This window comes from Miniopterus natalensis, chromosome 1 (assembly GCF_054644295.1).
Source record: "Miniopterus natalensis isolate mMinNat1 chromosome 1, mMinNat1.hap1, whole genome shotgun sequence".
In the NCBI taxonomy this organism is placed as follows: Eukaryota; Metazoa; Chordata; class Mammalia; order Chiroptera; family Miniopteridae; genus Miniopterus; species Miniopterus natalensis.
Genome location: NC_142081.1, coordinates 130,937,676 through 131,226,033, shown reverse-complemented (window position 1 = coordinate 131,226,033; position 288,358 = coordinate 130,937,676). Strand labels below are relative to the sequence as shown.

At 41.7% G+C, this 288,358-nt stretch overlaps 4 protein-coding genes, 1 long non-coding RNA gene and 3 pseudogenes across 12 annotated transcripts; 4 read left to right on the top strand and 4 right to left on the bottom strand.

Moving 5' to 3' along the window:
• Positions 1-6,570: 6,570 nt before the first annotated feature.
• Positions 6,571-7,155, top strand: LOC107542429 (calmodulin). Its single transcript, XM_016219740.2, has one exon. The coding sequence runs from the start codon at positions 6,571-6,573 to the stop codon at positions 7,018-7,020; it is 450 nt and encodes a 149-aa protein (XP_016075226.2). The 3' UTR covers positions 7,021-7,155.
• Positions 7,156-68,337: 61,182 nt separating this feature from the next.
• LOC148094402 (U6 spliceosomal RNA) lies at positions 68,338-68,435 on the top strand (annotated as a pseudogene).
• A 34,958-nt stretch (positions 68,436-103,393) lies between these two features.
• Positions 103,394-103,848, top strand: LOC148094401 (protein phosphatase 1 regulatory subunit 14B pseudogene; annotated as a pseudogene).
• A 6,787-nt stretch (positions 103,849-110,635) lies between these two features.
• ASB13 (ankyrin repeat and SOCS box containing 13) lies at positions 110,636-147,897 on the bottom strand. Its single transcript, XM_016219776.2, has 6 exons — positions 147,582-147,897; positions 130,435-130,622; positions 129,058-129,208; positions 125,655-125,789; positions 113,602-113,793; positions 110,636-112,356 (listed from the first exon to the last, which is right to left on the bottom strand). Exons 1-6 carry the CDS (start codon positions 147,622-147,624, stop codon positions 112,229-112,231), a joined length of 837 nt encoding a protein of 278 aa, XP_016075262.1. The 5' UTR covers positions 147,625-147,897; the 3' UTR covers positions 110,636-112,228.
• Positions 147,898-152,336: 4,439 nt separating this feature from the next.
• On the bottom strand, positions 152,337-153,854 carry LOC107542436 (DDB1- and CUL4-associated factor 13-like; annotated as a pseudogene).
• A 7,584-nt stretch (positions 153,855-161,438) lies between these two features.
• Positions 161,439-163,323, bottom strand: LOC107542431 (uncharacterized). The gene is made up of 2 exons (XR_001603712.2): positions 163,239-163,323; positions 161,439-162,278 (listed from the first exon to the last, which is right to left on the bottom strand). It is a non-coding gene; the product is annotated as an uncharacterized LOC107542431 (long non-coding RNA).
• A 305-nt stretch (positions 163,324-163,628) lies between these two features.
• On the top strand, positions 163,629-238,956 carry TASOR2 (transcription activation suppressor family member 2). 8 transcript variants are annotated; one of them, XM_016219748.2, is made up of 24 exons: positions 163,630-163,852; positions 164,029-164,144; positions 182,946-183,091; positions 183,360-183,455; positions 184,450-184,522; positions 194,039-194,130; positions 195,929-196,066; positions 196,195-196,319; positions 196,403-196,422; positions 196,523-196,622; positions 198,669-198,769; positions 199,551-199,654; positions 203,237-203,309; positions 203,408-203,470; positions 206,426-207,142; positions 210,425-210,667; positions 213,609-214,482; positions 216,217-216,643; positions 220,349-224,203; positions 231,978-232,103; positions 232,707-232,860; positions 234,027-234,132; positions 237,007-237,188; positions 237,761-238,956. In XM_016219748.2, the coding sequence occupies exons 2-24, from the start codon at positions 164,054-164,056 to the stop codon at positions 237,874-237,876; spliced, it is 8,022 nt and encodes a 2,673-aa protein (XP_016075234.2). In that variant the 5' UTR covers positions 163,630-163,852; positions 164,029-164,053; the 3' UTR covers positions 237,877-238,956. The 8 variants fall into 8 exon arrangements, with proteins under 8 accessions (XP_016075236.2, XP_016075234.2, XP_016075235.2 ...); XM_016219749.2 differs by having other exon boundaries at positions 163,630-164,144; positions 232,725-232,860; XM_016219752.2 differs by lacking the exon at positions 164,029-164,144 and having other exon boundaries at positions 163,804-163,852.
• Positions 238,957-240,846: 1,890 nt separating this feature from the next.
• On the bottom strand, positions 240,847-273,980 carry GDI2 (GDP dissociation inhibitor 2). Its single transcript, XM_016219757.2, has 11 exons — positions 273,735-273,980; positions 261,114-261,221; positions 258,961-259,060; positions 257,001-257,135; positions 250,845-251,043; positions 250,456-250,587; positions 245,311-245,410; positions 243,599-243,770; positions 242,122-242,266; positions 241,879-241,933; positions 240,847-241,793 (listed from the first exon to the last, which is right to left on the bottom strand). The coding sequence occupies exons 1-11, from the start codon at positions 273,777-273,779 to the stop codon at positions 241,647-241,649; spliced, it is 1,338 nt and encodes a 445-aa protein (XP_016075243.1). The 5' UTR covers positions 273,780-273,980; the 3' UTR covers positions 240,847-241,646.
• Positions 273,981-288,358: the final 14,378 nt, after the last annotated feature.

The window sequence follows — 288,358 nt, the reverse complement described above, 5'->3', positions numbered from 1 at the left end:
AAGGGAGGAGGGAGAGAGGGAGGGAGGGAGGGAGGGAGGGAGGGAGGGAGGGAGGGAGGGAGGGAGGGAGAGAGAGAGGAAGGAAGGAAGGAAGGAAGAAGGAAGGAAGGAAGGAAGGAAGGAAGGAAGGAAGGAAGGAAGGAAGGAAGGAAACACAGGAAGATACAAACAAATAGAAGAATATACCCTGTTCATGGATTGGAAGAATTAACATTATTAAAATGTCCATACTACCCAAAGCAATCTATAGATTCAATGCAATCCCTATTAAAATACCAGTGGCATATTTCACACATCTAGAACAAATACTCCAAGAATTTATATGGAACCAAAAAAGGCCCCAAATAGCCACAGCAATCTTGAGAAAGAAAAACAAAGTAGGGGGGATCACAATACTGGATATACTTTGTAGTTATACTGCAAAGCCACTGTAATCAAAACAGCCTGGTACTGGCACAAGAACAGGCATATAAATCAATGGAACAGAAGAGAGAACCCAGAAATTGACCCAAACCATTATACTCAATTAATATTTGACAAAGGAGGCAAGAACATCCAATGGAGTAAAGATACCCTCTTCTGTAAATGGTGTTGGGAAAATTGGATAAGTACATGAAAAAAAATGAAAGCAGACCACCAACTTACATTATACACAAGAATGAACTCAAAATGGATAAAAGACTTAAATGTAAGTTCTGAAACCATAAAAATTCTAGAAGAAAACATAGGCAGCAAAATCTCAGACATCTCTCATAGCAATATTTTTGCCAATACATCTCGTAGGGCAAGGGAAACAAAGGAAAAAATAAACAAATGGGACTACATCAAAATAAGAGGCTTCTGAACAGCAAAAGAAACCATCAACAAGATGAAAAGGGAACCCACTGTATGGGAGAACATATTTGCCAATGACACATATGATAAAGGGTTAATTTCCAAAATATATAAGTAACTCTTACAACTTAACAAAAGGAAGACAAACAATCCAATTAAAAGATGAACAAAGGACCAAAGTAGACACTTCTCCAAAGAGGACATACAGATGGCCAAGAGACATGAAAAAATGCTCAAAGTCACTAATCATGAGAGAAATGTGAATTAAAACAGCAATGAGGTATCACCTCACACCTGTCAGAATGGCTATCATCAACAAATCAACAAATAACAAGTGCTGGCGGGGATGTGGAGAAAGGGGAGCCCTAGTACACTGTTGATGGGAATGCAGACTGGTGTAGCCACTATGGAAAACAGTATGGAGTATGGAGTTTCCTCAAATAATTAAAAATGAAACTGCCTTTTGACCCATTCATCCCACTTCTAGGAATATACTTTAAGAATCCTGAAACACCAATCAGAAAAAATATATGCACCCCTATGTTCATAGCAGCATTATTTACAGTAGCTAAGATCTGGAAACAGCCCAAGTGCCCATCAGTAGATGAGTGGATAAAAAAGCTGTGGGACATTTACACAATGGAATACTATGCAGCTGTAAAAAAAGAAGAATCTCTTAGACTTTGAGACAGCATGGATGGAAGTAGAAAGTATTATGCTAAGCAAAATAAACCAATCAGAGAAAGTATCAGGTTATCTCACTTATATGTGGAATCTAATGAACAAAATAGATCCATAGACATAATAGCATGGAACAGACTGACAAATCTCAGAGGGAAGAGGGGAGGGGGGTGGGAATTAACCAAAGAATTTATATGCATATATTTATAACCCCTGGACACAGACAATAGTGAGGTGAAGGACTTGGGGGGTGGAGGCAGGAGTGGGTGGAAGGGGTTAATGGGGGGGGGGGGGGAAGGGGACACCTGTAACACTTTCAACAATAAAGATAAATTTTTAAAAAAGATCTCCAAAAAATACAAAAATAAAAAATTTTAAAACATGGGTACACAGTAAAAAAGAGAGAAAGAGAGAATCCATGGCCACTCTTGGCCACACCCATTCTAAAGGGCACAGGAGTGGACCTGGTTGAAAAGATTGGAAAATCCTAGGTTATAACTTTCTCTACAGCACCCAGCAGGAGAGGCACATTCACGAGGGTGCTGAATGAATTCTTTTAACAAAAGCTATTATAGCACCAATTCAGAGAAGGTAATACCTTGGGTCATCTGGTCTTCAAAGGAAATAGCTGCAGCAGGTATGTTCCCCCAATATGTGCTTATTGGGGTCTTTATTAATAATATATTCTGTAAGGCCAACACCATCCCTACCATCCCAGCATCCTCAGCGCCTCTCACCTCCAGCCCAGAGAATTCTACACCCAGTTCAAACTGCTGGTTCTCAACACTCCACAGCTGTGGTCCTCCAAATGTGTTCCATGGGTCCAGTTGAGGGGAGTGTGTCCCCAAAACCCTTTCAGTGGACCTGGGAGGTCACAACTATTCTCATAATAGTGCCAAGACATATTTGCCTTTTTCACTGTTGTTGGCATCCTTGCACTGAAGTCAAAAGCAATGGTGAGTAAAATTACTAACCCCTTGTCATGAATCCAATCTCCTGTACTATTTACTAATCATTATATTCTTTACTGCCCTATAGTCTCTTTTGTTTTAAGCCAGTTTCACCTAAGAATGTTTTTTTCAGAAGTAGTAAAGTTATTATTTTATTAAATTCAACCCTTGAATGCCCATCCTTAATATTCTACTAATTACTGACGTGTTCAATAGAAAAGCATTTGTTGGTCATTCAGACTGGGTAGTAGGCATTTTCTGGAAAATGGATGAAGTGAGCCTGTCACTTCAAGGAAAACAGTTGACTGTTTGTTGTCAATGATAAATCTGAACTTCCAAATGAAAGTTAGAATTCTCGTAATTTTACATTTGTCAGCATGACAAGTACTTTCCAATACTTAAAGACTTTTCTAATGGGAGTGGTGGTGACATTAATAACTGATTTTTTTCTTATATATATAATGATTCAACATTCAGAAGATCTGCAGAACTCAGTAAACTGATATTTTCCAAATGACCAATGCATGGCATTACAAAATCATGCATAGGTGAATGATCCATTCAAAGTGCAAGAGTGGCCCAGCTGGGCATGGCTCAGTGGTTGAGTGTCGACCTAGGATCCAGGCAATTGTGGTTTGATTCCTGGTCAGGGCACATGCCCGGGTTGCAGGCTCGATCCCCAGTTGGGGGCATGCAGGAGGCAGCCGATCAATGACTCTCTTATCATTGGTGTTTCTATCTTTCTCTCTCCCTCTCCTTTCCTCTCTCTGAAATCAATAAAGATATATTTAAAAAAAAACAAAGTGCAAGAGTGACCAGTGACAGTATGAGATATCCATTGACCTAGTTTCAGATTCCACACTACAACTAATTTTTAAGAAATTACCGCTTGTCAAATTTTGATATGGCATCAAAGAAAAATAGCCATACTTATCTAAAAGAGTCATTTAAATGTTCTCTCCTTGCCTGGCTAGATTGGCTCAGTTGGTTGAGTATCATCCTGTGCACTGAAAGGTTGCTGGTTCAATTCCTGGTCAGAGCACATACCTGGGTTACAGGTTTGATCCCCAGTGGGGGCACTTACAGAAGGCAACCGATTCAATGTTTCTCTTTCTAAGCATGTCCTCCTGTGAGGGGGGGAAAAAAAGAATTAAATGTTCTCTTCTTTTCCAACTGCTTATCTGCGTGAAGTTGGATTATCACATATTTCAAATCAAAACGTTTTCCCACAGATGGAGTGCAGAAGCAGACATACATCTATAAATCTACACATAAAAGAGATTTGCAAATTTTGTTTTAGATGCTACTCTTACCCTTCTTTTTTACTTTGGAAATATAATTATTTTTCATGAAACTATGCTATTTATGTTACCATGTAATGGCTTTTTTATTTCTATTTTTTAATTTATCTTTATTGTTGAAAATATTACAGATGTGCCCCCTTCTTTGCCCCATTGACCACCTCAACCTTGTCCCCTCCCCCCGCGGAAGCTATTTCTATTTTTTAAGTTACAAATAAACATATAAAATATATTTAAATATTTAAAATTCTTCTCAGTTTTAATTTCAAACCTGGTAAATACTGACAGATACATCCCACATAAACAAAAGCTCTTGGAGTCCTCAGTGATTTTTAAATGTTTAAATGGTCCTAAGACCACAAGTATATTCCGTAGGGAAGGGAATCAGTGCACTGAGAGACTACAGGGAGAGAATTGCAGAAGCCCATGAAATAACATTCCCTCTGTCACAGTTTCCTAACTAGCGAGTTGGGACATTTTAGCCCATCCCAGCACTATTCATTGTGAGTCATGAGTAATACTGTTTAAAAAATCCTTACTGAGTTCTCTTTCAATGTGCTTTTATGAAGAATATACTTAGGTGAAGGCTGGATGTTTGAGCCAGGACACCATGATCTAGAAATCTGCAGACGTCCGTTGGCCACTTATCCTTTTGTAGGTGAAGCAGGCAGTAAGCAACAACATGTTCCTGTCTGGCCTTGAAATCTTCGTCCATCAGTGGGGCTGTCTCGGGCATGAGTTTACTCATGATGCTAGACTCTCCCTTGGTGCTGCAGGACATTGTCAGGTACATGCCCACGTCCAGAGGTTTTCCTTCTACTTCCTGCTACTGCCCTTGTATTATTTCACAAATGCCCCTTTGCTGGTGAGGATTCAGGAAATGAACTTTGGGGGGGACACAATCAGACCATATAATACAGTTTATCAATTCTTTCTTTCAAGGATTTTGCTTTTGATGTCATAGCTAAACCCTACCCAAATCCAAACTGGAGACCTTGGGTTTGGGTATCATTGCCAAACCCAAAGTCATCCAGGTTTTCTCCTCTGTTAGCTTCCCTTTATAGTTTTGTATTTTACATTATTTTGAGCTACTTTTTGTGAAGGGTGTAAGGTCTGCGTCTAGACTCATTTTTACTGAATGTGGATGTCCAGTTGTTCTAGCACCATTTGTTGAAAAGACTGTCTTTGCTTCACTGTATTGCCTTCATTCCTTTGTCAAAGATGAGTTGACTATATTTATAAGGTTTATTTCTGGGCTCTCTATTCTGTTCCATGGATCTATTCATCTCTTCTTTGACCAATACCACATTGTGTTGACTACTGCAGCTTTAGAGTAAGTGTTGAAGCCCAGTGGCATCAGTCTTCCCACTTTGTTCTTCTCTCTCAATATCATGCTGGCTCTTCTGGGTCTCTCCCACTCAGATTTCCATGGCTTCCCACAGGCAAAGCATCTTCTTCTCACTCAGCTGGTGTTCATTTCCCCAGGAGCCTGGGGAGGAGCTTGTGTGTTCAGTGAAGGTCCCTTCTTAGGTCCCTTCTTAAGAATATCTCCTTTTAAAAATACCCCTTACTTCAGAGCTGTCTTCTCCCAAACCAGGACTAAGACTTTCCAACATGCCTCTGTTTAAAACATCAGAAAATAAAATGTGAGTTTTGTTTTATCAGTTCCTCACTGTGTCTTACAATACCTCACTTGTCTGTCTTTCTTCATCTCCTCTCCCCTTCACCCATTAGGCTGCAGCCACATTGGCCACCGTTATGTCCTTTGGCCTTGCCAAGCCCTCTCTTGTCCCTGGCCTTGAGCCTGCTTAGCTTTCCTGCCTGGAAATCCCCTTCTCCCCTTTTAGGTCACCCTCAAGTGCCACCTCTGCAGAGAAACCTTCCTTCACTGTTACAGCTATAGGAGAAACCTCCCTGTGTTCTCTCCATCACGACCCCTTTTATTTCCTTCATAGCATTTATCAAAAATAGCCAAGTACCTTGCTTATCAGTTTACTTGCTAACTAGCTGTCTCGTAGATGGAATATAAACTTCTGAGGACTGGGAGCTGCCTATCTTGTTTGCAGGTAGTTCTGTTCCCAGATTCTAGGGCAGTATATGTACATAGTAGGCCCTCAATAAATACCTACAAATGAGTGAGTAAATGAATGAGTTGGAGGAAGTCCTCCATTCATATTTTTCTGAAGTTAAAAGGACAGTCTGCTTTCTACCTGAAGAAAAAATTTTTTCCCTTTTCTGAATACCCTCTTGGGAACCCTAAGGCTTTCTTTTAGGCTTTGGAAACCAAAAACAAGGAAAGAAAGTTCCTTTCAGGCAAAGACAACTTCTGCTTTTTATCCTGCCAAAAACCTCAGCTGACAGGGAGAAAGGGCACATTTTATTGAGTGAAGGGTGTGAAGATTGGAGAGGAGGGAGGGCAAAAGGAAAATTCAAAAAGGAAAAACCCAAATTAATCTTTTTAGAGGTTGTCCAGCACGCCTCACTGAAGGTGTCCTCGGGTAGTTCCTGACAGCTGAGTGATGGTGGGGCGGAGAGCCACTGCCTTTCACACAGAGGTGCTGGCACCAGCTCAATTAGCCAACCAGTCTCATTCCCAGTCCTGGGCTCCTGTTCCAACAGGACCCGGCCTTCAGGCAACGCAAGGCGGGGGAGTCTGAATGGTGAGGGAGAGCCCTGCTCCTTCTTAAGCTCTGGTGAGTCAAGCCAGGGTGGGACGCCAGCCTGCCAGCTGCTGTCCTTCAGAATCCAGAGAGGAGCCGGGGAGCCCGCACCTGCACCCACACCTCCGGCACCCCACACCTCCCATGGCCGACCAGCTGACAGAGGAGCAGGTGGCCGAGTTTAGGGAGGCCTTCTCCCTGTTCGACAAGGACGGGGACGGCACCATCACCACCCAGGAGCTGGGCACCGTCATGCGGGCCCTGGGCCAGAACCCCACGCAGGCGGAGCTCGAGGGCATGGTGAGCGAGATTGACCGCGATGGCAACGGCACTGTGGACTTCCCCGAGTTCCTGGGCATGATGGCCCGGAGGATGAAGGACAGGGACAGCGAGGAGGAGATCCGGGAGGCCTTCCGCGTGTTCGACAAGGACGGCAACGGCCTGGTCAGCGCGGCCGAGCTGCGGCACGTGATGACCCGGCTGGGGGAGCAGCTGAGTGACCAGGAGGTGGACGAGATGATCCAGGCCGCAGATGTGGATGGGGACGGGCAGGTCAACTACGAGGAGTTCGTCCGCATGCTGGTCTCCAAGTGAGGGGCTGGCAGGTGCTGCAGCCCCACTGGGCTCGCCCTCCTCTGCTCTGCTCTGCTCTGCTCTGCTGGGGATCTAGCTGCCGCATGAGCCTCAGGCCTCGCATTGCTTCCTCTCGCCAGCGTCCTCCGGCACTGCTGCTTCTCCGGCAAGGTGAAGTCAGGCCCGCTTTGTGCATCTCGCTTTGTCTCCTATTTCCTGCCAGCCACCTCCCACCCTCTTCTCACCCAGAATGACACAGGGTGCTCGCAAGCCAAGCAAACCCTGAGTGCTTCTGTCCCTCAGGAGTGGAAGGAAAAGTGACATCTCTCTACAAAGACAATGAGCAGAAGGATGAGTGACGGTTACACTGACTGGGCCATCCCTGGGAAGGGTGCAATGTGACTTCACAGAGTCCTCCTACAGGGCACTTGGCACTGGGACCAGGCGGCTGTCACCCTCAGACTTCATCTGATGCTAGATACCGGCAGGTGAAAGGAATCTTGCCCTGGAGTGAGGGTGGCAACAGAGACTCTGACAACGGAGACCAACTTCCTGAGAAACAGCACTTCCCTCCCACAGGGCGCCTGCCTGTCCTCCCTGTCTTCTCCAAACAGCTATGACTCACTTTTTGGAGGTGGGAGTAAAACCAGGATCAGTTGTAACATGTCTGGACTCATCTTCTTGGAGGGAACTTTGAATGAAAGGGAGAGGGAGGCCGCAGGGGGAATAAAGAAGACTGCTTGTGCTCCTGTGATGTTTCTTTTTTTCTGAAATGATCTTTGTTAAGTCCAGGGTGTAAATGATGTCGGAATCTCCATATTTGTGTCTTTTAAAAATGCAGTGAAATCTTGTATCAGTGGGCACGGCAAAAATGGACAAGTCTGGATAAGGTAAATCTTGAATTTTTACTTCAAATTAAATGGGTTAGTTGGCAGCAGAAAATGGTTAAAAATCCATGCAGCCTCCTTGAGATCTGAGGCAATGGTTATAGTTGGGAAGATGCCCTGATCACTGTGGCATTTCTCCTATGTTCACTCTCTGGTGCTGTGCCGGCTGAGTGGTTAGAAGTAGGTGAGGGGTAGAAAGTGCTAACTGCATGCCCGGCATGTGGGGGGGAAAGAGCCAGTTATTTGCATTCTACCAGAGGTCTCAGCAAATAACCAGAGGTTGAAGGGGCCTTCTGAGAGATTATTTTAGTTTCAAAGGAGGCAATGTGTTGAGGGACAGACACTACACTGGGGCTCATCAGAAATGGCCACCAGGCCTGGGACGGTCACAAAGCAGCTGGCCGATCTTGGATAAGTCCTTCTGACACCTCCTCCCCACCATGCATGTTTTCTCTTATGTAAAATGAAGAACTTGGGGCCAGACAAACAGGGATTTCTGGCCTTGTGATTCTTGCTGCTGCCAATGCTTAAATCTCTTAGCCTCCCCATGATGAGAGCTGACATCACGCAGCCCCTCCTGGGGGTGGGCTTGGTTGTGAGCATTCTACCACCCTGTGTGTAGCTACTGTTAGTGGCTTCCCATCTGTGAGGAAGCTGAGGCATGGAGAGCTTAAGAAACCATCTGGATGTCCCACAGTTGGTAAGTGACAGAGCTGGGCTTGAATGCAAGGAGGTACCCTTGACCACTTACTGCCTCTCCATGCCCCTTGCCTCTCCTGTGACCAGATGATTGTCATGGTGCCTCTCTTGGGAATCAGAAACAGTCTTAAAACACTTGGCGTGCAGTAGGTGCTTAATAGGTATCACGGCAGCTGCTATTGCTATCACCTGAAGGAATCCCTTCCTGCTCTAACACGGTGAGGCTTGGCAACATGGTTCCACCCCTAGGAATAGTCCAAGGGAAAAGATGAGGCCAGAAGGGGGCAGGAGCTGAGGGGGCTTCAAGGGCAGGTGTCGGATGGAACCGGCCCCAATGTGGTGCAGCTGTGAAGCTGGTGGTGATGGAGGAGGGTGGTGCTCTGTGGCCTGCCCTTGTAGGCTGGACCTGTGAGCCAGTCCCCCCACCCCCGCAGCCCTCAGCAGTTGGGATCAGTTGCACACCAGTGTGTGAAGACAGGAACGAGCCTGTGAGTACGGGACAGAGCATCCAGATGTCACCAGAGGCAGCTCCCTTGGAGCAGGAGAGCCAAGCCAGTCACCACCTCAGAGGTTCAGACATGCACTGTGGCCCCACCTGTCAAAGGAAACATTGACGTCACCCCCAGGGACAAATATGATTCTGATCTCAGTGTCTTTCACAGGACGTTTCCTAAATGCTGCAGGGAGGGGAAAAACAGGCAAGGAAAGGGTGGAGTTAGGGTCTCCCTTCATGACCAGTGTCAGCCAGTCTGTAGTGGCTAGCCTGGACCTGGCTGGGCAGTTGGCATTTTGCCCCCTTCTTTCCTGGTGTCAGTTTAACTAAGCCCTGGCCAGTATTGGAGACCTCTATGCCTGCTCATCTTCAGCTGGAAGGGGATGAGGCGTCTTTTGGGGCTTCCACCTAGGCTCCTGGTGATTCAGCAAAGTAATTCTTCTGTAACTGCATTTTAACAGGCTGAAAGCCTTTCATGGAGAATCCTGGGGCCAGAGCAGTGACTAGGCTGACGTTGTGCAAAGGCCTCCCAACAAGCCCTGACCCTCTCTTAGGTGTTCCAGGCTCCAGAAGCTGGACAGGCTTGACGGAGGTGACCGTTTCTCCCCGGTCCCCAGAGATAGAAGGGGCCTTAGACCATCTGCCCTGTCATTGCCACCATTTGTTCTCGTGACTCTGAGTGTCAGGTAGGAATCATACCCCTTTGGGAGCCCTCAAATGCAGATGAGTAATACATGGAATTCTCCTCTGTACACATGGGAAATCCAAGGTGACTTGGTCAAGGTGGCCCCATAGAGTTGTCCTCAGACACCTAGCTAGACGTCTTGTTGGTAAAATGTGGTCACCATAATTACCAGGTGCAGTTCCCTGCCCTAGTTAGGTAAAGCAGGGGAGGCCTGGGGGCTGGAGCACCAGAAAGGAGGCACCAAATCCTCCTTAACCAGGGGAGGCCCGAGGATGGAAGGGAGGAGCCGGGCTGCAGGTCTGTGCCCCTCACCCTATGTTGCTGGAACAGACTTCAAGGAAGTTCTCACCCACATTTCTTTCACTCACTGAATAATGGGACTTAAACAGCTAACTCCTTTTGTCCCCCAAAAAGGTGTTATCTGACTGCAGCTCAGAACATTCCATCTGTCCCTTGGGAAGGGATTTATAAATATTACCTCGGCTCCCATGTGCTTACACCAAGCCTCTCATAAATCAGAGCTGAAGCTCCCAGACCTCCCAGACTATATAAAGCCACCCCTCTGCCTCCTGGCTTCCAATTTTAAATCAAACACAGCCCAGCCCTGCCGGCTCCTGTTGATCCTCACAGATTCCAGGGGCCGGTCAAAGGCTCCCAAACCAGCCAGCTAAAAATGACTCTGTTGTTCCCACTGGAGAAATTTAAAATTAAAACTCACATGTGGGGTAGAGACTGCCCCATGGTGAATGGAAGCAAAACACAAAAAGCAAAAAAAACAAAAAACCACCCATCTCTAAGAAAGGCCTTGGTGCAACCCACCTGCCACTCTCCCCACCATTCTGCTTTTTTGGTGGTTGTTTCTATAGCAACTAGGTTCTCAGGTAGGAGCCTGGACCCACCCAGAGAGGGATGGGACCTGGGCCTGGAGCAACTGGTTAGTGAAAGGCCTGCACTGCTCTCCTACCAGGTGCTGGTTGCTGGGTACCGGGGGGAATGGGGCACCTTCCTCCAAGTTCAGGAAAAGTAGGGGAATGGTCATGGGAGACGGGCTTGAGTAGACCTGGAGAGGATGGGAGTGTTTCCATACTCAGAGGAGAAAGTACCAATGCGGACAATCAAAGAAGGAATCTCACAGTCCCCTAACCACCCTCTCAGGTCTTCCATTTCTTCCTAGTGTGCCTCAGAATTACCAGGGAGAAAGGGGACAGGCACCGAGTCCAGAGGAGGGGCAGCATCTGGAGGCTAAATACTGCGTGGGCCCAGCTGTCTTGGTTGATCACCTGGGGCTGCCGTGCAGCCCTGGAGTGACTGGACAGCAATGGAGTGAAGCCCCTGGAAACTGATCCTGTGCAACCCTGCCAGCCATGGGAAAAGCTCATCTCCCTTGTCACCAGCTGAGCTGGTCTCACCTATAGCCCACTGTGTGCCCCGATGCCCCTGGCTTTGATGCTCCCAGGAAGTACAGCTCTCACTGAGGGCACGTTTACATGCAGGGACCGGACCGTGTGAAATGCTTGCCACGCACTGCATCAGCTCATTGAATTCTCAAAGCAAGGGGGTGTGGCAGCCACTGTTATTAGCTCATTTTAGAGAAGATTGAGACCTCAAGAGGTGTTTTTTTGTTTGTTTTTTAAATATATCTTTATTGATTTCAGAGAGAGGAAAGGAGAGGGAGAGAGAGGGATAGAAACATCAATGATGAGAGAGTCATTGATCGGCTGCAGCCCACAACCTGGGCATGTGCCCTGACCAGGAATCGAACCCCAATCGCCTAGATCCTAGGTCGACGCTCAACTGCTGAGCCACGCCCGGCCAGGTGAGACCTCAAGAGTTTAAATAATTCCCCAAGGTCATACATCTGGTTAAGTTAGAGTTTGAACCTAAATCCAAACCAGGTGTCCTTCCCACCACCAAAGAGAAGCCCTTCAGAGCAAACAGCTTGAGATTGAAAGTAGCTGGTCTCATAGACGCTGTAAAAGGCACCACAGCTAAGGACATGAGCAGAAAGGCCTGGAAGTGAAAACAGCTGTTGGGCAGATAGGACCTGGAGAAAGACAAGGCATCAAAGGGTGCTGGGGGGATCAGGAGAATTGCCATGCCAGCGTTGGTGTGGGTGGCTGCAGAGCCAGTGTTGTCAAACTGCCCCACAACCGTGGGCCCTGCACAGGGCACCTCATTTCACACTTCCCCCTTGCCCTGGCACTGGAAAGCATTGCAGGTGTGGGGACATGGCTGTCCAAGGAACTCGAGGCAGCCACCATCACCAGGAGAGAATTCTGCACTGGCCCCCATCTTTGCGACAGTAGATGCAATCAATTCACAGTCCTGGGAGGCATCTCTCTGGCCAAAGTTGGACACAGGCCTTTGTCATTGGTATTGATGAGCTGGGGAATGTCTGGGCCTCTCGGCTTCTGTCTGGCAAGAATTCCGCCTCCCACCCAGTCTCACATTGTGGGGTCTAGAGGGTGGGCAATCAGAAAAGATACATGTCCCCTATTGTGGGTTGAATTGTGCCCCTCCCACAGGGGATTGATTTGGGGAGTAGGAGGGAACCATGCTGGCAGTCAGAGGTGAGGATTAGAGTCTGAGTAAGGCAGAGAAGCAAGTGAGCGAATCTGGACATAGCCCAAGTGAGAGATGACAGCGTGAAGCTGGGCTGTGGCAATAGGGAGTGGACATTAACAGAAAGAGGGAAATAGATTAAAGAGACAGGGATAGAACCTGGTGGGCATTCAGGGAAAAGAGGCAAGAAGGACTTGGACAACTGGGTTTATAGTATCACCCTTGTCTGAAAGCAAGAATTGAGAAATAGTAGGATTTCTATTTTATTCTGATGTTTGGAGAATGTGGGAGGAGGGGAAAGATAATAAAATCTATTTTTTCAGTCTTGTTGATTTTCAGGTAATGAGACTTCCAAATAACCAGAAATATAAGTTTGGGGTGGAGGTGGGTTGAAGATCTGGGGAAATATCAGTGTATCTATGAATACAAAGCCATAGGAATTGACGAGTAAAGCAGGGAGAGTGTAGAGGGAGGAGAGAAATGAACCACAGATGGAATCCTTATGCACAGGCTGTCATACAGGGCCTTTTCTTAGAAGAGCCTCAGCTTGGTTTAATGCTCACTGCTGCCATCTTGATATTCTTAATAATTTTTGAAAGATTACAAATAAGGGGCCTTGCATTTTAATTTTGGACTGGGCTCCATAACTCATGTAGTTCATCCTACTCACCATAATATCCTGAGCTCCTAGGGCAGGTCCTCCCACATGGGGACCATTCAGCAGGTGAGCAGGGAAACAGGTGCCCACAAAGGAGACCGAATTGTTGTAATCAAGGAAGAGGAGAGCTGGGAGCTAGTGGGATGGTGGAAAGCAGAGAAGGAGAGGATTTCTGAGAGAAGCTGGTGGTGTACATATTCTTTGCCCCAGATCATGATGTGTGAGGACGGTAGAGTGTTTGGCCCTAAGGCACAGGGTCCTGCCAGTTGAGGCCTACCTAGATCCACTTAGTGGTCTGCTGTTCTCAGACTGTCTCTGATCCCGCTCATATCCCTCCATCTTCCCACATTGATGTGCAAAGCAGGATCTCTGCCAAGGGGCTGTTTGTTTCCACCCAGCCTGCTGACACTTTTTGACCTGTTCTTTCAGAAGCTTCTCTGTCCAGAAAGCACTGCTAGTATCGGCAGATCACACCCTGAATGGGGGAAATGACTACTCTAGTGATAACAGTAGCCTGTGGACTGGAGAGAACCCAGACACCGCTTTACTCCCCTGCCCCCCTCCCAGGCCCATCAGCCAGGCAGCCAGCTCATGCCTCATCCTCAGTCACCTGTCCCCAGCAGGCTTGAAGCCCTAGAACTTTTCCCATCCCAGCCAAGATGACAGATCTAGTAGGAAAAGAGGTACTAACAACTCAGACTGTGTGATCAGCTTGGCCTGAGATTGCAAATTCTCTCCGCACCCCTCTGACCCATTGCCATCACCACCAGCAGAGAAGGAAAAGAAAACTCTCCACAGTTACGGGATTTAGGTCTTTCAGTTCAGAAAGGGAGGCAAGGCAGAAGATCTTCTTTTCCAGTAAGGACTAAACCACAAGAAGGGTCTTAAACATCCACAGAGATTTTGATCGGAAACGAAGAAGAATTTCACAATAACACAGATTTTGAGATGTTTGCAGAGGGCACTGAACTGGAAAAAGTTTAATCTGCACGGGAACACTGCCTCTGTGGGGAAAAGTCTCTGTGTTCCATGATGCCCATCACAGAGCTTTGCACAGTGTTCCAAAGGAAATGCCTGGAACTATGCATGAACGGGCTTTTTTTTTATTATTATTATTTTTTTATTCCTCACCCGAGGATACTTTTTCCATTGCATTTCAGAGAGAGTGGAAGGGAGAAATAGAGAGAGAGAGAAACATTGATGTGAGAGAGACACATCAATTTATTGCCTCCTGCTTGCAATCTGAACAGGGTTAGGGATCGAGGCTGCAACAGAGGTACCTGCCCTTGGCCAGAATCAAAGCCAGGACCCTTTAGTCTGTAGGCCTATGCTCTAACCACTGAGCAACCGGCTAGGTCCAAAACAGCTTTTAGAATCTCCCTAGAGATACCAGCTGCATTTCCAAGAGCTTGGCTCTCCAAATCAAAACCTCGATCCAAAGTCGTCTACCTAATTTTAAAAGTGAATTTTCAGTTCTTGAATCCAGGGTCTTTGTGGCCTTATGTAAGTCCCAGATTCTGCACAGTCACAACTTCAAAGAATAATGCTATGTCCCCAAAGGAGACTCTCTGAGGATGGAGCAAGACTCTACTTGTAACTCAAAACCTATGGGGAAACTTTAGTTCTGTTGCCAGATAGAGGTTTTCACTCAAAGGGAACAAAAATAGGCAAAGAGGTTTTGCAACAAGCAAGCCCTCTGTTAAAAGAGCTTCGGGGACATCAGGAAATTCCCAAGAACAGCTAAAAACAGATTCTTTAACCCAGAACATAGGGACTTCAACAAGGCGAAGGAAATTGGATGTTTGAATCTGATCCCAGCAACATTCTCAGCTCTCACCTTCATCAACCTGATGGAAGGGAGGGTGGGAGGTAAGGAAAAAAGACCATTCCTGCAATCAGGACTACATCTTCACTGTGGTAGCTTCTTTTGCTATAGTGAACACAAGGCTCTATGGATGGCATCTGGAGACTGAGCACTTCATTCATTCATTCATTTATAAGTCTTGTAATTATTTGTTCACTGTCTGCTATGTGCCAGGCACTATGCTGTTTATTACAGCTGAGGACCGCCTGCCTTCAGGTAGCTAACGTTTAGTGAACAGCACCAACAGGTGTCTCAAATATCTCCAGGGCTGGTGGTGTGATCTGAATGAGAACAAGGGAGATGCATGGTGCACCATGACCTCGCCAGCACTGCACTGGGTGTATTTCCAACAGATGAGAACCTCAGTTACGATTAGGCCCTGATAGAAACTAAATCCTCTACTTACTATTTTGCATCTGATAATTGCAAGAATTTTCCCCAGCCCAGCTTCTGGCTCTGTACCCTTCCAACCTGGTTTCTCTTCCACTGCCCATCCTTGTTCTTCAGGGGCCCAGCACCATAGGGTGCGTTCACATGGCAGTAAGACCACAGGCTGTGTACCTGCATGTGACTATGCCAGTGGTGGCAGAAGTCTTCCTGAAGCCATTTCTCTACTAGGACTTCTGTGGGCAACTTGACTGTACACAGAGTGACTGCAAACTGCTTAGGCTAGAGAGGAAGGGACTGCAGCCTTGGCTGCTCTTAAACAGATGACCTCTGCAAATTGTACAAAACATATGACTATGTGAATACCTTGTAGGGCCCTCTTGGGGCTTTGGAAGGGGTCCCACAAGATAGGGCTCTGGAGCAGAAGCTAGAGTGTTCTTTTCATAATGGTAAATACACATCTGGGTGAAGTTTCAAGCCTTTTGAATACTCTTTAATTCCTGTTTTTCCCTGCGGTGCCCAAGGAGACGGCGTCTCAATTGCCGAGAATCTCAGCCCTGGAGGTTACCTCAGGTCTATGTTAGAGTTACAAACACACATTTAAATCAGACCAATAAAAGATGCTGTGATGCTAAACCCTCTCCCTCTCTGTGGCCCTCCCCCATTTCCCGAATGTGTGGACTCCTCTCTGCTGGACCTTCCCCTGCTGTCCTTCCTATGCTGTCCACTTTCTGTTTCTAATTCTCACTGCCTTTCATTCTCTTTGTGAATCTGCTCATTGTTTTCTTTCCAAGCTTCATTTTTTATGACCTGTATTGCTCTGTCTTTCCTCTCCTCTTTCACTTCCTTCTCTCTCACCTCTCTCTCTTGCTTTCACTGTCATCTCTGTTTCACCATCTCTGCCCCTGTCTCTTTGTCTCTCCTTACTCGTTTCTCTAACCTTTTTCTCTATCACTACTGCCCCTGTGTCTTCATTTCTTTCACTCTGACTCTCTCCCCTCATCTTTCCCTGGTCCTTCAGCTTTCCAAATTCAACCCAACCTCCTCTCCGTCCTAACATATTTTTCCTCCTTCTTTATTCATTGCTTGTGTAAGGATTTCATCCCAGGACATAGCCTTATTGCAGAGTTTTTCCTTCCTGTGGCATGGCAGCCTTTGAGCAGCCTTTCCCTTCAAGACCAGAAACAGTAGGAGCTTGTCCAAGGCCTCTTGCCTTTGTTTTTTCTGGCACTACCCTAGAGGGAAGGGTTTCTTGGTACATCCTGGATCTCGGACACAACAGGGAAGCCAAGAAGAGAAGCACATGTCCTTCGTTTGGGAAATTCCTCTTAGCTCTTTGTTTTTTTTTCTAATTCCATCTGTTTTTGTCTGACTTTCTGCAGAAATATGTACCTGTATGTTTATTAATCAGTTAACAAGTTCTACTTGGATGCCCTCTATGAGCTATAAAGAGCAAAACAATGGCCTTGTCCTCAAAAACCTTATTCTCCAGGGTCTATAGACACAAAATTATCACCTGTAAACAGAGGACATGTAAGTAATAAAATGTACAGCCCAGCCGGGAGTGGCTCAGCGGTTGAATGTCGACCTAGGATCCAGGAGATCGGGGTTCAATTCCCAGTCAGGGCATATGCTCGGGTTGCAGGCTGCAGCCGATCAATGACTCTCTCATCAGTGATGCTTCTATCTCTCTCTCTCCCTCTCCCTTTCTCTCTGAAATCAATAAAGACCTATTTTTTTAAAAAAAAAAAGTACAGTGCTGACTGTAAGTGTGCCCACTCAAAAGAGAGAGAGCTCAGCGTAAGCCTGAAATATCAGGGAAGACTTGCTGGAAGGGCAAGACTAGCGCTGCCCTTGAAGTCACAGAGGGGGAGGAGGGCATCTTCCAAGAGGAACAACAGCATGAGCAAAGTCAAGGCCTTGGGGGCTAGTCGAGGTCCAAGGAGAGTGAGGTAGATTCAGGGGTTGTTGTGGGGGGGATGTCCACACCACTGTCAAAGCCCCAGAGGCTCTCAGTCAAGTTGGGCTGCCACAGCAAAATACCACAGATTGGGTGGCCTAAACAACAAAAGTTTGTTTCTCACAGTTCTGGAGGCTGGAAAGCCAAGATTTGGCTTCTGGTAAGAGCTCGTTTCCTGGCTTGTAGACGGCAGCCTACTCACTGTGTCCTCACACAGCAGAGAAAGTTTCTTTGGGCTCATCACCATCATCACAATCATGATTTCAAAGACAAGAGCTGCATATACATAATACATGGAAGAACACGCCTATCCCCTAACATCAGGTGAGAGACAACTTGCAGGGAGGGGTCTCTCATTGCTTTAGTTTTTGTTTCATTCACATGGCACCGTCCAGGACCTCGTCAGGTGCCCTCTAAATATCAAACAAAGGCAACTGACTTGAACAGATTCAATGCCACAAATCACAGGATTTGGAGGTTTATGGAAGAAAGATCCTCTCCCCAGGGTAAAAATCAAGGTCTTTTTTGAGAATAGCTTAGCCCAAGAGCCAAGAATTTAAATTTATATCCATAACACCCAGTTCTCTAGTTGGTTCAACTTTTAAGAACATTTAAGTTCCTACAGTGTGTCAGGATGTGGCCTAGGAGCACTGCCTTGCACAACTCCAAGGGCACCTTCACATTGTGTCCTATGTAAATTGCTCTCTCTGGACATGTGCAAGGCAGTAGTCCTCCCATAGGAGAGAGAAAATATATAAATAAATGGTGTTATTGTTTAACAGGTGGAGGGTTTCCATTTGGGCTGATGAAAAGTCTGGAAAATGGATAGTGAGTGCTGATGGTTGCACAACATTGTAAATACTTTATGCCACTGAATTCTACTTAAAATGGTTAAAATGGTAAATTTTATGTTATGTATATTTTACCACAATAAAAATAAACAGAAACAAATGGGAAGTCTTGATACCCAAGGAGCTCACAATTGAGGGTGGTGAAGGGCACATAATAAAATAGGTACAGCGTGTAAATATGCATCAACCACTAAGATAATAGAGCAGGGGGTGACTAGTTGGCACAGGGAGAGCAGGCATATTTGTCAATACATGTTGAAAGAATGGGGAGCTCGGAGAGGTGGCATTATTGAGTCTTGAGAGTGGCTGAGGGGTCATTGACTGGACAGATCCCAGGACACTCTGAACATTTTTAGAAAAGCTTGAACCACACCTCTCCTGGTCGAGAAGTCACTGTCCTCAGAGGATAGTGTGGATTCAGAGAACACCATATATGTGGAAAGAAAGGGCCTTCCCTAAAACCAGTGGACTGGCTGTTGGCCAAGGAAGGCTGGGAGATCCTTAGGCAGGACCAGAGGTTACCAGTGACAGAGTAAGAGACACTGGAGCTATTCCCCTGGGAGCCATGGAAAGACAAAGAAAAGAACTTTAAATTAAATAATACTGGAGGGAACCCAGTCTCCACCAGACCTCTCTGCCCCTCCCTGACACACCCTGCAGATCCCATTCGGTTCATGCCTTTGGGAAATTCAGGTCATATAACCAACTGATATCCATCTTCTTTGGTAACCACCACCTGATTTGGGAAACAATTATAGGCCTAAAAGGGAGTAAGATGTATGGCAAATGTTCGAGAATTTTTCTTCCCCTTTGAGGTGAATCTTTGAACCCAATATCCATATTTTCCCAACCAGAATTGAAATTATAAATAATCTTATACTAGGAGAGCAACAAGACAGAACATTTGAAATTGGAATTTCCCTGAAAAATCCAAATTAGTTACATCCCAATTATATGCAAAGGCTTCCAGAAATACCTGGAGAATAGCAATTTTATGCCAAGTTCTAGCCGCAGGCACAATACACTTCAAACTCCTTTTAATTCCATTGTCTTTTTATTTGCTCTTCAGTGAAAGAATCATGGGAACTTAAAAACAAATAGTTGGAAGGAACCGGAGAGATTAAAAAGTCCAGCTTCCCCATGGTAATAAAAGCACCACTATAGCCCAGGGGGGGTGGCTCAGCAGTTGAGCATCAACCTATGATCCAGGAGATCGAGGTTCGATTCCTGGTCAGGGCACATGCCCGAGTTGGGGCTCGATCCCCAGTCGAGGGTGTGCAGGAGGCAGCCGATCAATGACTCTCATCATTGATCTCTCTCTCTCTCTCCCCCTTCCTCTCTCTGAAATCAATAAAGACATATTTTTTAAAAAACAAACACCACTAGCCCGGCCGGGTGTGGCTCAGCGGTTGAGCGTCTACCTAGGATCCAGGCAATTGGGGTTCGATCCCCGGTCAGGGCACATGCCCGGGTTGCGGGCTAGGCAGCCAATCAATGACTCTCTCATCATTGATGTTTCTATCTCTCTCTCTCCTTCTCCTTTCCTCTCTCTGAAATCAATAAAGATATATTTTTTAAAAAACACACACAAAAAACACCACTATAACGTGTGCAGAGTGCTTTAGCATTGCAAAGTGCTTTAACAAACTTTGATTCTGGCTTTTGTAATACAACAACTCTATCAGGTGGATATTATTACTTTTTAGATACTAACAGTGAGACTCAGTGAAGTTAACTGAGATGCTGGGTCACAAGATTAAGCAAATGACAGCCCGGTTTTTGAACTCATATTTTTTATTTTAATTAATTCATTTTTTCAATTACAGTTGACATACGATATTATATTAATTTCATGTATATTACACTGCTCTCTCTTAAAAATATTTTTTGATCATAAAAGCTAGATTTTTTTAACTTTAGATCATTCAAAAGACGACAAGGAAGAAAATAAAGAGCAGTCGACATTTGATGTATAGCCTTCCAGGACTTTTCTCATTAATATTTTTAAAAAAATAAAACATAGATCACATTTACATATATGCTATAATTTATATTTTTGTATAATACTATATCACGAGCATTTTCTCATAGTCCAAGATACACATGCCAAGATAGACCATGTTCTGGGCCACAAAACAAATCTCAACATAGTCCAAAAAAATTGAAATCTTAAAGGAATGTGCTGTTACCCAGCTACTTGGAATCAAATAACAAAAAAATAATAGGAAAATATCGAATCATTTGGCAACAAATGAGCACGCTTCTAAATAATCCATGGGTCAAAGAGAATATCTCAAAATAAATTTTAAAGGAACACATTCAACTGGATGAAAATGAAAACACAACATGCTGAAATTTTTGGAACACAGCTACAGGAGTGCTGAGAGGAAAATTTATAGAACTAAGTAAATATGTTAGAAAAGAGGAGAAACCTAAATCAATAATCTAAGCTCCCACCTCAAAAACCTAGAAAAAGAAGAGTGAGATAAATTTTTTAAAATCAGAAATAAGGGCGTTATAAAGATAAAAGCCAAAATCAATTACATTAAAAACAGAAAAGAGAGAAAAAATCAATGAAACCAAGGACTAATTTTCTTTTTGTAATTGATTTTTAGAGAGAGGAAGGGAGAAGGAGAGGGAGAGAGAAACCAATAGGCTGCCTCCTGCACACCTTCTACCAGGGATCAAGCCCACAACCAGGGGATGTGCCCTGACCAGGAATCAAACTGGCAACCTTTCTGTGCATGGGACAACGCCCAACCAACTGAGCCACAACGGCCAGGGAATAAAGAACTAACTTTTTTTTTTTTTTTTAAATATATCTTTATTGATTTCAGAGAGAGGAAAGGAGAAGGAGAGAGAGAGGGAAACATCAATGATGAGAGAGTCATTGATCGAGCCCGCAACCCGGGCATGTGCCCTGACCGGGAATCGAACCCCGATCTCCTGGATCCTAGGTTGACGCTCAACCGCTGAGCCACGCCCAGCCAGGCAAGAACTAACTTTTATAAGATCTTTTTCCTAGGGATCTGATTACTTCAAATATTTTGTTATTGTTATTTTAAAATGCTGAGAAGAATGTCCTGGTCCCCATTTTCTTAAGAGTTTTACTAAGATACAAATAGCATACCATACAATTCACCTATTTAAAGTGTACAATTCAATGGTTTTCAGTATATTTACAGCATTGCACAACCATCACAATGATTTAATTTTAGAATGTTTTTGTTCTCCCTAAAATAAACACTTTACCTCTTAGCAATCAACCTCATTCCTTCCCACTTGCCTACCCCAGCACTGAGCAACCACTAATATACTTTCTTTCTGTATAAATTTGCCTATGGAGACAAATTCTGGACATATCCTTTGAATGGAATCATACAATATGTGGTCTTCTGTGTCTGTGTTTTTTTTCACTCAGCATCATGTTTTCAAAGGTCATTCACGTTGTAGCATGTGTAGGTGCTTGATTCTTTTTTATTGCTGAATAATATTCTATTGTATGAATATATCACATTTATTTGTCCATTTACCATTTGAAGAACACTGAGTTGTTTCCACTTTTTGGCTATTACAGTGCTGCTATAAACATTCCCATGCAATACTTTTGTGTGCATGTATTTTTTTCACTTTCTTGGGTGTACACTGGGGAGTGAAATTGCTGAATCATAGCATAATTCTATGTCTAACTCTTTATTTTTTTTTATTTTTTTTAACTCTTTAAACTAGTGCACATTCCTGATGATTTAAGATACATTCCTAGTGAAAATAATTGGTCAAAGCATCTTTAAAGTTTTGGATGTATACTGCCAATTACACTCCTAAAAATTGTGCCACCTCTGCTCTTACTGGAAGTGCAGAATGCTTTAACAGGACAAGTCTGGGCTGCAGAGGCCCTTACAGGATCGGGTCCAGAGTCATGAACTCTGTTTGGATCTAGGGGGACTCATGAGGCAGCCCACTCCTTATATGGACAAGTAACAGAAGGAGTAGCCAGAAAACCTGGTTCTTCTCCTTGGCCTGCTACTTGCTGGACATGCAACCTTGAGCAAGTTATTTTCTTCTTTGACAAAGGAAGATAATATCTGTCCTGCCTACCCACTTAGCCACTGAAGGAGGGATGTGGTATGGGACTGTTTTTCTAACGTGGACACGCCCAGACAGGACCAAGTCTTGTCAAGGTCTTATTTTTTAAGAAGCACTGCTTAACTGGTTTGTCCACTGAGCATGAAGATTTTTGGTGGGACTTGGTGTTGGGGGTCAGTGTTGGTTCAGACAGATCTACTTTAACGGGACCTGAGGACAAACAGATCCTCCTTTTCCTGTTATGAATGTGGTTGCATGGCACAAGTTCAATGTGTCATTAAGCTAAATGACACATATCCCCATTGGCCCCAGTTGCTAGGTTAGGGAGGGGCAGAGTGGGTGGAGGTGCCAGGGAGCCCATACCTCGATGGGGAAGTTTTATTATTACTGATAGAAAGTTCTTCCCTCCATCGGAATGGAATGTGTCCTCCAGAAATCCTAACTGGTAGTCTTTACTCTGCCCTCAGTCCTGTGGCCATGGCCCCTGCCAGGTTTCTTTTCTGAGAATCTTTCCACAAACCCAGAGCCTTCCTTCATGGCCCAGGAGATAGTGGGAGCCGGAGAGCCCTAGGAGCCAGAGGAGAACCCATGCCTGCTCCCTCTGGTCAGCTGTGCCAGAGCCTGGACAGGACCAGTGTTCAAGGTCTTCCCCAGGTACTGCGGAGCATTTGTCCTATGGTTCAGGTTGGTGCTGTGAGAAAACAAAAAAAAAAAGGGGATGGGTTCTATGGAAAGTAACCTCACAGGGTGATCTGATCATAAATTCTTAACAGGGCAGGTCATGGTAGGTAGTCACACCCCAGGCATATAACTTTTTAGTAAAATATTTATATTTGCATTAAGCAAGTCCTGTCCATTGTTTTTGTGCATCTAGGTTAACACACCTTTGAAATAACTACTCCCAAGAAGGCACGTAATCTTAACTATCCTGTAATCCCAAACCCAAATTGCTTCCTCCTACGTTCACGTAAATTCCCTCCTTAATCTCAAATGCATAAAGGAAACTGCGAAGTGCTATTCTCAGAATCATTTATCTGTTGAGATCTTGCTTCCAGATGTAGCCTCTGTTTGGCTCAAATAAATTTTTATAAAAGTTCTCTACGGGTTTGGACATTTCTTAGGTTGACAGTGGGAAGGGCAACAGAGGTCTGAAATCAGAGAAGTGGCTTTCTTGGTGGTGCCCAGCATCTGGCCTGGGGCATGTGATGAGATTCCATCAGAATGAGATGTGTGTGCAACCCCAAGTTATGGAGGTCTCGGAACAGACCAGGTTAAACACAGGCTCTCTGTTCAGTGGAGCCACCTCTGTCTCTACCGGAAAGACCCAAATTCTAACTCAATTTCATTTTACCAGATCCAGAAGACTTATCTTATTTGGGAGATGAAACTATTTAATTAAATAATATTAGGGCTTAGGTAATAAGTATCTCCTATGTTTCAGGGCTTCACATATATCATCTTTAATCCTCACAGCAATCTTGAAGGTAGCATTAGACCCATTTTACAGATGAAGAAACTGAGATCCATGGACTTTCCTGAGGTCATCAAGCCAGAAAGCAGCAAAATCAAGTCTTCCTGACTCCAAAGTCCAATACACTCTTCTCTTAGGATGTCACCAGGATGTGGCTTGGAACCCACTTCAAGTCTATTCTGGCCAGTGGTGCAAAGTATCTGTCCAGTGTAGATCTTCCCTGGGCCAGGAAGGACCTCCCAAGGGCTGGCTGTGAACAAATGGGAGGGAGTGAGAGAGATCGTGCTGAGGATTTCTGTTCCCCTTCTTCCCCCACTGTGGACATCAGTTGACTGGCCTGAGCATTCACTCAGGCCCCAGGATTTGGCTCGCCTTGTGTGAGTTCTGGCTCCTTCTTCCCTCTTCCCCTGCAAAGTCCTCTGTGTAATGGGTTTTCCCTTCCACTTCAATTTCAAGACATGCTGAGCCAAGGAGGGCCCTTGGGCCTTTGCCAGGTGTTTGTTTTTGTTGATAGGAAACATGGCAATGAGTCACTCCAAAGCAGTGTATCCAAGAGCAGAGCAGGCAAAGGCGAGTCTGGAGTCAGCTGGGCTTCCCATCGGGACAGCTATAATGAGCCGTAGGCGGTACTCTCTCTGTGGGGGACAGAGAGGACAGTGCCCCAGGGACAGAGCCTCAGGTCAGACCAAGGCTGAACAGAAGTCAGTAGTGGAAAGCTGACAAAAAGTCAGAAAAGTCATCGCAAGTCACAAGTTCACGCCTGGAGCCCAGTGTGTCATCAGAGCTGAAGGGCGCTCCTCCTGAAACACAGTGCAGGCCCACTGTGTGGCCAGAGCCCTGGGCAGGAGACAGCTGGGCTGACCAACCTCAGGGCCTTATTTGCAAGGGTACAGGAGTTGAGGGACACCTACAAGTGTGGGCAACCCTGGGGGACATGGAGCAGTGTTAGTGTGACCACCGTCAATGTTGTTTCCATACACAGACTTATGGACTGAATATTTGTGTTCCCCCCCAAATCCATAATTGGAAACCTACCAGCAATGTGATGATATTAGGAAGGTAGAGCCTTTTGGAGGTGATGATATCATGAGGGTGGAGCCCTGATAATGGGATTAGTGTCCTTATTAAAGAGATCCCAGAGAGCCCTCTTACCCTTCCACCAAGTGAGGGCACAGTAAGAAGATGCTGTCTATGAACCAGAAAGCAGACCCTGCAACAAATCTCCTGGAGTCTTGATCTTAGACTTTCAGCCTTCAGAACTATGGAAATAAATGTCTCCTGTTTATAAGCCACCAAATCTGTAGTGTTCTCCTATAACAGCCCGAGCTGAGTAAGATACATACGTTCACCTGTGATTCAAAATATCCCCCATGTGTGGTGACCATGAGGCCTGGTCCTAGTAAGATCTATACTAAGTTAATGCTCACCTATCTGATGAACTCCGATCCTTGTTTAACACTCACCTAAGCATATGACTAAAGGCACAAAGAAGCACCAGACAAAATTAGCATCCTCAAGAAACTTCTACTCAAAATGGGAATCAAAATAGAGATGCACAAAACACAACAGTGCAGAACACTACACTCTCAATTGTACAAGTGTGTGGTTACAACTCAAATAGTGTTGGAGTTTAGATAGAAAACTTCTGTATCTGCAGTCCTAAATTATAGTAATCAGGGGAGGCTTCCTGGAGGTGATGAGGCCTGAGTGAGTCTTTGAATGATGGGCTCAGGAGAGGGGAGATGAAAGTCTAGGTGGAAATGTGGTAGGCAGACAGACATGAACAGAGCAAAGACAATGGGCCAGGTAGAGAAGGTCACCAGGGCAAAAAGCCCTGGATGCCTAGAAAAGGATAATTGTAGGGTGGGATCTTGCCCCCAGGGTGACCTTTCGTCCCCTAGCAGATCAGGTGGTCATTCGGTTTGGACCTCCTGACCTTTATTCCCTAGAGATAACATCTAGACCTCAGTTGTATTTCATCTCCAAGCTCGGAAAACCAGACAAGCCACCCGATGGGTAACCTCGAGACCAACTGCACTGGATAATGACCCCTTGCCCTGGCTCCAACCAATCAATCAGTGGAGACCTGGACCCTGAAGGGACACATCTGGAAAGCTGAAGAATATTCTATTAAGATCTTCTCCTGGGACCTCTCCTAAGATCTCCACCCTTAAAACCCTTAAGGGTGTAGATCCAGAGGACCCAGAGTGCTCAACCTCCCAGGAGCACACCCCCACCTTTCCCTTCCCCCTTCCCATCCCCCCAGGCATGTCACCTTTACCTTCCTCACTCTCAAGCTCCTAGGGCCTTTCCTTTACCTCTATGACTTGTTTCCTAAGCCCATTTCTTCTAGGAATTACCTTTTCTACCATTGTGATTTTATAAATAAATGTTCTCTTATAGCTTAAGTCTTGGCTCTGAATTCTTTCCTAGGCAGAACCCAAGTATTGAGGTTGCTGAACCAGGATCCAGTCTGACCCCCACTGGTCTAACACCCGGTGCTGTTCCCACTGCCTACAATAGGAGGAGCAGCAGTAGCAGTCGGAACTGAATACGTAGCTAGCTCTAGCCATAGTGGGTTATTCACTTCTTGGCCCCACAGTCACATTCGATTCAAATAGTAGATGGTAGGATGATACCAAGCCCTGAGGGGAATAAGAATGTGTTTCTTAAAAAAAAAAAAAAAGAAAAAAAAGAATGTGTGTTTCTGACAGACATCTGTGTTTCAAATCTTTTTTTTTTTTTTAATTTTCATTCAAGGATATTTTTTCCATTGCTTTTCAGAGAGAATATAAGTGGGGAGAGAGAGAGAGAGAGAAGCATCGATGTGAGAAAGACACATTGATTGGTCGCCTCCAACCAGGGCAGGGGATGGAGCCTGCAACCAAAGTACGTGCCCTTGGCCAAAATCAAACCTGGGACCCTTCAGTCCATGGGCCGACACTCTAACCACTGAGCCAAACTGGCTAGGGCTGTGTTTCAGATCTGAGACAAGTAGAATAGATACCATTTCTTGACTGTCTACCATGTGCCAGGCATTTTACAGAAATTAACATATCACAACAAACCTAGGGGATATTATCATTATTCCCACTTCACAGGTAGGAAACCTGAGGCTTACAGAGATTAGGGACCTTGCCCAAGGTCATACAGCAGAGTGGCAGAGAAAAATCTGCAACCTGGGCCAGATTATGTTTGACCTTTGCCAAAGGTAATTTAGGGACAAACATTTTGTCCACTATCCCAACTGTTACTGGTGAGATGAGGAGGAGGACTTGGTTCTTGTTTTCTTGAGGGAAAGATTTCAATCAAGAGACAAAGTGTAGAAAAGAAAGCAACCCTGGCCCCTGTGGCTCAGTTGGTTGGAGCATGATCCGGTACACCAAAAGGTTGAGGGTTCGAAAAGAAAGCAAGACTTTATTGGCTGCAGCAAAACTATACTTAGGACAGTGAAACAAGGAAGGGCATAGAGGAAGCAACAGGAGAGACTAGGCTGGGCGGCTTTGGCTCACTGAGCAGTCAGAGAAGCAGGCCTTGGAGACAGATTCAAGGGGTTAGCCTAAGACGAGCTGCCACTGCCCATTGCTCCCCTGGTTGCAAGTCTCAAGGGGTCCCTTAGAGGTTATGGGACACATGCCTGTGGTGGAAGAAAGGGAAGGAAATGGCCCAGGTGTGCTCCCTAGAGGGAGAGAGCATTAGGACCTTTATTTTCAGGGGTTTTAAAGGCTGGACGTTTAGAGGAAGTCTTAGGGGCAGATCAATAGAATATTTATCAGCTTTATGCTGAATGTAGCAAAATGAGATTTATTATCTTCATTTGTCCTTGGGTGTGGTTGGCAAAAGGCACTAATTGGATTTCTGTTATCTGTCTCTCGGAGTAGGGTGATTTAAGGTATTTACCCTCTGGCTGGGGAGGAGAACTGCAAATCATTTACTCTTAAGTGTCCTTGGTTTAGGGAAGATAGGATTGACTAGGTGGCTGCAAACTGCTGTGTAACTGTCTATCTCAGTTTCCCCATTCTGCTTGTCCTGGAATTTTCCCAGCTTTTTACTATGCTATAACACAACCACCACTCCCTCTAATGCTCACCCATCATGAGGTCCTTTCTGAGCTCTCATCAGCCACACATGCTCCTTCTTTCTTTTGGTTTAAAGATCCCTAAGGTCACAGTGCATTTTAGGATAGGAAGTATCTTTAAATGAGCTTTGACAGTGGTTGCCTGGGCATAGGAGCATTAGAAGCACAAGAAAACTTTTGTGGGCGGTGGCTATGTTCATTATATTATGTGGGGTGATGGTTTCATTTGTGTATTCATGTCAAAGTGTATCAAGTTGTCCACTTTAAATACGTGCAGTTTCTTGTATACTTTCTTGTCAGTTATACTTCAATAACGGTTTAAAAGCATTCTAACTCAGGCTATCTTACTCCAAAAGAAAAAGTTATGATGAGCAGGATATTTCCCTAGTAGCACAAAAGAATGGTGTGCCCAGCATGGAGGCAATGCATGGTGCCGCTCCTGAGGTCACCAAGTGAGAAAGCCTGCTCCTGTGTCAGCGCCAGCTTTCCCCACAGAAACACCTGGGCACCGTGCCACACAGGCATTGTGACATCAAGCTATGCCCAGTGACATTTCAGAAAACCAGCCCTTTTTGGCTCTGTCTGTCCTTAAGGGCAAGTGTGGGCCAGGTATGTTCTACTCTGCCATTTTTTAATAGATAAGGAAATGGAGCCAGAAGGAGAAAAACTCACAAACTTTCATGACATCACCTCTGAGTCAGGACAGAAACAACTGACCTTCTTCCTTTAGCTGCCTCAGGGTAAAACCTGGGCCTGATGGTTCCACCCCATTAGAGCCCTCCAGAAATGCCCTCCTGTCTGCCCTCCTAAGGACCAGTTCCCCTGCCCAGGTGCCCACAGCCACCAGCCCAGGCTTCCCAAAACACAGGATGGCCTCCTGCAGCAGGGCGTCCAGGAGACGGAGGCCCTTTGTTGCCTTGCTGGTTTCTTTCAACACAGCTGGGCTCAGTTACTGGATTACGTGCATTGGTGTTGTAGGCAGCTGGAACTGCACCAACGTGTTAGACTGATGGGGTCAAATCGGACCTTGGTTCAGCAACCTCAGTGTTACCGGAGGAGACCTCGGTTCTTGTCTTCTTAAGGGAAAGATTTCAATCAAGAGACAAAGTACAGAAAAGAAAGCAAGAATTTATTGGCTGCAACAAAAATATACTTAGGACAATGAAACAAGGAAGGGGATAGAGGAAGCAACAGGAAAGCCTAGGCTGGGCTGCTTTGGCTCACTGGGAAGTCAGAGAAAAGGGGGAAAAGGGGCCTTGGAGACCGGTTCAGGGGGTAAGCCTGGGATGAGCTGCTGTTGCACACTGCTCCCCTGGTTGCAAGTCTCGTGGTGTCCCCTCAGAGGGGAGAAGGAAGTGGCAATAGCATGTTCCCCTGAGGTGGGGAGGGGAGAGCACGCTCGTCATTTGTCCTGAGCGTATTTATCCCTTTCTTGCAGGCGGGAAATCTTAGGGGAGATCTCAAGGGAGAGTCTCAATGGAATATTCATCAGACTCTCCAGATGTGCTCTTTCTGGGTCATGGTCTCCACTGATTGGTAGTGCCAGGGCAGGGGGTCATCATTAGTCCATGTATCTAGTCCTGATGTATCTGAGTCAGCCAAGGAGCCACTTGTCTGGTTTCGATGCTATCTGGGCCTGGGGCTGAAATACAACTGGGGCCTAGATGTTATCCTTAGGGAGGAATGCTCAGGGGGTCTAAACCACATGACCAGTGATATGCTGGGGGAGGATAGGTTACCCTGGGGACAAAGTTCTTGTTATCCCAGTTTTGCCCCTTGCTAGGCATCTGGGGCTTCCTGCCCTGGTGAGTTTCTGTACCTGGGCCATCTAACACAAACCATTTACTCTCAAGTGTCCCCGGTTTAGGAAAGATAGGATTTACTAGGTGGCTGCAAGCTGCCATTTAACTATCCTAGTTTCCGTATTCCACTTGTCCTGGAATTTTCCTAGCTTTTACTATCCTATAACATAAATATTCCATTCCATGTGCTGGTCGGTGAATGGATACCATTGGATTAACTCCGGAAACAAGGCCGCCACATTCAGTCTCCCAGGTAGCATACTGCACAACTGCAGGGGCTGCCAATCACATAGAGACCAGCCTGGAGAGACATGATTTAACGGGAACAAACAAACTGTAATATAGATCTCTCTTTACTGTAGGCTATAAACGTGTTAAGAACAAGTAGAAGTGTCCACGCCAATGTCAGCAATGACAAGTAGTATAGGGCAAGAGGCTAAACCCAGGCTGAGGCCCAAGTGGCCTGGTTCTAGCCCCAGCTCAGCCAGGAACTAGCTGTTTGACCTTAGGCAAGAGCCTTAGTTGCCTCACTCTCAACTATATAAAACATGCAAAGTAATGCAGAAACTATATAACTTAATAAGTGTGTGTATCATTATTTTGAAAGTTAAAATCCAACTGGACTAAAACATCTGCAAAGTGCCTGCTGGCTGGGTCATTCTACAAGATACAAAAGATAGGATTAGGACTGGTAAAGGATCCAGTGATGGGGGAGGGAGACAGAAAGGCAGGTGGGGCTAGTCTTACCTAAATATACTCTAAGAACAGGGAAACCAAGCCCATGCCTTCTATCACTTCTGATTTCTTGACGCGTCCCAGCTGGAACAAAGAGCCTTTTTGTGAGTTTAATGGAGCCTGACTTAGCAAACTTTTCCATCTCCTTCTTCTGTAGGAGAGAAAAAACAAACCTTTCTCTGCTAGGCTTCTTTGAAGGCCTTGCAGCTTTGGTTTAGGCAAACAGGAACCTGGCTGGGACCGCCCTGCTAAATGAGCTTTTTGGCAAGACTTTCGGAGAGGCCTCCTGTGAGTAGAGACTGAGGAGGGCGCAGGGGGAGGGGGCATGATCCGTGAAGGGGAGAGCAGGCCCTGTGCCAAGCACGTCAGGCCCTAGTTATTGTGGCTGACACTTCTGAGCTCAGGTACCTAGCAAGCCCTGTGCTGAGCCCTTCATTGTATTCATTTATTGGAACCTACCTAAATTAGCTCATTTAATCTTCCCCAGCAGCCAAACTGGTGAGGGCCGCTGCCCCTTTCTGGACTAGGAAATGGGGACTCAAGAGGAAGTGTAACTTTGCAGGAGGCCACACCACCAGGTGAGTCGGTGTACCCCAACACCTGTGCTCCTTCCATGGGCCTGTTTGCTCCTCAGAGAGCCCCCAGCCTCCATCCATCCTTCCCAGTCCCCCAGAACCCAGATCCTCCAAGCAGGCAGTTTAATAGCATGCCTGAAACCGGCTCTCAATCACTTCAACCAGGGCACCATTTCCCCAGTGTTAAAGAAAAGAAGTTCAAATTCCAACACGGACACCTGTAAACCCTGCCACCTCTGCTCTGGCCTCCTGCTCCAGGGGCTGTGTCTGCTCCAGGGGGTGTCAGCCACTCCCTGCCTGCCCCACTCCACACTCGCACCTGCACATACACACACTCCCACTCACTCTCACACTCACACACACACCCATCCCAGCATATCACCGGGAGATAAAGCATCGGCACCTTCCAGGAACTCACTCTCTTTATCTCCAGGTGACCTCCAGCCCCATAAACAGTTCACCCATTCACTGAGTGACTAATGATGGGCGTGAACTCAGGGGGTAGGGATGAAGTCATTTATTTACTTAGATTTCCATCCCCCACACTCTCTACCCTTTGGTAACCACCAGCTATATCTATGGGTCTGTTTTTGTTTTGTTTTTCTAGATTCCACATATAAGTGAAATCATATGGTTTTGGTCTTTCTCTGTCTGACTTATTTTACTTAGTATAATACCCCCAAGGTCCATTCATGTTGTTGCAAATGGCAAGGTTTTCTTCTTTTTATGGCAGAGTAATATTCCATTGTATATATGTACTACATTTTCTTTATCCAGTCATCTATTGATGGACATCTAGGTTGCTGCCATAGCTTGGCTTTTGTAAGCAATGCAGCAATGAACATAAGGATGCATATATCTTTTCTAATTAGAGTTTTTCTTTTCTTCCGATAAATACCCAGAAGTGGGATTGCTGGATGGTATGACAGCTCTTTAATTTTTTGAGGAATCTCCATATTGTTTTCCATAGTGGATACACCCATTTGCAATCTTGAGGATAGTGCATGATGGCTCCCTTTTCTCCACATCCTCACCAACACTTGTTTGTTGATTTATTGATGATGGCCATTCTGACAGGTGTGAGGTGATAGCTCATTGTGGTTTTAATTTGCACTTCTCTGATGATTAGTGATGTTGAGCATCTTTTCATATGTCTATTAGCTATCTGTATGTCCTCTTTGGAGAAATGTCTAATCAGATTCTCTGCCCATTTTTAAATTGGATTGTTTGGGGTTTTTGGTGTTAAGTTGTATGAGTTCCTTATATATTTTGGATATTACGTCCGTATCAGATCATTTTTGCATATCTTCTCCCATTCAATAGGTTGCCTTTTTGTTTGTTAATGGTTTCCTTTGCTGTGCAAAAACTTTTTAGTTTGATGAAGTTCCATTTGTTTAATTTTAATTTTGTTGCTCTTGCTCAAGGCGATACATTTAAAAAAATACATTGCTAAGACTAATGTGAGTTTACTGCCTATGTTTTCTTCTAGGAGTTTATGGTTTCAAATCTTACAGTTAAGTCTTTAATTCATTTTGAGTTTATTCTTATATATAGTATAAGAAAGTGGCCCAATTTTATTTTATTTTTTGCATATATCTGTCCAGTTTTCTCAATACCACTTATTGAAGAGACAGTCTTTACCTCAATGTATATCCTGTCTCCTTTGTCATAGATTAATTGACCATATAAGCAAAGATTTATTTCTAGGTTCTCTTTTATTTCATTGATCTATGTATATGTTTATATGCCACCTCCTACAGCAGTACCATACTGTTTTGATTATTATAGCTTTGTAGTATAGTTTGATATCAGGGAGTGTGATATCTCCTACTTTGTTCTTTCTCAAAGTTTCTTTGGCTTTTTGGGGTCTTTGTGGTCCCATATAAATTTTAGGATTTGTTCTAATTCTGAGAAGAATGCCATTGGTATTTTAATAGGGATTGCACTGAATCTGTATATTGCTTTAGGTAGTAAGGGCATTTAAACAATATTAATCCTTCCAATCCATGAGCACAGTATATTCTTTCATTTTCTTCTATCTTCCTCAATTTCTTTCTTCAATTCCTTGCAGTTTTCAGAGTACAGTTTTTTTACCTTTTTTAGTTAAATTTATTCCTAGATATTTTGTGCTTTTTGATGCAGTTATAAATGGGATTCTTTTCTTAGTTTCTCCTTCTAATCATTTATTATTAATGTCTAGAAATACGACAGATTTTTATATATTGATTCTGTATCCAGAAACTTCACTGAATTCATTTATTAGTTCTGATAGTTTTCTGGTGGAGAATAAAGTCATTTTAATGCCATTTCCTATGGTAGGAGTGTCCAGAAATAGGGGGGAGGGAAGCACACATCTGAGGCAGAGGTATGTGAGGGTTCCTCACAGGAAATTCTCTTTGTCAGAGGTACTGCACTGATAGATTCAGAGGCTCCACCCTGCCCTAGGACTGCCAGTATCATAGCCCACCCTACACACACACACTCACACACACACACACGGGGCAGGGGGTACAGCCTACTTGGCTCCCCAAATGCTATAGCGCTAAGCAGACAAAAGACTGGAGATACTAAATATTATCATTATGACCAACATTTACTGCACACTCAGAATGTGTCAGCATTATGCTAAGTTCTTTCCATGCAAAAAAAGAAATTTTCAATTAATTCTCTCAACAACCAAATGAGGCAGGAACCATTATTTCCACTCTCCAGATAAGGACATTGGGGCTCAGAGCTTGGGTAACTCCTAAGCTCCCACAGCTAATACGTGGCAGAAGGGCCACTGGTTAACCAGCTCACAGGCACCACAAAAGCCTCTACTATGTGGGCCCCCTATTCTCAGGTGGCAATGCTCTTTGCCCAGTCCCTGGTGTTAAATAACTACTTTCAGTTTTTCTGCATGTCTAATGCCTCAGTGGATGATCTTACAGAGCAGGACTAGACCCAAGACCACCTCAGGGCCCTTTTCTTCTCTCCTCCCCTTTGCTCTGTTTGTCACAGCTTCTCATGGGCTCCACACAGTAGAGGGGGAGTGAAAGTGGTGGCCAGAGTGGAAGGCCGGAGACCCTATTACCTTTTGTTTCCTGGCTAACTTCTGATTTTCCTGGCAGCTTCTGGGGACATACAAGGAGGTGTGAGTCAGGAAGCCAGAGTGGAGAGAGGGGTGTGATGGTTTGAATCACGCGCTCCCTGCCTAAAAATGTCAGCATCCTAGTCCCTAGAACTGTGACTATGACCTCACATGGCAAAAGGGACTTTGCAGATGTGATTAAACTAAAAATCTTGAGATGGGGAGATGACCCAGAGTCACAGGGTCATGGGACATGGGCCACCCATCTTGTCCTGCCCTTGGAAGTAAGCTCCCTGGTGCTCAGCCTTCGGGGCGGGGGGGCGGTGTTATTTTAAATATACCTGATATTTATTTATTTATTTATTTATTTATTTAAATCCTCACTCAGGGATATTTTTCCCATTGCTTTTTAGAAAGAGTGGAACAGAGAGAGAAACATCGACGTGAGAGAGGCACACTGATTGGTTGCCTCCCACAGAGGCCAGGCCAGGGATCAATCCTGCAACTGAGGTACATACCCTTGGCTGGAATCGAACCCAGGACTCTTCAGTCCGAGGGCCAACACTCTAACCACTGAGCCAAACTGGCTAAGGCCAGCCTTCAGGTTTGAACTGGAACCACAAGAGGCAGGGAGAAGGGTCAGAGTCAGCAGCAGGATTTCACGGAGGAAGGAGCTCCTCAAGGAAGGGCCTCTAGAAAAACACAAGGAAGTAGATTCTCTCCTGAAGCCTCCAGAAGGAACCAGCCTCCCCAAACCTTGATTTTAGACCTTTGACCTCCAGAAGTATACAAGAATAGATTTGTGTGGTTTTAACCACAAAGATTGTGGTAATTTGCTATTGCCTCCATAGGAAACCAACACAGAGGGAAACCAGAACAGTGGAGGGTTCACATCACGAGAAGATCATGGAGACTGTCTTAGCTCAGGCGCCATAACAAAATACCACACCGTGGCTGAAACAACATTTACTTTCTCACAGTTCTGAAGGCACCGGCAGGGCTAGGTTGGTTTCCTCCGAGTCCTAACTCCTGGACTTGCAGACGGCCGTCCCTCTGTGCACTCCCTCCTGCTCCTGGTGTCTCCCTGTGTCCTCATCTCCTTTTCTTATAGGGACACCAGCCAGATTGGATTATGGGCCTCATTTTGCCTCAGTCACCTCTGTAAAGGCCCCATCTCCAAAGCAAGTCACATTCTGGGTCCTGGAGGTTAGGGCTTCAACATGTGACTTTGGGGGATACAATTCAGACCATAAGAGGGAACCTCCATGCTTGCATCATCCCTGCGAGGCCCTCACTCTCCCGGCAGCTTCCTGACCTCCTGAGGGCTCAGCTTGAGACCAAGCAGCCACTGCCAGTGGAACTGGTGGCAGCTTGCCCAGACAACTGGTCAGGGTAGGCCAGGGGGACTGAGGAGCCTGAGAGAGGTCTTAGGTGAAAGCAGAAGAATGGAGGCACCAAGGATTTTCAGGCGGGTTTGGAGTACTTTAGTCTCTCTTCCAGGAAGACCCCCACAGCCTCCTAGTTCTTCGGGTGCCCCTGGAGTGAATAAATAGCTCTGCCCACATTAGAGTGGTGGGCCGCTGGGCACCGTGCAGAGGACCCGGGGTATAGACCTGCTCGGGCTGGGTGCCTCTCTGCAGGGACAGTGGCCAGGAAGAGAAGAGCCATGAAGCTGGAAGAGGCATAACTATCAGCAGTCGACACAGCACGCCCAGGACTCCTAATTCCCGAGAGAGGAGCATTTGCCTGGTTTTTCCTCCCCAAACCACGCAAGCCCCTGACTGACCTACGCTTGGCCCCAGGTAAGATTCTCAGACTGCAGAAACGACTCAGCTGCCTTCAGAGTTCGCTCCCCCTTTCCTCCTCCTCACTGGCTGACCAGGCCTCCTTCCTCCACAGGGCTCCCTGCAACATCTCTCTCTCCTCCCCTCCAGACCTCCTCCAGGCCAGGGTGGAATCACTCCCACACACTGCAAAGCTCTTAAGCTCATGGTCAGGGTTCAGATAGGGCCAATTACCTGAATAGAGAAGATTTAATGCAAATACCACATAGGTGTGACACTGCTAACCTGGTAACTACAAAGGTAAAAGGAGAACTCTGTCGTATCACACACATACATGCACACATACTCTGCCAGACTGAGGGAGCAAAGGAGAGAGGCTGGGATGATTAAACCTTGGAAACTCTGAGAGGGGCCTGTGGGGCTGGGACCCTCTACCTCAGCTTTGACTGGTGCTGGTGTGTCTGAAGTGGGGTGCAATGAGGTTGTTTTTGTAAGTGTTCTGAAAGCCCCAAAATAGATTCCACTCCTCAGCCTGGCCCTCTACCTCTTAGATTCTGAGTGTTTCTATGGCCTCTTCATAAAAACACAAGTCCATTCACACTGGTTCCTTTATCCTGCGTCTTCACCTGCCCGGCAGACCCTGCCAATTTGGAAAACTTTGGAGCCCACTAAGATGATTCTAGAGCCCAACTCTCACAGTTTTTCTCTTGCTGCTTCAGCTTGTATGACGGTAAATTTGATGTGTCAACCTGATGGGGCTAAGGGCTATCCAGAGAACTGATAAAACATTATTCCTCCATGTGTGTGAGAGTATTTCTAGAAGAGACAGGCATTTGATTCAGTGGACTGAGTAAAGCAGGTCACCCTTCCTGATGTGGATGGGCATCTAAAACACCGGGGGCCCAAATAGAACAAAACGAAGGAGAAAGAGCATGTTCTCTTTGCTGGAGCTGCTGCATCCATCCTCTGCCCCCATCCTCTGCCCTCAGACGTCAGTGCTTGTGGTTCTCAGGCCTTCGGACTTGGACTGAAACTCACACCACCGGCTCTCCTGGGCCTCCAGCTTTCGGACGGCAGATCGTGAGACTTCTTGGCCTCCATAACCACAGGAGTTCATTGGTCTGACATCCTCCCACCTATGGCTAGGAGGTAGGTGCACACAGGATCATGGGAGGTTTTAAATGCAATTATCAGAGCCGGGTCCCACAGACAAAGGATTTTCACCTAGTTGCCAGCATTCAGTTAGGGATCCCAGGAGATAAGCTGGCACTGCTGTTCTTATCCACACCTCTGGGAAATGGATAGAGGCCACCTCACCTGAGACTCGGACACAGCAGTGACATCATGCAGTCTGGTTATGAGTCTCCCCACCGGCACCAGACCACTGCATGTAGGCCATAGCACCTCATGCTGTAGCTCTTTTCCCTAGGGTTTTAAAAAACTTCCCCACCATTTGTTTGCTCTCCAACAAATATGTTTGAGGAACTTTTTGTTCTCAGAAAATGAGATTATCAAACCTCACTTTATAGGAAAGTCCAGAAAAGACAATTCCCGATTGGAATAATGTGAGGAGGGTGTGATAAAGGGACTGGCTATGAAGGTTACACAGGTTGTAGGGAAACCATGGGATCATGTTGTGCCCCATATGGCAATTGTCAGAGACCTGAAGAGGTGGGGAATGATCAAGTGAAGACAAGAAAGAGGGTTGAGAGGAGCTGTGACCTCTGGGTGAGACATAGGAGCCTGAGACATAGGAGCCTGAGACATAGGAGCCTGAGACATAGGAGCCTGACTTGACCCAGCACGGAAGGAGGCAGATAAATTCCTGCACCTCCCTCTCCTCACTCTGAGCTCCAGCTGGTGCTCCCCACTGCACACCCCAACCAGAAGGCAGAGAGGAAGGGTGTCCATGGAAACAACCCATGAAGGTCAATCTCAGGGGAGGGAGCAGGATGGAGCTGGGGGGCAACTGGAAGGTACCCAGGACACCCTAGGTCCCCCTGGAGAAATTCTACCTTTCTGTAAATAATGCCTCCTGGAAAATGGCAATCTACCTCCACGGCCACCCTAAGGTCTCTTATCCAAAAGGCCTGATTGCCACAGGCCCAGCCTGAGTCCTGAGAGGAATTCTGGAGTGATAACGATGGTTTTAGGGTCTGAAAATGATTTTGGCCATGCTGTGGGGATCTGACACGCCCCACGGTGCCCACACTTCCCTCTAGATTCCATCAAGTGTGCTTGGCACTGCCTGTTATAAAGAAACACAGGGTCTGAACAGGGCCACATGGCACCCTTCCCACTTCAGCAATCAGGTTGGAGCAGGACATCAACTACTGAATCCACAACCAAACACAGTCCTGCAGGAAAACTCATCAGGCTCTGCTCCAGGCCAGCCAATTAAAAATGGATTCTGATCCCTCAGAGGCGCACACAGATCGTTTCTGCTAATTAAACAAATATTTTTCCAGAGCTGTCTTGGTTTCCGCTGTTGCTGTTGGCCCAAGTTGCTGGCATGCCACTGGAGCTATGCCCTGAAAAGCAGCACAGATTAGCAGAGCTTTTGGCAAGAGAAGGGACATGTCTTCAGAGCAGAGGAGCTCTGAGTCCAAACAGTCCAAACAGAAGGAAGAGGGAAGGAACATGGGTACTCTAGCTCTGAGTCACAGCCAGCTTACAAATGCCTGCTCATTCACACACACACACACACACACACACACACACACACACACACTCTCACTCTCTCACTCACATTCACACACACACTCTGTTGGAATGCACACTCTCTCCCTGAACTTCACTGCCCCCCCCCACCACCACCACCACACAAGTAAGCAATCTAGTGCAAAATAACAATCCCAAATTGGAGGCTTGAGTGTGGCTTTTTTTCCCACCCTGAAGGAAGTGCAGGGACAACTAAGGAGGTTACTTGGAGAAAAGAGTGCAAGGTCTGCATGTGGTTCTTAACCCCTGTGAGAGTGTGATTATCACAACTGCCCCAGACTCCCTTGCTCAAAAACCCTCGTCCCAGAGAAATGTCCACACACAGTTCCTGTACAAGGTCAGGAAGCTCGGGACTTTCGGAAGCTGGCTGAGAGTGGACCACGGTTGGCAGGTCCACAATCCCAGTGCTGGGGCAGTGAGTTCCTGAACACTAAGCAGAATCGTCGAGGACACAACTTGTCTTCTTTCAGCACCCCTTGACTGGAAGCATCCTGGATCCTCCCACTGCCAGCTTCCCTCACCCTCAACCTGAGCTGCCCTTTTAAACTTGGGACCACTGGCTTCTCTCAGAAAAGGCTCAGCATCTCATCAGCCCTTTCTGTTGCACAGGAGCATTATGGACACCTTCCAGGCCTGGCTGCCCTACAGGCCCTGAGCCCCCTCCAGGCCTGGCTGCTCTCAAGCCCTGAGCACAGCTCCAGGCCTGCACTAACTACATGATACCCATGAACATTTTTCTCTCTTGACCTCCAGACTCCTCATCTATAACATGAGATACGTGGGCTACACCAGCAGCTTCATGAGCTTTTTAGCCAAGAGGCTTTACTAGGCCAGCCTGTAAAGCAGAGCAAAGCAGAGGTGCTCTGATGGAAGGGGGGATGAGAGGAGAACCTACTGACCCCTAGGTCTTTGGGAAGCACAATAAGAAAATGCTAGACTAACAGATTTCCTGCTAAGTTCCCTACAGCCCAGGAATGTTATAATCCTGGGATTCTTTGGGGACCTGGATCTAGAACACCCCCCTCCCACCACTCATAACTCATAAATACAACCTTCTGTTGACTGGTTATAAGTTCTTTCTGTATCATTCCATTTTGGGTAATCTGATGAGCTAGCTAGGTTTCAGGGCTCGGAGGACATTGTTAGGGTGTTGTCAGAGGCCCTGCACTATAACAGGGATCACTTCATTTCATGTGAGAAATGTTAAAATATATTTTTTGCATTTTTTATTTTATAAGTAATATATGATTTTTACAGGCAACAGTTGTACTATAGAAATACATTACATAAGAGTTGAAAAATTCCCCCTTTGCTCCCCCCCTCCCAAATCCAAGGCCTTGTGATAAAGCAATGCTTGAGTGGCGAGCATTGTGCCAGCCTAGGGAGCTAGCTGTCTGGAGCCCCTAGGTTCTGGCCTGTGTAGGCCCTGCCATGAGAGCCTTGCCCAGAGGTGTGTGAATTTGAACCCTCACTCCCTGAAGAAGTGCAGCCCTGAGCCCTTGACGTCATTCCTCTCCAGCAGCTATTACCTTCCTGAGATAGTGGGTTAACTCCCAGCGCTGGGAACAAAACCACAAAAGAATCAGACATCCCCTGAAGAAGAAATGATGATCCAGCTCATTAAGACCAGACAGTCAGGAATGGATAATAATTAGAGCTTCCAAACCACCTGGGATCTGAGGGCTCTAAAGACCTTCTTAAAGAAGCTTTCAATTTAGTAGGTTGGCAAGAAACATTGGGTCCAGTGCCTTGTAGTTGTGCAGACTCTGCTTGAGCACTTCTGGTGACAGGGAGCTCTCTACCTTGCATTGGGAGAAGGCCCTCGTAATTAGGAAGTCCTCCCCCACAGGGAGTCCAGAGCTTCCTCCTCTGCTGTGCACATCCTTTGGGGCTTCCAGTGGAAACCCAGGGACACCCTGATCCCTGTGCTGTACCTTGACACTTCACCAAATAAACAATTCCCATCTCACATCAAAGAAACCTCACAGAGTTATGAGCAACTCAGCGTCTTTCAGGCCAGGCGTTTACTTCTCTAACAACCAGACCTACACTTGAGCTCAGCTCTGCCAAGTGTTTCATCTCCGTGAGTGTCCTGTTTGTGGACCAGGGGAAATATGGATACATCTGATCTTAGCGTGTGGACCCACCACCAAACAATGCATCAAAGTCCACTTCATTGGAAAGCAGAGACTCTCTTGTTACATTTCTGGAACAAATTCAACGTAGCATTCCAGGAGGAAATTCAGCTGACCTCTTGCTCCCTGAGTTCCTAAGTCAACTCACTGCCTGTACTGTCCATTGGTCACTTTATCCCATGCTTTCTTGACATCTTTTCTCTTGAGAAAGAGTCCAGGTAGACAGAGCTTTTCTCCCCTTTCCCTCCCAGCCCCACAATCTGATCACAAGCTTAGTGAGGGTCGCAGAGAGTTCCTCAATTGAACTGTCAGCTAAGGGGTTATACCCTAGGGCCCCTCCCATGCTTCCAAGAAGAAAACTGATTGCCGTAACTGCCAGGGGAGTGGGGTCTCCTGGCAGGACCAGGGGAAATGGCTGCCATGGTCTGAGGGCACTCCTGCCTCTTGGCATGTCAGATAGCATGAGTCTTCCCATGTGCCGAGTGGGTGCTCATCCTGAAGCACCTGGGAGTGCAGGGGTGTGCTGGAGCAGAGCCAGGGCAGGAGATGAGATGGCTAGAGAGGACTTCACCCACATCAGGGAATGCTGCGATGCTGGGACCCCGAGTATGTATTGGGGGGCTCCTAAAGAACAAATGCACCCCCTGAGGAAGGTCAGTGATGGGTGCCTGGGCAAGGAGACCACTCAGGAACCCATGGCAACACAGTCCCCTGCATCTCTCTTCATCGCCCTCCCAGAGGAGCCCGGGGGCCCAGGCAGAAAGCTCCAGTCCAGAAGCTGGGAGGGCAGCTGCAAAGGTTGGGCAAGCTGGACCCCACTTCTAAGCAGCTGGGAGCATCTCTTCACACATGCCCATGCATGGCTGGTGCCCCCAGCCTCCTCCTAGCATGAGAAAGGGAACTTGCACTCCGGCTCTCTTCTCTGGAAGCATGCTGCTGGCAAGCAACAAGGGGCAAGGCCACTGTCTCCATAGGACCTCGGAAGGGGACAGGCCCTGCCTTCATTCCCTCGGGCTTGCACGGGCACAGGAAGGGCCCCCACCATCCTGCAGGTCCTCTCCAGCACCACCTGTCTGCAAAGAGGTCCCTGACACCTTGGCCAGAAGTAGATGGTCTCTTTAGAGCTCTTATAACAACTGGGCTTTCCCAGGGGACTTAACCCAGTGTGTGTTATATTCCACTCATCTTTGAATCTCAGTTGCCCTGGACAGAATGTCCGGCACATAGAAAGCGCTCAAAAATATTTATTGAATTGAGTTTAAAACAAGGAGCCCCCTGGGGATAGCTCTGGTATTTCAGCACCATGGAATCAGCCAGCCGTGTGTTTCTATTGTCCTCTCTAAGTGATGAGGGCAGCCTGTCCCCAGTCCCCATCTTGGAGGCAGGAGAAACTTTGGAGGACATAGGTGTTGTTCCAACTCAAGATTGTTGCGTGTTGCGCGGTCCAGTGCATTTGGACCCAGATAAATCACAGATGATATAAGCCATAATTCTCTTCCAAGAGTTCCTTATGTGGCAGACCCATCCAGCAATAACTCAGCTTTATGTAGATGCATTTTCTTAAATGACTAAACTTTTTTATGGGCCCTCCCCTCCAGAGAGGACACCTCAGTGTGGTGCCTAATAAACAGGGAACAACGTGTTCGCACCTAGTTTAGAGTGTTGACCCTCGAGCAGTTATACACGACTTTTGCCATCTGTGAACTTCTGATCTTTGGTCAAGTGGCTTGGGGACATTTTTACTCTTCCAGGATCCACAATACCTCTGGGAACCTGGACCATATCAAAATTTAATCAAATTGTACCACATGGGAATTTCAAGTATGGATGATGCAATCTCTCTCATAATAAAAATCTATTATTTTCTGATCTGGCAGTCACACCACCCTCCCCAGACCCCGACATGCTGCCTTTTCCTTACCCCACACACACTGTCTGGAGAGAGAGCCAAGAGTCCTCCCAGGAAGGAAACTGTGAAGAAACAATGTCTAAATAAAGTCAGGTCTTCTTGGAGCACCTTGCCATTATTATTCAAACAGCTTTAACACACACTCTCTCCCTCTATATACAGTTCACCTTCCTGGGTGGCTTCAGAAAGTCGCAGGCAGTGAGGCCTAATCGGGAGGCACACACATCCACAAATAACTTGTTCTTTCGGCCAGCTTCTAGTTTAACTGCAATCTTGGAGGGAAAATGCAAAGAATATTTAAACTTTAAACAATGACACATAACCAAAACTAGCTGGCAGAGCTTAAAGGGCTAAGTTGAGTTTCATCTAAAATTAGATTCAGTGTTCTTTGCAGAACTCTGACTCAGTCGCTCAGGTTCTTGTCCGAAATATATCTGTGCCTTGGCCTCTTTCCCTTGGCGCTGGGCTTTGTCTCCAGACAGCGTCTGTGATAGGAAAAGGTCAGCCCCGATGCTGGGGGAGGGGGGTGGCTGCAAGGTTGGGAGTAAGAGATTGTTCTTGCCTAGAGATTCTTTGAAAATAGGTCAGAAATCAGCTTCTAAGGGGTTTGAGCCCCTTAAAAGAAACATACTCTATTTTACTTAGAATAGTCTTGTGGGTCAAGCAATTAATCAATGGCTGTTTAGTTGGAATAGCAGAAATCTAAAGCCTAACATTGGCCTGGCTGGGCGTGGCTCAGCGGTTGAGTGTTGACCTATGATCCAGGAGATGGTGGTTCGATTCCTGGTCAGGGCACATGCCCAGGCTGCGGGCTCACTCCCCAGTTGGGGCGTGCAGGAGGCAGCTGATCAATGATGACTCTCTCATCATTGGTGTTTCTATCTCTCTCTCCCTCCCCTCTCTGAAATCAATAAAATATATATTTAAAAAATAATAATAAGCCTAACATTGGTCCTCAAGGAGCTTATGATTCAGTTCCTGGAGTGAGGAGCGGAATTCACCAACCCAAGACTGAAGTCCAGCTCTGCCACTCACAATGACTGCATCATGCTGGGCAAGTTGTTGAACTCCTGAAGCTCTGGTTTCCTCATCTGTGAAATAGCAATTCTTGCCTCAGAGCTCTATTATAAAGATTCAATGAGGAGGTACGCAAGGGGCCTGGCACATGCAAGTTCTCTGCGAAGGTTGGGTATTACTATCATCTATAGAATAATGCCCCAAGGCCCCATGCAGCATAGCAAATAAGTGGCACAGTCATTAAGTTTGTGGAAGCTCAGGCTTGGAGAGACAGGCAGGAATCAAGGTGACATAGAGACTGGGGAGGAAGATGTCCACAGAGGAAATGTTTAGCAGTGACTATGGCTTAGAAGGTCAGGTGGAGAAGCTGGTTACTGAGCATTGTAACCATGACCCTCACTCTTCCTTAGTCATGGCCAGGCAGGGCTGCTTTCTTGTAAAGGATGGGGTACCGGGCTGTCTGTTCCACTCTGCTGGCCTGCCTTCCCACCCCAGATACCACACCCAGTGAGAGGGATCCTCAGGTGCCCCAGGATGAGGCTACAGAATGTCTTTTTTTTTAAAGGAGAGTAAATTCTTTTTCTTTTTTTTAATATGGGGATCTACGGGGGATCAAGCCTACAACCCAGGTGTGTGCCCTGACCAGAAATCAAACTATGACCTCCTGGTTCATAGGTCAATGTTCAACCACTGAGCCACACTGGCTGGGCTGGAATGTCTTCAGTGGCCTCACCTGATGTCAGTGAGATAGCTCCCAATGAAGATGACCACCATCTTCCTTCCCACTAGGAGAGGTAGATCCAAGATGGGGGGAAAGTGGGGAAATTCAGGGTCATGTCCTAGGGTTCAAACTCCTTCAGCACACCCTTTGCTACCATCTTTGACCAACCTTGGCCCAGACCTGGGACGAAAAATGAAAGCAGACCCTTCTCAGAGCTCCAGCTCTCCTAGAAATACTTTAGGAGGGCTTAGCCAAGGATCATGGTGTGAGATAGTCTGCACAGAGTCAGATAAAGTCTCCATTGAGTTAATGCTTTCTTTTATGCAAGCTGCAGATCCATGACAGTGTCTTGCAGAAGATGTGAAAACTAAGAATTCACTCCTCTGGATTCCCAGAGGTCTTGGTTCACATTTCATTTATCTGGCATTATCTGTTGACTCGTTTTCTCAACTGGAGGTTCAGATCTGGCTACATCTTTCTCTTTTGAATCCCTCAATGCCCACCCAAGGGCCCGGCACATGGCCACCACCACTTAGTGTTTGTTGCATTAGATCAAACCGAGTTTGTGTTTTCAGAACTTGCAGTGCTTCACTGTGGTTAGCACGGTTCTCAAAGGTATGAGTGACACAGTCACATCAGCCATGAAAGCAGAGGCCATGAGAGTTGGAAGGGGGGAGCTCATGCTCTACAGAGGTTTCATCTGAGAAAGCCCTTGAAAAAAGATTCGAAGTGAGGACTAGAGCTTCCGTGGGTGGAAAGGAGAATCCTAGAAAAGAACGGGAAAGGCAGGAAAAGGGCACCAGGGTGTGTGGGAAACTGTAGCTGGGTTCTGTTAGGAAATGACAGTCAAGGTGAGTCAGAGCAGGTGGGAGCTTGAGCAGGTGCTTAAGATGCTGAACTTTACTCAATGGACAGTGTTCCCTCTTACATCTTATCATCAACATTATGTCAACATTGATAATAGTAATAAAAATAACAACAACAATACCTAGCATTGTCTGAGTGCTTAACATGTGCAAGGTGCTGTTTTAAGCATTTTGCATAAATTAATCCTTCATTCCTCACAAATACTCCATGGGGAGAGTCTTCCATTTTACAGATGAGGAACAGAGGTGTAGAAAGGTTAGGGAAGCTACCCAAAGTCAATAGCTCAAAATGGCTGAGTGAGGGTTCAGATCTAGGTATGTGGCTCCAGAGCCCACATCCTGCTTCTCCTGAACTCCCCTCCCAAGTTTATGGTTGCCTCATGCTGCCCCTCCTTGCTCCCAGCTACGGCTACCACCTTGTACTCTGGTCCTAATCTCTCTCCTGGTTTTATCTCCACACTGGGTCCATTTTCACCACACCTCGCTCTCAAGGCTGGAAAGCAATCTGACTGACACACCCCTGTCTCAAAAAGACATAATGGCTCTTAGGGGTGTCATATATGTCCTCTTTAGTCCATCAGCTTCCACCAGCACCAGAGCCTGCTGCATCTTGGCTGTCTTGTCTTGTTCCTGAAGCTCTTCTTTATCTTCTGTTTGGATAGCCTTTCAAGCATCGTATCACAGCTGCTGCTACTGGTATCCCCCTTGAGGGTAATCAAAAGCACAGGCTGCAACCTCCCATGTTCCCAGAGCCCAAATCTCCAGGGCCACTTTGGTGCCAGTACACAAAGTCTGTGCCCATCTGCGGTGTCTTGTACATCCTTCATGAAATAGCTGCTTAAGCTTCTGCCTGAAACTCTCACATGGAGCTCAAAAGACAATTTATAGGACCAGGATCGACTACCTACTATCCTCCATCTCTGCCCAAAGAACCAACATGCAGAACTCCTCACTGCCCACCACCAAAACGAATTCCTCACTTCAACAGCCAGAAAGGAGTGGGTGAGACCTTGGATCCCACTCCCAACTTAGGCTCAACAGAGACCACCCTGCCACCAGAGAGCCCCTTATTTATGTGCAAGTCTTCAACATGAATTGTCAATGTCTATTTCTCCTCTTTTTTTCTTCTTTTCAAACTTTACTTGGCATAACAAGAGAAATTTAAATCACTTAATTTTCTCCCTAACTAGTAATCCTAATAAAAAGCTTTGGTCAGAGTTGCATAGTGAAAGTTTTAAAGATGGCATGATGTGTTACCTAGATTTGCTTTAAAATAGTATGGGCATATAAGGGGACTAGAGATGAAATAAGATTGGTCATGAGTTGATAATTGTTGATGATAGAATGCAGGAGTGGCATACAGAGGCTCGTTACTGCATTCTGTTCACTTTTATATGCATGTAAAACCTTCCAGCTATAGCATAGGAAATACAGTCAACAATATTGTAATAACTATGTATGGTGCCGATCAATTGGTTACTGGAAATATCAGGAGGAACACTTTGTAAAGCATATGATTGTCTAACCACTATGCTGTATACCTGAAACTAATACAAAATAATATTGAGTGTAAGCTGTAATCGAAAGAGATTTTTTAAATTTAAAAATAAATAAATAAAATCTTCCAACAAAAAACAGAAGACATAAAATTTAAGAAAATGTTGGTGGGCAAGAGGTTCAAACTTACAGCAATAACACCATATGTAGTTTCTCTTTTTTAATTGTATTTCTTCACATAATCTCTGACACCCGGTTAGCCAAGGATAAGTGGGCCTTGACTAGCTATGTGTTCCTGGTTCAATAAAACCAGATGCAGTTGGATTGAAGTCTGTGAGTTGATGACTCCCAGCCTGTCAGCCCAGAAGGCCTGCCTGGACTCCCCACCAGGTTAGCATAACAGCAACTTCATCAAAGCCCCTGCCCTAGGTCCAAACATGGGCTACAGTATCAATGATCCAGCTTCTTCTGAGTCAGTGAAATGCTGACATCAACAATGAGGTCTGTAATGCATCTAAGAGGAGTGATGCCCTAGAGATGGCCACCAAGTGCAGATGCCACAGTAACAGACTACCAGAGTGTGCTGAGAGATGTATGTTGAAAAAAATGGTGTCATAGGAGGAGTTCGCTCTTGGGCTTTTAAAGTGTTCACCTTCAGATGGAGGAGCCAAAGGGATGTCTGATGGTTCCGTTTTGAAGGAATTCCAGGCCCCCTGGGGAAGTCAAGGCATCTTAATTCTATAGTTTCCTGTGGTCCAGGCCTGGCCCTTTCAGAAATATGATAGGATGGCTCTCAAGAAAGCTGCTGCTGGCCTTAGTAAGCCTCAGGATTGGATCAAGTTTGGGTGACTCTGAGAATGAAGTGGCCCCAGCCAGTGGGGCAGCCGACTGTTTGGAGGTCTCAGTCCCTACCCCCTTATACACCCCTTCTGCCATCTTTGAGTGCCTCAGGAGTCCAGTGCACCACCTCACCTAGTTAGAGCCCTCCTTACTCCTGATCTGTTGGGTGCTATCCTGTGATTCCATGACAATGAGCCTAGAGGGCACCTTCCCTCTTGTTTCTGAGAGAGTTTCAGAGATGTGAGCCACTTCTGCGTCAACATAGTCTGAAGAGCTGGATCGAAGCTGCCCCTTCCCGCTTGCAGAGGCTGAAAGAATCATGGAGAAGAGACAGCAGTGGGTCTAGCCTGAGTCTGACCCACACCCAAGCTGGACCCAGGGGTGCTCCTAACAGGGGTGTGGGCGCAGCAGCTCCACCCACTTTCCTCTGTTGCCTTAATTCAGTCCACTGTCATCTTTCACCAGGATCACTGCGATGGATCTCCTCGCTCCAGTCCTGACACTGCCATTTGTTCTCACGTGGCAGCAAAATGATCTGTCTAAAATGCAGATCAGGTTAGATCACACTCTGGTTGCAAACTCTCAATGCTAGCCTGTGTCTCAAACTCCCTAACAGAGTCCTCCAGGCCCAGCAGCCTCAGCCTCACGCCTCCAGTGCTCCTCGCCCTCCTTGCCATCCTCCCTGGCTTCTCTCCTCTCTCCAGGGCACCTCTGCTCTGGCCTAAGTGAGACCCACACTTCACTTTGCCTGTGTCCACCAACACCAACTCTCCATTTGGGTCTCTGATCCCCCAGGCTGGACTAATGCTATGCTGGACTACTGTGGGCTGAATGTCTATGTTCCCAAAATTTTATGTGTTGAAGCCTAGCTCCCACTGTGATAGTGTTAGAAGGTGGGGCCTTTGGGAAGAGATGAGTTCTTGAGGGTGGAACCCTCAATGAGATTAAAGAGGCTTAAGGAGTCTGTGGAGATGAAACCATGGAATAGTGTGTCTCTGGCTGAGAAGATGTGACTCAGGGTGGAGTCAGCTGTTCAGACAGGCTTTGCAGGAGGCAGATGGAATGAGACACTTGGGAATTGAGAGGCAAAGGCTTCAACTCTTTTCCTGCCCTCATCTGAGGTTTGTGGACGTCCTGGGAAGAGGGGGATAAGCAGGAGTATTGGCTGACAACCCTGTGTCTTGGGAGCAGAGACACAGTTCTAGAGAGGGTATGAAGGTGAGGAGGGGTGAGCTTATAGGGATTCAGACCATTCTCCAGGGAATGAATAGAGCTTAACTTCTGCAGGCAAATCAGGAAAGGGTAAAGCAAGAGAACTTTGAGATCTTTATCCCTACCATGACACAGTGGTTAGTCATCCCTGAGAGTTTATCCTTAAGACTGATTGCCTTTCTGTGAGATTCATGGGTTACTGGCTCTGATGTCCAAGGGGAGCCCCAGGACTTCCTTGACTTGCCCAGGAGATCTTATTGCTAATGTCCCCACTTGTTAAAGCAGCACCAGATTCCAGCTGTTCAGTGGTGAATGATCCCTCAGGCAGCCAGCCTCTCCCTCCACCCCCATCCCACCAATGCTCCCTGGGGGGACACCACCAAATCCCTGGACTTCTCAGGGGCCTGTACCTCAGATGCCTTCTCCCCACACCTATTTCTTGTTTCTCAGTCCCTTGGAGGAGAAGCAGAACAGCAGGGAAAACAAGGCCAGGAGGATCTGTTCTTCTCTTGAGTGATTGTGGTCCCTTTATCTCCTACGATTTGGACGGTGAGAAGGCCCAGATGATCTTTAGCCTGAGAAGAGGCAAAACAGGTTGCCTCTGGCCTTGAGAGTCCAAGTGCAGGGAGAACTGATTTCCCATGGATGGGCTTTCTTGTCACATCTCCAGAAAAGCCACAAGATGGAAACACACATGTGTTCAAATCCAATCTAGACAAAACTGTAAAGGATCCTAATACAAAAGATGGGAATATGCCCACCAATTTCTCATCTAGCTTCAGGGCACCATTTCACTTTGACTCACTTCGATGGTCACCTAACTGGCTATGGTTTCTGGCCCATGGTCAGCTGTTTTAAAGGCCAAGTTTCCAGAACTGTGTGATAAACCTGTCTCCAGGCCATCAAATACTCCCACTGCCTTCCTTTTCCTCCTTCTCCCATATCTGCGCTTTCTCCTTTTAAGACTCATATTTCATCTTAAACCAAATTTCTCTTTTTTCTTTCATGTTGACTGGCAATCACCATGGCAACCCTCCCCACCCCATCAACTGCCTTTGGGAATGGGCCATCTCTCCAAGTCATCTCTACTTGTCATCTCTACAAGTCAATGTGGGTGATGAGCTCAACTTTCTGATCCTCCCCCTCCTCCTCCTCAGGATCATTGCTGAGGGCTCCCTCAATTTGTTTGTAGCTAGGAAAACTCTGTGGCTAGTGAGCTTCAGGTAGGGAGGAGAGTCTTCCCTGGGGGCAGGAAGTGAGTAACTTGACTTTGGCATTATCTCCTCCAAAGATAAAATGGGAGCTGCTCTAGGTCCCTGCACAGCACAAAACCTATAGTGCATGACCATTAACCACATATGTTAACAAAAACTATATTCTACCTATAACAAAAGCTACTTTGAAGATTTTCCTCACACTCATGATCACAAACTGCTTTGGTGGGAGATTTTGCTAAAAAATAAAGCTGGCCATAAATCCACAAAAGACAGGCATGAATGAAGGTCATCTCTCAAATCTTGCTATATCTTTTGGGAAACAAACATGCTGCATTTGACTTCCCAGGATATTATTAAAATATTTGTGACCCCCCAAAATAGTCAGAAAGTAGATTTAAATACATTTGTTAAAGTAACCATCTATAAATATGTGCCCAGTGATAAGGGAGAAATACCACCTTGTTCAGAACTTGTATTCCTTAAGTAATAGTTTTAAGGGACTTAGCTAATTAAGTAATAGTGACATTAATTTTTTCATCATGGTACAAGGGAATAGGGAATAATCCTTTTTCTCATATGTGTGCATATTTTGTTTTGAGATATGAATGCTATCACATGCTTTGTGAATATATGGCCATGTTAATGAGCCTAAATAGAAAACCACACCCCTGCTGTGGGTGTAGGAGATAAAATCTCTCTCGAAAGGTGAGGTCATTCCTAATGTCACTCGCCAGATATAATAAGATCTGTTGCTCAGATCTAAAATGATCAGTGGAATACTCTAAACCTTGATGCAATGGTGATTTCACAGGTGTATACATATGTAAGAATCCATCAACCTGTATAACTTTGTACACTTTACTATATTATGTCATGATCCTGTAGAAAAATACAATAAGTGACCATGGGAGTGCCAAAGGTGAACTTCAGAGAGGTGTCAAAATACTTCCTGAATTGTGGAGGGTGAGGGAGGGTGACGTCACCAAGGTGATGGCATAGGTTGTTCCTGACAGGATGTGATGGCGAACTGTCCCTCTGTTCTGTCTTCCCTGCATCTCTTTGTACAGTTTCTTAGCCTTTCAATCAGAGTCATCCACTTTGCCTTAAAGAGGGTTCATATTTTTACATAATAATACAGAGAGAACTGCCCGGGATTCTTTTTCTCACTTCCCAGTAAGCCTCTTGGTGCCCAGCTCAGAAGCAACAGTTTTGAAAGCCCAAACTTTTGATTGAATCCAAGAGGTGAGTCACCTTCAGAAGAGAAAAGGCTCTGATAATCAAGGGGGAAAGCATGGAAGGAAGTGGGCATAGGGTTTGCCCCATAACAATAAGCTGGAAACTCCCGAGGAAAACCTGGCTGCCCAGTTCTGGGAGGACTAGGCAATGGCTACTGGCTGAGGGAACAGAAAATGGCCTGGGAAACACTGGAGGAGCCTGAGATAAGGGATCAGATCTGGCGAATCACATCCGTTGCAGACAGGGTACAGTCGGAGGCCAGGAAGCCACACTGGAGCCTAGCTGATGCCACAGCTCATTGTCTGATCATACAGGGAACCCACTCATTCTGCTGAGGAGGACACTCACTGTCCTCAGTGCTGCTGGTAAAGACAGCCCACTGCCAGCTCACTGCACCAGCCTGTGGATTACCCTGCAGAATAGACACAACCCACTGCTTAACTTTTCCAAAGATTCATCAAAATTCCTGCCTATATTTCTTTTTTGAATAGCCCAGGACAGCTTTAAGCTCCAAACCAGAAGGTCAGGTCCTTGTTACCCAGAGGGGCAGGGTGATAGGGAAGGAAAAGACTCCCAAAGCCTAAGCTCTGGAGGGCTAAGATAGTGCAAAGCCTACCCCATGGCACCCCCTGGTGTGGCCTGTTAGAGGGGTCCCAAGGGATTCCACCCAACTGTGTTATAGACACTCATGAAATGATTTTTTGGTTAGAAATGTGGGATAATCAAATTAAGAGTGGAGAAAGGGTTTTCTTTCCTCTATGTCAAAAGACAAACAGGTTTCTTCCCTAAGTAACCAGGCCTGGGAGAAGGTTCTGAACCACGGGACAGAGCAGGACCCAGACCTTCCCACCTCACCCAGGGTGTCCAGTCCCAGCCCTAGCTCAGAAATACTCTCCCCACAAAGCTTCAGTCTCCCTGCCCAGGGCATGTGAGCTTTCTTCTAGATGACAATACCAGCCAGATACATTATGAAATGAGAGTTGTGGGGAGCCAGGGGCCACCCAGACAGCACCACCCATCATAGCCTGGAACACTCCTTTGAGCCCCTTCTCACTCCATGCAGCTCCACGACCAAACACAGAAGGTGAACACCCGCTTGCCACGCTTCCACACTGCTGACTCCCATCCTGGGAATAAAACTGTGGGTTATATGGCCCCAGAATGACAGCCTGGGAACATGGTATTATAATTACACTCAGGGACTTCACATGATTCATGTCAAGAGGCCCACAGGAGAGAATTCTCAGAAGAGCACAACTTTTTGAAGAAGGTTCAGGAAGCAGTTCCAAAAAGAAGCAGTTCCACAAGTCTTGCCCTAAAGAATGCCCTGGGTTGTCTAGAGCGATGCCCAGGCGGTGGTGTGGCCCACTGCTGGAGCTTCGCAGTGATATCTGCCAGCCAACCATGTGTCTGGAAGGGTGTCCAAGGAGAGCATCACGAGAAGTGAGTGGGTGGGCCTGCTGCCCCGGGTGGTGTCTCTGGCAGTGGTCGAAAAGCCACAGCAGCCATCCACTGTGGGAGACAACAATGCCTGACTTTTAATAATTTTAATAATTCTGAATCCACCCCATTCCAACCAAAGATGCCGCCAGCGGGTCTTGAAGGTGGCAGCCAATAAGGTCAAAGGGGGGAACCCAAACTACAAAAAGGTATCTGGTCCTATGGAAAGCGAGGCTATGCACAGTTTCTCTTTTTTAATACTAATTCTAAAATGCCCATGGCCTTTGATGCAGGCATTTCACTTCTAAGAAACTATTCTTAGGAACTTAATCAGAAATAAGGATAAAGTTATATATAATATTGTTCTCAGTGTGGTTTATACTAATCAAGTGTTACAAATCAAAATTTTCAGTCCTGGCGGGTGGCTCAGTTAGTTGGAGTTTCGTCCCTACACCAAGAATGTTTCGATTTGATTTCCGGTCAGGGCACAAACCTAGGTGGTGGGTTCAGTCCCCAGTTGGGGCACGTACGGGAGGCAACCCATCAATGTCTCTCTCCCTACATTGATGTTTCTCTCTCTCTCTCCCCCCGCCCCCGCGTCTAAAAAAATCAATAAAAACATATCCTCGGGAGGATTTTTTTAAAAGTGTTTTTCAATGATGGGGTAATGGTTAATCAAACTATGATACAATTTAATTATGAGCATACATCCAATAAAAGATATCAGAAACCATTTTAATAATTGCTAAATGTTTACTTCTTTTAAAAAGGAAGGTGCCAAACCATCTATATGGCAATTTATGTTGTCATGTACATTCAAAGTGAAAAGTCTAGTAGGAAATATACCAACATATACCTGGGTGCTAATCATTGCTGTTGTGCTTTTTTTCTTTTCCAAATTTTCCCCAGTGAGCATGTATTGTTGTCTTAGCTTGGATTTGTTCCAGAAAGCAGGGCCTAAGGCTGAGAGCAGGTGGTTTATTTTGGGAAGGGATCCTAGGGAACAGGGTAGTGACTGAGCTGTGAATCAGGGCGGGAAGAGATGAGATGGGATGATGCCTGATGGAGCCAGTCACTACTGAGGGAACCGGGACTCTAGTGCCCTGCAACCCTGCCCTCTTGGGACCCCAAGAGCCACTGTGTCTTTCATGCTTTACAGCCTGACCACCAACACAGATGGTGGTCAGATCCTCATAAATTCTATACTTATTTGACAACAAACTAGCAGTAATAATGGCTTACATTTGTTGGGCCTTTATTATAGAGCAGGTATTTTTCTAAGCATTTAGTATTCATTATCTCATTTAATCCATATAGCAATCCCATTGACGGGTGATGAAACTGAGGCACACGAGGGTGAACAACCCACCTCTCCACACAAGCACTGACCCCAGATTCAAGCCTGACTGTTTGACTCCAGATGCTGTAACAGTGACCTTGGTGCCCCTTCAAAATGGGCCCGTTAAGGTGACCTGAAGTGGAATCTTCAAAGAGAGATCTCCGCCAATCTGAACCTGCTCTTCAGCTGTGTTAAGGATTGATTTGCCCCTTTCTCTTCTCTTTTGAACATCACACCCTAACAAGAGCCCTGACTTCTAATTCAGCCACGTTTGGGGACTCACCAGCAGAGGTGTGATTTTGAGCCAAGTCTTGTGGGTTTCTCTACACATAGTGGTCACTCAGTCAACTTTGGGTTGCTGATGATTAGTTGGTTGGTTGAATGAATTAATGAATTCTGTGCTCTCGAAAGCCTACCTTTCCCCAAATCCCTTCTCCACCAGTCCCAGGGTCTGCCATTTCCAATGTTAGGATCACTAGTTCAAAAGCTCGTTGGAAACAAATATTTTCACTGGATCACAGAATTTTTTCCCCAGTGAAGTTGGGAACCTATGAACAAGCTAATAAATTTCCCAGAACTCTTTTCTCTAGCCCTTCTTCCCTCCCACCCCATGGCACCCGTACCAAGGATGGGCACACAGTGGATGTGTTTCGATGGAAAGGAGGGAAGAAGCGAGACAAGGCCTGGAGCAGAGCTTCCCACAGCAGTTCCAGAAAAACTGTTGTGAATCCAGCTGCTGCTCAAATGAGCTTCTTTGTTCATCTTTAAATAATGGAAATCTGCTGTGAAGGCTCATTCAGTCTTTTAATATGTTACCATGATCACAATTCTCCCCAAAAGGAGAATTTCATAGGCAAAATTTCTTGAAAACACTTCACCCTACAACAGCAGCCCAGTCACACATTCACTTGAGAGGCCCAGCACGGGAAGTGTATCCGCAAGCAGAGGGCTCAGCCTGGTGGCAACATGGACCACCTGGGATTCTCTTACAAACAGATTCCCTAAACCTTTGGGAACAGTCTTGAGGTTGGGAGCAGGAAACGATGTTTCTCAGATGCCCACCTGGTGATCTGAAGATGAGCCCGTTTGGGCATCTCACCTGAGGGCCTAGGACACTGTGTGAAGGCCTAGGTGGTAGAAGCCATGGCGGTGGGGTGGGGGAGAGCTGTGTGGGGAGGGGCAAGAGCTGTTTGGGAGCCCAGAATGAGGAACATACTCAGAGGAAGGGTGTCGTGTGCTGGGGCCAATCTTCGCCCAGCTGACAATCTCCCCTGCCATCTCAGGAGCAGAGTAGAGGCCAAGTACTTTTAAAAGGAGCGGCCTCTGCCACTAAAGTAAGGGGTGCAGGGAGAGTGAGGGCATGTTGTCTTCACAGCCAAGCACAGATATGGTGTCCCCTGGCTGCTGATACAGCCAGGCTGGCCTCGGAGGAGAGGGTGGGCCGAGAGCTCTGCTTATTCTTTATAGTCTCCATCACACACGATGGGTTGGGAGCTGGGCCTGCACAGGCACAGCCTGGCATGGGAGACAACCTCAGAGCCTCCAGGCTCTGGAGCAGGTTTCAGGCTGGGCCTCAGAACTCATCTGGGCTGATGGCACACAGGCCTGTGGGGCCGTGTTGGGATGAAGCCAAATGCCCAGGGCTTTGCATTCTGATTCTTTGTCCTTGACTTTTGTCATCTTCCCTCACTCCCTAGCCAACCATTCCTGTGTTACTTTTTTGGGTGCCCAGTGCCTAGTACCAATCCTGGCCCACAATAAGTATAAGACAAATACTCATTAAATTGAGTTGAATTCTCCTTTTCAGTTGGCCTCAAGCTCTTCCATCTCTTTCATTCTGTCTTCTAGAAGCTGGGCACTTGGCTAAACAGACATGCACGGTGTGAGTTGGACTTCTGGACTTGAAACGAGCATCTGCAAAACCCTATCCCCCTTAGTCTGGGGTTAGCCTGGGTCCCATGTGTTTGGGTAAACTTTTTTTTTTTTAATGTGTTTTTATTGATTTTAGAGAGAGGAAGGGAGAGGGAGAGGGAGAGATAGAAACTTCAATGATGCGAGAGTCATTGATTGGCTGCCTCCTGCATGCTCCCTGCTGGGGGTCAAGCCCGAAACCTGGGCATGTGCCCTGACCAGGAACTGAACCTCGATCTCCTGGATCATAGGTCAATGCTCAACCGCTGAGCCACGTCGGCCAGGTGTGTTCAGGTACACTTAACTGCCATGTTGCTGGGGGACAAGCTACCATGTCTTCCTCTCCTCCCCCTTCTGCGACCTCTGCTCTGTGTGAACAAATGAGAAAACCTTGGATTGTTCTTGCCTCCATGTGTCCTCGGAGAGGCAATGAGGCGTCTCTGTTCTACCAGCCATGCGACCTAGGACAAACTGTTCAACCTCTCTGAACTGCAGAGACGGACTCAGCTGGTGCAAAGGCAATGCGTGAAACCATTACTCTGTAGATTAAGTCCTTCTTACTAATATAGATGTTGTTTACACATTGTTGCATTTTTGTTCATGCATTTACACAAATGTGTGTTTTGTGCCTGCTTGTTAACATAAATCATGTGTTTGTTGAGGGGGAATGTGCACTCTCCAGGCTTGGACACTCAAACCAATTTCCTCCAATGCCCAGTGCGAGGTCCCTCCTGTACAAAGGCCAAGATCCTTGTCTGTGAGGACACTGTGTTCCCCAGTCACAGCCTTTGTTCTCAGGACCACAGGGGGTGTATGTCCCTGGCAGCTGTCACTCTCAGTTCGGGGCTGGAGGGAAGAATTCTTGGAGCTGGATTAATTCAACAAATATCAATTAAACACCTAACATGTAGCATGCACTGGATTTACAGCCTTCTTTAGGTGAGTGGGGACAAAGTCAGGGCACCAAAGTTATTGATACATTTTTATAGATTTGATACATTTTTATAGTTTTTTTATATTTATTGAGTGCTAACTATGCCTGGGATTTTCAAAGCAGAGGAAGAGAAACTTGAGCTGTGGCCATAATCGGGGCCCACGTTTTCACAAACTCTGTAGGATCTAAGAGTGAGAGAGAAAGACCTCCTCCTGTCCACACACCTGTGGAGGTGGGCACACCTAGTCACATCTGGTTCCACGCCTGGAGCCAGGGGTAGCTTTAGAAAATTCTGCAGCTGAGCCTTTCCCACCCTTAACAGTAGATTCTGGGCAGGGGCACAGGGGAATAACCACAGATCCTGAGGGCGGTTCTATCTGTGTTATTTCTCCTGCTCCAGGCTGAGGACTTGTCAGGGCAGGCTGCCTAGCTGAGCTCTTTCAGAAACACTGCTCTTGTACAACGGTAAGGGCCCTGACACTTGGGTTTCTGGTCCAGGTCAGGACACCCTTCCCCCCACCCCCCCAAAGGAGCTGCCCTTATCTTTCCTGTAATTGGGCTGGAGCAAGGGGAGAGGTTCCTCAGAGGACAGCCAGCTCAGCAGGATCTGCGCCAACTCCTTCTCCCGGGAGGAGGAGACAGGCAGGACGGCAGCGGCCTTTCTGAGGGCACTGATCCAGGTTTCCACAGAGCTGCAGGGCTGCTGAGCCTTCCACGTGGCAGGAGCCTCTGAGTGTGTGGTGGTGGCCGGGGGCAGTGAGCCTCTAGGGCTCCCAGGCTTGAGGGAGACATATCAGCCCTCTCACCTCTCTCTCATTGTCACCTTTGTGTCTTTGCAGCCTCTGAACAAACAGCCAGACTCTCTGGGTTAGCCGGGTCCTTAGACAGGCCAAGGGCCCACAAGCTCTTCACAGCCTTGACACTAGAAGGGGTCACTCTGGGCCTCCTTGTGGGTTCGTCCCTGTGGGCACAAGCACATTCTCCCCACTTCCATTCATCCCTTCTCCATGCAAACACTCACTGCTTCCCGGGGCCTCCCAGGTACGTGAGTATAGTTATTCATGGGGCTTTCAGGCCCATAAAGTCTGGACCTGATTAGCTGCGTCACGTCTGCTGCATTACAGCATCTACATTTCAAGGAGATTAAATACATCACCGAGGCCAAGTAAATGACAGATCACTGAGTCATTCGGCTGCCTTACAAACACTGTTTAAGCAAGGACAGAACCCGAGGCCAGGCCCCCGACAGAAATTAGACATGGAGAGAGAGAAACCATGCAATGAGCAAGTGACTATTTAACCAAAAAAATAAACTGAGACTGGTAATTAGGAATAGGCACTCCATCTCAGATGTTATTACCATGTGACTGGTACTTTATAGCAATCATGTGACAATTTAGCAAGCGGGAAGGAAAAGACTGTAGGCCAATGGAATATGTAGGTATTTAAGTCAGTATAATTGAGTCTTCCTGGTTGGAAAGATGTGGAAATTAACGTGTTCAACCCAGAGTTTGTGTGTGCTAAGTTTTCTGTGCATTATCTCAGAAAATGTTCACGGCAGCCCCGAGAGATGGTTTTGTTGCGCCCCCAAGAACCCCTCGTGATCAGCTATGATTTGAATGTCCAGGGGCCCATTATATTGCAGCCAACAGCAAATCTGGCCTCCAACATGCCTCAGAGGCCCCATCGCTGGTGTAAGATGCTGACTCTGCACCTGTCACATTTAGAACAATATCCCACCTCTGGACACACTGCAACTTACTGCAGTGAGTGCCCAACCTGCGCCATTCACCCCGGTGAGTCCTGCCCTCCCAGCTCTGAGGTCATCCTGGGGGAGGCTGAGGACACCATGCAGCTACTCCCTCTGTGGCACATGTTGTGCTGTGTCTGAGAAATATATCAGGAATTTCATTATCTGATGTGGGAAGCTCCGGGCTGCCCACGCCTGCTGCAGAGCCAGCTGAGGAGCCGCAGCTGGTAGGAAGGCTAGTTGTGCTCCGTGATCCAATGTTCCCCAGTGAGGCCAGATTTCTCTGGGTCAGTTTCAGTCTCAGCTTAAGGGACTGACAGGGACTTTGGAGAGGACTGAGGCACTAAAAGGTTGTGGGAGTATCAACCAGCCTGAAAAGAGTCAGAAACAAGGCTAGGACCAGCATTCTGACGTTGGTAATGACAACACCGCCCCACACATAGAGAGAACATCTCTTGCACACACCTATTTACTCGTTCAATCCCCCTAGCAACTCTGCGAGGCCAGCACTGCTGCTGTCTCTGTGCCACACGTGAGGAACCCAAGGCACAGAGAAAGAGGCTTGCCCAAGGGCAGGGCAGCTAGTTAGGCCTCTTTCCCATCAGGGCCCCGTGGCTCTTTCCTGCTTCTGCAAAGCCACAGCCTCCAAGACAGAAGGGCACCTGGTTAATAAGTGACATGTTCTCCAGGATCCCAGGTGCTCAGGCAGCGTGCCAGTTGCTGGCTCACCTGAACCTACCATTTCATGGACGATCATAAACGTCTTGTGACCATAAGGACACAGGTTAGGAGACTCTCAGACACACAGCCAACCCAGGCAGACGCTCAGACACTTCTTCCTCGTGTCCAAGCTTTGCCCCCACGCACCCTGCACAGCAGGACTGCTGGCACACCGTCCCCCCCTGCCCATGCATGCATGACTCTGTTCCCCTTCTCCATGCCTGCCTCCTCCCAAGCACCTCCCACTGGGACCCTCTGTGAGATGTCCCTTCCTCTTGAAAAGTCTTCTTTGACCTTCCACCTCCACGAGGCCACAGTGGGCAGTGGTTAAGAGCATGGCTTGCCTCAAATCTAGTTCGCTAGACATGTGACTTTGGGTTTGGGAGGCATGTAAGACCTCTGTGCCTCAGTTTCCTCATTTATAAAACTTGATGTCCATAGGATTAGACGAGAGAGTGTGTGAGAAGCAGTCAGTAAGCTCCGTGTCAGCATGATGCCCTCTCTTCCTGGGTCCCGTGGCCCCTGCCAACTCAGCAGTGGTCTCTGACCCATCATGGCAGACCCCTGAGGGTAAGGACCATGTCTTATCATCTCTCCACAAGTGGGTCACTAAAGAGATGCCTGGCTGTTGCAGCATCTCTTATGCTGCACCCTTTCACATTTGACACCCTCCGGCTGAAACCCGGACCAGGTGCCTGAGCACATGCACCTCACCCAAGGGAACCATGGGCCTCACGGCCTGCTTTGTTAGTGGCTGTGGCCAGGGTCAGAGGTGACAGCTGTCCCTGTTTGCAGCCCACCTCCAAGCAAGGCCCTGCTCTGCTGAATGGTCCCCTGCCTATCTGCTTGGATATGAGTTTGGCAAGGTGGGAACAGGGTGGTCTCTGCCTCAGGGGGCACAGGAGCAGTTCAGGGCAAAGCCCGGACCATGCCTCAGTGGGCTCTGCTGCCTGCTGTGCCCCCACTGCCCTCTCCCCTTTGCCCCAGGCCCTCAAGTCTGCTGGTGTCTGTCTGTCTCCTCTCTCCCTTTCAACCTCCCTCCCCCTCCCTTCCTCCTCTCTCTTCTCCACCCCCGCTTTTGTCCTCTGAAGAGGCCACAGCCTCCTCCAGACACTTTGCTCTTGGCCTCCCTCCAGGCATTTGTTTTCATTTCCCCTCAGTGAGGACCAGGAGGAGGGGGCAGGGGGCTATGGAGAGAGGGAGAGCTGAGACCAGTCCTCCTGGATTTTCTCTGAAACGTGAGTATTTCTGGTGGGATTACTCAGCCTTTTCAGAGAGCATTTTCTCTTTCCTCCTAGGCCACCTTCGGATCTGGGGCTCTGACTCCACATTGGCTTCAGCCGCACGGCCCTCCCTGTGTGTGCCCAGGCACACATGGAAACACACGCATTCACAGGGACACATGGAAACACACTGACAGGCTCACACTTTAACACCCATGAACACACATACATGCACACACATGGGCACACACACATGCAGACATGCACACTTTGTTCCTCAGCATTTCCATGGAGGTAAAGGGGTGCATATGAACCAAACAAGCCTACCTACAAAATACAAAGTATATAAAGTGAAATACCCAATTTAATGCAAATTGCAGAAAACCAGAAATTACAAGTGCCTAAACTATTGTTGTCTAAGGCATTAGGTGCCCTCCATTACTCTCTGTCATTCCTCCAGCGCCAAGGTCTCCTAACTTACAGTTCAGAGCCCTGGCACCTGACCAGGCCAGCACAGGAGCACCTGTCAGTAGACCACCACAGGGCTCTGTGCGAGGGCCTGGCTAGCGGAGCCAGCAGAGGGACCCCACTTGACACTTGGAACAATTGCTCCTGAACAGTGGACCTTGCCCAACCCCTGGCCTCCCCTCAACTCTGTGACCCAGAGGCAGGTCCAGAGCCTCAGCCCTTTTCTGTTGCTCTCTTCTGAATCTCGGGTTGCCTTGGCAACAGTTACTGCTAGCCCCTGGCCTCCCAAAGCTCAAACTGTAATGCGATCTCAGGCAGGTTTGTTCTGCTCCACTGGCTTTGAAGACAAAAGGGGGATGCTGGGCAGTAGCTCTGGTTTCAAAACCTGTCCCCAAGGACCCCCCAAGTAAGGAGAGGGAACAAGATCTGGGAGGAAAGGTGAAGAGGGGGGCCACAGGAGCAGCTCAGCTCAGACAGTAGCAGCTGGAGGAGCAGGGGCGAGGGACTTTCCTAGGAAATCCTTTGGATAATACGCTGGATGAAAGTCAACAATGAGACTGATCTATCGTTGATTAAATAATAATAACTGAAGAAGATGTCTTTGCCCATCCTGTTCCTTCACTGTTTTAATCAGTGACTCAATGAAAACATGCCTTTAGATTCACAGGTGACACAAAGCTGCAAAGCAAAGCTCGTATGCTTTAACGACTGAATTGTATTCATAAAGGAGACTTTATGAGGTTGAAATAATGAGAAGTTTGGCTGTACAGAAATTGTCTTGAGGGTGCTAATCACTCATGACATCTTAGAGAGCATATGCCAACAGAACACCTATGTACTTATTAATCACCTTCTCCCTACATGCCTAGTGGCTAGGAGTCCCTCAGGTAAAGTGTGCAGTTCTTAGAAGTTCAAGAAGCTGATGGGATTGGTATTCAGGCTCCAGTATTGTATTTGGAATGTAAGTATGTAATTGTGTAACTCAGAAACTGTTTAATGTGGTTAAGAGGAAGAATTCTGGAGCCAAACTAGCTGGGTTTGAACCCTAGCTCTAGTATTTATAAGCTGTGTGTCCTTGAGGAAGTTACTTAAACTTTCTGTGTATCAGTTGCCTCATCTCTACCATGGAGACAATAACACTACCTATCTCCTAGAGTTTGGCAAGGATTGAGCCAGTGACTCTACATAAAACACTTAAAAGAGTGCCTGGTACACAGTAAATGCTTCTAAGTGGTTGCTACTGGTATTAGTGACTCGGCTGTGCACTTTTAGAAGCTTGATGAGTTATTTTTGCTTGGAGGGCCCAAGACTCTAAATGCCTGGCCAGCCTCAATATGCTTGGAAAACTCAATCTCCAAACTTCTCATTGCCCTGAGAGCATCAGTCTGTGTCTGGCCACTCTGGAGATAGGGGTGAAGTTCACACCCAGGTAGCCCTGTCAGTAAGAGAGACCAATGACCTCTTTCTCTTGCTCTCAAGGACAACCTGAGGCTGCAAGCCCCCAGCCCCCATTGTTGCTTTTGGTGGGACCCACTCATGAGAGGCTGTCCCTCCTCTGACTGGTCCTCAAGGACTCACTCTTCTGAGGATCAGTCCATGGTTGTCAAGAAAGCCCATCTTCCACCCCAACTCCACGCCCAACTGTCCTGGGAAGGATGGGGAAAGTCACCATCTTTATCTCCCTTCTCTAGCTAAGGGTTTCCCTTCTTCCCCACTGGGTCTTGAGAGGACTGGAGAGACCAAAACCCAATGGGGATATAACATTATATAAATGTCTGCTTGTCCAGAGGGGAAAAATTGATAAGCTCGTTCAAGTCCTAGAAGATTTGTCTGTAATCAGCCGTACACACTATCTCAGCCAAGACCGTTTTTATTCATAATTTCTCCTCACCAACATGGCAGTGTTGATTGTAGTACCCTGAACCCTCGCTGTCAGAGAAATGACTACACTATGCTATGCATGATTGTAGGCCACTGCTCCTAGGAGAGAGGCTCTCACACGGGCAGGACCATGGTCTTTAAGTGTGTTTAGGAATCACATTTCTTCCTGTGTGCTCCTCCCACAAACCAGAACAGATTTGAAGTAACTGAAACTAGGCTTAAAAAACAAAACCCATGCTGGAGAACTACCAAACCCCATCTGAAAAACTGAATACATTCTCTTCCCATCTGCTGTGGCCACATTTTTATTTTACTTAAATTATTTATTTTACCAACACTGTAAATATAAAATGCCAAACACTGTTCTGAGAGCTTTGCAAATGGTGCCTCCTCCTTTAATCCTCCTAACAGCTCAACAAAATAGATGCTGTTATTATCTTCATCCCCATTTTCAGAAGGGGAAACTGAGGCACGTGAAGGTTAAGCAACATGTCCAAGGTATACAGCCAGTAAGTAGCCAAGTCAGGGTTCAAACTCAGGCAGTGAGCTCCAGAGTCTGTGGTCTCACCCAACATGCTGCCTACCTTTCATTCCATCAGGCTGGTCTGCATTTTCCATAAGTAGCCTGGCATCTTCTAGAAGGCATAGTGTCTTCATAAAAACATTCTATAGTGGGTACTGCAGGCAATCAACAAATGCTTGCAGTGCTATTAACAATAGTGGTGATGACCAAGCAGTGTCGTTTACCTCCATGCCACTAATTGGAAACTGAAGCCCTGGATGGCAGGAGTAACCAGCTCCTCTCCACCAGAGCTGCTGCCCCCAGAGCTTGAGCAGGTGATTTAAGAATGGTGACAGCGACTATGTTCCAGGGGTGCTGGGAAGCCTGGGCAGTAGCAAGATGCCTGCTCCACCAGGAGAGGCGACTTCCCGGTGGCCCTCAGCCTGACCTCTTCAAGACCTGTAACCACCACACCCTTCCAGCTTCCCCAGCGGAAAACAGCATCTTCTCTTCATTGTTCTTTGAGGAAGTTTGGCAGCGGCACAGAAAGTGTTTCTTCCAGGCCCCAGGCAGGCTTGCCTTGGGACTTCTCTGCCAGAGCCTGCAGCTCAGAAAGAGGCCCTCTCTCCTCTGTGGGTGACCCCTCCTCGCTGGAGACGCTGAGCTGGGAGAGAACCAGAGCGGGCTCCCAGTTACAATTCCAGCAGCTTGCCTGGCCTGAGCCCCCAGGGTTGGGGGAGGGCTGCGGGAGCACCTTTAGGGGACTCAGCCCCTCTGCTCATGAAGGGCACCTACTTGGGCGAGCAAAGGCTGCACCGAGCTCGACCTTGTTCCTGTGAGAAGAGTGACAGCTCTCACATCTGTGGCACATGGATCAGGGGGCACGCATCTCCCAGCCCTGGTTCTGGTTTACTGCCCGATCCACTGCTGCTGCGTGTGGACGTTAAGCTCACACGGGAATTTTTTCTGGGAGCCCCTGAGGTTTACAGAGCAAGGTCTGCTGGGAAGAACACAGAAGATGGAAGCCTACCCCTGCTGCGGGCTGCAGGCTCTCCTCCCCCATACTTGCTAGTGAGCCCGGTGGGCAAGGATAGATGTGTGATACCAGGGAAAATGAGGAGGGGGTAGTCACCATCTGCCACTCTCTGGTTCTCTGCAGTTGCCTAACAGGCTGCTTCTTTCTGGGGCTGGGCTGTTTCTGTGTGCCCTTCCAGAAGCTGGGACACAGCAAGTGCTGTGAACACCTCTGTGCCCCTTCGAGTGACAGGTTGTGTGTTCACAGAAACTGTGCAAAGTAGATTGGTGGGGTGTCCTTGTGCCCCTTTCACAGATGAGAAACCAAGGACCAGAGAGTGAGCTATCAACAAGCACCCACCCTGCCCAGCCAGCATGGCTCAGCGGTTGAGCATCTCCCTAGGATCCAGGAGATGGAGATTCGATTCCCTGTCAGGGCACATGCCTGGGTTTCGGGCTCGATCCCCAGTGGGGGCGTGCAGGAGGCAGTGAATCAATGACTCTCTCATCATTGATGTTTCTAACTCTCTCCCCCTCTCCCTTCCTCTTTCTGAAATCAATGAAGACATATTAAAAAAAAAAAAAAAATAGTGCACCCACCCTGACTCATCCCAGGTTCTCTTCTCTTGAACACGAGGCTGTGGAGCAAGGTGAGTGTGAGGGGGGTGGGGGGGGGGGGGGTGTGAGGAAGGAATTGCACAAAGTTGAGTGAGACAGCCTTTTTAAATTTTGGGCCCAAAGAACCCTGCTTGCCTCACCCTCCTCCTAGCCCTGTGGAACCCCGCTGTCATGTAATCAAAGGCAGCTGTCACAGAGAGGATCCTGTAGTCACAGGCCCAGTTGTTCCCCTTCTCCATTCCAAGGAAAGCCCACTTAAAACTTAGCAAATACTTCCTGTCTGTGGGAGGAAATCACCTTGTTATCCCCCAGCTTATCTCCTCTGCTAGACTCCAGGATACTCCCTGAAAGAGCCACCTTCCCTTAAGAAAACCAAGGGACACAGCAATAGTCAGCCCAGGAAGGTGGACCTGAGGGGGACCTCAGGGAAATGCCCTAGAAAGAGCTGCCTTTGAGTGACGGCCTCTCCATGGACACAGCTGGGACTGTGCAATGAAGAAATGGGGGAGCAGGAGCCAGGAGACTAGGTGTCCCCAGTGGGCTTAGCAAAGCTATTTTGAAGCTGGTTTATTGGGTAGCCAGGATGGCTCCCCCACGCTTGTGTGGTGACTTAAGAGGCACTAAGTACAGGGAAAGGATGGAGAGGACAGCTCAGGGGAAGCCAGATCCGCCAGGGGAGGGAGCAAATGGAAGAGGGAAGAGCAGAAAGTGCAGGAGCTGGAGGTGGGGGACTTTAGGAAGCATCTCAGCAGCCTGCTGGGCCACCTTAGCTAGCCAGCTCCTGCTGGTGGAGAGTGGCCAGAGCAGGTGAGCCACACCTCCAAAGGGGGCAGGTTTTGCCCTGCAGGCATGTCAGAGATATGCCAAATGAGGCTCCAGTGGCCATGGCACCATCCGTCTTGGAAGGCCATCCACCCCATGCTTAGGCCCTTCAGGCAGCTCCCGTCCTACTGGCTAGAAAGCTTGTGTCCAACACCCTGCCCTGCATGGTGTTCACAGAGGTTCCTTGGCACAGTGTTCCATAGGGAATAATCAAGGTGTAAAGGTTCTTGTATTGCACACCATCACCTGTAACAGTCTTGCTGCCCCTCAGAGTCTGGTGCAGCTGTAGATGAGTCAGCTCCTAAGGCTCCTGTCTGTCTCCTTTTGGGTGGGCATGGTCCAGACCCTGAAATGTGATATCTCCCCTTGGAGCAAGCACTCTTTCCTCCTTATTCCCAGCATCCTCGTATTATCTCCAAGCCTCAGGACTTGCCATGTTCAAGGAGGAAATGCCCCTGACCTGTGTTGGCTTGAGTGGCAGTTTTATGATAATAATTAAGAATCTACTGACTATTGAGAAACCATGACACATATGTCCCAAAGCTTTGATCGTGTGAGACACAGACCTTGACCCAAATGGAATTACCCTCTAGTTGGATAGAATATGTGAGTAAAAAAAAGAATAGCATCGCAGCACAGTGGTAAGAAGCAAGCAAGCATTGCTACAGTAAGAGTGGTTACAAGAGTTCCAGAAAGGGGAGAGTTCCCAATGTCATCCAGGCCTGAGGGAAGATTAGAGACTTGAATTGAACGCAGATCCATGTCTCAGCACAAGACAGAGGTTCAGAGGTCCGAGGGAAGAGAGTGGAGAGAAAAATGATGACTTCACAGTTTCCAGACTAGAAAATCTAATAAAGGGATGCTTGCTAATTGCCCATTCAGATGACTCCAGCAGCCTAATTAAATGGCATCTTTTTAAGTGGTTCCATGAGGAGTGAGGCTGATGCCAGGAATTTCAGACAGTGGTGAAGCAGAATTTGAGGGGTAAGTTGTCCCTTCTCACTACCGTCTTTCTATCTATGTGTAGGCAGGGCTGGGGACTGCCATCTGGACTAGAGAGACCACAGATGAAGAGAGAGGAAAAACCCTCGGGGATGGAAGAAGAAAGCCTTGTCCACCCAGTGGCAGACCCCAGCCCCAGCATCCCCCCTCCATGGGCCCCCATCCCCACCTGTAGGGGGTGCTAGCTGCTTCTGTGGAGCCCCCTGTGCACAGAAAGGGTCTGGTCAGGCTCTGATGCAAGAGGCCCAGGCCTTTCTACCAGGAGTCGCAGGTTTTACTTAAACTTTGATTTGATGCCAAGCTAGATTCATCCTATTATTTAGCATCACTCTTCTCGTGGCCTGGGCGCCCAGCCCCTACCTAACTGCCTCTCTTCTCCAAAAAGTATTCCCAGTCTCCCACTTCACTGTGACTCTGTATCTATTCATTATCACACCCCCTCTTTATTCCTGCATATTTTGCCTCATTCGTGTCCCCTGATGTTCAAAGCATTCTGTTTCTCTGTCATATTAAGCCAGCTTCAGCCAGAATGCCTCGAAGTCTTCCTCTTACAGATACTCAGAATTTAGGCAGAATGCTACCAGTGCGCTTTAAACACAATTGCATTTTGGATTTATTTCTCAATGCTGAATATATATGTAAAGTACCCAACTAAGCCATTAGAAAGAACTTAAGAGGAGGATGAGAATGACCAATCTCAAATGGCCTGCTTGAAGATTTGGGAAGGCAAGCTGACAAACTAAGTGCCCCAGGCTGCCACACGGGTGACAGGGGGCTCTGGCCTGCAGGTGGAATGTGCTCTCTGACCTGCAGCCCTCAGGGCTCCCGGATGAGCTCCCCAAGGACTGCCCCCACCTGTCTCTGCATTTCACCCAGCACTGCAGAGGCCCCAAAGCAGCTTCCCAGGCTGGAGAACTTTTGAGGGCCAGGTCTGGAACGAAGGCGTCCTGGGTCACAGTGGCTCGGAGAGCTGGCCTCCCAGCATGAAAGCTCTAAGCTGGAGGTCTGCTCTGACTGGGTGGAGGGGGCGGCAGGCGTAGCTAAAGGCTTCCTGGGAACAATGAGCAGGGTCTGCTTTCACCTGTTGTTCTCTGCCCTGACAGCTGTGGGAGATGAATGAGCCATGAGCTGGGCCAGCTGCACGGGGAGGCTGGCTGCAGCCCGTGTGGCCTGTGCACACACACCATTGCAGTCACATCCTTTGCAATGTGCCCCAGACTCACGGCCTCCAAACCACAATGCCACCATGGCTAAGAGGTTCTGTTGACAGAGCCTGAAGATGTGTTGTCACCGGATCTTGGGCTGTGTTCTTGCTTGTTGTGCCTCGGAAAGATCCCTCCCATTCTATTTGTAATATAAGTGGATCTCACAGAGGAGTCAGCATGGCTGTGGCTGTTTCCCATCAAGGTCCCTTCCAGGAGCCCCTCCAGGCCACACCTGCAACAACCGCTCCTGGGCCACCCAGGTGGCAGATGACTTGTGACAACCAGTTCCATGCCTTTCCCTGCATATTTTTGCATGCTCATAGCCCCACATTCAGAACTCTACCTCTTTCTCTGTCATATTTAGCAAATGTCACCCAGGATGCCTTGAAGTTCTTATAGAGTCTCAGAATTTAGGAAGGATACTATCACAATTGAATCGTGCATTGATAGCTCGATGTTTAATGTATATGAAGCACCAAGTGAGGCCATTAGAAATAATTTAAGTGCTAACATTGGAACAATCCAGAGAAGATTCGCCTGGCTTCTGTGCAAGGGTGACACATAAATTATGGTGGCTTTCCATATTTTTGGATGTGTTAACTAACCTTAACTAACTTTATTGTGGCAATCATTTTGCATATATACATATATAAATCACTACTTTATACACCTTAAACTTATACAATGTTGACTGTCATTTATATCTCAATAAAGCCAGAAAACAAACAAAAAAAGGAGCTTAAACAGAAGATAACATAATTACTGCTTTCAAGTGGCTTGCTTGCAGATCTGGGGGGTCTAGCTGACAAATGGGCCTGAAATATTGCAAGGACAGCACAAGCAAGAATACAGTTCAGCACCCACAGGATGCTACAGAACCGCTATGGAAGGAGCGAGAATTCATCCAGCGTGCATGTCAGGAAAAGTCTGACTGTTAAGATGGAGAAACATGCTTCCATGTGAGGTGCTGATATCAGTTCCAGGAATCAGGAATTCTTGCTTTTGGGAGAGGAGTGTGTAGAACCACCCAAATCCCAATGAAGAGAGAGGAAGAGTGAGCCCGATTCTGCTGCTGGAGGCAGCAGGAGGCCCCCCTTGTGAAAAACTCTCCCGGGATCCATCATTTTTATATTACCAATTAAATGGGATTAAATTTTTTTTCACTACTAAAATAACTCATCTGTGTTTGTGGCTGAAAATTTAGAAAATACAAATGAACAAGCAGAAGAAAGTATAAATCATGTATGTTCTCCCCCATGGTAACACTGTCCCTCCAGGCTTCTCTCCGTATGAGGAAAGTTTTGTAATTTGTTAAGTAGAGCATCAATCCGAGATATGTTTATCTTAGATTGTGCTATTTATTGTTGCTCATGTTCGTACGTGACTTGGTGATAATGATGGCTCTTTCTGTGTGAAAGAGGGCTGGAAAGAGCTACCCTTTGGGAACAGTGACCATTATTTGTCACACCATTCCTTGGATTTATCGTCCAACGACATTCACCTTTGTTTCCCTTAGTGCATCTGTGATAGAGTGTGAAGAGTGAGGCATATTTAAAATACTTCTAATAACTTCCCTGCCTCTCGTTTAAAATCTTTGATTCAAAAGTGCAAACCTACAAGGTCAGGAAGATGTAGCACAATAACCGTGTGCACCCTGACTTGGCCCTCAACCTCAAGAAAGCGTCTATCCTGGGGGAGGCAGTACACAGATTAAACAGACCGAATATGTTCATGGGCTCATCTAATGTAAGAGCTGGAGGGGATGGAGGGATAATCTGGTCTGTCCTCCCCACCCATCACCACTTTTATATTACCGATGAGGACACTGCTAGAAACAGACTTACTCAAAACCTTCTTGCAAAGCCCCAAATGTCTGTTTCTGAGCCCTGATGTCATTTCTTAGCAGTTTTTGTGCCTTCTGGGTTGGGTGCATACACATTAGACATGTTTTTAGTGAGTTCATAGTAAATGGCTGTGACTCATCTCCTTCCTCCAAAGGCAAAATCACCCAGAGCACGTTGGCGGGTACAGAACCTTCTCTGCCCCAAAGGGTTAAGTGGGGCCACTGATGTAAGTGCTGATCCCACCAGTGTTTGGACAGGAAAGGAACTCAGGGACTGTTTTTCTTCTCTGAAAGCCAATCCCAGTGGAGTCGCTGGGGTTTTTAAAACCAAACGTCTTTAAAGCTTGAAATGAAAAACCATGACCTCAGCCATCACACACGCAGCCCCTGCTGCGATACATCTAGCACCATGCGCTCCGGGCGTCCTGTAAATAACTCGCGTCTGTGGGGCACATGTGGGGCCTATGAGCTGCCACCAGACATGGTTTTAGTTGGAAGGCCAGAGACTCTAGCCCGCGGACGGTACAGTCATCTGTTAGCGATTTCCCACTCCCATTAAAACCAGACGCTGCATCCATGTGCTTCGTTGCAGACTGTCATAAGGGATTCATTTTTATTGCTTAGACTCTGGTCTCTGAACCACATCAATTACAGCCCTTTGTGTTACCGACGGGGGTGTGAAATGAAACGATGACAGTCTCATTGCGGTGGAACAGTTCACAGATTGTACGAAGATGGAATCCCGCGTTCACCATGAGAACAGAGATTCTAGGTTACAGGGACAAATCCACTCTCCAAAATACAAATGCCTAATGGCTATCAGCAACCCGTGGCGTCGGGAAGTTTGGTCTGCGTTAAACCTAACTTTACCAGTGTAAGGCAGTGGAGTCTTAAAACCCAAACTTAAGGAGTAATATCCAGAGTTATGCCATTATTATTATTACTATCATTCATAACAGCATGTGAGAATTTTAGTTATTAGCTAGCCTTGTGGAGACTTTAAAATACACAGGGGACCAGCCACAGAGAAATTGGAATTTGTCTTGCTCCTTCCATGAATTTGCTCTGTGAAGCTGGGCCTGTGACAGACATTGAGCTTCAGTTTCCTCTTCTGTCAGATTAAGGGTTTAGATGATGCAAACTTCCCTCCATCTCTGACTTCCTAGGACTCTAAGCACCCTTAGGAGGTGTGTAAATAAAACCATAACAGATAAAGTTGTACCCCACTTGAGAATCACTGTCCGGCAGAGTGAACGGTGCTGGGCTACCACCACCCAAAGCACGTCAGACAGGAGGGCCTGTGCCTTCCCAGAGTCCACGACCTAGGACAGCCATAACTGCAGTGACAAGAACCTGTGGGCCCAGGATTAAATTGGAGTTTGAACCTGTAAAGTTCTTCATTGTGAAGGCCTATAAACAGCGACTTTACCATGCACAGAGTCTCTAGCCTCTTGGCAACCATGTTCTGCCCCCAGTGTAGCCCCACCCCTACCCCCACCCCTAAGAGAAGAGCTGAGTCACACTGTGGGAGAAGAGACCCTACAAAAAATAGCCTTTCATCTTCAGGGAACTCCTAGACCTCAGAGAACGGGCCTGACTTGGCTAAAAGACACCCCAAGCTCCTCCACAGAGTTTCACCAGCCACAGCAGTTTCATCAAATCCTAGAAAAAAAGGAGGTTTGCAAACTGTTTTCTCTCTTGCTCTCTTTTGTTTTTGGCAAGTGATAAATGGATGCGCAGGCAAGGAAGGTCAGCCTGAGAAGTCATTTCCTCCTCTGAAGGCATTTGACTCCCCTCTGCTCCACCCCGCAGCGGTCTGCTCAGAACCAGGCAGCACGGGGGTTTTCCTGAGCTGTAATCTACCACGGTTCTTGACTGAGCCCCCACAAGTTGCATGGCTTGTGCAGGAGGCCCAGGTCTGGGGTTGTGGGACTGAGTCCTAATCCTGCTTCTCTGCTCTTAACTTAGCAGAGGAGACCTGGAATGGTCCTGTCCCGCTCACCTCGTTTCCACTCCCGGGGAACAAAAGGATGAAGCTGCCCAGATTCACAGGAGCATGGAGTCCAGTCACAGGGTCCAGTCAGGACAAGACCCTATTTGTCCTGAGTGCACAGGAGACCAGGGCCCTTGCCCATCATCAACCTGGCTTTATAAAGAAGTTCAACAGCAGCTCTCACCAGGCTGGATACTTACCCGGCCATGAATGTCACACCCTGAGAAAAAGCCTTAATTGTCCACCAACCATGTATCTTCCAAACTTACCCCCAAGGCTTGGTGGAGGGAACTGCAGCTGACAGCCTAGGAGAAGGAAAGAAGACATTCCATTCTACTCTCTTTTCCTCCCTGCTGTGGACACAGGTAGCATCTCTCCCTCTTTCTCCCCCCCCCCCCCCACATGCATATGCGCAGAGCCAGAGGTGACCATGCATCGGCAGCCCCATCAGGATGCGCAAAGGGAGCAATAAACAGAATGAGCCTTGGTGAAGACAGATCTGCCCATGGGCTCCAGCTTTGTTGTGAGAGGAAGTGGCAGCTCTACCTGCGTCCCACAGAGGACGCTCTCAGCCTGTACAGAGACAACTCCCTCTGCCCATTCACACCTGCCATTCCATGAATCATCACTGACGGCCTGTGTAAGACCGGCTGTCACGGCCTGCCTGTACCACAGGAATGGCCTCAGCTGGCAGACAACACCCATCAGACTGCCAGGGGTGCCTCCTGGAGGCAATGAGCTCACAGCTATGCCATTGAAAACCTCAGGGGACAGCAGGTGGTCCCCTGAAGGAGGATGGAGGTGCTGGAGAGGACCAGGCTGTCCCTGCAGATTTGCCCACCCCTGGAGGGGCCTGAGCACAAGCTGGATGCCCTCAGCAGGGTAGTGTTGGGGACCTGGGGATTTGCAAAAGCTTCTAAAGTCCCCTGATCCCCACATTCCAGGATGATCCCACCTCCTGGGCATCTCGGAGTGACCTAGGTCAAGCTTCTCCGTAAAGAAAACATGTGGTACGATCTGAGAGAGAAGAGTGGCCAAAAAGGCAAAGGGGACTGGGGAAAGCTTCTCAGTCCTTCACTTCATGAGAGGCTCCTAAAGCAGCTGGTAAAGAGGAGGACCAGGCGGCAGCATTATGGGACATGTGGAAATGTGAACCCTGGATTTTCCTCTTTCCCTATTCAAACTTTGTGCCTCAATATCCCTAAGTAAAAGTAGCAAGAATATTAATAGCAACATTTACTGGGTACTTAGTGTGCACCAGGCATATTTATTATTAGCTCATTTAATCCCAAGGGAGGCATGGGGCAGGGTGGGAAGCAGAAGTAACCTGCACATTTTTCTGGCTTTTGGGGGGAGAATTGGAGACAGTGTCTTGAAGAAACTTGCAAACAAAAGGATTTCCCCCTGACAAAAGAGTCATCTGGCCTGTGAAGAAGAAATCAGGGGGAGAGAGAAGGCCGTGGTTTGAGGGGCAGAAGAGTGGAGGACATGCACCCACGTTCTTGCTGAGGAAGAGAGAAGGTAGACACATGAGCATATGTCCCCACCTCAAGCCTGACATGGAAGCTCAAGGCCAGAGTAGCTGGCAGTGGGTGTTTCAACTGCTCCTGTGTGCCCTGAGCATCAAGGGCCAAGCACCCATCCCCGAAGATTTTGCACTATTCAAGACCCCCAGAATATGCCGCAATCTTTGGATGGGGGAGCCCAAGAGAGACTGAGGTTAAGTTTGCAGCAGCCTGGTAGAAGATGAGAGTGAAATCAGATATTACTGATTGTTATAGAAAAATAAACTCAGCCTTGTTTCTCTGGTAACCGAGTTTTTGGACTAAGGTTCATGTATGCTACATCTGTCTAAATTTCCAATTTAACACCCAGTAGTTCTTCAATGAATGTTCATTGAGTGATTGGATGAGCAAAAGTAACAAAGAGTGCAGATAGAGTTCCCAAAGTGTGGTACAGGGACCCCTGAGGATGTCCAAGATCCTTTCATAATAATCTAAAGATATTAAATTGTGTTTTTTTCAGGATAGAGTTTTCCTGAGGCTACACGATGTGTAATGTTGCAGCTGATTGAATGCAGAGGCAGATATAGCAATCCCACTGTCACCTATTAAGCCAGGCATTCAAACCATTTTCAAAATGTAGAATAACACCACTTTTTTCACTAATTTTTTTGTTTTGGAAAACAGTTATGTCATACAATATTTTATGGTAACATTCAATGAGTTTATTCATGTATTTTAATGAATTAATAAAGCTTGTTTTTAAATTTTTTCACCTTGAATTTAATCCATCCCAAGTTATTTTGGAACTGTGGTAACAAAGAGCAGGAGAGATAAGGTGGAGGTACAGGAAGGCAGATTTGCAACTGGCTGTTTGACCTTGAACAAGCCATTCAACCTCTACCAAATGAAGACGCTGGACCAAAGGACTCCAAGGTCTCCATCCTTGACAATCTCTAATTTCACAGGCAGAGGCAGAGATAGAAGCTCAGTGAAGTCAAAGGGGCCCTCTCTGAAATTCCGGCTCCCTTTAGCGCACCATGGGAATGCCACAGCATGGGTTTGCTGGCTAAAAATAATTGCCCTAAGACCTGGGGGTCAGAGGGCTTCTCCCAGAGCCAGGAGAGGGATGATGTCAGTGCCTGGAAGCCCTCAGCATTCCTGGGTGGCTCAGGTCTGTGGGTGACTGCTCAGGAATCCACCATCCTTTTGTGCCTCCAGAAATGTCACCTCTAATCTCTGCCTGAGCCGTGTGTGTGTGTGTGTGTGTGTGTGTGTGTGTACACTCCATCAAATACTGGGAGTAAACCAATTTAGGCTCTGACATCCTTTTAGGGAAGCTTCAGCCAAGAAACTAAGCTTGTAGCTTTATTTTTCATTTCAGCCTCCTCTTGACCCATGTTGTGGCCTCAGCAAACAGAAATGCTGAGGAGAGGGCAGCGGTGTCCTTCCCAGCAGCAATGACATCCTTCCTTTTCTACCCTATCCCTACTAGTGCTGGAGCCCACACTCCTTTGTGGGGTTATAGAAACCTGCTCTGAAACAGTTATAAATACCCAATAATAAATAAACATGAGTTATTTCTGCAATGTACCCAGGATTAGCCAACTGCCCAAATAGCCAAAGTTGTTCTTCAGATGCTGGGAAAAATAGAAATACTGGTATAATTTATTTTTCCATTGCCCAAAGCAGAATCATTGCCCGTACATGTCTAATTATAGTTTTCTGTTCCTTTTTTTTTTTTTTAATCTTATCATCTTGTAGCTTGAGGAAAGAGAGAAGAGGGGAGAGGGAGAGAAAGACTATGAGAGTAAATAAAAAATGAAAGCAGGAAAGAAGACTCTATTTTCCCCTCCAGTTCTTTGATAACATTCAGAAAAAAAACAACACATGATCTAGGCTTTCGTATTTCCTTGACTCTGCTGGCATGAATGGGAAAGACCCAAGACGGTGGGGGAGCCTGGAGGGATGTCATGAACTTCCAAATCCCAAAAAGATCAGAAAAAAAGAGAAAGCTGGAAAATAAGAGAAAGGCCACAATAAAGACCAGAGTGACTTGAAGCTGAGGGTCACTTCAAACTTCTCTCTTTGCCTCTGTGATCGATGAGTCACCTTGGGCCCTTCCTTTGAAATGCCTGCTCATTCAGCTCTGCCCCCACCAGCAACTTCCAGTTCGCTTCTGAGCAACTTAGTCACCAAGGTGTAGTCAGGACCATGTGCGGCAGACCCAGACGGTTGCTGCTCACTCCCCACCATCATCACACAATGCATTTATTTATCGAGCACTTGTAAGCACAGTCCAACAGCCACAGCCATCAGGAGCCTTCCAAGGGTCCTCAGAGTTAGGGGGGCTGGCCCAAGCCATTGCTTGGCATGCAGTCAGCTACTATCAGGCAACACTTTGGTCTGCAGCTCAAAATAAACTGCGAGGAGAAAGGAAAGTGGGGCAAGGAGGCTCTGGTGCAGTTGATGGTCCAAATGATGCAGCCCACAGACAGGGGACACAGTCATGTCAAGGCCTCATTTTTTTTCTTGATGACTGTTTACCGCTCAAATTTGTGATTTACCATTGGATAGGTTAGAGAAGGGAAAGTAGCCAGGTTGGTGCCTTCTTTCTAAAAGAGAGACAACTAAGGCCCAAGAAACATGGTGATTCCTCCCCAGTCAGTCAGTGACAGAACTAAGGGCCAAGTCCAGCTCTCCTGTAACTGGTCTCCTCCACTCCCTGTCTTAGGAGGCAGCAAGGCCTCCATGATCTGTTGCACTCTTCACTGTCTAAATGACAACTGATCTTGGTGTCCATGCTGTTTGCCATCCTGGTCAGCCTCCCCACAGCAGGATGTGGCCAGGTTTGCATTAGAGCCTGAGTTACAGCTCCTAAATTCTCTGCGCCCTTCTGTGCCTGTGACTGACCCTGGCCAGTGCAGAGTGAGGGTCTGACAGCAAAGAGGCCATCAATGATCTGAATGCCGACTTCTCCAAGTTCCCAATGAAATCCCTGGGAGTTATCAGAAATAAACCTAAAAGAGCATCTATTCCAGCCTCTGAGTCCTCAGGCTTTGTTCACAGTCTCACAGCATCCCACTAATTGAAATGTTTGTGAACTCACATATTCTTCGTGCCTGCTCACTAGTGCAGGAACCACAGGGTGACCAAAGTCTTTAACCCAATCATGTTAGCACCACAAAAGAGAAGAAACATATCAGCACATCCCTTGTCTACCTGATCTTATCATTTCAGATACCCCAGGCCCTGCTGGGCCAGGGCTGGAAGAACCGTGGGTGGACATGTCTTGTGGCATCAGCTCTACTGTTGGTGTGTCAAGTCTATACACTCATGTGTATATACTGTGTGTGTGTACCTATGTGTACGTGTTCCATTTCCTGGAAGGTGACAGCTGTGCCATGAAGAAGGCATGACTCACCTCTCTGCACCAGCCCTCACCAGCACAGAGGCCTGTCCAGAGCTGTCCAGAGCCTGGGCCTAGTAGTAAATAAGGACGGGGTGTGTATCTGGAGGCCAGCTCACTGTGGGCCAGAGCCCCTACGCCTGCCCTCAGCCATCTGTTTGACTCTTGGCCATGGGAAGAGAACCCTGTTGTCTCTGGGTAACTTCTCTCTCCTTGGCTTCGTAGGTAAATACCTAGGAAAGACTGCAGAAGGGGAATCAGTGGGGTGTCCAGACAGCATCAGAAGGATGAGAGAAACAGTTTCTTTACCTTCACCATCCAGATCACCTACTCCACCTTTCCTCCACCCTCAGCAGGTAACTTCTCGATCCTGCTCTTCTTCCTCCTCTCCCTCTGTCATTTTCTGCATTTCATTCATCATTCACTCAACATTTCAGAAACCTACACTGTGCTAGATTTTATGCTCGGCCCTGACGATACAAAGATGCATAAGGCAGCATCCCTGACCTTAAGGTCAACACCGAGACCAGCCAGGAGGGAAAGCTTCACTGCACGTTGAGGGTCGGGGGCAGGGGGAAAGGGAAGCTGAAACCCTGACCACTGCTTCTTGCAAGTGCGCAGTTCAAAAAGGAACATCTTCACTGCTTTGGGTCTTCTTTGGAAACCTGAAGACAGCGCTGGGTGTGAGGCATCAGCATTCTCAAACAGTTCCCTGTGTTAAAATTATATCTGTGACTCCTTTTCCTGACCACACACCACTGGTCACCCAGAAGCAACTCTGTTAAGCTTAGAATCTCAGAGATGACCTCTACGGGGTGGTCCTGCATAACCAGGCCTCCTAAGCTGTGACACTGGTCCAGAACTGGATGGAGAGATCTGACACCTTTACAGGAGGAGGAACGGATGAGGCCTGGAGAAGTTCTGAGCCATCTTAGTCCTCACACTGTTGTGCGTTCCTTACTAAAGCCCACAGGCAAACCACCTCATGGGATGGCATTTATAGTCAGGAAGCAGAGAGAAGGCCTGTGCTCACAATCCCCTTGAACCCAGCAGCTTCTCCATCAGACAAGACAGAATTTTCCTCCTAAGCAGATAAGGCCTGGACAATGGAAGGATTTTTGTTTGCTTATGTGATTTATTTTGTCAGGGGGATAGGGGCAGCTTGGAAGCAATCGAAGGTGACTGCTGACCTTTTTACCCAGTTAAGGTCCTAAGGGCCCAAACACACAAGTAGATGGTTGGTTGAGGGTCTGGTAGCTGAGGGACAGGCAGAGTCCTTAGCTCTGCTGGTCTGGAAATGTAATGTAGACAAACAGACAACCTGTGAAATCCCTGAAAGCCATGCTGGCGGTCTGCGTTTCCAGTTCCAGCAGAATTATTGTGGGAGACTGAGAGACGGCTCCCAGAGGGACAGTCCTTGATCATTCACAGTTCCTTCCACTTGGAAACATGCTTCTTCGGTACCCGAGACAACCTAATATCTATCCAATTCTCTTCTCCTCCCCCCTCTCGCTCCCTGAAAGCAGAAGGAAACAAAGAGGCACATTTACAAGGATGGGTTGAAAGCTCCAGTTCAGGAGCTTATGACCACAGGTTTTCTCTCTCCCTAGAACTCCTGGTGAGCAGGATCTGGGAGGCCTTAGACAACTGGAGAGCCTAGGTGGTGTCCCTGGGAATGCTGGAGAACGACCTAGGCCCAGTCTTTGCTGGGACCATGAGGTACATGCGGTCACAAGCCAAGAGAGCCTATGTGGGACTGGGAAGGTAAGCGGAAACCTCCAGTGGTCTTTAGGAAGCCTAGCTTATCACATGCAAATTCATCAGTCTCAAAGCTTATGATTATGGGGGGAGAAGGGGGGTCCTCATGGCCATTTAGCTAAAGCTTTGAAATCATTTTGTGGAGGTTTTTTGGGAAATGGAGCTCTGCCAGGAACCAGGAGTCTGGGTGTGTTTAGCTCTGCTCACTGCCGTTGGCAGTCATGGAACAGTCCTGAAATCCACCCCACCCCACCCACCCTCAAATCAGTATTTTGGTTAGGTTTGTTTTGCACTGTCTCATCACTAACCCTGTGGTTTTCAAATGCCTCCTCCCTGCCCCTGTTCCACTAGGTTCCTCTGTCCCCAGAGGGATCTGCTGCCCAGAGCCAAAATAAACGCTGGGAGTTGGAAAAGAGGAGGGCTGAGCTGAGTGGCTGCTGCAGGTCCTTCTCTGTAGGGTCGACCCCACCCCCACCTGCTTCTTAGCTGCGCACCACGCCGGCAAAGGCGCCTCCCTGGCTCCCAGCTGCTGAGGCTCCTCGAGTTTCTTTAGGTTGGCAGCAAAGGGAATGAGATGCTGCTGTACTGGAAAATGTCATGTTCATACACTTATCACAGACCACAGCTCCTTGATTATGGAGAAATTGATCGCTTCCCTTTCCCCTAGTGGTCCCAAATGTGGGATCTCTGCCCTGTCTCAGGGAAGGAAGGACAAACCATTAACAGGCACTCTGATTGGGACTCCAGGGTGGTCTTTGGCTGCCTTGGGTAAGGGTTCTCTTTTTGTTACATCCATAAAGGATGAAGCGTGGAGTTTCCCAGACCTCAGGTTTCAGAGCCTGGTTCAGATTCAGTCAGTACCCTCCCATAATGACCCAATGCAAGACAGAGAATCTTAGTAGTAAGTTAGCAAATATTTATTATAACAGATTCAAATAGGAGACTGATTAGCAATTGGTTTTCATTCTTCATTTTGGCTCTTTCTTTCTTTCTTAGCCCTAACATTCTTATTATTTTTCAAAATATTTAGATAAAGTGAGGTCTGTAAAGCTTTTGGTCACTTATTCCAGTGTCATTCAGTGACCACAGTAAGAAAGGTCTATCCAAATTCTTACTTAAATCATCTTGGCAACTTAAATAGGCCTGTTTTCTTTCAAAAACATGATTGTCTATGTTCAAAAGCTTTAGTTAGGTTCCATTACATGTCATTTTGTGTCACAGTGGAAAGACTTTGAAACCTAGCCCAAAGTTTTAGGAAGAAGTAGCACCAAGGGAGGAATGATAAGATGCTACCTCAGGAGGGGAAGCAAGAATCTAAGAGGTACTCACAGACTCAGCGTTGGAGTGAAGCCCATGAAATAATTTGTTGAATAATCGCTATATATAGGCCAGTCCTGTGCTGAGCAAGTTTATACACTATATTATTTAATCCTTTCAACAACCCTCTAAAATAAATATTGTTATATCCATATGCAAATCAATACATGCGGAGTCTGTGAACTTCCTAATTTCACACTGCCACTCACAGACACAGCCAGGTCCAGGCTGGGCTGTCTGGCTCTGAGGCCTGGACTCTTAACCCTTGGGGCCCTGGGGTCTGGATCTGATTCCCTTGTTCATACTTAGCAGCTGGTGATAAATTACTTTCTTCTATGGCTTCAATCTCCTTATTTTGCAATAGCAACTTGTCAACCACTCACTCAAGCATCACTGAAAAATGCCTGGCTTTCCTCTAAGCGCTGCTAAGTGGCTCTAAGGTTGTTATAGAGATTCAACGAGATGGTGTATGGCGATCACGTAGCCCAGTGCTGGCACACAATAAATTTGGGCTAGCTAGTAATGATGGCCCCAGGAAGCCTTGCTGGACCACCCATGGCCACCAAACTTCTCTTCTGAACTAACTCCATACACTCATTCAGCACCCACCACATGCATGGCTGTTACTGCCACAACACAGACACACCACTTGCTGAGAAGTTCTGACTCTGCCTCATCTTTGTATCCCTCCAGCATCTAGCAAAGTGCTAACAGCATGGAAGAGGCCCAGAAACGTTGCTTAGTCGATTCCCAAATGCCCTCTACTGACGGCACCAGGCACCCTTGCAATGCCCTCCATATGGCTGGTGTGATGGGATGGTTGATTTTATCTGTCAACCTGGCTGGGTGCAGGGACACCCAATTAGCTGATAAACATTATTTCTGGGTGTGTTTGTGAGGGTGTCTCTGGAAGATACTTGCTTTTGAATCACTAGACTGAGTAGAGAAGATGGCCTTTACCAAGGCAGGTGGACAGCATCCCGTCCATTAGATAGAATAAAAGCACAAATAGAACAGAAAGGTAGAGGTAAGGCAAATTTGCTCTCTCTGAGCTGGGATATCTATTTTCTCCTGCCCTGAGATATCGATGCTCCTGGTGCTCAGGTCTTCAGACTTGGACTACAACTTACACCACCAGCTCTCCTGGGCCTCCAGCTTGCAGAATGCAAGATCGTAGGACTTCTCAGCCTCTGTAATCGTGTGAGTCAATTTGTATAAAAACCTCCTCTGTATCTCTATATATATCCTACTGGTTCTGTTTCTCCTGAGTACACTGACTAATGCAGCTGGGTCCTATTCCCTTTCCTCTTCCCAAAGCAAATGAGATAATCACCCCCTTAATAGAGAATGAAACAGCTCTCTTTCCATAACTGCTTTTTTTCCCCAGTCATTTTTACCTTGTGGGAATTAAAGTGTTTTTAAGGACGCTTGAAGCTGGAGGAGACCTGCCTTAACAGCTGTGGGGGAGAATTTCTTGTCCCTCCACCGTCAGTGAGCAGCGTCAGGTCTAGGCTTCTTAGGAAAATCAAGGTTTGAGTCTTTGGACTTGGGGCTGGGCGGACACCCCTGGCCCGAGGTCCCCCTGCCCTTCAATGCCATGGGGAGGGGGGAGATGAGATCATGTCTGCAGAGGCCCAGCCCCTTGGAAGGAGATCCCTCTGTAGCTTCTTGGAAAGACCTCTCCCTCCAGCCATTTCTGCTCACACCATCTCAGCTTTCCTCATCTGGCCGCCGCCACAAACAGCAGCCTGCGCGTTCCTGCCAAATCTCCATGGGCTTGTCCTCTGCTCTTGTCGTGCTTTGGGTTTCTCCCCTTGGGACCAGGTGCACGTCTGACCACTGAGCCGGAATTTAAAATTGTGTGGTCTCCACCAGTTATTTACCCTTCAGATAACTGTAATAGAGGGGGATTGGTGGTTTGGGTGGACATATTTTATTTTTGTGTTTTCATTTTTATATCTTCCCTCACTCTGTCTGGATATAGGAATCTGGGGAGCCAGGGAAAAGGAAGGTTTTCTTGGTAGGAGTTGCCTGCTTTTTGGGAGGACAGTCATGTAGGTTTCGGGGACCCTTTGCAAACCCTTGACTGTGTGTGGTGAGCCTCCTTCTGTGGATATCCTTTTGGTATAGCGGGAAGGATGTGGATAGGAGGCATTGTTGCTCACTAAACAACTCTACTCAGGACACTGAGGAGCTGGGTTCTGAGGCTGTGCACCTTAAACTCACGCAGTGTTATACGGGCATGCCTTGCTTTATTGTACTTCACAGGTGTTGCGCTTTTACAAATAGAAGGCAAAACCCTCCACCAGCAAAAAGATTCCGACTCACTTCATTGAGATATTCACTTTATTACGGTCATCTGTAATGGAAACCACAATACAGTATGCCCAAGGTGTGACTGTATTAATTAGTTACATCTCACTAACGGAAAATAAAGAGAGTGGATTCTTGAATCCCACTCTGGTTGGAACCCCTGCTCTGCCACAACTAGCAGGTGTGTGACCTTTGCTCATTCCTGAATTTCTCTGGGTCTCCATTCCCTCGTTAGCAAACTAGGGATCACAGTAATATCAACCCTATACAGACAGTCTGAGGATTTAATGAGATGTGTGTAGAACACTTATAGCCCCATCTGGCATATTATAAGACCGTAAAATGAGCAGTTAGGATGATCTGTTTCTCCAGCATTTGGCTTTGAAACTGTCTTTGGAAAATTGAATAACAATGAGCCTTTTGAGAAGTTTGATGGTAGGAACTACAATTATTCCCATGTTCTGGATAAAGAAACTGGACCTCCAAAGGCTAAATTACACTTGGAATCACACAGCTGTGCAAGGGGCCAAGCTGTTAGGAGGCTGGCCCACTCCTCATCACCGAGCACAGCAGGGAGGAGGTATGTGCTGTCTGAGCCTTACAAGGTGTCTAGTGTTCAGGAAGGGGCACAAAAATATGGGCAGCCATGTCCTGGAGGGCTGAGTCCCTGGAGGATGCAGGTGGGCGGAATTACGGGAGACTCCATTGAGGCAGAACCCTAGCTGGCTCCGTCACACCACACAGGCCTGCACTTCTCCACAGCTGTGAGCAGCATCCAAATTTCCTCTTTGGAGGAAGAAGGACCTGACCCCAAAGTGGTCGAGCTGTCTGTGCAAGCACAGTAATCGATAATCAGTAGCAGCTGCAGCTATGGGTCCGGCTGGCCCAGGGTCAAGGCTCCCGCTCCTTTCGGTTTTGTGGCCTGGCCGAGCTGAAGCTCAGGCCTGCCGCCAAAGTCCAAGTCTCTCCAGCCCTATGTCTGGAACGGCCGCCTGTCAATCTAAGGAAGAGCCTGGGACAGAAATACTGCAATGGTGGACGGGCGACTGAGTGAGCGAATGAAGCCTCCCACATCTTCTGTGGTAAAGGCATGGCAGGGCAGCTATGGCCCGGCTCATGGGCTTTTCCAGCAAGTGCTGAGAAGAGGGGGCCTGCTGTGTGGGAGGATCCACCCCTTAAGCCTCACAAATCAGAGCAGCAGAAGCAGCAGCAGGCCAACCTGAGTGTCCAGCTCATTCCTCCTGAGTGACTGTTCCTGCTCGACCTGTGCACTGGGCCCCAGCAGCGAGGGCACATCAGGGCCCTGACAGCGTCTCTAAGTCTCAGCACAGGGCCCGCCAGCTGCTTCATGAAAAAGGTGTGGGAAGAACAGGGGCTCCCCTCCAGACGGAGGAGGAAGGGCTGGGGGTCTGGACCCCACTCTCAGCATGGAGGAAAGGACTAAACTGCTAGGCCTGGGGCAGAGACACATGTGCAGAGAGTTTACAGGAAACCCACCAGCCAGACACAGCTCTCCAGAGAGGCTGGGGTTGGCTGGATGGCTGAGGAAGGGGAGGGGGGACAAGAGATTTGACAAAAAAGCAGGTCTGACTTATTTCAGTTCCTCCCCCTGAGTCTCCTTTCAGCCTGCTCTGCAGGACTGTCTCCTCCTGGAGCCCCATTCCCACATCTGCCCCCCAGCAGAAATCTTTCTTCAACAAAAGGAGACCCACAGAAGTAGAGCCCTCAGGCTACACATAAGGGCCTCGTCACTCACTCTTTTAAATGGTTTGGAAATGAATTCAGTTCTGGGTTTTGAGGCCAAGATACATTTTTTAACTTCCCCCCTTTCCTCTTTTGTGAGCTTGTTATGACTGGTTTTGGAGCCTGGATTATGAAAAGGAGAGAATGCCTAAGCTGTGGGGGTGGCAGGATCCTGCCTGGCAAGGGGAGGGAAGCCTGAAGGGGGCCTGGGGACCCCTGCCTGGCAGTGGGCAGAAGGTGGGCAGGTGCCCCTGGCCCAGATGGGGCTGCATCCCAAAGGCAGAAGGAAGGGACAGCAGCGTTATTGCTGCCCAGAAAGTGGTTGGGGCTTTAGGGGGTTGACCAAGTGAGCAGGAAGGGGAAGGGAGAAATCCCAAAGAGGGAACCTTCTCTTGAGAGTGCTTCACGTTGTGTTTCAGATGTGCTCTGAGCACAGACATTATTTGTTCACTCTGAAATAAGTGTTTCACAGATGCTTGGGGTAATTGAGGATTTAGGTTCCAGACTCCCAGCCCCACCAGGTTGGAAGAAGCATGATGTGTGCCCTCGGCCGTCTCTCAGGGACACACCTGGTGGTGGCCCAGCTCCCTGGCCCTTAGGTAGGGCTGTAGCCTGAGTGCCAAGAGAGTGAGAGGTGCTGAGGTACACAGTGCCACCAGTATTCCCCAGTGACCACAGCCCGGGAAAGACTGAGAACATTTCCCCAAACTGAACATGCAACGGGAAAAGGCTGGCTCTAAAGACTGGCTATTTTTGCATATCTCTTTCCAGAATTCCAAGATACTAAGATATGATTTAAAACAAAAGAAATACCAACCCTGGCTGGGTAGCTCAGTTGGTTAGAACATCGTCGCAGTACTCCAAGTTTGCAGGTTTGATCCCCCATCAGGGCACATACAAGAATCAACCAATGAATGTAATGCATAAGTAAGTGGAGCAACAAATCAATGTTTTTCTCTCTCCCCCCCTTCCTCTCTCTCTAAAATCAATTTTTAAAATTATTTAAAAAACACACACCAAAGAAGGAACAGAAAATAATAACACCCACTAATGAACATTATTTGTGCTTTTGTTACTGGCAAGATGATTAGACCTCAGTTCTTGTCATCTTGAAGGAAAGATTTCAGTCAAGAAACAAAGTGTAGTAAAACAAGAATTTATTATCTGCAGCAACAGCACACTCAGGACAGTGAAACAAGGAAGGGCTTAGCAAGAAGCAACAGAGGAGTCTAGGCTGGGCTGCCTTAGCTCCCTGGAAAGTCAGAGAAAAAGGGGGCCTTGGAGACAGGTTCAGAGGGTTAGCCCAGGATGAGCTGCTGCTGCCCATTATTTCCCTGGTTGTAAGTTTGGAGGGGTTCCTTGAAGTTTAGGACATGCACATCAGTGAGGGAAGAAGAGGGGGAAAGGAATGGTGTGGACTGGATCCTTTGACCTGAGGGTTTTTGCTTCTCTCTTGCAGGTGGGAGAAGGTGGGCCTCTTAGGGGAGGTCTCAGAGGAGAGGTTTAGCAGAATATTCATCAGCTTTCCAGGTGTGCTCCTTCAGAGTCGTGGTCTCTGCTGATTGGTCAGCACTAGGACAGGGGGTCATTAGTCAATGCAGTTGGTCCTGAGGCAGCCACGGTGTCACTTGTCTGGTTTTGCTGCTTTTCTGGGCCTGGAGCTGAAATACAACTGAGGCGTAGATATTATCTTTCGGGAGGAAAAGTCAGGGGTTCTAAACAGATATGCTAGGAGAGGAAAGGTTACCCTGAGGATAAGTTTCTTGTTTTCCCAGTTTTGCCCCTTGCTAGGCACCCAGGGCTTTCTGTGACCTCCTGTAACTGGCCCATCATCTTTGCTCTGCTCACGTCTGTCTAACTTCCTGTTACACTCTGAGCAACATTTCTATGGCATTATTTCACCTGGGCAGCTGCATGTCTGGGCCCCACCCCAGACCTACAAAATCAATCTCAAGAACAGGGCCTGGAACTCTGTATTCCAGGCAGCACTCCAGCTGACTTTTTTGCACCTCAGTTTCTTTTCTTTTATTTTTTTAAATATATCTTTATTGATTTCAGAGAGAGGAAAAGAGAGGGAGAGAGAGAGATAGAAACATCAATGATGAGAGAGTCATTGATCGGCTGCCTCCTGCACACCTCCGACTGGGGATCAAGCCCACAACCCAGGCATGTGCCCTGACCGGGAATGGAACCCTGATCGCCTGGACCCTAGGTTGATGCTCAACCGCTGAGCCATATCCGGCTGGGCTGCACCTCAGTTTAGGGGAGTGCTGCTGCCAGCCCTGGGCCAGGTGCTGGAGACACTGAGATGTCTAAACACAAGAATTTGCAGCACCATGAAGGCACATCAAATAACCAGCAGTGTAACTCATTGCAGTGGGGTCTGGGCAAAGCTCTTGTTGGAAGGTTGTTGGATGAGAGGTGGAATTTGTGCCCTGGGCTCAGTTCTCCTGCCTTTTCTGCACCCCCAGAACCCAGGAGTTCCTCCAGGCCTCAGCAGCAGCAAGGTGGAATGTTCTAGTTTTCAGGTGCAGATCACCTGGAGGTCTGAGTCCTGTAACAAAGCCCCAGCCACCCTTTTTTTTCAGCCAGTGTCTAAAAGGGAGGTGGGAGGAAGCCAAGGTCACCTGGGCCCCAGGGACACTCCCAACAAGCTGGTGGACCATGGAAAGGCTTCCTTCTTACAGACAAGTAAGAACTAGAGAGGGAAAGTGACTTGCCTGTGGCCACCGAGCCACGACAATGGCAGAGCAGAAACACAAACCAGCTCTCCTGGCCCACAGCAGTGTGTGCCCTGCTGTATTTTCTGCAGAATTAAAATTTGAGAGCAGAAGCAGTCTGAGGGATCTTTATTGTACACCTCGAGCGTTTCAGATAAGGAGCACAAGGCCCAGGGAGGTGACTCTCATTCCCAGAGCCACACAGCTCAGTGGTGACACATGAGGTGGCAGCCCAGCCCTACCTCCCAGATCAGTGTTTTCCTGGAATTGCATTGTCCTCAGTGTCTTGGAAACTATGAGGGTTACTGAGGATGGCAGGAAAAAAGGGGCCTTCTAGACAAACTCCCTGTTCTGGCTCAGGCCTCAGACAGCTGTGCAAACCCCAGCCAGACTGTGCTGCTCAGAGATCCATGCGGGCAGAACCAGGCCTGAGGGTCAGGGCAGCAGGCCAGCGCATTAGTGCCGCCATGTGGCCAAATGCTAAAACACCAAGTGAGACCAGTGCTGCAGGGGTGACTTCTCGGAGCTGGACCCTAACAGGCACCTTTCACCCAGGTATCATTGGATGGTGAATCTGAAGAAGTTAGCGCATATGGAGACTCAGGCGATAAATGTGTGCCTACCATTGGCTGACCTTTATTTTGGGGTGAACCCTCAGCTCATTCATGAAAGCTGAGTGACATTAAAAAAACAAACTCAGCCCAGCTGGGCATGGCTCAGCGGTTGAGCGTAGGCCTAGGATCCAGGAGATCAGGGTTCAATTCCCAGTCAGGGCACATGCCTGGGTTGCGGGCTCGATCCTCAGTCGGGGGCATGCGGGAGGCAGCCAATCAATGACTCTCTCATCATTCACGTTTCTATCTCTCTCTCCCCCTCCTTTCCTCTCTCTGAAATCAATAAAGATATATTTTTTTAAAAAACACACTCAAGAATCTCCCCTTCAATTCTGTTTTCAGCAGGTACAGAATCCCAGAGTAGCCACTTCTCCCAGAGCAGCCTTGAAGCTGCTCATTCCAGCACCAAATTCCCCACTGGAACCCCCAGACTAACTTATCTGCAGGTAAGACAGGCTAGTAAGCCAGGACAAGTGAAATAGGGAAACTGAGACAGATAGTTAAACAGCAGTTTGCAGCCATCTAGAAAATCCTATCTTCCCTAAGCCAGGGATACTTAAGAGTAAATGGTTTGCACTTCTCTCCAACCAGAGGGTAAATACCTTAAACCACCCTGCTCGGGAAAACAGCAGAAATCCAATTAGTGCCATTTGCCAACCACACCCAAGGACAAAGTAAGAGAATTTTGATACATCAGCATAAAGTTGATGAATATTCTATTGATCCTTCCCTAAGATCTCCCATAAAACAGCCCAGCTTTTAAAATCCCTCAAAACAAAGGTCCTAGTGCTTACTCTGTCTCCCAGCTGCACGTCCACTCTTCCTCCCCCCCCCACTTCTTCCCCTACAGGTATTCATCTCCTAAACTCTAAGGGACCCCAAGAGGCTTGCAACCAGGGCAGCAGTGGGCAGTGGCAGTTCATCCCAGCCAAACCCTCTGAATCTATCCCCAAAGCCCCCTTTTTTCTGACTTTTTTTTTTTTTAAATATGTCTTTATTGATTTCAGAGAGAGGAAGAGGGAGAGAGAGAGAAAAAAACACCAATGATGAGAGAGTCGTCATTGATCAGCTACCTCCTGCATGCCCCAGACTGGGGATAGAGCCTGCAACCCAGGCATATGCCCTGACAGGGAGTCAAACAGATCCTAGGTCAATGCTCAACCGCTGAGCCACAGCCAGCCAGGCATCTCCGACTTCTTAGTGAGCCAAAGTGAACCAGCCTAGGCTCATTTCCCCTGCCCTTTCTTATTTCATGTCCCTAACTTTAATAAACATCCTCTAAAATTCACCTGGACTAGTGTTGTGAAACTTTTCCTGCATGGAGTCAAGAGCCCACACACTCCAGCTGCCTTACACAAATCCATTCAGGGCCAAGTTCCTTTTCCAGTAACACAGGAACAGTAGGGGCAGTGCCTTGGGCCCATGATACTTTTAAGGACCCATGAAAATGTTTTAACTTTAAGTTGTTTTAAAATGAGATATAATGATAATAAATCCAGCCTGCATTAAATTCATCTTTGTACCAACACAGTTATAAAATATATGTATTTTAAATTTTTAATGAAGGAAGAGACCATGACAGTGTTATAGCTTAGTAAGAAGCTAAGAAAATTCCAGGATGAGTGGAATAGGAAAACTAAGACAGATAGTTACACAGCAGTTTGCAGCCACCTAGTAAATCCTATCTTCCCTAAACCAGGGACACTTAAGAGTAAATGGTTTGCACTTCTCCCCAACCAGAGGGTAAATACCTTAAATCACCCTACTCCGGGAGACAGATAACAGAAATCCAATTAGTGCCATTTGCCAACCACACCCAAGGATAGACAAAGTAAGAGAATAAATCTCATTTTGGTACATCAGCAAAAAGCTGATTAATATTCTATTGAGCCTCAGCTAAGATCTCCCCTAAATGCCCAGCCTTTAAAACCTCTGAAAACAAAGCACGTTCTTCCTCTAGGGAGCATGCCCCTACTGTTCCCTTCCCCCACAGGCACATATCTCCTAAACTCCAAGGGACCTCAGGAGACTAGCAATTAGGGGAGTAATGGGCAGCAGCAGCTCATCCTGGGCTAACCTCCTGAACCTGTCTCCAAGGCCCTCTTCTCTGACTTCCCAGTGAGTCAGGGCAGCCCAGCCTAGGCTTTCCTGTTGTTTCCTCTATGCCCTTCATTATTTAACTGTCCTAAGTATATTTTTGCTGCAGTAATAAATTCTTGCTTTCTTTTCTACACTTTTTTCTCTTGATTGCTATCTTTCCCTCAAGAAGACAAGAACTGAGGTCTTGTCATCTCCCCGGTAACATCCTCATCTCACTGGTAACAAAAGCAGAAGTGTTCTAGTGCCCAGGACAGTTATAATGTGGGCCCAAAGGCCTCATCCTTCCAGAAAGCCCTTATTAAGGTAAAACTATATTTCCAGAGCCAAGGAACACGATTAGTCGTTTGTTTTTATGAAGTCAAGTGGTTCATCAGTTCTCTGAGGCAGGGTAGACAACCAAGGGACCATAGTCATGCTGTGCAACCAGGGAGGTGAAGTCATATGGAAAAGAGTGGCAGGATGAAAGATGTTTAGCCTTGAGAGAAGAAAATTCAGAGGGCTGGGCAGATGCACACTATGGGACTCTCACCACAGATGTTGTAGTAGTAAGAAGAAACTAGAAGTCAGCTGCACGAGGGTCCCTCTTCTCACACTACCTCTTCCTTAGAAAGTAATCTTGAGTAAATGGTTTAACTTCAGGATCTTCTCTCATCTGAAAAACAGGGAAGATAGGAATACTTCCCTGATACAGCTACTGTGACATACAACAGATGCTCAAGAAATAGAAGCTTAATAATAATAATGTTACAGACTGAATGTTTGTGTCCCCAAGGTTCCTATGTTGAATCCCTAACCCCCAGTGTGGTGCGTTTAGAGGTGGAGTCTTTGGATGGTAATTAGGAATAAAGGAGGCCATGAGGGTGGAGCCCTGTGGTGGGATTAGTCCGCTCTTGAGAAGAAGAGAGGCCAGAGCTCACTCTCATCACCTTGTGAGGACACATTGGAAAGGTGGCCATCTGCAAGTCAGGATGAAGGTCTTCATCAGAAACCAAATCAGCCAACACCTTGATCTTGGACTTCCAAGATGGGTGTCAGGGAGAGCCACCAAAGATACATAAAAACCAGGGATTCAAACCACCATCTGGGGCTACTCTTAAGTCAGGAGGAAAGGCTCAAAAAGTACATGATAATCTCCTTTACCACACCAGCCCTCCTCAATTCTAATGTTAACTTAGGGCATCTTCTCATCATGTCCTTGTCACCATAGATTCAAAGACAAACAAGCCACTGGGAAAAGGTAATGGGAAAAAGAACTGAGAGAGACTATTACACTTTAAATCCCAGGAGGACCTGGGTCTCCGTTGATCTGTGAGTTTAGGAACTTTCTATAGCACAGGACCTTCTTGACCATGGCCCCTTCCCTTCCTGACTCTCTTCTCTGGCATTGTCTCTCTTCAACCATCCACATTTTTTGATGCATTGCTATGCATGCCTATTGCAGATGCATTGTGTTCCCCATATTCACATGTTGAAGCCCCAACCTCCCATGTGACTGTGTTTGGAGATGGAGCCTGTTGGGGGGTGATGAAAGGTAAATGAGGACCAGGAGAGTGTCTGCAGGGTCTTGACTGTACTTTGGAAAAACAGAAAATAGATCGAAACCTGGAGCTCAAGAACTCCTGCCTTTTTATAAAACACTTTTGGATAAGAGAGCATTTAAATGATGATCAAAAGATGTCATGGAATTTGCCTTCACCAGACCCTTGAACAAGCAGGACAGATAGTTCCTGGTCCCCATCAAGCATCATCAGTCATGCCCGGAGGCACAGCACCTTCCATCTCTGCTCTCCTCAAGCTGCTAACAATCATCTCTGTGCCAGCCCTACACAGCATCCTCTCTCCTGCCTCTTTCCTTCTTTGTTCCCCACAGGGAAATCAGTGCAGCATAAAAGGAATTATTGAGTTTTTTGGGGTGTCATTTTTTTTGTATGAGGATCGGAAAAGTTGAGTAGACTTTTTCCAGAGTTAGGCTGTAAAGGTTGTATTTCTCCTCAAAGTATTTCATAATGGAGAGAAGTTAGAGATAACCAGAAACAAGTAAAATGTGCAGCCTTTATTGACTTGTTGGAGACTTTTTTTAAAAAAAGTGTTACTTACTATCTATTCTTCCTTTCTTTTAAATTCTTTTTTTTTGGTTAATTCTCACCCAAGGATATTTTTCCCATTGATTTTCAGAGAGAGCGAAAGGAAGGGAGGGAGGGAGAGAGAGAGAGAGAGAAACATCAATGAGAGAGACACATCGATTGATTGCCTTCCACAGGTGCCCCAACTAGGGCCTGGGAAGAACTTGCAACCCAGGTACGTGCCCTTGACTGGGAATCGAACCTGCTACCCTTCAGTGCTCAGGCCCATGCTCTAACTACTGAGCCACACTGGCCAGGGCTATTCCTCCTTTCTTACTTAATAAGAGAAAGCATATTATTTGGGATGGCAATGAGCCCAAACTAAAAAAACAAGCACTGTAGGTCTCAGTCTTCTTTGCATATGTGGGAGGCCAGTGAGATAGAAACAGAAGCTATTAGGTGGAACCTCCAGAAAAAAAGGCTTATTCCCCTGGCAGACACCCCTTTGTCCCTGTTCCTTTCTTTTTTTTCCTGCCCAGAACATGGGCATGATAAATGGAGCTGTAGAGCTTCTACACTAGGGGTTGGCAAATGGCCCATGCACAAAATCTGGCCCACTATTTTTGTAAATAAAGTTTTATTGGAACACAGGCAGACTCATTCATTTGTCTGTGGCTGAGTAGAGTAGTTGTGACAGAAATCGTATGTCCCCCCAAACTGAAAATATTTATTATCTGGCCCTTTACAGAAAAATTTGTCAACCTCTGCTCTAAACCACAGGTAGTAACTGCCTACCCCCAGAATTATTATGTTAAAATAAGCAATCTTACGTGTAAGACACGAAGTCAGATTTCTGTCTAATTCATATAATAATCCTTACACTCCAGTCACTTAGAGTTACACAACTATGGGAGCAGGCCCTGATCCAACAAGACTGGAGTTCTTATAAGAAGAGGGAGACACCAGAGACGAGCTCAGAGTGGTAAGACTATGTGAAGACACAGGGAGAGGGCAGCCAATTGCAAGCCAAGGAGAGAAGCCCCAGTGACATCTTGATCTCAGACTTCCAGCCTCCAGAGCTGTGAGTAAACAAACATCTGTTATTTAAGTCACCCAATCTGTGGTATCTTGTTATGGCAGCCTGAGCCAACTGAGGCAGCATATAAATACACCACAAGGTGCTTTGGGGTAAGAGTCCCAGAGAGGCAAACATAATATAGCAAATAGCTTAGCTCCAAGGCCAGGAGGACAAGGACATGCTAGCCCACCTGCTTCCATTTAGATGGTGAGCTGTGTCTGGCATGTTCCGTAAGTTTAGGCTGGCACATCCCATCCCCCGGTTTTCCTTGATTGATGTTCTATTTGAGAAGCTGGCAGAGACTTGGGAGATGCCTGTTCACTTGCTCTAATCTCTTCTCTCAGGTTTAAATTAAACCGCCCTCTTCTCTTATGAGGGAGAGCACACTGGTAAGGCACAGTTTGGGGCTTTCTTTGCTCACGGATGCTGCCATGCCTGAACCGTCCAAGATGAAGCGTGTTGGACTTTCAGTGTCTGTCTTCCTTTAATGCTTGATTTCCTGAGATTATGTTATTTTGGAAAATAGTGTTTCTTAGCCTCAACTGAGCTCAGATGGAGACTATTTCTGTAGCCTGTCTCCTTTCTCCATGTGTTGGCATTTGGCCATATCAGAGAAAGCTCGGGCTCTGCTCTGCCCATTGGCTTGGTCCTCTCACACACCCAGTGTCCTGTGGGGCCAGAACTAAGTGTTAGGTTAGGAATAGGGCATCTGTGTTTTACCCCAAATGGAAGATAACAACAAGAACACAAAATCTGGCTCAGAAACACAAATGTTTCTTGGCCCTCGTGGTGGGAAGATCCTTCTCCTTCCTTCCATGTGATGTGTGCATCAGGCACCAAGGAGGCTGGTCCAGACCGTAGACTGGGTGGATCTTCTCAGGCCACCATAACTGAGGGAAGTTCTAGAAGTAGGTTGTGCTTGCACACTTTGATACACATGCCATTCTGTCTGACGTGGGGACTGTGGCAGACTTGGGCTAGCTATTACCTGTATTTGTGTTCTTATCTCCCTGCCACACAGCTCCATATTCTCAGCATCCCTCCTTCTAGGTGGATCCTACCCTCTGCAGTAAGCTATAAGTGGCAGTGATGTGTGTCACCTTCAGGTTGAGGCAGGTGAGAGGGGTGTCTCCTCCACATAGTTTTTCCCCCTGTCTGTGGACCAGAAGATTCAGAGGAGAATTCCAAGGTCCCAGATGGTGGTGAACACTGGGTCCCTGATGGCCACAAGGACCAGAGCAAACCCCCCAACTCTACCCATCAACTCTTGTTCCATGTATCATGAAGGATAAACTCTTGTATGAAGTTCCTGGGATTTGGAGCTATTTGTTACTGCAGCTGGCCTCTCCTGACTAATACAAAGACTTAAGAATGAAGCATTGGACGGGGTCCAAACTGAAGTCTCAATCTTTCAGGAAGGAGAGTCTCATTCCTTCTACCCTGAGCAACCCCACTCATAAGGGGACTGCACTGGGCTCCAGGGTTTTTACAGGAGAGAGTAAAAAACTGGGCTGAGCTGAATGCATCCCCATCTTAGGATGGGCTCTGGATGTTCTACTTGTGGTGTTACTCAAGACCAAATAATCCACACATTAGGAGGTGTACCCCAGGCACACTATTGGGCTTTTCTTGTCAGGAGCTTAAGATCAACCAGACCTCTGTGAGTGAGCATGAGATTCCCCTGAAGATGGTGGCCATTCTCACTAGTTGTCCTGGGAAGACAGCAAGAGGCATATTCTGGGTGGGACACGAGGACTTGGAAAGTGGCCTTTGATGGGAACAAAGGAACAGTTCCTCTTCTCTCTTTAGTTGGGGCTCTATCCAGATGACAGGCTGAAAAGTGGAGATACCAAGAAAGTGGGGGGCGGGGTGAGGTGGGGAGGCGTCTACCACCAAGAGACAGACTGGGAGAGAGACAGATAGACGTCTGCTCTTCCATTATCACCAAACTTGCAGTAGGTTCTAGTTGATGTTTCTGCTTGGTCTCTCTTGGGCTGGGAGGCATTAAGGGGAGAGGAATGTCGTATTCTTAGGAGAAAAGAAGACTGGGGAGCAGGATCTCTACCTCCAAGTCCAGAAAGAGAGTGACCCTAGGGGTCGGTGGTGGTCCCCAGCAAACAATGACCTTCAAAGAGTCACAGGCAGCACAAAGTGACATGATGACAAGGCCAGACTGCAATGATCTGAGAATTTTCCCCCATGCCAGCACCCATATGCCAGGCTCTGGAGAAATGCAGAAATTGCAGGGCCACTTTTAGGGGAGAGCTAACTTCCCAAAGTAAAGCTTGCAGGAGCTCTCTTAGTGTCCTTAGTTGGGTTTCTTAGAAGTAGAGAGACTGTTTCCTACTTGGCAACAGAGAACAAAGGACACCCTCTACCTATTGGATACCAGCAAGGACTATGATCCTGAGCCCCAGTGGGAACGAGGAATTCCTTACTCTGAGAACCTCAGCTCCATTGATGCTGAGCAGAAAGTTAAACAGTTAGCCCACAGATAGGATCAAGGCCCCAGTTCTCACTTCCACAAGGTCTGAAGTCTGCAAGCCATCTTTCCGGTTTTGACTTGGCCACTATACTGCTTTTGTCTTCCAGCTCCAAGCAACAGGGTCAAATGCCTGATCCCTTCAAGATTTTAAATGCTGACCATAGGAGGGACTGTGTCTTGTAAAGAGGTTTGTACTGCTCCCCTCTGTCCCAGCTCAGGAGACTGCAGGGTGTCAGGCTAGTCACAGCAGCTCTAGGATTAAAAGGGAAAATTCTGATTCTCTCCCCAGCTATAAGTCTGCCTAGAGGAAACTTCAGGTACCAAAGAGTAGCTGCTGGGAGCCCCAAGTTCCCTCTCTACCTTCATGTCAAAATGACTTTCACAGACAGAATCAGCAGGGAATGAGGAACTTAGGGCTCCCCAGTCAGGAGACAGTTTGTATCTGCAGAATGGGAGAGCTGCAGCTGGAACCAGGGTCCTAGGCTGAGGAAGGGGTGGCCACTGGTCAAGCAGCTCTATCTCTTGACTCCCTCTTATTTTGTGGGTTTTGTTTTTTATGGCATCATCATTTTCCCAGACACCTGAATCCATGAGACCACCACCACCCAGATATAATCCACATAGTCACTTAATCCAGTCAATTTTACCTGAGTTGGCAGACACAGCCTTCTTCACTTTCTCCCTCTCTGCCATCTCTCATCACCTCCCCTCTACTCCTAAAAGAACCTCTAACCCACCTCATGCCTCCAGTCTCTGCTTGTCTTCCTGTTTGCAAAACACACGTGTTTCTGCTCCTTTCCTTTCCTGAGTAAAATCCTTCAGACAGTCCCCTCCATCTCCAAGACAGAATTCCCCTGCCTCCTTCCCCCAGCACTCAGGGCTTGCCTTCCTTGCCATCATATTTGCGGATTCAGCACCTCACATGTCCTGTGCCACAGTAGGTGGTCTTTTTCTTTCTTCTCTGGCACTCCCTTTGTGGGGGCCACTGTGGACCCCCAATACCTATTTCAATTCAATGATTAGTCTAAACAAATCTCCATAACTTCTTTGCCAGTGACTGCTTCAGGAATGGACATTAATACAAATCTTCTCAATGTCTGCTGAGTGGCGGGTGGGGGAATCATAAAAAGATGAGGAACGTGCCCTGGCCAGGTGCCTCAGTTTGTTGGAGTGTCCTGCCATACACTAAAAGGTTGTGGTTTCGATTTCATTTCCAGTTGGGGCACACACCTGGGTTGTGGATTCGATCCCCAGTCAGGGTGAGGTAAGTACAGGAGGCAACCGATTGATATTTCTCTCCCACATCAATGTTTCCCTCTCTCTCTTTCCCTTCTTCTCTTTCTAAAAAAATTAATGAAAACATATCCTCAAGTGAGGATTAAGAAACAAACAAACAAAAAGATGAGGAACGTCTACTGGGAAGATTTAGGGAGTTTCCCCACCCTACAAGGAACCACAGAAAAGAGATGATCTCACATCTTCCTCTGGACATTGTCCATCAGGGTGTGAAGCTGGCATCACAGCAGAGCTTTCTCCTCCCTGGAGTATGCAGTCAGCCTGGGACGCAAAGCAGACCTGGAGAAAGGGCCATGGGCTTGATGACATCCTGGTGCTATTGACTCAGGCCACCCTGGAGCCTGCCCCACAGCTAAGTCTCTGTTCTTTGAGAGAATACATTCCTCTTAGAGTCCAGGGGTTTCTTTGCAGTCCAGTACACCCTAAATCATGGGTGGGGAACCTTTTTCTGCCAAGGGCCATTTGGATATTTATAACATCATTCAAGGGCCATACAAAATTATCAACTTAAAAATTAGCCTGCTATATTTGTCAAACATTTAATTAACTCACCCCTAATGTGATGGCTGGAACTGCTTCTCTTTGGTGAGGCTTTGGCAGGGCCAGATCAAAGGATTTCGAGGGCTGTATACAGCCCACAGGCCAGACATTCCCCATCCCTGCTAAATGACAGCACCTAAGCATTCTTATTCCCCACCTTTGTCTGCCTGCTCTTTCCCTGTGCTTATAAAGCCCACACTCTTCTCTCTACCTTTTCTCTCCCTCTCTCCTATTTAAATCTTATCCAGGTTTCTAAGTTCAACTCAATATTACCTACTCCATGAAGCATCTCCAGATACACACACTAAAAAAACAAAAAAGAATTCTGAAGCACCTTTTTCCTATTAGCAGGCATTCACTCTGTTCTGGCTTTTATTGAGATTGGTGTTGATATTATTTACATATCTTTTATTCCCTCCTAAATGAGAAGGTCCTAGAGGGGAGCTTTGCATTCCCCTTTCCAGTACCCAGTTCAGAACCATGTATTGAAATTCCATCACAGATGAGTGATAGATGAGATAGATAGATGGATAGATAGATAATACTAACAACTATTATTTCTGACCTTGTAGGGGATGCTATTGAAGCCATGTTAAAAAAAAAAAAAATAGTCCTGTTTGCACTGGGCAGGGGTGGGTGCCTACTCTAGCAGTGTCTTTATGAGCACCATCAGAAACAATGCCGTCCTCAGTGTCCACCTGGGAGCATGCCACAAGCCCAGGTAAGCATCCTGATTTCCTAAGGGAACCAGATGCTGCAGTTTAGGTAAAAGGACCTCCTAAGGAAATAGGGTTCAGCCAAGGCCTCAGTCTGGCAAGTTCCCAAAAGGGAGAGCCACTGTCCCCATCCTGCCATGAATTTGGATGTAATCACTTCCCAAGTTACATTTTCACTTACTGCTCAGTGTTCCAGTGAGGAAAGATGGTAGCAACTGCTCTCTTTCCCCTCATGAAGCTGCCCAGGGAACACACTTGACAAAGGGCCTTAATTCACTTGGAAATACAGTGGGCCCCCTCTATCTGTGGGTTCCATTTATGCCAATTCAACCAACCTTGGATCAAAAATAGTCCAAAAAAACTATGTTGTTGCTCATGTGTACTATGTAGTTAGGCCTATAATGGTTGTGTCTGTAGTGAATATGTACAGACTTTTTCTCTTGTTATTATTTACTAAACAATACAATGTAACAACCATTTACATAGTAGAAATGATTTAAAGCATACAGGAGGGCCCTGTCTGGGTAGCTCAGTTGGTTAGAGCATTGTCCTCAGATGCCAAGGTTGGGGGCATATGCCGGTCAGGGCACATACAAGCATCAACTAATGAATGCATTAAAAAACAGAATGACAGCCCAGCCGGGCGTGGCTCAGCGGTTGAGCATCAACTTAGGATCCAGGAGATCGGGGTTCAATTCCCGGTCAGGGGACATGCCCGGGTTGCAGGCTAGGCAGCTGATCAATGACTCTCTCATCATTGATGTTTCTATCTCTCTCTCCCTCTCCTTTCCTCTTTCTGAAATCAATAAAGATATGTTTAAAAAAAAAATAGAACGACAAATCGATGTTTCTCTCTCTCTCTCTCTCCCTCTCCCTGCTTTCTTCTCTCAAATCAATTTAAAAAATTAAAATAAAATAATAAAGTATACGAGAGGATGTGTGTAGGTTATATGCAAACACTCTACCTCATTTTATATAAGGAACTTGAGCATCCTCAGAATTTGGTATCTGCAGGGGTTCTGAAACCAGTCCCCTGTAGATACCAAGGGATTACCATATAAAAAACACAAAAGAAAACACAATCAGTGGTGGCATGTCCATATTCACTCACTGATAAAATAGAGATTTTTGTGCTGTCTTTGGATCTCTTCTGTTCATCAATCATTTCCTTCAGTGGTCAGAACATCCCGTGGAAAATAATAATTCACACCTGGTCTGAGGTAATCAGCAGTCTGTTGGCACAAACTACATACAGTTATGGTGTTCAGTTCAGATGCTTGGCTGTAGCTGGGAGTCTAAACAAATGGTGGCAGAAAGAAAGACACAATTGTATTCTTGTAGCCAAGATCAGCAAAGCACATTTCCAGTCTTAGAGGCCTGTGAGAAGCTTGGAGCAGGTTCCACAATGGGAAATAGTCTCAGTTGTGTCCAGCATCTCTAGTCAGCATGTCTCCCTAAAATACTAGACTTGAAGGACATTTCATTAAACTGGGGCTAGAAATGAAAATGAGAGAGCCTGGTAAGGAGGAAATTGCAGCAGTCAAGAGCAGTGGTCTCCAAAGTGTGGCTCTTCCCTACACACCACTGGCAGCAACAGTAGGAACTTACTAGAAGTGCAGATTCTCAGGACCCATCCCAGACCTACTGAATCAGACATTGTGTTTTGTTCTAATCTTCACCCAAGGATGTGTTTTCATTGATTTTTTTTTTTTAATATATCTTTATTGATTTCAGAGAGAGGAAAGGAGAGGGGGAGAGAGAGAGAAACATCAGTGATGAGAGAGTCATTGATCGGCTGCAGCCCACAACCTGGGCATGTGCCTTGACCGGGAATTGAACCTCGATCGCCTGGATCCTAGGTCGACACTCAACCGCTAAGCCATGCCCGGCTGGGCTGATTTTTAAAGAGAGAGAAAAGGGGGGAGAGAGAGAGAGAGAAACACTGATGTGAGAAACATCAATTGGTTGCCTCCCATATGAGCCCCAACCCAGGTTTGAACACCCAGCCTAGGTATGTGTCCTGACTGGGAATTGAACTCACAATCTTTTGTTGTGCAGGATGACACTCCAACTGAGCCACCAGGCCAGGTCAAGCACTACGTTTTAACAAGGCCCCCAGGTGACTGACTCTGAAACATGTTAAAAGTTTGAGAAGCACTGGAGTAGAAGATTAAGAAAGTTCCATGACCACCTTCATCCCCTCCCTGATAAATCAGGGAGCAGGATTTGATATTTCGGGTCCATCTGACCCTGAGCCATGGAAATCCCAGCCTAGCTGCTCTCCCGCATTACTCCCTGACAAAATACACTGCTTAGTAAGTGGTAGACTATATTACATAGTTTAATAAATGCCAAATTTTAAACAACATTCTTGCTTGGCAAATGATAGGTCCTAGGTTCATGTTCAGTGGGCACCATGTTGAATGATGACAACCAGATTTGTAAAATGCTCCTTTCTTCTGTTAGTCAGAGTTCTCCAGGGAAATAGGAAAAATAGGGGGAGGTGGAAAGAAAGAGATAGAGAGAGAGAAAGATTATAAGTGGCTCACACGATTATGGAGGCTGAGAAGTCCCACAGACTACTGTTTGCAAGCTGGAGGTCAAAGAAGCTGGTGGTGCAATCCAGTCCAAACCTGAAAGTCTGAGAACCAGGGGATCCAATGGTTTAAGTCCCAGTCTGAGGACAGGAGAAGGTAGATGTACCAGCTCAGCAGTCAGGCAGAGAGAGCTAATACACCCTTCCTCCACCTCTTTATTCTATTCAGGCCTCCACAGGTTGAGTGAAGCTCACTTACTTTGGGGAGGGCGATCTGCTTTACTGAGTCTACCAGTTCAAATGCTAATCTCTTACAAAATCACCCTCACAGACACCCCCATGATAATGTTTTACTAGCTACCCGGGCATCCCTTGGCCCAGTTAAATTGACACAAAATTAACCATCACACTTCTCACAGAGCCCCTTTCTCCTGACCCACCCTGAGGCATCCTGCCCCTGACTATTGCTCCAGATAGTAACTAAACTATGCTGGACCATATTTCCAACACCTCTTTAATCCCTAAATCATTTCCTTCTCATCCAACCTTTGTTCAATAGTTCAAGAAACTTATTTTCCACTCTCATTCATTTTATCTCGCACTCTCTTTCCAATTCTTGGCCCCAAACTGGCCTTTCTGGTGACACACAGTAGTCCTGGGAGCACACCTGTGCTAAGGAGAAGGAACTGAACCACTTCTACTTTGAAGTCACATTAGAGGAACAACCCATGTTACAAACTTCTAAAAACCTTCCAAGTACCAAGATGCCTTTGGCATCTTGACAAAGGTTTCTACCTGTCTCTTCAACCTCCTCCTGCTTTTTCTCATATTCAACATAAATCAAAAGGCGATATTTGGAATAGTATTTTGCTTTGTTTAGTCTCATGTAGATTTGGTCATGTTCCTTCACCATCCAGCCTCTGGGCTCCATGTATGTCTTTGTGGGAGATGGCTGCTCACTCGAGTGGTCTTCCTGGCACCCTGAGCAGAGCCATCATGTATGCAGTTAGCTGGCTGCCGTCTTCCAGGTTTTATTCCTCTGTGACTTGGGCAGACCCTCACTAACCATCACAGGCAATCGATTAAATGTTTCTGGAATGCAAAGTAAAATGCTGTTGTAGGCTGGGCTGGCAACTTGTAATATTTGCCATGAAGAAACATGTTTAAATAAGAACAAAAGGCCCTGTCTTAGGTCACAGTCTCCTTGTTCTTAGAAATGTCATTCAGCTTCATCAAGTTTTGGCAATTGTGCTACCTTGTTTTAGGGCCACTAGGTCAGATGATCTGGGGAAGGCCTCATAGCGTTTCAGGTCCAGCTACCTGGGCCTGGGAGTTGCAGACGTGGGGATTTGGGTTGAAGCCATCAACTTCAGATAACATTGCTCTAATCAGTGCCATATTTATCCAAAACTGCACCCTACCACCAGCCTGTTCTGAGTGGAAAGCTCCCATCCCTACAGAGCTTTGGCTGGTATTCCTTTGGTGATGGCACAAAAGGCAGTAGGTAGACTTTGTAAGCCCGACAACATGGCCCAGTACCCCACCCCCCTTTTGCTCTCCAGCACTCTCTTCCCTTCCCTTCCCTTCCTCAGTGCTTCCATCCTCCATCCTTTGCTACCCTTCTTATCTCATTTCCAATTGGCTATTATATGGAACTAAATCATATTTTTGCTATATTTCTTGAATAAAATTGTATGCTCTTTGCTTTTTTATAGGAAGCAAGGGACCCCTCTGATTCCCCAAAAGAAAAGAAAAACTAATGCTTGACCCTTCAACGGTGGCTTGTGATACATTTTTTTTCATGGCTCCTTTCATTTCAAATTTGTAAAATCACCCACAAGTATTCCACAAGATTCCCACAGGCTGTAGGCAATATCCGCATGCTACTTGCTATGGAAACTAGAAGTATAAGAAGAGGTTACAATAAACTCTTTACACTTGTAAAATGGGCTTAAACATCATTCTCTTATTTCTGTGCTTGAGAGAAAAGGGATGAAACAAAAGAGAAGCTCCATCTATGAGTCTTGTATCTTCACACACTCCAGAGAAAGTGCTGTCAATAATCCAGGTCCTTATGTTAACAGCAAACTGGTACCAGATTGTTAGACCTCAGTCCTTGAGTTCTGGCTAAGAAAGAATTCAGAGCTAAGACTCAAATACAAGTGCAAGTTTATTTAGAAAGTCACAGAGGAAGAAGTAAGACATAGAACGGAGATAGCTAGGCTGGGTGGACTCAGGAAACAAGTTATAGAGGTGAAAGAAGGGCCCTTGGAACTTAGGAGGAATGCAAAGAAAATGCGCCTGAAGGAAAGAGAGGGGGAAAGGTGCAGGCATGCTCAGCTTGAGAGAGAGCACGTGCTGGGTCCTTCATCTTAAGGGGTTTTATCTGGTTTCTAAAGGTGGGGGTTTTAGGGGAGGTCTCAGGGGAGGGTCTCAATAGAATATTCATCAGCTTTCCAGGTGTGTCCTCTCAGGGACATGGTCTCCACTGACTGGCCAGTGCCAGGGCAGGGGGTAATTAGTCATCATCATGTTGGCCATCATGTTGCCCTGCCTGGCCTTGCTTTTTCTGGCCTGGAGCTGAAACAAAACTGAGGTCTAGATGTTATCTGTAGTTTGACCAAAACTCTGTCTTTCTGGTCAACAAACCCAAGGCTTTGTTTTTAAGAGTATTTGATTTAGGTCAGAACCTCATTGTCCTGAGGGCTTAAGGCTTAAGGAAGTGGTTATGCAAGGGCTGGTATGGGAGTCCTATGAGGCTATTCTCTGGCCCCCTTATTTCTCCTCTAAGGGAGTCTACCACATGGCTAGCGACATGCTGGGGAGGGTCTGAACCACATGACCAGTGATATGCCAGAGGAGGAAGGGTCACACTGGAGGGGGAGATTCCAACCTACAATACTTGCCCTCCTAATTTTGCCTATTGCTAGGCACCTGGGGCTTTTCTCCATGATGACCTCCTGTACCTGGCCTATCATTTCTACTCTGATCATGTCTGTCTAACTGCCTACTATATCACTTACAAAGCTTTGTAAACTACATAGCACCATAAATATAAAAATACGGTGTTTTTTTTTTTAATGCAATTGAATTTATTATCCCAAGATTTGAGAAAGAGAGTCAAGGTCATCTCTCTGTTCCACTCTCCCAAGAACAGAGTTAACTCTTCTTTCCTGTTTGTTGCTACATTTCTAGATACAGCACTTGTTCTTGTGTCTGCTTCCTGAGAAACCGTGAGGGCCTTCAAAGCCAAGACTTGTGTTTATGGGATTTTTTGTCTTGTTTCATTTTGTTTTATTTTCTTTTTGTATCCTTAGTGCCCAGCAGAAAACCTAAAATAGAATAGCTGCTTTAAAAAAGGAAGAAGAAGAAAGAAAGGCTAGATGGATGGATGGATGGGTGGGTGGGTGGATGGATGGGTGGAAAAAGGGGCCCAAGAAATGAGTGGTTAGGATAACTACTTTAAAAAAATAGGAACGCAGCCACCCGGCGGGCGTCCCGGAGGCGGCAGCGCAGGGAGAGCCCCGGAGGCCTCCATGGCAGACAGCGGCCCCGCGGGAAGCGCGGCGTTGGCGGCCCGGCCCCGGGCGGGAGGTGGTGGGCCAGGGCCCCCCGCCTACTCTCAGAGCCCCGCTGGTGCTGCAGGCGAGGGCCCGGGCAGCGTGGACGACGACGGCCCAGCGAGGCCCGGGGGAAGGTCACGGTCAAGTACGACAGCAAGGAGTTAGGGAAGCGCCTCAACCTGGAAGAATGGATCCTGGAGCAGCTCGCTCGCCTCTGCGACTGCCAGGAAGAGGAGATCCTGGGGCTGGAGATCGAAGTGGACGAACTCCTGGACATGGAGAGTGATGAAACCCGGCCTGCCAGGGTCAAGGGGCTGCTGGTTGACTGTTACTAACCCACTGCGGCCTTCATCTCTGGCCTGCTGGACAAGATCCGGGGCACGCAGAAGCTGAGCACACCCCAGAAGAAGTAAGGGTCCTCAGCCCAGGTGAACGGTGGCTCCCACAGGACAGTGGCTGCCCCCTGACCTCCTAGCAACAGCAATACCAAGGGGCCCTGCGGCCAGGCCTGGTGCCATGAGCAGGGCTCCCCCTGCCCCTCACTTAGGGGCTTTTCCCTGCCCCCTGCTTTCCATTTTGGGTTTGTTTGTTTTTTATTATTATATTAAACTGATGGGACTTTTAAAAATAAATAAATTAATTAATTAATTAAATAAATAAAATTTTAAAATAGGAAAAAGAAGAAAGAAAGGCCCAGCCGGGCGTGGCTCAGCGGTTGAGCATCAACCTAGGATCCAGGAGATCGGGGTTCAATTCCTGGTCAGGGCATATGCCCAGGTTGCGGGCTAGGCAGCCGATCTATGACTCTCTCATCATTGATGTTTCTGTCTCTCTCTCTCCCCCTCCTGTCCTCTCTCTGAAATCAATAAAGATATGTTTAAAAAAAAAAAAAAGAAAGAAAGGATGGATGGATGAATGGATAGATGGAAGGATGGACGGAGAAAGAGGCCCAAGGAATGAGTGGATGTCCTTGCTTCTTGTCTCATCTAAACTTCTGTCTCTAACAGTGGAATGAGCCTCAGGATTCAAATTAACACCAAGAAGCAATGTAAGTTTTCTTGTTGATCTCACAGAAAACAGAGCGCTAAACTAATTGTACATTCTGGCTCAGAGTTCAGTTGCAAATTCTCTCTCAGCTCTGAAGTCTGTGGTTCACAAGAACTGCACACCTGGAGACCAGCTGCTGGAAAGTAAATTTTTATATAAAGAAATGTGTATGTGCGAAAGAAAGAGAGCTGCCATGAATCTTTATGGTTTTAAGATATTCAGCTTTTAGGAGGTACCCTATTTAGACTGGACCAACTTAAGACATTTTCATTCAAATTGCCAAAGATCACAAGACTTTCATGCCAACATAACTGGGCTTAGCTGTCAATGCTATGTGGTACCAACACTGAGAAAAGAGAAAAAGCAGACTCCAGGGTCTGGAAGTACTTCCCAGGAAGAACAGTGAATGCTACAGTGCTGCGCAGATGGTGGGAAGGCCCTCACAGCCTGCTATGCCCTCGAGATCCCATCTCAACTTAATGTCTATAAGTCAGCACAGCTGCCCACAACATGAGTGAGCTGGTAGGCTTTGTTTTTGGATTCAGTTTTGGGGTCATTTTTGTAAATAAAGGAACTCAACTGCTCAAAAGTAACGAGTGTTGCCCTCTGGAAAGAAAGTATGAGTGGTAGTTCTAACAAAGCAGGCCAGGGGAGGAAATGGACATGCAAAGCATTCTTTCTACCCCCAAACAACTTCAAAGCTTTGTGCAAACTCATCTGAAAGTATGGATGGGCTATGACATGTGGCCTTTCTATGAAAGTGTCAGTGAGGGAAGGTGCAGGGGAAGAGACTCCACCTCCTCCCATGGAGACCAGAGGGGGCTCAGGAATGATAGGAGAGAAGGTGCTGACCCACTTCCTCCCTACACCTCCCTCACCCCACCTGCAGAGGGCAGACAGCACCCAGGAGCAAGGCTGCATCTTCCTGCGGTGAAATATTACCTCAGTTTAGAGGAACTGGTTTGGATCTCTCCAAGGGGTAAGATTTGGTCCAGAGCCACATTTAGAAGGTTCACAACATCTAGGGAGTGAGTCATGCCAAAGCAGGACAGGCTAACCAAAGAGGGAAAAGGGACTTTACCTGATACTTCCCTTCCCTGAGATGCAGGCAGGCCCTGTGAGCCACAGAGAACATCTAGAGCTTTTAAAGTTTAGTGTATCTAAGAACATAGCTGCAACCTGTTTCCTTGTTCAAAAATGAGGTTGGTCAAAAGAAAAAGAAAAAGAAAAAAAGCATCAGCACCTATTATGGAACACAAAATCTTTTAACCCAATATATGACTCTAGCCAATAGAAAGCTGAAAGATATTCTTAAACAGAATCCAGTTTACAACTGTCACACAGGTATCTTTCTTATTTAAAAAAGACATTTCTGCCCTTTGTCCTTCCTCTGTACATTAAATTTTTGTTAGAAAAAGAATCTTGAAACAATAGAGAATGATACCCATGTATATATTTACCACCCACCATGAACAAATAGCACCATTCTTCATATTTGCTTCATATCTTTTTCTAAGAAATAAAATATCACAGAGAAATTAAGTCCCCTTTATTCCTATTCCCAAGTTACAGGTCCCTTCCTCACCCAGAGGTAAGCACAGCAGGATGTTGGCATGTGGGTTCCATGATTTTACACATTTACTACACACACAGGTATCCTCACATACCTAGGCTGTTTTATCTTTCAATTTATACAAATAGATTTGTGTTGAATATAAATAGGTTGACAACTTTTTTTTCATGTGCTGTTACAATTTCTAGATCTATTAATGTTAAAATACATAACAGTCTTTCGTATTAACTTTCGTAGCACTTAGGCATTATACAAATATCTTCTACAACTTCTCCCCTACTAAGGAGGTCTTTTACTATTACAAAATTGCTGCACTAAATATCTGCACATTTTTCTTGTGATATGTCAGGGTTTCTTTAAGGTATGTTTGTAAAAGTGGGAGTGCCGGTCACATGTGCTATGCACTTTAAATGGTACTAGATATCATCTAATAGCTCTCCAAAATACACAAATCATTTTATACCCCACTAGCAGAGCTAGGAGTTCCCATTTGCCCATGTGGTCCATCAACTTTAAGAAACTGTCAGGCCTCTTCCGGTTGAGATGGCAGCATAGATAAATGAGTTACTCACCACCTTCCACAACCACATAAAAATTACAACTAAACTACAGAACAACCATCATTCCAAATTGCCTGAAATGTGGCTAAATGGAAGTCCTACAACTAAGGAATTAAAGAAGCCACATTGAGACTGGTAGGAGAGGCAGGGACATATAACAGGCTAGTACCACAAATACATGGCAGATAAAAATCAGGAGGGATATTTGGGCTGGAGAGGTACCCCCTAAGGAGCAAGGGTCCCAGCCCTACACCAGGCCTCCCCATGTCAGGGTTCCAGTGCCAGAAAGAGACATCCCCATAACTTCAGGCTATAAAAACCAATGGGAATTGAGGCTGAGGGAAATGGAGGCTGTTAGAGTCCCAGGCAGTTCCTCTTAAAGGGCCCATGCACAGACTTACTTGGATTCACTCCCTCTAAACTCCAGTACTGGGGCAGCAGCTTGAAAGGAACCAGAGACAGTCAGGGAGAAAATGAATTGTCGGCATCAGGGTGAGAGCTTTCTCCCAGACAAAAGTGCTGGCAGAGGCCACTATTGAACTCTCCCCAAAAGAGTTGGTAGGCATGAGCCATATCTGAGTCTCCATCAACCCGGCTAACACTGTTGACCCTGCTCTGGTAATTCCCTGAGGCCCCGCCCCACCCAACTTTCAGGCCCACCTAACCTGTTTCTAGTAGCATTTCCATATAAATAGTCTATCTTGGCTCATGCTTCATATTTTCCTAAAATCTCTCAAAACAAGCAGCATCTGGCCTCAGCATGCCCCATACCTCTTGCTAAGTGGCCCCAGGCCCGGCACTAGCAGCAGCTGGCCTTGGTTCACAGCTTGGCTTCACCTGGGTACCTGCAAGCCCAGCACAAGTAGAAGCCATTTGCAGATTGCTTTGTAGCTCATGCCAGGTAGCTTCAGGCAGAACTCAGGCATTGGCTGACCATGACTTGCACCTTCCAGGAGGTCCCAGAGCCAGCGCACCCAGTAGACAGCTTCAGGTCAGGTCAAAGCATCACCACCCAACCACCTTCTCAAGCAACAAACTCAAGGAGTGGACTCATTGGCACCAGAGCCCCACTGAAGTAAGTTCTGTTCTGTAGGGTGGGCCCCTGCAACAGCTGATCCTCCATGGTGGTTGGAGGTCGGTGATCAGTGGTTGCAACCAGTCCTTGTAGCTGATTGGCCAGGAGGTAAATCCCTCCCATTGACATGCTAACAGCAATCAAGGCTCGATTACAAGAGGAGGGTGCACAGAGCCCAGCTTGGCTGTGCCACTGGACCCTACAGGAAACCTAGTACATTAGGCCAGTCTACCAAGCCCAGGAGATATAGCAGCTTTACCCAATACATAGAAACAAACACAGGGAGGCTGCCAAAATGAGGAGACAAAGAAACATGTCACAAAGGAAAGAACAGAACAAAAATCAAGAAAAAGAACTAAACAAAATGGAGACAAGCAATCTACTAGATGCAGAGTTCAAAATACTGGTTATAAGGATGCCCAAATGACCTTAATGAGAACCTCAACAGCATCAAAGAGGACCAGTCAGAAATGAAGGATACACTACCTGAAATGAAGAATAATTTACAGGGAATCAACAGTAGAGTAGATGAAGCCAAAAATAAAATCAATGATTTGGATTAAAGGGAGCAAAATACAAAACAAAAAGAAAAAAGAATCCAAAATAATGAGTATTGCATAAGGAGCCTCTGGGACAATTTCAAGCATACCAACAAAAAGAAAAGAACAAAAAGAAAAAAGAATCCAAAATAATGAGTATTGCATAAGGAGCCTCTGGGACAATTTCAAGCATACCAACATTTGAGTCATGGGTGTGCTGGAAGGAGAAGAGAAAGAGCAAGAAATTGAAAACTTATTTGAAAAAATAATGACTGAAAACTTCCCTAACTTAGTGAAGGAAATATACATACAAGTCCAGGAAGTGCAGAGAGTCCCAAACAAGATGAATCCAAAGAGGCCCACACCAAGGCACATCATAATTAAAACGCAAAAGGTTAAAGACAAAGAGAGAATATTAAAAGCAGAAAGAGAAAATCAGTTAGTTACCTACAAGGGAGCTCCCATAAGACTTTCAGCTGATTTCGTAACAGAAACTTTTCAGGCCAGAAGAGGTTGGCAAGAAATATTCAAAGTGATTACAACCTTGATTACTCTACCCAGCAAAGCTATCATTTAGAATCAAAGGACAGATAAAGACCTTCCTAGCCCTGGCCAGTGTGGCTCAGTTGGTTGAGTATCGTTCCCATACACCAAAGGGTTGCTGGTCCAGTTCCTAGTGGGGACACGTGCCTGGGTTGTGGGCTCAATCTCCAGTAGGGTGCTTGCAGGAGGCAGCTGATCAATGTTTCTCTCTCTCTTCCTCTCCTTTCCTCTCTCTCTAAAATCAATAAAAACATGTTTAAAAAAAACAAAACAAAACAAAAACAACAACACTTTCCCACACAAGGAAAAGTAAAGGAGTTCATTACCACCAAACCAGTATTATATGAAATGTAAAAGGGTCTTCTTTAAGGAGAAGAAAAAGAAAAAAAAAAGTCAAAAATATGAACACTAAAATGGTGATAATACACATCTATCAACAATTGAATCTAAAAAACAAAATAAAAAAAACAAGCAGAACAGAAACAGGCTCATAAGTACAGAGAACATTTTGACGGTTGCCAGATGAGAGAGGGGTTGGGGGGATGGGTGAAAAGGTGAAGGGATTGGGAAGTACAAATTGGCTGTTACAGAATAGTCATGAGGATTTAAAGTACAGCATAGGGAATATATTCAATAATATTCTAATAACTATGTATGGTGTCATATGGGTGCAAGATTTATTGGGATGATCACTTAGTAAATTATATAATGTCTAATCACTGGGGTATACACCTAAAACTAATATAATATTCTATGTCAACTATAATTGGAAAAAAAAAAATTTAATGATTTAAAAATGGGAAAAAAGAAACTGTCAGAACTGTTAATATTTGTCAGGCTGATGGTATGTAATGGTATCGTTTTGTTGAATTAAATATTCACTAATTTGCATTTCCCTGATCATGACCAACCATCCTTTCCTGTCAGCAGACATTTGAGGTTTCTTCTTTTGTGAATTTCCTGTTCATAGTCTTTGCCTGTTTTCTTCCCCTCATTTGGTTGTTAATCTCTTTCTTAATGATTTATAAAAAGTTTTTATATATTTTGATTACCAATCATTTATGTTGCAAATGTCTTCTCTAAAGCCGCTGGCTGCACATTGAGTTTTAAAATGTAAGCTGAGAGGTCTTCTGAATATATCCCTCCTGAAATAGGTGGCACTATCCCAAAGTCAGAAGGGAATAGTTTACACAGCTATATGATCTACAAACACCAACAAAACCACAGTCCAATTATAGCCATATAACTTTTACATTTGGGGAGCACTTTATACTTTTCAGGGCACCTTTTAATCACCTAGTTTCAGACTCAAAAAACCCATGAGACTAGCAGGGCCTCATTTCTCATTTGTAAGATTCAGTGGTTGATCATCAACATCCTTTTAATGATCAAAGTCTGACCCTCTGTCCCTCTTCTGCAGCTGGGGAGACTCAGGCACAGAGGAGTGGAAAAACTTGTCCAGAGTTACACCCCTCCTTAAGGGTACAGGCAGGTTATTTGTCCATTACAGCTCAATAAAGCTGGGGAGAAGGTACAGACTGGAAGGAGGCCTAAAATCTTAGTCACTTAGTCCCTTGGGCAGTGTCTTTCCACATGACAGTGGCAGTGAGATCAGCAGTAGGAGACAAAGAGAGAGACAGGAAAATGGGAATCAGATAGGCATGGCTCTATCACTTGACCTTCCAAAGTGCAGGAAAGATGATAGTGGCCGATCTGGGTGCACACAGAATGAAGCCCATCCAGTATTTCTGTTCCCAACAAGAAAAGAGCCGAGTGAACACAAGGAGGGACTCTATTCAACCTTTTATTGAGCAGCGAGTGTGGAGCCAGGATTCTGTACTCTGTGTACTCACTTATGGAAATGTCACCAGCTCATTGCTAGAGGCAAGTTTCTGTTACAAAGATGAAAGGGCCAAACCCAATGCTTTTTTTTTTTCTTTCATTGTTATTAGTACATACAGAAACACTGATTTACCCAGAACTTGTATCTAAGACTGTAACCAAACAGGAGTGGCTTTTACTCTCAGCATAGAATGATGTAACCATGGCTGGAACAGAGAGATGGAAAATAAACTAAGCCACCAGCATGAAACTTTCAACCAGATCTAGGGCTTCACCCAAGTAACTTTGTGCAGATGTTTCTGGTCTCGTAGCACACTTGGCATTACCTTGGGCAATTCAGGTGCATTCTATTCCACACTCTCTGGCAGAATGTGGTGACGTCCACATTTCTGGGGTGTTCACAAGTGGTGCCTTCTATGTTTCCCTAGAAACTAAATATACCTGGACTAATTATGCAAAGTCATCTAGTTTAACTCCCTGGATTTCTGTTTGTTTTTTAAATTACGATACAGAAACTTAGGCAGATAAATGCAGTCTGAATATTCTTAATATTTCACTGCATGACTTACAATATAGAACTACTTGTTTCTATTACTATAGGAACAAATTGCAAAACTTTCTTTCCCAGCCTATGATAATGAGTCTGATTCCCATCTTGTTCAAAGCACCGGATCAGAGGTTGATAATATCCACTGGGTGCTGGCAACCTCTTCTACCAATTTCAGAGCTCAAGGAGTTAGCAAAATTTAGGGTAAGAAATAATTCATTTGGCAACCATAATCTCCAAAGCATTTCCTAACAATCCTTTACATTAGAAATTTGTGCTTAACACGCCTCCACATTACCTTTTGTTTTAAAGATTCATTAACAAAACCTATGCTACAGCCTATATATCTTCTGAAAGTTTTTTTATCCCTCACATAAACTTTTTAAGTTGAGACCTAAAACTGAAGAAAAACTTCCTATGAAACACTGTGCTGGTTAAGGGGAATGAAGACCCTGAGCCTTCCCCCATAAAACCCGTACAAAGTCCCTGAGTGATGCATACACCTGGAAGCAGGTGGGCCTTGGAAAGTGCCCACCCTGTGCTCCAGAAAAAAGCATCCAAGTGGCAGGATGTCCCCAATGCAGCCATCCCAGGCCATATGGTCAGGACCTCACCTCCCATGGGCCACCCTCTATGGCACAGGCTCCTCCCTTTGAACCCCCAGGGCTGCCTAGTGCTGAATGAATCAGAGATGGCACCACACTCCTTGACCTCCCAGGCATGTGGAAATCAACAGTGGTACCTGGAACCCAGCTATACCTGGCCTTCCCCTGTGCTCCTGGAAGAGTCTTTCCTGAGAGTCTTTCTTTCTGAGGCAGATCAGTGAAGAGAGGACAATTAGATGGCTGGGAATATAGGAGTTAGAGCAAAGTTCCCGGAGAGCCAGCACAGGGCCATGACCCCCAGGGACTTCCCAATGCCTTGGAAATACTCTCCAGGAGTCCACAGAGAAGAAGAAACAGGGTGGCCAACAGGGACTCAGGGAACGTTGTTCTATCTATAGCAACTGAGGGCTTCAGATAAACAACGCTGGGCTCAGTAAGGCCAGCAGCCAGGGTGCCTGCAGCTCAGTTGTAGGAAAGGTAATCGATGAGCCGGGAAGGGATGTTCAGCTTGGCGATTTTCTCTAGCCCTCTGACGCCAGTGGCCCTCCTCAAGCTCACCCTGCAGAGCTGTGACAGCGTTAGAGGTGTCTCTGAAAAAAGAAAACAGGAAGCACATGAAGTTAGCTTAACATAGTTGAACATAGATCAACATCTTTCAACTTAAAAAAATACCAAGAACTGAAAACACCTCCCTCTTCATGGAAATAGGACATGCCCTGCAAGCCTTCCCTGAAAGGCCACCAGGAAGAACAGACAGAGCCCAAGGAAGCAAGAGTAGGAATTGGATTCCAGTGATATCCGGAGGGATTTCATTTTGTGAGGTTCTTTTGTGGGTTTTTGCTGTGTGTGTGTTTGTGTGTGTGTGTGTGTGTGTGTGTGTGTGTGTGTGAGATTTCCCCCTCCCCCCCTTAATGTTATAACCTAGCACATGGAATTGTAAGCAAAGTACTAATCTACATCTAGTAGGACTGTTTGTCAAACTTCCAGACAAATGAGGGACAGGGCAAGGGTTAGTCCTGGCTGCCGGCTCCTGCTGTTCCAGTCCACAGGCTCTGATCTGGCTACTGAGTGCTGCAGGGCACAAGCTGACCTCAAGAGAACTGACGTACATGACAGCTCCAGCAGAGTACACAATGCACATCCTAGTGCTGCGGGTCAGGACCTCAGGACTAAAGACAAGCCTGGAGCTGGGGCTCAGGAATGTGAGCAAACTAAGGCCAAAGATGGAAGATACCTGGAGGTCCCTGGCAGCTGAGTCATAGGGACGTTTGCAAAACAGAGCCTGGCTTAGAGGACCTGCTTTTTAGAATGATTTAGATTTGACAAAAAGATAAGTTAACCAAAGAGAGTTTTCTCAATTTATGAAAATTGTTGAAATAAAATGGTATTTAAAAGGAAAAATAAAAAGAATTACTGGTGAAATTTATTTTCCCATACTTGGAAAAGAAACATCATCTCCCAGGAAATGGTTAGCTGACAGACATGGATGGAGTTTGCCTCTAAGTTAATAATGATTTGGGTTGGGTATGGCTGGCAAAAATAGTTTTTTTTCAACTGATAGGTGTTTGAAGCCTCTTGTGGCTCTAATTCTATGTAAACTCATTTAAAATTTTGTACCCAAAGAAGACATCTTGTCCTTAGCCAGACCATTTGTACTTTGTTTCCTGAACAGTGAGGATTGGGTCTATATTCTCAGCCTCATATGGATTAGTCTGAGATTATTTCTTTCTCATAAATGATCTAATATATTGTCAGAACAGAGCTTCTTGCATAAGTGTCACCCGTGCAATTCTACAATGCATTGCATCATTCAAACAAGGAGAGCCTGGCCTCACTTTCGTAGTGCTCAAAGCACTTGGCAGGGGCACTGCTACTCCATGTGTAGTCTGAGGGTTTCTTCCCCCTGTTGTCCCGGGCATAGATGTTGCCTCCAAACTCAATCAGCATCTCAATGAGGTCCACGTTCTTCACTTTGGCCGCATGATGAAGGGCTGTCTCGTGAAGCTTTGCTGCATTCACATTGGCCCCTGTGGGCAAAACAGAAACAGGTATCACCAAGAGAGAACTTGAAGCTGAGATAAACATCAGCTTTGACATTTTCATCCAGCATAGTATACAGAAGCAATCCCCATCCAGGAAACAAAATCGATACATACTCTGCTGCAGCATTTTCAAAATCTTTTTCAAAATCCAAAAGCAGTGATTACTTTTTTTCTTATGATATAAAAAGCTAAAGAAAGGTAGCAATAATAAATAAATAGAACCAAAAAGAAGAAAAATTAAACAAACTTCCCTGTGAGTTATGAGACAGTTCTAATGCCCTATGCAGTCTGTCCCCATGGGTCCTGAGACTGGAAGCTCAGGTTTAGCTACTCAAGCTCTCTTGCCTGTCCTTGCACACGCACACACACACATGCACATACACACACATGTGCGTGCACACACACATCACAGGCACAGGACAGAGGCTCTAACAATGTGTGTTGCATGAATGAATGAATGTTCCTTAAATATAAATATTATTTTACAAAAAGGAAGCTCAAAGGGAAAATAGGTGATGTTCCCCAAACACCCTGGAGTTCAAGATTGGGAATAAAACAGGGATGTCTGCTTTCACCACTCTTACTCAACATAGCACTGGAATTTCTAGCCATAGTAATCAGACAAGAAGAAGAAATAAAAGGTGTCCAAATTGGAAAGGAAGAAGTACAACTGTCATCATTTGCAGATGGCATGATATTGTACATAGAGAACCTTAAAGATTCTACCAAAAAGCTACTAGAACTGAAAAATGAATTCAGTAAAGTAATAGGATACAAAGTAAATAACCAGAAACCAGTTGTATTTTGTACACCAAAAATCATAAAGGGAAACTAAAAAAAAAAAAATCCCATTTGAGGTTTGGTTCCTGGTCAGGGCACATGCCCGAATTGGGGGCCCTATCCCCCATTGGGGGCGTGCAGGAGGCAGCCAATCAATGATGACTCTCTCATCATTGATGTTTCTATCTCTCTCTCTCCCTCTCCCTTCCTCTCTCTGATATCAATAAAGACATATTTAAAAAAAAAAAAATGTCCATGCTACCCAAAGCAATCTATAGATTCAACACAATTCCTATCAAGAAGATACCAATGGAGTATTTCACAGAACTAGAAAAACTGTTTCAAAAATTTGTATGGAACCACAAAAGACCCCAAATAACAACAGCAATCTTGAGAAAGAAAAACAAAGTTGGAGGAATGACCCTCCCAGATATCAAACTATACTACAAGGCCATACTAGTCAAAACAGCATGATACTGGCATAAAAACAGACATATAAATCAATGGAAAAGAATAGAGAGCCCAGATATAAACCTGTGACTTTATGGCCAATTAATATTTGACAGAGGAGGCAAGAATATACAATGGGGTAAAGGTAGACTATTCAGTAAATAGTTTGGGGAAAATTAAACAGATACGTGCAAAGAAGTGAAACTAGACCAGCAATTTACACTATACACAAGAATAAACTCAAAATGGATTAAAGACTTAAATGTTACACTCGAAACCATAAAAATCCTAGAAGAAAACATAAGCAGCAAAATCTCAGACATTTCTCGTAGCAATATTTTTTCTGATATATCTGCTCAAGCAAGGGAAACAAAAGAAAAAAATAAACAAATGGGAGTATATCAGACTAAAAAGTTTTTGCACAGCAACAGAAACCATCAACAAAGTGAAAGAGAGAACCCACTGAATGAAAGAACATGTTCACCAATGAGATATTTTATAAAGGGTTAATATCCAAAATTTATAAAGAACTTATACAACTCAACACCAAAAAACAAACAATCCAATTTAAAAATGGGCAAAGAGCCCTAGCCAGTTTGTCTCAGTGGTTAGAGCATTGGCCCAAGGACTAAAGGGTCCTGGGTTTGATGGGGCCAAGGGCACGTACCTCAGTTGTAGGCTCAGCCCTGGTATGGGTGCAAGCAGGAGGCAACTACTCGATGTGTCTCTCTCACATCGATGTTTCTCTCTCTCTCTCTCTCCCTTCCACTCTCTCTGAAAGAGCAATGGAAAAAATATCCTTGGGTGAGGATTTAAAAAAAAAATAGGCAAAGGATCTGAATAGACACTTCCTCAAAGAGTACATACAGATAGATGGCTGATAGACATATGAAAAGATGCTCAATGTCACTAATCATCAGAGAAATGCAAATTAAAACCACAATGAGATATTACCTCACACCTGTCAGAATGGCTGCCATCAACAAATCAACAAACAACACATGTTGATGAAGATGTGGAGAAAAGGGAACCCTCGTGCTCTGTTGATGAGAATGCAGGTTGGTGCACCCACTGTGGAAAGCAGTATGGAGTTACCTCAAAAAATTAAAAATGGAGCTGCCTTTTGACCCAGCGATTCCACTTCTGGGAATATATCCCAAGAAACTCAAAACAGTAAATTGAAAGAATATATGTACCCCTATGTTCATTGCAGCATTATTTACAATAGCCAAGATCTGGAAACTGCCCAAGTGCCCATCAGTAGATGAGCGGATAAAAACGTTGTGGTACATTTGTACAATGGAATACTACTCGGCCATAAAGAAGGAAATCTTGGAGATTATTATACTAAGTGAAATAAGCCAGTCAGAAAAAGACAAATATCATATGATCTCATTTATATGTGGAATCTAATTAACAAAATAAACTGATAAACTAAATAGAAACAGAGGCATGGATACATGGAACAGACTGACAGCAGTCAGAGAGGAAGGGGGAGGGTGGGACTTGATGAAAGAAGGTGAAGGGATTAACCAAAGAACCTATATGCATAACTCATAGACAAAGACAACAGGGTGGTGAAGGGTGGAGGTGGGCAAAGGAGGGGGAAATGGGAACATCTGTAAGAGTGTCAACAATAAAAGTAAAGTTAAAAAACAAAAAGAGGGAAATCTTACCTTTTGCAACAGCATGGATGGACCTAGAGAATATTATGTTAAGTGAAATCAATCAGTCAGAGAAAGGCAAGAACCATGTATTTCATTTATATGTGGAATCTAATGAACAAAATAAACTAACAAACAAAATAGAAAAAGATTCATAGATACAGAGAACAGACTAACAGCTGTCAGAGGGGAGGGTCATTGGGAGGCTGGGTGCAAAAGGAAGGGATTAAGAAAAAAACAAAACCTGAGACACAGAAAAACAGCATGGTGATCACCAGAGGGTGGCAGGAGGTGGAAGAGGGTAAATGGGGGATATACAGTGATGGAAGGAGACTTGGCTTCAGGTGCTGCACACAACACAATATACAGATGATGTATTATAAAATTATATACCTGAAACCCATATAATTATATTAACCAATGTCACCCCAATAAATTCAATTTTAAAAAAAGAAAAAGAAAGTACCAAGTTCTTCAGAGTCTCCTAAGTCAATAAGGAGATTATAGAGAAAGGGGACAAAGGAAACGTAGGGTTTTTTGTTTATATTTCTGTTTTTTCATTCATTGGGTTGAACCTTCTAAATTCTGAAACCCTACTTTTTTCCCAGTTATAGTAGACATGCAATATTATATTACTTTCAGGTGTACAGCATAGTGGTTAGACATTTATGTGATTTACAAAGTGATCCCCCCCCCCATAAGTTTAATACCCATCTGGCACCATACATAGTTGTTACAATATTATTGACTGTATTCCCTATGCTGTACTTTATATCCCCATGACTATTTTTATAATTGGCAATTTGTACTTCTTAATCCCTTCATCTTTTTACCCAATCCTCCAAACCCCCTTCCATCTGGCAATCACCAATTTGTTCTCTGTGTCCGTGAGTTTGTTTCTATTTTGTTTGTTTTTTAGATTCCACATGTAAGTGATATCGTATAGTATTTGTCTTTTTCTGTCTGACTTATTTCACTTGGCATAATGTCCTTGAGGTCCACCCATGTTGTTGCAAATGGCAAGATTTCCTTCTTTTTGACTGAATACTATTCCATTGTATATATACATCACATTTTCTTTACCCATTTATTTGTTGATGGACATTTAGGTTATTTCCAGATCTTGGCTATTATAAATAATGCTGCAATGACCATGGAGGTGGGGACATAAGTCTTTTTGAGCTAGTGTTCTTGTTTCTTGGGGTAAATATCAAAAAGTGGGATTGTTGTGTCATAAGGTAGTTCTAGTTTTAGTTTCTGAGGAGCCTCCGTACTGTTTTCCATAGTGTCTGCACCAATTTACAATTCCACCATTAGTGCATGAGGGTTCCCTTGGAGAAAAGCATTATAAAAAAGTCAAATAAATATCTCAGAATCAGTGAAGTCATCCCTCCAATAATAGATTCAAGTCATAATCATAATGTCATTAAAGTGGGGGTTTTTTAAATCAGATCACCAGCAGGTGACCATGTAAGAGTAAATTTAGAAGGCCAAAACAGGAAGATTTAAGAGGGTATAAGACTATTAAATTTTCTAGTATCACTGCTAAAAAATATTTGAAAAACCCTGCTTTTTGATTTCTGACTTAAAATAGTGTCAAGCCCCTAGTAAAACATAAAACTGTTCATGACAGTGCTCATTGTATGATCCTAAGAGCACAGCAAGCACTCCATTACGATAACACAGTGAAGAGAAGTTCTCTCCACCTCAGAAGTCAGGTCAGGAAAAACAATCCCACAATTAGAAAGAAGGCTAAATCCCCTCATTATTTAATTTGGCAGATATGTATTACAAAAATAATACTTAAAAGCAATACATTAAATAAAAGAAACATTTTCCCTGCAATCTGACCACTGTACCACATCAGGGGTATTGTTCCAATACTCATTGATTGAGTAAACAATTGTTTAGTGTTGCAATCATAATGCAAATATGAATTTGAATGCTAAACACAAACGTGTAATGAAAAATAAATTGTAAAATCTACCAAATCTAAAGTTCAAGTAGCTTTCTCTCAGGTCATTAATCCTCTCAATTAAAAAAAATTTCTTTTTTAGGTTTTCAAAATAATTTTTATTTTTTAAAAGTTAGCATGTACATATAATAGGAAACTGAAAAACACAAGAAGCAAAGAACAAAGTCACCCATACCCACAAGCAGTTTACAGATATTCTTGCTAATAAAAAATGAAAGAGATTGTCTCTATTTTAGTGACAGGAAGGGGCACAGGGAAAGTAAAGTTACTCTCATGGTCAAGGACAAAACTAAGGCTGGAAATAGCTCTAAAAATCACACCTTTCCTTCCATCCCATCCCATGTGGTTTCTCAGTATACAAGGCCTCTGCAGGGTGACCCTTTCCAAGAGGTGGCCATCCCAAGGTACAAAACAGGATCTCTTAAAAACATGTTCTTGGCATCATTTGACTGGGCATAAAGAAAGGACTGGTGACTAAGAGGGAAGCTGGCATACTCTGCAGCAGCTGGAAACAGCAGGCCAGAGGTACACAGGGCAACATGGGTGGATCTCGAAAACAGGGTTAAGTGAAAAAACAGGAAATATAACACAATACCACTTATGTCAATTAAAAATACATGCCTCATCCAAAAATGTGTATCTTACAAAAACACATACAGATAGAACACATAGAGAAACACATTAGAACAGTGGGATGGGGGGCTAGAGAAAGCAGCAGGGGAGAAACGGCAGGGGGAAGGGAGGAGGGGGAGTGGCTTTGTGAGGACTGATGAATCATCATGTGCCTTGAACTGAATGGGGAGAGAGAGAGGAACAGCTAATGCCATCTGGGCATTAAAAATTCTCAACTTCATGCTTCAGAGAAAATGGGTCAAAGTCTGCTTATTAGCAAAATCTTGATTTCAAAGCAAAATGAGATTGCAGCGGACTAAGTAAAACCTTAGCCAGCAAAGACAGGGGCTGTCACCAGCTGAGCACACCAAGAACCCGGCACAATTCCTGGGCAAAGCAGGCACATGTAGCCCAGTACGACGCTGGCTGAAACAGTAACTGAGAAACATGTGACCAGTACTGTGCTGGGAGGGTGGAAGCAAACACTGCTCAATTAAGTCCTCTCAGTGCCTTTAGGAGAGTTAAATATTTACTGCCAGTGATCAGATTAAAAATTACCCCACAGTAATAACTGGACTTTCCCCTTCCTCTGCAAAAATCATCTGCAGCTCAGCAACTTGGCCTCACTGTCCACAAATGATCAACAGCCTCCTCTCCACCCCTGGGGCATACAAGGCCCCTACAGCTCAGCTCCTCCAGCAGAGCTGGGCCCTCTCTGAAACTGAGTGCGAAAGTGCCCGCATGTTTGTTTTCCTAGAGACGTAGTTGGTGGCCTTCATTTGATTTTTCCAAGAGGTCTGTGACCAGGCCCTCAAAAAGTTAAGAATCACTATTTTAAAAAAAATCCATATGCCGTCCTCTCTACTTTTCTGTATGTTTGAGATTTCCCATAGTTATATAATACTTTTCTTAAATAAGGGAAAGGCTGCATGTGATCTAAGAAGGATGTACAGGAGAGCACCTGAGATAAGAATAGCAAAGACTGAGGCTGGAGCTGACAGCAGAGGGGCACACAACAGCATGTGATGACACAGACACCTGGGGAACCGTCCCAGGAGAATTCTGTTCTTCCCATTCAAGCTCCCAGGTGTATGGAAACTCCCTTTAAAATGTACCAGGTCCCGTTTCAGGGCGTAATAGATACATGGTCCCTTTCCCGCTCCTTTCCAACCCTGCCCCGCTGAACTGCCATCCAGCAGTGTGGGGTGCAGTCCTGGGGTGGGAGTGAGCAGGATTTCCTAACCTCCAGCTCCTGGTGTGGGCCCTGATTGGGTTCATCCCTGCTCCCACCTAGACTCAAGGCAATTGGAATTCGCAGAGTCAGGCCAAAGGGACTGGATAAGGATTGGACACTGAACCCAATTCAAGCTGATGGGACATAAGGGGAGGTGTTAGGGAGACATCTGGGAGAGTTTTCACTCTTCTGAGAAAGCTATCAGAAAGCTATCAGACTGAAGCATTTGGATTTCAGCCTGACTCTGCTTTATCCATCCGACCACCCTGGGGACGCCAGGCATATGGTCAAGTGAACACCGAGGAAAGCAGAATCGCAAAATTCAAAGAAAATTTATGACACTATTGAAACTGGCTCTAGCTCTGATCCTTTCAGTTACCTGAACCAAGAAATAAAGCCCCCCACCCAGGTGGAGTTGGTCTCCTATTAGTTATGAAGGAGAAATCACTTCTGTAAAGTCCTAATTAATGCAGAGAGGATGTTGGGGTTAAAACCACTAATTTGATCCTTTCTCCTATAGCCACAACAAAAAGGAATAAAAACATGAAATGAAAAGTGTACTAAACACATGTATAGCAGGCACTCTGCAGAGGGTTAGTGTAATCAAACCTTTATTTTAAAAGCTAAGGTTTGTTGCACTGTAAACTCTTTATTTAAAAAGCTCAACAGTAATGATAGGTAGATACCCTAGCCCGACAGAAATGGGATCCAACCACCCGATGAGTGACTTGGCTGGAAGACTTAGGACTGTTTCTAATCGAAATATTTTATCATTATATAAAAAATAAAAACTGCCACCATGACCAACTTTACACAAAATGAATCTTTTTCACTGAAAAGACTTAAAAGTGACACCTTCAAACGAATAAGACTCACTAATAAAAAACTACATTTATAACTTATGCGCACATGACCATCATCGGAAGAAAATTCATATCTTTCTATTTCTGAACAGTTCTGTTTTCTATCCTAAGCTGCACACAAAATGGATGAGCTAAAATTTTCTCTCAAGAAAATATTTAAGTTGTGTTCATAGTAAAAACTCCTTACCAATACCCACTTTGGCCTCATTGTAAAACTCCTGTGGTAGATAGGTCCTGAATCAAACCTTCAGCTGGTTGAGTTGTTCTTTATTTTGTTTGTTTGTTTGTTTTTCACCCTGGGAATCTCTCTACCCTGAACACTTTTTGGTTTTTTATTTAATTTTTTTTTCAATTACAGTTGGCATACAATATTATGTTAGTTTCAGGTGTATAACAGTGATTAGACATTTATATAACTTACGAAGTGATCACCCCTATAAGTCTAGTACCCATCTGACACCATACATAGTTATCACAATATTATTGACTATATTTCCTATGTTGTACTATTTTTATAACTGCCAATTTTATATCTTAACCTCTTTCACTTTTTTCACCCATCTCCCAACCCTTCCCTCCCACCAAGCAACCATCAATTTGTTGTCTGTATCTATAAGTTTCTTTCTGTTTTTTGTTCATTCATTTTGGGTTTTTTTAGATTCCACATGTAAGTGAAATTGTATGTTATTTGTCTTTCTCTGAGGTGTTTTGTGTGGGCCTCTTTGGGGTCATCTTGTTTGGAACTCTCTATGCTTCCTGGACTTGTATGTCCATTTCCTTTGACAGGTTAGGGAAGTTTTCAGTAATTATTTCTTCAAATAGGTTTTCAATCCCTTGTTCTCTTTCTTCTCCTTCTGGTATCCTTCTGATGCAAATGTTGATATGCTTGATGTTGTCCCAGATGTCCCTTAAACTATTCTCACTTTTTTAAAATTAATTTTTCTTTTTGCTGTTCTGATTGGGTGTTTTCCACTACCTTGTCTTCCATATCATTAATGTGATCTTCTGCTTCATCTAATCTGCTATTGATTCCCTCTAATGTAGTCTTCATTTAAGTTATTGTACTCTTCACTTCTGACTGGTTCTTTTTTATGGTTCCTCTTTCTTGAGCTTCTCATTGAGTTCATTTATTCTTCCCCTCAGTTCAGAGCATCCTTATAACCAGTATTTTGAACCCTGCATGTGGTAGATTACTTGCCTCCATTTTGTTTAGTTCTTTTTCTGAAGTTTTGTCCTATTCTTTCATTTGGGACATGTTTCTTTGTCTTCTCATTTTGGCTGCCTCTCTGAGTTTGTTTCTAGGTATTTGGTAGGTCTGCTAGGTCTCCCAGTCTTGGCAGAGTGACCTTATGTAGTAGGTGTTCTATGAGGCCCAGTGGCACAGTCTCTCTGCTCACTTGAGCCAGGTGTTCCAGCAGTATCTCTTGTGTGGGTTGTGTATGCTCTCCTGTTGCAGTTGGGCCTTGATTTCTGTTGGCACATCAGTGGATGGGTTTGACCCTGAGGCTGACTAGCTGTGAGGACTGGCTTGATAACAGCAGACAAGCTGTTGTATGGGGGCTGGCCCCATGAAATGGGAATTGCTTCAGTGGGGCTCTGGTGCCAGCAAAGTTCACCCTTTAAGTGTGTCAGTTGTGAAGCTGGTTGGGTGGTACTCTGGTGTGGTTTGAAGCTGGCCACCAGGTGTGTTGGTTCTGGAGTCTGTTGGGAGGGGCTCCAGAACAGGTAAATGTCAGCTGTCATTTGTGTCCAGCTTGGGGCCACATAGTCATAGCTGCAAAGTGATCTGTGGTTGGTTACCACTTGTGCTCGGCTTGGAGGCATTTGGGAGAAGGTATGCTGTGAACCGAGACCAGCTGCCACTAGTGCCAGACTTGGGATACTTTGATGAGCACCACAGTGTGAGTTGAGGCCACCTGCCTCTTGTTCCAGGTATGTGAGGACTTAGTTGAAGCTATGTTCCAGGCCAACACTGGTGACAGCTTATGCCAGGATTGGGGCCACCCTTATGGGAGTTACAATGCAAGTTGAGACCAGTTGCCCCTTGTGCTGGGCTTAGAGCCACTTAGCAAGAGGTTCAGAACATGCCAAATCCAGCTGCTGCTTGTTTGGGATTTTTGTATTTTGAGAGATTTTAGAAAAGTCCTCAGAACAAGGTACATCAGGCCACTTGTGTGGAAAAGCCCTGGAAGTGGCTCGGGCAGGGCATGGGAGTTGGGTGGGGCGGGGCCATAGGGATTCACCAGGGTGGGGTTAATGGTGGTAGCCAGGTTAACGGAGAACTCAGATTTGGTGCCTGCTGGCTGGGTAGGACAAGGCTCAACAAAGAAGTAATGTCGCCTACCAGCACTTCTGTCCCCAGAGAAAGCTACCTTGACCCCTTCCCCTACATCTTAGCCCTGAAGTTAGTCAATTCAGTTCCTCCCCATACCCTCCTGCTGTTGTTTGATCTGCTGCCCCCACACTAGGGGCCAGAGCAAATGAGCCTGTGAGTGAGTGAGTGAGTGAGTGAGTGAGTGAGTGAGTGAGTGAGTGTATTAGCAAGTGAGTCTGTTCTCAGGCCCCTCAAAAGTAATACCTTGGTCTCCCGAAGCCCTCCATCCTCACTCAAATGGGATCGCCACTGGTTTTCAAACCTAGATGTCATGAGGACTCCTCTTCCCTGTGTTGGTGGTCCAGGCTGGGGAGTCTTATGGGGCGCTGAGAACCCTCACTCCTTAGGGGGAACCTCTACAGCCAAGATATCCCACTTGATTCTTAATCACTACGCTATTGGTGTGGGACCTGCCCTTGCCACGTCTCCACCCCTCCTACTGTGGTAGGCAATTAGGCAGACATGAGCAGAGCAAGGACTATGGGCCAGGTACAGAAGGTCACCAGGGTAGAAAACCTGCCCCGCCCCCACACACACACCAAAGGACAATGTAGAGTGGAACCTTGCCCCTTTCCTCCCCTAGCATATTGCTGGTCATGCAGTTTGGACCCCCTGACCTTTCCTCCCTAGAGATAACATCTAGGCCTCAGTTGTATTTCAGCTCCAGGCCCAAAAAAGCAGCAAAACCAGTTATGTGACCCCACAGCTGACCTCAGGACCAGCTGCATTGGATAATGACCCCTGCCCTGGTGCCAATCAACCAATCAGTGGAGACCTAGACCCTAGAAGGACACACCTGGAAAGCTTCTGAATATTCTATTGAGATCTTCCCCTGGGACCTCCCCTAAAATCTTCACCCTTAAAATCCTTAAGACAGAAGACCCAGTTCAAGCTCTCCCTCCTGGGGGCACACCCTCCTTTCCCTTCCCTTCCTTTCCCTTTCCCTTCCCCCTCCCCCTTTTCCCAGGCGCATTACCATTACCTTCCTACTCCCAAGCTCCTAGGGCCTTTCCTTTACCTCTATAACTTGTTTCCTAAACCCATTTCTTCTATGAATTACTTTTTCTAGCTCTGTGATTTTATAAATAAATGTTCTCTTATAGTTTGAGTCTTGGCTCTGAATTTTTTCCTAACCAGAACTCAAGTACTGAGGTTGCTGAACCCAGGTCTGGCCTGACCCCACCAGTCTAACACCTGGTGCCCTTCCCACCACCCACAACACTAATAGTCTTGATGTGGCTTCTTCTGTATATCCTTAGTTATAAAACTTCTGTTCAGCTAGTCATCAGGTAGTTCTCAGTGATGGTGGTTCTACAATTTAGTTGTGATTTTGAGGTGGTCATGGGAGGAGGTGAGTACAGTTTACCTATTCCACCATCTTTACTAGAAATATCCTGAATATTTTTAGAACACCTCACCATGACCTGGATTCCAAATGCTGCCAACCCCATTTTCCATTGGATCCTCATCTCTTTCTGGTTTAGACAGCAACCTTATTAAACAGGTTTTGTGGGTGGCTCCCTGTAGCCACTAAAAGTAATTATTAGCATTTGTTGAGCACTACTATACACCAGGCACTATGGAAACATTATCACAAATCCTCCCAACAAACCTGCAAAATAGGTTTTACTTTTCCAGTTTTATAGATATAGAACTGAGGCCCAAGGTCTCACGGGCCTGTGGGAGAGCTAGCTTCAGACCTGAGCTGACTCCACCACCTAGCTCTCGGCTGGCACATGGTGCATGTAAACCCGCATGGAGCAGCTCAGGTAAACACCAACACACTTGCTTGGAGCAGTGCAGATATAAATACTGATGCACCTGCATTGAACAGAGCAGGTAGAAACACCAACACACTTGCATTGAGTGGTGCAGGTATATAAACACAACGCACCTGCATTGAGCAGCACTTTGACACAGTCCAGATGCTCCCGGGCACAAGCAACGTGCAGAGGAGTCCCAAAATGGCAATCGTGTGCTTCCAAATTGGCCCCAACATCAATTAGAAGCCTCACACATTCGGAACTTCCTTAAGAGAAATGGAAGAGAATGAAAACTGTCAATGAAGATGTACCAGCGATTTTCAACCTTTTCCATCTCAAGGCATACATAAACTAATTACTAAAATTCTGTGGCACACCAAAAAACATATTATATTTTTTGCTTATCCGACAAAAAATTGATTTACAAATAGTAATAATTAATAATAATAATTACCCCCGTTGTGCTCCAAAGTTACTTTTTTTAAATCCTTACCCAAGGATATGTTTATATTGATTTTTTTTTTCTTTTTCTTAGAGAGAAGAAGGGAGAGAGAGAGAGAGACAGAAACATTGATATGAGAGAGAAATATCAACCAGCCACCTCCCATATGCACCCCGACCAGGGATCGAACCCACAAACTTTTCGGTATATGGGACAACACTCCAACCAACTGAGCCACCTGGCGCCAGGAGGATGTGCCCCCAGGAAGGATGTGCCAGACAGGGCAAAGTGACTTTTTTAAAAATCAGTTACCTAGCCCTCGCTGGTGTGATTCAGTTGGTTGAGTGCTGTTCCAATGACCAAAAAGCCACCGGTTTGATTCCTGGTCAGGCCACATGCCTTGGTTTTGGGCTTGATCCTCAGTATGGGGCATGCAGGAGGCAGCTGATTGATATTTCTCTCTCTTCCTTTCCCTTCCTTTCTCTCTAAAATCAATAAAAATAGATATATTTTTAAAATAAGGTGCCTATACTTGTATATAAGGATTTCTGGCACCAAAAATTAACCAATCATATGCAACCTTATTATGTGACATGACCAATAAGATGCAACTCTGTTATATGACCTATATATATTTATGGTTCAAGACAGGACATTCACACTGGGAGGCTATTGTTATGTTGTCATTGTTTTATTTGGCAATCTAAGGGAAAAGAGGTCAGTGCCCCTGACTGACTAAACAGTCAGGTATTGCAAGTTTAAAAAAATTTTGCAGTGCACTGGTTGAAAATTACTGATATATACATTTGAAATAATAAGCATGACATGGCATGAAATAATAAGTACTGATGGCTGGAACAGGTAAGCCCCATGCTTGGTTGCAGGAGCAGAGAGAAGAACCAGGACTACAAGAGCAGTCCATAACCCTGTGTGGCCCTAGAGATCAAGTGGATGGTTGTCTTTTCTCCTGAGGGAACAACAGTTCTCCAAGCCTGCCTGGCAGCATCAGAAATAGAGCACACAGCCAGCCCTGTTGCTGGGAGAACAGAAAGTTGGGGAATACCACTTCAGAGCAGCCAGAGAAGACTCTCCTCACTGCTCCCCAGCTCCTCAGTGGGAGAGAAGGTGCTCCTCTTTGGGGGCTGCCTTGTAAGCTATGTTGGGTACATCCAGCCTAGGGGTGCTGGCATCTCCAGCCCAAGCCTCCTCGGTGAACTACTTTAATTTTCTTACCATGGGTTCCCAACTCACAGACACTTTTCCTTCCTCTTCGCTGGCTCCTCTCAGGGTATCTTTAATATGGGTTAGGGTGGAGGTTCATCGTGTACAAGACTCCATCCTCTCTCATCTCTTGATCACACTTTCTGTCAGTAGCTACCAAATTTCCACCTCTAGCCCTGAAAACCAGCCCCTCATCTACAGCTATCTGCTGGCCATTCTTGTTTGGATGTTTTAACTACTACCAGGCCCTCTCCATCCCCTCCCTAGGGCACATTCTCCTGGCCAATCTATCTCAGCCACATTCCTTGCTCAACCCTGAATAGGTTTGGCCTGTGCTTTCCTCTCCCTCATATCAGGCCCATTAATTCTTCTGTTTTCTAAATGAATCCATGCCACTTGGACTCTAAGAGTTTTGCATTTAGATCACTGTGATGGTCCCCATCTCATCTCTCCACTTCCAGGATATCCCCCACTGCCACCATTTCAGTCTATTGAAGGATAGAACATGCCACCCCAAAATATGCCACTTTGGCATAAGGTTTATTTTGAGCTGAAGACAATTGAGAAGAAACAGATAGAAGAAAAGCTCTCTGCCCTCCCCCATACGGCCTAAAAGAAGGATGTATATTTGTAAAGATTTCCCCTCACCTCTCTACCAGGAAGGACAGAAGTTAATCACTAGAGACAACTCTAGGTGGAGTTGCTAAAACTGGTCCCATCTACCATTAGTTCCTCCATATATTTGCCTCCCCACAACTTGCCATCCTAGAAGCTCAAAGTCCTTTTCTTTTGTCTTGCCATTTCTCTAAAAATTTATTTTTCCAAATAAGCCCAAGTTCTAAACACCCCTTTGAGTGACATCTTGCCAAGTTCTCCTGTGTGTATCTGCGATGCACTACTCAAATTAACAAACTTCTGTTTTCTCTTTTTAATCAATCCCTTGTACCTAATTGGTGGGGCCCAGCTAGTGAACCTAAGATAGGTAAAGGAAAAATTTTTCCTCACCTACACCGTACATGGATGGCCACTAAACTAACCTTTCAATAATGCTGTTTTCCAGTCATTCAATGTCTGCTCAGAAAACTTCAAGAGCTGCCTGTAGCAATCCCCAGTGCCTGTGAACGATGAAAGGTGACCTAACTGTGGGAATCAAAGTATGAGGCAGCAGAGAACAATGGCCCTGTGTGAAGGCACAGAGGAGGGCACACTGCACACCCCAATGAAGTGCAATAAAGACAAACACTGTACTGGACAATCAAAATATAGGTTACAAGTTTGCAACCTTGCTCAAAAGAGTAGAATCCAAAATCCTTAGTCTGTCATTTAAAAAATTTCCACCAGCTGATCTCGTCTTAAATTTCCATTCTTATCTGTTGTAGTTATCTGTTGGGAGCTTCTGATCCAGTGAGACTCGATGTCATGTTTCCTGTGCACGGCCTTCCTTTTAACCTCCCACCATCTGGAGAACATCCACTCTTGGAAGGCAGTTGAAATCCCACCTGCTCCCTGAGCCTGCAGGACCCGCTCCTCCTCCTCTGAGAAAAACTGTCCTCAGGAATGTGTCTGGGTCTCATCTCCCAACTAGGTCAGGTGCTCACAAGACAAAAATGACAGGAAAGACTGAGAGAAAGACTGTAGAGTAGACCAATCTCCAGTGCTAGTGTCTGAAAGGCACTGAGCATCTGCTGAGAAATAGAATCCTATCATGGAAATAACAGCCCCCTACTCCTGGGTAAGGACTGTATCTCCAGGAGGAAAGCTGAGCATTTCCATGGCCAAACAACCAAGAGCCAGATACAGACCACGAACTCTCCTGGCTCAGACTATGGCTTCCACTTCCTGTCCACATGGCTCCCTTCCACCTGACTCACCGCTCATGCAGGCCTCATGCAGCGGGGAGGCTGTGTACAGGGGTGGGTTGACCTTGGCCCCATAGGAGAGCAACAGCTTCACGCACTCAATGCTGCCCGAGGCACAGGCATCACAGAGGGGGGTACTGCCATCGATGTTCCGGGCATCCACCTAGTGGAGAGGAAGAAACAGGTGTTACAGGACCAAGGGGGAAATGTGCTTTCTCATCCCGATGCACATTCATCTGGGCAAAGACACTTCTTAGTTTTTCTAAGAAGTTCTTAGGTTTTCTAGTATGTACTAAGGCATAGTGCCAGGCAGGGGAGTTTATGGATCAAAGGAACTTGGGCTGGGATCACCTATTAGCCTCCTAAGCACAGGCGTCATTCTGTCTGGGGTTTTTTTCATTCTCAGGCAGGAACGACTCAGCCTCACTCTCACCACCACCCAACACTTAATATGCACAGAGCAGGCAAGAGAGCTCCAGGTTCCAGCTGAAGAAGTCAGGGCATAAAAAGGGGCTTTAACTCCAGCCTCAGCTAGGAGTGTCTGAAACTGCTTAACATGCTTCCTCTAGTTGGAAAAACATAGGGCAGGAAAAAAGGCAGCTCCCCATCTGGCAGATTCTGCTTAGAACTTGTCCAAATGCAGCTGCTATTTGGGTGCATGCTGAAGCTTGTTCTACTTCCTCTTGAACTGCCTTCATGGCCAAGCTTCAGGAAAGAGTAAGCAGTGCACAATCTTCACTTAGACCTCACTCTGAACCCCAGCACCATCCAGCCCGGCAGTGTCCAGCCCACTGTGAAACGTCCAGCAATTCTGCCAGCCAGAAAGCACTAAGGGCTGAAATCAGTGAGGCATGTGTACTTACACTGGGAAAAGCAGCAAATCAGATCAGAATCTTGTTTTTTATCCTTTTTACCTTTTCTTTAGAAAGCAGTTTGCCAGCATCCCTTAGTCATCCTGCTCTCTGAGCCCAAACAGCAGCTCTTGAGCCAAGGCCCAGACAGCCCTCCAGAGAGCCTGTGACACACATGGCCTGCTTGCCTAATGCAGAGCAGAGCATTCCCTCCACCACTTTGCTAAAACTGCCTTCTCTTGGGCCACCAGTAACCCCCTAACAGCCAAGTGCATGACCACATTTACTGGTGCTAGTGTGCGGCTGACACAGAGACCTCCTCTCCTCTCCCTGAGCTCCCATCACACCCCATTCTGGTTTCCTTTTTCCTTTTCTGCTCCGTTTTCTGCAGTGGTTTCTTTACTTCCCGTGGGTTTGCAAATCACACAATGCAAATCCCAAACCCCTTATTTTCCTCCCTCTCCATGTCCCTTGAGCTGGTCCCATCTATGCCCGCAGCCACAGCCAAGCTCCATGAGTGTCCTAAAGAACCGCTCACCTGGGCCCCAGCAGCCAGCAGCAGCTGCACGCACTGTGCCTGGCCCTGCAGACTGGCTGTGTGCAGGGGTGTGATGGAGTCCACCGTGACCTGGTTGACACAGGCACCACTCTCGATCAGCTGCTGCAGCTCCAGGGCTTCACCACGATGGGCAGCTTCATGTACAGGGGTACGCTCCACCCAGAAACCTGGAAAAGAAACAGACCTAGTACTGAGACCAGGTCAAATTAACACAAGTACAAGTCCAGGGACCCTTGACGAAACCCAGACACTGCACATGATCATGTAATTGGTCTTTGGCTGTATATAAGGGCTTTGCTCACCTCCTTGGCCTATCTCCCACACTACCCCACAAACCCCACTTTCCAGCCACACTCACAGCTCATCATTGAACCCTGCTTTGTCATACTGAACCTCCTTGCATGTAGTCTTCTTTGCTTGAAATGCTGACCTTTGCCCTCACCACAATCATCCATACTCCAATATTCCATTTAGATGCCTACATACTCCACATGGACCCAGGCAAAATATATCCTTCTCTGGGAAACACTTCTCCCACAATACTCACATATAAACACTCATTTACACTGTCCCCCTCCATGCCTGGAAGTGCCTTGAAAGTAGAGAACAGGTTTTAATGATTCAATTTTAGTGGATTCCTCAGGATTTTCTACACACAAAATCATATCATCTGCGAATAGAGATAGTTTTGCTTCTTCATTTCTAATATGAATGCTTTTATTTCTTTTTCTTGCCTAGTTGCCCTGGCTTGAAAGTCTAAGACAATGTTGAACAGAAGAGAGCAAACATCCATTCCTGGCTCCTGGTGTTTGAGTGAAAGCTTTGTCTTTCACAATTAAAGATGATGTTAGTGTGGGTTTTTGTAGACGACCTTTATCAGGTTGAGGATGTTTCCTTCTATTTCTAGTTGGTTGAGTGTTTTTATCATGAGAGGGTGTTGGATTTTGTGAAATGTTTTTTCTGCATCTATTGCAATAATTATGCCGGCTTTTTTCTTAATTCCATCAAAATGGTCTATTACTTTAGTTGATTTTCAGATATTAAACCAACCATGCATTCCCGGGGTAAATCCGGCTTGCTTATGGTGTATAATCTTTTTTATATGATGCTAAATTTGTTTTTCTAGTATTCTGTTGAGGATTTTGGGGTCTATGTTCATAAGTGTTGTTTTTCTTGTGATTAATGTATTTGTCTGGATTTGATATCAAGGTAATACTAGAATGAATTGGGAAGTATTCTCTCCTCTTTTAATTTTTAGAAGAATTGATGAAGAATTAGTATTAAATCTGTCAATGTTGGGTCAAATTCACCTGTGAAGACATCTGGGCCTGGGCTTTCCTATGTTAACTTTTTAATTACTACTTCAATCTCTTCATTTGTTACAGGTCTTATCAGATTTTCTATTTTTAAGTCAGTTTGGTAGTGTGTAAGTTGTGCCTGTTTTAGGAATCGGTCCACGTCATCATCCATGTTATCTAACTTGTTGGCATACAATTTGTTATGGATTAAATTGTTGTCCCTCCCCCCCCCCCCCCAAATTCATATGTTGTAGTTCTAACCCTTAGTATCTCAGCATGTGACTGTATTTGGAGATAGGGCCTTTACAGAAGTAACTAAGTTAAAGTGAAAAATCCTCAACAAAATATTAGCAAATCAGATCCAGCAATATATTAAAAAGATCATACACCATGACCAAGTGGGATTTATTCCAGGGATGCAAGGCTGGTACAGTATTCACAAATCAATAAATGTGATCCATCACAAAAAAAAAAAAAAACGGAAAGACTGCTAAAAACTTGACTGGCCTAAAGAAAAAAAAACAAAAAAAACCGGAAAGACAAAAATCACATGATCATATCAATAGATGCAGAAAAAGCATTCGATAAAGTCAAACACCAATTTTTGATAAAAACTCTGAGCAAAGTGAGAATAAATGAATCATAACTCAACATAATAAAGGCCATATATGACAAATCTACAGCCAACGTCATATTCAAGGGCAGAATGAGCAGAGTGAGGCCCTGGGGCTTGAAGCAGAAAGGGAAATGATACTCAGGAAGGCTGGGCACTGAGGAGGCACGCAGCTGAGCTGCAGGCAGCCTGGCATGGCTCCCACGTGCATCCATCCAGCAGCTACCTTTGTACAGTGGTGTACAAAGATGAATAAAATATGACAATAAGCAGTTCATGGTCATGGCAAAAGGGATGTGCAAATAATTCAAAACAACATGGTGACTGTGACACTGGAGTAACATTTCAAATTATAGGAACTTAGAAGCAAGATCACCCAAACGTCCAAGGCCAGTCAGGAAAGCATCATGGAGGAGATGGGCTGCAATGAGTCTATGACAAGCATCACTTGCTGGCTCTGTATTCCCAGCACCTGGCACAGAACATAGCTCAACAAAGATGCTTGTATCCACCCACTTGTTCAAAGAACTGAATGAATGAATGAATGAATGAATGAATGAATGAATGAATGAATGAATGAGGGGAATTACTAAAAGAAATTATAAAGTCTGGACATAAAATTTTTTTAAAGAAAATCTAATTTTCTTCCTTTATGACCAGTCTGTAGAGGAAATGCAACTTACTGGTAACCAGCAGCAGTGATGGAGGGCAGAGATCAGAAGCAGCAGGTGTGATAACAAAGCAGAGAAAAGAAACTTGTGCACATCAAAGGGTGCAATCAACAGACTGAAAGACAACCTAAGGAATGGGAGAAAATATTTTCAAATCATATTTCTGAAGGAGTTAATATCCAGAATATATAAAGAACTCCTACAACTCAACAACATAAACAAATAATCTAATTTAAAAATTGGCAAAGGACTTAAATAGATATTTGTCCAAAGAAGATATACAAATATCCAAGAAGCATGTGAAACAATGTTCAACATCACTAATCATCAGAGAAATGAAAATCAAAACCACAGTGAGATATCACCTCACACCTATTAGGATGTCTACTATCAACAGAAAAGGAAGAGAAGAGAAGAGAGAGAAGGGAAGGGAAGGGAAAGGAAGGGGAGGGGAGGGGAGGGCAGGGGAGGGGAGGGCAGGGGAGGGGAGGGCAGGGGAGGGGAGGGCAGGGGAGGGGAAAGAAAGAAAAAAAAGAAAAGAAAAGAAAAGAGAAAAGAAAAGAGAAAAGAAAAGAAAAGAGAAAAGAAGAAAAGAAAAGAAAAGAAAAGAAAAGAAAAGAAAAGAAAAGAAAAGAAAAGAAAAGAAAAGAAAAGAAAAGAAAAAAGAAAAGAAAAGAAAAGAAAAGAAAAGAAAAGAAGAAAAGGTGGTGAGGATGTGGAGAAATTGGAATCCTTGTGCATTGTTGGTAGGACTGTAAGATGGCATAGCCACTATGGAAAAGTGTATTCTGGTTCCTCAGAAAATGAAAGATTTTACCATATGACCCAGGAATCCCACTTCTAGGTATATATCCCAAAGAACCAAAAGCAGAATGTTGAAGAGATATCTGCACCCCTATGTTCACTGCAGAATTATTCACAATAGCAAAGAACTGGAAGCAACCCAAGTGTCCATGGATAAATGGATAAAGAAATGTGGTTTATCCATATAATGGGATATTACTAAGCCTTAAAAAGGAGGAAAATTCTGATACATGCTACTGAATGAAACTTGAGGACATTCTGCTAAGTGAAATTTAAAAAGTCACAAGAAAACAAATACTTATATGATTCCACTTATAAAAGTCATCAAATTTGTACAGACAGACAATAGAATGGTGGTTGCCAGGGGGAGGGGCGAATGGCAGTTTACCAGGTGCAGAGTTTCAGTGCTGCAGGAAGAAAAAGTTCCGGATATCTGTTGCTCTACGATGTACACGTAGTTAACCTACTGAACTGTATTTCTATGTGGTTTTCTTAAACCACAATTAAAACTTTAAAAATTATTTTTTTTTAAAGTAACAAAAAGATGGAGGGGTACCTGGGGGTGGGGAGGTTGTCACCTGCAACTGGTATCAACCACAGGCTGTCATCAGCAGGGGACAGTTATAGAGGGCAGAAGGGGAAGAGGGGGAGAATGTGACTTCAACAGCCTCTGGTGACTCCAGGAAGGGCTGAGAAGCAAGGGGAGGGAAGAACCACCTGCACATAAAGAACATGGGGGCTGCATGGTGCCCCCGGAGCCATGTGAATGAGCACTGGCCCTCTGCGGAAAGCTCAGCTTTCCCCCAGTAAAAAGGTGGGGAGTTACTAACCTTAAAACAAAAAGACACACCTGCTTGCTGTCAGCGAAGAGAGCACAGGAAAACACTACACATTAGTCAGCCCACTACCAGGCCTGACTTCAGGCTTTGTTTCCAGCCCTGTGTCTGAGCCCCAGTTGTGACATGACCCCCATTCCCCTGGTAGAGGGGCCACCTTGGAAACCTGAGAACCTCCCATTCTGTCAAGTTCCCTCTAGGATGAGCATTCCCCTAAATCCCAGCCCTGCCACTTACTTAATTGGTTTCCTAACTTCCCTCTTCTCAGCACCCCCCTGCCATCACACCCCTCTAGTCTTCTCATTCCTCCCCTGGGCCTCTCTCCTCACCCTCTCCCTAATGCAGCTAAATCATAAGTGAGTCATGTGGGGCCTACTCAGGACCCTTCAATTGCTCCTTTTTTCAGGATAAAATCCACGCTCCTTTACAAGCCAGGTACACAGGATGGAGTCCTGGCCTCTTTTCCTAGTCTTCCTTCCCTTTCTCCACCACCACCCTTGTCCTTCCCATCACTCCCCAACACACACACACACACACACACACACACACAATTATCTCCAATTATAATGAACTTTAAACAGCTCACAAAGGGTCAAATGGTCCAGGCCTCGTGCCTTTGTGTTTGCTGTCCCTGCCTGAAATGCACCCACAGCTCCCCCTACCCCATCCTCTGCCCAAGTGAGAAAGTCCTCCTCACCCAATAAGACCCAGTGGAATGTCTGTTCCTTCAGAAGCCTTTCAAGCGCACAGCCCACCCACCCACTCCCTTCTTTATACCATCTCTGTACCAATAGCTGTGCACACCCTCACACCTGCACCTCATTTGCACTCCTCTCCCATCCTTTCTCAAGCATCTTTAAGATAGGACAAGCCCACCCTCTGGCTCCAGTGTGGCGGGACATGCAGGTATGGGGTGAGTAAATACTCTCCAGAAGCAGGTATGACTGGCCAGACAACATCTTCCCCTGGCAGTTGGGTCTGCCCTCCCCCCACCCCCACCTGCGGAAGTATAACCACCTTCCCTGCCTTTCACAGGCCTGCCCAGCTCCTGGCAGTGAGTCAGGCACCAGGGTATCAATTAAGTAGGAGTCGGTTGTAACAACAGCCAAGGCTACAGTCCTGGAAGAGCATCTGGGCGCTTGTGCTCCAGACTGAAAGCTGCAACCAGCTCATTCCTGCCTCTTGCCCGGGCTTTGGTTTGAGGTCATGGTGAAATCTGTGTCATTCCTCATGTTGACCAGCTCCTGGCAAGCCCAAGCTCATGAAGGGCTAAGTGAAGAGCTTCCTCTTGAAAACTAGAGAGTTTTACCAACATCATCTACAAATCTACTACCAGATGACAGTTGGGGTTACCCAAGGAGGAATGACAGATGCGTGGGAACACTTTTGCCACGTTTCTGCCCCACAGTATGACCTAACTAATCCAGCCTGTGTACCAGATGTGCACCTTTCTGGCTCCCAGCTCCAACACCCTCTTTGCCTTAGCTGAGCCCCTAACACCTCACATTTGAGGGCCCAGGGCCCAAGCCCATCCTTTGGGAATTAAGAAGCCCCAGCTGAGGACTTCAAGTGGTTCTGCATCAACTGCCCCGAGGGAAAATGTATGTGGTGATAGAGAAACCTCAGGAATCACCCAACACCTGTCTCTGTCACTTACAACGAGCTCTGTGACCTTGTATGAGTTACTTACCTTCTCAAAGCCTGTTTTCTCACTTATAAAATGGAGATATTTTTGCCTACCCCACAGGGTGGCTGTGAAAACTGAATGGACACTATTTTGCACAGTGCCCAGCCAATTGTAAGTGCTCAGTAAACGGCAGACACTAGGACTGTGATGGGACCATCATTATGACTACTTCTGCTAGTCCTGTTAGGATCTTGGGTCCAGCTCTACAACCGGTCCTTGTTCTATAACAAGCCCCATCTTGGACTCCAACTCCAATAACTGGATCCTATGTGAGTCCCCTGTACTGAGTCCCTGCCTGTTTTACCTGCACAGTTCCTGAACCCTCTGACACTGCAGACTGCATTCCTACCAGCTCCCATAGCCAGCTGTTAAATAAATACACAGACATTCCTCCAGCCAGAAACCACAGGGGGCTCAAAGTCAGCCATGCTGTGAGTATTTACACCAGGAAAAGCAACAAGTCAGAATCTTGTTTATGTTCCTTTTCTTTTTTTCCTTTTTTTGCCCAGAAAGCCACTTTACCAGCATCCCACGTAGTCATCCAGAGACTAGAATCCTGCTCTTTGAGCCTGAACGACAGCTCTTCAGCCAAGGGCTCACCTGCCTCCTAGAGAGCCCGTGTATGATATGCAAGGCCTGATGGGCCCCCTGCCCACGTAGAGCAGAGCACTCATGGGCTCTACCAAACTCTCCAGAGACCACAACCCAAGCCACTCTGTCTGTACCAGTCTGGCCTGTGGCCCTGGCCCTGCTCCAGGCCTTCCCTCCCCAGCGAGGCTGGCCCCTACACGGGCAGCAGCCCTGCTCTGACAGGCTGTTTCCCAAGTGCCACAAAGAACACCTTCACTACAAAACTGACCCAACGCGCTGGCTTTGAGTTGGGGTCAACATCAACCATGCACCTTTATATGTTGCTTGGGGCAGGAATTTTGTTCCAAGTATAGCATTAAGGGCAGCCTGGGGTCCTTGCTGCAGAAAGGTCCTTCTCTGCAGCAGCTGAAGATTGAAAATAATCGGCATGCTCTGGCATAGCCCTTCTCCAAAATGCCCCAAGTAAACATTCTTGAAATAGTGGTAGAGTGAGAAAGAAGGGAGGGCAGGCCATTCCTGTGTGGGGAGCACAGTGTGGGGGACATAGGGGCCAAGAACAAACACTGAAGTCACAGTGGAGATGGTTTTCTGAGGCCTGCCCCCTGGACTAAACCTCAGGTCTCAGGGGAAAGTCAGAGGCTCCGAGCGACTCATTACACAAGGCTCTGAGCAACTCATCACACAAGGTCCCCGAAGGACAAGGATGTGTGTGTAAAAGCCACTGATGAATTTAAGAACTGAAAGGTCCAGAAAAGCACAGCAAAGTATACCCATTCCTCTGATAGTAAGAAAAGGGTCATAAACCCATAAGGACAAAGAGACCAGCACCTAAGGATGACAATAGCTACTCTGCAGGATGCTCTAAGAACTAAAGACACAGTATATGCGAAAAGCTTGGCACAAAGTGGATGCTTAATTAACGATGTTTATCACGACCACCAATTTTGAATAGTGCAGTCTAAATTAAAGTTTTAGTGAACTGGAAATTAGCAATCACCTTGATTCTCAAGGGAAAACAGAAATCTTTATTTTATTTATTTATTTTTTTAAATATATCTTTATTGACTTCAGAGAGAGGAAAGGAGAGGGAGAGACAGAGATAGAAACATCAATGATGAGAGTCATTGATCGGCTGCCTAGCCCGCAACCCTGGCATGTGCCCTGACCGGGAATCGAACCCTGATCGCCTGGATCCTAGGTCAACGCTCAACCGCTGAGCCACGCCTGGCTGGGCAGAAATCTTTATTTTTATATGTAGAAACCCTTACTTAGAAATTGGGGCTGAGTGTTGTGTTGCTTTTTAAGAGATTTTTCAACAATGTCTTTTTTCAATGTTTTAATTAGGAATACCCAAAATATTGTTTTTCAGTAAACATGCGCTCAAATGGCCTGCAGTGTGGTTTTAAGATAGGTTAAATTAGGTAAAAATTAAATAGAAAAGGTTACCTTCCTGTAGGGACAAAACAGTCAGAACTCGGTAAAAGAGGAAAAAAGAAAGTGAAAGAGAATAACTGAAAGCAAAAGAGAAAGAGAAAAGAAGTGAAAGCAGATTGCTAAGAAGAGAAAGGCAGCCAGGAAAAAGGAAAGTGGTATTAAGAGGAGGCAGCTTCTTAATGCCCAGTGCGGTCCCTCTGCAGGCAGATCTCTCTGAGCAGAATTAGATCTGCTCATCTCCAACTCTCCCCCCTGCCTGGTTCCTCGTCCCCTCACCACAGAGCACAGAGGGTAAGGGCTTTGCATCCTAACCACTGAGGGGCCACCTTCCCTCTTCCCCATCTTAGCCCAAGGACTTTGGGGAGTTTTTCATCTGAAATCATCTCAGTTTTCTTATCATTGGAAATCACATTTCACAGGGCCATTTAATGGAGAAAATAAGAGAATGATGTATAACAATTTGCCCAGAAAAATACTCAGCAAGAGTTTGTAATTCACACTACGTGTGATTTCTTTGAATACCTCCATTTGCCCCAAATAGGCTTCTTTGGCTTGTTTGTTTACAAGTCTTCTTTAAAGGCCAATTTTAGAACAAGCTTTAGGCTCTAAATATCTCTCCACCCGAGAGAAAATCCCCTGGGGGAGGGGGAGCAGGAGGGAATAGCCACAAATGATGATACTGAAGTCTACACAGAGTCCCCAGTTCATTGAGAGAGCCAGGTCCCTGCCCAAACTCCCTGCATGAAATGAAATCAACAAGCCTACCTCCCAGCATTCTCTGTGGTGCCTCTTGCAAACACAGATGCACAGCCAAGGTTCATATGAAATGAAGGAAGATCAGAATGAACGGAAAATAAAGAATTCTGAAGAAACCAGGTCAATGCAGGTAAAAACTTCTAAAAAACTATTTTTGAAACCTCAGAAGAGAGGAGAGAAAATACTGAAACAACAGCAGGAGGCTTTTTAAAGGAAAATTCAGAGAATAAGAGCTGTTGGCAATAAAAAAAATATGGCAGCAAAAATTAAAAACAAATCCAATAAGAACTGGAAAATGAAGTTCAGAAAATTAGATCGTAGAACAAAATGATGAGGAGGGGATGGAAAGTACCAAAAAAATGGTAAGAAAAATAAAGGACCCATTCAGGAAGTCTAAAATCCAATTAACAAGGGTGCCAAAAAGAGCAAATGGAACTCTCAAAAATATTACACTAAAAAGTCCCTAAATTGAGGGGATGAGTTTCTACATGAGAAGGGCCCAGTGAGTAGCCTGAGTGATGTATAATAAAGTGGGCCCACACCAAGCCACATTGCCGTAGAATTTCAGTACAGCAAGGATAAGGAAAACCCCTAAAATTTTCTAGGGAGGGGAAAAAAATCCTATTTAAAGAACCAGGTTGCTGGGGGAAGGAGGGAGGGGAGGTAGAGAAGGGTATTGGGGGGATAAATGGTGATGGACAGAGACTTGACTTGGGGTGGTGAACACACAATACAGTGTACAGATGATGTGTTGTAGGATTGTGCACCTGAAGCCTGTATAATTTTGTTAACCAGTGTCACCCTAATAAGTTCAATAAAAAGGAAAATAAAATAAAATAAAATAAAAAAATAAAATAAAATAAATAAAATAAAATAACCAAGAATCAGAACGGCATTTGATCTTTTAAAGCAGTTCTCGAAAACAGGAGCAATGCCTTCAAAATTCTGTAAGGATGTCCAGCCCAGAATTCCAAGCCCAGCCAGGCTGCAATGAAGTGTGGAAATGGAACCAAGGCTTTGGGAACAACAAGCAAGATCTCAAATAACTGGCCTTCTCGTCACTCTTTCTGGGGACATTCCTGGGAGATGCTTTCCATGAAATGAGGGCGTTACATCAAGGAAGAGGGAGATACGAATCTAGGATTCAATGTGGAAGAGAGTTGATGTAAATCCCCAGGGCTTGGTCAAGGGAGGCTCCAGGATGACAGGTGAGCAGCAGCCTCAGGAGCACCCTGCAAGGATGGAGCAGGAAGGGGCAAGCTGTAGAGGTTATGTCCCCAAATCATCCATGAGACAAGAAAGATAGTGAATGAATGGATTTCTGAGGTGCCTGAGCAGACTGAGAGCAGTATAGGGATAAATTAGTAATTGTGTGTATAGAAAACAGAAGAGTCACTGCCTTGAAGAAAAGCAAAAATTTACACAAAGAGAGAAATGTAATCCTAGTATAGCAAGGAGTGCTGCTGTGGATGATATTCATAGTCATAATAATATGAATGCCAGATACTGATTTAAACAAACAAAAAAGTAATTATATTAGAGGATCCTGGAGGGAAATGTATGGAAACGGAGGAGCACCAAGTGAATGAGGGCTTTATCTCCCACAACAGGATGTCTGCAGGGAGAGTAAAATTTGAAAGTCAGAAAATCACATTTTCAGCACCTTAGCTAGACAAATGGAGGTAAACCAAAGAAACAGCTGAAAGAGTGAAGTGGTTGCTTCTAGGAAGTGGAAATCAAGGAGGGTTGAGGGGCGTTGGAAGAAAACAAAAATGTTTCATGGTAAGTCTTATGGTTCCTTTCAATTTGTTTTTTTTAATCCTTACCCAAAGATATTTTTTCCATTGACTTTTTTAGAGAAAAGGGGAGGGAGGGAGGAAAGAGAGAGAGAGAGAGAGAGATTGATGTGAGAGAGACACATCGATTGGTTGCCTACTGCAAGTACCCCAACCTGGGCAGGGCCAGGGATTGAACGTGAAACCAAGGTATATGCCCTTGACTTGGGAATTGAACCTGTGACCATTTGGGTGTGAGGGCCAATGCTCTAGCCACTGAGCCACACTGGCCAAGGCCCATTTAATTTTTTAAACTACATACAGTATTAAATCTATAAAATATTATATTTTAAATACTAATAAGAAATCCTTTGTAATTTCTCATTTATCCCATTTTAGAAAACAGAGCAAAAGGCTTGCCTAAGATCACACAGCACAGGAATCCCTGCTCCTCAAACCACATCAGGCTCATGCGTGTGTGTTTGTATGTGTGTCCTATATCTAGGAACTGGTCCATCAGGACATAGGACATATTTTGTCCCAGTGCAAAACCAAAAACCATTTAGGACCATTCAGCACCTCTGTGATTCTTGGCTCTGGCTCCTAAAAAAACATGTTTAATTCTTGGCTCTGGCTCCTAATAAACATCCTAATAAACATGTTAAATATACTCCAGCCCAAACAGGGCATAATGATTTCTGGCTTTGCCTTTCCAACCCATCAAAGTCAAATTCTCAAAGCTTGACCACTCACAAACATCTGATGGATTTCACTGGATTTTTTTACATACATACAAAAAACGTAGGTAACTTCAGGTTTGTGTCCTTGAACAAATTTTTCCTGTTCTCTTTTCCAGTGGGTTAAGAGTGTTCCTTCATATCACTGCACCTGGGATATGCATTGACCCCTAACACCCCCCACCCCTGGTAGGCCACCATTTCTGGCATTGTAGAGGATTGTGTACATAAAATGTAACATAATCTTTAGAGCCCCCTTCCCCTATAATTCTGTCCTCTGGAACCATGCAATAAAATTCACCTCACACAGTGGGAAACTCCTAATAAAAAGGCCCTTTTGGTATTTGACTTGCTGTAAGTAACTTTGAATGAGGTCCCAAGCTACCCAACCCACACAGAATTCCATGTTATCTAACAGCAGGGTGCATGTGTCTGTGCTTATGTTAAAAACGTACTGCTTCAATCGCAACCATGATGGAGCAGGTGTGCTCACTCTAATCTACTTTCTGAACATCTGTTAGCCTCAGCAGGAGGAAGAGGCCATTTTAAGTAGTAGGCATATTAAAATACTGGGGAGCAAGGGCAGATCTCAGAGCATGAACTTAGAAGTGTTTTCTCAGCTTTTGCCTACTAGTAGCCTAATCTCCATTCACACTTACATTGGCCACAAAGGGCAATTCAGAGAATTTAAATTATCTTATCACGTCTATAAATTCTGCTCCTTACAATACTACTAGTGATTTGTGCATCTCCAAGAACCTACTTTTCAACCTTTGCTTCAGTACAGTGTTTCAGACCACAATTGGTGCTCTTTAAATCTTTAGGAAGGTAGAAACAGGAGAAACATTTCCCTCCTCCCTTCTTTCTATCTGATTCTATCAGATTACACTGATTAAAATCTTGGTTGACATTAGCATTTACCTTTGTTTCCACTTCACCAGTATAAGTTGGAAAGTAAAGCTTTTAAAACCAAAATATGTTTAATACTTTTCAAAGGCAAGTCCCAGGAAGGCAGCTGAGGTGGACAAGCCTAGAGCCTGCCAGCAGCCTGAGGAACTAAGCAATCCAAAGGCAAGGCGAAGGAGAAGGTCATGGAATTCCTCAGCCAGAATTTCACAAGACAACTTTCCAGCTTCTCAAGAATTGTGAATTTACTGAACACAGTCATTATAAAGAAAAAAGAAATCAGCCCTGGCCGGTTTGGCTTAGTGGTTAGAGCATCGGCCCATGTTCGATTCCCACGAAGGTTCCCAGGTTCGATTCCCATCAAGGACAGATACCATGGTTGCAGGCTCAATCTTCGGCCCGGCCCGGTAGAGGAGAATGTGGGAGGCAACCAATCAATGTGCCTCTCTCACGTCGATGTTGCTCTCTCTCCCCCTTCACTCTCTCTGAAAGCCATGGAAAAATATCCTCACATGAGGATTAGAAAAAAAAATTTCTTTTATCCTGTTAATTTAGATAGACACTGACCTTTTATATTCCAAATTCATTACTTTGCCCTTTTATGCCCCAAATCCATTATAATAATTAGTGCAGATGGGGCAACATGAGAGTCCACTCCCAGAACTTGGAAGATTGCCTTCTTCATAAATAAGACTTAGTGAGGAAAATAAGAATGAAGCCATTTGCAGAGACAACACACCCCAAAAAGTGGGCTGAAAATAACACCTGGCTAAAAAGATTCGGGGAGAAAACCCAAGAAGGTGACTGGGTGTCTTCTAGGGACAGCAATGTAACTTTTCCACAGCAAGCTTCTACAGAGCAGCAAACTAGTTGGTAAACTCATCTTCCTGCTTGGCACACAAGGTCTCCATCAAAGAGGCCTATAATTAGCAAAGAAGCTTAAATCTCTCACCATGCTGCGCCATTCAGCCCAATTTCATTTTACTTATTCAATTCTGTACCAGAAAGTTACCTCTTTTTGTGTTGATATGCTTGGGTTTGCTTCACATTCACTCTGCTCTCCTCCCTGCTTTCATAGACTGCTCCAGATTTTCTCAAAATTTTCAGGATGCAATAGGCCAAGACTTCCTCTGCTTCAGTGGTTCTCAACTTTGGTTGCACGTTAGAATCACCTGGGGCTGTACCCCAGAACAGTAAATCAGAATCTATGGGGATGGGACCCAGGCATCAGCATTTTTTAAAGATCCTCAGGTCATTCCAGTGTGCAGCCAAGATTACGAATCTGTTTAGTTATTTGTCTATTGTAGGAGAGCACTGCCTTTACCTTCCATTGTGCCCTGGAAGCAGCTTCCCAGAGCAGCTAGCTATCCTTTCTCCTTTCCTCCTGAAGGACCTTTGTAGTCTAGCCCAACACACCTGCTTTTATCTACTGTTCTTTAATCCCCAGCTATAGAAACTCCCAACTCCTCCCATTCTCCAAGGCAGTAAAGTTATACCAAAAAGTTAAAACTCATTTGTACTGCTATAGATGGCAGCTGCTACTGGCCACAGTGACTGAATCAGAATCCCAATTGGTGTTAAAATGATCCTAAATGGATTTCCTTCAGGCATTTTTGTTAGCAGTATAACACACCTAGAGATTTCTCCACAAGGGGCATTTCTAGAGAATTCCAGAATGCAGCTTTCTCTTAGGCGGAAACAGAAACACTGTTTGAGAAGACTTAGAAGAAGTTGATTTCTTAGCCATGGCACTGATTATCTAGATCTCTCAAGATGCTTTCAATACAATTGTGTTTTTTAAAAAAATCAAATTCTGCAGACGCAACAGAAAGATGAACTTGTGTATAGGTTCCCAAGCAGCGGAATGCTTCTGACTGTGGACCCCTTAGGCAAGTACATTTCTCACAGCAGGAAAGACAATGTGGAAATGTCAAGTATGTAGTAAAGCACTCCCACATCTCCTGAGAAACCCACAGCGGACGTATTTGCCCATTCAGCCACGAAACCAAGCCAGCTCTTCAAATAATCCCAAAAATCAATTAGAGATGGACCTATTTGATGGCAACGGTGTGAACCTTTTAATGGAATACAAGCAACAACCAAAAAATCCCCTAAATACCCCACCTAGGTTTAAACCTCAGCTTTGCTTCTTTCCAGCTGTGTGAACTCAGTTTTGTCTTAAATTATCAACAATGCTGTCTAGCAGCTCTCCCAGGGCTTGTATAGCCTAGAAGCTCAATGGCTCTTGTTGCAGTTCAGGAGCTGCCTCTCCTTTTTCTCTCTCCATCTCACCTTCTGAACATTGTAGACAGCAATGAACTGTGTGTAGAATTCTTGGCTAACTATTTCTGAAGAACTCAGCAGCTCACCTTGCTTAGAACCCAGACTCCCTAAGGCTCCCTTTCATCTTCTGCCAGCCTCTTACTTCCAAGTCAGAAGCTCTTGAGGACAGATGCTGAGTATGGGGATCACTTTTTCAACTTTGCAAAAAGACACTTATCTTGGGCCAATAACACTGTATTACATTTGCTAAGTTATAAACATGATTCACTTTAGAATGTGACTTGCCCTAAATTCTTTGTACTTCTTGACAAAGCCATATTATAAGACTCTATAATTTCTACCTCTGTGAAGTGTTATTTTAAAAACTGAATAACTGCCTAGGTAGGTGTGGTTCAGTTGGTTTGGCGTCGTCCCATGCACCAAAAGGTTGCAGGTTCAATTCCCAGTCCGGGTACATGCCACAGTTTCAGGCTCGATTCCTGGTGGGGGGCATGCAGGAGGCAGCCGATGGATGTTCAGCTTTCTCACATTGATATTTCTTTTTCTCCCTCTCCCTTCCTCCCTCTCTAAAAAGCAATTTTAAAAAATCTTAAAAAAAAAACAAAACTGGAAAACTTACATGCTTTGGTTGGAGTATACCACACACATACAGAATTTGAGATCAGAATGTTAAAAATGACCCTATGATGGGCCTATATTTCTGCTGGGATGGCAGTGTCTTTTTGGATTCAACACTTTCAGCTTACTCATTAGTGTTAAAAGTAGAAATGTCAGCAGGACATATCTTGGAGAAATATAGTAAAACAGTCAAAAATATCCACAAACCCCCAAAGCTGTGCATCCATTAGTTTAAAATGTGATTTTCTTCTAAAGACACATTCCTTAAACTCTGCAAAAAAATATGCTCAGAAGTTATGCTGTGCTATTGAATGCTCTACATAAATAAAAATATTAAAATATATGTTTTACATGTATTTGCAAAGATATATGCACCCCTATGGTCACTGCAGCATTATTCATGGTGGCCAAGACATGGAAACAACCAAAGTGTCCTGCACTAGAGGACTGGACAAAGAAGATGTGGTACATATCTATATAGTGGAATACTACTCAGCCATTAAAAAGACAAAATACTACTATTTGCTACAACATGGATGGACCTTGAGAATATTATGCTAAGTGAAATAGTCAGAAAAGGCTAAGAACCGCATGACTTCACTCACATGTGGTATCTGAAACTCGAGGACACAGACAGCAGTGTGGTGGTTGCCAGATGGAAGGGGGTGGGGGGGGGGGAAGGGGGTCTTAATATATGGCGATGGGAGAAGATAGGACTTTGGGTGAGGGGCACACAGAGCAATATACAGTTCTTGTAACATAGAAACCCACACCTGAAACCTATATGTTCATATTAACCAGTCACCCCAATAAATTTAATAAAGTGAATAAAAAGGAAAAAAATAAAATAAAATACATGTTTTAACAGGCTTCCATGATTAGCTGTTTGTTGCTTATTTAATTAACCCAATCAAGTACAGATCACATAGGCAGGGTCAGTTTTGTGTCTGCCTGGGGCAGAGTGCCAAGTAAAAACAGATGTTTATTAAATGCTTTTGAAGATGGCTCTTTTGCAAAATCAATTAAAATATCTTTGCCTTGCTAGGACTGCAGTTCCTCTTAAGCTAAATTAAGAGATCTCCTTCGAGACCTCTCACTTTTACTCCCACTACTGTTTCCACCAGTGCAGAAATACTTCAGATTGTTTTCTTTCCAGACTTTCAAAGTGCTTTCACTGCTCATTTTAGTTGCCATAGTCTTTTTTTTTTTTTTTTTTTTAATGATTTTACTTTTCTTTCCTTCACTCTAAGCCAATCGTGAAATTTCACAGTGATCCTGGGGTAGGGGCTGCGGCCCACCTGGCCCGAGGAGGTGCGGGCAGGGCAGGGCAGGTCTCGCTGGGTAGCTGGAGGAGCACCCACTGCCATAGACTTAATTCATAGGCAGGAAAGTTTGCTTCTGCAAAGAATGGCCCTTTGCCCTCAAATCCATTTCATTACCGGGTAGCCCAAATGGTAAAGAAGAATCGGCGAAGAACTGAGACTGCGTTTTTTACACAACGTGACATAATGTCACGAGGGCACACCCTCCTCCTGGAGCTGATTCCTTCTGTCACCCCTGGGTGTAGGTGCGGGATGCTAAGGACCCTGCCGCGCTGCCTCCTCACAGGGCTCCTGAAGGTGTTCCCGCTCCCACCCTGGGCTCATACCCGGCCGCCCTACGAACGGTTCCTCACGAGCACTTCCGAGGTTCGCCTCCGACTTGGCAATGACCACCCCCACCCCTCCCCCGCCCGGCACCTTCCTCCAGGTTGCCCGAGCTCGGGGGGTGCGTCCGCAGCTCCCAAGTCCCACTCCTGTCGCGTCACAAGGATGGCCAGCCCCGTGACGCACTGCGGTGGGGCCGGGGTGCGGCACAGAAACCGCGTCTGAAAGGCATGGGATCACCGCACCCCGCTCCTTTTAAGGACACGGCCCCCCCAACGGGGCCCACCAAAAGCCGCCCCTGAAGATACATTCAGAGGGCGCGTCGCCGATCGCAAAGCCGGTGCCGTCAGATGCACCCCTTCAGCCCGGGAGAGCCGGCGCCCGGGGTCCTCGCTCTCTCGCCAGCCCCCCGGCGGCGTAACCCCTGCGCGCGAGCCCGGCGCCCGCCCCAGCGCGGCGCCCCGCACGTACCCACGTCTCCCAGGAAGCAGGCGTCCGGCGCCTGGGACTCCATGCCGCCTGCGGCCACGCACTCCCAGCGCCGAATCCGGGTGACTCTCGGTGCTGGGGGCAAGGGCCTCCAGCGGAGGTGGCCGCGAGCGCCGGGAATTGTAGTTCCCCGGCCGTGCTGGCGCGCCTCCCGCGGCTCGGGGCCAGCGCCGCGTCGTGGTCACCCGCGTCCGCTCTGCTGTTGCCTAGCCCGGGCGATACCTGTGTCCGTGGGCGAGATCTGTGTCCACGTGAAAAACGTGCTCGTGTGTCCACGTGCAGAGCGTGTCCGTGTGTCCAAGTGCAAAACATGTCCAGCTGCTAAAACTCACGACCGTCCTCTGCGCTGATGGCACTCTGCCAAGCTCCAGAGTTCCTCCAAGCTTTAATTTTCAAGATGAACTTCATCCTGAAGCTGACAAACTCCGTTTCTTCACCTTTAAAAAAAAATTATCTTTATTGTTGAAAGTATTACCGATGTCCCCTTTAAATTCCAAATCGTTCACATTTGTTAAAATATAAAAAAACAAAAAAAAAACAAAAAACATGCCTGTCCAAGTCTGTGACAGAAATGAAAAACCTGTTTCCAAATGACTCCAAGTTGACAACTGAGTAAGGGAGCTTTTTCTTTAACCCACCCTGACCTGACCTGAGCCTAAATGTAGAAGTTAGTTTGGTCTGGAAAGTAAAAATATCAGGAATTATCCTGTCTGGAAACACTTCAGGACAAGCAGAGAGCAGAAGGTTTGATGGGTCACCAAGGCAGAGGCTTCCCGAGAACATGAGTGTCCAGTCCAGACCATAGGCACTGTATTGAGCAGGATTTGAGCCCTGTCAGAATCCAAAACTGAGAACCCCAGGCCTAGGAATGACATTTCAAGCCTATTAACAATGTGTGTTTGCACCTTTTTTCCATTTGTCTACCAAAATTAGGCTCTTAAATTTTCTTTGCAAGTTTCTTTACTAAATGTAGTACATTTTTAAATTAATACATTTGCCATGGGATGTTATGTTTTCCCCACGACAATGCCATGTGCTTGTATATTTGTATTTCCTTAGTATTTCTTCCTTAACAAAGTATCTAGATATGAATATAGAGCATATGTTTATATTTATATATGTATATACCATATATCTTTATAAACAATACATATATATTTATATACATAAGTCTGTATACGTATGCATGCAAGTATTTGCTAAAATATTACAAATATTCCTTATTAGCTTATTATGTTGTAATTTTTCTTCATTCTGTTACTTGATTTCAATAGTTAATTGCAGAGAAGCTTTTTTAAGCTTTTATGTATTCAGAAATATATTCTGAAAGTATTTCCTCTTTCTTCAATATTCAGAATGTGTTCCCCCACCAAGAGTCAGAATATGTATTACTGTGTTTTGTTGTTATCAAGTCTTTTATCCATCTGGAATTTGTTGCAATATATAGGATCTAAGTTAATATTTTTCTAAACTGAAACAGAATTGTTCCTAAAATAGTCATTAAATAGTAGTTATTTGTCTATTTTTCTGTAAATCTCCTTTTATTGCATATTAGGTTCAATTATCCTTTTTTATTGCTGTATAATTGACATAGAACATATTAGTTTCAGGAATACAACATAATGATTCAATGTTTGTATATATTGTAAAACGATCACCATTATAAGTCTACTTAACATTCATCACCTATACATAATTACCAATTTTTTCTCATGATGAGAACTTTTAAGATCTACTTTCGTAGCAACTTTTAAATATGCAATACAGTATTATTACATCCCCAGGACTTACTGTATAACTGGAAGTTTGTACCTTTTGACCACCTTCATCCACTTGGCGCCCCCTCCCCCTACCTGTGGCTATCACCAATTGGTTCTCTGTATCTATGAGTTCATTTTTTTGTTTTGTGTTTTCAGATTTCACATATAAGTGAGATCATAGGATATTTGTTTTTATCTTGCTTATTTCACTTAGTATAATGCCCTCAAGATCTATCCATGTTGTCACAAATGGCAAGATTTTCTTCTTTTTATGTCTAAATAATATTCCAGTGGGGTGTGTGTGTGTGACACTTTTTTATCCATTCATCTATCAATGGACACAAGTTGCTTCCATGCCTTGACTATTATAAACAATGCTGCAATGAACTTGGGGGTGAATATATCTTATCATGTTTAAGTGTTTTCATTTCCTTTGGATAATTACCCAGAAAAGAAATTGCTGGGTTGTATGGCAGTTCTTTTTTAAAATTTTTGAGGAAACTTCATACTGTTTTCCATAGCTGTTGCGGCAATTTACATTCTCACCAACAGTGCACCAAACAGTGCACCAGGGGTCCCTTTTCTTCAGTGTCTTGATTATCATTGCTGTGCAGCAAGTTTTTAAATTGATGCCCAGCTGGGCGTGGCTCACCAGTTGAGCGTCAACCTAGGATCCAGGTGACTGGGGTTCGATTCCCGGTGAGGGCACATGCCCGGGTTGCGGGCTCCATCCCCAGTTGGGAGTGTGCAGGAGGCAGCCGATCAATGACTCTCTCATCATTGATGTTTCTATCTCTCCCTCTCCTTTCCTCTCTCTGAAATCAATAAAAATATATTTTTTAAAAAATTAAATAAATAATAAATAAATAAATAAATAAATAAATAAATAAATAAAGAGAGAACTATGAGTCCCTCTACCTTGTTGTTCTTTTTCAGAATTGTTTATTGGCTCTTCTGGGTCCCTTGCAATTTCATATGAGTTTTAGAATTAGCTTTTCAATTTCTACAAAGTCGTCTGGGAATATGACAGAGATTGTGTGTCATCTACAGATCAATTTGTTGAGTATTGCCATTTTAACAATGCTAAATCTTCCGATCCAAGATGAGATGTTGCCCAGTTATTTATATATCTTTATTTCTTTCAACAATGTTTGTAGTTTGTTTTTTTTCTTTTTTTTAATCCTCACCAGAGGATATTTTTTTCATTTCTTTTCAGAGAGAGTGGAAGGGGGGGCGGAGAGAGAGAGAGAGAAAACCATCAATGTGAGAGAGACACATTGATTGGTTCCCTCCTGCACACACCCTGACCAGGGCCAGGGACAACCCTGCAACCAAGGTACATGCCCTTGGCTGTAACTGAACCTGGGACCCTTCAGTCCATGGGTCCGTTCTCTAGCCACTAAGCCAAACAGGCTAGGGCTGTTTTGTAGTTTTGAGAGTATAAGTTTTGTACTGGTTTTGTTATATTTACTCCTAAATATTCTATTCTTCCAGCTACCATAAGTGGAATTGTTTTCTTAGTTTTATCTTTGGATTGTTCATGCAAGTATATACAAATACAATTGATTTCTGTATATTTATCTTGTGTGCTGCAATCATGCTGAACTCATTTAGTATGTCTAGTATTTTTTATGGGATTCCTTGTAATTCTCTATATATCAGATCATGTCATCTGAAATTAGAGATAGTATTACTTCTTTCTTTTATTATTTTTTTTTGCTGAGAAAAAAGATGTTTTATTATTGTGACTTGATGAATTATAATTATTATCATTTATGAAAGTTACATAAATGCAGGCTCATCATCTTTAAAGTCTCAAAAAGCCAAATATAAAGCACAGAAAATAGATTCAATTGAAAAATGTACTGACATAATTCTTCTACATGTTATGTGAAATCCTAGGAAGAATCATCGCAATAATTACTCAAAGTAATATTAAAGGTAACACAAGAGAGGTTTGGTCTTAAATGTAAATTTATATGTGTAGTGTCTACAATAATAGATCAGAGAGAAAGTATATTTGCAATTTCTAACAGAAAAAAATAAGTTAGTTTGCAAATACTTCATGTTCTTCAATGAAATAAAGCAGATGAAGGATAAATTGTTGGATAGTCTTATCAACTAGACCACCTTTTAAAGGTAATTTTTCTTTTTTTTTTTTAAATATCTTTATTGATTTCAGAGAGAGGAAAGGAGAGGGAGAGAGAGAGATAGAAACATCAATGATGAGAGAGTCATTGATCGAGCCCGCAACCGGGCATGTGCCCTGACCGGGAATCGAACCCAATCACCTGGATCCTAGGTCGACGCTCAACGACTGAGCCAGGCCCAGCCGGGCCGGTAATTTTTCAGGATAGCTAAGATGTGCAACGATAAAACTGGACACTAGCATAACTGCTGGTTATGCTAGAGCCTGTACAACTGGCCCTTGAACAACTCAGGGATTAGGGGAGCTGACCCCCTGAGCAGTCAAAAATCCACATATAGCCCTGGCTAGTGTGGCTCTGTAGGTTGAGTGTCCTCCTGTGCACCAAAAGGTCGAGGGTTCGATTCCCCATCAGGGCACATACCCAGATTTCAGGTTCCATATCCAGTCAGGTGCATATGGGAGGCAACAAATCAATGTTTCTCTCTCCCTCTCTCCTTCCCTCTCTCTCTATTTCTCTCTCCCTCTCAAATCAATAAAAAGTATTTTTTTTTAAATCCACATATAACTTCAGTGGGTCCTCCGCATTTGAGGATTCCCAACCTCGGATAGAAAATACTGTTTTGGTCCAAGTTTGGCTGAATCCACAGATGCACAACACAGGTATATGAAGAGCCAACTGTGTATTTTTTGAAAAAAATGTGATATGTAAGTGGCTCTGGTCAGTTCAAACCCATATTGTTCAAGGATTAACTGTATTTTTATTTGTAAAGTTTGCAAATCTAAATGTAACAAATAATCACACATCAATATTGGTAGGAATGCCAAATATTATTTCACAACTGCTACTGTGTACTTCTTCTCTGATATGATCAGCACAGACACAGACTTGTTCTTTGAGATGATTCACTCCCTTTGTCAATGAACTTCTTTCACGATGGCCTGTATTTGAGTCTTGCTGTAGATAGATTTTGGTAGATGTTGGTGACGAGCAATACATTTTATATTAAGATGATGTTGAAATTTCTCCTTCAACTTCTGGTTATAATCTTTGGCTGCTTTTTCTCATGATGTAAGCACACTCAATTTTTCATAAGCATGAGCTCTCCATAGACAATTGTTCATTGCATCAGACCCACGCATAATATACTCGCTGTCAAAAGTCCATTTTACACAGATAACATGTTGCATTCTCTTTGTCTGATATACTTCCCTGCTTCTAGTTTTGTCCACAGGAAAGATTTGAATAGATTTATCAAAACTAGTGGACACAAACTCTTTCCCATTGGGGAGTAATCCACATCAAGCACCACAGATACTTGACCCATGTGCACCGTTACAGCAGTGCCCAGTGCACAGATATCAAAGGTATATAAGTTGTAATCTTTGTTTGCTGCAGTAAAAATGAAAACTTCCATAGGGTTCCAACAAATTGTATGTGTTCTCATATCTAAGATGATCTTTTTAAGAGGAATAGCTTGCCTCATATCATATAGTACTATATTCCTGTCAGAAGCACAACTTCTCAGGAGAAATGTCTCAATTGAGTTAAATTTAACACTACTTATACTGTCAAATCCTCAGGTCATTGAACATATAGGACTGGTTCTTTGTTCATCCCAAACGTCTACTCACTATCTACATGTGGCAAAAATAACTTCTTTCCAGTGATGATCAATTCCTGTACACCCTGTCTTTCCTAATATTATATGCAGTGGTTCTTCCTCTTCTCCAAAGCCCGGTCCATCTAATTTCCACTGCTTCACAGTTTTGTCATCACCAACAGTTAAAAAAGAACTCCCACAAAAATGAATACATACTCCTTGTACAAAATCTTCATGTGCTTACATTGTATGGATACAGTTTCTTTTGGTCAAGTTCCAAATTCTAACCTCTCCATTACATGCCCCAGAAAGGACAGTAGCCGGGCTCTTTGGATTCTTTGTCAAGCAATTGCTCCAACTTGGTGACCATCCAGAAAAGCAAGAACTGGTATTTATGCAAATACCCATAAATACTCATTCTAGTTCGGTAGTACTTATTTTTATTTTTTTAAAATATATCTTTATTGATTTCAGAGAGAGGAAAGGAGAGGGAGAGAGAGAGATAGAAACATCAATGATGAGATAGTCATTGATTGAGCTCACAACTCGGGTATGTGCCCTGACTGGGAATCGAACCCTGATCACCTGGATCCTAGGTCAACGCTCAACCCCTGAGCCACGCCCGGCCGGGCTAGTTCAGTAGTATTTAAAGCTCTTATGCATTTTTGTGGGACCTCAAAAGGATGTAAGGTAGGATCATAGTTTCTTGGAAGTCTCTGTAAGTCCAGCTTGGTTTCGTGGACATAGTTGTCTGGGTTCCGGCTCAGCATCTTCACCTTCATCTTGGCTGCCAGTTCTCAATGACTCCATGAGCCTTTCCCTTCTTCCATTCTAATCTAGAGTAGAGGCCTTTAATTTCTTTTTCTTTCTTAATTATCAGGCTAGGGGCTCCAGTACCATGCTAAACAGAAGTAATGAGAGCAGACCCCCTTATCCTGTTCCTCATCTTAAGGGAAAACCATCCAGTAATTCTAGTTATTGCCTTCCCCCCCCCCCCCAATCAATATTATCAAGACCTCTACACTTGGATGGGGGAACTTACAAAATTAAACACATCACTTTTGGATTAGTTCTTTAACGTTCCTTTGTTTTTTTACAATGACGAATGTGGCTAAGTTATGTAAACGATTAATTAGGCTGCCCAATGAAAGTTTTCACTTTGTCTGTGGTATAATTTGCATTAAAATGCTTTATGAAATAAAAAATTCCTACTAGAACTAATTTTTGCATTCACATTCATCAGAGATGTAAGTCTGTAGTTTTCCTTTCTTGCGATAGTTTTGTCTGTTTTTTTGTTTGTTTTTGTATCAGGATAACATTGGCCTTATAAAGTAAATTGGAAAATATTCACCCCTCTTTTATTTTTTGGAAAAGTTTGTGACTAATTTGTAATTGTTATTCTTTAAATGTTTATTAGGATTCAACAGTGAAGCCACTGTGTCTGGGCTTTTCTTTGTAGATATTTTTTAATTACTAATTTAAACTCTTTACTTGTTAGAGTTCCATTCAGGTTCTTTATTTCTTCTTGAGTCAGTTTTCAGTAGCTTTTCAGTATTTCTGGGTATTCACCCAGTTTACCTAATTTGTTGGCATACAGTTATGTATATTACTTACTTTTAGCCCTTTTTATTTCTGTAAGCTTAATGTTAATGTTCCCTCTTTCATTTCTGGTTCTAGTCATTTGAGTCTTTTTTCTTTCTTTGTCAGTCTCACTGAAGGTTTGACAATGTTCTCAATATTTTCAAAGAACAAAATTTGATTTCATTGGTTTTTCTCTATTGTTATTCTACTCTCTATTTCCTTAATTTCTGTGCTAATATTTATTATTTCTATCTTACTGCTTGTTTTGGGTTTAGTTTGCTCTTCTTTTATCAGTTTTTTAAGATGGGGGTTAGATTATTGATTTGAGTTTTCCTTATTTCTTAATATAGGCATTTACAGGGATAAATTCCCCTTTAAGCATTTCTTCAGCTACATCCCATAGGTTTTGGTATATAGTGTCTCAATTTTTACTCAATGCAAAGTATGTCTTTTAATCCCCTTTTTATTTATATTTGAACCCATTGGCTATTTAGGACTGTGGTAATTTATACATATTTGTAATTTTCTTATTTTTTTTCTAGTTATTGATTGCTAATTTCATTCCCTTGTGCTCAGAGGACGCTGAATTTATTGAGGTTTGTTTAATGACCTAGCATATAGTCTACTCTGTAGAATGTTTTATATGCGCTTGAGAAGAATGTATATTGAGTTGTTGAGTGGAGTGTTCTATAATAGTCTGTTATGTTTAGTTGGCATATAGTATTGTTCAAGTCTTCTATTTACTTGTGATGTCCTATTTATTTTATCCATTTTGTTAAGAATACACTTTCATTTTTATCTTCACCCAAGGATATGTTTATTGATGAGAGAGAGAGAGAGAGAGAGAGAGAGAGAGAGAGAGAGAGAGAGAGAGAGAGAGAGAGGGAGAGAAACATTGATGTGGGAAACATTGAGCTGTTGGTTCCATTCTGGAGATCAAACCCGAAACCTAGATATGTGCTCTGACCAGGAATTGAACCCACAGCCTTTGGTATATGGGATGACACTTCAACCACCTGAGCCACCTGGCCAGGGCTATTTTATCCATTATTAAAAGTGGAGTTTTGAGCCCTGGTTGGTGTTCTCAGTGGTTAGAGCATCCGCCCAAGCACTAAAGGGTTGAGTGTTTGATTCTCAGTAAAGGACACTTACCTGGGTTGCCATTCACTCCCCCATCCAGGTCGGGGCATGTGTGGGAGGCAGCCCAGCCAGTCAATGTGTCTCTCTCACATCAATGTTTCTCTCCTCCCCATCCTCCCTCCCTTCCTTTCTCTCTGAAAAGCATGAAAAGCAATGGAAAAAATATCCTCAGATGAGGATTAACAAAAAACCAAACAACAAAAAAGTGGAGTATTAAAGTGTCCATCAACTATTGTTTGTCTATTCCTGCCTTTATTTCTGCAGTTTGTGCTTCATGTGTTTTGGAGTTCTATTATTTCTATTTATAATTGTTATATCTTCCTATGAATTGACCTCTTTATCATTATTAAATTTACCTCTTTATCGCTAACATCATTTTTGTTTTAAAGTCTATTTTGTCTTATATTAGTATAGCTATTTTAACTTTCTTATGAATCCTAAATATATCTTTTTCCATCCATTTACTTTTAGTATATTTATGTCTTTGAATCTAAAGTGTATCTTCTGCGGACAGCTTATGGTTAGATCATTTTTAAAATTCATTTTTCTGATCTCTACCTTTTGACTGAATTGTTTAATCCATTTACATTTAATGTTATTATTGATCTATTATTGATATAATTGGATTTATGTCTATAATATATATGTATGTATATATATTTTTTCTCTCTCTATGTTTCATGTCTTATTTGGTCTTCTGTTCCTCCATTACTACTTCCATTTGCATTAAGTGAATATTTTCTATTGTAGTATTTTCATTTTTAAAAATTTTATTTGTTTTTTAGGTGGTGGTTCTCAGGTTTGCCATAAACAATTTACCAGAATCAGCTTTAGATTTATACTAGCTTAATTCCAATGATGTGTAGAAATGCTGCACCTTTATAGCTTTACTCTTTTTTTGTGTGTGTGGTATTATTGTTATTCATATTACATCTATTAAGTGTTACAAACGCAACAATATATTATTACAGTTATTACTTTACAATCTGTTGTTATATCCTTAACCAAGTACAGCTTGAACCTTTGTGCTCTTATTAGCAAATTTTATATATATTTCTATGTTTTAAGCCCAATATTACATTATATACATATTATTTCATACAATGACTTTATTTTAAGAGAGAGAAGAGAGAGGGGGGAGAGAGAAGGAGAGAGAGAAATCAATTTGTTCTTCCACTTATTTATGCATTCATTGGTTGTTTTTTATATGTGCCATGACTGGGGTTCAAACCCGCAAACTTGGTGTATCAGGATGATGCTCTAACCAACTGAGCAACCCACTCAGGACCTTCATACAGTGGCTTTTAAAATCAGTTTTGAGGAGGAAAAAAATATGCATTTCTACTGCTTTTTTGGTTTTTTAATCCTCACCTGAGGATATTTCTTCCACTGCTTTTTGGAGAAAGTGGAAGGGAAAGAGAGAGAGACAGAGACAGAGAAACATCAATGTGAGAAAGACACGTCAATTGACTGCTGCAACTGAGGTACATGCCCTTGGTTGAAATTGAACCCTGGACCCTTCAGTCTGCAGGCTGACACTCTAATCACTTAGCCAAACCAGCTAGGCCTCATTTCTAATTGTTTTTTTAAGTCATTATATAATGAACTCTACCAGCGTTCTTTGTTTTTTCCATCATGTGAATTCAGACTACCATCTGGGATCACTTGGTTACAACCTGAAGAACTTCTTTAGTATTTCTTGTAATGCAGATTTGCTAGCAACAAATTCAATTTTTATTGATCTGGGGCAGTCTTTTATTCATTTTTATTTTTTTAATAGATTTGCTGAATATAGGATCTTGGTTAACAGTTGTTTTTTTCCTTTGAGCACTTTGAATATGTCATCCCACTGCCTTGTTTCTACTGAGGAGTCAGCTCTTAATCTTATTGGGATTCTCTTGTAAGTGATGTCATTTTTCTGTTTCTACTCTCAAGATTTTGTTCTTGTCTTTGACTTTCAACATTTTTACTGTGATGTATCTGCTTATGAATCTCTGAATTTATCCCACTTGGAGTTTATTGAGCTTACTGAATGTGTATATTATTGTTTTTCAGTAAATTTGTGGAGTTTTCATCCATTATTTCTTTGAATATTTTTTCTTCTCCTTTCTTTCTCCCCTCTCCTGGTCTGCCATTACACATATGTTGCTGTGTTCAGTGTTGTCCCACTCTGTTCATTTTTTTCTCTCTGTTCTTCAGCTTGCATAATCTCTATTGATCTATCTTCAAGTTTGTTAGTTACATAGTCTTCAAGTTCATATCTATTGTTGAGGCACTCTAGCGTTCTTAATTTCAGTTATTGTGCTTTTCAACTCCATACTTTCCATTTGGGCCTTTTTTATAATTTATCTTTATTGATATTTTCCATTTGATGTGACATTGTCATCATACTTTCCTTTACTTCTTTAGACTTCCCTTGAGTTTGTGGAACATATTTATAATGGCTACTTTGAAGTCTTTCTTTGTTAAATCCAACATTAGTCACTCTCTCAGGAGTTTCTGTTGCTTTCTTTTTTTCAGTGTATGGGTCATATTTTCTTGTCTCTTTGCATCCTTCATAACTTTTGGTTGGAAGCTGGACATTTTAGATAGTAAATTGCTCCAACTCTGTTTTTTGGTCTCCCTGCCCCCATTTGGGACTTGTTAGTTATTTGTTTCTTTATTGATTTAGTGACCAGCTGGTTTATTTTAGCGATATTTCCCCATACACACAGTATTGAATTTCTGTTTTCTTCTCAGGGAGGCACAGCTTTGGGTATGCCCAGTCACCCTAGTATGACAGTAGTATTGGTAAACCTCTCTTACTCTGAAATATTTTTAATAACTCTATATCTACTAAAGAAATATTCCTGGCTGGGTTGCTCAGTTGGTTGGAGCATTGTGCCATACACCAAAAGGTTGCCAGTTCGATTTCGTCAGGGCATGTACCTTGGTTGTGGTTCAGGGCTCATACTGGAGGCAACCAATCGATATTTCTCACATCAATGTTTCTCTCTTTCTCTCTCTCCCCCCTTCCTCTCTCTCTAAAATAAAATTTAAACAAATATCCTTGAGTGAGGATTTAAAAAAATATTTGTGCTAAAAAAAAAAAAAAACCTATAAAGAAAATACCAGCCCTGATGACTTTACTGCTTAATTCTACTAAACATTTTTGGAAGAAATATTACCAATTTTAATCAAAGTATTTTGGAAATTAAAAGAGAAGGGAATACTGCCATGGCCAGTGTAGCTCAGTTGGTTGGAGCGTTCTCCCATGCACCAAAAGGTTGCAGGTTCGATTCCTGTTCAGGGCACATACCTAGGTTGCAGGTTTGATTCCTGGTCAGGCATGTATGGGAAGGCAACCAACAGATGTTTCTCTCCCCTCCCCTCTCTCTCATCCTTTCCTTTCTCTCTAAAATCAATAATCATGTCCTCGGGTGAGGAGTTTTTTAAAAAAGAGGAGGGAATACTTACCAATTCATTCTGTGAGGCTAGAGTTATCCTGATACCAAAACCTAAAATTAAGACTTTACAAGAAAAGTAAATCATAGACCAATATTCCTCATGAACATAAATGCCAAAATCCGTAACCAAATATCAGCAATTTGCATCCAGTAATACATAAAAAGGACAATGAATCCTAATTAAGTTGGTTTTATCCCAGGAACTCAAGATTAGATTAACATTTGAAAATCAATTAATGTAGTAAACTAAAAAATAAAACCTATGTAATTCTCTCAATAGATGCAGAAAATATTAAACACCCATTTATGATAAAAACTCCCAAAAACTAAAAAAAGGAAAATTCTCAACCTAAAAAGGGACACAGAACACCAAAGTTAACACCTTTTATATTAATCATTGCATTAGAAGCCTTAAACAATGTAAAAAGGAAAGAAATATGATTGGAAACAACAAAAAAGTATTTTTATTTGCAATCAACATGTTTGTCTTATAAAAAAAAGAAAATAAACACGCAAATAGCTATTAGATCTAATGAGTTTAGCAGTTGCAGGATATAAGGTTAAAATGGAAAAATCAATTGTATTTCTATAATACTAGCAACAAACCACTGTAAATTAAAACTTAAATACCATCAAGACATAAAAAGATAAATATAACAAAATGTGTGCAAGACCTATACACTAAAAACTATAAACATTGCTCAGAGACATTTTAAAAGATCTAAATAGAGATATCATATTTATGAATTTGGAGATAGAATATTAAGATGTTAATTCTCCTCAAATTGAACTATATATTTAAAACAATCTCAAACAAAATCCTAGCAGTTGTTTTTTTTTCAGGTAGAAATGGTAAGATTAGTCTAAAATTTATACGCAAATTCAAAAGAGAATAACCAAAACATATTTGAAAGAGAACAAAGTTGGAGGCAATGCAAATTCAAACCATAGCACAGCCCCAAGAAGGTAAAATTTAAAATGTTGGCAAAAATGTAGAGCAACTAGAATTTTCTTTATTTTTTTAAAATATATCTTTATTGATTTCAGAGAGAGGAAAGGAGAGGGAGAGAGAGAGAGACAGAAACATCAATGATGAGAGAGTCATTGATCGTGCCTGCAACCGGGCATGTGCCCTGACTGGGAATCGAACCCTGATCACCTGGATCCTAGGTTGATGCTCAACTGCTGAGCCACGCCCGGCCGGGCGAGCAACTAGAATTTTCATACATTGCTTGTGAAAATGTAACTTGGTAAAACCAATTTGCAAAAAATTTGGCATTTTCTATTAAGTTGAACATATGTCTTTTTTATTGCCACAATAACTCTGCATAATAAATTACCCCAAGCTCAGTGGCTTATGACAACAGCATTAATTCCCATACTCATTGATCTTCGGATGTCTAAAACTCTGCTAACATAAGGTGGGTTTGGGCTGCATGTTGCATTCCCATCTGCTCCAAATATGTTTGTTCTGAGGGCCCACGCTGGAGGGGAATGGCCACATGAGAAGTGGTCTAGTGTGCATCATCTGAGTTCAAGAGCCAAATCAAACCATATACAGACCCTTAAGACTCCTATCCATATCATGTCTGCTCATATTCTATCAGCCAAAAACTTCACATGGCCAAGAACAATATCAATGGGGTAGAGAAGTCAACTTGGGCAACAGTGGAAGGGAGAAGAGAATAAGTATTTGTTAAAATAAAAATCCAAATGATCATGTCCAGCATGTCAGCATGGTATATACCCAATAGAAATGACACATGTGTGCACCAAGAGATATAAGAATGTTCAAGCTGCATTGTTCATAATTTCCAATCACCAGAAATAACCCAAATGCCTATTAACAGTACAACGGATAAAGAAAATGTGCTACATCCACACCTACATATACAGATTTCCCCCAGTATCTGAGAGTGGGGTTTTATAAGGTGTTCCTTGTAAAACCTTTACGCAGAAATGGTGAAAAGTGAAGAGTATCCCCCACTTCCAAAACATCACATTATTTTGCCCTGCTATATTAGTACACTAATGCCTTTTTTTGGTAGTGAAAACAGGTACTAATATAAGTCTTTCATAAAAGTGAAGTGGCTCAATGCAAACTTTCTGAAAGTGAGAGATACCTGTATAATAATGAAAATGAAAAATAAGTACACACAAAATCACGAGTCTCAGAATTTACTTCAAAGAAACCAAGCATGAAATCATTCAATTTATAGAAATTTCAAACCACTAAATGATAAAGTTTAGGGATGTACAGTTATGCAGAAAACTGTAAACTGATGCTCGTTGGGGTCAATTGGAGGTCAACAGGAATCCCCAATGTGGGGTGGTGTGAAGAAGGAAACTTTATTCAGTGCAAAGCAACTAAACTGTGGTACAGTGTAGCTGTGAGGCAGCCCTGGGGCCAGACCTCTCGGCAGCTAGACAGTTCTGTTCTGCTCTTCTCTGGTCTCTCCACTCTGTTCAAAGATGTTCAGTGTTTCAGCTCAGCCAGGGAAGCAGTCTTTATTGGAAGGGGAAAGTGCGTTCCCAGAGCCAGAGAGAAGCTGACTTATATAGACGGAAGTTCCCACCCCTGGTCCCTGATGGATCTGTCCTTACACAAATGAGAACTCCAAATCTTTACAGCTTGATTGGTCCAGAAGGCACTGTCATGATTGATTGGAATAGAGCCACTCAACTGATGGGTGAAGAAGCTGATGGAGATACAGCTGCACAGCTCCTATTGGATGGGAAAAGCCTCAGTCTTACTGGCTGAAATAGGATTCCAGGAATTCCTTTATGAGGGTTGGCTCAGAGGCAGAAACACAGCGCAGGCAGGCAGTTCAGTACAGTGGCAGGTGGTTCGGTGCAAGCTTCTCCTTGAAGTGCAGTTTGCCCGAGAGGCCCCTATGTAAAAAAGGCTTTTTTTTTTTTTTTGCCTTTTTAGAAATTTAAGTCCCCTTAAGCTACCAGGAGCCCTTCTGGGTAGGTACCTTCTTTCTTGGGTTCCACAAAACCTATTAAGTGAGGAAGAGATTACCATGGAAGTTAGAGTAGTGGTTAGGTTTGGTAACAGGGAAAGGAGGTGGGTATTAATTAGGAGGTGGCACAAGAGGGAACTTCTGGGGTTCTGGCAATGTTCTATTTCTTGACCAGGTTGGTGGTTTCATAAATATTTGCTTTGTGATAAGTCAGAGAATTGTATATATTTCTGTGTATTTCAAAGCATCTGTTCTATTTTATTCTCTGCTTTTACGGCTAACCTCCTTCAGTTCTCAAACACAATTTCACTTCTAGAGCCTTTGCACTTGTTTTGTCCTCTGCTGGAAAAGCTCTTCCTCCACATCTTCCAAGGACTAGTTTGGTGTTTTCATCATTGAGGTATGACCTGGAATGTCCTTTTAATTGAGATCTTGGATCTCTCTGCCTGTTCTGTCCCTGGCCTCCGGCCTCCAACCCCATCCTCCCACGTTTCTAGCTTGGTTTCACAGCGGCACTGTGAAATGAAATTCTATTTTTGTGGTGGTGGTGATAGTGGTCATTTACTCTTGTTTGTCATCCATCCACCTCTATAATAAGTTTCATTATGTGCAGGGTCCTTGTCTAGTTTATACACGACTGTAATCCTAATGCCTAATTCAGCATCTGGCCACACTAAACAGGAAAAAATGGTATTTAATGAGTAAATATTGCTGTAGCCATCATGCGGCACAGGACCCGGTTCATGGTGTCACATGTAGTACTGAGTACCTCTCATTGGTAGAATTAATGCTGCCTGTGGTCCCTCTGGCTCTCTGCAATACATTATAAACTTACGGAGGTGTTTTCCTAAGGAACCACCACGGAAACAAACGTTACATGGATTTAACATTTATTCAGTAACAAGGACGACATTTCGTAAATGTCGCTTTTGAGCAAGATAAAACAAGCGTCACCGGACCCGCTTCAGCGGCAGGCGAAAGGGGAGGCACACGCACCACACCGCAGAGAAAGCGGCTCCCACAGCACGCGCAGGCCCGTCACCGCGGCGCCTCGGCGTCCTCGCCGCGCGTCTTCCGCATCCGACCACCCGCCAGCCCCGCGAGAAGACCCGCCGCGACGCTGCGAGCGCCAGATCCCGTTACCCAATCCCGGAGCGCTTTGCGGCTTCGCGCCTGCGCAGAGGCGAAAAGCGAGCGCCGCGTGGACGTCGGCCGCAGCCTGCGTCTGCGCATCTTTTTCTCCTCAGTGATTGGCTTTTACATTTAGAAAGTACGCCACAGTTCAGTTTTCACTTTCTCTCTCCCTCTCCCTCCCCGCTACTCCCCGCCCTTTCCTGAGGCCATAGGGGTTTTACTTCCGGTTGCTTGGGCGGTCACTGAGCGTCAACAGGTTCCTTCTGGCCGCGCGACACCTCGGGGTTGGTTCCTTTTTATGATTCCCTGAGGGAGGGGCGACGCTTGGTTGACTAGCGCGGCGGGGCCCGCGAGCTCCGAGCCTAGACACCTGGTTGCGTCCCTCCCCCCTGCGCTTTAGGCCCGCCCTGCAAGCCAGGGCCGCCCTCCCCAAGCTCGTGGCACGAGGGCGGATAGGAAGGACGGGCTGCGACGTGGTAAGTCCTGCGCACCTCTGACGAGCTCCTGCTAACCCGGGAGTCCGGGGGCCATTGGAAATCCGGGGAGAGGGGAGCCCGCAAAAAGGCGATTCGCGGGCTCCCTTGCCGGGAAGGAGGCAAAGAAAGCGGTTTATTAACAAGGTCCAAAAATATATCTGTTACATTTGGCCAAGAGAGAGATCGAGAGAATGGAAGAGCATGTGTGAGGAGCGGACAACAAATAAAAGCATGGGGAAGAAATTGAAGAATAATCCCGAATTCTCGGGGGCAGCGGCAGCACAAAGGACAGGTAAAATTTCCCTGGTGTGGACCCCTCCGTTTGTGGACCTCTGTAGACATCTGACTGAGGTGCAAGGAGTAAGCTGCTTGAGCGTTTGTGGCTTCGCTATTGTAATTTTAAAAATTTTAATTGCAGTTGCATGCTTTTCTTGACCGATTAATGACTAACGCATTCTTGCCTGTTTGTCCTGCTCTAGGGCAAGCGGGGTGGGAGGGGACGGTGGTTTTCAAAATTGTTTTTGCTTTGCTGCATTTTAAATTTCTCTACCTTTTACCACCTGTGGCCATTCTCAGTCTCATCTTAGTTTCTTTCTAGGATGTCAGCATTTTACAAGTTGGTGTAGAATTTCGGAAGTTATCTTTCCCCTTTTTGAGGCAGAAAGTCTAGAACGAGTTGCTTGTTAGAAGACATTCATCTTTATGGACATTGTAATAAATAGTTAAAAGCTTTGCTTATTTGGTTTGGACTGGCTGTTAAATAATTTTCTAAGGGTTCTCTATAAGCCCTGAACCACAAGTTCTTTATGTAGAGACTTCATGGCAGTGCGTGACCCTGTCTTTTTTAAAGTAGGTATAAAAGGAAGAGATCTATCCATAGGGAGGGTTACTTAGCAGACAACCGAAATAGCGCCTAAGGAATGTCATAATGGGTTAGTTAGTACGTGCAACCCAACTGTTTGTCTGAGGGTGGCACCAAGGCGAATTTTGTGGGAGAAATTGGCAGATTAACCTCAAAATTTGAGGAAGATACTTTGAAAATTCTCAAGTTTAATTGAATCACAATTTGTTTGAAATCCAAAATTTTAAACACACCTCCCTGACCCTTTATTCTCCCTGTAAGGTAAAATTACAGTGATAAGGCTTATGAGAATATATTCTGAACTTAAGTGTTGTAGAAGTTTATAATGTTATTGTAGTTACATTAGTGATCTAAGGGCCCACAACGTTCCCCGGAAAAAGCTATTAGAAGGGAAAAGGATGTATATATGGTCTTTAATATTATAGGATCTGAGATTGGTTATAAGCCTACTCAGGAGGTTTATAACAAAGGTATTCCTTAACATGTAAGAATGCTCTTGTGTTGAAAAACTGCTTTCTAGAACTAGATAGTACTATACAGTATGTTCAGTACATTAGTAAATAACCCAGACTAAAGAAAAAAAGTGACACAATTATTTGAGGAAAGACAGAGCAGTGTTTGAAGTTTTGTTTTTACAACATTTGCCCAAATGTTACCAATTCTCTTTAAAAAGAGATTCTATCATATCCTGGCTGGTTTGCTCAGTGGTTAGAGTCTCGTCCTGCGGACTGAAGGGTCTCCGGTTCGATTCCCGTTCAAGGGCATGTACCTCAGTTAGTTGCAAGCTAATCGGTGTGTCTCTCACATCGATGTTTCTCTCATCCCACCCTCCATTCTCTCTAAAAAAAATTAATGGAAAAAATATCCCTGTGTGAGGATTAAAAAAAAAAAAAAGAGCTGTGTCATGAGCATCTCCTGTAATCCAAACGTAGTTGCTTAATTAAAATCCACAGTACTTAAAAACTTGCCTGAGATGTAGTTGTTTGTTAAAGAAATGCAGTATATCTCTTTAGTATAATTAAGTAGATATGGCATCTATTTATCAAATGAGTCTTCCATCCCTTTATGAATGGATGTTTAAGTTATTTTCAAGTTTTTCCCTATAACTAACGATGCTGCAGTAATTATCTTTTTTGTTATTATAAACAGTGCTTTATAGTCTCATGGTAGTATTTCTGTACAAATGATTCCCCATGAGAATGCTGGGTAATAATACTGTTAACTTGCCTTCAAATGGTTGTACCCTTTTATATTCACTCTCTCATACGGTGTGTTTTTATCTCCCTGCTAGCCAGCACTGGATGGTAACTTTATTTTTTTAATATCTCACTAATTTTTTAATAATCGAAAATAATATCTCATTTTAATTTTTATTTTCCTTGGGTAACAAAGAAGTTAAACATTTTTCCTCGTTTGTTTGTTTATTTGGGGGGGTTCTGAACCGTTCTTTTTTTTGACCTATTTATCTGTTACCGCACTGTTTTAATTATTGTAGCTTTGTAATATATTTTGGTACTTTTGAAAAAAGCTTTGGGCTTTTCTTTTGCATTTTTCTTCCAGATGAAATTTAGAATCATCTTTTCAAGTTCTATAGAAAATCTTGGGATATTGTTTGTGATTGCTTTGAATTTATAGATTAATTTGAGAAGAAACATTCTTTTGAGTTTTTCCTTATAGGAAAATAGGTATGTCTCCTTGTTTCTTATATTAACAATTTTTGTTGTGAAATATGACATGTGTACTGTAAAAAAGAAAAGTATATGTGTACTCAGCTTAATAGAACACTGAAAGTACCTTAGAAGCCTTTAGCATGTGCCTCTCCCCAGAAGCAAAGTATTCTCTGCCCCATCACCATGGTAATTCTGAATTTTGTGTTAATTACTCCCTTGCCTTCCTTTACAGTTTTATCATATTGTTTCTTTTACCTGTTTTTGAACTTTATTTAAATAGAATCATACTGTATATTATGTGAATTACTTTTGTTAAACATTATGTTCCTGCAGTTAATCCCTGTTGAAACATGTGCCCATAGTTCTGCAATTCAGAAACTTTCTGGTCTCAGGGCTTTTTTATACTTTCAAAAACTATTGAGGGCCCCAAAGACCTTTTGTTACTGTGGATTATGTCACATTAGACATTAAACCTTAAATAACATTTTTAGTGAAAAATAGCTATTTTCCAAAACAAAATAAAAATAGTGACAAGAGTGGCTTTGTTTTTGCAAATATATTTAGAATCTCATGTCTGCTTCTCCAGTCTGTTGCAATATATTGTTTTGGCTAAAGTATATGAAGTTGGTTGCAAATACCTTTTCTCTCTTTGCGGTGGTTTTCTTTTCTTTTTTTTTGGGGGGGGGTGTTTTCTTTTTTATGAGCAGAAGTTCTGGTTTTAAAAATTTTCATTTCATGTCTGTATAATTGGAATTGTTACTTGTGTGTAATTTGGAATATAAATGTAATTTAACTTTATTCTCATGTGGATAACCGGTTGTGGTAGAATTTACCATTGAATTCACTTGGGTCTGAAGTTTTGCTGGTGGCAGATTTTTCACTAGTAATATCTTTAATGGTTACGGGATTACTCAGATATTTTTGTTTTTTATTTTGTCAGTTGTGGTAAGTTAGATTTTTCTAGGACTCTGTCCATATTGTCTAAATTTTTAGTATTTGTTGGCACAGAGTTGTTCAAAGCACCCTCTTACTATCAATATCTGAAGTCATTTGTAATTGTCCCCTTTTTTCATTTCTGATACTGAATAGTTTTGTTCTGGTTTTTCCTCCCTCCTTTCTGTGAATTCTTTTTGGCTGTAGCTTATCAAGCTTATAAGTTAGAATTATCTTCTCAGTGATTTTTTTTTTTTTTTTTTTTGGCTTTGTAGTTATCTCTATCAGATAATTTCTTTTTGTGTTAATAAATTAAAAAACAAAAAGTAGCTTTGACCGGTTTGGCTCAGTGGTTGGAGCATCGGCCTGCAGACTGAAGCATCTGGGGTTCCATTCTGGTCAGGGAGCATACCTTGGTTGCAGGCTTGATCCTGGCCCCATCAGGGCACATGGGGGAGGGGGGCAACCAGTGTGCCTGTCATTGATGTCTCTCTTTTTCTCTCTCTCCTCTTCCCTCCTTCCACTCTCTGAAAAATCAGTGTAGAAAATATCCTCGGGTGAGAATTAACAAAATATATATATATATATATACACACACACACACACACACACACACACTACAGTAATTATTTTTCTAGGGCTCCTTTCAATTCTGACACTGACTCTATAAACTGCCTTACTTGAAGGCCTGGTATGTATGAGGCATTGGGCACTGCACTAGATAATTTATCAAATTCTTTTCTTATTTGTTGCCATGAAGAAACATTTATCCTAGTATTTATTAGCAAGGAAGCACAGAAGTTATATTAACTTCTGTGAAAACTTGAAACTTAAAATATAGTAAAACCTTGATATAACCGATTATTAATTCAGGAGAGGGGATGTCCGTTAAAGTCAAAAGTCTGTTATATAATAAAATAGGTTTCCTGAATGCATGCATTAAAAAACTTACAAATTAGTTATGTAGGCACATTTGTGTACTTATAACTGTGTATGAAGTTTAATTTCACAGAAAAGTTTTCTATATGTATTACTATAATTTTAAATTTATACCGAATGGGTACATTCGCCACTTACTGCAAGTAAATAAATGCACACAGCTGGGGTGGGGCTTAGCCCCTGTATTGCACTCAGGAGACAACAGAACCAATTACCTCTCAAGATGTAATGTGATCACATGCTAATCATTCACCCAACATTGTTTAGGAGCGGTGACTCTCAGATTTAAATTATGTAGACCGTAGTTGTAGATATGTAATGTTATGTTGGCGAAAATACTACAGTGTTTTTTCCAACATATGGCCTATTTGCTAAAATTTGTTAAAAATAACAGTGAATTAATAACAAAAAAAAATAACCTGTTAATTTATAAGCAAATCTTGGTTAAAAGCATTTTAAAATTTATCAAATTCCTTTCTTATTTGTTACCATGAAGAAACATTTATCCTATTATTTATTAGCAAGGAAGCACAGAAGTTAATATAACTTATGTGAAAACTTGAAACTTAAAATGTAGTAAAACAGGGTGTTAACTTTGACATATGACATACAGACTAGAAATTTTGTCTGTTAAATCCAGTCTGTTAAATCGAGGTCTGCAAAATCTAGGGTTTACTGTATTGTGAGATAGCTATAGAGTTGAATTCACTTGTATTAGATATGTCTCTTAAAGAGCACCTTTGGGAATTTTTTAATGCAATTTAAAAACAATTTTAGCTGGCACATATAACCTATTTACATTTACTACAATTGCTTCTATTTTGTGTTTTCTGTTTGTCCAGGTTGTTATATATTTCTTTTCTCTCCTTTTTTGTGATTTTTAAATATTGACTTAATATCTTTTATCATTTCATTTTTCTCATATATTAGTTTGGAAAGTCTGCATCTTTGACTTTTCCGAAATCTAAAAATGACCAATATCTTTACCTTCTTCTTAGACAATATAAGAACCTTAGAAGTTTAACTTCGTTAAACCCCTTCATGACTTATGTGTTACTATCATATATTTAAATTTAAAAAATATATTCTTACCAAACAGAGGGAGACCTGTTTAGAATTATTACTGTGTTTTTAACTGCTTTCTCTATTCATTGCTTCTTTTATCTTTTAGACCATCCATCTAGGGCCATTTTCCTTCTAAAGTACATCCTTTGGAATGGCTTTTATTGAAGGTCTTTTGATGATGAACTCTCTCAATTTACCAGAAAATGTCTTTGTTTCACTGTCATTTATGGAAGATGTTTTTGCTGAGTACAGTGGTTTAGTTTGGCAGTTTTCTTTTAGTCCATTGAAGATCTCATTCCTGTCTTTTGTTTTTTATTATTGGTATTGAAAAGTCCGCTGTCAGTCTCTCTTTTTTTTACTCTGGCTGCTTTTTTCTCTGTCTTTAGTTTTCTGCTGTTTCACTGTACTACTACTTTATCTTCCTTGGGATTATTTGGCTTCTTAAATCTGTAAATTGGAGGTGATTTGAATTGTGTTTATTGGCTATTCATAATTCCTGAATTGTAAATTTCCATTTTTATATTCTTTATCTTAATTTATAAATAAATCTTTGCTGAGTAACATAGTATATATTTTTCTGCTGGTTTTTTGCTTTTCTTTTCACTTTGTTTTCCACAGCTTCCCCAACAGAATGCATTACCAAACTTATACATTTCTGATAATCTGATAAGTGAAAAGTAAAACTTGATGATTAAACTCTGAGACTTGCACTGGCTGTGTGGCTCAGTTGGTTGGAGCATCCTCTGGTTGTGGGTTTGATTCCGGTCAGGGCACATGCCAAGGTTGCGGTTTGATCCAGGTCTGGGCATGTAAGGGAGGCAATCAATTGACGTTTCTCTCTTTTTCTCCCTTCTTCTCTCAGAAAAAAAAAAAAAAACCTCAAAAAACTCTGGGACTTGTCTTTTGGGAGAAGCGGTAGGACTATAACTAATCTTTCATTTTTTTGCATCATAATTGGTTTACTCAAATGTTTCCTCCATTTAGACCAGTGTTGATAAATTATATTCTTAACAGTTTTCAAATTTACTGGTATAAATTGTGTGTGACAGTTTACAGTTTTAGAAGTCTTTTCCCGATGTTTGTGGTCATACCCTTTTTGTTCCCAATATTTAAATTTTTTTCTTGATTATATTTGCTAAAAGATTATCTAATATGTTTCAAAAGAACCAGCTTCTGCTTCTATTGATTAACTCAGTTGGGATTTTGTTTTTGTTTTTAAATTTGACTTTCCTTTTTAAAATTGCTACTTTTATTATAAGAAATGTGCCTGGGGCATACTTTCTGTTTTCCTTTAATATTTTAATAATACTTAATTGGAGAACTAAATCCCTAGCTAATATTCTTTGTGAAGACTCACTACCCTCTTCGGCATGGTAAAACAGACCCTATTTAGTACCTTTGGGTGTACCTGCTTCCTCATTAGGACAAAGAATATTTGAGACCTCAACTCCTGAGGCCTGGCTTGACCAGTCCAAGTACCTGCTTTCACTCTGTGATTATCTTCTATGTAAGCCACCTTTAGTGAAGAGTCCTGTTCTTTACCCAGGGTGTTTGAGATGGGATACATCTAGGTGTGGTCCAAATTTAAAACAAAAAACAAAAACCTTCTTCATGGCATGGATTAAGTATCACTACCTCTTTTGTCATATGTAATAAAAGAATTCAAAGTAGGTCTTAAAATGTAATTGTGAGAGAAATTTGTTCTTAGGATTTTCTTGTAAGAGCGACAAAACTACTTAATATCTTTGTAATAAATACATTAATGCAGCCATTTCATTGCAGACTGATAGTTTAATGCTAAAGCACAAATTAATAAACCAAGTTTAATGAGGAGCCAAAAATAAAGGTCAGTTACTTTATATGTAAAGATGTCTAAAAATGTCACCATATAAACTTTGAAGTGATTCTAATGAAAGGTACATAATTTTGCATACAGAAAGTATGGTCTCTAAAGAAACTGTTGACATTTTTATACAGCATAGCAAGAAAGAAAACTAAATTTGACAGATATAAGATTATAAGTATCTGTTTGGTATGCAAAAATACTTTAGTTAGATTTTGAGAATGTTAAAACAATCTTCAAGAATTGAATATTAAATCCAAAAGTAAGCCACAGTTAAATGAAAAAGTCATATTACTTATAACATGTATAACTTATTTTACACAATGAATATAATTCCATAAAAATATGTTTTTAAAAGCAATTTCTGTTCCATTGGATATACTAAATACCCAAAGTGAATTTGTTATTTAAATAGTACATAACTAATTTATATGATTCTTTAAGTATTTTAGTAATTTACTTTTTGAGTTCAGCTTTCCCTGTTTTCTGTGTGTACAGCCCAATACTGGTGGTGATTCTCCAGAATCTCCTGATTTCCTCCAGCAAATGCAGTTTCCGTCCAGGAAATGCATGTGTGGATGTCTGAGGTTACTTGGTTAAAACATGAGTCAAAAGTAAAGATGTCCCAAGGTCAATCCAAATACTTCATTCTCTTCCCCTCCCCCATTCAATTTTATTTTTGGTGAGTTTTGTTAGGGCTGCAATCCTTAGTGGGAGGGACTAGCACCCCCATCATAACCCCATGTGCTTGGGGCACTAGAATCTCTTGGGGATCTGTGGAATATCCAAAACCATATTCAGTAGGCCTTTTATTTTTGTAAATTATACAACAAAACTGACCGTAGCCGGTGAGTTTACTAGAAGATAATGGGAAAGCTTAATAAGGACAATTAGAATAATTTGGGATCACTGTAGTGAAAATACATGGATTTTGAATTAGGTTTAGGATTTACAGTCTGACCTTGTTGGTGGGTACCTCCAGGATGAGACCCTCCAGGAAATTGAAACTTGGAGTGATCATTGTAAAATAACGATAACACCGTCCACCTTTGGATATTAGAGGACCACACAAACAGGACTGAACGCACCGGGCTTGCTTGCCTGCTCTCCGACCAGACTGCAGGCTCCCACGACCCCCCTACCTAAGGTCTTGCACCGGCTCGCGGTAGGCTGCCCTCGTTGAGTTTTAAAAGGCGCCACCCCGTGCCGCCCCGTGGCGGCCTGGTCCAGTGGCGGCCTGGTCCCGTGGCAGGCCACCTCACTGGCCTTCACTTGCGGGAGGGGGTGGTCGGCAGGTCCGGCAGGGTGTCGGCACAGCCCCCTCCCCCACATACCATGAGGTAAGAAGGGCTGGCGGGCCCCCACCCCCAGCTCTGGTTCTCCTCTGCTGCCTGGGGCGCCTAAAAATCTGGGGAGCTGCCTGCCAGAGCTTCCTGCCGGAGCGATGGGTACAGAGGAGACTGGGAGAAAGGACAGGCTAGATACAGTACCTGCAGGGGGCTCTAGGGAGCGATTTTGGTCCACGGAAATGAGAGAGGTGATGACATCCGCCACATAGGGTTGTATGGTACTTAAAGGTTTACTGAGTGCCTTTCTTCCTAGCTCCTTATTGAATTCTGTGAGTATGGTAGTGGGGAAACCCTTGCAGACTGCTAGAGAGATGGCATCCCTTCTTACAGCATTTCTGTGTGTGTAGACTTACAGTATTTTAGGTCACCTTTTGAAATTTAATACTGATTCCAAATGGGCTTTGCACTTCAGATAACAGCAAGGGATATCTTGGGTTTTATTCCTTCTGTGCATGATTATCTTGACATTAGAAAACTTTACAACTTTTATATATGACAAACGTTTTAATTTTTATTAAAATTATACATTTCTTATTCTATAGTATTTTCTTTTTTATTTTTTTCATCACCATTTATCCCCCATACCCTCTTCCACCTCCACCCATCCCTCCTCATTCCCAAAATCACCACACTGTCATCCATGTCCATGAGCTCTTTCTCTTGTATTTTCTGTTTTTTAATAGGGACACTTTGTTTTATGGGTCTCTCTATTACTGTTTTGGCTTATGGGAAATTCTATTTCCATTTTGTTTTCTCTACTTTTTCTTCATTTAATAAACTAACTTGCTGCTTCTTAGGACTATGGGAGATCTTGCTTTCTAAAATGAAAATAGCTTTACTTCCCCTAGTTTGTTTATATTAATGTAACATTTCAGATAATAGTATATAAAGCTGTAAAAATGTTACAAAAATTACCTGTACCCATCCAGAGACAACCTGAGCAAAGTATTGAGTATCTACTGTGGTGCTAGGTGCTCTGCTGGACATTGGGGGACTTTGGTAAATAAGACAGAGTATTTACCTCTGTGGACCTTACATTCTAGTGGGGAATATAGACCCTCCAAAAGTAAGTTGATAAAATAATTGTAATTATAATGAGTGCTTTAAAGAAAACACCTACTTTAGGTGGAGTGTTCAGAGGTTTATCTGCAGGATAACTTCCGGATTACACTAAAGAGAGGGAGCTAAACCATGGGCAAAATGGGAGAAAGAGCACTCCCATCAGAAATAACAACCAGTGCAAAGGCCCAAAGAGAGGAAAGAGCTTGAATCTGAGAGATCGGTGTAGCTAGAACTTAGTAGTAGCTGGCGAAGGTAGATCAAGGTGAGTGTAGTAAATTAGCAGGGACCAGATTTTAATGATTGTGGCAGGAGTGTGCATTGCATCTGAGGGCAACAAGAAGGCACTAAATGGTTTCAAATAGAGAAATGAAGTGATTAGGAAAACAAATGTTCATTCATTACATAAATGCTCTTTGAAATTTTATTGTGTACTAGGCACTGTTCTGGGCACTGGAGATACAGCATGGAAAAGGACCAATTCCCTGTTTTCGTAAAACTAATAATGTAGTGGTTGAAGGATAATCAAACAAGAAAAATATCAGATATTACAAGTGTTATGCAGAAGACCATTGTTTAAATTGTGGTGTGTATATATATTTTTTTCATTTTTCTTTTCTTTTTTATTTTTTTTAAATATATCTTTATTGATTTCAAAGAGAGGAAAAGAGAAGGAGAGACAGACAGAAACATCAATGATGAGAGAGTCATTGATCGGCTGCAGCCCGCAACCCGGGCATGTGCCCTGACCGGGAATCGAACCCCGATCGCCCGGATCCTAGGTCGACGCTCAACTGCTCAGCCACGCCCGGCCGGGCTATATATATATTTTTTTAATGAGTGGCTTTATTTATTATTTTAATCCTCACCCAAGGATATTTTATCCATTGCTTTTCGAGGGGGGAAGGACAGACATCAGCGTGAGAGAGACACATCGATTGGTTGCCTCCCAAGGGGATCAATCCTGCAACCAAGGTGCATGCCCTTGGCCAGAATCGAACCCAGAACCATTCTGTCCATGGGCCAGTGCCCTAACCAGTGAGCCAAACCAGCTAGGGTTGTGGTGTATATCTTTAAAACTATGCACAAACACATGCATGCTTCTCTTTTGTAATCTGCTTTTCTGTCTCCTAATCAATTTATGGTAGGACTTTTTTTTTTTTTGTTATCAAATGAACAGCTTTTATTTGGGGACATCTTAATTTTGTTTTTAAGATTAAGTATGATAAAAATAATCATAAAGGAAAATACTGTACCGCAGCAAAAATTTACATAATATAAGGTGTTTGTTGGGAAAGAATTATGTAGTACCTTGGGATTGAACGTCTGACATGTGTGACATGTAGCTTTCCTATTTCATCCCATATCCCAGCAGCACATCTGTGATTTTGTCTTTACTTTGTTTTTAGCCCATTAGTGTGGCTAGTTTATGGTTTTCCTATTAATTGAACCAGTTCTTATATTCCTAGAATGAACCCTAATTTATTTCAGTCACTAATATCTTGATTGATTTTCTTTGCTGGTACATATATTTTAGGATTTTAGTGTCAATATTCCTAAGAGATGGGTCTATAGTTTCCTTTATGTTCTTTCTTCGTCAGATTTTAGTATTAACTTTTGGTTGCTTTGAAAAAGTGAATTGAGAAGCTTTATTTCTTTTACTGAGTTTTGGCACAAATTAAGTACATAAGTATTATACTTTCATTCACTTAACAAATACGTACTTACTAAACACCCATGTGCCAGCATTGGGCTGGATGCCGGGTAATTAGAGGTGAACAAAACAGTCATGGTTTCTGCCCCCATAAGGCTTGTTGATTTATTAGGGGAAATAGACATTAATGATGTCATTATGAATATATAATTATAAATCATGATAAGTACTCTGAAAGCGAAGAACAGGGTGCTTTGAGAGGCTATCATTGAACATTTACTTTAGGTTGTACTTTTTATGTATTTTAGTAAATGGTTATTGAGTACGTATACACTAAAAGCTAATTCTTTTTTAGTTAATTTAAGTATTGAAGATTTAATGTATATAATTAGGTCTGTAAATACACAAGTAAATAAAATGAGATCTAAATAAAAATAAAACATAATAGTAGCTGCCATAGTAGGTGATACATTCCACATTTTTTACTTTATTTTTTAATCCTCACCTGAGGATATTTTTTCCATTGCTTTTCAGAGAGAGTGGAGAGAGAAACATCAGTGTGAGAGACATTGATTGGTTGCCTCCCGCACACGCCATGATTTAGGACTGAGGATTAAGCCTGCAACTGAGGTATGTGCGCTTGACCGGAATCAAACTTGAGACCCTTCAGTTTGCAGGCTGACCCTCTAACCACTGAGCCAAACCAGCTAGGTATCCACATTTTTTAAAGAAATTAAGACTTAGATTAGACACTTCTAGATTAATGTGTCCAGTTGTACATACCCTCTGGAAATCCCACTAAGATTATAGTAAAAGAATAAAGATATAAATCCCCAAAGATCAAGAGAATGAGAGAGGAGAAGATAGGTGAAATCAGTATTTGGGAAACAGGAAAGAAGATGGTTATATAGTAAACGATATATTAGATTGAAGAAGGCTGAAGAGAGAGAAGCCAACAAAGCAAGCTGATTCCCACCACAGACTCTGGAAAAGGCTCAGGATTTGGATGTATGTAGTATTTCTCAAGGCAGCAACACATGGTAGAGTGGAAATAGAAGGGTCGAGTCATGATTTTTATCATCTTGATGCCCTGGATCCCCTTCTCCACTCCATATACCCACACAACTAACACTTTATTGCCCTGACAGAAGACTAAAGGTTTACATTCAGGAGACATTAACTAGGCAGGCTCTAGACAGCCGAGGCAGGGGTAAAGCACCTAAATGAAAATGAGGATTAAGTAAAAGTCAACCTACTGAACAGTGAAGCCAGACCTGTCTTTTTCTGTGTGGCTCCCAGAACTAAAAGTCAAGCTTATGCTCTCCCCTAAACAAGATATTAAAGGATTCTTTTCAGGGAAATTATCAACCTATGGCAAAATATTTAACACATGAGGACTTTTGGAGTTCACCTGATTAAGTAGCTGCATCACCATGAAGAGTGAGGGCTACTGGTCAAGAAGCATTGTTCGTGCTTAAAACATTTGGTCAGGTTGAAGTGCCTCACTTAAACAGAAATAGACATCCAAGGATCACCAGCCATTTGGTGAAGTCTTAACATAAAAGACAAGTAGGAAATAAAAGGAACTTGGTAGAAATAGATTCATTGCAGGTAACAGAAAAGTCCAAGGACTTCATTAAGGATCTAGATTCTTTTTGGTAAAATCTTCATTGTGTTCGTTGATCAATCTGATCTTGGGTGCAGGGAGTCAGGGAGAGTGCATCTTTTCCTCCGGTTCTTTTTTTAAGAAACCTTTCTTAGAATTCTCTTTGTAGAGTCTATTTATATCTCTTTGGCCAGAATTAAGTCAGATGTTTATTCTTAAAACAATCACTAACCAAAGAGAGTGAAATTACTATAATGAGCTAGATTAATTGTGATCCACATACAACACACCCTGCTCCCAAGCCTCTCCAGAAGCATCTGATCACCCAGTACCTAAAAAAACCTGTTTGTTTTGGGGGAGGGATGAAAAAGGAGCATTATTATTGGGAAGGCAGTCAACATTACAGGAAGGAGTCAGAACAAGTTAATGATAGGCCTACAATAGAATCCTGGTATGCTGATTCCCAAAGTAATTCTCCCCTCTTTGCATAAGTAACCTGTTTGCTTAATGAATGAATATCATCAATATTGCTACTTTTTCTAAAGACTTGAATATAATCACATAATTCTGACTCAAATACCTTTTTTGGGGAAAAAGTGTACAATTATACAACTATATACTTTTTTTGTTGTTGTTAAAGCATATGCAATTCCTCAAATAATAAATGACTTGCAGTTACTTCCATGTATCTTGTTTCTACCTCTATTTGTTACATTGTCTAGAAAACATACACACTATGCCCTTCTTTGGCTTATATTTTGAATACTATTCTGATTTCAGTATCAGTGCCTTTCTGAAACATTTCTTGACATATCAGTGAAATTGGTTGTTTGTACCATTATGTACTCACTATATTCATGTTCTAGATTCTCCTACACATTTATAGTACTTAGTTTCTTTACAGGCTTGTCTTCCTTTTCTAGTTTAATAGGTTTCATTGTAGAGACTTTTTCCTTTGATAAATCCAGGGTATAACATAGTACTGATATGTAATAATTGCCAGTAATGATTTTGTTTAATGAATGGATGAATCATACATGACTAATTTGGGTATGGGGAGAGGTTTTATATGTGTACTATTTGATTTTGCCATTTCCAACCAGTAGAATATGAATGTGGTTCTGTAATGTCTTCATTTTGAAGGATTTTTTTCCCAGTGAGGCAAAAGGGATTCCTATGAGCATAATTTATTTCTGTTAACAAAATTTTTGTTAAAACTTAAAAAATGTTGGAGGAAAAGCATTTCATTTTATGTGAGTTACTGCTTTATAGAGCAACTTTAGCCCTTAGTTCTGTAGAGTTATCAAAGAAGGTAAACATTACAGAATTGTACCTAATGTAAATTAGATGCTCAGTAAACATTTGTTTATATAATAGATATGCTGTAAATAGAACTATTCACTTTATAATTGAATTCTTTTTTTTTTTTTCATTTTAGCATTTATGGCATTAACAGAGAACAGGACTATATCAAGAACTCTGGGGGTATACTTGGTGAAAATGAATTAAGACCACTCTCCCAGCTACATTCTCTGTTAGAGAAGACCAGGACAGGGTTCATATCAGAAAAGAGTGGGTATTAAATTAAATGCAGTGTTATTACTAATGAATTCGAAGTAAACCAGAATAAACTTAAATTTTAATCATATAAAATTAAAGAACTTTTAAAAAAATTATAATTTTCAATAGCTACAACATTTTTTAATCATTACTTCATAACTGATAAGTAATTAAGTTTTCGAGTTGCATCAGAAAAGGTACTTAAGGAAAATTGTCACATTCCTCATTTATATTTTTTAAAATTATTCATTTTACATGATTCTGAATTAAAATATTTTAGATAGAAGTAATATATGCTTTTATAGGAAAAACCTAAATTTGTAGTAGTATGTATAAAGTAAAAAGTTGTAAGTTCCCCTTTTATTCACTTCACACTCTCAATAACCATTGGTTTAAACACCGTTAACAATTTGGTTTCCCATCTTTCTAGATTTTTATCTGTATACTTTCAAACACATAATTTGTAATGTTTTTGGTGTGTTTTTTACCATTAAACACTGATAACAATTTGGTTTCCCATCTTTCTAGATTTTTATCTGTATACTTTCAAGCACATAATTTGCAATGGTTTTTTGTTGTTGTTTTTTACCAAAGTGACATTATATATAATACATGTAATTTATTCTGTAGTATATCTTTATATGCCAGTATATGCAAATTTACTTTATTTAGTAGATGCAATGTGTTTCCCTGTTGATGATAATTTAGGTAATCTTCAGTGTTTTTGCTATTATGGATTCTGGTGCATGGAACACCCTTGTACATATATCCTATTCACTTATGCTGGTATTTCTAATAGATTCCCAGCAATGGAGTGGTTATTCAATATGCACATTTAAGTTTTTGTTAGGTCCTGCCAAATTGTACTCTAAAAAAAGTATTTATTGCCCTGGCTGGTTTGGCTCAGTGGGTAGAGCGTTGGCTCAGGGACTGAAGGCTCCCGGGTTCGATTCCAGCCAAGGGCATGTTACCTCGGTTGCAGGCTCAATCCCAGCTCTGGTCAGGGCTTGTGCGGAACGCAACCAGTCGATGTGTCTCTCTCACATTGATGTTTCTCCCCCCCCACCCCCGAAAAGTAATGGGGAAAATATCCTCAGGTGAGGATTAAATAAAATAAAAAGTTGTATTTATCTTAAACTGGCAATTCTTTAGTATATTAAAAGTCAAGGTAATATATTTTAGGATTAGGTGATTAAGGGGTGGGCTGTTCCTTCCACAACTATCAAATGGCCTGCTTAGACTAGATAAATTATATAGGCATAGATAGTGTTAGCAGGTGTTATTTGCAATCTGTCTATAGGGAACACTAATAAGGGCCATTAATGGCAGATGTTTTTGGGTTTGAGTGTTTCTCTTGTTGATGAGTGCTGTTGTTTAATGCACAAACAGGAGATGTGGTAATGAAAGTTCTGCGGAGATATAGAAGTGGCTGGTTTTTGTCAGAATTTTGTGACACCCGAGTTGACATTAGTTCATCTCATTGTTTTATTTCAGACCAGATGCTTATAGAATGAAAAAGATACCTGTGCCATAACATCAGAAATTGATTTATCATTTTCTGATCCCTTTTATTAGAAGGTAAAAAGAGAAAAGCATCCAAAACCAGACACTCGCTGTCTCTGATGGATTTTGAGAAAGAGGAGATTAACGCAGGGTACTTTGAACAGAATCCACCTTGTATCAAGCTTGACTTAACTTTTTAGATTGAATCCACAAATAGCAGAGAAATGGGTCCAAAGACAGGTGCTACAGGAAAGCATATTAACTCAATTTCCAGAGCCATTGTAATTGAAGTTAAATTTTCTCCATGTGCTCTCTATTGGCCACATAAGCCCTAAGGGACACTTTTTCTACTTTACAGGCAGGTATAGTTCTCAGGTTACCTTTTTAGAGATAGTCTTAGGTTTCTTTGTACAATAGTCCCCTCTTTGAACTAAATTATTCTTTTTTGTAAAAAAAGTGTTTTATTGATTTCAGAGAAAGGAAGGGAGAGGGAGAGAGAAATAAAAATATCAATGATGAGAGAATCATTGACTGGCTGCTTCCTGCACACCCCCTACTGGGGATCAAGCCGGAAACCCAGGCATGTGCCCTGACTGGGAATCCAACCGAGATCTCCTGGTTCATGGGTTGGTGCTCAACCACTGGGCCACACTGGCCAGGCTCCTAATATTCTTATAACCTTGAATTTATAAAAAAAGCATGTGTATTGCTCAGCAAAAATTAGGTCATTTATTGCTTGTATTCTTTTACATACTAGTTAGACTCTTAAATGAAAGTACATTGTGTAAAGAGAGACAATGTCAAATAATTTCTCAGTAAAATTTTCATCTATCTCCTTATTAATAGAGCAGGAATCTAGTGTTTTCTTGAGAGTATAATTGAAGTAATTTATTATGAAGTCATAAAAGATTCAAGATTACTGTGGTTTTTCAACACCTTTGACATGCTTTTCTTTCTAACTGTAAAGGAATTACTTTTGTAAATATATTGCTATTTGGAGGATGCTGACTTAAAGGGGAAGCATTTTTAACCATAAAGAAATAGTTTTAGAAGGAAAAATATATAAGCACAGAGTAATCTAGTTCCTACTTGTTTTTCCTTGTTTATTTTTTCTTTCCCTATTTTTGGTATTTTTTAATTTTCTGTTTTTGTCTTTATTTACCTTCTTTTCTTGTTTACTTTAAATCATCATCTTTATTAATAGCTTTATTGGGAACAGTATTCTATACACTGGTGTAAAGTGTTCTCTTACCACATGTATTTAGGAAACCCTGTGTTAGATAGATTTTTTTTTTTAGATTGCACTACTTTTCCAGTTTTCCATTTATTGTGTATTGACACTCAAAAATAGGGATATATGTAGTATTCAGTACTTCTGAAACTTAAAACCTGTGCCTACGTATTAACATCTTGTGGAATTTAGAAAAGTTGATAATCATAGTAGGTTCATTTCCAAAGCTGCAATAACTTTTGTTTCTGTCACTGTAAGCAACATACTTCTCAAATATTGAGCCTCAAAGTACACTTACATTTTTTTATATTATTATATTGCCTTTTAAAAAATATTAAATACAGGTTTCCAAAATTAAAATTTTTAAAGGAATCCTGATTTGTATTTGCGCTTTTGTAAGATGAATTTGCAAATGCATAGACCACCTAGTTTGTTTTAAGTAATATAGCTATAGAAAGCCATAATTTTAATTATTATAATGGGTGTTTTGCTATTTTAATCTGTGTAGAATATCTTTATTTTGTATAGCACAGGAATACTGATATTAAAGGAGAAAGTGACACTGAGAAAAAGTAAAGCAGAATTGATGTGGATCAGATGTACTACTTCAGAATGTTCTTAAGGGTTTCATACTCTTTTCTTTCCTTCCTTGCTATTTATAATCTTTCATATTGATACTAAGAAGTATTGAAGTGTTAGGACAGTTTAATCCAAATTAATTTCACTGAAATGTTTTCATTTTTGTGGTAGTCTAGTTTCTTTTTTTCTTACCTGTTCACAAGTTAATTTTAAATAATATGCTTTTTTATTTAACTTTTGAACTTTAATTTGCAGAGTTCTGGTAAAAGTAGGGAGCCACATTAATGTACCTATTTGTACTATATAACTAAAGCTTATAGTACTATATAAGTTATTCCATTCTTTTATTTATAAGTTATCAGTTTGTACACTTTTCCCTGACCTTGTTAAAGAAAGTAGAGAGGATACAAATAGAAGGGAGTAAACAAATCAAATGATTTAATGTTACGAGAAGTCATTAGGCTCAGTTCTTGCTAAAGTAAAGACTTGTAAAAAATCAAAAGGCACAAAGCCTCACATCAAGAGAATTACTGGATTGAGTCAGCAGTTCTCAGGAAACATACCTCTCATGGGAAGGGCATATCAAAATATGTGGGCTAGCACATGGTTATGGTTTGAAAAAAGCACTTTAAAAAACTAATAAAGGTTTATTTTTGTAAAATGAAAAAAGTGATTTTATAATATAAACCATAAGAAGTTCAATAGACATATCTAAGCTAGTGAGGTAATGTCAAAGATACAATGATTTCTAATGTGTTTGCTGAGTGTGCAGTAGTAGGCTCCTTAAAAAACCCCAACAGATTTACTTGGGGATTTGATGAGAAGATGGTAAGGGTAAATTTATCAGAATATGGCATAGGTTTAAAAAATAGTAAAGATGTGAAACATTGATCTGAGTAGTTGGCTGATTATTACCAACTTGACAGTACATTCGCATCTACTTTACTAGCTGCGATTATAGCACCCAGCTTAAACCACAGCCATAAGAGATCTGGCATGGGGTGCATTTTACTCTTGTATTGAAAATCACCCCAAATTGTAATTCATTTAGATTATTTTCTTCACATGAGAGGTCCTTTAAGTGAAGATAGTACAGATATGATAGCCAAAAGACATTGTAAAAGTCTTAGTTATACAGGAAGGAAATAGATGAAGTATTCAGTGATATTTAGTGTACCACTTTTAACTCCATCCTTTGGTTATCTTAAACAGTTGCATTATTTTTGTTTGTGTTTTACAGTTTTTGAGACAGTGTCCTTGAGTTCAGACTCTCTGTTCCAGAGGGCAGTTTCAATTCTTCATACTTCTTACTTGGATTCTGCATCTGAGCATGGTTTTCAGTACAGTCAAGTGACTTTGGTGAAAAATCACATTTTCTTAAATGAGGTGAGGTACTTGGTACACACTGTGTCTGTGTGTTAGTTTTATTTTAGCTTTAAAGAACATCGTTTGGGGTATATAAGCCTAGTTCTTTTCAGATTAGATAAAAGATCCTTGGAAACAGTCACTTGGAAGGTAATAATATATTCTAGAGAATAGAAAAATAATAAATTTTATTAGTCTTTCAAAAGGAGCAGTTCACATGCTGCATTTTTAAAAATTAGCAAGGCAAAATAACATGTTTATATCATTTGGTTGTTCTCTCTCTATACAGTACAAAACTTTTTACCAAGAAAAAAAAGCAAGTAATTATACTCAGGAAGAACTTCAAGAAACTTACGGGTTTCTTCTGTTTGAAACTGAAATTCAGGTAAGGGACTTAGGTTGTATAAAATTAATTTTGTGAATAATGTACAAAATTAATGATTTATCATTAAACTTAAATATTGGTAAGTATTGTAAGATTACCAGTTCATCAGGTTTTTTTGTTACTTAGTTTGGTAGCAATGTAAATGACAGTGAAAGCTGGTTATGAAAGAGATTTAATTTCCAAACTTTTTATCGTTTCATTTTAGGGTATATCTTAAATACATTTGTAAGCTCATGGTGAGATTTGGATTAATACAGGTTTCTTGGGTGTCAGTAATACCTTTTAATGGAATGAATGGATATTTCTTCATTCTGTATCACTCTTTACATAAATACTTTCTATTCTTTGTGGAGGTTTTTCAAGTTTAAATGATATAGTTTTGGGGATAAGATGAACACTTTCAGCATTCTGGCTACTCAGAATTATTTCATTCCCGTCTTTGAAGATTGAACATCCATATTGTTGCTTGTACCTGACTTGTGGGAGAAGAAAACTGTGTGCAGGGTATGTCCCAAAGATGTGTTTGGTACCTAAATACAATTGTAACATAATTCAAAGGTAACATTTTGGTTGGGTTAATGATTTTTAAAGAACAAGGGTAGATTTGCTTTAAAAATGTTTAGTATATAATATAAAGATATTATAATAATACCAGAATAGTTATTTACTTAATCACCTACTTCCAAATAAGATGCTATGGAGTAAGACAATTCCAAAGCTATATTTGAAAAAGAAGTCTTGAAAAGAGGACTTATCTATGATCTTGTTTAATTTGGTTTTGCTGGTGACATTTTTGTTAACAGAAATGGTAACTTTCATGAAAAACTTTGAACTATTAACCAAACACAGTTGCCTTACATAACCTTGCTTTGTGCCATAAATATGTACAGTGTAAAGATTTTTATGTTTATTTGAAAGCCTGTAGATTACAGTGTTATTTCATTACCTCACCCAAGACTAATATGATAAGGAAAGTACTATCTTTTGTTTAAAGGCAAAGTTGGTATGTCAGCGTGGACTCTGTATTGGCAGCAGTGCTATTTCCACTCTGGGTGACCCAGCAAAAGGTAAGAAAAAAGAATCTCTTTTACAAAATGAAGTAGGGTGTAATTTCATAAGATACTCATATTAAATGCTAGGTTCATTAACGATAAATAATAATCTTTAGAATCAGAACTTTATCATATAAATGAGTTTTGAGCCTAAGATGTAAGGTTTTCCAATAGAAGTTATGTGATCAGAACTTGAAGTTGATTGGACTAAGAAAAGATAACGAAGGTATCTTTTAGTGCCAAGAGGTTAATACAGTCATCCAGGATTAGTGAGGCTCTCTTCTATACTATCATAATGGCAATAGGAATAGAGAATAGATAGAACTGACCAAACTTGGCAACTATGGAATGTGAGGAGTAAGAGAAAGGAAATAAAGATGAGGATTTAAACTTACACTACAGTGATATTACTGATAGGAGACACAGAAAGAGGAGATTGGTAGGGAAGCTGATAAAACAGAAAGGTAATCTTACGGTGAAGAATGTGGATTAGCTTCAGTTTTCTCACTGGTAAAATAGATAAAACTATCTTCTAGATTTGTTTGAGGATACATGAGGCTCTGTAAAGTGCTGACCACAGCACAAACCTAGTAAACTCAGTAAATGGACACTACTACTTTCATGACTTAAATTTGAGAAATAATGAGATCTTCATAAGTGTTTCTGGAAGATATCCTAGTGGTGGTAAAAATAATTGGAAAAAGAATTAGGAATGGAGATTGGGGGTCAAGGTGATGGTGGTTGGTGTTAGTTGAAGCCAAACATACTGTTAGTTGCATGGGATAGTATAGAAGGAAGAGATGGCAAAGAACAGAACTTTTGGATCATTTATGGGACCAAGGGTGGGGGGGGGAATGTGTAGAAGGAGGAGTCAAGAGCAGTCCAATGGATTAAGAATGAGGAAGTAATTTTACAGAAAATGAGTATATTTAGCTCTGTCAGGTGCTATAGAATTTGGAGATCAAGACTAAAAGATTTGAGCTTCGTGGCTAGATTCCTGCTGAACTTTTTTTTTTTTTTTGAATACCCCTTTTGAAGTAAAATTCATATACCAGACAGCTCACCCATTTAAAATGTACAATTCCATGTTTTTTAGTGTATTCACAGGATTGTGCAGCCAGCAGCACAATTTTATACTATTTTTATTACCCTAAAAAGAAATCCTGTTCCCATTAACTACCTTTAGTCCAGGCAGTCACTAATCTATTTCTTGCCTAATGGATTTGCCTAGTGTCCTTGGGGTTCATCCATGTTGTACATGTACCAGTACTTCATTCCCTTTTTGGCTGAATAATATTCTATTGTATAGTTATACCTTTTTTTTTTTTTTTAAATCCATCAGTTGATGGATATTTAGTTGTTTCCACCTTTTGACTATTATAAAAAGTTCTGCTGTGTACATTCGTGACAAGTTTTGTACAGATATGTATTTTTATTTCTCTCAGGTATATACCTAGGAGTATAATTACTGGGTCATATGATAACTGTGTAAAACAAAATTTTTTTAAACTTACATTCAGCTCTTCTAAAAGACATGAAAGGGGATAAATTCATAACTCAATAACTCTTTAAATAAAACGTTTTTCTTCTTGCCTGTTCTTTTTCATGCACCCTGCTCCTTCTTTCCTTTATGAAAAATGCTAACATAGAAAAGAAGAGAACATGATATAATATACCCATCACGTAGGTTTAACAGGTGTTTTGCATCATTCCGTTCATTTGTTGGGGAGGGATTTTTTTTTTTGGTGGAAGAATTTGAAAGTATATTACAGGTGAACACCTCAGCTTACATCTCTAAAAAATAAGGCCATTTTTCTGCAATCTCATGTTTTTATTGATGATGTTTGAGAGGCTGGCTTCATGGGGTGGTGGAGTAGAAACTGTATTGTTCCTAACAAATACACATTCTTCTTAAACACATATACTGGGGTTGGTAATATAATTGGCACTACTGCCTGTGTATATTTTATAGTTTTGGGCTCAAGTAGAAATGGGTGGTCCTGTGTGTAATAGTAATACTTTATATTAGTGTAGTGTTTTATAATTTTAAAAGTCTATTGCTCTTTCTGAATCTTCTTGAGAATCCTGTGGTTTATGTTATCAGTGTGGCAAGCCCACCCTCCCTGCTTCGGTGACATACTCCTTAGTCACATGGTGGTTGTTAGTAAAGGGGAAACTTGGAGCTGGAACCTAAACTTCTGATCACCAGTTCATTTTCCTTCCCATTAGGTCAAAGTGTTCTCACCATTCTTTTACATTTCAAAAGATAGATCTCCATTCAGGAATATCTCTGAAATCTGTCCTTTCCTTCTCTTTCTCATTGTTGCTGCCTTGTGGGGACCCTCCTCTCTTGTCTCAACTCCTACATTTGCTTTCTAGTTGATCTTAGATCTAGTCTCTCCCCTCTTTAGACTAATATTTATTTGATCAGTCTCTATTGCCTTCAGAATAAAGTCTAAGCTAATAACAAGTCCTACAAAAATCTTTACTGTTTTGTACAGTTTCAAGGTTTCTTTTCAACCTCAACTTTCACCACTTTCTCTCCTGCTTTCAACACTGGCCTACTGTTCTAAACAATTTATGATTTTTTATGCTTTCATACTTTTGTTCACTCTGTTCTCTACTTAGAATTGTGTTCCTCTGTCTAAAGAACTCCTTTCCCAGGCAAATAGAATTAATTATTTCTAATTCTGTGTGTCCTCAAATGTAACCTATGTCTAATAAATATTAAGAACCTACTACATTTTTGGCTGTGATATGGCTACAATGGTGAACAAAACTAACATTACCCCTGTTTTACTGGAATTTGTAGTGTAGCAGAATAAGCTGCTTGAAGACAAGGACCTTGTTTTATTTCCCTTTGTGTCACAGCTGCCTAGCACAGACCTACCGTTATTAGTAAACCTTGGTACACTTTATTAAGTAAGAGTATAATAGTCCCCCCTTATCTGCAGTTTTACTTTTCTGTGGCTTCATTTACCTGCTGTCAACCAATGTCTGAAAATATTAAATGGGAAATTCTAGAAATAAGCAATTCATAAGTTTTATATTGTACCGTTCTGAGCAGTATGATGAAATCTTGTGCTATCCCACCCAGGACGTGAATCGTCACTTTGTCCAACATCTCCGTACTGTAGATGCTACCCACCCATTAGTCACTTTGTAGCCCCTAATCAGATCAACTATCGCAGTATCATAATGCTTGTGTTCAAATAACCCTTATTTGACTTCATAATGGCCCCAAAAACGTAACAGTAGTGATACCAGCAATTCGGATATGCCAAAAAGAAGCCCTAAAATGCTTCCTTTAAGTGAGAAGATGAAGTTCTTGATTTAATAAAGAAAGAAAAAAATTGTATACTGAGGTTACTAAGATCTATGATAACAAATATTCTATGAAATTGTGAAGAGGGAAAAAACAATTTGTGCTAGTTTTGCTGTCACACCTCACATTGCAAAAGTTACAGCCAGTGTGTAAGTGCTTACTTAAGATGAAAAAAGGATTAAATCTGTAGGTGGGAGACGTGAACAGAAAACATGTTCCAATTGGCAACGGTGTGTCGTGCCAGAAGCATTTAGTGTATATAAACAACTTCAGCAAGGAACCCCCCCGAAATGAGTGGCACTAACCCTTTACTGCAAGTAAGGGATGGTTACACTGATTGAGGGTGAGTGCAGTACAGACATACCTTGGAGATATTAAGGTTCAAATCCAGAGAGAATCTCAATAAAGCCAGTCACAATTATTTTGTTTCCCAGTACATATAAAAGATATGTTGTAGTCTATTAAATTTGCATTAGATCTAAAAAACAATGCGCATACCTTAATCAAAAAATACTTTATTGCTAAAAAATACTAACCATCATCTGAGCCTTCAGCAAGTTGTAATCTTTTTGCTGGAGGGTCTTATCTCGATGTTGATGGCTTCTGACTGAGCAGGGTGGTACTGAAGGTTGGGGTGGCTGTGGCAATTTCTCAAAATAAGACAAAAATAAAGTTTGCCACATAGATTGACTTTTCCTTTCACAAACAATTTCTCTGTAGCATGTAATGCTGTTTGATGGCATATTACCCACTGTAGAACTTCTTTCAAAATTTAAATCAGTCCTCTCAGTCCTTGCTACTGCTTTATCAACAGTCTTCACAGCATCGTCACCAGGAGTGGATTCCATCTCAAGAAATCATTCTCTTTGCTCATACATAAGAAGCAACTCCTTGTCTGTTAAAGTTTTATATGATATTGCAGCAATTCAATCTTATCTTCAGACTCTGTTTCTAATTCTAGTTCTCTTGCTTTTTCACCACATTTGCAGTTCCTTCCTCCATTGAAGTCTTTTTTTAAAAAATACATCTTTATTGATTTCAGATCGAGAAAGGGAGAGGGAGAGAGAGAGTTGAAACATCAATGATGAGAGAGTCATCATTGATTAGCTGCCTCCTGCACGCCCGCTACTGGGGATTGAACTCAAAGCCTGGGCATATGCCCTGAACAGGAATTGAACCATGATCTCCTGGATCCTAGGTCAATGCTTAGCCACTGAGCCACACCTGGCTGGGTTCTAATGAAGTCTTGAATTCCTCAAAGTCATTCATGAGGATTGCAATAAAATTCTTCCAGCCCTGCCGGGCATGGCTCAGCGGTTGAGCGTCGACCTGGGATCCAGGCGATTGGGGTTCGATTCCCGATCAGGGCACATGCCCGGTTGCGGGCTTGATCAGTGACTCTCTCACCATTGATGTTTCTCTCTCTCTCTCTCTCCCTCTCCTTTCCTCTCTGAAATCAATAAAGATATATTAAAAAAAAAAAAAAAATTTCTTCCAAACTCCAGATAATGTTCATATTTTGACTTACTGCCGCGCATCATGAATGTTCTTAATGACATCTAGAATGGTGAATCCCTTCCAGTGGTTTTTAATTTACTTTGCTTAGATCCATCAAAAGAAATCACTATTATGGCAACTTATAGCCTTACAAAATGCATTTCTTTTTTACCCCCTCTTTGCAAAAAGTTCTGTTGGACAACTCTGCTCCCTTACATCACTTACAAAGCTATGAAATATGTATTTTTAAAATTTTTAAATTTATTTTTATTGTTGAAAGTGTTACAAATGTCCCCTTTTTCCCTAATTGATTCCCCCCACCTTATACCCCTCCCCCCAAGGCTGTCACCCCACTGTTGTCTGTGTCCATGGGTTATGCATATAGATTCTTATGTTAATCTCACCCACCCACCCCTGCCTTCTGAGATTAATCAGTCTGTTCCATGCATCTATGTCTCTGGATCTATTTTGTTCATCGGTTTATTTTGTTCATTAGATTGCACATATAAGTAAGATCATGGGATACTTGTCTTTCTCTGGCTGGTTTATTTCACTTAGCATAATACCCTCCAGGTCCCACCATACTGTCTCAAACGATAAGGGATCCTTCATTTTTACTGCTGCGTAGTATTCCATGGTATAAATGTCCAGGCAGATGCTTGATATTATTTCAGTCTTCTTGAACTTACAGACTTCTGTGTCCTAACATGTGGTCTATCTTTGAGAATGTCCCATGTGCATTTGAGAATGCCTGTTCTGCAGCTTTGGAGTGGAATGTTCTGTAAATGTCAATTAAATCCATGTGATCTAGTGTGCCATTTAGAGTCACTGTTTCCTTGTTGAATTTTTGCCTGGAACATCTATCCAGTAAAGTCAGTGGGGTGTTAAAGTCCCCTACTATGACTATTGCTCTCCATATCTCCTTTAAAGTCCTCCAGAAATTTGTTTGTTTTTTCCTGCCTGTGTGAGTCTTGTTCTCTTAAGGTGAATCTTATATATTTGGGTCTTGTTTTCTTACTCATTCAGCTACCCTATGCCTTTTGATTGGAGCATTTAATCCATTTATATTTAAGGTTGTTATTGATAGGTACTTATTATCATTTCATTTCTTTATGCCTATGTTTCCTATTCTCTCTATTTCAACTTCTTATTATAGCAGTCCCTTTAACATTTCTTGCAGTGGTGGCGATAAACTCCTTTAGCCTTTTTTTTTGTCTGGAAAGCTCTTTATTTCACTATTTTGAATGATAGCCTTGCTGGCTAGAGTAGAGTAGTCTTGGTTTCAGATCCTTGTTTTGTATTACCTTGAATACTTCATGCCATTCTCTTCTGGCCTGTAGAGTTTCTGATGAGAAATCATCTGATAGCCTCATGGGAGCTTCTTTGTAGGTAACAGATTGCTTTTTCTCTTGCTGCCTTTAAGATTCTCAATGTATCTTAAATTTTTGTCACTTTAATTGTGATGTTCCTGGGTGTGGGCCTCTTTGGGTTCTTCTTGCTTGGGACTCTGTGCCTCCTGAACTTGTGTGACTTTTTCCTTGACCAGGTTAGGGAAGTTTTCTGCCATTATTTCTTAAAACAGGCTCTCTATTCCTTGCTTACTTTCTACATCTTCTTGTACTCCTATGATGTGAATATTGTTACATTTCATATTGCCCCACAGTCCCCTTAAACTGTCCTTCTGTTTTTTCCTTTTGGTTCTCTGATTGAGTGATTATTTTCTACCCTGTCTTCTCATTGTCTGATCTGATCCTCAGCTTCCCCTAATCTGCTGTCTATTCCTTCCAATGTTGTTTTAATTTCTATTATGTCATTCTTAATTTCCTTCATAGTTTCCATTTCTTTTTTCACGCTGTTTAGCTTCCTTACAATCAGTATTCTGAACTCTATATCTGCTAGATTGCTTATCTTCATTTCATTTAGCTCATCTTCTGGAGAATTCTTTTATTCTTTCATTTGGGGCTTATTTTTTTGTCTCCCAATTTTGGCTGCCTGTTTGGATTTGTTTCTATGTTTTAGGTTGATCTGCTAGGATTCCCAGTCTTGTGGATGGTCTCCAGTGCAAGCCAATGTCAGAAGCCGTTTGTGACTGACCTTTAGTACCCTGTTTAAAGTTTTGTGCACTCCACAGCTTGTGGTTTCCTTTGCTGGCGCTGAGTGTGTTTGGACAGGATTGAGATGCACACCACGGTCTGCTTTTCCAAACCCTGGGTCCAGAAGCAAATCACACACAGACTCAAAGCACCCACAGGCTGCCATTCAGTCTCTTAATGAGCCTCGGGCTGCAGAAACTCCACAGGGTGGGGCAAAAGGTTTTCCAGCAGGGTGGGGCAGCACTCACGCCTCCGCACTTCCTACCAGTCTCTACGCAGTCTCCACTTTTCATCCTTGGTTATGAGGGTGCTCTCCAGCTAGTCTTCAGATGTAGTTGATTATTCAAGGTGATTTTTCTCTATTTTAGTTGTAATTCCAGTTTGGTCCGGGGAGAGTGCCAGTGTAGCTTCCACTCAATCCACTGCCATCTTGGAATCTCCTGAAATGTATTTCTTAAATAGGAAGTCTTGGAATTTGAAATTATTCCTTGATCCATGGACTGCAGAATGGATGGTGTGTTAGGAAGCATGAAACCAACATCAATCTCATTGCATATCTCCATCAGAGCTTTTGGGTGACCAGATGCATTGTCATTGAGCAGTGATATTTTGAAAGGAATCTTTTCTTCTGAGCATTATATCTCAGTAGTGGTCTTAAAATATTCAGTTCAACATGTGCTGTTTTCCAGGCTTTGTTGTTCCATTTATAGAGCACAGGCAGAGTAGATTTAGTGTAATTATTAAGGGCCCTATGATTTTCAGAGTGATAAATGAGCATTGGCTTCAACTTAAAGTCAACAGCTGCATTAGCCCCCAACAAGACTGTCAACCTATCTGTTGAAGCTTTGAAACCAGACATTGACTTCTGCTCTCTTGCTATGAACATCCTATATGGCATCTTCTTCTAATAGAAGGCTCTTTTGTCTACATTGAAAATCTGTTGTTTAGTGTAGCCACCTTCGTTGTCTTTGTTAGGTCTTCTGGACAGCTTGCTGCAGCTTCTTCATCAGTGCTTCCTGTTTCACCTTGTTCCACTTTATGTTACAGAGACGGCTTCTTTCCTTAAACCTCACGAACCAACCTCTGCTGGCTTTAGACTTTTCTTCTGCAGCCTCCTCACCACTCTCAACCTTCATAGAACTGAAGAGAGTTAGGATCTGGCTCTTTATGCTTTGGCTTAAGGGAGTCTTGTGGCTGATTTGAGCTTCTACCCAAACCACTAAAACTTTCTCCGTATCAGCAATAAGGTTAATTTGCTTTCTTATCTTTCATGTTGACTGGAATATAATTTTTAATTTTCTTCAAGAACTTAACTGTTGCATCCACAACTTGGCTAATTGAAGTAAGAGGCCTAACTTTTGGCCTGTCTTTGCTTTTGACATGCCTCCTCACTAGATTTAATCATTTTAGCTTTTGATTTAAAGTGAGAAATGTGGGACCCTTCCTTTTACTTGATAACTTAGAGGTCACTGTAGGGTTATTAATTGGTCTAATTTCAATATAGCTATCTCAGGGAACCCAGAGGCCTGAGGGTAGGGGAGAGAAATGGGAACGGCTGGTTGGTGGAGCAATCAGAACATACATTTATTGATTAAGTTCACTGTGTTACATAGGCATGGTTTGTGGCACCCTAAAACAATTATAATAGTAACATCAAATATCACTGGTCACAGATAAACATAACAAATATAAAGTTTGAAATACAGTGTGGGCAAAAGTAGGTTTACAGTTGTTTGTATGAACATCCTAGTAATATAATAATAAATTAAACTCTGTGTACATTCACATACTCACAACTATTAATCTCCCTTTGCCCCACCCTGTTTGAATTAACCAAAGTGTGACACAGAGACCCAAAGAGAGCAAATGCTGTTGGGAAAGTGGCACCAAAAGATTTTGTTCAATGGAGAATTGCCACAAACCTTCAATTTTTAAAAACTACGATGTCTGTGAAGCACAATAAAGCACTGAGCAGTAAAGCAAGGTGTGCCTTTACAATTGAGATACTTTGAGAGAGGAGAGAACACATTTACATAACTTTTATTATGATATATTGTTATAATTGTTCTGTTGTATTTTCAGTTGTTGTTAATCTCTTATTGTGCCCAGTTTGTAAATGAAACTTTATCATAGGTGTGTATGTACAGGAAAAAAACAGTATATTTAGGGTACAGTACTGTCAATGGTTCCATGCATCCACTAGGGGGCTTGGAAGGTATCCCCTGTGAATAAGGTGGGGCTACTGTGCTTCCTGAGATTTTTTTGCAAAAAATAACTTGAGAATCAGAGTACCATAAGTCTTTTCATTGGATGATTGCATGGAGAAAAAACACTTAGAATTTTCCAAGAATGTGATACTTTATCACTTTTTGTTACTGGGACCCTAGTAGAAAATTGGTTGTCAGTCACACATGTTCTGTCTTATTTTAGCTCTAATGTTTCTGTACCTTCAGAATAATGCAAATAGTTTTTTTAAAGTAAGCAGTTTCAAAACAGTTTTTAATGTGACTTTTATTTATCTTGTGTCTTGTTCAGTTAAAGGTAGACTTACATCAGAATTGTATGTGTGTAAACCTTTTAAAAGTGTAAATTAACCTATATTCTATGCTTTTATAGGTGTATATGTTTCCAAATACGCAGACTATCTTCATGCAAGACCATGGTATCATGGGAAGTCTGGTTATATTGTAATTTTTAATCTAATTAAGGTAAAGCCTAAATGTGCTTCTGTATCATTTTTCTTTTTAAAAATAAAGGTTATCAGTCTGTGATAATGTTCTTTGCAGATCATTTGCTAAACATAGTCCTCACTAAAGACAGCTATTCAAAAATCAGAAAATGTAATTGCTATTTCTGCTTTCTTTTAAAGACAAAGATTTTTTGTTTATTTAGTACATGATCTATGAATACGTTTAAAAACAATCTTTGAAATAATACAATGCAAAAGGTCCTCAGTGAAGTCTTTCTCTCACTCCTGTCCCACAATGCCACTTTTCAGACATTAAATAACAGAAAACAAGTAGCTGCTTGTAAAACTGTGTGGTTACAGTTAAAAGAAATGAATGTAGAAAGCAACATTTGTTGTCTGATTTAAATGGTCACAGTAAGAAATCTTTATTTTCTTTATCCCTAAAACTTCCATACCTTGTTTACAGCTTCATGTGGCACCTTTAACTAATGATCTCAGGAATAAACACCCTTTAATAGTTCTATATAAGTGAATCTTGCAATTAGAATTTTCACTCAAGGAGTAGGAAAGTGCTGATTTTAGAGGTCAGTGGGCTTTTTGAGGACATATTCTGTGGTCTTTTTGCTGTTTTTTCTTTTGTTTTAGCTTCCTAAATTCTTTGGTTATAAATCTAATAGTACTGTTGTTGTTGTTTTAAGAGTATAAATGGTTTATATTTCAAAATTTGTCCCTAAGAACTGGAGGGAAAGTAGCATTGCACTGGCACACTCACTGCTTTTACATTCCCTCTCCTGCTCCATCACAAGTACTGTAGTTCTGTTGTAGAAAATGTGCCTGTCAGCTCAGATAAGAAACGTTTGGTTTTTTATTTATGTCAGATTGCCTTGCCATTGGTTTCTTTCCCCTGTATCCTACTCTGTCTGGTGGATGTTGCCGGTTAGTTTTTGCCTGCATGCTCTCAGTCCTTCTTATTGTTTATATTCTTTGGCTTCTTAGACCAAAGAATTGCTTTTGGTGGTCCTATAAGTGAAGAGACAGGATCTTAACAGCAAAAAACGAACAAACATCTTTTAAATAATTACATTCTTTTTGTAAAGGTAAATAAAAGTTGTAATCTCATACCTTGTTTTGGTATATATTTAGTATATTTTTATTTTTCCTATCTATGTCATTATGTTGTTCAAAACAGCTTTTAAAATCATGATATTTCAGGATATGAAATAAAAAAACTTGACTGCTTTTTTTTCTCTTCTTTTTTCTGGAAGACATGTAACTCTTGATGAAGACAAGTCTATAATGAGAAATACTATTGTTTATTGCTCCGTGCTGAATTACTGGTTCCTAGTGTAATAGATGTATCTTGATCTGTAATTTACAATTGATAATAACTTAATACTCAGTTTGGAAACTCATCTTTTGAAATTTTAGATTTTATTTGTCATCTTTTATGTTACAGTCATTGAGTAACCAGTCTATTTGTTAAGCTATATAATTTTTATTTTAAAGAAATGGTTCTCTTAGATTTGGGATGATTCATGTATTCCTTTGATATTGTGATGAAAAAAAACGGGACTTCTGTCTCAGAAAGATGCCCAGACATACCCAACTTTTAAATACAATTTTAAGGGGTTCATAGATAATTAAAACTATTGTTGGCCTTAAAGATTATTTTCTAAGAACCATAGTTCTAATTCTTAACACAGTTAACTATTAGTTGAAATACATTGAAATCTTTATTCAGCTACTTAAAAGTGAATCCTAGAGTAAAATTATTGCTATTTGAAGACATCTGATTAGTCTTAATATTTTCATTCTAGGGAAAAGTCAGATTTGTGTCTGAGAATTATACAGCTAACTATATTAGCCCATCTTCTGGCTATGATTGCCACGTGGCTGCAAATACTAACAAGGTTTCTCACAAGACGAGTCATTTTCGTGCCTTTGAATTGAGTCAGGTATAAATCATTTCTAAGATACATTTCTGCTTCTAATGTGTTAAGTTTCAGGACTGGGTGGGTTGAGATCAACTTGGTGCATATGGAATTCTGTAGTGCTACCCTGATCATAAATTTTTTTCTTTCAGTATTACCTGTATGAACTTTCAGGCAGCACTGTTATTGAGCGACCTAGACAGATTCATCCTTATGTAATTGTAGCTTTTCAGTACAGGGAACCTAAAAAGATGGCAGCACCAGCTCATAAAAGCATGTAAGTAATTATGTACATTTTTTGTTTTCCTGGATATATTTCCTTTGCTCTTATAAAATGGCTTTTTTTTTTTTCTTTTCTAGACTTGAACTCCATGAAAATGGTAAGGAATTACTTAATTGGTTCTTTTAGGTTTTTTAAAGTACATGTTTTCTTCCTAAAGAAAATAATTCTTTTTTTTTTCTTACCCTCATTTCTTAAAGTTCTCATCTCCCCATGGAAAGGGAAGTTAATTATTCAAGGTTGTCTGCTGTGTGACATAACTCTTTGGTCCTCTTATGGTACAGTGGTTCCAACACAACTGTAAGTACTGAATTTCTTTACTACTGCTTGCATAATTTTTTAAAATTCTCATTTTGAGTTCTTGTTTGTTGGCACTGGTGTGAAATATAGCAGTTGTATTTGGTGTTAGGTTAGAGTACTTTTGGTCAGATGTATAGAGCATCTAGGACCATGACACAGTAGACCTAAATTCATATCTAAATTCTAACCGTGGCCTTAAATAAATTTGTTTTATAATCTTTGAAAACTCACTTTTTAAATTTTAGTATCTTAATCCATTCATGGAGGGATGATTTAATACTAGAAGCTAAACTTTTCCCCAGAAAACAAATTTGATTTGCCTAGATAGCAGATACAGCAGATTATAGCCACTTAATTATATTATTGAATCTTTATTAAGATTTGCAGTATCCGATTTTCTAATACTCCCATGGTTTTTCTAGCTAGTATAGTATTAAATAGAGTGGGTGCTATATATTTACATTATAATGAATTATAAAATTTTCTTCTGGAGAACAGTGAAGGGCATTTTATGAACTCTTTTTTAGTCTATTCTTAGTTTGTATTGACAACCATTGATAGGTAGACATAGTTTAGTTGAAATATAAGACAAAAACTGGTTTGCTATCAATTCATTTTTTTTCTATTGGCCTTTTATAAGAAGAAGAGATTATAACCCATAGAATAAAGTATGTATTCTTTGAATAAGTAAATGAGAAAGAAGGGAAAGTTCTTTCTTACTGTAGAGTGCAACTAACAAGTGTAGAAAGAAGGATGGAATTAGACAATCACCATTGTCGATATCACAATAATCAGTGGGTACTTAAAGTAGAAAGTGAAAGCTTGATGGTATTTACTTTGTCTTTACATATTTCCTCATAACTTAATAATTACAAAGGGAAAAATATGGGCTTTACAGTGGGAAAAAACTGCAGATACCATCTTTTTTTTTTTTTTTTTAAACATATCTTTATTGATTTCAGAGAGAGGAAGGGCGGGGGGAGATAGAAACATCAATGATGAGAGAGTCATTGATTGGCTGCCTAGCCCACAACCTGGGCATGTGCCCTGACTGGGAATCGAACCCCGATCTCCTGGATCCTAGGTCGATGCTCAACTGCTGAGCCATGCCCGGCCAGGCTGCAGATACCATCTTAACTAAGCAGTTAAGTTATCGTTGTCAGGAATGGAATTAACATTTCTGTGCATCACATCAGGAAGCACATGAATAACACAATATCATTTTTGTGATATTCCTGCCATTCTAATCAGGAGGAAACAAACATACCAAGGTTGAGAGACATTCTGCAAAATAAATGGTTTATATTATTCCAAAAATATCAAAGTCATTAAACATAAAGACAAAGACTGCTCCAGCTTGAAGGAGGCTGAACAGACATATCTAAATGTAGTGTGCCATCCTGGAGAGGACCCTCTACTACAAAATTTTTTTTCTTTTATTGTAAAGGACCTTAGTGAGACAGTTGGTAGAATAAGGTCTGTCGGTTAATTAATTGTATTATACCATTGTTAATTTCTTGATTTTGTTTGTTGTTTTGTGGTTGTATAAGGAAATGTCATTTTTTAAGCACACACAAGTATTTAGAGAAAAGAGGGTATCTATAAGTCTATAACTATTTCAAAGTGAGTTGTAAAGAAGGAAAAAATTGTATCAGGTGAAACGATGCAAAAGTCTGGATGTGGTTTGTTCTGTGACATTGCATGGTAGGCAGTACAATATTGTCAGAAGTTTTCAACCCTTACATAGCAAATTCTCATTACAGTATGCATAATTCTTTCACAAATCTGTATATTTTGGTTATGCCAAAAATACATGTAGTTAGAAAATGTGAACATGTATGTAGACCATGGTTTATGGGATCAAATATTTGAAAATGTGTAATATTTATAAATATACATATTATTTGACCAGAAGTTTACCAATTTAAGGATTTTTGTGGTTATAATATTTTTATTAGCATTTATGTTAGAAAACCAAATATTATATACGAAGCTGTAGATAGTTTCTATGTTTATTATTTCACATGATATTATTTTGTTTTTTAGACCACATGAACTAGATTTTAAGTATGTAATGAGAGTGTCATCTTTAAAAAAAATACTACCAGAAGCTGCCTTTAGAAAACAGAATTACTTGGAGCAAAAAGGTTGGTTCAAATGTAATGATACACTGTATGTGTTGGGCTTTGTTCCCGTTATTCCCTGTCTTATACACACACTTACTTTTGTTTTGCCTTCGGTGATTCTTAAAAGAGTCTTTTGTGAAAGTTGCAGAATTGCTATATGATTCAGTTACTTGGGGGGCAACTAGAAACTATGAAAGGTAGTTTCATCTAAGATTGCAAAGTCTATCTTTAATATAGAATACTCAGAGATTTAAGCAAACAGATATACTTTCAAATAGTTGAAGACTCATAATCATTTCTTTTGAGGAGACAGAGTTTTTATGGTTGTCTTTATGTATGTACTTTTTGATTAAATTTATTGGGGTGACATTGGTTAACAAGATTATATAAGTTTCAAGTGTATACTGTAATGCATCCTCTGTACGTTGCATTATGTGCTCATCACCCAAAGTTCAGGTATGTACTTCTAAATGAAGAGGAAAAAACAGAAGACCTGAGAAGGAAATTTTTCTGTTATTTAGATTAATTTATGGAACATTGATGTTTATATTATTTATATAGTATTTATTTGCCTTGTTATAGTAGTGTCAGTATAAATGAAAGCATTGTTTTCCAATACTTTATACAGTAACTTTTTATTGAGGTGTTTTATAACCAAGAACATTGAATGATAATTTTTTTTAATCATATTCTTAGTTTTTCTTTTGACATTTTATTATATAAAATGAATAAATTGGTTATTTAAAAAAGCGTAATAGTATTTTAAAATAAGAAATGTTCTGTTTTTCTGATTTTTGTTCAGTCTGTTGCCAAGATATGTGCTTCAATATGTATGAGGTGGAACTATCAAACAAACAAGGGGAAAAAATAGATAAACTAACCGAAGTCATTAAAAATAAGCAATTGGTAAGAATCATCAATTTTAAAATAATTATGTTTTCCTTAAATTGAGAATTCGATATCTAATTATTAGTTGCTGTGCCTAGATTGTTATTTTAGCTTAGTGAAAGGATTTTTATCCTTTAATTTTTATTTACATATTATTGATATAGTATTTATTGACTGATATTTTCATCTTTGTATCTTAATTTGTTTCACTAGTCAGTTTATACTCCTGGTTTTAAGAATAAGAACAGTTTTTCTCATTTTTTTTGTCATTTTTGTTTTATGACAGAATCGAGTAGATCCCTAGTGTTTTTGCATTAATCAAAGGACTGCTTGTGAGATAGTTCTTTTTTTTTAAATTTATCTTTATTGTTGAAAGTATTATAGATGTCCCCCCTTTTTCCCCCCATTGACCCCTCTGCCTCTCCCCCACCCCAGGCCTTCACCACACTGTGTCTGTGTCCCTGGGTTTATGCATATATACATACAAATTCTTGGTTAATCTCTCCCTACCCACCCCCACCATAGTTCTTTAAAAGTGACCTGTGTAAATCCATAGATTTATGGGTGAGGGGAAGTTGCCGCTTCTATTGTTTTTGTGGTGTAGAAAGTAAGACTCTACTGAGAAATAGATAAAGATCCAGACTTCTTCCCGTTATGTTAATCAGACTTCCACAGTGTGAGGGTAGGAATAGATGCTGACTCTGTATTGAGTGATTTTAAACATCGAAGAGGAAATGGTGTGGGTGTAGAACAGTGACCAAACAAGTTTGAACCCTTTAGTGACATGATGGACTTTCCCCCATAGTAGGTAGCAAGAAATGAATACATTAAAATCGAACATTTATAGCAGCTTTGAAGGTAAGCTGTCAGTTAACATACTTGAAGTTGCTTGTAACAGAAACCCAAACTGACTTAAACAGTAAAGGGATTTAATACGCTTAACTTCTCAATTCTAAGTGTTAAAAGGGAGGGAGGGTGGGAGGGAAGGGGGGGAGAGGAAGAAAGAGAGAGAAGGGGGGGGAGGAGGAAGACAAAGCGAAAGGGAGGGGGAGAGGGAAGGAGAGAGAGAGAGAGAGAGATCTGCACATCTCTCAATCAGTAACCACAAAGGGAATGGACTACACTAATTAGCTCAGACCTTTCAGAACTCACCTTCCAGAATTGGGTATGAGGGTAGTTCCACCCAATCTGCAGTGGTGCTCCACAGCAGAGAACTCTGTAGTAAGGAGTTGGAATGGGTGACATTGGATGCTGAGGGGATAATATTCAATATCTACTGTAGGATTGTAAGCTATGACTTTTGAAGCACCATGGTCCATTTTATGTTTGGAAATTAAAAGGAATAAATTCCAAAGATACTTTCAGAAAATGCATTAGTGAAGGAACTACTTGTAAGTGCTTATGGCATTGAAAATAATAGAGACTTGGTGCAGAACTTGGCTTTGGTTGAGAACTATTTAATAATAATTAATAGGAATTACATATCAGTTATGGTTCTTTTTCTTCAGTGCTCCATGCTTTTCTTGCTTCATATGTTATGAATAATTTTTAAATTCCCTGAGTTCCTTGAAGACAGGTATCATGTCTTAAGCATCTTTGACACTGTAGTGCTTGGTATATAGTGGATGAGCAATAAATGTCCCTTGAATAAACTGTATGAGGGCTTGTACCTAGAACACTGAACTTCAAGAACAGTACAGAGCAAGGTCTCTTTAAAAGGGTGTTAAAGGACATGTATGGCTAGATGTTTTCTATGTATAAATATCTAGAAGTACATATTTAAAAGATTCTATGATTTCTCCCCACAAAGATTAAAATAGGAACTTTATGTAGCCCTTCCAACATAATTTGAGAGACTAGTAATTTATACTACATATTTCTGTTTTATTTGCACATTTTTGTGGAGGGAAATAGAAATGTATGGTTTTAAGTAAATAGGGATTTTACTTTTCATCTATTTTACAAAGCTAAAATGCAGAACAATGTAGAGTCTAATTATTTGTCATTTTCACTTTTTTACATCAATAGAAAATGAAATAAGGACTTTACCTGTTTGCAATTTAGTAGATACCAAAGCTATGGGTATATGTAATTATTGGTATATTTATTCAGTAATTCTTGAGTGTTTACTATGTGCCAGAAGCAAAAATAGAAAATAGTCTCTATCATCAAGAAACTTGTAAGACTGCCCAGCCGGGTGTGGCTCAGCAGTTGAGCATCGACCTAGGATCCAGGAGATCTGGGTTCGATTCCCGGTCAGGGCACATGCCCGGGTTGCGGGCTAGGCAGCCGATCAATGACTCTCTCATCATTGATGTTTCTCTCTCTCTCTTTCTCTCCCCCTTCTTTTCCTCTCTCTGAAATCAATAAAGATACATTTAAAAAAAAAAAAAGAAAAAGCAACGTATAGGACTATGGAGAGACAAAAATGTAAACTATCAAATGCGTAGGGGCTATAATAGAAGGGTATGGAAACTCACAATAGTGATTGTTCCTGTGAGTGAATTGTCATAATTTAGTTCTAATATAATAATTAGAAAAGTCTTTTTTCATACTTGAAATATGTATTGATTAATTCATCAATTTACCATATTTTTAGGCTTCTGCCTACCAGTTTTTAAAATAGAATGTTATATCACTTTATAATACATTGTATTTTTAGGTTTGTTTTTTTTTTTTACTGAAAAATTATTGTATGAGTATTGGATTTTATCTTTGTTAATGGGTATGTAGGCTTTAGAAATGGTGAATAATGGAAAAGAGGAACTGTTATTTTTATAATCTAGAATGATACCTTTTTTAACTTAATTTTTTTATTTATCTTTATTGTTGAAAGTATTGTAGATGGTCCCTTTTTTTTTCCCCCATTGACTTCCTCCTAGCTTTTAGGTAACTTTCTCTGACCTGGGGACAAAATTTCCCAATTTGCTGTAAACATTAAACTTTCAAGGGTTTTTTGATTATTTTTTGTTCAGGGTTTTTTTGTTACTGTTTTGTTTTAGCTCAAGATTCCACTGAAGACTGTGGTGGAGGGAAAAAAGAGAAAAAATTATTTTCATCTGCATTTTGTTTATTGCCACAGGAGTTAATTATGTTATTTTCTATCTTTTAGGATGCTGTAAAAGGGATTCTTTTATTAGACAGAATCTTCCGGTCTTTCTAGTTCTGGGGTTCTGTGATGTGTTTTGTATAAACATGAGCTTCAGGTGCTAACCATAGGTGTAATTCACCTTGAATTTGTAGTGACTAAATGGTAACAGAATGGCTATTTAGACAGTAATATGAAATGTCAAGCATCTCAGTGAAAAAATGAAATTAGTCTTTTCTGATGGATTTGTTATATAGTTGAACTATCCTAAAACTAACCCTTGATGTTCTAGTTATTATGTGTAGCCCTAACAGGGTCAAGCTTATTTGAGTGCTAAGGAACTTGCAGTTTCTGATACTGGGGGCAAAATTCTCCTGATTCCCATAAACACTAACATTTCACATTAAATTTACTTATTTACTTACTTACTTACTTTTCATGAGCTCAAAATTTACTGAATAGTAGTGTGATAGAGGACGGAGATTAATTGAATCTTTGTTTGTTTGTTTAAGGCACTCATCAAATGCTTAGAAGATCGGGAGGTTTTCATTTTACTTACATCATCAACCTTAATATCAGAAACAAGTAAGGACAACTTTTTTTAAAAACTATTTTTTTGTGTGTTTACTTTTGTTTTATAAAGTCAGCAACATAACTTTTCTTCTGATTCTCATTCTGTATAGATTTTGGAGATGAGCAGATGGCTCTACATGGATTACATTTATTCCATTCATCCCTATCAGCAGGTAAGGGCGCAGTGACTTCCAGTTCACTAAATCTGTCGTATATTTTTCTGTCCTCATCTTACTTAATCTCTCAACCCTGGTAACTAGTTTATTCTTTTAAATAGCTCTTTCTTTAACCTCCCTGGTAGATTCTTCTTTGTTCCCTTTCTGGCTTAGCCTTTCCTCTGAACTTCATACTCAGATATCCACCTATGTATTCACTTTTTTACTAAAGATGTCTCAGATGTTCCTCAAATTCAGCATTTCCAAAACTGAATATTTGGTATTGAACAATAATAGGTAGGAGAATAATATTGTAATAGCTGTGTATGGTGACAGATGGTTACTAGACTTAATGGTGATTCACTTTCTAAGGTGTATAAATGTTGAATCACTATATTGTGTACCTGAAACTAGTATAATATTACATGTCAACTATAATTAAAAGTAAATTTAAAATTAAAAAGTCATCTTAAAGAAACCCTCAATATCTAGGAGATAACTTTAACTCTACCAAGTAAGTAGGACTCAAGGTCTTCACAGATGCAGCTCTTGTCTGGACTACTTTTCTCCTTCACTTTTATTGGGTGGTGTTTACCCCCATAGGGCAAAAAATATTACTCATACAGTATATAAACAGATATACAGTATGTCTGTGGTATTAAAATTTTATAGGGCAGTTAGGAAGCAAAGTCTATAAAGGCTCTTGGTATGGGGATGATGAATAAAAATCAGAAGCTCTGACCTAGTCTAGTCTATTAATCATATCTGTCAGGTGTCAGTTTAAATATCAGTATTGATTCCCATCACCACTCTGACCTCAGTGAGGACCCTAGGCTTAATTATCAATTGAATTTAAATATTTATTTGTGAATTATTCAGTGCCTGCCTTTCCTGTATTCTGCTGTATTCCTACTGCCTAGCAGTGCCAGGCACATAAAAAATAATAAATGTTTGCTGAGCAAGTAAATAAAACAAATGAGTCATTTTGTGATATGAGGATTTTCCTCTTTATTTTATAATCACACTCTATGTGTTTAAACATAAAATTGTGTATGACATTTATAAAGCTACAACCAATATAAAAATGTTTTTAAAGTTGATTTCTTAAAATTGTATTCAGTTACTCAAAGCAGAGAACTGCATTGTCTTGGGCATCACTTCTTTGTACTAAGCAATAACAACATAATGGCAATAGCTATTTGCATTTTTCAAGCCCCTACTATATCAGGTATTATGCTAAGTATACAGTTACTGATTTAGCAGCCCTTAAAATAGGTATTCTTATTATGACCATTTCTAAGATGAGAAAACTGAGACTTAAGCTTGCCTATGGTCAAACAACTAACTTGAGCTGGCTTTTAACTCCTATCCCATACTGTCTCCTTCTTTTGTCAGAGCTCTGATTTCACTTCATTTTTAAGTGTAAACTGCCACTTAAATAAGAAACAGTGCCTGTACCATTTGGTGTTGAACAGCACAGGATTTGTTTGAATAAACATTGGAGTGTTGTGTTACAGTGTTACAGTGTACACCTCCTCCTTCAGTTCATTTAGACATTTTCTGTGAATGGTCCTTCATTGGGTCCAGTCTATGGTTATTTGTTTTAAATTGATATATACTTAGCAGATTTAAATAAAAGTTCTTTTTCATATATTTTATAATACTCTATTACAGATCTTTCTGGCTTCTGCCTTTCTGAATTCTTGAAATAATGACGTTTTCTGGAAAAAATACTACTTTAGTGTGAACTGTTAGTAGTACATAAGAACCTTTTTATATTTATTTTTTCTTCACTTGTTACTTTTTAAGTGATAAACTGCAAAGAAAGAATTTTTAATGTCTAGCCACATTTTTTGTTTATTTCTATTTATTTTTCTATTCCTTTTCCTAATACCTGCTCCAGTGCAGATGTATTTAGCTAGAACTAACTGGACATTTTCTTAGTCTTGCAGTTACTTTTTCTTTAAAAAGAATGTAATTTGTATTTCAGTTTAGTAGGTACCAGAAGTCTTTGTGGGTCCTTATTGTTGATTACTCTTAAATTTTGTAGGATTTTATTACCCAGTTCTCAGTGATCTGACTGATTACTCTTACAGTATTAAATTATTAAATAATTAATTGATAATGCTTACATTTTTTATTTATTTCCCTCTTTTTTTCCTTTAGGTTACTGACTTACTGAAAAAATTAGCATTTCAGTCAAAGAGTGAGCTAAGGAGAGGAAGCAAAACACAGACTAGTTGGTTTAGTTACTTAATTTTTAAAAAAACTTTTACTTGATAGACGAGGTGAAAAAATTTGGGACTTAAGGGTTTTACTTTTTTCAGTTCAGTTGGTTAGTTTGAATGGCCTTGGTTGGGTAGCTCAGTTGGTTAGAGCATCATCCCAATATGCCAAGGTTGCAGGTTCAATCCCCAGTTAGGGCGTGTGCAAGAATCAACCAATGAATGCATAAATAAGTAGGACAACAAATGGATGTTTCTCTCTCTCTAAAAAAAAAATCAATAATTTTTTTTAAAATGAATTTGAGTTAAGTTATATAAGGTAGAGATAAAATAAGACATTTTAAAAGCAGAAAATGTTAATTAAAAAGTAGAAAAGCACATCTGCCAACTCTAAACGCCACTGCTCTTGCTTTGATGGCACATTGAGCTCACACTGGGCTTCTGGTCAGATGAGATGTAGCTAGAGGCAGGTCGGCCTTCTTCATTCTAACCTGGGGGTTACATTTGAATGATTCTTCTCTAGTTCTCATTCCCAGCCTCTCCCCACAATTTGATTACATATATATGGAGATATAGATATTCATTAAATGTACCCATAAGTCTTAATTTCCATTTAGATTTCTATTTGGAACACTGTATTATATTTAACCATCCCATAATTTTGTACTCTGAAGCATTTTTTTCTGCATGTTTTTGTAAAATAAAAACCAAAAATTTTAGGTTTTTAATGTATGTACATATATTTTAGGGCCAAAAGACTTGAAAGTTGAAGATGACATCCCATTGAAGATGGTGCCTATTTTACCTGCCCTTAATTGTGCCCTGCTAGAAGCAAAGAAATCATTTACTGAAGAAGGAATCTGTCTAAATACATTAGTAAAGCATAATTTCCAAGAATTGTACAAGATGGAGAGAAGCCCATTGACAACTTCTTCTCAGGATAGAATGAAAGTGACTACATTCTTTGGCAAACTGTCCAGTGGTTTTGACTTGGTTCCTCCAGCTGAAAAGTGCCCTTTACAGTCTTTAACTCAGTTGAAGTCTTATTTTTCAGATCCTAGTGCGTACATTTTGGAAGTATCTACGGTGTTAGATTTATTGGGAGAGCGTCCTCAGTCTCCTTGTATTTCAGATGGAATTTGTGATGCTGGATTTTCTTTAGTTATGACTCCAGATCCTGAATTTCTTGACTCAGAGACAGAAGTAAGAAGAGAAACTGAAACAAAAAAGAATTCTGAAGAAATGTTTAAAGCTAGGAAGAGAACTATGGTTCCATTAAATCCTGCATCAAATCTGAGGGTTCAGCCAAAGAGAAAGGCCAGCATGCCACATGTGGTGCAGAGTAAAAGGGTGAACTTGTGCCGTCCCTTCCCCAAAAGGACTCCTGCTGGAGCAAACAAGGGTTCAACCCCTCCAGCAACTCTCAAATTAGTTAAAGGACAGTTTCCTCAGAAAAGAAAAAGAGGTAAGCAAAATTTATGGGGATTGATTAATGAGTTAGTAATAACTGTTGTATTCTAACACTGTTCCTATCTGATCACTGTGGCCTGCAGCTTTGCAGCATCAGTTAGAAGTTTGTTAGAAATGCCAACATTTCACTCCAGGTGATTTGTCTGTGTGCTTAAGTTTGAGAAGCACTGAGGTAGATGACAGATTAAAATAAAGAAATAGGGAAAACTGTAAGATACCTCCTCAAAAGCCCACCCACCAAAAGCTGTGTTTCACTCTAAAACTCCTCAAGCCGTCAGTTATTCATGTACCATTCTAGGAAGTTGGTTATCCAGTTTCTGAACTATCCTCAGACAAATAAAAGGGGAGGAAGAGGATCCTCTAAAATCAGGCATACCCTCACCCTGGCCGGGATAGCTCAGTTGTTAGAGTGTCATTCTGAAACGCCAAGACTTGAGGTTCAATCCTCAGTCAGGGCACATACAAGAATCAACCAATGAATGTATCAATGAGAGAGAAACATTGATTTGTTGTTCCACTCTCTCTCTCAAATCAGTCAATAAATAAAACTTTTAATCAGGCATACCAATACCAACAAAAAATAACCAATAGCCTGAACATGTATAAAGAGTGGGGGGAAATACCTGGAACCTCCAAAACTAAAATAGGTAGAATTTCTAATCCTTTATATATGTCATAGTTTTAAAAACAGTCACCCAGCCCAGCTGGTGTGGCTTGGTGGTTGAGCGTCAACACATGAACCAGGAGGTCACGGTTCGATTCCCAGTCAGGGCACATGCCCGGGTTGCAGGCTTGATCCCTAGTAGGAGGCATGCAAGAGGCAGCCAATCACTGATTCTCTCTCATCATTGATGTTTCTCTCTCCCTCTCCCTTCCTCTCTCTGAAATCAATAAAAATATATTTAAAAAGTAACACACTCACAAAAATGGTCACCTGGATCTTGCAATAGATCTATTGAAACAATATCCAGTGGCCTGTATTAAAACAGTTCCACAAGTGGTTTTGTTGCCCCCTGAAAATTGAGTGATAATTGGAGTCTAGGGCCATTTAGTCTGTGGCTCAATGCACTTAAGTGAACACAGCACAACAAATAACATGATTTTGCCTTAGGGCCATCTCAGATTATAGGTAGTGTATTTTGTTGAAAAGTAGGGAACTGTATGCTATATGACCTCTTACAGAAGGAATCAGCAAAGTGTAGCCAAAGGGCTCCTCAAGCAGTTTTCTCTGGCTACATCACATACTGTTGGCAGAGGTGGGTGGTTGTGATTGAGAACATATGAACTTCATCAAAGCTGAAAATATGTACTTTCTGGCCCTTCACAAAAAAGGTGTGCCAGCCCTATCTATAGTAATTTGATTCTAGGAATTTTGGTGCCTAGAAAAGAAAGATCAGGGATATGCAGAGCCCCAGGATTCTAGATGATAAAGGTTTTACCCTGTGGTTCAACAAATACTTTTTTTAGCCTGTCACAGTTTGAGAAAATGGGGTGTGTGTGTATGTATTTAGGAGCATGCCGGAAAGTATGACAACAGAAAGTAGTGAATCACAGAGTTTCTGCTCTGTATGAACCAATTTACTTAAAGATATTAAATAAATTATCCGTAATTCAACATCTATGTTTTCTGTTTCTCAAGTATTTTAAATTTCATTCACTAGTAAGAAATGTGTTTTATTTTGTAGTTCAGTGCACACAGATTTACACATGACTGAAACAAATTTCAAGACATTTACCCTAACTATGTGTAATACAATCTGATATTTTCTATTCCATTCCGTTTCATTTAAGAAATAATTCTGGTTGTAACCCATTAAATATTTATTTTATAATCCATTGATGGATTATTGCATGCAGTTTGAGAAACATGGCATTGAGTGACACAAATAAGTAGAGTCGTCCCTGCAGGACCACCTTGTTGTTTCCTGTTTCTGTTTTTCCTCCCAGGACCTAGGTTGTGAGACATCTTCCCATCATGTTTGTGCAAATGTTTAAAACTTTCCCCTAGTTCTTGGTCATCTCACCTTATTTTCTTTCTCTTCTTAATTTAGTCTTAACTGTTTTCCTGCTTGATTTATATTCTTAATGTGTTTATATTCCTTTCTTTATGTGAAAAATTTGTAACTGAATGAGAGATCTTATTCCTTAAAAAATTTAAAAAGTGCTATTTTATTATGTGTAGTAGTTTAGTAGGGAGGGAAATAATTAGACCCAAGGACATGTACAACATTAAGAGATTCTAAAGCTTTTCTAAAACCACTACTTTCTCTAACCCCCCGAGAGAATGAATTAAATTGTTCTCTACATTTCACTAGCAATCATCACAATTTCTTAAACTGCTTAGTATCATGTTTTCCGTTCTCAATTAGAAACATTTTTTCTGTATAATGTAATTCAAAAATATTTGCCAACATTTATATGTGTGATTATTTTATATGATATCTATGGGGCTAAATATTTTTGATGGGAAACAATTGAAATTATATAAAGTCAGTGGGTAAAATATACTAATAACTACTCAAAGGGAGCACTTACTGTATTTTTTTAACTCTTAAAAAATTGGAACACTTTCTGTTGTGTTATAAGCAGGTAGTTGCTAGTTTTGTTTTCCTCTTGTGCCTCCATCTTTAGCTATTTCCTTCCTTCCATGTGAGAAGCAAAGCTGAGCATTTTATGAGAGATGAGCAGTTAAAATAGAATTGTAGGAAATGAAATCAGGTGAAGACTTTGTCCAGTGTGCTTTTCTCTGTCTTGTCTTAAATTATTTTGGGGGGTGGTATTAAGACTTAACTATTTTGGAGTAGTAAAGTGAAATATATAAGATGGCACTTTATGAATATACAATCTCTTCTATGCAGTGTGATCATAGTTTTAACCACATCACCTCACAGGGACTGTGTTGCTTTTGTGTGTAAATGAATTATCCATCTCCCAGTGTATGAACTAGCATATTCAAGCTTACCTGCCACATTAGGAAAGATCATGGAGAGTTTTAGAAAAATTAAGTCATACCTTGATTTTTATAAAGTTATTACTCTCTTTTTCTTCTTTACCTGATAGGGATATAGACCAACACTTAGCAAGTTCATATTTTTATATTTGTATGAGAACTTTTAACTCTTGCTTTGTTAAAAAAAATATTTTAATGAAATACCCAAATTTTATATTTTATTTCCCATTACTAAGGTTATACCCTAAAAAAAACCAAAAGGAAAAGCTATGCTGATAAATATTTGATCCCCCTTCCCCTTAAAAAATGGTGTCTTTTCTACATAAGGTGCTGAAGTGCTGACTGCACAGTTTGTACAGACAACCAAATTGGATAGGAAAAACCAAGAAGCTCCTATTTCTAAAGATGTTCAAGTTGCAACGAATGCTAAAAGGGCAAGGAAACAAGAGAAATCTCCAGTCAAAAGTGTTCCAAGGGCTAAACCACCTGTGAAGAAATCTCTACAAAAACAGAGGGTAAATATAGTAAAAGGCAATCAGAATTCCAGAATCAGAAAGCAGCCACAACCTGGTAAGAAATACTCTTCCTATAAATTTAAACACCACATACAGAGTAATCAAGGTTGCAAGATAGTGTGTTGAAATAATATAACAGTTAAAAATCTATCAACAATTCTTGCTATATTTAATTCAGACACTAACAGGACTAAGTAACTTGATTTCCTATTGTAAATAAGGAAATTGCAAAGGATTCAAATATCACAAAATAAATCTACTTTCTAGTTTACATAAAGCCTGAATGTAACTTTATTTGTCCAAAGGGAATTGTAAAGAGATGGTTCAAAATAATAATCCAGAATCCTGTATTTGGTTTTAAAAGTCATTAAATTTATTTTAAAAGCAGTTTTACTCTCCTAATTTTGCTAATGAAGATTAGTTATATGTACAAAGAGCTTACTGCTTTACTTCTGTTTTTCTAACTGCTAGACATAACCCCCTTTACTTGAAAGTTCCATATTCTCTGCAGATTTTACCTCTGAAACTGAACACATACCAGCTCTTCTCCCAGGCCCACGTTCCTTAACTTTCCTCTTTTGGTGTATAGTGCAGTTCTTTCAGTCTGCAAAGTCTATAAATTTTACTTTATCTCCGGTATTGAGTTCTATTGTTTTTTTAAAACTTGTTTTAACAAAGACTTCATTTCCTCATACCTTTATATTTCTATCATTTTTCTGTCTGATCTCCTTTAACCTCAATGTATTTTTAGCTTTTCTAAAAATCTTACATTTGGTGGGATTTTAGAGAAAGAAACTATGGTTTTGTCAAGGTGATAGTATTACAGGTTGGCTTGGTTTTTTCTTTTCTAAGTATTTTTTTAATATTATTTGATGACTGAATATTTTTTTAAAAGCTCATCATCTTATAAACTCCATACTATTGCAGTTTTGGCATCCATACCAAAAACTCTGCTTGTCTCTCAAGGCAGTTAATGTGGTCTTACCCTTGGGTCCATATTTCTCTCCTGCTCTTTCCTGACATGACCCTTTCCTGCCAGTGCCTCCCTACAGGCTTCACACCTCTTTTCACTTCAGTGCGCTTCCCTTCCACCAATCCGGATTTCCTCCTGCTCTGATCTCTCACTTTTCTCTTATTTCCTTTTGGGTTTTTGAGAACATTATGGAATTAAATTTATACTGTTTTCCATCTTAATCCTGTCTTTACAATTAATTCATAAACGAGGATACATATATAATACCTATGTTCTTAGCTGTGTCATTTGAATTCTTTGTAAAATTGGCTTTCAGATAGTTGTAGACTAATTGATTAATGGGAAGAAGGTATGCAATTGAGTACTGACAGAAAAGTAAGCCCAGAAAATGAAAAGTGTTGAAAACTTGTATTCAAAAATAGGCTGATTTGTATTGCAAATGTCTGTACATTGTGAAGCCACATTTCATGTTAAAATTTTAAGATTACCACCTTTTAAATAATCTCTTAATTTTCTTTTATTTCTTAATCATCTATACCCAATCTGTTTGATTTTTTATACTTGAAATTCCAGCTTAAGAAGGCTCAATCATTTTGTTACTGAAACTCATGATTTTCTGTTCTCTCTAAAGTTTTCAACATAGTTTTTATTTACGGAATTTTTTATATTTTTTATATAATTCATTTTGCATTCTCTTACCTGTATTTCTTAAAATAGATTGTCGTATTGTGTTTTCAATTGATTGAGAACCTCTAATATGTCAGTAATTAAATGACTTCTCTGAGACTGCTTATTTATTAACCCGAACCTTTTTTCTTGACCTCAATACAATATTCTTTGTATTAACCTTATTCACAGGTGAAATTCTGTTTAAGAGCCATACTATTAACAAAGATAGAATGAAATTAGTGTTGATAAACGCATTAGATCATAAAGTGAGTTTCACGTTTCCAATGCCCTTGTGAGGCTAATGAGACGATTTTAGGCTTTGAGTCTCTTAAAACCTGGACAGTGGTTGATTAATTTTACCCTCCGCACCATATACACATACTTTTCTTACTCTATTTGAAGAACTCGTAGTCTAGAGTCTTCTTTTTAAATGTATCTGTCATTGGCCTTTGCAGGGAGGTTAATGATAATTCTTCCAGACCTGCTACTATTAATTACAAAGGGGGCACAGGTAGCTTTTCTGTCTCTCTACCAACTTGCTACAGGGAATCATTGCCTCAGTATTACGAACTTTGTCTTTCATGATAACCGCCTTTAAGAAGGCAAAATTTATGTCCTGACAATGCAAGTAAACCGCTTAAGATGTCAGTTTTCTGATTAAAAGATAAATGGGTGGGTAGATTTGATTATCTGCAGAGAGGATAATTATCAGTAGACAAGCACATTTACTCTTCTCTAGGTAGAGTAGAGAGGAACTGTTTCAGTGCAGAAATTAAAGTTTTAAAAGGTAATGAAATCAATTAGCTATTTTGAATACTCATGACTTTAAACTTTTTTAATTCATATCATTGCATATTATAATTAAATATCAACATAGTTCAAATCATCTCTGTTTTGAACTTAGATGATTTCTCTAATCACTTGTTAAGGGAAATGATTTCTAAGAAAGTATGTTAACATACTATAATAAACAATTCAGCCTTAGAAGTTCTTAGATTGTAAGCTCTCTGAGAACAGGACTCTTGTTTTCTGCTCTTGGTATATTCCTTTAGCTGAGCAGGATGCCTTGTGTGTAGTTCGATACATGCATTTTTGAAGGGTGATTTCTTGTTAATATGCACATTCCTTAGGACTTCTTCCTCTGGTAATTACATTATAATAGACCTGAGATTTGAAAGACACTTCAGCCTGATGGTAAAATTTTATTATACAGTTTATGCAGCATATCAAGGTTTTTCTTGAATATATTGACTTAACTATTGATTTTCCTTAAGCCATAGTAATATGGCGCAGAATTAATTATGTGGAAATAAAATGCTATGGGTTTTCTTCTTCTTTCATATTGAAACCAAAGGAGAAACTGCTTTACAGCTTCAATCAAAAATTTCATCATGTGGGCAAGAAGACGTTATTAGCATAAATACAGTTCAACCAGAAAATATCACAGTGGCTCAGAAAGTTCCAGCTGAAAACTCCATTGTCAACTGTGACTCCCAGGCCCTAAATCTGTTAGCTGATCTAGCATTAAGCGCTGCTACCTCTACCACACCGTCATCTGAGCCCAGAAATCTTCCCTGCTCTTCTGAATTGCCACAAAACGGTGTTTTGCTTTCTAAAGAACATTCTCTGAGCAATACATCTGACCATGAATATCATAGAGGAGTTAAAAATCAAAAAGGTGGACTGTTACCTAAGCCCTTTTCTGATAAGAAGAGTAATCTGATGTCAGACTCCACTGTCAGCCAAGAGGAAGAGAGCTTGGTTCCTGACAGTCAGACCCCTGCTGAAGCCCAGTCAACACTTCCTGAGGAAACAAGAGAAATTTCAGATGTAAGCCAAAGTTCTTCTGTTGCTGTGGAACATTCCTATGCCTTGCTCCTTGCAGAACATTCAAAGAAGCTCTTACAGCAGAGAGGGGTACCAGGCCCTGCCTTTGCCAAGAGTGGCACAAAAGGCCCTGAAGCAGGAACCCCAGTGGGAAAAGTAATGCCATTTCGGCATCAGCTGAGCACCTCCCCTCTTCAAAAGCTTTCTGAGGACCCAGTACTGAAGCGCAGGAGCAGATTTCTGTCCTCCAGCCTGAGAGACTTTTACTGCTCTCATACTGTGTTCAGCTGTGACGGCTCCTTCAAGGTCACTTTCAAATGTGAAACAAACTATGTATTCAGCTTAGACAGCAAATATACCAACAACCCATTGGAGAAAACTGTACTAAGAGCATTACATGGGTAAGTAGGAGTGACAGTTGATGAAAATGGAGGTAAATTTCCTATTGAGATAAGTGTAGTTAAGCAGAGATAACTTGTGCCAAACTTTGGGAAAGGAGAAAGCAGTGTTGTATGTAAATTCAGTGATTCAATAATATCAAGCAGTTGTGTTTATTGACACTGAAGAATATGAGGCTGGTTCTGCCACTATCAGTGATCACATGAAGAACTTTTGCAAGGTAACTTTAGTCTCATTAGTGGCTTGTCATTTTGAGATGCTCCTTCATAAGCCTTTGCAGTCTTTGAGTTATAATATTTAAATGAGACCTTAATGTAAAATTGTGAGATAGAGAAGTAATGCTTTACAGAGTGAATTTCAGAAGAAACATTTAAAGAATTACTTCTGGCTTATAAAGCTGATCAGATTACTCTGAGTGAGTGATTTTACATGGGGTTCTATAAATCTTCCTCAAAAAGGGATCAAGGCAGTGCTAGCAGAGTGATAGAAAGTGTGGACTTTGGAGCGTGGACTAATGTGATTTTTGATCTAGGCCCTTCCACTTATTAGCTTCTGTGACCCAGAAGTTCCTGTGCTTTAGGACAGTGCTTCTCGATCTTTATTGTGTGCACAACTCATGTAGGGATCTCATTAAACTGCAGATTCTGACTCAGTCTATTTAGGATGGGACCTGAGAGTCTACATGTCTAAGAAATTTCCAGGTGATGCCAGCAGAGCATTAAACACTAGCTACATTCTGAGGTTGTTACACATTAGGGTTTTGCACAGTGACTGACACATAATAATGAATAGTAACCATTTCTATAATCAGGAAGCATTAGCTGTATGAAATGCTATTGAGCTACCTATTAGTGGAATATTTCGTATATGAGTGTCTAAATTGTATCAGACTTCTTTCCTTGCTACAGTTACGAGCTCACACTCATAAGAGCATACATAAGAGGAAGGGGGGGGGAGGAGGTGAAGAAGACAACGACTAAGAGATTAAGTCTAAGGTTTCACAGCTAGTAAATAACCAAGTCAGGTTTCAAACCCAGTTTGAAACTACTATGTTCCCATCTACTTTAGAGGGTCATTTCCTTAGACTTAATCCTGTTTAAAGTCTAGCTCTGTAGACCCTCTGATTCATCTCAATCCAGCTCTCTGCTATCCTTTTGCCTGGCAGTGGCCAGAACTGTTTTTTATTGTCCCTTTTGGTTTCAGGAGATTTTCCAGAACTGTAATCTGAAAATAGTATAGTTCCGTGGAATTGCCCACAGATATTTTAATTTTCAGACTTCCCCAACTATTAGAAGACAGACACAAAAGTAGAAATGAGTAAGCCAAACTTAGCAAAAGCAAGGAAATGAGGACTTGGGCATTTGCTAAAACCATTATCCTCATAATAAGTATACTGTGTCCAGGAGAGTTTGCATATTATCAAAGAAAAATCTGAGACTGGGAGTTGGGAGACCTGTGTTTGATCATGTTTCTGTGATTTGAAAGAAGTCACATAAAGCTTTGATTTTCAGTTTTCTTCTCTGTGTCTGTAAAATGAGTAGATTTAGATTCATTGTAATTATTTGTTAAATCAACTTCATTTTTATCTTATTCATTGTTTCATGTTTGTGTAAATTTAAAAAGAAAAATGAACACAAAAACTAAGGTTAATAATGAGGCCACTTGCTTATGATAAGATAATCAACTAAAATAACCATTTTCAATGATTTTTGTATGTTCTTTCTTTAAAATCTCAGGCCCTGGAACACTGATTTACCTGATAACATGGAAGAAGTGAAGCTTTTACTTCATATGTGGGTGGCTCTGTTTTATAGCAATCAAAACAGAGTTATACGATCATCCCGAAAAGTAGTAGAACACAGCAACCCCGCCAAATATGTGTCTATAAATAGCACAATAGAATCCTTTGAATTCAGTGAAATTGAGGAGTCCCCGAGTGTGGAAAGGTGTTCTGTAGGCCCTTTGTTGGAGACAAAGGAAGCTCCCAGAGGTCATAGTGCCGAAGTGTCTTTCCCTGACACTAACTCCTTGCTTCCTTTCATTAAACCATCACCTTCAAAAGGCTTGGAACTCTGGGTACAGAATGAACAGAAAGAAGTTTTTGCAAGAGAGAGTCATCCAGATACCTCAGAAAACCAAAATTTCATCTATTGTAATAATGAGGTAAGTAAAGCTGAATACTACAAATTCTGACGTTATTTTTGAAGTTTTTCCTTCTTTTTCTTTGTATATGAAACCACATTCAAAACAAGGCATTCGTTTCTTTTAGGAAAGTAGATTCTCTAGATTTTTAAAGGATTAAAATGCCCAGAATTTAGTTTTCATAAGTGTCACTCTAGCTAGTTTTCAGGTGGAGCTTTTCTATCATCCTGATTGAAGAAACAGAAGTAGAAAATCATGGGGGTCAGATGATCTGGGAGCCAACCATAATTGTGTCACTTGTTTGTTGTATAATTTGGCAGATTACCTGTTTTCTCTGAGCTTATTTCTCTTATAAAAGAGGTGAATAATATTTGTTATGTCTTACCCAGAATAATGTTTAAGGATCAGATGTGGTAATAAACAGTAAATATTAGAAATCTTTGATAAACATTAAATTAAAATTGAATATATTAAAATCATTTTTGAAAGCAAATACTGGAACAGTAAATAAAATGCCAGGCCTCTCAGAGGTCTGTAGATAACTATTTATAAATAAAGAAAATACACTTTGTTTCATTATACTTTTCTCAAATGATGTTCAGCCAGGCCATATAATCAGATTTTAACTGGAGCAAATAAGTTGTATATCAAGATTTAAGTAAATGGATTGACAAAATAACTGCCTTTTTAAGCTTTTGGCCTAGATTTATTTCAGAATAATTTTGCATGGGTTTGGATACCTATAATGCCTGTCTTCACATGAGTAGATAGTGTTTCCATACCTGGGGTTACTTGGGGATTTGAAGGTCCAGTAGTGAGCCTCAGAGGATCTGTCAATGTCTCCCGATGCTCATCTTCTTCGTCAAAATGAAGACTGCTGGAGTGCTATGGGCCAGGTAGTAGTCTGAGCCCTTGACTCACATTAACAGTTAATTCTCACAAAACTGGATGAGGTAAGGAGCATTCCTCCTTGTCTTATAGATGAGAAAACTAAGGCATAGAGGAGTATGGAAATTGCCTGAAGTCACATAGTAAGTTGTCAAGCCAGGATTCAAATCTGGACAATCTAGATGTTTCTTAATGTCAAATTCTGTGTGCATATATGTGTGTTTATGTGTATACATACATATATAAGTTTTATGTGTGTACATGATTTTTCTCCTAATGGGGTTCATAAATTTCGTCTGATTCTCAAAGATACATAAAATCCAGTTAAGAATTACTGCCTTAGCCCTAGCCGGTTTGACTCAGTGGTTAGAGTATTGGCTGGTCTCGGGTTGCAGGTGAGATTCCCGTCCTGGTCCCCGAGTGTGCGGGAGGCAACCATTTGATATGTGTCTCTCTCACATCGATGTTTGTTCTCCCCCCCCGCCCTTTCTTTCTCTTCCACTCTCTGAATAGCAATAGAAAAAATATCCTCAGGTGAGGATGAAAGGAAGGGAGGGAAGGAATTACTGCCTTAGAATAAGAAACTATAGTTTAGTCAGGCTGATATATATATATATATATATATATATATATATATATATATATACACACACACACACACACACACACACACACACACACACACACACACACACACACACACACACACACACACACACACACACACACACACACACCCCCCCCCCCCCCCCCCCCTCCCCTTTCTTACAAAGTATTTTTTGTTGTGGTAATATATAATTAACTATCATCAGTACTAATCTTAGGAATGACCTTTTGCAAATGTGAAGTAAAGTATTAAGAAGGAGGAAGTAAGAATATTAAAGTTAATGATTCCTTAAAAATTTCTATAGCATATACTATATAAAATTTTTTCCATCATCTCCCTGGATAATGTGCCTTTGCTTTAAAGGTGCACACACATGTCCTGTAATACCACTCCCTTGTTCTATAAGTGAGCAATCTAGGATGCAAAAGAATTCTGGCACCATGAGCATTAGAAACCAATAGCATGTTGCTTTTAGGTATGTGTTTAATTTTGCAGTTCTTTTATTATTTTTTTTTCTTTTTCTTCATATCTTTATTGATTTCAGAGAGAAGAAAGGAGAGGGAGAGAGAGAGATAGAAACATCAGTGATGAGAGAGTCATTGATCAAGCCCACAACCGGGTATTGCACTGACCGGGAACCGAACCCTGATCGCCTGAATCCCAGGTCGACGCTTAACCTCTGAGCCACGCCCGGCCAGGCGTGCAGTTCTTTTAAATGATCACACTTTACTTTAGAAACATTACACTTCACCTATAGTAAAAAAATATATATCAGTCTAAACATATCAAGATGATCACAATTTGCATTTCCTTAAGACCACAGGCATGGTGAGATTTGGGACTGTGCTCAAACATTAACAGCCACGGTGTGACTTAGTGGGAGGGCCTCAGGAAAGTTCTCAAAATTACTCCTAGCATAAAGTCTTTTCTGTGTTTTGTGCCTGTCCAGTCCTTTTCTCTTAGAACCTTTGAGTCTCAGCTCCACCTTGCCAATTACTCGGCTCTCTGTCTTCAGTTAAGACACGTGTTTTTAATGAGGTTTGAAACACAACTCCTGACTTTTAACATGATTGTTGCAAGACATGGCAGGAAATCTGTGACCATAATGTTCCAAAAGTTAGAGGTATATGGTTAGTCATATGATCAGTTCATTTTACCATATTCTGGACAAGACCATGTTTCAGTCTTTAAAAAAAACAAAACAACCTGTTTATGAGGTTATTAAAATCATCCAGAGGTAGTTCTGCTAATGTTTAGTCAAGATCCACATTCACCATCAGTCCATTTGGTTCAGTTTAGTCATTCGAATTGCACTATGTTTTATTGTGCTCTGTTGAATAGGAAGTATTACAATGAGAGAGAAATTATCTCCAAGTTATAAGCAAGAAGATAGCTGAGGAATGAGAGACTTTCATTTACCAGAATGGAGACTGATACCATGGGAAAACTGCTAATCGCTGTATTGTATTCTGAGTACAGGAGATAGTAATTAATCTGTTTCCTTATGGGAAAGTTCCAGATGACAGTGTATTAATAGTCTAATTGAAAGCTGGTGTTTAAACTAAGTTAATCTTTGCTTCTAAACTTATCTTTTAATCTTACTAAAAATAATGAAAATTGAGTACTTTTTCACTAGAGCTGCATTTCTGAATTAAGCAATGCTATTTAGCAAACAATCTGCATTTTCAAGTCTTTAAATTGTCAGTGGTCTAGCCACTTTTCTCTCCCTAAAAGTCCTTTTTAAAAAATGGGCTGTGCAATTAGGAAGTTTTGGAGATCTCATATCTTTTATGTTTAAAGAAAACAAATTCCCACCCTAGCTGGTTTGGCTCAGTGGTTACAGCATTGGCCTACAGACTGAAGGGTCTTGGGTTCGATTCCGGTCAATGGCACATTATCTCAGTTGCAGGTTTCATCCCTGGTCCCAGTCAGGGCTCATGCAGGAGACAACGAATTGATTGCCTTTACATCTCTCTCTCTCTTCCCCTTCCACTCTCTCTGAAAAGCAATGGAAAAAATATCCTCAGGTGAAGATTTAAAAAAGAAAAGAAATTCCTATTTGTGGGGTATTTTAAACCTTTCATCTTTACTCTGTCTTATTCTTATAGATTAGAAAATTCAAAAGAATAGACAAAAATTAATCCTTGTCCATTCTGTTCTTCACAAATAAATGTTTTAAAATAATCTGTTTGACTCTTGATTTTTCTTTTTTTTTACTTTTGTCATTTCAGATCATTGAAGGGAAAGCCGAACAAGAATCATCAGATAAACCAGAGATTTCTAATCTTGTGCTTTCTAGCACTGGAAGTACCCAAACTAATGGATCTTCTATTCCTGGTGAAGATAAAACCTTTGAGCCACTTGATAGCACAAGAGTGACTTCTTATGATACTGTCACGAAAACCACATTCACTAAGACTTGTGATGGGATCAGCAGTCAGTCAATGATTTGTCAAAAATCTGTATATAGCACCCTTGAAAGCAAAGTTGATCATTTTCATGCAACAATGCAAGCAAAAACAAGTGGTTTACAGACGCTTATGCAGCGTAGTACCTCCCAAAACAAAGAATGTCGGCCTTCACTGGGAAAGAAGGATGGTGTGGGTTATGTAATGATTAATCTGGAACCAGTTACTCTCACTTTTGAAAAAAATGCCTGTATACCAATACAGACAGAAATTGTAAATAGAGCTGATAAACCTACAACCTTTAATATGGAGTTGATTAAACAAGTATCACCTGCTACAAGTCTTAGACTTCCTGTATCCACATTTGAAAAGGTACAAACACAAGGTCTTAAGGACATTCTGTCTCTGGCAGCATCAGGAGAAAAAGACACTAAGTACCTTCATGCTGCCTCAGTAAGTGGAGAGACACTAGCTAATAACAAAATGTGTTCATTACAGAAAGAGATTCCTGTTCCAGGCTCATTATCTCCATCTGATAATTCATTGGAAAAGGAGGTATTACCATTGGTTAAAAGTTCTAATTCTTCATTACCGAAAGAAGAAATGAAACACTCTCGAGAATTTTTTCTGCAGCCTAAGAGTCTGTTAAGCCTATCTTCAGAAGAGATCTTGGAGCCATCACAGATTGAAGAAGCCTTATCAACCTCTGCCACTTTGGAAAAAAATTACTCACTTAACTGCATTCCATCAAGAAGTAATACATCAAATGGGTCTTTGGAATTAAAGAATGACAAGAATGGTCTAAATAGTGAAAATAGGAATTTTGGATCATTTAATTCAGCATTTGCTAAACAAACCAGTCTATCTGTAAATGGAGAGGAGGTCAGCCTGGAGTTAGAGGAAGATTCTGACATAGACCTAACTCTCAGGTTATCACCACCTACAAGTCCCAGAGAAGAAATTTCAGTTGGTGAAACAGAACAACATCAGGATGCCCCATTATCAAATTTAGAACTCCAGGATATAGATGAAGACATAATTGAGCCACAAGAGGTGACTTTCATAGAAAACAGAGAAGTGAATTCTGCTAAGTATACATCAGTGCCTCCCACAGTGTCAGAGATACCATTAGAAAAGGAGAGAAAAGGAGATAACTTACAAATGGTTACTTTAATACTTCCTAAAGAAACTTGTGCCCTTGAGCTTGCAGAGGAAGTTAATGCTACCTCAGACTTTCCCTTTGGTTCTTTAATTGAAGAAGTGTCACCAGCTTCTAGTCCTGACCCCCAGGTATCATTTGAAGAAACACAACCATCTCAGGCTGTGTCTCCATGTAGTTTAAAACATCCTGATACACAGTGTGAGAAAAGTGACAAATTTTCCCAGATTGAGTCAGTAGATTGTGCCATAACAGAAAAACAAAATTCTTTTGTTGGTTCTATCCATCCAATGGGGCAAGATAACTTAATTCAGGTACAACAGATACAACTTTCTGATGAAATGCCTCTAGTATTAAATAATCATCCAGGAAGAAAAGATAGAAATTTAACCCTTCTGGGTAAAGTAACTGAGGAAATTGTCCCAAATGAACATGATAAGGGTTTCTCTTTCTCAGAAAAGGTGCCATGCTGCGATACAGAGTTAAACCAGCCTGCCTCAACTGCGAGTTATAGAGCTGACTTCAAGACTTCTGTAGAAAAATTGGTAACATTAGAGAATCCATTGCAGCCAATTAGTGTAGAGGACAGAAATTCAGACTTAAGTCACCTTGCCTTGGAGACCAGGGAGCCTCCATTTAGTCCTAGAAAGAATATGGAAAATAAATCTTTGGTTGACACATTTGTTTCTACAAGTGGTCCAGGTGATATAGGGAATGCATCATTAAGTCAGCAGACTAGCCCTAAAAGCATTAAGAGTCTCTTTAGCAGTGATTTGAAAACAAATGAAGGCAATTACATGCAAGCTCAGTCATTGATCTCTGACTCAATTGGTGGAGCTGATAGTACACAGGCATATGTTCACTCAGAGATCCCCAACCTTGCTTTTTCCTCAAGTGGTGCTACCTTAACCCACTTTACAAGACCCATAAACGTAGAGACAGCGTTTCAAACACAGGAAATATCAGTAGTCAGAATGGCCAGTTTGCTTAAGAATAGTGAAACTGAAGCTGAATTACATGAAAAAAACATAGATCTAGGAGGTGTTGGCTCTGAATCAAACACCACATCTCCAAAAGGCAAACAAAGAACCATCCATATGCTGCAAGATACATCAACATGCAAAACAAAAGGTCTGTTGAATGGAGGGCTTTTCCCCATGTATTTATATGCTGATTCTCACCGAAATACAGCAGTCACCGATGAAACTATCAATAAAGAACCTTCTGACTTTTTTGTTCCCAAATCTAGTTCGCCTCTAGTTTGTGAAGTCTCTAAAGAGCAGGTGGAAAATAAAAGCTCTGGTGAGGGGCTCAGGACTGAGGAGGACTCTCAAACCCTGGGTGGAGACATGGATATTAGTGTGAATTCTGACTTCCATTATGAACCGCTTTCTGGAGACTCTGATCAGGACTCTTCTAGTGATTATAGAAATCTCAAATTAGACATGGAGAGTTCCTGCACTTTGCGATGTAGTCACAAGAAGAAAGGTGCTTTGAAAGACGGTTTTGACTCTTATCTGAGCCGAAACAATAGTGATGATGATGGTTGGGGCTCCTCCAGCTGTGTTCCAGGGTTGGAGACCAGTATATCTCCCCGAAACTGGTCCATTGGATTAAAGAAAGAAGATAAGTGTGTGCCATGTTACATCCAAATCAGAGATCTCCATGGTATCCCCAGGACTTACACTAATTTTACTATAACTAAAGAGCTTAAAGATACCAAGAGAACTTTGCACGGCCTGAGGAGGCACCCCAGTTTCACAGCTAAACATGGCTTGCTTAGCTCCTGGACAAATACTTGGGAGGTGACAGATAACCTTACCCAGAACACTTTAGATCTGGAATATCTGCGTTTTGAACAGAAACTGAAACAAATTGTAAAGAGAGGAGATTCTCAGCTTTCTGCAACTTCTACCAATGTCTTTCTGGAGGTGCCACCTCTCCAAATTGCTGCTGAAGCTCTCCCTTTGCCAAAAATATCCAAGTCCCCAGTTCTTCGTTCTCCATCCCCGAGCAAAAGTACCCTCATGGTAACGATCATGCACTTGGACTCAAGACCACAGAGCCAACACCTGAGACGCCATAAGCCCAGCAATTTGGGCAGTTCTTCCTTTTGGAAGGAAAGATGTGATGACAGGAGAAATCATCTTACAAATTCTGAAAGAAACCAGACTGTTTCTTTCCACCTCAACAAACTGAAATATAATAGTACTTCAAAGGAATCCCGAAATGATATTTCCCTTATTCTTAATGAATATGCGGAATTCAACAAGGTGATGATGAATGGCAGTCAAGTCGTTTTCCAAGATAAAGAGTCAGATGTTGCTTCAGGAGAAGCCACATCTCGAGAGATATATTCATCTTCCCCAAGAAGGTCAGCCTCCTATGAAGACATGATTACAGACTTGTGTAGCAGTTTGCGCATCAAACTAAAAAGTGTCGTGAAAGAGGCGTGCAAAAGCACCTTTCTGTTCTACCTTGCTGAAACAGAAGACAAGTCATTCTTTGTGAGAACAAAGGTAGGTGCCAGATTTTCCTTATAGTTTGTATTATTTTGATTGCTGTCTAATTTTAGCATATTTTTAAAGTAATAATTTTAGTTTATTTTTAACAGAAACTGAAATTCTAATTTCACAGGAGCCAGAATCTGTTTAAAATAATAAATTTAGCATTCTTGGCTTCAGAAAGAGATGATATATGAAGTGGTATTTGAGTTTCACAGCTCAGTTTTTCTCTTTTTAAAAAAATATAACTTGATTTCAGAGAGAGGAAGGGAGAGGGGGGAGAGAGAGATCGAAACATCAACGATGAGAGAGTCGTCATTGATCGGCTGCCTCCTGCACACCCCAGACTAGGGATCGACTTGCAACCCAGCTCGTGCCCTGACCTGGAATTGAACCATGACCTCCTGGATCCTAGGTCGATACTCAACCAGAGCCACGCCCAGTGGGGCTCACAGCTCAGTTTTTTTCTGTATACTAAATATTATGCTACAAGGATCTGCCTTGGGCACTATATTTGAAGATACGATGTTCCATAATTAATGCAATGACTAATTTTCACAAAAAGTTAAGACATACTCAAGTTCAAATATAAATACAAACATGCTCTTAAGGTAAAATTTAGCTTTTTAAAAATTATTACCTGTGTTTTTCATTAACCCTTTGCGGTCGTTTGTCCACTCACAGCCACCAAAGCTTTTTTACCGTTCCGGTCGTATTTCTGCTCTCAGCCACCACAGCAAGGAACCGTACGAATCTTAACTCCATTCACGTATCAGTTCATGATTTCTCTGAAAGCTCTTAATTCCGATCAGTACGACACCCATGTCCAAATTTAATACTACCGCAAAGGGTTAATACGGGTGATTGAGAAGGACCTCTTTTGGTTTGGGATGTATTTTTTTATTGACAGTTAGGATAACTGATACTCTGGTGAGAACATGATCCTTAATTTTAAATGATGTAACCATGGTGAAATTCGAACTTCACAGGAGCCAGAATCTGTCTCGATTTACCATTAGTATCTTCATTTTATTCTCTCAGAATTTCTTTTCTATTTTTGGAAAATACAGCATTCTCTCTTGTTTTAACTTTTAAAGTATAATTGCAAATGCACATAAAGGTTACAGAAATGGTATCCTTCACTCCACTGTTAACATTTCTGAACCATTTGAAAATGTGTTGCAGATATAATGTCCCATTACCTCTTAATACATATGTGTGTATTAGAGTGCTGCACTGCCTTACTGCACTAAGAAGGCAACTTGTTTGTATCACCCAACTGCAAGGATGTTCTTTTGTATGATCACAGCACAACCCAAAAAATCAGGACCTAAGCATTAATGGACTGTGCTCGTCCAGTCCGCAGACTCCACCTTTAGTTCAGCATCATGTTGTCTTTGCTTGTCATGTCTCCATTTTTGTCAGATTTCAATTGTACAGTAAAACCCTGTTTTGCAGACCTCAATTTAAAGGACTTTAGATTTGACGGACAAAATTTACGGTCTGTATGTCATATGTGAAAATTAACACCTGTTAACTTTAAAATGCTTTTAACCAAGATTTGCTTATAATTAAATTAATAGGGTTTTTTTATTTTTAACAAATTTTAGCAAATATGCCCTATGTTGGAAAAAACACTAGTAATTTTGCCAACATAAGTAAATATTGCATATCTACAACTGTAGTGTACGTATTTAAATCCAAGAGTCACCGCTCATAAACAGTATTCAGCGAATTATTAGGATGTGATCACACTGCATCTCTCGCGGCAGTTGGTTCTATTGTCTCCTGGTGTGACTTTCTGCAGCAGTTTTAAGCATGCCAGCTGATGATGTTCCAGTGTGCACTAAGCCACACCCAGCTGTGTGCATTTGTTTACTCTTGATGACTGGTGAATGCATGCATTTAACTAGACCTATTCAGTATAAATTTAAAATTACAATAATACACATAGAAAACCTTTCTGTGAAATTAAACTTTTCATATATACTTAATTTTAATTATACAAATGTGTCTATGTAAGTAAAAGCAGGTAAAATAATTTTTTTTTAAACATATGCATTCAGAAAACCTACCAGTTATATAATAAACTGACTTTCAGCATTAAGGGACACCCCCTTGCCGAAATTAGTCGGGTGTTATATAGAGGTTTTACTGTATTAACATTTTTCACTTTGTTAAAGAGGATTTGTGCCTTAAGATGGTTAAGGTTCCTCCAATGTACAGTTAATAAGCATGTTGTAGTTATTAGTAAGTGGGAGATACAATAGGATATGTAAATATCCTATTCTTCATGAGACTTTCCACCCTCCAGGTTGATGATTCTCGCCAGAAACAGTTACTGTGATGGTTGCCACAGAGGTGGTGGTCTCATTTCATCATTACTTGTACATTCATTAGTTGGCCTTCTACTATAGGGTGTATATTTCCATTCTCTTCCATTTGTTGCTTATTTGATCCATATATCCATGTGGATCCATGTTCCACAGTATTTTACTCAGAATTACCATTTCGTCCTTCATTATTTATGTTAATGCTCAGATTGTCCCAGACCCAGCTAGTGGGAACCCTGTAAGCTGGCTTGTGTATCCTTTTGACAAGCCTCCATAATTCTTTGGACACTTCCTCCTTTGTGGTACAATGTGATGATACAGGCTTATCTTGTTTATTTTCTGACTCAGCCTTGAAGTCATCCATTTCTCCAAGGAGCTGTAATTCTTTTTAGTAAAGAATAGCATTTGGAATTGTGGGAGGCAAGAATGGCACCAAGTGTTAGACCAGTAGGGTCAGACCAGATCTGAGTTCAGCAGCCTTGGTACTTGAGTTCTGGCTAGGTAAGAATTCAGAGCCAAAACTCAAACTAGAACAGAACGTTTATTTAGAAAATCACAGGGGTAGAAGAAATGGGCTTAGGAAACAAGTTACAGAGGTAAAGGAAGGTCCCTTGGAGCTTATAACTGAGGAAGGTAAAGGTGGCATGCCTGGGGGTGATGGGGAAGGGGAGGGGGAGGGAAACTATGCTATAGGTTCTCTGTCCTAAGGGTTTTAAGGGTGGAGATTTTACTGGAGGTCCCAGGGGAAGATCTCAGAATATTCATCAGCTTTCCAGGTGCGTGTTTTTGGGGTCTCCACTGAGGTCAGCTATGGCATCACATGTCTTTTTTTGCTGCTTTTCTGGGCCTAGAGCTGAAACAACTGAGACCTAGATGCTATCTCTAGAAAAGAAAGGTCAGGGAGTCTAAACCCTATGACCAGTGATATGCTAGGGAAGGAAAGTTCACCCTGGGGCCGAGGTCCTACTCTGCAGTTGTCTGGGGACTTCCACCCTGGTGATCTTTTGTATCTGGCCCATGGTCCTTGCTCTGCTCATGTCTAATTGCCTACCACAGAATCAAGACTGGGCAGTGGGTGAACTCTGCTACAGGGTGCCTTTGTATCTATATCTGCCGAGCAAACAGCCGAGAAATAGGTGTGTTAAGTGTACAAGTAACATCTATGTTTGTTTCAAAAACAAATATGTGCACACTTCTCCTGAATTCCAGTCCAGCACCACCACCAGGTCTGTCCTGGCCTTTGCCAGAGTTGTAGCTCTCTTCTCCAGCTGTAAGGGCTCCCATTTCCCTCATTGTATCTGCTGTTTGGCTTACCTCCTGCCCCATATGTAATCACACTCCTGGCCTATAGCTCAGCCCTGGTCATGCCAGACCCCTTTACCTGCCTGAAGCACCAGCCCAAGGCAGGGCCCCTCCATGCTTGTGGCAGAAGCCAGTTCAAATGACAGCAGTCCTTCTCGGTATGTGTTTTAGAGCCCTGACATGTGCAGTTGAGAGGAAATGAGAAACACTGATAAAGCAAACAAAAATAAATGTAAAATTAAATATGTAAGTGTAATGGTGCAGGTGCTTTGACATTGTTTTGACGGTAGTAGGTATAGCCAGGGAGATCAGGGATGTTTTTCTAAAGTTAGCAAGGTTGACCTCTTGTATGGGGTGTGGTGGACTAAAGTATTCAACTAGATTTTAGAGTTCACTTATGTCGAGAAATCCTGCATTAATTCTAGAGTATCTGTCACATGATGGTCATATGATAAAACTGTGTTGAATTACTAAGGTTAAAGATCTGAAGATGTTTGTATGTGATGAGTGTGACTGTCATCATCACAGAGGGCACATTAGGTAGATGCCAGTGAAACGGGCACAGCAGCTTCCTGCTCTTCCCAGAGTCAGGTGTGAAGGAGGTAAACGAGGTTCTCAGTGTGGAGGATGCAGTGGACACAGAACGGACGCTGCCCTCACAGGCTGAAAATCTGTCCAGAGAGACAGCGGGGAGTTTCAGTCAGTGGCTCAGTGCTGTAGGAAGAAAAGCACTGAGGGGACCCTGAAAGGGTTTCCAAAAGGGCTGGGGGGGGGGGTACATGGGCCCAGGGAAGAGGGCCAGTCAGTATCCCTGGAGCATAGTGTCCAATCAAGAAACAGGTCTGGAGATGAAAGAAAGGGCCATGTTAGGAAGGAAGGGCCTTAATAGAAATCACAGTAAGGCATTTAGCCTATCCTGGGATTGTTTGGAAGGTGCTAAAAGATGAATAGCATGGACTGGAAAAATGACAGATAATAGGCTTTAATTTGCAGCTATCCATTGTTGCTAGTTAAACACTTTCTTCCTCAAGATGGCTGGTGGCTCCTATTTTGTATAATTTATGATCTTAAAATATTTAAAGTATTTTCCAAATTTATGGAGTCTGACCTTTTGTGTAACATTTTCTTTTCCCTGTTGAGGATTTTTTCCTCCAAGATACTTCGTAAATGACTGCTAGATAGGTCCCTGTATCCCCTCCATAGATTTTGTTCCAATTTCCATGCCATTTTGGTAAGCAGTGTTGTTGAAAAAGCATTAAATGGCCTTTCGTCTTTCTGAAGGTGCTTAGCCTCCAGAAGTAACCTGGAAATTAACTTCCCTTTTACCTTGAATTAAAGTTACAGTAAAACTTCAATATAATGGACTAATTCGGGCAAGGGGGTGTCCTTTAAAGCTGAAAGTCAGTTATATAGTAAAGTAGGTTTTCCAAATGCGTAGGTTTAAAAAAAAGATGAATTCTTTTACCAGTTTTTACTTATGTAGACACATTTGTGTAACTAAAATTAAGTATGTGTGAAAAGTTTAATTTCACAGAAGTTTTACGTATTACTGTAATTTTAAATTTATACTGAATAGGTCTAGTTAAATGCATGCATTCACCAGTCATCAAGAGTAAACAAATGCACACAGCTGGGTGTGGCTTAGTGCACATTGGAACATCAGCTGGCATGCTTAAAACTGCTACAGAAAGTCACACCAGGAGACATTAGAACCAATTGCTGCGAGAGATGTGGTGTGATTATGTGCTAATAATTTGCCAAACATTGTTTATGAGCGGTGACTCTTGGATTTAAATATGTACACTACAGTTGTAGATGTGCAGTATTTATTTATGCTGGTAAAATTACTAGAGTTTTTTCCAACATAGGGCCTATTCACTAAAATTTGTTAAAACAGGTTAACTTTCACATACGATACACATGACGTAACAAATTTTGTCCATTATCTGAAGACCAAAAATTCGAGGGTTTACTGTAATTTTGTTTGGCTAATTATCCCTGAGACCTGTCCTAAAATAAGTCAGATTGACTGAGTTAGCATCATGGCCATGTCCCTGTTTTGCCACACTGAGCAGAATACTTCATTTCTTTTTACTTCCATCTTCTCTAAAGCAGCAGTGCAATATCTTAGTTTTCACACATTTTACAAAGCACAGATGATACTAGTTTTCACATGGGAGAGATCATAGGTCTAGTAGGAATACTTGCAGATATCATCATGGCCCTAGTCCATTTTGCTCACTGGTTAGAGCATTGGCCCAAGGACTGAAGGGTCCCAGGTTTGATTCCAGCAAAGGGCACTTACCTCAGTTGCAGGCTCTATCCCCACTCTGGTCAGGACTCGTGTGCAAGGCAACCAATTGATCACATCCATGTGTTGTGCCCCCCCTCCCCCGCCAAAAGCAGTGGAATAAAATACCCTCAGGTGAGGATTTTAAAAACGTCAGCCTGGCCAGCGTGACTCCATGGTTGAGCATCAACCTACAATCCAGGAGATTGTGGTTCGATTCCCAGTCAGGCACATGCCCAGGTTGTGGGTTTGATCCCCAGGATGGGGCGTGCAGGAGGCAGCCGATCAATGATATACTCATCATTGATATTTCTCCCTCCCTCCCTGAAATCCATAGACATATTAAAAAAAAAAAAATCACATCATGCCTGTTTGAATAGTGAATGTATTGTTCATGATAGTATTTTATCATGTGCCACTATCTGTAACAGAGAATAACAAATTGTATGCAAAGATAAAACTAATCTTCAAGTGAGAAAGTTGACACAAATGGGATAAAGTTCCGTTAAAGCAAAATGTTTTTAAAAGCTCAGAAAGCTATCCCTGTAATTCTTGTCCTGGAGAGTCCTGAAGCATTTGTTAGTGATGGGATGTCATGCCCCCAGTTATTTGTAAATGGAAGATCTGTGAGGTCCTTTGTTATTGTCACAATTCAGAATGCATAACAAAATAGTCCAGAATGCGAATGTCACAGGATTTGATGAAAATGTTGAACAGAAAATGTCTTTATTCAAATAGTTTATTAGTAAAATACGTGAGGGCTAAAGATTTATATTTAGACATTTTAGTGGGCTGTTAAAAGAAATCTTGCCTGTAGGAATTTATTTGAAAATACATGGCCATATGTTTTGAGCAATGAATCGAAATAGTCAAATATAGTGTTTTTGATATAATTAGGAGTATCAAGGTGTGCAATGGAAATCCTTTGCACAAACTGTCAAAATCACGGAGGACAGAGTTAAAGAATGTCTTTAAATACATGAACTTACCCTCCCAAGCAGGCTACTACATATAGCACTCTTCTGTGTAACAGCAGTCCCTAACAGCCATGCAGAGTTCAACATACATCTTCCATGGTACTCAAATCCCCACATCCAAGGGACTAGTCTCTCCCCAAAATCAGTCTCAATCAGTGATACTCAAAAGTAATGCATCCCCAAGGCAGTTCCCTAAAAGAGGGTGAGACTCAATATATTAGTCTGATGTTTTAAAAGAATCAACCTTGCCCAACCTGAGCAGCTCAGCGGTTGAGCATCAACTTCTGATCCAGTAGATCATGGTTCGATTCCCAGTCAGGGCATATGTCCGGGTTTCTGGCTCAATCCTCAGTAGGGGGCGTGTAGTAGGCATCTGATGAATGACTCTCTTCATCATTGATGTTTCTCCCGCCCCCACTCCCGAAATCAATAAAGATACATTTCAAAAATAAAAGAATCCACCACTGATACTTTATGGACATACAAAACATTATAGCGTGCTTTTTTTTGCCTTTTTAATAAATCCAGTTTTTCAAATGGATTTTTAGAGAGGGAGGAAGGGTGGGGAGAGGCATCCATGTGTGAAAGATACAGCAATCAGTTTCCTCTGGTATGTGCCCCAACCAGGGATTGAACCCGCAACCTAGGTATGTGCCCTGACTGGGAATCAAACAAGTTGACACTCCAAACAACTGAGCAATGCCAGCCAGGGCTTTTTTTTGCCTTTGAAATAAACTTATAAAACCCAACTGTTGGTGATACTGAGGAGTCATTTTATAGGTGAAAGCTCAGTTAGTAAATAGGATGTGCTTTAGTAAACTACAAAGGTATTTTTGTGTAAGCACCGCCCTTTTTTTTTTCGTAATGGCTATTTGTAAATCTTTCAGAATATTCTGAGGAAAGGAGGCCATACGGAAATTGAACCTCAGCATTTCTGTCAAGCTTTTCACAGAGAGAATGATACGTTAATGGTCATCATCAGAAATGAAGATATCTCATCACATTTGCATCAGGTAGGTTTGGAAATACCTTTCTTCCAAAGAAATGTATTCCAGGCCTTCATTATTCTACATCAGACTTGTCCCTGCCTTTTTTTATTCATAGTAACTAAGGGAGAACTATAGTTACTGGTAAATTTTCATCTAATAGTAATAAACCTTTCTTCAAAAGGTCTTACAGAATTTTTCTTAATTCTTTGTTATGATATTTACCTGTTAGTTGAATAAAACTAATTGTTACTTCCACGATCTAACTTAATGGGCATAGCTACAGTCCTGTTGTAAGGAGGTAGTAACCGATCCCTACAGTACCCACGCCAGGTTAGGCTGGAGATGGAGTGATGGTGTTAGCTTGTTAGCTGCCTGATTACAGGTCCCCAAAACCTTAGGTATACTCCTCCCTCACTATCCTGAACCTTTGGAGTTGTAGAGACCACTTTGTAATTAACTAGTTTGATGATGAACTGAGTTAATATTCCTTATGTATGGTAGAATTACCCACCAGTCATCAAGGTTAAAAGTATTTTTAGCTATCCTGAATCTTGAAACCCTTGGATAAAAAGTGACAGAAAACCCAGTGAACCTATCTTCGTTGTGGAATCCTTTTATGTTTAACAGATTCCTTCTTTGCTGAAGCTGAAGCATTTTCCCAGTGTCATCTTTGCTGGAGTAGACAGCCCTGAAGATGTTCTCAACTACACCTTCCAAGAGCTGTTTCAGACAGGAGGCTTTGTGGTATCAGATGACAGAATATTAGAAACTTTAACATTAGGTTGGTCTTTTAATTTCCTTTCCTGCTTGTTTCTTTGAAATCTAGTCAAATCAACTTCCCCTCACCCACTGACCCAAGTATTATTTCATGAAAAATTACCAACTCAGAATAATATCAATATCCACTTCTTGAGGACTTAAATTTCAAATGCTAAGAGTTTTTATGTAGTTCTCATTCCCAATGTGCATGTTCTTAACCTTCCTTGTTTTACTGATTGTCCTCACCCCCAAACCAGCTCCGAAGTTCCTTCTCTCAGGAGTATGGCTAAAATAGTCATACAAATATGAGATTTTGTTAATTTGACTCCTGCACTTGCTAAATAAGTCAGCTAAAGATTAATTTCTTGTTAGATATCAGCCCTTTTCCATTTTTGTTGTCACCCTTACCATCTTATTGATATGGAAATCTAAAATAAAAGTTGTGTTAATTATCTGCTTGAACACTCATGTATAGTTTGACCCTTGAACGACTCAAGTTTAGAACTATATGCATCTACTTACACTTCACCTGAGCAGTGCAAACCCATGTTGTTCAAGAGTCAGCTGGAGATTGGGACCTACTTAAGTTATATGTAGTCAGTCCACTGCATGGGCATTCTGTGCCTCTAACGCCAAATTGTTCAAAGGTCAGTTGTATAATGTACTTATCTCAGGGCACCGAGTTGACCTAGAAGAATGTCAGAGGACAGAGCAGACACTTTTATGTATGATCAAAACCTACCCTGGCTCTGATAATCACATTAGAACTAAATATGGACACACAGCTTCTGGATTAGATGATCAGGAGGATATACCTTAATAATGTGAATTGTGCATGGACACTGGAATTGAAAAATAGTTGCAGATTCTGTATTTAGAAACGTGGATTTTGCTGTTGCAACTAAACCACCTCTGTGATTTCTATACTACTTTCAGAGCTTTACTTGCTAGGAATTGCAGTGTTCTTTCTCTATACAGTTCTCTCCTACTGCAGTTATGAGTAGGTAGGGCTGAGTTGAGGGGCCACAGGTTGCTATGTCTTTGAAATGCAGTATGGGATCCTGCACAGCCACACAAGTGGCAATGATGGTATACACTCAAACACTGGTCTTTTTTTACAAGTAATAAATTTTGGGCTTTGTGTATACAAACCAAAAACCTTAAAACACAACTTGTTCTATTCTGTAGTTCAACTGAAGGAAATTGTGAAAATCCTTGAGAAACTAAATGGAAATGGAAGATGGAAGTGGTTGCTTCACTACAGGGAAAATAAGAAGCTAAAGGAAGATTTAAGGTAAGGCCTAATGTCGGGTGAGGGTTCAGCGGGTGTCCTTCCCTTCCCCTTGACAGGGAGGTGGAAATATCATGTGATTTACCCTGAAATGTTCGGTGTGCTCTAGACTGGTATCACTTAAGGCTAAGTTTGTGCTGGAATGGAAATCACCTGCATCACTAAACAAAGTATTTAGGTCTGTTAGCTGGTTTGAGTAGCACTCTCTAGACCAGAGTTGGGGGACCTTTTTCTGCGAAGGGTCATTTGGATATTTATAACATCATTCGCAGGCCATACAAAATTATCAGCTAAGAAATTAGCTGTGAAAAAAGCGCCTAGATTTATTGAATTTTGAGTCCTGCCTGCGGTTGCCTTGGCAGGGCCAGACCAAATAATTTCGAGTACAGGGCCGCCACACATTCCCCACCCCTGCTCTAGACCAACAGAAGTCACACTTAGGGGTCCTCAAATATCCACAGTTAAGTTCAGGCTCTTGTTACCATGAACTATAAAAACTGAGCCACCCTGCCTGGGCTAGAGCTGGGATTTTTTAAAGAAAGTATTTATTGATTCCTTGGCTAGAGAGACTTAGAGTCTGGAACTGGCTCTTCCATATCAAAGATGTGCCTCCAGGTCTAGTGAGACTGGGAAAGGAAGGCCTGGAGCTCTGAGACAGACTGGGAAAAGAACAGATTAGACAAGACATTTGTTAAATGACTGTTTCGTGGACTGTTAGGTGTTTTACTTCGCTTATTCATCCTAACTTCATGCAGAGTGGGTAGACAGTAAACACCTGCTTTAATGATGTGGAAATAGAAGCACAGAAAGGACACAAAGACAGGCCTGACTCAGGTCAAACATGGAGTCAGCTGTGAAGCTAGGCTTCAACCCCAGGATGTTTGTCTCTAAAATGACTGTTACTGTGTTTAACCATACAGCTTTCTCCAAAGGAAAACAAACCTCGGCATGAAAACAGCCAAAATTGTGAAAGTGCAAGAGATGTTGAAAGATGGCTTAGAAGTTTAGGAAAGGCATTAGGACAGGAGGACAACCAAGAGCTAAAGGTCTAAGGCTGTCACCATGAATTCACAAGGAGCTAGTTAGCCAGCACTTTTGAGGAAGGTTCAACTCAGGAATAATGAGAGAAGCAAATTAAAGCTCTGAGGTGCCAGACAGATCTATAAAATTAGTAAGGATGAATTAACTTTACATTCATAGAACCTTTGAGTAAAGAGAAATGTATCACTGTTGGCACTGTAATATGCTCTTCAAATTGTACTGACCTGACATAAAAAGATCAGAAAACGCATCTTTATATCCTTTGACCTTTGGGGGAATTTATCTAAAACTGAAACCAAAAGAAAACCCTAGCTTTTAAAAACCACAAAGGTGTTTATAGCCATGGATGGTTATCAGTAACTACAAAACCAGTCTCAATTCCATCTTGAAACTAATTTTGTTATTTTTAAAAAATATTTATTGACGGCTGGGCGTGGCTCAGCGGTTGAGTATCGACCTAGAATCCAGGGGATTGGGGTTTGATTCCCGGTCAGGGCACATGCCCATTTGAGGGCTTGATCAATGACTCTCTCATCATTGATGTTTCTGTCTCTCTCTCTCCCTCTCTCCTTCCCGCTCTCTGAAATCAGTCAATAAATTGAGGGAGAGAGGGAGTCATTGATCAGCTGCCTCCTGTACGCCCCCTGCTGGGGATCAAGCCCAAAACCTGGAAATGTGCCCTGACCAGGAATTGAACCACAATCTCCTAGATATAGATTGATGCTCAACCACTGAGCCACACCGGCATGGCTCCGATTATTTTGCTGTTAATCTACACTCAAGGATATTTTTTCTATTGATTGGGGGGGGGGGGGGGGGCGCACACATTGATGTGAGAGAGACATCAGCTTGTTGCCTCCTGCACGTGCCCAGACTGCAGGCCCAGGAATGAACCTGCAACTCAGGTATGTGCCTTTGACCAGGAATCAAACCTGCGAACCTTTGGCTCTGTCAGACCCTCTACCACTGAGCCACCCTGACCAGGGTTCTAATTTTTTAATATTTACAAAATAATGCCACACAAAACACAGTAAGTAGAAACATAGTTTCTGTTTGTAGCAATAAGGAATATAAGGTAGAAAAGTTGGTATCTTAAAACTATGTACAGTATAATACCAAATGTAAATTGATATATACAAAAGGTAAAGTCTGGAAGGAAATTCACCAGCATGATGTGAACAGTGCTTGTCGCTACAGTGGTGGGGATACGTATGATTTTGGATTTCTCCAAACAGGAGGGAGAATGTGAGTGATAGAGAAGCCTGGAGAGATGAAATCAAGAGCAGACGTAGAGATGTTTACAAGTTAAACATTTTCCTCTACAAGGAGGAAAAAAGTAGTAACAAGATTTAAAAGAAGGTGAGAAATTAAGGAAAATCTAGCTGCTACATAGTTTTAATCAGAAGAGGTTTTAGAGAGACTTGAAATTGGAACCATTGCTATATAACAAAGAATGCAGTAAGAGGTCCACTAGGAATTCTTACGCGTTTTGCCCAGTGACATTTTTTGGAAGTGGTAGTAGATAAATGTGTAGGTGTCCCTCTTGCTTGGATGAGGGTGCTATTTTTTAAAAACCTGTATTTGCAAAAATAGTGTGCCTGTAATGTTTTGAAGGAACACATCAGGACAATGACTTCTCTAGGAAGGCAAGTGTATGGTGGAAAAGAACAGGGAAAGGATCTCAGTTGGTTTTATGGGAAGTGGTTAAACTAGGAGTGTAAGTATAGTGAAGGCAAAAGAAGATCTAGGAATAGAACAAAATTAAGAGACAAGTAAAAAATAAACTTTCACAAACTTACACTGAATCTAAATTTAACATTTCTGTGTATTTTCCAGAGTGGATTCAATTGCACATAAGAAGAACTTAATATTGAAATCCTATCAGAGTGCGAATATCATTGAATTGCTTCATTATCACCAGTGTGACTCTTGGTCATCAACAAAAGCAGAACATTTAAAATGTCTGCTAAACCTGCAAATTCAGCATATCCATGCCAGATTTGCTGTCTTCCTAACAGGTAAAGTCACACAGCCTTAGTTCTGCCTCAGTTTCATCTCATCAGTTAATGCCAAAATCGGTCCACTCTAGAAATGTCCTTGCAAGTAGAGTCATTGGATATATATCCAAGATCAGCTGTTAACCTGATAAATGCCGGGTGAGGGGTACTGTCTAGTTAATAGTCCTTGGACAGTTTCTATGAAGTTCCTTCATCTCCTGCAAGTACTTAATGTACTAAATCCCTAATTTTTAACATTTTATGTGAATCTTTACCAAACCTTTAAAATTTAAGGAATGACTTTAGTTGTCATTTATCAGTGGTTTTCAGCACTCTTCCCACCTCCCATGGAAGTGGCTGCTTCCAAAGCTTCAAACCCTTTTGTTCATTGGAACCAGACTCCTTTTTCTTCCCACATTAGGAATTTCACAAATTTTTTTTTTTTTTTTAAACACGGGGTTCTGCTACTTATAAAAAGGTACATTAACATGTTGAATAACTCTGTTGTACACCATATAATATTGTATGTCAACTATACTTTTTAAAAAGTACATTAATGAATTTTTTACCAAAAAATATTTTTCTGTTTACAGAAAAAACAGTCTCCAGAGAAGTCTTTGAAAACAGTGGCATCCTTGTTACAGATGTAAATAATTTTATTGAAAATATACAAAAAGTAGCAGCTCCATTTAGGAGTAGCTATTGGTAAGAACATTTTTTTTGTAACTCTCCCATGTCAGCTGGAATTGAAGGCAAATCCTGACATTTGTGTCTATGAGAAAACCAGTTGTTCAGAAACTCTGTTCTTTACCTTAGATGTTATCATGCTGTAAATTAAAAATAACTTTGTTTAGGGGTGAAGTTTTTAAAGTATCCACTAATGAAAGAAATAACCAACCTCCTTTGAATTACCCATATTCTTTATGATGCGCATTTTCACCTGCAGTTCATCCTGATCACCAAGACACATGATGTAACCTTACAATGCCTAGAAATTTTCCCTATTAGGTAGCATGCTATTTATAAAATAGTTGTTGGTTATTTTGCTTTAAAAATGGAATTATCAATTTGATTTACCCAGATGCTTCAACTGCAGCTTGCCTAGACATCAATGATGCCAACAACAAATTAGTATTTTTCCTTTTTGAAAAACTTTAAGACACAAATAAAAGTCTTCCCTTCTCATAATTGAAAAATCAATGTTCTACAACTTAGGGGAAAGCCCCTTTCGTTTTTTTATATTTTGTTAAGATGTTTGACTTCATTTACAGTGACACAGTAGTTGTCCATTAGCTTTGGGTTGATGTGTTAAATATTTTGTTTTAAATTATTTTAATTTAAAGCTATTAATTGAACTTACTGTTAAGAATAACTTTATAAACATGTTTACTCACTTGTAACAAAAATTAGTCTATTTTAACCAATAGCTTTATTTTTTGCATGTTAATGTCAGGAAGACATAGATGTGATGCATGTTAGTCTTCAGTGTTTCATTTGTTATTATTCAAACAACACTACGTAAAGTTAACCTTTTTTCCAAAATGGTAGAAATTTATAAACTGTCATTTTCCACTTATTTTGTAAATAGTGCACTTACAAAATCAACTCTGAGGAGAAATAATCACTTATTTATGATAATAAAAATAATTTCTACAGTAATCTTTAGAAGTAAAAAAAAGCAGAATACATTTGTAAGATACATAGCATCTATTTGGAACAAAGGTTTTTATAATAACTAATTTGTTTCATTTTTCTAATAAAGACAACTAAAAAACTGTTTCTGCAAGGACTTGATAGCAAAAATTGGAATTTGTCGGGAAAGTTTTAGCACTTTTTAGGCCACTTAGGAGTAACTGGGTTCCAGAGCAATCCTACCACTTACATGATTTTGGCCCTGATCTGTCAGTCTAGTCCCAGCAGACCTACCCAGTGCTTTCCCCTCCCAAGGTCATGTGCACTGAGCTGCAAGCTACAGAAAGAGGACATTCACAGGACTTTTCATCTGGTCCTTCTACGGGGCTGTTAGACCAACTTTCAAAAGCCATTCATCTGCTTTGTGTACTTCCTACCCAAACAAAAAGTGCCAATTTCACTATTTACATTATTTCCTCGAGGAAGACTAATAAAATTTTAATTACTTGACACTAGCTTTTGCTTAGAAAACCATTTTATTTTTACCTCAAGGATAAGACTCTAATAAGAGGACCATAACCATATTTGGTACACTGTATAGATCTGAAATTACTAAGGAGAAGGAAACATTTATTGAGCACCTACTACTTACTACCTGTCAGGTGCTATCTGCCCAACACAGTCATTTTTAAAAAAATGCTTTTATCGGTTTCACAGGGAGGAAGGGAGAGGGAGAGAAACATCAATGATAAGGATCATTGTTCTGCTGCCTTCTGCACACCCCCTACTGGGGATCAAGCCCACAACCTGGGGAATGTGCCCTGACCAAGAATCAAACTGTGACCTCCTACCTAGTTCATGGGTCAGCACTCCACACTGACCAGACCAGTCATCTTTCAAGTTGTACCTCAAACGTTTGTCTCCCCTTGCTGAAAAGCCTTCCAACATCAACCCAGAAGGCCATACCACCTTTTATATTTTAACACTTAACCAAATCACAGAATAATGGGTCTTACATAGACTGTGGGACCTTCCAGAAATTGTGCCTTCATCATCTTTGGACCCCATTGGCCTGGGACATAAATATTAGTTAAATGAGGAACATGCAATAGTCCTGGTATATTTTCTTTTACTTAATACTAATCTAGTGTGTGTGTTTGCCTGCATTAATAGTTCAAAGTTTAAAATATTATGGGTAGGGAAGGGAAAGACTTGCTGGGATTTTAGATCATCTTAGCACATAGATAAAGCAGCTGTTCTCAACTTGGGCAATTTTGTCCCCCAGGATATGTTATGATACTATCTGGAGACATTTTTGGTTCTCGGGCTAGGGAGGTGCTCCTGGCATATAATGGCTAGAGGTCAGAGATACTGTTAAACATCATACAACACAATGCGCAGGACAATCCCCCACAACAAAGAATTATCTGGCCAAAAACGGGTAGTGTGAGATTTAGAAACTGAACTAAAGTAAATCAGATAATCTGCATAGCAATATAAATTATCCTAATTGCTTTAACAGATTAGTCATATGTCCTTAGTCATGTCTTTCAGACTGAACTATAAGAACATTTAGCCTATAAGAATACAGTTAAGATGTCTTTGTTCATCTGATAACTACTACTGTATATGCTATCAAAGGAAAGGAGGTCCCAGTTAAAAACAGTTTGTAATTACAATTTAAACTATGTGAAAATCTTAAACCACCTATCCGCCTGACAATTACCTTATTCTCTTATAAATGCTGCCTATAAGCAAAATTATCAAAGACAGTGACTTGCACTTGTACCGAGAAAGAGTACTTGTTAACCACTACTAAGACTAAGAATTTCACAATGAGTCAAGAATATAATTTGGAATCTACTCACAGTGAAGCCAGACTCGATTCTCTATACATCCAAGTTTGAATATTCACCTGCTATCAGTGACTCCAGCATCTCTCCTAGCATCAGCTTCAGCTCTACTAAAGGAAATAAACAACCGTGTCATGGCCAGCACACTTAGAGCTATTAAACGTCAGGGCACAAACAGACCAGTGGAGAGGGAATTGGTTTCCAGAGTTTGGCTTTATTTTGCAGTACAGAAATCATCTGGAGCCATTTTGAGGCAGACATCATTGAAGAAGAGGCTCTGTCAAGTCAATACTGCATTGCAGCTTGGTCCATTGAAAAAGCTTCTACACACAATAACAAGCTTCTACATTTACCTGCTTTATGATAGGTTTCTTTCCCTTTTGCTCTCATCAATTAGATTAAACACCACACACAGGCTTCCTCCAAAATGACTCTTGAAGTCCGGAGCTCAGAATTTTAGGCCCACATAAACCAAACTTGTGGCGTGGCTATATGGGCACTATCATAATACTTGACAGGACCAAAGTGTAAAGTTACAGGGAAAACTTAGGTATGCTGTCCCAAATTATAGAATATTTGATTTCAAATCTCCTTAAATATCAAGAGGACAGATGGCACACAAATTGTACTGATCCAGCTCTTGAGCAGCAGAAGCATGTAACTGCAAAGACTACACTGATTAAAAGATACAAATACTGTATCAAGGTCTCTGTATCAGTATCACAATGTTTTTTTAAAACTTATCCTTCACTAGAAAAAAAGCCAGCATTGGTTAAACAGTGCAGAATGTGGTCACCTGCCAATTCTGAATAGCCACTCCATGAAAACAAGTTAATACATGATATTAGAAAGGGGAGGAATATTTACTGGTGCAGTGCTCTGCAATCTCTCGGTTTAGATTATAAAAGCAGGCCTTACAATACTGATTTCATACAATACGCATTATTTGCCAAATTTTACGTCTGTCCTAATTAGGTGATAACATGTACTGCTGTTAGTCTTCCCCATAGATGTCATTTTTCTTGCGCTTCATTTCTTCAAAGTCAAACTCTGATCCTGTCATCCTCTTATAGATGTCTTTAATGTCATCACAGGTTGTCTCAAAATGAGTTGTAGCATCATATGTACGGGAAATAAAGATCTGGAAATAAAAATTAGAAAGACTTGAAGCTAGGGAAGTCTCCCAATAAAACGTGATAATACCCATTTCAGATCACCACACTCACCTGGCTTTCTGTTCCCAAATCTTTTGGTACAAGAAGATCACTGATGCTAACGAATCTGGAAGAGAAAAAGAATTAAGTGAGCAGATAAACTGACCCCCAGACCCACTCACTGCTTTGCCTGAAATTCAAAACCCCCAAAGGATGAGACTGATGGTTGCTTTCTTCGTTCTCATGGGGTTTGCCCCACCATGGAGCCAAAATCAATCCTGAATTTTAGCTGATATAAATGGACACATCACTTACTTCTGTTCAATTGGTTCCAAGAGCTCCAAAGCTGGTCTGATTTCTTTTTCGGGTTCCTTGGTCTCCACAGTTGTACTGACTATGGCAATGTACTTCCCTTGTGCTGCCACGTTGTGTGCAGAGGAGATCATGCAGACATAGATATCTGGAAACAAGTAATGCCATCTCACTACCAAGGTTTGTAAAACGTGGACATCGGGTGCACACTCAGGTCTCACCCATATTTCGAGGTGTGAATTAAAATTGCTTAGAATAGACAATGACTTCTAAGCTTAAGTTCTATGTATACAGAGGCAAATAGGCATACACAGAATATGCAAATATTCAGCAACCTTTAGCCTTTTGGAGATCAAGGATTTATGTGGCAGTGAACTGCTGGACTTGGAAATGAGATTTCTCTTGGGTCTTCTGCCTCTCTGAAGCCTGCATTTAGAAAGGTTTTGAATAGCTAAAAAAGGTTTCATTAAGTACAGATGCTCCTCAACGTACAGTGGGGTTATATCCTGATAAGCCATCATAAACATCGTGAGTAGAAATGCATTTAATACACTTAACCTACCAAACATCATAGCTTAGCCTAGCACACCTTAAATGTGCTCAGAATACTTACAGTTGGACAGAATCATCTAACACAAAGCCTATTTTGTAATAGTGTTGAGAATCTATTCAATCTATACTGAAAATGAAAGACATGGCTGTATGGTTGTCCTTCTGCACCATCTTAAACTTGATAAGTTATAAGTAGAACCATCGTTAAGTGGGGACCTTCTGTACTGATTTCTCATATTTAATATAAAATTACAAATCAGCAAAAGCTATTCTTTGAGTTGGCACAATAAACTCATATAATTCCATAGGTTCTACTTGTCTGTATACCACCAAGTAACTACATTAATTTCCAATATAGAAAATAATTACTGGTTTCCCTTTTTCGACTTTTACAGACACATGGATCTGCTTGGGAACCCTTTAGAGATTACTTTAATACAAGTCCCTTCGTTCTAGCAATAATCTTCTGTGATTCAGATTCCTATATAGAAAAAAAAAATTAAATACGGACAGCTTAACTATTAAGTTGACAAATAATGACATAATAATAGCACTATCATCACATCAAAATAGCAGAGTCAGGTCATTAATAAGTTAAACCATCCCAGGCACATAATGCTGGAACCAGGAGAAACTGGAATGCTCATCTCAGTTCAGCCACTGAATTCCACAGCTGAGGAACTGGAGGTCCAAAGCAGTGGATGCAAGCCTGAGGCAGGATTCCTAGGCTAATTTAATTTGGCCATTCAATGTGATGATTCAGGATCTCAGCTAAAAGGGATCCATCACATTTTTGTTTCCCATGTGTTAAAAACTAAGGCTTCTTTCTTTGTATAATAGAGCAAATAAAATTAGGAATTTGGGATAAAACACAAAGTAAATTATGTCTAACAAATTCTACAAACATCTGCTGATCTTTAAAATTCACCTGACTTCCGATTGACCTGGTTCTGCGGAATAATGATCTGGCAGGAGTTGGCATCGTTGGTGTTCTTGATGGGGTGACTGAGGATACAGATAACTCTGATCACCTGACCCACTTTTTCTACCCGATCTTTAACATAGCTGGGGTCACAGATGAGCTGCTTACAGCGAGCAATCTGTAACAAAACATTTATATATTCAGTGTCCATGTTTTCAGACAGTTTGCTGATACCATTGTCTTTAATCTGTTTTCATCAAGTTAACTACAGACATTTACTGAACTATAGGTAACTATTAAAACTACCTTTGCCAACAATCTCTACAAATTTCCCTGAAACAGATTCATTAATTCTAAATCCTATTCAAATATTAGGAAAACTGTTTTGCATAGTGTTCAGAAGTTTTAGAACTTAGGCAGATCAGTATTCAAATCCTGGCTCTGCCATCTCAAAGGGTGGTGGTTAGGATAAAATGAAACAATGTAATTAAGGGCCGTCATTATATGAGAAGTACCAAGTAAAGAGTAAAATTTTCTAAAAATAGTACTGGCATTAAAAACTGACCAAAATCTCATTTTAACACTGTGCTTTCTAAGTAAAACATAAGTTGTTGAGATACATGTTCTAGTCTTCCCCTGTACATCAAAGCCTTGAAAGTTCCTAAGCAGCAGCAGCTGTGTGAAACAAAGAGGAATGGGGAAAAAACTGCAGTAAAAAGGACTCTGAGCCCTGGCCAGGTGGCTTGGTTGGTTGGAGTGTCATCCCATACACCAAAAGGTTACAGGTTCAACCCTGGTTGGGGTGAGTATGGGAGGCAACCGATTGGTATTTCTCCTCCCTCCCCATCCGTTTCCTCTCTCTAAAATCAAAATATATCCTCAGGTGAGGATTTAAATGAATATGTAAAAAGGAATTTGAGATATCAAACTAAAACATTAACCATATTTCCTAAACACCTATTAACTAAAAAGCATAAGTTACAAAAGATCTGCAACAGTAATAAAAGTTCAGATGGCCAACTAGTGAGTGTTGCTTATGTGGTCTTCACCCATGGAATATCACCAAGAATACAAAACAATTTTAACTTAGCTTCTGAGTTTCTTTTTTGAGCATTTCTATTCATAAGAGTATTTCATGAAAGAGGAATGAGCTTGGTTTGCAAACCAATAGCGTATGTGCATCACCAGACAGCTTGGAAGAATATGCAGCCCCGCCTCTGACCAGTTAATCGGAATATGCGCTTCAACAAAATTAACGATTTATATTCAAATTTGAGAAACTGCTCAAACTAGCCAGCTCCACAGCTAAACCCAAACTGTTAACATTATTGATATTTAACAATTCATTAAGTAATAATACCAAAATCGTTAGTACTACCCAAGCCCAATTTCAATGAATAAATTGTAAGTGGTACTAATAAAGCTAAATTTAAATAAATTTGAGAGACAGGCACCAACCCACAGTATATAAAGGATACTTACCATTCAGACCTCATCCATAATGTATATTTTATAGTCTTAAGAGAAAACAACAAAGTACTGATCTGTTTTCTTAAAGCACAGCCTCAGTAACTACTCAGTCATAATGAATACCAGTTTACTATATCAGACATACATATAATCTGAAATTTAGTACCAATGTCCATACCAATTACGTACTTATTAGATAAGTTTTCTTCACAAGAACACAGTATATTTTAATTGTAAAAGCTACTTACCTCTCCTTCAGATTTAACACCAATCACTTTTCCATTTTGCACAATGATTTCTTCAATTGGTTTATTCAGCATGTAGGTACCTCCATAAATAGCACTTAGCCTAGAAAAAATTTTAAATGACAAGTGATAACTTATAATTGTTTCAACTACTAGTCTACTTGTTCAACTACTAGTCTACTTTCTTAGATCTTAATGAGTTATAGGCAGTATATATTTCCTCAAATTCCTTCCAAAAGGCATTAGTTTAAAAGTAATTAAATCATCAATTATAAAAAGTAAAACCATGAAGTGATGCATCATACTCAGTTACAAACATCAAGTCCAAAGGAAAAAAACTGACCAGTAATGGAAGAATAGCTTAAATGTGGTCTAATCCTCCTGCACATAAAACTATCAAGAGGTACCGGAGCCCTGGCTGGTGTGGCTCAGTTGAGTGTCCTGCGCACCAAAACGTCACCAGTTCAATTCCTGGTCCGGGCACATGCCCAGGTTGCAGGCTCAATGCCCAGTAGGGGTGCATGCAGGAGGCAACTGATCAACGTTTCTCTCACACTGATGTTTCTCTCTAAAAATCAATAAAAACATTTTTTAAAAAAAGGCACCAGAGAGTGACTAACAGCAGGCAAAAACAAGGATAAACTTAAAAGGAAGCAACTGGATGAGATCTTTATGTGGTTTATATGGGTGGTTCATCCCCTGAGGGAAAGAACTCCCCAGGCCTTATAACATGGAATATCTAAAATAGAAGTAAAAACCTATGGTCTTACTGACTTAAGACAACACAGGATAGAATTTGGGGTTGTCAATGGAGGTGAAAATTGTGGGGGAAATCCTACAGCAACCACCAAATCTGTAAAATCTCTCTATCCTTAACTAACTACAGAAGTACTTGCACATGACGGAGACTCCAAGAAAACCAGCAAAAAGCAGCAGCTGGCCCAGCCAGTCTTGCTCAGTGGTTAGTGTCAGCCTGTGGACTGAAGGGTCCTGGGGCACGTACCTCGGTTGTAGGTTCAATCCCCCGGCCTTGGGTTGGGCCAGAGCAGGAGGCAACCAATTGCTGTGTCTCTCTCACACTGATGTTTCTTTCTCTCCCCTACCCCCACTCTGAAAAGCAATGGAAAAAAATAATCCTCTGGTGAGGGATTTTTTTAAAAAAGCAGACTTCAACTGCCTTATTAAAGGAGCTTGACAGACATCCTGGGCTCCCACCTACTTTACCAGGACTAAGAAGTCAGCCAAGGACAAAAGACCCCCTTAAAAAGGCATAAAATCAAGCCTCCCAAGTTCAAAGTGAATTTATCTGCCTACTCAAAAATTTTCTTCAGAGAAAGACTTAGCATCTCCTACAATGTACCAGGTAAATATGTCCAATCTACAATAAAAACTAGAAGACATGAAGAAACATGAAAATGTGACCCACAGTAAAGAGGATAAGCAATCAAGAAAAACAGACCCATATTACCGATCTTAAAAAATGCAGGTTAAAGACAGCTCTCAGAAACATGGTCACAGATGCCCTGGACAGTATGGCTCTATGGTTAGAGCATCAGCCTGTGCACTGAAGAGTCCCAGGTTCGATTCCTGGTCAAGGGCACATACCTGGGTTGCAGGTTGGATCTCTGGTCCCAGTCAGAGTGAGTGCAGGAGGCAACCAATAGATGCGTCTCTCTCACATCGTTTCTCTCTTTCTCTCCTCACTCTCCCCCCACCCCACTCTCTCTAAAAAGCAATGGAAAAATATCTTTGGATGAGGATCAGTGAAGCAAAAAGAAACATGGTCAAGCAGTTCGCAAACATCCTTGTTAAAGGATACATGTTCAAGAATGTTATAAATATATTTAGGAGAGTAAAAATGAGTTATACAGAATCTCACAAGAGAAATTAAAACTATTTTAAAATAGAAATTCTAGATCTACAAAGTACAATATTTTATAAAAATTAAAACTCAATGAATAGGATTAACAGCCTATTGAAAATAACAGAAAAGTCAGTGAACTTGAGGACAAATAAGTACGATGAAGCAGAAAGAGAAGAAAAAACATCTGCCCTGGCCAGGTAGCTCAGTTGACTGGAGTATCCTCCTGATATGCCAAGGTTGTTCGATCCCCAGTCAGGACACATACAAGATTCAACCAATGAATGCATAAATGGGTGGAACAAACAGATTGATGTTTCTTTCTCTTTTTCTTTCTCTCTCTAAAAATCAGTAAATAAAAATGAGCAGAGCCTCAATGACCTATGGAATAACACCAAGCATCTAACATACAAGTAATCGGTGTCTCAGGAGAAGAGAAGAAAATATGGGATGGAATATCTAAAGAGGATAGTGATATAAAAATTCCCAATTTGATATAAAAACTCACACATCCAAGCATTTCAGCATATCCCAAGCAAAACCGCACCTAGACAAATCCTAGTGACACTGCCAAAACCCAAAGAAAATCTTGAAAACAGAAGAAAAAGACCATTATATATACAAACTACTACCGACAGCTAACACAAATATACACACACATGTGTGAGTGCATCAATTTTAAAAAATTAAAAGGATAGCCCTGGCTGGTGTGGAAGGCAATCAATGTTTATCCCTCCTTCCCTCCCTCCCTTCCCTCCCTCCTTCCTTTCCTCCCTGTCTCTAAAAATGGGGGAAAAAATATCCTTGGCTGAGGATTAACAACAAAAAACCCCCCACAAAAACCCCAAAAGGATAATACACCATGAGTAAGGGATGTTTACCCCAGGAATGCAAAGTTAAATATCCCCAAACCAAACTATGTAATTCAACGGCATAATGGCTTGAAGAAAATCTGCATTATTAACTCAATGTCAACACCCCTTCATAACAAAAACTCTCAGAAGCTATGAATGTCCATTCTCAACACTTCTGGCCATCATTTTTCTATTAGTCCTAGCCAGTGCATAAAGGCAGGAGGAGGGAACACAAAGGTTGTAAGAAAAGAAGTTAATCTCTCTGTTCAAAGATGCAGTAACTGTATACAAGGAAAATTCTAAGAAACCTATAAAACTAACAGAACTAGGTCACAAGATATAAGGTCAGAATACATAAATCAAATATATTTCTGTATATGAGCAGCAAACAACTTTGAAATAAAACAAACTTTCATTAACAGAAAACTCAAAATAACCACATTTATGAATAAATTTGAACCAAAAAAGTGCCAGATCTCACCCAGCCGGTGTGGCTCAGCGGTTGAGCATCAACCTAGAATCTAGGAGATCCTGGTTCGATTCCCAGGGCACATGCCAGGGTTTCGGGCTCAATCCCCAGTGGGGGGTGTGCAGGAGGCAGCTGATCAATGACTCACCATTGATATTTCTCTCTCTCTCCCTTCCTCTCTCTGAAATTAACAAAGATATATTAAAAAAAAAAAAGTGCCAGACCTCTACAATGAAAACTACAAGACACTGCTGAGACAAAGAAAGCCTAAATACAAGGAAAGAGCAAATTCATGGATTGGGAAACTCAGTATTAACATGCTTCTCCCCCAAATTGATCTATAGATTTTTAAATTGAATTTACTGTGGTAACACTGGTTAATAAAGTCATATAGGTTTCATGTGTACATTTCTATGAAACATCATCTGTATATTGCATTGTGTGTTCACCACCCAGTCAAATCATCTTCCGTCACCATATATTTGGCCCCCTTTATTCTACAGATTTAATTCATCCTAATTAAAATACAAGCAAGCACTTTTTGTAGAAACTGACAACCTGTTCCAAAATGTATGTGGAAATGCAAAGGAGCTCAAATAACCAAAATAATTTTGAAAGAGAACAAAGATGAGGACTTGCATTACCTGATTTCAAGACTTACTATAAAACTATAATATTCAAGACAGTGTGGTAGTGTCATAGGGAAATTAAATCACTGGAACAAAAGACACATATATGGTCAAATGATTTTCTGCAAAGGAACCAAGACAACTGGAAAAAGAAATCTTTTCAACAAATGGTGCTAGAACAACTAAATATTGGTATGAAAAAAGTGAACTTCAAGCCATACCTCACCCCATACACCAATATTATTTCAAGAAGAACTATAAAGCATCTAGAAAAAGACATAGGAAAACATCTTTGTGCTCTTGAGGTAGGCAAAGCTTTCTTAGATAGGACCCCCCAAAAAAGCACTAAACATACAAAAAAAAGATATAAAAATTTAAAACTTCTGCCACAGACTGGGAGGAAACATTTATAATGCATATATTGGACAAATGACTTGCTGCCAGGATACATCAAGAGCTCCTACAAATCACAAAGACAACCCAATCTTTAAAAAAATGTGCAGAAGACACGAACACACCACAAATTTATACAAATAGCCAACAAGCTCATGAAAAGGTAATCAATATTAGTCCTCAAGAAATGCACATTAAAACCATAATGAGCGAGCATTTCCCACCTACTTGGTGGTTAAAATGAAACACACATTGCTGAGTGTTTGTAAAGTGGTACAACTCGCAAGTTGTTTCGCAGTGTCTTATGAAGTTAAACACTTGCCACACTTGCCGTATCAGCCAGCAATTCCACCCCAAAGAAATGACAGCCTATGTCCAGACAGACTTTTATACAAAAGCTCGTAGTAGCTTCATTCGTAATACCTCAAAACTGAAAGCCCAGATGTCCATAAAGGCAAGGGGGTATATTCACATAATTCGCATAATGGAATACTACTCAATATTTTAAAAATGAACTACCACCAGCATGTGCATCAACATCAGTCAGTCTCAAAAATACTATTAAGCAAAGGCCAACCACAAATGAGTACATATTATCTCCTTTATATAAACTTCAAAAACAGGCCAAAGTAATTCATAGTTGATAGAAATAATAAATGTAATTATTAGTTTGGGGGGTGGTGATTATGAGTGATACAAATGTTCTGTATCTTGATTCTGGAGTTTTGATTACACAAGATTATACATTTCTCAAGCTCAACATTTTTACTGTAGATCTGTGGTTTCATTGTATGTGAATTTTACTTCAATAAAAATAAAAAGCATCTCATTACTCACAAGCATATCTTGTCTCATTTTTCACAACCATATCTCATATACTTCCACTGAAGATGAAATTCAGAATCAGTGGAGTCAGCAAATAGGTTAAATATGGGCTCTTACCTTGCAAATCCTTGTGGCAGTTCTCCAAGGCCATACAGTGGATAAAGGTATGGGCTTTTGCCATATCTTGCCAATGACTCACTGTAAAGTTTAATCCTATTAATGGTTTCACAACAGGGTTGATCTAAATAGCTGGAAAAGAGAAAGTAAACATTACAAGTGGGCTTCAGTTTTCCTGTGTTCAATTTAATATCTTTTTCTGAAGTGATTTCAATTCAATACCTTTGTATTTTACTTAAAAGGTTCTAACATTAATTTGCAACTAGAAACTCTTCTTTCACTGTATAACATGGCTATATATGTATTTTGTTAGAATTTCCACACTGGAGAACTGGGAAATTCAGTTAGCATTCCAAAAAATACATAAATCTAAAAACCAAAAAACTTACTCATCAGTTCTGTAAAGTGCCAGGGCATGACCAGTGAAATCTATAACATCTTGGCCCAAGTCAAATTTCTTATACACCTCTCTCATTGAAGTCTTCTTAGGATCAATGCCCTCAAAAGTTCTAGCATCTTTTTCATCGAAGTTGGCAACGTATACTAGGAATTTTCTGAAGCGACGTTTTTCAAATAGCCCCATTAAGCCTAAAAGAGAGTATTTCGAAAAGCACACACTCACAATGGGACACTGGAGAAAAGAAAGTGTGAGAGGAAACGTTTACATACGCCATGTTATTACCTGAGGCTCTTCTAGCACACAGTGCAATTCAAGATATGCTAGTTTGGACAACTTTCAGATAAACTGAAATAGTTACAACAGATCAGTTAGGTCTTCAATTTTACAGTACAATTACAAGCAATTACAACCAGTACTTAATTAAATATAGTATGTCTAATTATGTCTTTTATTAGGTACAAGGTGAACATGACTTTGCAAAAACTATTTATTCATGAAGGCATCCATATGAATGTTGTTTTAATAACTCTGATCAAGTTGGCCAACTGCCTAAAATTCTGAATGCTCTTCCTTTTCTTATTCTGTATTTAGATGTTGATTATGCTGCTAGTCACTTACTTTAATTATGTCCTAAATAATCAATTCACTGCTTTGTACACTAAAAAGCAGATGAGTAGACAGCTATATACGACCACACAATAAATCCTCTGCTTTTCCTGTTAGTATTCCTAGTACTAGTATACAGCTGGTAAAAAAAACAAGAGTAAAGGAAAAGAAAATTTTCTGGTTTTACAATCTCCTTTTCCCCCCTTTCCTAAACTGTACAGCTACTTCCAAATACAACTACAGCTTTATAAAAATAACAAACTCTCAAACATTTCTTTTATATCTGTTGACAGTTTAATGTTTTGGTATTTTTAACATTATTTCCCAAGACTATAATTGAAACCAACAAAACTGAAAATTCAAATGATCATGGCCCTGGCTGGGTAGCTCAGTTGTTTAGAGCATCTTCCCAATATGCCAATTTGCAGGTCACAGCACATACAAAAATCAACCAATGAATGCATAAGTAAGTGGAACAAATTGATGTTTCTTTCTGTCTTTCCCTCTCTCTCAAATCAATCAATAAAATTTTTTTATAAATGATCATGAGACAGCTGACTGCATTTTTTACAACTGAGCTTTAAAAAAAGGACAGAGCCCGGCCGGGCGTAGCTCAGTGGTTGAGCATCGACCTAGGATCCAGGCGATTGGGGTTCGATTCCCAGTCAGGGCACATGCCCGGGATGCGGGCTCGATGAATGACTCTCTCATCATTGATGTTCCTATCTCTCTCTCTCCCTCTCCTTACCTCTCTCTGAAATCAATAAAGATATATTTAAAAAAAAAAAAGATTTTATAAATAAAATAAATAAAAAATGGACAGAATGCATAAAGTAAAGGCATGAGGCTAAAAATAATTATTCTATCACCACTTCAGCACCATAGTTAAGACACAAGCTTAACTGTCAGGGGTAGGGGTGAAACAGTCAAAGAAACATGAGTCGCTACTGCAATGCACTTATATATAACTCAGGTATCATATTCTGGTGGACGCTGTCTGTTGGAACCTAAAACTGCCATCAACAGCTTATTATGGATTAACTGCGTAACTTTTTTTAAAAATCAGACTAAAAATCTATAGTTTTTTCTTAAATTCCCTCCCTCCCCTCATTCTTATGCCTGAGGGACAGAATCAGTTCTGCTGATAACTCCTGTTCCACACCAGAGTAGAGATGCTCCAGCTGCTTTTCCACCCCTTTCATGTTGCCATGCAAAGTACCAACTAGTGATCTCCATTATTAGTGGTTATGGAATCAGAACCAGATACCACTGCAGTTACATTTTAGAGATCCAGTGTCCATTTGGAAAGTCATAATGAAAAGAGTTAAGATATCTCCTACTGTAAAATTTTTATAGCAGCTAGTTCTATAATGATGCCTTCCTATTTAAAACTGGGTCACGGCACATACAAAAATCAACCAATGAGTACATAAATAAGTGGAACAAAACTTCCTATTTAAACTCCCCATACTCCCTCCTCCTCCTAACTTTCTACACAGTATTATTATCACCAAGATATACTCTTATTTATTTTAGTTTCCCACTAATGTAAACTCCATTAGGGAAGCATTTGTTGTTTACTTTTCTTCTTCTGTTGAACCCTCCCTACTCCTAAACCTAAAAGGGTACCTGGCACATAGCAAGTGCTCCATAAATATCCAATCCATTTAATTAACTAACATCTGATGGGAGCAAATATAAAAGAAGTTGACTTATTCATATATTGAGTATACTACATAAAAAGAAAAATATTAAAATTATATACATGGATTAGAAAAAAATCTTTTTCAGAATTAGTCCCCTAAGTGTCTTACCTTCATTTCAAATGGTTTGACTTTCCTTCAATCACTTGCACAATGAAGTTTACTTACAAAAAATACATAAAGACTTTTAAAACATAAAAACAGCTATTAAAATCCGAAGCAGTTTCAGTAATAGATAAAAGCTTTCCAATTAACTAGCAGGTATAAGATTTAACCATAGCATTTTAAAAATAATTAAAACAGAATTAGTATCATAAAAAAACTAAGATACGGCACACAATACAGAATTCTAATGGTGAAATTAGAGGTGCTGCAGGCACAGCTACCTCAGAGACCACCACAAGTCCTGGGATTCACTTAGATCTGTGATACCAAAGGTGATTTGTTGAAATCAAGGTGTTCCAGATAAATAGATGCCTCACAGCAGTAAGAGTAAGAATAAATAAACAAGCTAAAGATTTAACTTAAGACAAAATATTTTACTGGGCACCTTTCAAAGCTATTCATGAAAATTTCTCAAAACATTTTTGAACATACTGTGTTCAACATTACTCTAGAGATCATATATATTTCTCATTCCCTTTGACAAAAATAACATCTGACCAACCAACAAATTATTTATCAGATCCTTGGGGTTTTGGTTGGTATCATGAACTATCTATCACAAGAAATGACAGTGTCTACAGATCTGAAAAAAAGCCAATGGTAACAGGCTACATTAATAGAAATATATTGTCCTAGGAAAGTAATAGTCACACTGACACTGAGCAGACAGCATTTGGAGTATTATGTCTGGTCTGGCTGCAATACTATTATATACAGGATAATCTTGGCAAATCAGAGGATTTCCCCCCAAAAGTGGCCAAGAAATAACAGAGCATACTATATGCGAAACAACCACAGGAACTAGAAATGTTTAGCACAAAGAAAATGACAGTTAAAATATTTTTTTTAAACTTATATACTATATATATTCCAGTGGTTAAAAGTGTAGGGTTCTAAAGTCAGATAAATCTGACTTCCAACCAGTTCTACCAGTCAGGAGTTATGCCACTTTGGGCTTTTTTTTCACACTGCTATACCTCAGTTTTCCCATCTATAAAAGATAATAGCACTCACACCTCTCAGAGCTGTAGTAAAGGACTACATAAAATAAAGTTAGGTAACACACATAAAGTACTTAGTACATGTATGCTGGCACATAATGTTCAGTAAATGTGAGCTATTACTAAAACTATAAAGTAATTTGTTCCTAATTATCTTTCTCTTTTATTTTATTTACCTTTCTTGTGAACTGCCCTACCCCTATGCTTTTCCTTATCTCCATTCACTCACTTTGCCTAGAATTTTCTTACCACCATTCTGACTTCAAAATTCTATCCACTAATATAAAAACAGCTGCTGATAAGGTAGTGATATGGTAAAAATTCATAAAACTGTATACAAAAAAACAGGTAAATTCTACTATATGTAAATTGTACCTCAATAAACCTAAGCTTAAAAATATATACATTAACATATATGTTTATTTTTGCAAAAAAGAAGGATAAACCAGAAACAAGTAAAAATGATTACCTATCAGGATGGAAAGAACAGAATGAAAAAGGTAAGACTAAGAACTAGACTCTCCAGCTAACACAGACACAAACACACCCAAGAGAGATAGTAAGTTGTTGTAAACCTCTGAAAAAAAGAACTAAACTCTGTATCTTTTGCTATAATTTTAACTTTCAAGTTATGTAAATGTTTTATATATTTGAAAAAAATTAAATCAAAACAGGAAAAGTAAAACTGCTGGAAGGTAAGTGCTTCAATTTTTTTTAAATGAAAGTGATTAATGCTATTAATACAGATAAGAGCTGTCACATGACCCAGCAATCCCACTTCTAATATTTATCCATAGATACTGAAAACACTAATCTGAAAAGATACATGCACCCCTGCATTTATGTCTGTCTGTCTGTCTGTCTGTCTCTCTCTCTCACACACACACACACACACAGAGAGAGAGAGAGAGAGAGAGAGAGAGAGAGAGAGAGAGAGAGAGAGAGGAAGATTACTCAGCCATCAACAAGAATGAAATCTTGCCATTTGTGACAACATGGATAGACCTAGAGGGTATTATGCTAAGTGAAATATATCCAAGACAGACAACTGCTACATGATTTCACTTACATGTGGAATCTAAAAAACAAACACAAACATCGAGAGAACAAATTGATGGTTGCCAGACAGAGGAGGTAGGGGTCAGACGAAAAAGTTGAAGGGGATTAAAAAGTACCAGCTGCAAATTATCAAATAATTCACAGGGATGTAATGTACAGTGTAGGGAATATAGTGAATAGTATCGTAATATCTATGTACGGTGCCACATGGGTTCTAGATTTATTGTGATGATCACTTTTTAAGTTATATAAATATCTAATCACTATGCTGTATACTTAAAACTAATGTGATATTGTATGTCAACTATAATTAAAAGTAAACTTAAAGATCTATAGGTAAGAGTTCAAAGAGAATAAAAAGTAAAAGAGCACAAACTTTGTTTAAAAGAATTGTATTCAAACTCTTAAATTATTTCTATGAAAACGCTTTACTGAATTATACTGTCACTTAAAAGATTTAAAATCATTTCTAACCCATGATTATACCACTAACTCCCTTCAATTTAATTAGGATCCATTCCCTTCCTTTCCCAATTGTAAATTCTAACCTAGCCAAAACTGTTAGTGGATTTTTTTTTACTATCTGGCTATGGTGTCTTTCAACATTTTATGCCCAACATTTTCTCCCCTAATAGCAAGAAGTAAATAAATGGAGTTAGGGAAAACTGCCAAAATAAATGAGAAAACTTTTCCATACTTAGGCCAAAATAAAATTACTGGAGAATTTATCAATTCTTTTCCTATTCTCCCAGTCCAAACCTTTCCCTCCTATAAACTCCTAAAACATTTAGTATATAAGACACATCTACCCTTTAGTTATACAAATGTGTCCTTTTTCAAACTGCTTTGCGCAACAACTAGAACACCCTGAAGGACAGAAATCCTTTCTCGGAGTGTTTGCTATTTAAGAAATCAAAACAGAAAATGTTAACCAGGAATCATTGGTTGAGCCAGTGGAGAAAATAATTTAGGGCAGAGAATAAAATCACTCCATACTCACTGGAAATTCCTAAGAATGGAGATTTTGGAGAATGACAACAGCACCAATTAGAAGATGGGTTTTGCCAGATCAGAGTTATTTTCTTTTTCAGCAGGTTGGATAATATAGTCTAGGAGCTCAGCTTAGTACAGTGATTAAGTAAACAGGCTCTGGAGCAATCCTACCAGGGTTTCAATTCCCATCCTGCTACTTTAATCACCTATGTGATTTCAGGCCTTAGTTTCCTCGTCTACAAAATGGAAACCTTACCTCATAAAGGTAAGAAATGAATGTGAAGTGTTTAGCACAGAGGCTAACACACAGAAAACATAAAAAAAAAACCCTGCTCTTATGAATTATTATTATGAAAAAAGCATTACTAAACCTAAATATAGAGATGGTCATGATATAGAGATGGTCATTTAAACATCAAAAGAGTAGAGAATTTGAACATTCTGTTAATTGAGGTATCTCAACTGCCCAGAATGGTGTCTGGCATGTAACAGACATTCAATAAATATTTGTTGATTGAATAAGTGGATAATGTTTGATGTAAGGGACATTAAATTTAATCTCTAAGATTCATTTTCTATTGTAAAGCCTTAATATTCTGAAAAAATAAAATCACTTACTAGATGCCAGGGCTTCTGCTTCAGTGGAAGGAACCTTGTAGATTTTTCCTCCCTTATAAACAAAGCTCCCTTCAGTCACTTTGAAATCCAGATAACGAGTGACCTCTGTGTAAAGCAGCATCTTAACCAGCTGACCTATAAAAGTCACACAATTCAAACTGAAATTTATGTCCTACTACCCTTAAAAACGAGCAGAAATAAAAGTACATTTACTAATACTAATGGTTTCCCAATTTTTTCTTAGCACTGTCCAGTAACTCGTACAAAAAAAAGTCTTAATTTTAATATATATTTATGGCCAGTCAGGTTATACACCAAAATATTAACCATAATTCTACATGGTGAATTCTGATTATGTAATTTTTATTTTCCTTCTGCTTATCTGTTTTCTAATTTTAATAAAATAATTTTATTACTTACATAAAAAATGTTTTTACAATTCACCTTAAAACAATTTAGTTAACTTTAAATTATTTCAGAGAAAATTCAAATAAGATCTTGCATTAAAACAATTACAGAATATAAACTCAAAAAAAGGCAAAGGGTGGCACATACTTTAGAGGACATAAACAGACTTATACCAACAATTTAGTTTTTCAATGTCATCTCAGAAAAAGACAATAACATCACAGCAATTTAAAATGATACTCAAGGCCCAGTCAGCATGGCTCAGCGGTTGAGCATCGACCTATGATCCAGATCATCGCAGTTCGATTCCTGGTCAGGGTACATGCAAACTAGGTTTCAGGCACGACCCCCAGCAAGGGGCATGCAGGAGACAGCCGATCAATGACTCTCTCATCATTGATGTTTCTAGCTCTCTTTCTCCCTTCCTCTCTCTGAAATCAATAAAGACATATCTTTAAAAATTAAAAAAAGCCCAGCCAGGCGTGGCTCAGCGATTGAGTGTTGACCTAGGATCCAGGCGATCAGGGTTCAATTCCCGGTAAGGCACATGCCTGGGTTGCGGGCTGCAGCCGATCAATGACTCTCTCATCATTGATGTTTCTGTCTCTCTCTCCCTTTCTCACTGAAATCAATAAAGATATATTAAAAAGTAATAAATAAATAAAATAAAAAGATACTCAAGCCCTAGCTGGTTTGGCTCCGTGGTTAGAGAGCTGGCCATTGGACTGAAGGGTCTCGGATTCAATTCCAGTCAAGGGAAAGTGTTTCAGTTGCAGGCTGGATCCCGGGCCAGGTTGGGGCACATTCGGGAGGCAACCCATTGATCAATTGGTGTGTCCGATGTGTCCCTCTCACCTCTCCCTCCCTCTCCCTATCTCCCCGCCCCCCACTCTCTCTGAAAAGCAATGGAAAAATATCCTCAGGTGAGGATTAAAAAAAAAATTAAAAACATACTCAACTCCTCTAATTAAAAATGAGAAAAAACATAACTTTAAAAGCCTACAAACTAGAAAGACATTGTTTCTGAAGGCCCAATTATCTACCAAAGCATCAAGAGGAAAGTCTGTTATAAATGCTTATGATTTTGCCCCGCCAGCATGGCTCAGCAGTTGAGCATCGACCTAGGATCCAGGAGATCGAGGTTCAATAACCCGTCAGGGCACGTGCCCAGGTTTCAGGCTCGATCTCTAGCAGGGGGTGTGCAGAAGGCAGCCGATCAATGACTATCATTGATGTTTCTCTCTCCCTTCCTCTCTCTGAAATCAATAAAGATATATATTTTTAAAATAAATAATAAATGCTTATGATTTTGATATGTACTGTACCACATCAGATCATATAATTTTCTCTCTTCAGAACCAGTCACTAAGAAGTCACCCCTATTTCTCTCCATTTTTATTGTTTCCAGGTACCTCTAATGGAACATACTACTCACCATACTGTAACCATTCAAAAAAATCCATGTCCATATACCTGGAATAATTAACTCTGTCAGGAGTTACTTCTACATTTAAATCAGATTCAGTCATAAATTTAAGTTAGAATTCTTTACCATTAGCCATAAGGAACTTGGGAATTAAGTCAACATTCCAGTCTCTTCCTCTCCCCATTGATGCTGGTGGTGTTCCGGGTATTTTAAATCTTTTGTATAACTAAAACCAAAACAAAAAATATACCCATAATGTAACAAAATTTAATTTCCATTATACTATGTAACTGTTTTTTGATGACACGGTTTTGGTGTAGTAACACCACTATATGAGGTAAAGTATAACAAGCACATTTCTTTTTGTTTTTAATTGATTTTATAGAGAGGAAAGGGGAGGGGGGAGGAAGGAAGAAGGAGGGGAGAGAGAGAGAGAACGAACATCAGCGTGAGAGAGAAATGTGGATAGGATGCACCCAGACAGGGAATCAAACCTTTGGTGTACAGAACAGGACGAAGCTCCAGTCAACTGAGCCACACCGGCCAGGGCAGCACATTTTGTTTTCAATCAGATAAAACTGTTAGTGAAGTTCTAATATATATATGAACTAAATATATTACTAAACTAATGAATGCTAAAATAAGTACTGCAGAGGTAGTGTTTGTTTTTACTAGCAGAAAAGTAAGACTATGAAACAATTTGTCAATGACACATTAGTTCTGCAGAAAATCATTCTCTTTTGAATAGAAAGCTATCAAAAGGCTTTAATTTTGCTTTTATAGTTATGTAAGGAGCTAAAAATAAATTTTGGATTCTTCATATCAGAAAAGATAATTATAATTAGTTCCACTTAATTTATAACTTGTATGAGATAAGTAAAGCTCTAGATGAAAGCATACAGTTTAAAATTTGAGAATATTCAAATTTACATATTGCTAAGGTAGAACAGAATAGGCAAAGTAGATACATATTCACTCAATAAAAATCCCCAAGTCCTTGTGTATATTCACACACAAAAAGAAAAAGAAGAGAGAAAATACAGTTTAGCTTGCTCATCTTACCGAAGATCAGCTAATAAATGTACTAGCATAGAAGGAATGGTGCCAACACATCACTCCAAGGATTACTCACAATGAAGAGCTCTGGTGGTAACCACCTTAACCTGGGTCAAACAGCACCGTGAACAGTGGGGCAACCAGAAATTATATGCCTGCTGATGTGATACAATGTGAAATACTCAATAATACTTTCTTATAAATTAGCCTCGACTTTTCAAAAGGAAAAAGAAAAAGTGAGCAGGCTTCAGTAGATGAAGAGAATGAGAAACAACCCAAAGGAAATGTGTGAACTGGTTTAAAAACAACAACACTACTATATTCTTGGGAACAGCAATAACATTCTTGGGAATCCTGGGAAATTCGAATATGGCCTGGATATTACTATTAATTTTCTTAAATGTGACAACAGTATTATGTAGGAGACTATTATTCTTAGCAGATGAATTCTGAAATATTCAGGTGAAGTATTATGATGTCTATTACTTCCAATGGTTCAAAACCAGTAACACAAAAAGACATGCAAATATAGCAAAATATTAATAACTCAATCCAGATAGGTTTCTGATTCAGTAGTATTATTCCTTCAACTTTTTTGTACACCTGAATATAGAAAAAAACTTTTTGATATAAATATTTTGTCAGTCATCATTTAAGAAGTAATTGATGGTATCTATATATCTCCTATTTTAAAAAAACAACAAAAAGTACAGCTCATAGCCACACGTGGATGTTGAACAAACATCACATAGAGAAATAAATATATTTAGCAAAACACACTCTGAAAGTGCTTCATGTGCCCATGTTCTAAGAGTAGGGAAAAGGGCAGTATAGCAAAAGGAACTAAGCTTTGGAGTCATACAGCCTAGGTACTCAACCCATTTCTGTGATTTTAACCCCACCGAGACCTTTTTATCTGAAAAATGGGGATTAAAAAAAAAAAAAATCTATCAGGCCATGAGGAAAGCACTGGCACTGTACCTGGTACACATTAGGGCTACATCAAAAATCTGTACTTATGCTAACTTTGAGAGACAGCTGCTCCAGATGGCAACAAAGGGCACAATTTCAATTTCTACAAGCCCCAAACTAGGAGCTCCTGAAAATTATGATGCTATAGATAATCTATTTAATAAAAAAAATTAAAACCACCTTTAAGGAGTAAACTTGAGAAGTAAAAGATTCAAAGTATAAAAGGCATATTAATTTATTCTAATACTTACATCTTCCAGAGGTGTTATAGAAGCACTTTCTCCTCCATAATAAGGGTTTCTATCCATGTGAAGAACTTTCTTTCCATTCACTGACATTATACCTGACAGGATACATTCCTACAGGGAAAGCATAGTATCTTCAAAAAAAGGAAAGTGCTACAGCATGTTTCAAACAGATACTTTTTTTTATGCCCTCTCATGAAACATCGTTTTAGTAACTAACACCCATGTATGTGCAATATATGAGGTACTTTAAGGATAAAACCCTAAAGCAGGATTCAAAGTGTAATCTGTAGATCCCTGTGGGTCCCAAGGTTAAAACTATTTTCATAATAAAACTATTTTTCACTGTGTTGACATTAGCACTGATGGTGCAGATCACTACTAGATAAAATGAAGGCAGTGGCTCTTAACTGCATAAGTCATTATATTCTGCGCCATCAGGTACTCAGTCTAAAACAGCAAGGTGAGTTTCACTTAATTGCCTTGATGAAGCATTAAAAATTACCTCTGTTAAATGTACACATAAAGCCACTCTGGCTCATGGAAGACCTTTTGTGTGATGGATTTATAAGCTGAACTAGTTACTCTTTCCATGGACCATGATTTTTATTTGAAAGAACCACTGAACAACAAACTATGATTACTCAGACTTAGGTATTTGGCAGACTTAGGTATTTAACGTTCATTTTCTCAAAAATGACCGTTAAGGATATAACTGACAGTATTTGTTGCCAAAAACAAAAGTCAAAATTCTGAATGAAAATTTGAATTCTGGAAAACTTACATCCCCCACCAGGCACATGTCAGATTCCTAATACTTAAAAGAACTTTTCAGACAATATCAATTATAACATCAACAAATATGAGTTTCTGGTATTGCAAAATGAAATGTGTCAACAATTCAAGATCTGCATTACTCAGGAAACCAGTATTTCCCAGGTGACCAATAAATAATGTTCAAAATCATGCTGGGAGATAAGAGAGGAATTCAAAGTGAAAGTTAGATTAATGGATTTTAATATAATAGAATATGAAATGTTCACTTATGTGGTTTCATTTATCTTGTTGCAATTTATGTTTTAAAAAATCCTGCTACTTGTGTTTTGGTGTAAATAAAAAAATATTCACAATCTGAGAGGCTACGAGAACACTTCCTTTTCCACCTATACATCTGTACAAGGCCTGATTTTCTCTATATACTTCAGCTAAGATAATATATCACAAAAGACTGAACACCAAAGCAGATATGAGAATCCAGCTATCTTTTAAGCCAGACATTAAAGAAATGTGCAGAAAATGTAAAACAATGACACTCTTCTCATAAATTTATTTTGTTATGGCAAATAGTTATACTTCATAAAATGTTATACATGTTAACATTTACATGAGTTTATCATTGTTATCTTTAAGTGAATTAATAAATTTTGTAAAATTCGATGTCGATTTCTAATATAAGTATTGATAGATAAAACCCTTTTAAGGGTCTTAAATTTTTAAGTGTAAACAGATCCTGAGACCAAAGAGTCTGAGTACTAGAGCCCTGAAGGAAGCATTCAGGATAACCATTAATAAATTGATAAGTGATAGAGGATTATAAATGACTACTCTCAGGAAAAAGGTAAACAAAGCATGGATATAAGTATACTAAGATATACCAAATCAAGATTAAGATATACCAAATCAAGAAGGGGGTAGGGGGGTGGGGAACAAGAAAGAATACAATTAATGAGAAGAACACATAAATAGGATACACACAACTGTTATGCCAGGGGGTTTTGGTGATTAGAGATTTATTGATTGATTGATTGATTGATTGATTTTTAATCCTCATCCGAGGGTATTTTTTCCATTGCTTTTCAGAGAGAACTGAAGGAAGTAGGAGGGAGAGAGGGAGACAGAAACATCTATGTGAGAGAGACACATTGACTGGTTGCCTCCCGCAAGCGCCCCTATGGGGGCCGAGCCTGCAAACAAGGTACACACCCTTGACTGGAATCAAACCCAGGACCCTTCAGTCCATGGGCCGATGCTCTAACCACTGAGCCAAACGACTGGGGCAGAGCTTTATTTTTTTAAAGGACAAAGAAAATTCCATGTATCTTTAAAAATCCTTAGTGCTTCTCAAATTTATCCAAATGACCCTAGATAGCAGAGAAGAACAATCTCATCTGTCCCCTAGAAGTCTGACTTCGAAACTTTATTTTAAAAATTCACACATATTTCAAATTTTCCTCCATAATGTATCTATTCATTTTAGTATTTTAAAATGTTTTAAATCCCTTACTATCAGGTTCCAACTTTACTCTAGGAGGGTGCCTCATTTTTTATTTAGATCAAGAAACAAAAACATTATGAGCACCCCACAAGAGTACTGTTAGATGGGATAGGTACAGAAACCCAGGCACAGAAAACGTGGGTACAGAGACCCACCAGGACAGGAAGTCCTGGATGCCTAGGCAAGGGGCAAAACTGGGAAAACAAGAACCTTGTCCCCAGGGTAACCTATTATCTCCCAGCATATCACTGGTCATTCAGTTTAGGCTCCGAGTGTTTCCTGCCTAAAGATAACATCTAGGCCTCAACTGTATTTCAACTCCAGGCCCAGAAAAGCAGCAAAACCAGACAAGTGGCTCTGTGGCTGCCTCAGTACCAGCTACATTGACTAATGACCCCCTGAGCTGGCACCAACCAGATAGTGGAGACCATGACAGGACCCTGAAAGAGCACGCCTGGAAAGCTGACCCCCCTGAGACTTCCCCTAAGATTTCCACCTGCAAGAAAGAGATAAATAGGCTCAGAACAAAGAACACAGCACGCCAGCACCATCTCCTTCCCCCTTCTTCCCTCCGAGGGGACCCCAGGAGACTTGCAACCAGGGGAGCAATGGGTAGTGGAAGCTTGTCCCAAGCTTACTCCCAGAACCTGCCTCCAAGGCCCCCTTCTCTCTCTCTGACTTCTAGGTGAGTCAAAAGCAGCCCAGCCTAGGTTCTCCTGTTGCTGCTTCTATGCTCTTCCTTGTTTCACTGTCCCAAGTATATTTTTGCTGCCATCATGGACCCAACACCCTTTGACTCAGTGTTGTGTAGCCCTTCCCTTTGGATATCCCCATCCTCCATCCCCTTTCCTTAAATAAATTCCAATTTTTCTTTATCCACCATCTGAGATGGCTATTTAGCCTGTACACACACCACCGGCCTTAACCTTTCATTAGTGCCCTATTCCAGTCATAACAACCCCCACCTCCAGCCACTCTCACGACTTCTAAGAGTAAAGATTTGTTCTGTCTGTTTTTGAACTTAACATCAATGCAGTATATACTTTTTGTATATACCTTTTATTCAACATTATTTTTACAAGACTCATCTGTTTTGTGTGTAGTCAAAATTTTCTTATAATCATTGCTACAGAACAGAGTACATGAGCCGAGCCAAGCCAAGCCTGCAGGCTCTTTCTGTGAATTAGGTTTTACTGGTAAACACCCATGTTCGTTAATTTACATATTGTCTATGGCTTTTTTTCACTGTAGTTGTGCCTGCAGTTAAGACTGTATGGGCTGCAAAACTTAAAATATTTTCTATCTAGACCTTTACAGAAGGTTTGGCTAACCTGCAAGCTGTGGATCTCAGTGTGCTTTCCAGCTTCTGAATCAGAAGGTCTGGGGGTGGGGCCTGGGAATTTGCATTTCTTGCCAGTTCCCAGGTGCTGCTAATGCCCCTGGGGCAGGACCAATTTCAAGAACCACTGCACTATTAAAGCAGTGCTGCTCAAATTTTATTAAATATAAGAATCACTCGTAACTCATGTTAAAATGTAGATTTTGATTTAGTATATCCTGGGTGAGTGAGGCCTAACCTACAATTCTAGTAAGTTCTTAGGTGTTGCAGAAGCAGGTGATCCATGGACTACATTGTCTAACAAAGCTGTAGAGGTTTCTGTTGAATGCATATACCATACAGGTAAACCACAACTTATCCATTTTACTATTGAAGGGCATCTGGACAGTTTCCAGTTTCTATTATAAATAATGCTCTATACACATTCCCATCATGTCTTTTATATGTGCATTCGTTGGCTATATATCAAGGAGAATACGAATATGTTCAGCTTCAGTACAATACTGTCCAACAGCTTTCCAAGATGACTGTATCAATCTGCACTTTTGTCAGCAGTTGTATAGAAGTTCCTAGTTTCAAATCCTTGCTCAACACTTGCATTGTAGTCCTTTTAATTCTAGCCATTCTAATTAGGATGTGGTTTAATTTGCATTTCCTGACAACTATGAGGTGGAGCATTTGTTTATAATTTACTGATAATTACAGTATCTTCTTTTGATAAGTGCCTATTCAAATTATTTGCCTTTAAAAAAAATATGTCTTTACTGATTTCAGAGAGAGGAAGCGGAAGGGAAAGGGAGAGAGAGAGAGAGATAAATATCAATGATCAGCTGCCTCCTGCACACCCCCTGCTGGGGAAAGAGCGTGCAACCCAGGCATGTGCCCTGACTGGGGAATCCAACTGTGATCTCCTGGATCATAGACTGATGCTCAATCACTGAGTCATGCCTGGCCAGGCTACTTGCCCATTTTTAAAATGGGCTTTCTGGGCGTTCTCCCTCTTGGGATCAAGCCCATGCCTTTCTTCCCTCTTACGCCTGCATCTCCTAAACTCTAAGGGTCCCCAGAGACTTGCAACCAGAGGAGCAATGGGTGGAGAGGCAGCTTGTCCTGGGCTAACCCTTTGAACCTGTTTCCAAGGCCCTTTATCTCTGACTTTCCAGTGAACCAAAGAACCCCTGCCTACGCTCATTTCTTTCCTATAAAATTTCTAGAGCCAACGCAGCCCGGCCTAGCTGTCCTCCTGCTTCTATCCTAAGCCCACCCTTATTTCACTATTCCCAGCTTTAATAAACGTACTCTCAAAAAAAAAAAAAAAAAAAAAAGAATCAATAAATTAAAAAAATGGGCTTTGTCTTTTTCTTATTGCTATATAAAAGTTCTTCATATATCCTGGATATATAAAGTCCTTTATTGGTTATATGTATTACAAATATCTTCTTCCACTCTGCGCCTTGCCTTTTCACTTTCTTAATGATGTTTTGATGAACATCTGAATGTATTTACCTACAAAACCCAACCCTAAAACCATCACTTGATGGTTTTATGACATAAACAGAGGAAGAGAAGTCACATTTCCAGCTGACAAAAGTAGTCTTCAGGATTCAACTTTTGGAAGCATAATCACAGAAAGCAACTTTGAGTGTTGAAGAGCTTCTATATATATCTTTCCACACTCCCTTGCAAATAAGCATGACCCACTCACTAAACCGTAGCTCCTCTAGCAAGCACTGAAGGCTAAGGCCCAACAAAGGGCCCAGTCATTTAAAGATTCAGTCAAGTCTGAAGAGCTGATACTACCTACCTTTAAAGGCATCCCTTGGAGCGAATATGACAAAAGCTAATTTAAAATCCAGAGGCCCACTAATTCTCCTAAACTCCTCTGAAACAGACTGCTTTTACATTGCCAAAAGAATAAAATACATAGTAGCATAAACGTGACATTTAAAATTTTGCTTTACAACATGAGATGAAGTTTCAATGATAAAAAGTATTCACTGATAAAATTTATCATATCTGGGCATAGGAAGTACATTAGTGATCCTAAAATTTTATTATCTTCCAAAATTAACAACTCAAAATTAAAATCTGCTACTACCTATCTGGTAAATATATAATAACAAGCAAAGCATATTAAAACCAGAGAAAATTAATTCTTTTTTAATTAATTCTAAATTAATTTCCTCTTTTTGCACTAGAAAATCTGGTCCATTCATCACATATGCCAAGAATACTGATAACTTTTACCAGGAAATTTACATATGAGTGAATATTAGCCAACAAATTCATTTTAAATCTAACAGATGGGAGTACTCCACATTAATTTCAAAGTCACACACAAATGACTTGAGCAGGCTAAGGACACAAACTCACACCCAAAATAACTGAAACTATAAAACCATCTTCAGAATCAACATTTTTTATGTTAATGGCATCTGCCCTCTATCTGGCACTTCATGTTTTCCTACATAAAAAGAAGTAAGCACATAAAACTGTTTAAAGGTCAGTTGCAGCAAAGCTCTAGTATGTGTAGATATGTGGAGATGGGGGAAGGACCATTCAGTGATACTGAAGTTCACTTCCTTTCAACATCCTACACACACCACTAGAATTGCAATAATCAAAGAATAAGTCATTTGGGCAGCACCTAAACACAAGACAAAGTACCTCTTATGTACTGAAGTGGACTGAATGGTGTTTCCAAGGCCAATCATACTAAATAGTATTCTAGTATACTGGAAGTTAATGCCCACGCCCTAACTTCTTAGAGAGCAACTTAGGCATGGAAGAGAATAGAGCCAGTGTTCAAACTAAATACCCATTAACACTCTAAATTCTACTACATTTTTAAAAAGAATCTTAGAGGTTTATTTGTCAATATCAAAAGACTGAACAGTGAAAAGTGGAGGCAGCAGACATCTATTTTTTAATTGGATCATACGGTAGCTCCATTTTTTTATTGATTTTAGAAAGAGGAAGGAAGAAGGAGAGAGAAAGGAAGGGAGAAGGAGAGACAGACAGAAACATCAGTGATGAGAGAGTCATTGATCAGCTGCCTCCTGAATGCCCCCTACTGGAGATCAAGCCGGAAACCCAGGCAGGAGCCCTGACCAGGAACTGAACCCTGACCTCCTGGTTCATAGGTCAACACTCAACCACAAAGCCAGGCGGTAGCTCTATTTTCTTTTTTTTTTTTACAGCTTTTAATTTTATTTTGCATTGGTTTTGTTGTACAGCTTGGGGGGTTAAACAATCATATACTTTACAGTGTTCCCCTCGATATTTCTAGTACCTGACTGGCACCAAACATATTATCACAATATTATTGACTATATTCCCGCACCTTTGCTTTACATCTCTGTGACTTTTTTGTAACTACTAATTTGTATTTCTTTTTTTAATTCTCACCCCAAGGATACTTTTTTCCATTGCTTTTCAGAGAGAGTGGAAGGAGGGGAGAGGGAGAGGCAGACAGAGAGACAGACAGACAGACATTGATTGGTTGCTTCCTGCACACACCCCAACTGGGGCCAGGATCAAGCAACAGAGGTAACGTGTCCTTGACCGGAATCAAACCTGGGACCCTTCAGTCCACTTGGCCACTGAGCCAAACCACCTAGGGTCTAATTTGTACTTCGTAATCCCTTCCCTTCTTTCACTCCCTCCCTCCAAGGCCCCTCCCTTCTGGCAACCACCAGCCTCTAGGTCTAAGTTTGTTTCAATTTTGTTTGTTCCTTTATTTTGTTTTTTAGATTCCGTACCAGTGAAATCATATGGTATTTGTCTTTCTCTGACTGACTTATTTCACTGAGCATAGTATCCTCTAGGGCCATCCATGCTGTCATAAGAAAAAAATCACGTAAATGCACAAAAAATGTGATTAGGAAGACAAAGTATCAAACAACTAAGAAAGCTACTTACTTAGAAATATGAGGAAAATGTATTAACTAGAAATATTTTAAATCAGTTAATCTCATTCCATTGTCTTATAACAATATCATAAAAATGATTGTTTTCAGCAGAATAAGTGTTTTTTTAAATGTCTCTGTTCCTCTAATGCATCTCATTAAGAGCTGTCAAAAGATAACTTTTCTTGAAATTTGGCTCTAATTATATCTCTCCTGCTCAAAATCTTTTCCCACTGCCTTGAAGATAAAAGTTCAAATTTCTTACCCCAGTATTTTCAACATTCTTGGTGATATGCCTTCTTTCCAACCCTACTTCCCATTATACCTCTTCATACCTCCTGTTTCAGGCAAACTAAACTATTTAATATGGATGTATCTTCTTAATACTGATTTATACTGTTCTCTGGCTAGAAAGTAATTCCTCCTCATATTCCAAGTGTACCAAGCCCTGGCCAGTGTTGCTCAGTGGTTAGTGTCAGCCCCTGAATGAAAGGGTCTCAGGTTCGATTCCCAGTCAAGGGCATGTACCAGAGTTGGGGGTTTGCTGCCCCCCACCCCCGCCCAAGGTCCAGGTAAGTGCAGGAGGCAGTCAGTCCATGTATCTCTCTCACAGCGATGTTTCTCTCTCTCCCTCCCTCCCACTCTCTCTGAAAAAGCAATGGGGGGAAAAAGCGTACCAATATTTAAAAGGCCAGCTTCCTTTCTTTTTTATTTTGAATGATTTGAGAGCGTGAGAGAGAGAGGGAGGAAGGGAGAGAGAAAGAGAAACATCGATTTGTTGTTCCACTCATTGGTTGATTCTTATATGTGCTCTGACCATGGACCTAACCCAAAACCTTGGAGCATGGGGATGACGCTGTAAGGAACTGAGTACCTGGCCAGGCCTGAACTTCCTTTCTTTATGAAGGTTTTCCTGATTCCCCTGTCTGAATTCCTCATGTGTATCTCTCTTATGGCACTTAGTGCTTTCTCATATTAACTCTTATTATAGTTAACCCCCTACATGAAAAGCTACTTGTAGACCAGTGTGTTTACCTTTTTACTGCCCATAATGATCACAACAGTCACAGGTAGTTTAAATAACTGAGTTTGAGGAAGCCACTATTCCAGTAATGGCACTATCAATGAGAGAGAAACAGATACAGACATACCTCGTTTCATTGTGCTTCACAGATGCTGCATATTTTGCAAATTGAAGGCAGAAAGATTCTCCACTAGCAATATCTCTGAAGTATGCCTATACTGCAGATTATCATGTATGTGAGCCAAAACATTTACCAAGTGGTCCTTCAAACCAAATGTCTCACTACCACTGTTTGCTAAAATGTCTGATTTTATTTCTATTCTTTTGGGCCAGTATGCATAAGGCTGATTAAATTTACAAGTTTACTTGATTTTAAAAATCTTGGAAATCACAAAATTTTAATAAAGAGGAAGGGGGAAACTATGTCTGAAATGTAAAACAATTTTTGTTAAACAATGCTGAGAATAATCTGGCTAAATATCACTAAAGTATACATTTCTATTCATAACTCCTTACTAGAATTACCATGTAGAACAAACACTTTGGCAGACCACAAATAACTGTGGAGCTAGTTACCCTTACTTTATTTACTATTTGTAAGATTCATGAATTTATTGCCAAGCCCAAAGTCAATGAGAAGTAGCAAATTAGGTAGTCAGAGGCTGTCTATATAAGCTGAAATCAATGAAAAGTCAAAGTCGCCAGCCTAAGTGAGCAAAGAGGAGCAAAGTGAGCAAACGGGAAAATGAAAAGTAGACTGAAGAATTCACAAAGCCAAGCAGTCTCAGACTACTGAGTAAGGAGGGTCAAGTTCCTCACTAGGTCTTAGTGGCTTCATTATGTTCTAGCATAACACAGTAATGAATCCTCATAATGTGAAATCTTAGTTATCAAGTAAATTATGTTCCTCAGTTTGTTAAAGAAGTGATATCATTTGGAGAGGCTTTTATCTAAAAGTTGTCGGGTTCTTTAAAGGTATAACTCTCAATTCCTTAGAAAATTCAATTTCTATACAAAATATTCCATTTCTCCTAGACAGAGAATGAAAATTTTGCTCTAATTCATACCAAATATTTTTATTTCCTCTTTATTAGAGTTACTATCAATATTTGTGAGTTAATAGGACTTTATTTTTTATCTAACAACTAATACAAAACAATGACAACACACAAAGCAGAAAAATTCAAACACTTCCTTACACTTTATTTTAAAAGTAGCAAGTTAACTACACTAAAAGTACTTGACACGCTGTCATCATGTAATATTTGGTTCCCATAACTGAGAGCATCTGTCTGTTTTCAGATTCTTAAATCTTAGGCACTAAGTATTTATAAACCAAACTTAAGAAAATTAAATGGTATGTTCACTCTGAACACTCAGTTAATTTTAATTTGAGAGTTTTTAACTTTGGTGGTCTCTTAACATTAAGTAATCAAAGTCCTTCTATCAGTAAAAATAGAGTAAAAGACTTACCAAAATCATCCCATCGCCACTCCCATCAATGATGTATAATAATGTGATTGCTCTGAATTGATAATTCTCAAAGAACATCTCATAAAACAATCTAGAAAGGTTTATAGGGATTATTTTTATCATAGCTGTAAAGTGACAGAAAAATTGGTCTGATTTCTAGTTAAGTATGCATCTACCACTTGTCAAACACATCACAATTAATCCAAATGAAAATCTAAATAAAGTGCATTATCTCAACTTGGTCGTTGTGCAATACGTCTTTGCATCTTTGATACAAAGTAATGGTTCTGAATTAGGCATGTAGAAACCTGCATGGTAACTAATCTGCACTCAATTGTTCATGTTCAACCTCAATCAAGAACAAATCTGAAAAACCAGCAATAACCGTAGAAAAACAGTGGAATTGGCTCTTACAATATGCCGCCAATGGCCAAGATCATCACAAACTACTAAACTCAGTTCAAAACCCCAATTAGGCACTTTATAAAAACTTTTAAGTCGGCCAGTGTGGCTTAGTGGTTGAGTGTCCGCCCAGGAACCAAGAGGTCATGACAGTTCAATTCCCTGTCAGCGCACATTCCGGGGTTTCTGGCTTGATCCCCAGTAGGAGCATGCAGGAGGCAGCCCATTGATGACGTTTCTTTCTCTTGGATGTTTCTATCTATATCCCTTTCCCTTCCTCTCTCTCTAAAAATCAACAAAAACATAATTTTTAAATTTTTTTTTTAAAAAACCACTGCAACGGGGTAGGCCTGTTCATTTAGGCATCTAACAGCCTTCCAACTCACAACCAGAATTAAATTCAACCTAGTACCTCATATTCAAAATGACTAAACAGCTTTGTAGGTAAGTAGTCTCATCTATTTGGTACCATTTCCTAGCTAGCCACAGGACAGGTCAAACATAATGAAGCATTCAGAAATAAATATTCTCCAACAATCAACACGTATCACTATAAATAGAAAAATGTCAGGCCATAAAAGTGGCATTCTGGTTCCTAACAACCTCCTAGTAAAAAATTAGCCAAATGAGAGTTCGAAGGTTTTCTCTTGTCTATAGAAATCTAAAATAGTTAATTTGGGGTGTTATCTGAAAAGAAAAAAAAAAAAGTTAATTTGATCCTGAGAGATAACACATTTCAACAAATTTGAAGTGCTAGGTTACATTAAATGATTTGGGCCTTTGAGGTCAGATTATATAGAATACACAAGATATACATCAGTGTTCATCTTATTAAGATGAAGTAGCCCAAGGTCAGAATTTCAAATTTCAAAAAATTTTTTTTTTAATTTTTAAAAATCCTCACCCAAGCATATACTTATTGATTTTAGAGAAGGAGGAAGGGAAAAAGGGAGAAATATCGATTTGAGAGAGAAACATCAATAGAGGATAGAACCAGCAACCTAGGTATGTGTTCTGCTCTGGAATCAAATCAGCAACCCTTCCGTGTACTGAATGATGCTCCAACCAACTGAGACACCAGCCAGGGCCCCAAAATATTTTTTATAATGAAAATGATCCTCTCTTCAAATGGAATTCTTTTGTAAGATGAATAGTCCTCATTTTCTTAAAGAGAGACAGAGAGAGAGAGAACAAGATACAACCCACCTGCCTGCATTATTTGCTGAATACTGTTATCTAAAGGTCTCTAAGCAGACACCGAGGAAAATAAATTTACCATGGCATTAGGAACGCCTGCCATTCACATTACACTCGTATTCTCTGTTGTTAACTGACTTATCTTCTAAATCCCTGAAGAAAGCAAAGTAGTAGAGACCTTGGCCTCTAGCAATCCAACACCAATCATTTCCTAGGGGAAAGCAATGAGAAGAGACAAGAGAGACAAAGAACAGACCAAACAAATGGAAAAGATGACAAAGGTCAGGTGAGAAAGCATTTGATCGACAAATTTGGAGAAAACTCATTTCCAGTTCTACAGATGTTCAATAAGTGGGACTGGAGGGCGGTTAAAAAATAATGGATAATGCTAATTTGGAGTGGGGGAGAGAGATAAGAAAATTAACGTTCTCCAAAAATTTAAGTTAACTGAACTCTTAACATTACAAAACAGCAATTACCCAAGGACTTGTCACAAAACGTTTTGCCTAGAGTTGGCAGCCAAAGGCTGACCAGTAGTGGCTGAAGGCTAAGTAGGAAATGCAACTGAGAGTGGCTTCCACCCTCCCCCACTCTGCCTGGTGCCTTTTCCGTTTCCACTCAGGAGAGGCCCATAAGGGAGGTGGAAAAGCAATTCCCCAAACCGGGCTTTTTGGGTCTTTTCTGTAGCACAAACTCATCTTCCACACACTTTTATTTCGCCGCTACTGCTAATCAAAGCACGTACTTGAGTAGGTTTTGCATCCACAGTTAGAGACGACCCATTCCAATCACGACCCACTTGGCCTTCTGCGGCGGCGGAACGTGCCTCTCGCACCCAGCCCAACGCCCTTTCCCGACTCCGCTCCAAAAACAAACACGGAAAAACGACGAGAGAGTTTATCCACACGAAAACCCTGAGGCGCAGGCCAGGGTACGCGGGCCGACCCCAGCCTCCCCTCCCCCGCGCCGGCCTGCACGCCTTCCCAGCCGCCAGGAACTCGGCACTCACCGTCAGGCCGGTGCCCAGCACGATCACGTCGTACTCCTCATTCATGGCGGGGCAGGCGCGGACAGAAGCCCAGAGAAAGGAGAAAACACAGGATGCTAGGGGCCAGGGGTGATATGGTATACCCCGAGGACGAGGGGAAAGCGCTCAGGCCGGTCTGGGTGGAAGAGAAGGGGAAGTCAGGAGGAGAGAGAAAATCAAGATGCAAACGAGGGAAGCCAGCCGCCACCTCAGAGGGGAAGAGAAGAGCGGGGCGGAGGGGGAGGGAAGGCGGAAAGGGGAGGGGCAGGCGGGCGTCAACCCGGACCTCGGCAGCCAGGAGGGGCTCAAAGGAGGAGCACGGAGAACCGTCCATCATACCCTTCCCGCTGTTTCATTGGCCACTTCCCCATTGCCCGCCCAACCATTTTCGTTTCCGAGTTCTCGCGAGACGAGGGCGGGACGTCCCTATCTTGGGTTCCGGTACCGCGCCCAGCTTGCCGCGCTCGTGATTGGGAGTGGAGAAGGCCACGCGCCGGCCCTGGAGGGCTGGGGAGGAAGCGTTCCTGCAGCTGGAGAGTGGCTGTCCAGTTCGTTATTCCAGCTGCCGTACCGCAGCCGACGCCCCGAGGCGCCATTGGACTTTCAACCTGCGCCGGCCACGTGGGCCTGCACCGGCCGGCACCGTCTGGGCTGGTGCGGGCGCGAGGAAAGCTGCGGGCTGCCTCTGGTTAGGCCCGCCCACCTGGAGGTTACTTAAAGTGGCCTGACCCCAGCTGCGGACTGCGGTCCGGCCTCTCCGCCCTGGAGAGCCAGAGCAGCGCCTAGTCTTGTATGCAATTGTCATTTGCAACTTTTTTTCTAGCCTGCCTCTTTTCTAAAGGGAAAAGAACCCAGCATGTTTTAACGAGTTCAGAAATCACGTGTTTTTCTTTTTCCAGTCTATGTAATTCTAGCTTTGTGTTGCCCATGTGTGGCCTTAGGAAATTTTAAAGGAAAAAAAACCTCCCTTTAAAAAACTCTTAGCCTAGCCGGTGTGGCCTGGTGGTTGAGCATGGACGTATGCACCAGAAGGCCCCTGGTTGAATTCTGGTCAGGCACAGATAAGAATCAACCAGTGAATGCATAAATAAGTGGAACAACAAATTGATGTTGCTCTCCTCTGCCCCACCCCCTCAAATCAATAAATTTGTAATTTTTTTAAATTAAAAATAATTCTTAGCCCAGCCAGGCATGGCTCAGCAGTTGAGCACGACGTATGATCCAAGAGATGGAGGTTCGATTCCTGATCAGGGCACATGCCAGGGTTGCTGGCCCAATCCCCAGTAAGGGGCATGAGGGAGGCAGCCGGTCAATGACTCTCATCGTTGTTTCTCTGTCTCTCCCTCCCCCTCCCTCCTTTTCTCTGAAATGAATAAAGATATATATATTTTAAAAATCTTTAGTAAGCAACCAATAATGAGTTGGTTGTGCTCACTGACAGCATGCAAAACTTGACCTGGAAAGAACTCAACTATGCATGGTCTCTGAGCAGCAAGGAGCCCTGCTACCTCCTGAAAAAGAAGAGATTTCAGAGGTAAAGCAGTTAAAAGAAAATCTCAAGGAGATATGGTGAACAGAGAAAGAACATCAAGATCTGAAGAAGCAGTTCCTCCGTACTTGTCTGGATCCATTGAGAGGGTCAAGAAGTTCAGTCCTCTTTCAGGAAAAGCCTAGCACAGTAAAGTAAAAAATCCTTGCCTCTGAGACCAAGTAATAAAATTATTTATTGCTCACCTCCCTCCCAAACTAAGCAAATTACAAGGTCAAGAAAAATTTTTTATTAAAGCTAAATGCCCATTTGGGCACAACTACAAGCATATAATTGAGGTAGCACACTAAAAGAGATGATTGCTTGTTTCTTTTAAGCTTGGCTTCTGCCTTGACAGTTTTACATCAAACGTCTCATCTTTGTGTCTGTATTTACCTTGCTGAAAGAGATCATTATGCTAAGAAAATGTTCTATTCTATTGGCATTTAAGTAACTATTAATACCATTTTTATAAATGGATACAATTAACTCATAAACTGGCAGCTTTTGTTGAAATTCTCTTCTTCCTGAGCTTTCCCTAATTGCTGACTGTAAATTGTAAACATCTGTCTAGAATTGATGAAATGACCCTGTTTGGATCCCAATTAGCTCTGAAACAGAGACTCTCTTGCTTAGGATATAAGGTAAAAGTTAACTAAAGTTTGTAGAGGGAAAACCTCACAGGGTAATCCCTCTAAAGATTCCCTTTACAAAAGTTAAGCCTTCAGAAGAGAAATGTTAAAAGAAAATAATAACTATGCCCTGGCTGGTGTGGCTCGGTGGCAGAGCATGAGCCTGCGCACAGAAGGGTCAAGAGTTTGATTCCTGGTCAAGGGACGTACCTGGGTTGCAGGCCCATGCAGGAGGCAACCAATGGATGCGTCTCTCTCACATCCATGTTTCTCTCTCCCACCCCCATTTTTCTCCCCCTCCCTTCCAAGCTCTCTAAAAATCAATGGGAAAAAATATCTTTGGGTGAGGATTAACAAAATAAAAAAAGAAAATAACGTATGTGATTAAAACACTAGATATACTGAAAGTAGGAAGCTTTCTTAGAGGGTTAGTTTGAAATATGTGCCTGAGGTTCCCCACTAAGTGTCCTCAAGCCTGCCTGCTCCCTCTCTGCCACCATAAAAGGGTAGACTTTGACCCAATATATTACCTCACCCTTTGTACCTCTGCAGAAATTCTTTCATCCAGAGGTTTCAAAGTGTTTTCACAAATGTAAATTAACAAGCCTCATCATCACTTTTCTCCACACAGATGGTTCCTTTAACACAGAAATTTACCTAAATGGCCTACTCAATGTCACCTGAGAAGTCCTTTCTGTAATTTGGAAATGGATAAAGTACAGAAATATGCCCTGGCTGGATAGCTCAGTTGGTTAGAGCATTGGCCCAATACATTAAGGTTGTGGGTTCCATCCCTGGTCAGGGCACATATATGAATAAACCAGCCCAGCTCAGTGTGGCTCAGCAGTTGAGCATTGACCTAGGATCATGCGATTCCCCATCAGGGTAGCTGGCTTGATCCCCAGTAGGGGGCGTACAGGACACAGCTGATCAATGACTCACCATTGGTGTTTCTCTCTCTCTCTTCCTCTCTCTGAAATCAATAAAGATATATTTTTAAAAAATCAACCAATGAATGCATAAGTGCAGCAACAAATCAATGTTTCTCTCTCCCTCCTTCCCTTTCTCTCTTTAAAAGAAAAAAAATTTTTTAAACGATGAAGTGTAAAAAGTACTTTGCAGCTTCATTGCACATTCAAATTCATTGCATCCTTTGGCAGGTCCCACTGGAGGAATGGATCATCTTCCTTAATCTTTATAGCAAGGCTCCTACCAGTAGGCCTTTCCTCAGCCTCACCAAGTACCTACATAGCTGGAAACCCAGACTTCAGCCTTCCTCTTTCCTGTCTTATCTGCCCCAAAAGCTGAGTGAGGACAGAATATGAATTTTTAAAAGATTTTTATGAATCACTTTGATTAAATAAGTAGTTCGCCATATTTTCTTTTGTTCCTCCAAACTGTTCTACTAATCCAGTGAACAAATATTTATTAAACATTTATTTTGTTGCCACTCGCTGTGCTAGACATAGGGAACACTACAGTCATGCTCCTCCCTTCATGGGAAGGGCAGACAGTAAACAAGAGTCTGATACACTGTGGTCAGTGCTATGAAGATGACAAAAGATGGGCTGGATGAGGTAGGTAGGAATGAATGGATCAAGGAAGCCCTCTCTAAGCAAGTGATATCTGAACTGAGTCCTGGAGCATGAGAACAGTCAAACTTTTCATTTTTATTTATTTATTTAGGCATCTTACAGATTTTCATTTCTAATAAAGTAAATACCAATCTTTATTTTTTTTAAATATATTTTTATTGATTTCACAGAGAGGAAAGGAGAGGGAGAGAGAGAGAGAAACATCAATGATGAGAGTCATTGATCAGCTGTAGCCCGCAACCCGGGCATGTGCCCTGACCAGGAATCGAACCCCAATCGCCTGGATCCTAGGTCGACGCTCAACCGCTGAGCCATGCCTGGCTGGGCTAAGTATCAATCTTTAATATCCAACATAAACAAAAAGCTCTTTAAGGTTTTTAATATTTTTTTCCCCAAGTAAAAACATCATGAGACCAAAAAGTAAGAAAACCACTGTGGTTTATCCCCAGCCATAATTGGTCCATTTCTTGCTCTGATCTCATTAGATGCCACTGTGATGGAATGACAAACCACTCCTATACAAGGTCCCGGCTGGGCTGAGGTTTTATCTGTTATAGCCATGGAAGCTGATTTGTGGTGACCTGTTGTATTTGGACCAATTAGCTTGTTTTCTCGTTTTTGTTTTCATTTTGTTTTTATCTACTCTTTTTTTTTCTCTCTTTTCTTTTTTCTATTTTTCTTATTTGTGTTTTGTTGTTTTTTTTTTATTGTTTTGTTTTTTCATTTTTCCCCCCAGTTTTTAAAAAAGTTTCATTTTGTTCAATTTCCTTACATTTCCATTGTGTTGACAGTTGAAAACCAAAAATTATATAAATCTCCAATCTAACCATATTTATAGAAACAAAACATTTAGATGTCAGTAGTAAACCTTATACAGAATAAATTTTTAACTGTGAGCTTACTCATAGCACATAGGACACACCGAGGTCTATGTCTTCTTTCCTTTAACTTGAAAGCATACAAATTGCACCTCCAACTTTGGCATGTACCCAAACACTGCCTTCCAAATAATTCACAGATACATGGTGGTTGCTTTTTTTCCAAAAACATACATATTTCCTCTTTATTATATAAATATAAATTTAACGTTTTATTGTAAGAATATAAACATTTTAAGAGGATACAAATTCACAAACAGTACAATTAATTGGTAAAGTTCTCTGGGTTTCTTAAACTCCATGGTCTTGAATGTTGCTCTCAAGGATTCTAGAAAAACAAACAAACAAATCCAACAAAAATATACATCCTACTGAAAATTGGTTTCTTTAAAGCCACAAGTCCCAACCCCCACCAAAATAGTCATCTACTCCATTTAGAAACAGAATTTTTTAAAACTCCCAAACTCCCATTTTATTAACAGAACAGAGATAAGACATGAATTTCAGTCTCCTCCCCTTCACAATACAGCCCCAAGGGCTCCGTAGGGTCCACTCTGCTCCTCTGCTTCCAACAGGAAGCCCCACTGTGTGATCTTCTTTGCCAGGAAAATTGGAAGAGGGTGAGGATAGGGCAGAATTTGCATATATAATAATTTTCAAGACAATGTGCATCTCAAACAAACAAACCAACCAGTTCAACTTTCATTTCTCCCATACATCTTATATTTGAGTCACCATGTATAATGGCTTTGCGGCCCTCTCTGCCAACAAGGAGCACCATATTGGTGATTACATGCTCCTGAACACCACTGGCAAGGGGTCCTTTGCCAAGGTGAGGTAAGTCCAGCACATTTTGACTGGCAGAGAGGTGGCTGTGAGAGTTATGAGGCACGGGGCTCTTCCAGAGTTTTTCAAGAAATCCATTGTCTTAAGGGCTTAAGTCACCCAAACATCATAAAGTTTGAGGTGATTGCCACCCAGAACAAACTGTATCTCTTCCTGGAGCACATGAGAGGAGGGGACTTATTTGATTACTTGGAGAAGTACGGCCACCTGACGGGGGAGGAAGCCTGAGCCATGTTGTGGCAGGTGGTATCAGCGGTACAGTATTGCCACCAGAGGGGCATTGTCCATACGGACCTGAAGCCAGAGAACATACTTACAGACAGTGAGATGAATACTAAACTAGCATACTTTGGCTTCAGTAGGGAATTTACAGACAAGAAACTGAGCACCTTCTGTGGCACTGTATCTTACATGGCTCCAGAGGTCTTGCAGCTCAAAACCTATGACTACCTGAAGGTTGATGTCTGGAGCGTGGGGGTAGTTCTTTACAGGATGATGATGAGGGAACTCCCAATTGAAGGGGAGAACTTTGAGGAAGCAAAGAAGAAGATTGAGTGGGCACTTTCTTGTACCATATTTTCTGTCTCTAGAATGTAAAAAACTTTTAACCAAATTAATGACCCTTGACCCCAGCCAAATACAAACCCTGGAAGATATACTGAAGGACCCCTGGCTCAACATGGGCCAGGAGAAGGAACTGAGGCTGTACAGCAAACTGCCCTGAGATGACCTGGACCCCCTAGGTACTAGAAATAATGAAGAACATGGGATTTGAGCAGCACGAGATACAGGAGTCAGTAACAGGAAGAAAATATAACAATATCATGGGCACTTATCTGATTCTAGATACCACAAAAACCAAGATGAAGGGCCACACCATCAGGGTAGGGTCCTACCCTCCCCTGAACCCAACATCAGTCTTTCCCCAACCCAAGAGGTTCAGGTATCAGGGCAGAAGCGCAAAGACCCTGCCAGTCCCCCACCCAGCCTGGAGGGAGGATGACCACTCCCCCAGCCAGTCTGGAGGCAAGGATCACCATGCCCCTATCTGGCCCAGAATCAACAAGGGCTACCCCTAGCCCAGTCTTCCAGCATGGCCCTGAGGGCTCCCCCACCACCCACAGCAGCAGCAGCACCAGCAGTGGTGGCGGTGGGACCCCAGGCTCTCCTCTGGCCACAGTCAGGGCCAGCAGGGGGTGGCTAGGAGGGTCTTCAGTTTTCTCCTAAAATTCATATGTTGTATGCCATCCACTAATAAGCAGCATCTCAAAAGCGCAACAGTAAAGCCAATATAATTTTTTTAAATTGTGAATGGCCAGAGGCTGGACGAAAAGAGCTGTAGGTGAGCATGGTACCAGAAATACACGCTCTGTGTGCAAGGTGAGAAGACTTGGTCCAGCAGATGATGGAGGTGTGCAAACTGCCAAGGCATTCCCTGCGTGGGATTCACATCAGGAGGGTCTCCGTCATCTCTGTTGCCTTCAGAAGCATCTTATCCAAAATACCTGCTGCGCTTCGAGGATGGTTGGAGCCCCTGGGGGTCAAGAGGAGAGACTGCCCTTACTGTGGGTCTATCCCTCGGCCCCCACCTAAATGAAACTTCAGAGACTGGACTGTTTTTCCTGGGGCCCTTCTCCCACCCCTTTCTCCCCTGTGCTCCCATGTTTTGGGGGTTCTTATTCAAGTATTTGGTTCTCTCAAATTTTATAATAAATTTGATACTCCATAAAAAAAATAATAATCAGCATAATAAGGGGAAGGCCAGAATAGATTAGGAACTGAAGTCTGTGCCTACTGAGAGCTATAACTTAAACTATTAAAATAGTAGCTAACCAGTATGTGAACAGATTCAGACAATAAGCATAGAAGGAAAGTTTCCCTGTTTGCCTCCCATCTCCTCTACCCTACATCCCATCCCACCCCCAATACACATACTCTTTTTAGGTGTAAGCAGAGGCTTGTGTTCTCAAACGGACCTACAGAGGCTTATACACGTGATTTTCCTAAAGGCCATGACAACCAGTGTTTTAGCCTGTGATGGGCCTGCATACTCAGCAGGAAGAGAGTTGGTATTTCCTTCAAGATTTACTCTTGCCCAGCTAGGCGTTCTCAGCGGTTGAGCATCGACCTAGGATCCAGGAGATCAAGGTTAAATTCCCAGTCAGGGCAGGGCACATGCTCAGGTTTTGGGCTGGATCCCCAGCAGGGGGCATGCAGGAGGCAGCTATCAATGACTCTCTCATTATTGATGTTTCTTTCTCTCTCTCTCCTCTCTGAAATCAATGAAGACATATTTTTTCTTCATATTTAAATCATTCAGATTCAGGAAATATAAAGACTTTTTACAATGTTTCTTCACTTATAAAGAGAGTTTGAGAAGGTATTTATATTGGACAATAGAACTTTTTTGGAAGGAGGGAAAGCAGTTTATATTTACATATGACTTAATTGGATTTGTATTCGTTAGTGACCAAATGAATTTTTATAAGTAGAGAAAACTCAAATATAAAGTTTACTAGACTGCTGAACAGGTTCTATAACAATGGGTGTAGATGATGGCTTAAGAAGGTCCTGCTGTTGCTCTCCAATAATCATATATATGGTGACTCCATACACATACACTGTACACATACACATATGTATGTGTATACACAACAGAAATTTCTTACAGTTCCAGAGACTAGGAAGTATAAGATCAAGGTGTGTGTGGTGAGGGCCCTTTTCCTAGTTTATGCTGTCATTTCACTGTATCCTCACATGGCACATATATACACACATATATGTATATATGTATATATATGTGCGTGTATATGTGTGTATATATACACATATGTTTGTTAATCCTCACCAGAGGATATGTTTTCCATTGATTTTTAGAGAGGGTGGAAGGGAGGACAGGGAAAGAGAGAGAGGAGAGAGAGAAACATCAATGTGAAAGAGACATTGATTGGTTGCCTCCCACAAGCACCCCCACCCGGCAGGGGATCAAGCCTGCAACTCAGGTATGTGCCCTTTGACCCACCAGTGCACAGGCTGACACTCTAACCACTGAACCATATTTTTGAATTGACATAAAATACTGACCCATTTTTTAAAAAAAACTAGCAATAACAAGCCTTTTTCATGTATTGCTATCAGCCTCTGAATATCAAGGCTTTCAAGAATATCAGCTGAATTATGTCACAATGTTTTAAGTGAAGGATAGTTCATCCATATTCACATGGAATTACTGACAAACTTAAAGGCATTGGATAAGGTAACTGAATTTAAAGCTAGTAAGTGTCAATCTGATCCCTTACACTGAAGTTCAGTTCTACTGGCAATATAAGTCCTATGGCCCTGCAGAAGGACCTAAACAAAACAAAACAACTGAATTAATCTTCAACAAATGGGATTCCCCCAAAACTCTTGCCTGCTCTTGCATCTTCTACCCCACCTATTACATTGCCAAAGAACTTGGTAGAAAACAAATATTGTTTAGAGTGAAGTGGCTTGAAAGCTACTAACTGGTTCAGTGTATCAAAAGTCACAGATTATAGTTCCTGATAGAGGAAACACTGGGTGTGGGGGAAGGAGGAGGTTGGTGGAGAGAAGTGAAAAACACCATCAATTTTTAAAATATTTCAGTTTCCAAGATGGCTGCAGAGTAGGTGGAAGCCACACTCACCTGCTCCAGGCACCAAACTGAATTTACAACTAAATTATAGAGCAACCAACCTGAATAACTAACTGAAAGCTAGCTGAACTGAAATATTATAACTAAGGATTTACAGAAGCCACATAGAGACTGGTAAGAAGTGTGGAGACACAGAAAGGGCTGGCCCCTGCACTCACAGGTGGCAGCTGAGAAGTCAGAGGGACATCTTGGCTGCAAAACTCCCTTCCCCAGGAGTATGGAGTCTCAGCCTCACGCATGGATCCCCAACCCAGAGCAACAGAGATGAGAAGAGGAGCCTATATAGCATCTGGTCACGAAAATCAGTGTGAATCCAGTCGACCTGGGAGAGAAGTGAGTCTGCTAGAGACCCAGATGCCACCTTCCCAGGGTCAAGCACTTGTACTGTTACAGCACCAGTCTGGGGAGTATACTGCCTGGTCCTCCAACTGCTGGCAACGCCACACTACCGCTATACTGTGCTCAGGCCCTGCAGAAGGGGTTTGCTGGATGCAGCCAGCAGGGACCTTGAGGGTGCTCTTTTTCTGGAGAAGCTCTTTTCAGACACTCAGTGATTGAACTGTGTCGCTTTGAAAAGGGAACCATTCTTCCCTATCCTGAGCACACAGCCTGCAACCCCCACACATACCTGCCGAAGCACTTGGCCTGTCCTTCCATTCCCTGTGGCCCCACTCTGCTGAGTTCAGTTGTGCAGGGGGATCAGAGTGCCACCCAGAGCTGGGAGGCTTTGGTCTGAGAATCAGATGGGCTGGTGCAGGGTTGTGTGTCTATATCACAAGGGAGCCACTCCTATGTCCCATGTGAATTCTGCCCTCACTTTTCTGGTAAGGGGAAGACATGCCTTCCCTCCTCCTGCAGACTGTTTGGATCTGCCCTCCCAAGTCCCATTGGCCCTGCCCTGCTGAGTGCCATAGAGAAAGAGAGGGCTGCTTGGAGCTGGGACATTTGGAGTGTGTCTCCCTTGAAGGCTATTGTCTTGGACTGGGACCAAGTGCTTGGCCCACCTCCTGAGGGCTCAGCTGACACCACCCCCAGTAGGAGACACTTTGTTTGTTTGTTTGTTCATCCTTACCCGAGGGGTTTTTACCCATTGATTTCTAGAGAGTGGAAGGGCGGGGGGAAGAGAGAGAGAAACATGGATGTGAGAGATACACATCAACTGGTTGCCTCCTGCACATGCCCTGACCGGGGCCTTGGACTGAGCCTGCAACCCAGGTATGTGCCCTTGACTGGGTATTGAACCCGGGACTCTGGTGCACAGGCCACGTTCTAACCACTGAACACCACCGGCCAAGGCAACAGAAGGCTCTTTTGATCTGTCCCCTCAGCCCCAATAGCTCTGCCTTACAGAGCTTGCTCCTGCAGAGGGGATGGTTGACTGTACCCAACCTGAACCAGCAGTGCACTCCTCCTGAGGGAGGTAGAGTTGGAGACTTTGGTAGAGACTGATTGGTTTAACTCTGGAGCAGGGGCCACTTTCTCCTCACTGAGTACCTGACCATGTGGCCTCCAATAAGGACCCACCAGTCCGTCATCCTGACCCTACTTGCCTCAACCTACCGAGCTCACAATCTATGGAAAGGTCTGTGGATTGTGGCCAGCCTGGGCCCACTCTACAGTCTTTCTTCAGAAGGCTTTGGAGAAAGACCAGGGAACCTGGGGAGGCAGAGTAGCTGACAGGTAGGGCACACCTCAGGGAGCCTCAAACCTTTTACAGATCTGCCTCAAGTTCTAAGCTGGAGGAAGCTGACCCTCATACACAGATTGGGCCCTCCCACACACACTCAGGCCCAGTAGAGGCGGCCACAAACACAGAATAGCATGGTAGCTCCAGACAGGTGGCCCAAGGCGGGTTACACACAATGTCTGATATTGACTTATACCTGAACCCCACCCAAGTGGACCCAGAACCAACCCAATCAGTGGTAGGCTTCAGACCACACCAGAGCTTGACCCAACTATCCACACAAGCAGCACACACAAAGAAGAATTCCAGCAGGCACCAGAACCTACTGGGGACAACCCCGCCTTGAGGGTAGCCCCTGCACAGTGGCTCATGCATAGTAACTGAGGCTTATCGTTATTGTCAGCCTGCCTGAAGGGTTAACTCCACCCATGAAAGGGCCAACAGCATTCAAAACTCAACTACAACAGGATGGTGCACATAGCCCAAAACAAACATTCTTGGAGCATTTTTAAAACATTCAGGTGATCTAGAAGATTGTGCCACTGAGCCCAACAAGACACCTACACCATAAAGCCATCATAACAACTTTGGGGGACATAACAGATCTAGTTAATACACAGAGACAAAATGGGGAGACAAAGAAATAAGACCCAAATGAAAGAACAAGATAAATCCCCAGAAAAAGAATTAAATGAAATAGAAGCTACCAAAATACCAGGTGCAGAGTATAAAACAATGGTTATAAGGATGCTCAAGGACCTTGTGGGAACAATGGATGATCTCGGTGAGAACTTAAAAAAAGAGAGTAAGTATTAAAAAGGACATAGAAACCATAGAAAAGGACCAGTCAGAAATGAATAATATCTGACATGAAGAATACACTAGAAGGAATCAACAGCAGGTTACATGAAGCAAAGGACTGAATCAGTTATTTAGAGGACAAGATAACAGTAAGCACCCAGGCAGAGCCACAAAAGAAAAGAGGATTTTAAAAGTGAGCAAAGTCTAAGGGATCTCTGAGACAACATCAAGTGTAAGATATCTGCCTGATAGGGGTACCAGAAGAAGAGAGTGAGAAAGGGATAGAGAAACTGTTTGAAGAAATAATGGATGAAAATATCCCTAACCTGGTGAAGGAAAAAGTCATACAAGTTCAAGAAGCACAAAGAATCCCAATCAAGATGAACCCAAAGAAGCCGACGCCACGACATGCCATAATTAAAATGGCAAAGGTTAAAGACAAAAAGAGAATCTTAAAAGCAGCATGGGAGAGACAGTTATCTACAAGGGAGCTCCCATAAGGCTGTCAGCTGATTTCTAAACAAAAATACTTCAGGCCAGAAGAGATTGGCATGAAATATTCAAAGTGATGAAAAGCAAGATTACTCTATCCAGCAAGGCTATCATTTAAAATTGAAGGCAAAATAAAGAGTTTCCCAAACAAAACAAAAAAAGGCTAAAGGAGTTCATTACCATCAAACCAGTATTGCAAGAAATGTTAAAGGGCCTCCTTTAAGAAGATTAAAAAAAGAAATACACATAGAAAAGAACATAAAGAATAAAGTGGAAATAAATAAGTACCTATAAAAAATAACCTTAAATGTAAATAAATTAAATGCTCTAATCAAAAGACATAGGATAGCCCAGGCTGGTGTGGCTCAGTTGGTTAGAGTGTCGTTCCATGCAGAGAATGGTCGCAGGTTTGATTCCCAGTCAGGGCACATACAGGAGGCAAATGATAGATGTTTCTCTCTCACATTAATATTTCTCTTTCTCCCTCTCCCTCCCTTTTTCTCTCTTTCTCTCTCTCTCTCAAATCAATGAAAAACATATCCTTGAGTGAGGATTTAAAAAAAAAAGACATAGGGTAGCTGAATGGATAAGAAAACACAACCCATATATATGCTGTCTACAAGAACCCACCTCGGAACAAAAGATACACAGAGACTGAAACTGAAGGGATATTCCATGCAAATGAAAAGGGGGAAAAAGTTAAAGTAGCAATTCTTGTATCAGACAAAATAGGCTTCAAAACAAGGGCCATGCCTGGCCAGCATGCCTCAGCAGTTGAGCATCGACCTAGGATCCAGGAGATCGAGGTTTGATTCCAGGTCAGGGCATATGCCCAGGTTGGGGGCTCAATCCCCAGTCGGGGGTATGCGGGAGGCAGCTGATCAATGACTCTCTCATCATTGATGTTTCTATCTCTCTCTCCCTCTTCCTTCCTCTCTCTGAAATCGATAAAGATATTTAAATAATAATAATAATGATAATAAAAGAACAAAACACAAAAGCCATAGCAAGAGACAAAGAAGGTCACTACATAATATTAAAGTGATCAATCCAACAAGAGGATAAAACCCTTGTTAAGATATATGAACCCAAATATATAAAGAAATATATAAAGCACCTAAATATATAAAGAAAATCTTGGTGGACATTAGGGGAGAGATCAACAGCAATACAGTGATAACAGGGGATTTTAGCACTTCACTGACATCAATGGATAGACCTTCCAGACAAAAAAAATCAACAAGGCAACAGCAACCTTAAATGGCACACTGGATCGGATAGATTTAATTGATATTTACAGAACATTTCATTCCAAAGCAACAGAATATACATTCTTCTCAAGTGCACATGGAACATTGTCAAAGATAGACCACACGTTAGTATACAAAATAAGTCTTAATAAATTCAAGAAGATTGAAGTCATATCAAGCATCATCTCTGACCACAATAGCATGAAACTAGAAATCAATTACAATAAAAAAAACCTGAATAACATTCTAAAATATGGAGGCTAAATAACATCTTATTAAATTATTAAATAATGAATGAGTTAATAATGAGATAAGAAATCAAAAATTACCTGGAAACAAATGAAAATGAACATACAACCCAAAATCTATGGGACACAGTGAAAGTAGTCCTGAAAGGGAAGTTCATAGCATTTCAGGCCCACCTCAAGAAGCAAGAAAAGTCTCAAATAAATGATCTAACCCTACACCTAAAAGAACTAGAAAAACAACAACAAACAAAGCCCAGAGTAAGGTGAAGGAAGGAAATAATAAAAATTAGAGCAGAAATAAATGACAGAGACTAAAAAAACAACACAAAAGATCAATGAAACCAAGAGCTGGTTCTCCGAAAATATAAACAAGATTGAAGAACCTTTAAACAGATCCATCAAGCCCAGCCAGTGAGGCTCAGTGGTTGAACATCAACCCATGAACCAAGAGTTCAGTTCGATTCTGGGTCAGGGCACATGCCCAGGTAGCGGGCTCCATCCACGGGAGGGGGCGTGCAGGAGGCAGCTGATCAATGTTTCTCTCTCATCAACATTTCTATCTCTCTATGCCTCTCCCTCTCTCTCTCTAAAATCAATAAAAACATATTTTAAACACGCCCATCAAGAAAAAAGGAGAGATGTCCTAGCCAATGCTGTTCAGTGGTTAGAGAATCAACCCAAGCATCAAAGGGTCATGGTTTTGATTCCCTGAAAAGGGCATGTACCTGGGTTGCAGGTTGGATCCCTGGCCCATTGGGGCCCATGCAGGAGGCAACAAACTGATGTGTCTCACATGGATGTTTCTCCCCCTGCTCTTTTCTCTCTCTCTCTCTCTCTCTCTCTCTCTCTCTCTCTCTCTCTCTCCCCCCCCCCCCGCCCTCTTTTCCTCCCTTCCATTCTCTAAAACTCAGTGGGAATCTGGCCGGGCATAGTTCAGTGGTTGAGCATCGACCTAGGATCCAGAAGATTGTGG

Excerpts from the sequence above, each read along its gene's own strand:
- LOC107542429 (XM_016219740.2), top strand. The coding sequence starts at position 6,571 with ATGGCCGACCAGCTGACAGAGGAGCAGGTGGCCGAGTTTAGGGAGGCC.
- ASB13 (XM_016219776.2), bottom strand. The coding sequence starts at position 147,624 with ATGGAGTCCCAGGCGCCGGACGCCTGCTTCCTGGGAGACGTGG. Across the intron at positions 113,794-125,654 it reads CAAAGTGCTGCTCAATGCAG|GGGCCAATGTGAATGCAGCA; the intron begins GTGCGTTGTGTT and ends TTTTGCCCACAG. Across the intron at positions 112,357-113,601 it reads GTGCTTTGAGCACTACGAAA|AGACACCTCTAACGCTGTCA; the intron begins GTGAGGCCAGGC and ends TTCTTTTTTCAG.
- TASOR2 (XM_016219748.2), top strand. The coding sequence starts at position 164,054 with ATGTGTGAGGAGCGGACAACAAATAAAAGCATGGGGAAGAAATTGAAG. Across the intron at positions 199,655-203,236 it reads TCATTAAAAATAAGCAATTG|GCACTCATCAAATGCTTAGA; the intron begins GTAAGAATCATC and ends TGTTTGTTTAAG. Across the intron at positions 207,143-210,424 it reads TCCTCAGAAAAGAAAAAGAG|GTGCTGAAGTGCTGACTGCA; the intron begins GTAAGCAAAATT and ends TTTCTACATAAG.
- GDI2 (XM_016219757.2), bottom strand. The coding sequence starts at position 273,779 with ATGAATGAGGAGTACGACGTGATCGTGCTGGGCACCGGCCTGACG. Across the intron at positions 257,136-258,960 it reads CAAGTTCCTTATGGCTAATG|GTCAGCTGGTTAAGATGCTG; the intron begins GTAAAGAATTCT and ends TGACTTTTATAG. Across the intron at positions 242,267-243,598 it reads CCAGGTCAATCGGAAGTCAG|ATATCTATGTCTGCATGATC; the intron begins GTGAATTTTAAA and ends ACTTGTTTCCAG.